The 288,358-nt window shown below is 43.0% G+C and overlaps 5 protein-coding genes and 1 long non-coding RNA gene across 22 annotated transcripts; 4 read left to right on the top strand and 2 right to left on the bottom strand.

Moving 5' to 3' along the window:
* Positions 1-16,367: 16,367 nt before the first annotated feature.
* Positions 16,368-34,404, top strand: LOC309326146. The gene is made up of 2 exons (XR_014150202.1): positions 16,368-16,709; positions 33,054-34,404. It is a non-coding gene; the product is annotated as an uncharacterized lncRNA (long non-coding RNA).
* Positions 28,994-83,818, bottom strand: CUL2 (cullin 2). 7 transcript variants are annotated; one of them, XM_081834288.1, is made up of 22 exons: positions 83,795-83,818; positions 72,694-72,832; positions 69,036-69,138; positions 68,052-68,146; positions 66,779-66,884; positions 64,596-64,678; positions 64,057-64,110; positions 59,543-59,639; positions 59,329-59,439; positions 57,986-58,163; positions 53,529-53,653; positions 48,969-49,076; positions 47,416-47,475; positions 46,549-46,677; positions 46,357-46,443; positions 45,283-45,435; positions 44,051-44,128; positions 36,353-36,419; positions 34,932-35,134; positions 32,773-32,874; positions 30,079-30,195; positions 28,994-29,606 (listed from the first exon to the last, which is right to left on the bottom strand). In XM_081834288.1, the coding sequence occupies exons 2-22, from the start codon at positions 72,810-72,812 to the stop codon at positions 29,475-29,477; spliced, it is 2,307 nt and encodes a 768-aa protein (XP_081690414.1). In that variant the 5' UTR covers positions 72,813-72,832; positions 83,795-83,818; the 3' UTR covers positions 28,994-29,474. The 7 variants fall into 7 exon arrangements, with proteins under 7 accessions (XP_081690414.1, XP_081690413.1, XP_081690412.1 ...); XM_081834287.1 differs by lacking the exon at positions 83,795-83,818 and adding an exon at positions 77,800-78,030; XM_081834286.1 differs by lacking the exon at positions 83,795-83,818 and adding an exon at positions 77,805-78,030.
* A 220-nt stretch (positions 83,819-84,038) lies between these two features.
* On the top strand, positions 84,039-116,960 carry CREM (cAMP responsive element modulator). Of its 10 annotated transcripts, none has more exons than XM_081834507.1 (8): positions 84,039-84,347; positions 93,322-93,445; positions 97,165-97,311; positions 100,821-100,918; positions 101,027-101,169; positions 102,792-102,980; positions 112,815-112,971; positions 115,798-116,476. In XM_081834507.1, the coding sequence occupies exons 2-8, from the start codon at positions 93,326-93,328 to the stop codon at positions 115,940-115,942; spliced, it is 999 nt and encodes a 332-aa protein (XP_081690633.1). In that variant the 5' UTR covers positions 84,039-84,347; positions 93,322-93,325; the 3' UTR covers positions 115,943-116,476. The 10 variants fall into 10 exon arrangements, with proteins under 10 accessions (XP_081690633.1, XP_081690632.1, XP_081690630.1 ...); XM_081834506.1 differs by lacking the exon at positions 84,039-84,347 and adding an exon at positions 88,536-88,690 and having other exon boundaries at positions 116,248-116,960; XM_081834504.1 differs by lacking the exon at positions 84,039-84,347 and adding an exon at positions 88,536-88,690.
* Positions 116,961-145,555: 28,595 nt separating this feature from the next.
* On the top strand, positions 145,556-255,378 carry CCNY (cyclin Y). Its single transcript, XM_081834527.1, has 10 exons — positions 145,556-145,884; positions 216,238-216,312; positions 223,260-223,294; positions 233,003-233,103; positions 235,114-235,149; positions 239,408-239,465; positions 239,591-239,710; positions 248,893-249,059; positions 250,826-250,988; positions 251,932-255,378. The coding sequence occupies exons 1-10, from the start codon at positions 145,731-145,733 to the stop codon at positions 252,046-252,048; spliced, it is 1,026 nt and encodes a 341-aa protein (XP_081690653.1). The 5' UTR covers positions 145,556-145,730; the 3' UTR covers positions 252,049-255,378.
* A 1,734-nt stretch (positions 255,379-257,112) lies between these two features.
* GJD4 (gap junction protein delta 4) lies at positions 257,113-265,701 on the top strand. 2 transcript variants are annotated; one of them, XM_081834623.1, is made up of 2 exons: positions 257,113-259,995; positions 262,335-265,701. In XM_081834623.1, exons 1-2 carry the CDS (start codon positions 259,932-259,934, stop codon positions 263,510-263,512), a joined length of 1,242 nt encoding a protein of 413 aa, XP_081690749.1. In that variant the 5' UTR covers positions 257,113-259,931; the 3' UTR covers positions 263,513-265,701. The 2 variants fall into 2 exon arrangements, with proteins under 2 accessions (XP_081690749.1, XP_081690750.1); XM_081834624.1 differs by lacking the exon at positions 257,113-259,995 and adding an exon at positions 260,810-261,668.
* An 8,748-nt stretch (positions 265,702-274,449) lies between these two features.
* On the bottom strand, positions 274,450-278,725 carry FZD8 (frizzled class receptor 8). The gene has a single exon (XM_081834312.1). It carries the CDS (start codon positions 277,248-277,250, stop codon positions 275,148-275,150), a length of 2,103 nt encoding a protein of 700 aa, XP_081690438.1. The 5' UTR covers positions 277,251-278,725; the 3' UTR covers positions 274,450-275,147.
* Between the last annotated feature and the right edge of the window lie 9,633 nt (positions 278,726-288,358).

Below are 288,358 nucleotides of genomic sequence, written 5' to 3'. Positions count from 1 at the left end.
ACATATAAATAATAAGGTTGCTGGTTGGAAGCCACATTTTTTATTTAGACTCATTTTACTGGACATTATAGATGGAGAGGAAGGATCAGCTGAAAGGAGATTCTGACCACACATGAGGAAGAACTTTCTGACAGTAAGAACCGCTTGATAGTGGACCAGACTCCCTTGGAAGGTGTGGTGGACTCTCCTTCATTGGAGGTTTTTAAGCAGAGGTTGGATGGCCATCTGCTTTAGTTGTGATTCCAGCATTGCAGGGGGTTCAACTAGATAACCATTCTATGATGGCAGGTTACCATTTTTAGTAGCAGCAGTATATTTATCATAGCATCTGGTTTGGCCCATTTAAAGCAAGAGGACCTGAAATTGGGCATGATTAACTTGCTCCACTAGGGTGACAGACAACACATTCTTACATCTGGTTACTTGAAAATATGTAGTCTTATTCTCATGCAAATTACATTGGATTTAAACAAATTGAACAGGATCAGAAGCTCTGCCTTCAAGGGCTACCCTTTTTTGCTTCTTCATTTCTCTCAGCATTATGTACTGTTCTCTTAAACAACACAGAAAATGCTTGGAAGGAACTTTAAATATTTCATCATATCCTTACAAATGGATAAACTAGATTTGCCTGTTTTGTTGACTGAAAGCCAATTCTTGCAAACCCATGGGAATATTTTACGTAAGTATTCACACTATCAAGTTCAAGTTAATAAAGTGTTGTTGTTGTTTTTCAAGATTAGGAAGCGGAAGAATTATGTGACTGCCAAATCTTAAACCCAAAAAGGGGTTTGAAAATAGTAGAGCAAATATATCTCATCCCTCAACTCCGCCCAGTATTTTGTGATCATATATCCAAAGAGACATCACACAGATGATCAAATAAAAAATGGTCCAGGAAAAATTAAGCATATCTCTGAAAGTGTCCAAGGGTTAACTCCACAAAATACCTGAAATATAAAACATTCCTAACATAACAGATTATAGTAATCAGGAGTAAAACTGGCACAGGTTACTGATTTATACAAATTAGGAATTCTCTCCCTGTGTTGACTAAAACAACGCCCCGCTTCAGTGTGGGTGGCAAATAAGTGTCTGAAGTTTCTTCAGGTGCCAGTTTTGTTTTTTTGCTAGGGCTAATATTCTTCAAGATATGACAAATCCCTCATTAACCAGAGTGTTACTGGGTTATTTCCTTTATGAGGCAATTACTATTGTGACAACAAGAAGTCATTGAGAATACCAAAAGATCCCTTTACCAAAAAAAAAATGCCTTGTAGAGTCACTTAAGAAATAACTTTTTAGCTTGTGCTTCTGTTTGGCCACTGTGAGAACCAAGTGCTGGAGGATCACATATACAGAATCATAGAATTGTAGAGTTGGAAGGTACCACAAGGGTCATCTAGTCTAACTCCCTGCAATGCAGGAACACACATTTAAAGCACGTTGCTTCCCTAAAAAATCCTGGGAATTGTAGTTTGTTAAAGGTGCTGGGAATTGTAGCTTCAAGGCAACAGTTCTCAGCACCTTTAACAAACCTCAGTTCCCAATATACTTTGGGGGAAGCCATGACTGTTAAAATGGTATGAGTGGTTTAAATGTAGATGTGACATATTATTGCTCTTTTGTACTTATTTTTCCAAGTTGGTAGTTGAATACATATGACACAGAATTTGACTGATGCCTATGGAAGATCCCGGTCTAGTTTTGGCAAGGTAAGAATATTCTTACTAACTGGACCAGTTTACTTGGAAGTACTGTAGTTTCCCAATGAGTTAAATGTGGATACTTCCAAAGACATTGAGCTGGATTTCAGCCAGGGGTTTTCAGGCAATGCTTACTATGAATCTTTTACATATTGGGATCTATTGACAATTGCCTACTGCCAAAAGGCACCATTTTGGTACCAGTGAATGTTTCCCACAAGTATGGAGAAATGATGACAGGGCCAGAGCCAGCAACTCTCAAATCTACAAGCACACGCAAAGCCCTCTCAGACTTGGCTGCTTCTCTAAGGTCCATCTGGGTATGTGGTCTGGCTGGTACCACTGATCTGGGAAAGCTTGGGTGGAGCCAGGACTGAGTTGACCAACATAGTACCTAATGTTGGCAGACTTTTCTGGGCACTTAAGCAGCTTGGGAGACAGGTCCATGACATGCATTTCCCTCTGGCAATTTGGTGAGTGGCCTGAGCTGTCACTGGCACTGCATCTTGCCCCCTGCCGAGAAGTCTAAACTGGCAACAGTTCATACTGTATTATATAGGAATATATAAATGAAAGTATGGGTGCACACTAATATTAGTACTTACATTAATGCAAGCATAGTTATTTAAGTTGTAGATTTAAATGATTTGCCAGTGGTCTAATACTTGTAGTTAGAAGTGTGTTGAGCACACTGTTTTTAAACTGAATCCAAGGCTTTCTCTTCCAAAGTGAGCACCTCAGGAAATCAGGAGGAATTGCTTCATTTACCACAGTAGCATTAGGGCTTGTTGGATAAATAGCCTTAAGACCCAGAGAGTTCTCCAATGCTATAGCATTGTTAGATTACAGTACTTCAATCTCAGATCCTATTCCACAAGCATGACTTTCAAGGATTTGTAAGAGGGCTTCTTAGCTGATTAGGGACTTCTGTTTGCCTAAGATTGGGGTGATGCTTGGGTAGAGACAACGTCTCTCTCCTCCTATATTTGAAGTGATTCATAACTTTCATTGACAGGATTTCTAATAATAGTTTGAAAGAGTTCAGAAGGCTGTGACAGAAAATGAGTAGGGAAGAACTTGACACGACTTAAGTCAACATCTGAACTCCATAGAGTCATGAATCATTGGAAGAAGCTTGCGTTTTTAAAAGGGATGACTGTATTTTACTAGCAAAATTGCTGCCACTTTAATTGAAGGGGTTTTTGTGGAGGGAGGAACTGTCTGCATCAGAAACCTAGCATTGGGTGGTGGATCACGGTTTACATAGCTTCCCCTATGTACATGCACTTTGCAGAGTACAAGAGGAAAGATCTCTGCACTGAGAAGCTTACAGTTTGTAATTTGACACAGGGAGAGACAACAGAGAAAGAGCCAGGAGTTTGGAGAATGGATTAATATACATTCATTTGCTTGTATTTAGGCTTAGTTACATAGTACGCCTTCCTCAACCTGGTGTTCTCCAGATTTTGCAGAACTACAGCTACCATTATATCCAGTGCTTTTTTTTCCTTAAAAAAATGTTTAGGGGCACTCTCATTTTCCTACTCATATTGAAATGCTGCTCCTCAATGAGGCCAAACTTAGATTCACAAAATGTTTAGGAGTATGCGTACCCCTGTGTATCCCCAGAAAAAAGCACTGATTATATCTAACCATTGACCATGGGCAATGCTGTGGCCTCTAATATTGTCTAACAATAGATGTATTGTCTAACAATATCTAGAGGCCCCAAGTTGAGGAATGCTACTGGACCAGAAGGACAGCATTCAGATAGCATTGAATTCTATCTTTCTACTGTTCCTTACCTGTTAATTTCCATGTTTTATGTGACCTAAATGACCTTATGTCACATAATGCAAAATCCACTTCTGGAAATCTAGCAGAAGTTTAGTGCTCATTCCCATGGTAATTGTTTCCAGAAAGAAAGAAAAACATTTGCAATCCTGGAACCTAGAATTTCTCATGAGTTTTGCATTGTTAGTTTCCCGCACTGCTCATGTAATGAAATTTTGGGTGCTATTTTGACATACTGCATGGTAAATCAGGGGGGGGGGGGAGAGAAATGTGTGTGTGTAGAAAGGGTGAGAGAGTTGCAATATGTCTGATGGTGTTCATTGTTGTGTCACATCACACTTGCAGGTGTGGATGAAATGTAGCATGACATGGCAGTATATTGTCAAAGAGCCACAGTTCTATAGCACAACAGGTACTGCAGTGTAAATGGAAGATTAAAAATCAGGGCAGAAGGGCTAGCATTATAACCAGTAAAACTACCATAATAACCTCCATGTGTGAATGCAGCTATGGTTTCATGAAGGTGTTCTGAGAAGCAGTTCCTAGAATAAGGAGCAGCAAAAGGGAAAGAGGCATGTGAGGAAATCAGTTTTGTCTAACCTCCCAACCTAGGGCCTTATAGATCTTCTATAGTCTCAATGTACTTGCAATACATGGTGGACTCCTTGGAGTCTCTGTACTTATTGAAGTCATTAGAACAGGACTGAAGAACAATTGCCCAGCCTTGGGCTCTCCAGATGTTTTGGACTACAACTCCTATCAGCCCTAGCCTGTATGGCCAATGGGAGTTGTAGTTCAACATCTGGAGAGCCACATGTCCCCTCCACAACTTTATAGTATCATAGGAGGATGACTAAAAGGAGGGAAATAGATTTACACAATAACATGACCAAGCATGTGCTCCTAAAATTTATTGAGATGCTTTTTGCGGTCACCAAAATTTGAACCACATATCATTTCCTGTGTAAATATTGGATCCAGAGCAATATTCTCTTTTGCTCAGAGAATTAACATATTGTTTTAGGTTGTAAACAAGTGGCTATGTGGGTAGGTTGTTCTTGGAAGAACACCGAGTAAAATTAATTCTCAGAGGCATCACTAGGATTTACTATGACTTTCCAGATTGTTAATTTAGTTCAGTAATTGTGCAGCTACTGCTCAGTTGCTGTACCTGATCCAGAATGCTTTTCTCCAATGTGGCCTATTGTTGCATTTTCCCAACACATAGGCCACAATATTTTGCCCTTTAGTAAATGCAACTCCTTTCCTACCACACCCCTAATCCTACTACATCAATTACAGCTCAGAGTACAGCATGTATAACACTTACCGGTAGCCAATGTCTGTAGGAGCGTGACTAGTAACCAACACAACTACCCAACTCCATCTGCACATTGTGAATACTTTTTGCAAGGGTTACTTTTGCATCATTTATTGAAACAGTTCCTCCACTCTCCTGCTCTATAACTCTAAATACTTACCTAGCTTGCTGGTTTCTTGTGTTTCTCTTTCCAAATTAAGCAACACGTGATTTAACTTATTGGTGGGACTAATTTAGTATTAAGATTACCATGCTCTATTTGGAATGGTCTTTTGTGTTTCAGAATTGGAATGATTATTTTATTAGTTTCTATAATTGTGGATTCTGTTGTTGTAACCCACCTTGGGACCTTATGGCAAAGAGTGGGTAAGAAATACTGTTTATAAGTAAAATTATTTATTTGTACATGCAAGTATGTCAACATCCCTTTTCTATGTAGATGTACATATGTATATGTTTCTGTACATATTTTTGTTATTTATAATTAATGCATATTATTAATACAACCATAATAAATTGTTTTTTTCATTCTTTCTATAATGTATACCCTACATTACTAATACAAATAGGCACTTGAAGTAGACAATTTCAGCAAGAGTGGCCTTTCTTATCCACAGCAACACACATTGTTTTGGGCAACTTTTCCTTTCCTTTATTAACATATGTAGCTTTTTTGAAAATGCACATACCAGTATTCTTCCCCCCTCTCAAGCACTGCTGCACACATCTTTAGGGCTGGAGTAAAGGGCATGTGACCTAGGCAACTGGCTGGGCAACTGGGCTTGGGGGGATGCTAAGTTCAAGCCTCACCTGTTGTGCACTATCTATTTAAGTATCCACGCAACAGGTGAAACAATAGCTGAAACAGTTCATCTTCATTTTCAAATTGGCAAAACTGACTTATTTCCCCAACACTGTCTTTCTTTACAGTGTTCATTTGGTGTGAGCATGTGGTACTTTTTAGTTTGCAGGAAAACAAATCATACCAGTGCTCATTCACAAACACCATGTGCATGAGTGTTTGTGATTAGATCAATAGTTTGGATCCAGACTCAGCAGGATTTAGGTTCCACTGAAAAATGTGAAAGAGCAGATGAATGTTCAACTTTCATTCTAAAAAGTAAATCTGTAGCTCTTTCACTAAGGAAAAAGGTGCAGGCAGTATTCTACTTAATTCCTCCCTGTGGTGTAATTAAATGACTTTTAAATAACTTTGAACATATCGGGCTACTATGGAAAAGAAGGCAATACTCCTGTACCTTTAAGGGTTGTGTAGAAGGATTTCAGCTGGTGTAGCTTGTCAGGCAAGCTCTTCTACATCACTATTAAATATGCAGGGGCTCCACCTTCTTTTCGCATCTGGCCACTGTAACTGGTAAACCTAGATCCATATAATTTATGTCTTTGCCGCCTTCAATGGGTTTCCCAGGGCAGTCCAGTGCATATCTTCTTGGAAGTGAGTCCCACTTAATTAAATTGGACTTTCTCCCAGGTGTGTATACTTAGAAGAGCGCTATTCATTTGTCAAGGGGCAGTGATATATTATTAAGAACTCACTTCTTCAGACCTGTCCCCTTCTAGTAAAGGTAAAGGGACCCTGACCGTTAAGTCCAGTCGTGGACGACTCTGGGGTTGCGGTGCTCATCTCACTTTACTGGCCGAGGGAGCAAGCGTTTGTCCGCAGACTGCTTCCAGGTCCAGTAAAGGGTAAAGGTAAAGGGGACCCCTGACCATTAGGTCCAGTCGTGACTGACCAAATTGTGAGAAAACAATGTAAAGAAAAAATCAGAAACAAAGTCTAAGAAACAGAGACCAAGAGAGTAAAAAATTCTATTGAATTATTTTCTCCTTTACCATTTTGTTTTGTTTTGCACTACATTTTTTTTTGTTTTCCCACCATTATTTGGTATACAGTATATCCTTTTCTTTACCACTCCTCTTCACCTTTTATCCACTGTCGTCATCTTCCACCCATCCTGTCTTTTCAAGCTATAGTTTTAGCTCTTGAGATGCAGCAAGAAAATGCAGTGAAATAGGAGACCCCTTTCTGCTGAGCTAAACCCCATTTGACAGTATGTCATATACTGTAAATACATCTGCATTTTGCAGAGCATAAGGAAGACGTCTGACAATAAACAGAACAAGATAAGATGTCTGAAATGCAATATTTATGTTGTATGATTCAGCTTTTAAGTCCTGCCAGGCCTGCATTTCAAAATGTGCTCAAGTCCAAGTTTACAATTCTTTCTACCCAATATTTTAAAAACGATGTGTTACCAGTTTTGTTAACGATGTTTTGATGTCATAGCACATTTTGGGTTATATCAAATTGCCTTCCTCCACTTATAAAAGGCTTTTAGATACAACTGAAGCTTCTGGGAAGGGAATAGGAAAGAAGGTGATTTTTGCACATTCCATCTTTCTCCTGTAGCCACCCCTGCATAACTTCCCAAGCAGTTCTAAACTTTAGAGGATGGGGTGTAGCTTAGGGATAGAGCATCTGTTTTGCATGCATTAGATCCTGGGTTCAATCTCCAGCACCTCCTGGTAAGGCTGGGAGTGACTCCCTGCTTGAAATTCTGGAGATCTACTGTCAGTCAGTGTGGAGAATACTGAGCTAGATGGGCCAATGATCTGACTTGGTATAAGGCATCTCCCTGAGTTCCTGGGATCTCCCAACCTTCTGGAGCAGATTTGGAAAGGTGCAGGGGGATGCAGATGTGAGTGGGAACCAGTGAAAATTGCCTTTCTCCCACTTGTGGAAGACTCTGATAGATTGAAGAACTGTTCAGGGAAGATGGGAGTTGCAGTCCAGCAACATCTGGAGGGTTACAGTTTCCCCACTTCTGGACTACATAGACCACTGCTCAGACCCTCATGTTGCATATTCAGTGAGCTGGTCTGCTTTTACAGCTACCAAAAATAGTTGCTAGTGTTCTACAGCAGAAGTGAGCAGACTTCTAGACTCTACTTTGTGATTTCTTTCTTCTTTTCTTTTCCTTTCCTTTCCTTTCCTTTTTTATTTTTATTTTTTTTACAAAAACCCTGAGATCTGTTAACTGGAGCCTGATGAAAAAAGGCATACCTTAAGATTGTCAGAACTCAAGAGCCCAGGAATTTGTTTTGAGTATGAGAACTAAACGGAGCTCACTGTCCTTCCACATGTACAAATCTCCACTCCTGGTTACCTCAGGCTTTCTTCAGTTCACTAGTATAATTTAGAGCAGGATGAGGAGAACATTAGCTCATAAGAAGAGCTCTGCTGGATCAGACCAGGTGCTTATCTAGTAGCTAGTAGCCATTGATAGCCTTATAATCCAAGATAAGGAGAATCATTTTTTTACTGCTGTTGTTAAAACACAGTGGCAGAGTGTAATCAAACAGTGCCCAGGGTGGGCACTGAGTGTGCTCCCAAGGGGACAGGATCTGGCATGGCCTAGCATATCACCCCCCCCATGCTTCCCCACGCTACACCACTGGTTAAACAGTTGGGAGTCAGACATCCTTGCCACTCTATTACAAATGACTCAGATATTTGCTGGTCGATCCTGATCACCTTCTCTACCCTACACTTGAGGAATGCCACGGAATGCTAAGAACCATGGGCTGTCTGTAGTACTTGAGTAGCGGTAATTTTAGCACGGATAAAAGGTGCCAGATCTCAGAATGTAAATCTTTATTGTGTTTCCCATTCACCAGTTTTCGTAACATTTCTGTAGGCTCAGCATCTCTCTGATTAACACAGTAGTTCAATGGTTATGGAATCTATTTATATATACACCTAGTCCCTGAAGTTGTTTCTTGTTAATGCTGTTACTGGGGGTACTCTATCCACCTCTATAAGCATGCCCACACATGCACCTGCTGATAAATGTGTCAGAGCGGCACATGCATTTTCAGTATTTATTTATGAGCATTAGTAATGCCTGTAAGAAGAATGAGCATCAAGCTATCTGAAGAAGCCAGATGAACTGGGGACAATGTGGCTTTATCGTTAAGGAGGTACAATATGACACTCCTACTCTTCTCTTGATGAGTTTTTTTAACGAACACAGTCAAATCCTCTATATCCTCTCAGATCCTGTTTGTATAGACTGAGAAATCAATGCATTTCATTTGGGAGGGCTGGGAAACATTGCATTGATCTTGCACTATTAAATATATGCTTGTGCATTACGTAAATATTAGTTACTATTTAAGCCCACTGTGCACCTGTAGTGTCAATGAAGGGAAGCTTTATTGCCCAATGTTGGTCCACTGGCAATAACAAGTCTCTTGAGTCTGGCACAATAGTTTGCTTCTGGGGATAATATTTGGATATTATGTGGTATAGTAGTTAGAGTGTCAAACTTTGTCATGGGAGGCGAAGATTAAATACACACTCAGCTGATTGGGTTACCTTAGGCTAGTCACCATCTCTCTGTCTAGCCTACCTCACAGGGTTGCTGTGAGGATAAAATGGGTAGGGGGAGAACCATGTATACCAACTTGAGCTCCTTGGAGGAAATGCAGGATATAACTATGATAATAAATAAAATCAGCTTGGGAAGCTGATTTGGGAAGCATTTACCTTTATTGGAATGGGGGCCATCAAGCTCAAGTTGTATAGTGCAACCTTGTAGATGTCCATTCAGAAGTTTACTGTCTTTTCTGGGACTTACTCCTAACAGAAAGTGTGTTTAGGATCTCAGACTTAATGAACTGAAGTCTTTATATAGTGTGCTGTGATTGAAACAATTTGATTGTAAAGTTTGCTATCATAAGTTTTATTTGTTCTTCTCATGGCCTATTTTCTCTTTCTCACAGATCATATCATGATTTCGGACTCACTATTACAACATATCATGATTCTATGTGGCAGTAAGCAATCATAGGCTATTAATGGAGTCCTCCAGCCTTTCTGGGATCTTTGTTGTAACAATAGTCTTTAAACAAAGACATTTAAACTGTATATTTATATATACAACTCACTACATGGCATAATTGTTATATTATAGCCAGGTTTCTATTTGCTCAGTGCAAAATTCTGTTTAAGTGCAAAAGATGATCCACATTCTGTATATTAGCTGAATTCTACAACCTGTGTACTTTATGTAAATTAAGCAATTTTGGTGTAACTTAGTATACCGTTTGCAAGCATGGGGACAAGCAAGCAGAAAATGTTCCACATTGGTGCTATTTAAAAAGCACTTTTTAGTGTGTCTTTTGAATTCTCAACCATCAAGTGTTTTCATAGGATGTGATTATTACATCTGTTTTGAGGATTGGCATAGTGAGTAGTCTATAGATTACAGTGATCCAATTACTGTACCAAGACCACATAGAATGTTAGGGGCCCACTCATTGATTGAATCTAGGCATATTGCCTTTCATTTTCGTGATTTAATTTCAGAACCATACTTAGGTATCTAAAGACCTTCTTTTGCTACACTTAATGCTATTTCATGGTTTCTCATAGCTCATGCATGGAGCTTTTTTGGAGACCTGTAAAGAGCCGACCATTCATATAGACATACGCAAACCGAACCAAATTGTTAACAGATGCAGTAATATAACAGCTCGGCCACACTGATGCTTGCAAAATGAAGGGTAACGACAGAAAAGGAGAGCTTGTTATTGTCTTTTATATGAAACCCATCAAAGCAACTAATGACGTGTGTGTATTTTTAACCCTGCTGGGGGGCGGGGCGGAGAATACAATGTGAAGTTTAACATTCCTACAGTTTAACATATAGCTAGCTTTCTTTTCACTCCTAAATCTCTCCATGCCAAAACCATACTTTGTCCCCAGACATTTTCCTTTTTCACTCTATCCTATAATTCTCTAACCACAAGGTTATAAGAGTTCAGCTCCAGCGAGATTAATTGAAGGCTGCAGACCTCTCATCCACAGGAGCAGGAGCCATTTTAATTTGAGGGCCCTCTCTGCTAGCTAGTGCAACACCCACAGTTTACACAAAAGTCCATTTTATAATGGTTGTCACACCCCAATTACATAACGCCATTTCACCAGGCCTAGCAATGAACCCAGTGGTAATTAAAGGGGTCTATAATTCGAAAGTATCCAGCTTGTTTTGTGGAAATAAATTATAACAATTGCTTAAATCTGTGCATTTGGGATGGACATGATGCATTTTGTTGTTTGAGATGGTGTCCACCCCCATTCTGTGTATAGAAGTTGTGACTGCAGAACTTAAGATAACAGGGTTAATTTAGGGAGTGATGGGCAGCAGGCTATGTTAGATGTGTGGGACAGGCTGTATGGCATATACAACTCTGTCAACCAACACCTCACCACCACTTGTCACCCCAAAGCACTCTGTGCTGTTGCCCAGTGGGTCTCCAGGAATATTAGAGTGGCTGGGAAAGCCCAGTCAGATGGGTGGGGTATAAATAATAAAAATATTATTATTAGACATCAGGGAGTGGCAGGGCTCTGAAACGTATGTGTGGTGGAGGCAGGGGACGAGGAGAGTGACCTAGGTGAGGGCACCAGTGATTTGTGGAGTATCATGCCACCCACAAGGAGCCAGGGGACGAGGGAGAGTCAGGGCAGTCTGAAGCAGAAAAGTGAAGAGCAGTGATGACTTCAACCTATCAGATGAGAGTATATAAGCTGGAGGAGGAGAGAGGTCCCACTGTTGCTGCAACTGCTCCATATGGCCCAGATGAAACCCTAGCTCATGATTACTCATATCTAAAAGCAAAGCCAGGAAGCTGAAGTATATTATTAATATACCAACACCATATGGAAATCCTGCAGTCCTGTCCACATTTTCCTGAGAAAAAGCCTCACTGGGCTAACCAAGAAAGCACACAGGATCAGGCTGCACCTTTCCAAAATGCCACTCGAACACATTATTTTTCTCCCCTCCCCCCTCCCTTAGACAGCTATAATACAATCACTATGAAAGACAGAAATGGGAACCTGAAATACAAAGCGGCAAGTTATTAGACTTGCTGAAGGCTAAGTAATGAATCAGCTCTTAGACTTTGGGAGTGCCTGGCTCCAAGCTCCAAGAACACAGAGTTAGAGGATAAAGTAAGCACTAGTTTTGGCGGAAGAGCCAAGAAAACAACACATGGGCAACAGCATGGTTCTCAGGCCAGGGCCGTACAGCCTGACTGAAAACACATGATCCAAAATGAAGAAAACAGAAGCACTGCCCAGAATAATCAGTAGCATTTAATCCCACAGAATAAGTAACAAGTAATTTAAATGTTCTAAAACCTTCCAAGTCAACCTGGGCATCACACCATTTGACCTGGAAACTCTGTACTGGTAGGTTGTGATGTGCTAGTGATGAGGAAAAGCACTATGTACATATTCAAAGGAATTTTGCCACTATTTATATGTCTCAGATACTCTGTGCCTTTAGCAACTGTATAATAAGTAAAGATTTGCCAGTGAATGTGCATTAGTGAGAAAATATTTACATTTAATTTATGCCTATCATGCAACCATTAAAGGCTCAGCACCTTGTCCTGGGATGTATGTATTCCGTATGCAAATGATTTAGCTATGGAAACATTAAATTTGCTTCTGCTATTTGGTTCAAGCTTCTTGGTAAAGGTAAAGGTAAAGGTAAAGGTAAAGGTAAAGGTAAAGGGACCCCTGACCGTTACATCCAGTTGTGGACGACTCTGGGGTTGTGGCACTCATCTTGCTTACTGGCCGAGGGAGCCGGCGTTTGTCCACAGACAGCTTCCGGGTCATGTGGCCAGCATAACAAGCTGCTTCTGGTGAACCAGATCAGCACACAGAAACGCCGTTTACCTTCCCGCCAGAGCGGTACCTATTTATCTACTTGCACTTGGCAAGCTTCTAGTCCTCACCAAATGACTTGGTGTACTTGCTCTCATTAAATGTTCTCCCTCTTGTTTGTGCAGGTGCAATTGTGGCCTTTAGGAAGGCTCCCATTGAAGACCCACTTCTCGGAATCTGACCTGGTGCCTAAGGGTGAGACAAAGCCAAAATGAAGAGCTCCTGACTATTTGGAGCTACGCAGCTAAATAAGAAGAAAAAAGTGCTTGCCCCTACAGAATTATGACAAGTCTCAACAAGTGAATAGTGACTATGGGCTGTGGGAGGAAGCAAAAAAAAAAAAAAAAGGAGCTATGAAATTAACACATCACATCCTGACCCCAACAAGGAGAAACAAACCTCTGAAAGGTACAGACATTCTCATTCTAATTAATCACAGAGAGTGCCAGAGAAAGGATCCAGAGCCACCTGATGTGTGTAAAACGTTAGTTCTACGCAAATGACAATGCAGCAGGTGTGTGCATGGGAAGGCTGAAGGCAATGACTTCAGAAAAGGGAGAATGGCTTTTAAGAGATCTGCCTCAACCTGTCTCAATCCACTCTTGAGAAAGAAATGAATGGGCCAGGGCCTCGGGTGTTGGCACAAGGCAATGTGCAAGTCAAGGAGCAGCAGCACAGAGATGGCTTAAAGCCACCTTTACATCAGTTCAGTTCAGCTGGAACTGGAAATTGCTCCCAACATGCATTGGCCGATAGCTGCCAAGGAGGTGTGAAAGTATCAATAATTACACTTATATAGACATTTCAGATTATTACCTAGTTAAGCCTCACTGCCAACCATTTGTGTGGGGGTAAGAAGGCTGTTGTTCATATTCTACTTATCTTTTAAAGATTTGCAAATGTGAAGTTAAGGAAAGATATTCATCTGTTGAGGGCCCATTTCCATATAATATTTTATGTTTCTGCAATGACTTCTGGATGCCACCCTAGATTCTTGTTGAAGCCTGTGCAAGGGACTATGCCTGGAAATGTTACATGGTTACCTCATTCCGACTCAGCCCTTGTCACACACATTACAACTTCCTTCCAAATGTTAATGTGGAAGCCCTAAACAATAAATCAAAATCTGAACCTCCAAAACTGCTAAACTGAAAAATGGCTAATTTTATCTTCAAAACCAACTGACACCACATTAACATGGCCTTCTTATATAAGTAGAGCTTCAAGCAATGGAGATGAACCCATGGTCATCCAGATGATATGGGACTACAACTCCCCTCATTCCTGATCTTTGGTCATGCTCATTGTGACTGATGGGAGATGGAGTCCAATAACATCTGGAGGGTCAAAGGTTCCCCACTCCTGAGCTACAGACTCTTCCAGGGGTAAAAGCAAGAGCACAGCTATTTCCTACATGAACAGGGATGGTCAACTTTCAAAGGGGTGCTCTGTTCTCCCGGCAGTGGTTCACTATAAACTCAAAAGAGTCTAGTTTGCATAATAAAATGATGCAAATCTATGTAGACTGGTTGACTTATTAGATAAGGAGGAACCTCTCTGCTATTGCAGCTGCCTTGAAAAAGGTGGAACCAGATGGAAAGAAGACAAAGTGCCTACCAGAGAGGAATGGCAAATTAAGCAGTTGGAGTACACCGAAATTGCAAAACTGACTGGAAAGCCCAGGAACCAAGAAGAAAAAGACTTTAAGAAAGAATGGGAAAAATTCACAGTCTATTTAGGAGACCACTGTAAGCAGATAAAAACACTAGCAAGATTTTAATAACACGTGTAAAGTAACAAACACTGTGGATAATATGGAGAGATACAATTTATGGCCTGTGAAATAAAATGCAGTTGATGATGTTGACAATAGGACCCATAGAGGGGAGGGTGGGAAGTCAGGAGATTCAGAGAACTCTCAATATATGGTTATGTATTTGATATTGTTATAACTTCTTGTTTGTAAAATCAAATAAAAATTATTTCCAGGAGGAAAGGGGGGGGGAGCTGCACACAGAATCATCTCTGCTATTGCGTTTGCACCATCCCTCACATTGTTCTGACTGTAGTTTGGCACTCGCAGGGCAAAGATGTACAGGTCAATACCTGCATGCAGAACTGTTGTTAAAGATATTGGGGAAGATCTGCAAATAAAGTTTGCAGTCACAAAGGGGGTGGGGAGGCAAAACCAATCTTGCCATCTTTGTATACCTGCAATAAATCATTTTCTTTGCCAGTCTCATATCAAGTAGGTGGCCAAACTCCCACTTGTATCTTTTGAATCCTTCAGAGATGCAGCCAGCAGTCAAAAATCCAAGAGAAAAACCTGCATTTATAATATCCTCCAAATGCAATTTTTGGACAACATCCCTGTTTGAGTTCAAGAATGGGGTGGGATGACTTGGGCTAGGCTGGGCAAAATAATTGGATTGACATCTGGACATTTGCCACCTTACAAATCATTTTAAATACAAAGGAAAAAAACAGAATATAAGAGTTCTGAGTAAGTTATATATTACCTCTGCGAAGCTTCTGCTAATGTATCCAAGTTATAGCCGACAATGTTAGAAGGAGCATGGGCAGGTTAGTTCATACTCCATGGAGGAGGGAGCAAAATATGGGGAAGATCTGGAACATGGTTGCTGGGTAGGAGAATTTCTCCACATAGGCAATGAGTACCTCCTAAAAGCCATGCTTCTGGATTCCTACATGAAGAAAGACTTTTGTAAGCATTCATAGACAGGATGTGTCATATAATAACTAGAAGTCTCCCAAGCAAGCCTCTAAATAGCAATAAAACAGCATAAAACAATTTATGTTTTTATACTGTTGTAAACCACTGTGATATGTTTTTATGATACAATGGTATATATTTTAAATAAATAAATAGCTAAAATCTGGGAAATGATAACCATGTACAAATTCACTGAAGAAGTACAGCAAGCATAGAATTACAGAAGATACTCTGATGGCATATTTTCTGCTTCTGTTCTATATGAAAGCCAGTGAAGCTTCTGATCAAATACTGATTTGATCAACTACAGGGTTTTTTCTGACTGTGCTGTGGTTTATATAATTTACACATCCAAAGTCTCTCCATAGTTAGCAATAATGATTGGTTACTATATATAACCCATAAGCCCACTCATTATAAATTAAGGTGTGTAATTGGCAAGTTTTAATTATTGATTTATTTACTTTCTCTTAATTTATAACTCTCTTTTCTTCCCTCCATCTGCTCATAATGAAAAATCAAAATTCATGTCCAGTTAAACCAGTTAAATGTGGAGTATTTTACTACTATGGGTGCATTCAGATTATTATTGTGAGGATTATTGCATTAGTTTTCCTAGTTATGATGCTATTAGCACTTCTGTCCTAGCTTCAAATGCTCCTTTTACATTGCAGTACCCATTCTGTTCTGGAACTATGGATTATTTATGTCCTGCTAAATACAGTGGTACCTCGAGTTACAGACACTTCAGGTTACAGATGCTTCAGGTTACAGACTCCGCTAACCCAGAAATAGTACCTCAGGTTAAGAACTTTGCTTCAGGATGAGAACAGAAATCACGCGGCGGCGGCAGGAGGCCCCATTAGCTAAAGTGGTACCTCAGGTTAAGAACAGTTTCAGGTTAAGAACGGACCTCCAAAACGAATTAAGTTCTTAACCCGAGGTACCACTGTATCTGAGTGTGACGTCTCACATGTGAAGAGGATTGGCAGCTGTAGTGAGGGAAATTGTACTCTGCATACACTCAGAAGCACTCTCTTTCATTACTAATGCACAGGGTCCAGGGCTAAGCTCTGGCAATCAATATAGATACTGGGTTTGGGCTCTCCTGAGCCTCAGAGATTAAATTAAATCCCAAGAGTGCCCCTAATTCAGAGGAAAAGAGCTATAATGTAACGTTTACCCAGCAAAGCAGAGAAATGTATATTAATGTGTTCTTTACTATGATGCAATTGCAGAACGGTTTAGCCAGCTGGTGGAAAAGCCTTATGCAAATACTTCTTGCTAAGTGGAATCTGTTTTGTGTGCATGCGGTGTGTGTCTCCCCTTCTCCAAGAGCCCACAACTGCATCGGCTAACATGGGCGGAAAGATCAATGTGTACAAAACGGTAACCGAATCACAGACACCAGATGCAAGGCCAAGTGTTCAGTTATACTGAGACAGCTGAGTCAGGAATTCAAAAATGGGAGGTGGGGTGGAGGGAAAGAAGAGTTATCAGTGGGTTAAGGCTGTGTAGCTGCTGGCAGCTGCCACCTGTCTGCCTTTGCTCTCACATTCCTGATCACTGTCCCACAGGCAGTTGTTGACCAACTTGCCCTTCAGTGGCCCCTGTTCCTTTTGCACCAGACCTTTGACAGCTTATCTAGCTTCTGAGGGCAATCATCATTTAACATTGCCCAGGTGTAGGAAACACAGGAAACTGCCTCATTCTTGAGTCAGGGACCATGGGAACATCTAGCCCTGAACTGTCAACACTGACTGGCAGGGGCTCTCTGGGGTTTCAGTCAGGGAGTGTTTCCCATGGGAGAACTGAACACTATTATTCTATGTGCAGGGCACTGCTTGCCATTGTTTACTTGTAATGTGGAATGGTCGCTTCAGTTGCGTAGACTGAAGAGACAAATGTGGCCTTTGACAGCACCCGTTCCTTGGCATTTTGGAGCTTGAATGAATATTGAATGCCCTCAACAAAGCATGCCAAACTGAACTGTTTTTGTTTGTTTGTTTGTTAACTGAATTTGAGAAGGCCATGCCTACAACAACCCTCAATAGGCAAACTTGAAATTTGGCGTGGTCTGTCCTCAAACTACACTGCCAAGTTTCAAATCAGACCACTGCTATGCAGCCATTTTCAAGCCATCAAAGTTACTAAAAAAAAAAAAAAAGAAGACACCATTTTTTTTCAGCTTAATGGCAGAATGCTATTTTCCTGACTCACCCTTGACAAATAGGACTACAGCTGTGGCCTTATAATAAAGACATATATTCATTTTATTTATTTGCATCTCTCTTGTCTCCTCCCCCCCCCCCAGTTTTTCCTGTTCCTCACACCGCCTCATCTAACTGTCATTTTCCAACTGTCAGCCTGACACTCACTCCACCCAACATTCCATTCAACACCCCTCCCCTCCCCCCCACTTACCCTCTCAAAACAGGTTCATGCTGAGCATTTCTGGGAAGAGCCTTGTGAAATCCCTTTGTCTTGCATTGCCCCCCGCCCAGCCTTTAATAAACTACAAACATGTAACACATCTACTACACAAAAGCACATTTTAGACACCTCCTGAACCTAAGGAATCAGACAATCCCCCCCCCCCAAATAAATGTAGTGAAAACAGAGAAATCTTTATGGAAAGCACACCCCAGGAAAGCGTGTGGAAGAAAAATGCACAGAACTTGTCAACAGCCCCTCGTCAAATGTTGCAATTGTTAAAAAAAAATAAGCCATTTATTATTGCTTCTACCCCAAATGCAGCATGGACCATCCACAAACTTACTGCTCCTGTTTTGTCAAGCTTCAAATTAATCTGTTCAACCATTTTCTAACAATAAATCACATTACTCCCCCGTTATAATAGTAGAATGACTTCCCTGAGAAGGATTGTTTTTAAAAAACTGCTCTGGGAATTTCTACGAGGGCAATATGGGTCTCCTAAGTACACTCAGTACCCTCAAACCCACAAAGCTCCCAGATTTTTTTTTGGGGGGGGGAGGAGTGAAACACAGCTGTTTAAAATGGCTCCTTTAAATATACAGTGCAGATGTGGTGGTAATAAAAATTATTTTTGCATGATATGGACTGAGACAATTCAAAGAGCAGCCATTAGGATGAATAAGTACTGAGCCACTAAGTCCGTAATAGTAGCTGCTTGTTTGTACAAAGCACATCTTGCGCCTTTGTGAAGATTAGTATGTGGCTGCTACCAAAGGAAAGCTTTGCTGGCTTGTTTACTACAGCCTTTAATCATTTGACACAGAGGAAAGCTTAATTTTTATTTCCTCTTTCATCCGAGATATCAGAGTCTCACTTGTTGCCAGCATTTAACACGATTCCCTCAGGACCAAGCCGCAGATGCTCAGGCAGAGCTGCTAACACTAGAGCTGGCTTCAAATTACTTATAAAAGCACCTGAAATTTCTGCTCTCTGGGAAAGGGACCCATCTAGTTCTCAAGAGAGTAGGCCAGCAATGCTACGAAACACTAAAACACTGTATACGTGTATATTAGGTGTTTTTTTCCATGGCTACATAATGAGTGAGCAAACAAGCGCTTTTTATTTCTTGTGTGTTCCTGTGAAGTGCCCAGGGAATAGATTTTTTACCTCAAATCACAAGTAGGGGTGAAGGGGCTGGTTTAGTAGCAACCTACCCAAAGTAGCTAGCATCGGATGCAACCCTTGATCAACTACTAGAAAATTGCCTGTGGTAGAGTACAACTCTTCCCCATTTTTCATGATGTTTCTCCAGTCTGGAGCCACTATCTGCTTTGTTCTAATACCTATGTGCAGCTAGAACCCTCTATCAAGAAATCCCTTATTTCTGGAGTCATAGAACCAACAACACACCTTAATGCTTCACTCCATATTTGCTTTTGTTGTATTTTCCCCAATTCTGCTACTTTCCACTTCTCTGCCCGATTCTCTTTTTGCCACTGACATTAATAGTTACCGATCCACCAGGGACTATATCTAATCATGCATCAGCATGTCTCTACTGTTACAGGAAAAGAGATGTTCCATTTGAGATTTGTTTTAGATTTGTTCAAATACTAAGCCATGCTTCCATAACAATTGTGGTTTGGCCTTGTTCTTAAAAATGGAGAAATGTTTCTTATCTCATTTTCAAAGTTAGAATCCCCAAAAGGACAAATATTTAATATTCTCCCAAGTGTGGGAAATGTTGCTCTAAAACCCGACTGTATTACATTCAAGTAAAAATATATACAAACGCCTTCATTTCCTAATATAAGGCAGCCACAAATACACACACAGCAATTGCAACATAGGATCATGTTTCCTTCCCTGAAGAAAATGTTCATTACACAGTTTGCTTTTCCTTTTTATATATATTTTCTTAAAAATCATCTCAAGGGCAGAAAATTCACTTGCTCTGACTTTGGTCTAAAGAGCTTCTCAAACACACACTGAAATTCCCAGAGGACTTGAAAAATAAACAGCTCATACTGAAGAGCCCAGATTTCATCCGCTCTTTTCCATAATGAGCTACACAAACAACTGCTTTGCCTTAAATAATTTAAAATGCTCCCACTAGGCTCCTCTTCACTTAATAAGCAGGAGCAAATCCTGCAATTACAGAGTGCTTCCCACAGCATGGAAGTCATGCCATTATCATAGGATCACTATCTAGAACCAAGCCTCAATTTTCACAAGAGAATGCCAAGGGGAATATGCACACTGTTGCAACCAAACAACTGATGAAATTCCAATGTAGACCCAAGTTTTGTACCATTTATTCTGGGTAATGTTATTAAATTTGGAGGAAAGGCAAAACTGATCCCAATCAACTGCAACAGTGTTTTTCAGAGTCCTATCTAGTTTAAGAGGACTAGTTGTTAATAAGGGGAAAATGGCTGCTTCTTTTTTTTTAAAGCTCACAGCAGAATTAAATATAGAAAGAAGAATAAATATCTCAATCAGCTGACAAATATACAATGCACTTCAATTAATTATAGTGTTCAGTTAACTCAAATGCACAATGCTATTATGTCAAAAATGTTCTGGAGAAAAGTCTATCAAGCAAAGAGATAGTTGGCTTGCCTGTTTGCTACTTTTTAAGATATGTCATGTGTTCTCTGAGTGGAAATGAGAGGTTTGTTTGTTATGATGAAGACAAAGGGGGCAGGATAAGTAATATTGCAAATTCTTCTATTTTCTGCCATAAGCAATGGCATCTTCAGTTCGGGCTAAAGCACTGAATCTGGAGATGGGAGACTAAATTGATCCTGGAAGAGAGAAAGGAACACATTGCAGGCATAAAATAGCCTTCTATATCGCAAGAAGAAAGTGGGATGTTCAGATGAAGAGGAATTGATCCTCTGAAAACGAGGTCAGCATCCAATAATCAGATAGAAAACCTGTGTTGGGCTTCAGCTTTCCCTTTTCCCTTTTAATTGCAACAAATGTGTTGTCCCCTGCAAATTGGCACAAAGTTGTAAATTAAATGTTACACAATGACACCTTTACCTGAAGGAGCTCAAGGTGCAATAAATCAAGGTGCCATATTCCTTTCTACTTTTTAAATCCTCAAAATAACACTACAAAGCAGATTAACCTGAGAGACTGTGACTGGCTCAGGGTCACTTTCATGGGTGCATGGGGCATTTGAACCCTGGTCTTCCAGATCTCTAACCACTTTGCCGCAAAATGATATCACACTCTAAATGATCTTGAACTACATCTCCCATCAGTCTCAGCCAGTATGGCCATTGGTCAGGGACGATAGGAATTGTAATGCAAAATATTTGGAGAGCACTAGGTTGGGGGAGGCTGCTTTAATTGGTTATGACTTTTACTTCCGCTCTCCTATTTAGCAGCCTTCATATTAGCTACCAAATAAATTGCCATTTTAAATTAATTTTTTAAAGCAGTAAGTAAAACACTTTTTTTAAAAAAGGAAAACCCAACCATGTGGTTTCTTAAGCAGCGTTTCTTAAGAGGAAAATGATCTCCCTCCTCAAGGGCTATTTAGAGAAGATGGTAGTATCAGCTAAGCAGGTCAGCAGGGTGGCGTAGCCCAAAACAGCGTGGCAATTATTAGTTGGCAAGCACTGACAGCTGAATAGGCTCAGGAGACAATGGTGGCAAGTGTGGTTGACAGGAAACTCATTTGCATTGATTTTAAACACAGCGCAAGTCCTACTGTCAATGCAGATGGGAATAGGAAACTATGCCTCATATAATTAACCCCCCAACCTCCATTATTTAAAAGGGCCTTCTTTAATTATTATGGGGTGGTAGAAGCCATGTTAGATTAACAAATGGAGCACATGTCTTTAGGATTTTCAGATGCTGCCACAGAACTCCTACTTCTTGCCCTCTAGGCATATTTCCATATAAATAAGTTCAATTGTAAAGTCAGAAGCCCATGGCAGGCCACTCTGCTGCTAGAGATGAGGTTCACTAGTTTCCAATTGCCTGGAACAAAAACAAATTCAATGATAATGCCATACCGGATTACCTGCGAGGTCTCAACTTCAATTTATTATGTGCCTGTTTACACATTGATAGACTGAAGGCTTGTACTGAGATGTCTGATTCATGCATACAGTCCTATATTTAAATCCTCTGCTTCACTCTAGGGCTTCGGTTAAATCTCTACTTCACAGGGGGTAGATTAAATTAAGAAGAGTAAGTTGAGAGCATTTCATGCAACTAAATAAGTGCTCCCTAGAAGGGAATAACTACAAATCTATGGCACAATGTTATAGAACTATGATGAAGATAACATATTTTGTTTTGTGTTCAATATTCCTTTTGCTCCCCAAAGTATTAAAATTTACCTCTCTTATATTGTAAAAAAATAATAATACTAAAATAGGTAGGGCTTCCTCCGAATACTTCAATATGAAAAACAGGCATTTCACAACTCTTGACTGTCAGAACATTATTCCCTCAGACAAATCCTCTGCCCATTGTGGGACATCGCAAAGCATTTCATTTTCGGCCCATGCTTATTTTATTTCACAGACAGTCCAAGCCCTGCCAACTCTGATTTATTTTTATTATTATTACCTGAATTACTCTGTGTCGCAAGGTGCTGAACCTAACAGCGCTTTAGAGATGTTCCCACATGAAATCTCCTCACGGAGCTGTCAACAAAGCAAGGCATGTTGGGACCCATTCTTCCCGCCCCACACTCACAAGAACAGCACAAACAAGGGAAGGAGTGGGTTTACTGGCCCTGACAGGCCCACACTCCAGAGCTCCTTCTGGGTGTGAGAATGAGTAAAAAGAGAAAGAAACACCCACAGTGCATATTTTTATTTACTGGTGAAGCTCCTCTTCAAATAGGGGATTTTTCCTCTCTAATATCCTAGCGGGATTTTTTTTTTCTTTTTCTTTTAACAACCTCAAGTTTTGTCAATTAACTGAATTAGCCCAGCTGGATCAGATCACAGACCTATGACAGCACATTCACACCATACATTCAAAGCACTTCAGCTGCCTTAAATCAAGAATTATGGCAGCTGTAGGTGATGAGAGTTGTTAGGAGATCCATGTTCCCTGCCCAGAGCTACAATTCCCAGAATTCCCTGGAAAGTGGGAATTAATTGCTAAACCGCTCTGGAAATTGTAACTCTGTGAGAGGAATGAATATGGGTTTCCTAACAACTCAACCCCCAGGATTCTTTGAAGGAAGGTAAGCCATGACTGTTATAAAGTCATACCTTGGATCCCAAATGCCTTGCGAGTCAAACCTTTGTTTTGGCTCCTGAACACTGCAAACCCAGAAGTGAGTGTTCTGGTTTGCAAACATTCTTTGGAACCCAAACATCTGATATGGCTTCTGTGGCTTCCGATTGGCCTTGGTTTCTGAACATTTTGGAAGTTGAACGGACTTCTAGAATGGATTACGTTCGACTTCCAAGGTATCACTGTAGTATCCTAGTGCTTCAAATGTATAGTGTGAATGGAGCACCAGTCAAGCCTCCTGTTTCTCCACAGGGGATGATCAGATGCCTCTGGGAAGCCTACAAGCAAGGCATGAGGGCAATAACCCTCTCTCACTGTTGCGCTATAGCAACTGGCATTTCTCAAGGACCAGTCAGAGCAGCTGGAAGCACCTAGCCAGCTGCAACAAACCTTTAGATGGTTTGATCTAGCAAGACCATTGTTTCACCGTTTTAGAAGCTACATCAGAACACACAAAGCTGCACCTTACCGACGTCAGATCTGTGGTGCTTCTGGCTCAGCACGGCCTTCTCTGACTGACTGAGGCTTTTAAGTGTTTCTGGCAAGGCTTCTTTCCAAACTCTATTAACTCAGGGATCCTTTAACAGGAACGTGAACTAGGCACACATGCAGCATAAAGTAATTTGGTTGGCCGTTAATTGGAGTGACCATATGCAAAAGAAACGAGATTTCTGAACCTTCATTTGGCACGTGTTAAGCTATGGGATTTTCTACCACAGGATGTAGGGATGGCCAGCAACTCAGATAGCTTTAAATGGGGATCAGGTAAGGCTATCAATGGTCATGATGTCTATATTACTTCAAGTGTCAGGTTACCTCTCTGAATACCAGTTGCTGAGCATCCTAAGGGAGAGAATACTATGGCACTCATGCCCTACTTATTTGACTATTTTATTTATATACAGGACCCCAGTCCACTTTTTTTTTGCATCTGACCACCCTATGTGGCATACTGCCAAATTAAGGTTCTCCTCAAGTATTCCAATTTGATTACTAGGGCAAAGTATAGCGAGTGAAACAGTGAGGGCCCAGAATGTGGAAAAGGGAACAGCCAAAAGAATGTAAGAACCATTTCCTGGATCAGGCCAAAGATCCATCTAATCAGCATCCTGCTTTCATAGTGGCTAACCAGATGCCTATGGGAAGCCTCCAAGCAGGACATTAGTAAACCAGCACTCTCCCTGCTTGTGATTCCCAACACCTGATATGCAGGAGCAAGAATATAGCTTTATCCTCCATGGTACTGTACATAAAGGTGTGGCATTTCACAATGAATGTGATTCAGCAAACAAGCTCTTCCACATCACTAAGCCAAGTTGTGTTTAGCAGATAATGTTATTGACAAACAATGAACATTTAGGATTACACTGAGTTACAGGCTTGAAACAAGACACCATTGCTGGTGCCAAAATAAATTGCAAGGCAATTGCAAGGGGTCTAACTGCTTCACAGCTGCAGCAGAATGCACTTCAATATTGAAGAAAATAACGGGCACTCAAAAGGCCAATAATTATAGTATTTCTCATTCACTGAATGTGCTGAAAACAGGGTAATCTCAGCAGCTGTCCTCTTAACCTTGTGTTTTTATGCATCCATCCCTCTTGTGATAATTGTCTAAGACGTAATTTCTTTTTCCTCTGCCCCCTCCCTCATGGAAGTTTAACTTCAGCTGCATAGAGAAGTATCAAAATGAAGGAATGGCCTGGGTGTGGAAGATGATAGATGCATTTTCCAATTTGTATTGAGGAAGTATTGTCCTCTCTTAGGGAGATCACCTCTACAACCTTGCCTTACAAAATAATGTTTATTCACCTTTTGGTACAAGCAGGGCTTCCAAAGTAGCTTACAAACGTATTACAACAAGAGAAGAATGGTAAAATTTAGCTGAGAACTTAATAGAAATGTTGAACAGTCAACCTAGGATCCCAAGCAATAACCATAACTTTGAATTGTTTGAGTTTTATGAATTTTTGTTCATTTTATTGCATGTTGTGGATTGTTTTTGTGCACACTGCTTAGAGTTGTGAATGATTAAGCAACACATAAATGCCTTAAATAAAACAAATAAGAGGAAATGGATCACATACAAAAGAGAACAAAAGTGGACAGACTTCCATAAAATTTGCCTGGTTTAAAATATTGTTGCAAATTTAGAAATAATCGCTGTAATTTAAATAGAAATGCAATCCATCTCAGCACAGTGAGGAAGCCTCTGGCCAGTGTTGTCTGCTCACGTCAGCTGCCCTGGTCCAGCCCCTATTCTCTTTTCTTAGCAGTTTTTTTATCTTCAGACAAGGTTTGGAGCTTCAAATAGAGTATTTCTGAAAACAGAGGACTGTCCTTTGTCAAGTAGGATATATGGTCATCCTAAGCACATACCATCCACGGCATACACACAGTTTGAACAGTGGTCATGAGTAGGGCAGAGGGCATGAATGTTCAGTCAAGACCTGCAGCTGTTTGAGCATACTGCCTCTCTCATTCTGTCTCTACCTTGCCTATATTGGGAAAAAAGTATTCTTTACTTCAGGCCAAATGTTTTTAAGAGCTGGGGGAATTTCACATTCTTCCATACATTACCTTGCACAATCTTGGCACACATTTACCCTACATCCTTATCCATTTGTTTAACATAAAACCTTTCAATGGGGAAAGAAAAGTGTTTGCACACTGCACTGCAATGATGCTTCAAGCACCGGCAAAGTGTGGCACCTCCTGAAATGAAAACTTGACATCCACTTTGCTAGCACAATACAAACTTAATTTAATTCCCGGCTGGTCTAACAGGAGGCCGATGCTCATACCATTTCAATGTGTTCGGGGAAATGTGGTGCTGCAAGAGATGGACATAAAAAGTGGAAGAGTAATAAATAAAAAGGCAATAAAAAAGGAGTAGTTAGCGCTACATTGCTGTTTTCCAACCAGCCTGATGAAAAATAAAAACATGCTCTAGCAAAAGAAAGCACCAGAGAATTTGGGTTATAAAAGTGCCAAGGAGGTTTTGGAAGAGTACAATATATAAATAAAATACCACTGAATTAGACAAATTGACATCACTTTATACTCTGGAAAGGGCGAGCTATCTAGCTTGCTAACTGTTCCCGTTCCATCCACTTTTCTTTCAAAAGTCACAAGTTCACAGGCTCTCAGGAGATCTGACTAGAGAGGAATGCAGCCGCCATAGAACTGCTTTTTATAAGCAGGTGTACATTCCACAGTACAATGGATTCACTCTGGCCCTTCCACCACAATGAGAAGAAGTATGCACACCACCCCAAACATTTTATACTTGGCTTCAATGCTCCCTTAAACCTTGACCTCTCAGAAAAGGCAGAGAGGTGGCAAAGCAGAGGGGCAGTCATGCTTTTAAAAGAGGAGGCAGAGGTAGTGCTCCAGCAGTGGTGTTGCACAGCAAGTAAGCAAGTTAGAGCAGGGGTGGACAAACAAGGGCACTGTGTCCCATTTCACAGCTTGAGGCAAAATGGGAAGTGCCTCCCTGCCTGGCTGCCTCTGCCAGTGGTGAAGTGGTACAGACATTGGCACCAATTTCTGTTGAGATCTCACTGGAAATCAGCGCTGATGTCAGTTCTGCTTCTCCCCCAGTGGTGGAGGTGGCAAGGTGCCTGTGAGGGTGCTGTCTCGGGGCTTCTGCCACCTGAGATAGTGGTGTCACCCTGCCAGGTGGGTTGGTCTGGGCCAGAAAGTAGTTTGGGATCTACTGGTAGATCTCAAGGTGATTTGCAGTAGATCAGAAAGTGTTTGACCCCCCCCCAAGTGGTTTCACAATAGCAACCAAAATGCCTTCCCAATAAAGCTTGGGGAGTGGAATTGTGTATGACAGGATCTTCAGGTCAGTTTGGGTTGTAAAAATATGCTCCTGGGCTGAACATCTGCTCAGAAGTACCTTGGTCCTTGTTCCACAGAGTGCAGAAGCTTGTCAATCATAATATTCTAGTAAAACCACCAAGCAGAACCTGACATCTGCTCAGGGATAGGAACATGAAGGAAGATATGCATTTCTTACTATGATATCTTTCAGTCAGACGCCATATAAGAAGGGCAAGGAAAGGATGCTGAAATCCAACCAGCAGTAAACAGGAGAGAAAGGGGAATGACCATTCTACCAAACTGTACGAGAGCCAGTGTGGTGTAGTGGTTAAGAGCGGTAGTCTCATAATCTGGGGAACCGGGTTCGCGTCTCCGCTCCTCCACATGCAGCTGCTGGGTGACCTTGGGCCAGTCACACTTCTTTGAAGTCTCTCAGCCCCACTCACCTCACAGAGTGTTTGTTGTGGGGGAGGAAGGGAAAGGAGAATGTTAGCCGCTTTGAGACTCCTTAAAGGGAGTGAAAGGCGGGATATCAAATCCAAACTCTTCTTCTTCTACTAAAATGAGCAAAAATCACAGCAGCAGCATGCAGCAAGTGCATTACGCTTCCTTGTGCTACTGCAGAGTAAGAGGCTGCGTGGTTTGCAAAAATGCTATTTAATTAGGGGAAAGCCAATAATATCAACCTCCTAAGCGTCCAAACATTTTTAGGGGTAGCAACTAGACCACAAGTAGTTGAATTTGCAAGAACACAGTATAGAATTAAAACCTCTCCCCTTTCTTCTTCATACCCAGCCTCAAGCTCCCCTTCCTTCCCTTTACCCAGCAGTCAGGTAGCTAAGCCAGAGTCCATGTCAACAATTAAATATGTCATGTGCTCAAATATTGTTCTAAAAATCTCATGAATAAAAGAGCCCATCTCCTTCCGGGTCCTTCTTGGACTTTATATTATTCTTTCCCAAAACCTTCATAGCTGGTTGATGTAACTGCTGCTGCTGCTTGCCCTTATGGACTCATTTCCCCAGGGCATTAGTGCTATTTAAATTCCACTACACTTTTCACAGCAAGACTTAACAAGTTTCTAGCAGATTAAAATTCATCAAGATGGTATTTTGTACTCTGAGCCAATCCAAAGAATTCATGGCATCTTTATATCTAGCCAATGGTCAGGGATTATGGAAGCTGTAGTCCAAAATATCTAGAGGGCACTAGGATGGAGCAGGCTCATTTATCCTAGCAAGGATACTTGCAATTTGCTAGCAGACAGTGATGCAAGTTCTTAGCTGCTATATGCGGCTCCAGTAGCTTTGTCCCACCCCACCACTGAGTGGGGGAAAAGTTAAGGAGTCCTTCAAGAGTGAGGCACAGTGGATGAAGTTGTCCTGGAGACGATCTATGCCACTGCAACTTAGGCAGGATGGTGGTAAATCCTGCTCAAAGTTTAATGGTCTCTGAATGGCTCATCGATAAACCAAAAGTGGAACAATAATGGAAAAGATCAAAAGGAGGCTTTTAAGGATTCCTGGATGGGTCAATGTTTAGAACAGGTATTTCGGTTATGTTTAGGAGAGTCAAAAGAAATGACATACTGAAGGAAATATTTGCTAAAACATCCTTAGGGACATGTTCGACAAAACGCAAATGCATCTGTTTGCAATCCTAATGTAAGTTCAAAGGTTAATCATTTCCCATTGTGCCATTTGCTAGAAAAAGTGCAGCCACAAACAAAGAACTGTTTCCTGGCTCCCTATAACTGGTGTACACACATTAGTCACATGGTTGTGTACTCACACACACACCAGTTCTTTTAATACTAGATAAATTGACACAAAGAGCCCTAATCATATTGCAGATGATCAGAATTCCCATTTCCAGACTTGCACTTCAATGCTGGACAGCGTAACTTGGAATATGAACAACTGCCTTAACATAATAAAACTAACTAGACCACAATCTCACTGACGTGAGATAAACTCCACTGAGCTTAGTGGGCCTTTGCTTCCAAATAAGAAACACACAGCTACCTGCAGGTAGCTCTGCGCAGCTGCAGAACCCATGGATGGAAGTGCAGATAGAACAGTAATTTAGATGTCCTTCAAAGTTGATTTATTAATTAAAATCAAATCACCACAACATATTCCATTTCTTTATTTATTTGACAAGCAGCAGTATCATGTTCTTTTTACATTTTAATGTAGATACAATTATTATGTTATCTGCCATATTACAATATTTAGTCTGTTTTAACTTTGTCTTTTAAGATACATTAAAAAACATCAACTGCAAACGTGGGGGGCATGGAGGGGGTGGAAGGGGGGAAGCATGGTATCCAACCAAAATTTCCACATTTCAGCAATACTTTACTCATTCTCGTTTAGTAAAGTTTTAAGAAATGTCATAATGACATGAGCTTGGAATATCTATAGGCTTTTCATTTCTTTTCGTTGACGCTCATGACGTGGCACTGGTGATGTTGTAAACAGCAGAAAAAACAGGGGCTGCCAAAGTGACCAATTATGGAGACACAGCAGGCCTGCTTTTTTCCCCCCCACAGGACACACCAAGCAGTGACAGCAATGATCTCCGTACAACCATACCTGCAGGATATTAACCTCATGCTACATAGCTGTACTCATCTGCTGAGGACTGGCTCCGCTCAATGTATTGTTTGTCAATCAGAACTTCAATACACTTCTTAATCATGCTGATACTTGGATTAAACCTAGCTCTTGATTGGCTAATGACCTGAAAGAGAGAGAGAGACGCTTTATTTAACATACACCTAATTCAAATGAGTTATAAAGCTTCAAAACAAAACCAATGTCACCTTCTGCACATCATTCTAAAAGGGCATACATTCATTTTTTTCCTGAACTGTGGGATAGTTCATATAATATTATTTTTCCTCCTTGTGAACAGTCTTGAGCTTTCCACAGAGTATACAGTCGTACCTTGGTTCTTGAACGCCTTGTGACTCTGCTTGGGGATACCTAACATGGCATTTTGTGCCCTATGTTTTGTATTTAAAGTTGACAGTTCTAACACCAGAGTTCCAATGTATTTATAGCATTAGGGGCTTCCAACCTGGCCAAAAACAGCAATAACCAAACCACTGTCCTTAACAAGATCTCCTACTACATTCTACAAATTTCCACCAGAACAGAATAAGTTACATGTTTTCATCAAGTCCATAACACTGGTCGGCACATGCTCTTACCTCCTGAATAAGAGCATTGTGTCGCAGAAGCTTCCGCGCTTTCATGATACGAACTATAGCAGCTTGAAGGTACATTTTTCTATCTTCATCTACAGCGCTTCTGGTTTGCTCCATTTCCTGCAACACACACACACACACACACACACACACACACACACACACATTAACTGATTTATATACCAAGAGACTGATTCAATAGTCTAACAAGGTATAATTCAGGGGGTTGGCTGTGAAGTTTGCACCAGGAATGCAGTCGTGGAATTGTATGTTCAGGCTGTGCATTGCATTGTGCTCATAGCTAACACTATGGTTTCTTTTAGTGAATCCTGATGGCGATGCTAATGCTATCGTGCACTTGGAAGTTAAGGTGAGTTGGATCTCAGCAGTGTCTGGATGTGAGACCACTGAAACACTCTCTAAGCTACTTAACAAAAAGTCAGCAGACTCACAGAGAAAACAGGGAGAGTGAGTATATTTTCTTTGTTGTTGTTGTTGTTATATTTTTCTTGTATTTTGTATTTTTCTTTTTGTTTCTTTTTGTAACTCTTAAACTTCGAATAAATATTATTAAAAAAAAACAAAAGAAAACAGGGAGGACTTTGTACCATCCTGGTCCTTGCCTGGTCTGTCCTCCCAGCCAGCAAGTGTGTGTCGCGCTACAGCATTTGCTTGACCTGTGTATCATCTGGCTGAAGGTAACAGTGTTTACTCTGCTTAATAGCGTGGGTTATTGCCTGATTGCTGGCTGAGTGAATGCAGTTGGCGGGGGGGGGGGTTCCAGGGCCTGCCTTGCTATAACCAGCTTGACACCAAAGGGGTTTGCCACTTTTGAGTCATACGTCAGGAAGAGACAGGGGCAGGGGCGCACCATACGGTCAGTCAGGATATAGAAGGCACTGTGTGAAACAGGCCTGAGACCCTCAGCTAGGGTGAGAGCTAGGTGGAGGGGAAGTCTTCCTTTGTGGAAGTTGTGAGTGAGAGGCAGGGGGAAGAGAGTGGCTAGGGGATTTAACATCAACTTCTGGCTGTGTAGGATGCATATAGTACTGGTCCTGAGCTTGCTATTCTGTATTCAAATCTCCAAGCTTCATATGGGGTGAATTATGGCGTGCTAATGCTTCTGGATGGGCAAGATTTCAGTGGTGTTGGGCAGGGGAAGGCACATTTTGAGCAGGGGTGGGGGCTGACCACCATCAGGGACAGAGGCCTAGGGATTTGGTCTCCGATCCTTATTTCAGCCCTCTGACTCCATCAGAAGTTACTGGTAGCATATCCACTGTCTCCTCTGGTCCGGTGGTGCTGTTGCTGAATGCTAGGTTGGTCCATAATAAAACCATGCTCATGCACAACCTGATTGTGCATAACTAGGGGGTGGAGGTGGGGGTGTTGCTATTGTCCATAAGAGCAACATCTCCTTGGCCAGGAAGCCTCTTGATCTTGGGATGGGCTCAGAGGGTCTGCATCTGGTACTGGGCCAGAAAGACAGGGGTGCTGCTGGTCTACTAAACATCCCTGATCAGGCTTGCAAAAGTAGTCTCTGAGGAGGACCCTCAGATGATAATCTTGGGTGATTTCCATATCCATATCCACATGGAGGCTGCTGTCAGGCCAGCTAGAGACTTCATGACATCCATGACAACCATGGGTCTCTCTCAGATGGCCATTGGTCCAACACACCAGGCAGGGCACACTCTTGATGTAGCAGGAGTGCAAGGCACTTCCTTGTCATGGTCAGACCCCTGTCATTATCTGGGCAGACACTGGCAATTCTCCCCTGTAAGAATGGTGGGCCCATTCAGATGGCCCGCCTTCAGAGGCGTGATGGAGCTGGAGCAGCTCCTTGGGACTCTAAGGAGTTCTAGACCAGGGTTTCCCAAACTTCTCAGCATCCCTGATCACTGGCCCTGGTAGCTAGGGATGGTGGCAGTTATTGTCCAATAACAGCAAGAGACCCAAGTTTGGGAAACTCTGCTCTAGACTATGGACCAGGTAGGAGAAGACAGGAGCACAAGTGGCTAGTCTCGCTCTGAAGCCAACCGAACACTGGCAAGAATTCACAATCATGCTTGCCATGTGGAAGTGTGGGCTGTGAATAAAGCTTTTTTTGCAGTTTGCATTATGTCCTCTAGTAGCCAGCCAGCTGAGTAATTATGGAAGGTCCAGAGGTTACTGACTCCCACCTATCGGCCAGTTGCAATATCCGGTTTCGGAGAAGGTGGTGGATCAATTGGATCAGTGAAGTAATAAGACTAATTTGATAAAAGTTTAGTTCATTATGCAACTGAGATTCAAGAAATATTAATTCTTAGCTTATCTAGATATCTGCCATGACACATGGTTGAAAGGAATGACATTCCTAGTTCAAATGTTTTATTTTTCAAGCTGTAATCACTGTGAACAAGTTGGAATGACTAATGCTGTTAGCTGTAAAGGACTGATGAGACTTAGAGCAATTCGGTAAATTGGAAATTCCCAATTTAATCCACACTTCTCAATTTGAAGCCCAGTTTGCACTGGATCGCCTTGAAAATGCCATGCTGTCTATACTAGCAACCTCATTGCAATGATCTTGCTTGCCTCCCATTAACTCTTTCTACTTCTAACACCAAAAAGTTAGCAGTTTTAAAAATAGGTTTCACTTTTATACTATTCATGCAATTCAAGCTAGTTCATATCAAAGAAGTTGATACTTGCCTGCGGTGTATCTTTTTGCATTGATGTAGTGATTTTAAATTTTGTCCGTTTACTGCTGAAGTTCATATTTAATGAAAAAGTAGACTCTGCTTCTACATCTTCCTGCAATGAGAAAAGCATGTGTATTTCACACACAAATGATGCCAAACACATTAACAGCTTGTCTGTTTCCCCAAGAACAGTGAACAGCTTGCATGAAAAATATCTAGAGTTACATATGGCTTACATCTTCGCTGTTGAAATATAAACATATTGCTATTTTTTTTCCTTCAATTTGGCAGGTCTGAATTATTTAACTTCCCTATGGAGCAGTTTGGCAACTCAAGGCACACAAGATAATGCATTTTACATATATGATTGTTTTTAAAACGAGCCCAGTGCAGTTGTTCCACTACGCTGAACACAAAAGTGCCTAATGTTGTTAACAAGATTGAAATATAGCAAGACCAATTACTGAAAAATAATTAGAACATGTTTTAGCCTATCAATCCTGTGACATTCCTGGGGAAAGTTAGAAAGTGCACTTCCTAGTCCTCTTAATTGAATTACAAAAAGGCACTGAGGAAAAATGGACCATTTCTTACAGATAATCTCATTTCAGCCTATGGGGAGAGATATAGCTTTAAGAACATGAGTTTGTTGCACAGTTCAAGGATTAGGTTTGTAATAACTGTCTACTATCTTGTCTAGAAGACCCACAGTCAGGAATGTTCTGGGTAAGCTGTACTTCAGGATGTTCTTTTTGCTAACTATGGAAGCTCAAGTCCCCTCAGATGCACAGGAAACAGGCACACACAGCACTCCAAGCTTCAGTACTTTAGATGGGGCCTAGGTGTAGGTGAGATTTTTGAGGTTTTGTCCATTTTGAGGAGTAAAACTTCAAGTCATTTTTACCAACTGTTTCTGAAAGAACACTGAGTTTCAAAAGCAGTTTGCAAAGGGGCATGGGGACTGGTATTTGAGAGGGACATGGGTGGCGCTGTGGTCTAAACCACTAAGCCACTTGGGCTTGCCGATCGAAAGGTCGCGGTTTGAATCTGCACAATGGGGTGAGCTCCCGTCGCTCTGTCCCAGCTTCTGCCAACCCAGCAGTTTGAAAGCATATCAGTGCAAGTAGATAGGTACCGCTGTGGCAGGAAGGTAAACGGCATTTCCATGCGCTCTGGCACTTGTCCCGTTGCACCAGAAGCAGTTTAAGTCATGCTGGCCACATGACCCGGAAAGCTGTCTGCGGACAAACGCCGGCTCTCTCAGACTCAAAAAGTGAAATAAGCACCACACCCCTTTGATGGGACTTAATCATCCAGGGGTCCTTTACCTTTACCTTACTTGAGAGGCATGAAGTTCAAGGTTTTTAGGCAGGTGTAATTTGCATTGTTCTCATGGACAATGTGTTAGAATTCCTGCTCCATGATGGCTCTTATGGGATTGTTGTATTTCACATGACGTGGTATGTTTTGACTCCACGAAATAGGAAGTGATAGAGACAGGATGTTTGTGCTACTGTGTTCCGTGAAGTGGGACTATTGTCCTTTGTTCTTTCTCTTTGCTGTCTGATGCTAGAGAGAGAGAGGGAGCCATGTTGCAGTGCTCCATGTGTGTTTATACATAAATAAAGTAGATTAGCCAAAATGCTGAGTTGCTGAGGTCTGTTACGCAAGCTGCCAAGACTCTGCGGATCCCTAAGTGTGCCGATGTCTGTTGGCATCGGTCGCTGTGATGTTCGGGCAGAAGAAAGCTTTTGAAGCTCCTGAACGAAAGACCAGGAGGGAGAGAACATGCCAGTCGGGCATGTGTCTCTGCCAGGGTCCTACTCGAGTGTAGGACAAGCTCCTGACACAGTGTTCCAAAACCACATAAAAATGTGGCCAATCTGAAATTCTATAAGCAAAAGATGAGGAACCTGTGGCTCTCCAGATGTTGATGGACTCCAACTCCCATCACTCCCAGCCAGAATGGTCAATGGTCAGATATGATGGGAGCTGCAGTTCAGCAACATCTGGGGAAGCACAGGTTGCCCTCCGTTACTATACAAGCTGTGGGCGATAGTGACGGAAGGCAGTGCTTCATCTCCCCCATAAAACAAACACAAAACACTTGCAAATGTCCAGCAAGTGGAGACAGAAGCAAATACATTCTATGTCCCTTTGGCGACGTACCTTCTCAGAGTCATGGTTGATCATTTTGACATCAAGTAACGACTTGATCGTTTTTGTCAATTCCTTCTCATTCATCTGCGTACTGTCTTGAAGTTCTCTATAACTGACAGTTTCACTGTTGTTGAAGGCAAGCAGCACTGCCATTTGGTATGTTGTAACCATGGCTACATATGGTTTGCACAAATAATTCATTTTAACTTCACCTGAAAATCAACGATGCATTTCATGAACCGGTTTAGCTCACATTACAAATTTTTAAAATGGCACTCTCCTTCAACGTGGGGCCAGGCATGGAGTAGCCCAAGGCCTGGTGGTTAACCGAACCAAGCATGCAGAGAAGAAATGAGCTAAGGGTTTTATTAACTGGTTCTCTCAGTGAAAGAAATAACTCAAATAAAGCATGTTTCTGTAAACAGCTGGGATACTGAGGTATATAAAAATTATGCACAGTGTGAGAAAGTGGATAGCAAGACATTTTTCTCCTCTTATAATACTAGGCCCCAAGACCACCCAATATGGCTGAATGTTGGAAGATTCAGGTCAGACAAAAGAACAAACGTCTTCACACAGTGCATAGTTGAACAATGGAATTTACTCTCACAAGTAGCAGTGCTGGCCACCTATTTGTAAATTCATGGAAATTAAGGTTATCAGTGGCTACTGGCCATGATGGCTATTTACTACCTATACTGCCAGAGGCAATGTGCCTCTGATTACCAGCTGGTGGGAAACGTAAGTGGGCAAAATATTGTGGAGTTTAGGTTGTGTTTCCTGACTTCCCATGGGCATCTAGTTGGTCACTGTAAGAACAGGATGCTGGACCGAATGAGCTGCCAGTCTGATTCAGCGGGGCTATTCATTTTCAGTCTTTCATTTAGTGTAGTCATATCCACATCCATTACCCCCCAATCCTGTTTCCCGGTGTCTGCATTAATTTGTTCCTTGTACACACACTTCCATAACGGCCTTCTGTCCCAGTTTTCTAGGTCTTGCTAGCAAGGACCTTAAACTGTTCCAGCTCAATGCACTGTTAAAGAATCAAACTATGCCGAGTTGCCTGTATAATCAACCTGAATCTTATGTTAACATTTTACTTTTTTCAACCTATACTAATAACTGGGTGTTTTCCAAAAGGCTGTCTCGAAATACAACTCATTTCTGGAGAACACTCTGTTAATATCGCAAAGATACAATCTGTAAAGCAATAAATCCTACAGGCAAGCTTCAAAGGAGATGAAATTAAGATATCTATTAGTGCTAAATCAGCAAAACCATATTAACAATGTCAACGAAAGTAATTTTAAGAGGGTTTTTAAAAATTTACTAAACTTCCAAAGGATTTATGGGTTTCAGTAATAAAAAACTAGTATTAGCATATTAGAAATTTCCAGAAGGTAAAAAGTATGCACACTTATTTTTACCTGTGCAGAGATAATGAAGCCAGGTGAGTTTCCTCCCACTGAAATGCTGACTGTAAAATAATTCAAACTGTAAAACAAAATCATTCTTTGGGTCAAATATTTTAAGAGATTAAGTCCTCAGCCAAATACCTCAAGACAAAGAATTCTGGTTAGTGCAGAGCTTAGCATAATAATACACAATAATACAATGAACCTTCTTCAAATGTCAGATATAATGCAACATATGCTTGTAAACTCATGAAGCAAAAAGATCCAATCACAAAGAAAGTGCAAACACAGAATCATGGAACTGTAAAGTTGGAAGGAACCCTGAGGATCATCTAGTCCAACCCCCTGCATTGCAAGAATATTTATTAAGAGTTTAACATTTTAATCATCCTACTCCCCATCTGAATACAACATTTTAACCACTGTAGAACTGGGTAGTGGGGTAGTGTGTGTGTGTGTGTGTGTGTGTGTGTGTGTGTGTTTTGCATCGCTACCAGCACTCAATGCTTTTGATAGCATGGTTTGGGCTAGGCCCCACATCTCTGAAAGATCACTTCCTTTCCTACAGACCCTCTTGGGTGTTAAATTCAGCATAGTATGCTGGAGACATGCATCTTTACTCTGGCTTTTGACACTATGCATTTTCAGGACCTTCTTTTGACGAATCTGTTTTAACTATTTTTTAATATTGAAGTTTAAATTGCTGTAATCTGCCCTGGGACCTGATGGTGATGGGTGGATAATACAGTTTAATAAGAATAATAATTACTATTATTACTGCCAACTTTAATTAGTACAATTATTGACATGTATCTTTAACTGGGTCTATTAGCATTCCACTGCAGAATATACCTTTTTATTTATTCATAGTTAATCACTTTATATAGATTTTTAATATGACCAGCCACCACCCTGTGAAGAAAGTAACTAGCTCCTTAAGACACATGAAGCAATTTCAAGCAAGCAACTTGCAAGGCAGGCAGTTCCCGCTCTTCTTAAAGCTTAGACTTGCTGAGCGACTGACAGTGTTTCTCAGGAAATGTGTGTTGGTAACTCCTGAGCACGCCATTGAGTCCCTCTTGGAAGACAGCAAAAAGGTCACTAGATGAGCCAGCAAATCAGGCTTTGTTTAAGGGTCCCTTAACTCTAAGAATTAGCTTCAAAAACTGCTAGGTAAGCTCTAAATGCAGAACAAGTCATGGATGAGAGGACTACAAAATTTCAAGAGGAGTATTCCTAGTTCCTTTCTTTTTCCCTTACTTTGAGCTAACTAACTATACAGCAGTATCTTCGGAGATGGTAGAATGTAATACCACACACTAGTCAGGGTTAAATCATATTATTGAAACCGGCCACAGAATCTTTAAACACCACAACAGAACTTTGAACATTCTGTCTTTTGTTAAAGGAGGAATTGGGAGAAAAGCCTGCAATTCTTCAAGCAAATCCAAAGAATGCCTCATGCTATACTTATTATAAAAGATAAACCAAAAGATTAATAATTCACTAATGATAATTAAAAAGGTTTCTTACTGGAATTGAGCACTAGATATTCATGAAAGTCAAATGTACACGTTAACAATTCAAGTAATAGCCTTTAGAACTGTATTTCATATCTTTCATATTAAGAAACATTTATCACTCATTACTTACATTAATTGCTCATTAAATAAAACTGATAGCTACAGTGGAGATTGCTAATACAACATCAAAAAACCCCGGTCTAATTTAATTCACAAGCCTCAGGGGTTAGAATTTATTGGGGCCATCTCCCACTGACACAAGGAGGTTCATAAAAAGAAAAAGCACAGGAGACTTTCCATTTCAGAGCCTCCCCTTTTCCTTTGAAGCCTGTCTGAAACCAGCTCAGAAAAAGGCAAACTCTATCTAAATTCTAAGTACATTAGTTAATTTTGTCTGATCAAATAAATTAGAAAGCGGGATTTAGAAAGCAAATCACTGATTAAAATGACAATTTAAATAGCACAGAGTTAAGCCCTTATTAAGGCTGTTGCTAACATTTCAATTCTGCAAATCTGCAAGAAAGGTTGATGTCAACTAACAATTTGTGCATCAGTCCTGTCATTACCATTCACTATGTAGCAGCATGTGGCCCCAGGGATGTACACAAAAAAGTAAGCAGTATCCTTTGTAGTCATGCTGGACAGTCCACTGGTGTCAAGCTGTTCCTAATAACCATAGAATTTTAATGTGGTGCATTTCATACCAGTTTGTAGTACTAAAATTTCCTACTAACTTCCCTTGGCCATCTGTAAGGACACACAACGTATTTCTGCTTCTCAGGATTGGGTCAATACAGTGGTGCCCCGCAAGACGAACGCCTCGGAAGACGAAAAACTCGCTAGACGAAGAAGTTTTTCGTTTTCTTAGCAACTTCGCAAGACGCATCTCCCTATGGGCTTGCTTCGCAAAACGAAGCTTGCCCCGCAAGCTCCGGGGATAGTGGGGATAGCGGGGAAGCGCAGCGCGTCTTCCCCGCTGTCCCCGGACCTCTTTTGAAGCAAGGGGAGGCGGGGAGAAGATCACTTCTCCCCGTTGCCAGCCCCGCAATATCCGGGGACAGAGGGGAAGGCGCGCGCGCCTTCCCCTCTCTCCCCGGACCCCTTTTGAACCAAAGGGGCGGCAACGGGGAGAAGCGATTCTCCCCGCTGCCCCTTCCCTTGCTTTAAAACAGGTCCGGAGACAGAGGGGAAGGTGCGCGCACCTTCCCCTCTGTCCCCGGAGATTGCGGGGCAGGCAACGGGGAGAAGCAATCTTCTCCCTGCCGCCCCTTGCTTTAAACAGGTCCGGGGACAGAGGGGAAGGCGCGCGGCGCTTCCCCTCTGTCCCCGGATGGTCTCCATAGGAACGCATTGATTGATTTTCAATGCATTCCTATGGGAAACCGTGCTTCGCAAGACGAAAAACTCGCAAGAAGAAAAAACTTGCGGAACGAATTAATTTCGTCTTGCGAGGCACCACTGTATCTGGTTTTCGACAACATGATATATCAGCAGCTAAATACTGCAATATGCTGATATATCACGATGTCTGAAATGTATCTCGGCTGCCTCCCCACTTTACCAATAATTACAATAAAAACAGCAGCGCACCAGCTCTCTCATTATAAGCAGCCAGTTTCCAAAAGCCTGTTGGAACAAGAAAGTCTTAACCGATGCCCAGTTAACTGCATATGAAACTTAGTAAGAATGTACCACTCGACAAGTTACTGTAGTTATATGTTGTTCTTGTATTTACATGAAAACCAATAACAATTATTTGGATAAACAAGAAAGAAAGTCTTAAACTGCCAGCTGGAGGACTACAAGGAGGGAGCCTGTCTAGCTTCTCTAAAAGGTAAAGGGACCCCTGACCATTAGGTCCAGTCGTGACCGACTCTGGGGTTGCGGCGCTCATCTCGCTTTATAATGGCCCAGGGAGCCGGCGTACAGTTTCCGGGTCATGTGGCCAGCATGACTAAGCCGCTTCTGGTGAAACCAGAGCAGTGCACAGAAATGCCATTTACCTTCCCGCCGGAGTGGTACCTATTTATCTACTTGCACTTTGACGTACTTTCGAACTGCTAGGTTGGCAGGAGCAGGGACAGAGCAAAGGGAGCTCACCCCGTGGCGGGGATTCGAACCGCCAACTTTCTGATTGGCAAGTCCTACGCTCTGTGGTTTAACCCACAGTGCCACCCACATCCCTCTAGCTTCTCTAGGGAGTTGCAAAATCTGGGAGAAGCCACTGAGAAGTCCCTCTCTCGCATCCCTACCAAGCGTGCTGGGTGGAAGGTTAGAAAGGAATGGCAGCAAAAATCCAACAATACTGTGATAGTATCTGCTGTCTTTTTATTTCAACTTTTTACGGGAGGAGAGGGAGTAGAAGGGGAGACCATATAGCCCCATCGTATTTGGAGGCAGGAATCCAGTGGAAATGGAGGATGAAAAGAGTGGAACATTTATTAGTTATGCTGCCTGCAGAAGAAGCCGCCAAAATGTGAATTTTACATGGTCAGATAACACGGTTGGCTCTGCTGAAAGGTGGTTGGTTGCTGAGGCTGTGTCAAGCACTGGGTATTAGTTACAAAGACTGTCCTTACCTGAAAGAAGCCCTCCCTTTATGAACAAACTAGGGACCCAAGTTAGGATTGACCAGCTTCTCTGTACCCAAAGGAATTATCTCCCACCCACTATCATAACCTTGCCACTTTGATTTCTACAATTCTTGGAACTTGTGAAAAGATGCACGAATTACAGTGGTGGCAGTTCTCGGTTTCCAACCCAAAACCACACAACGACTGATACTACATGAAGGATGGAAGGAACAAGCCTACAAAACCAGCTGTTAGGAATGGGAAAAGTTTAGGAACTTTAAACAATGCCTTTTAGGTTTGCTATCATAGGACAGCTATGTTTCTCACCTGGTCTCCTAATATATACGCAGTCTGCCAATCCTCACACTGGTAAAAGTGAGGTAGCTATTTAGAGTGTTCTTGGTACCCAGGCCCCCAGCCTATAAAGGCAGAGAGTACCTCATACTCTCCGAGCAGATTCTTCCAAAACTCTAAAGCATTCACATTTAATAATAATAATAATAATAATAATAATAATAATAATAATAATAGAGAGAGAGAGACAGACACCCCGCCCATCTGGCTGGGTTTTCCCAGCTACTCTGGGCGGCTCCCAACATAATATTAATAATGATAATAATAAAGCGATAAACATCAAACATTAAAAACTTCCCTAAACAGTTAACAGCCTAGCAGCGAACAGGAGCTTTAAAGACTCCATGGGAAAAATCACCTCATGGGCAAAGAGCAGATACTTCCCATTCTTCCACTATGTCTAACCCACCAATCCTGATAGTGCTAGGGAGAAAAAAGCAGTTTTAAAAAAAAGAAAATGATGGTGGAAGAGGAAAGCTAAACTGTTTCTGACTTCTTAGGGAACGAGAAAAGGTTCCCTAGCAGATGGGTGTCAAATTCATTTTATCTGACAAGTTCTGTGTAAGTGCCACAACGGAAGTAACTTCCAGTCTGAAGGCTGACTACTCCTTTCCCCAGAGATCTGAAAAGATATTCAGCAGCCATCCAAGATCTGCAAACAACACAGAACTGGTCGGATTCTTTTCATTTAACTAGTCACTTGGAAACAGAGTGGCCTCTTCCCTTGGTGCCACCGAGTGGCATCAAGAGGTTAGGGCCGAGCTGATGACTGTCTAAGTGGAGGAAAATAAAAAGCGGTGCTTAAGAGAGCTTGGTATTTTCTTTATGTCAACTGGAGTACATCAGGTTGCAAGTACAAGGCTGTTTTAAAAGGAAAAGCCATCTTTCCCCCCAAATTGCCACAAAAGCAACAAGAAATCAGGAACTATGTTCAAGAATGAATTCTGTGGCTATAAAATGCACAATGCAGACAGAAAGATGTGTCTCATTGTTTCTAATAATGGGAATATGACCCAATCTCTGTTAATCAAAGTTGCCAGAAAGAAAGAAAAAATAAACCCTGACACTAAACATGACATGTGAACTCTTAAGACCATTGTGCTAACAATGTAGATGCAAAAGATCTTCCCATAATGAAGTGATGGAAATTGGAGCACTCTTAGAAATAATATATTCCAATCAAATATCATACGTAATTTGCATTGTGTTTTAGGAGGTAAAGTATATCACATGAAGGAACTATTTTCACTGGAGGAACAATATTTTGCTTTTTCTTAAAATCCAGAAGGAACAGAGAGTTTCTGAACTATAAAATAAAATGTCAGTAAGCAATTAGTGTTTTCAAAACTGTTAGGAACAAACTATGAGCCAGTGGGTTGAATTCAGTTTCTTTCTTCGTGTGTGTCTGTCTCTCTCTCTCTCTCTCTGTGTGTGTGTGTGTGTGATTAACACACGCAAGTATGAGAGAATATATCTTTCAGTAGAATCAGCAAGAGTTTTATGACACAACTAATCTTCTCCTAAGCACCCAACTTATAACCTACAGAAAGAACAGGTGGTTTTTCAAATTATACAGAAGAACATCAAAAACCGTGCTTGCCAGGGAACACATGATTTATGCTAGCTGTACACATGAAAAAAAAAAAACCTGAATCAAACTACTTGGAAACTGAACATTTTATCCAGACATCTTACTGATATTCCCACATACAAAAACCTTCTTGTTTATTAGAAAAGTCAACAATACTGAAATTTCAGTCACCTTCAAGTTGTAATATACCAGGGTGTTAAAAGTTCCTAATGGTTGCCAGAAGCTTAAAGCTGAGTATTTGCTGCTAAATTTGGGATGTTTCTCACAATTAGCTCCAAAAAAATATTAAGCAGCTATTTGTCCAAGATGAAAGTGGGCAGAGGCAGTGAAAATGTCCAGAGCATTCAGCGCTCAGGAACAAGTACATTTTTCTGGTCTAGAAATTAAGATAAATTTCTCAGCAAGTGAGTATGGAATGCCAATAAGTAAAAGCAGCAGAGGGGAGCAATGAACTTATGAACACACGGGTTTGTCTCAATGCACCAATACTACAACCATGAGAATGGGGTCAAGTTAATCAATAGTATAAACTTGTTGTAAATCATAACACATAGGAAAATATGTAGCAAGCAACATATACTGGAAGGATACTAATGCACCCCCTTGTTGGAGACAGTATATAGTATTCCAAACACTTTGTAGGTTTTTTATGCTTGCAGGTTACATTGTAACTTAGAGAGGAATACAATTAAACTTCAAATCTGAATGAATCAAAATTGGAATTTTAAAGATACAGTGGTACCTCGGGTTAAGAACTTAATTCGTTCTGGAAGTCTGTTCTTAACCTGAAACTGTTCTTAACCTTTAGACCACTTTAGCTAATGGGGCTTCCTGCTGCTGCCGCCGCGCTACTGCTGTGCGATTTCTGTTCTCATCCTGAAGCAAAGTTCTTAACCCGAGGCACTATTTCTGGGTTAGCAGAGTCTGCAACCTGAAGCGTCTGCAACCTGAAGCGTCTGTAACCCAAGGTACCACTGTATGTTTACTGGCAATCTGGAAGTGCTAGACTGGACCTCAACCCATTTCCCTGCCACAGGAGAATTCTCATAATATTAAAGGATAGGAGATTTGTGCTGTCCTGTTAGCAGAATGTAAGTTATCATACCTAACATTCCTTACAGAACTATACAAGCACTTTGTGACAGCATCCAAACTGAACAAGCATTTAAGTTACAGTGGAACCTAGCGTTATGTACCATCCTCCTTGCAAATGCTGCAGGTTACAAGTTCCGCCAACCAGGAAGTAGATGGCCCTTGTTGTGAACTTTGCCCTGGGATGCAAGTGGAAGTCGCGCCCCGGCAGCAGCGGGAGGCGCCATTAGTGAAAGTGTGCCTCATGTTACCAGCAGTTTCGGGTTACAAACGGACCTCCGGAACGGATTGTTTGTAACCGGAGGTACCACTGTATTTATATGCAAGGTGAATTATTTCTACACTAACACTGATCAGTTAAAGGTAGCTTTTCTTCTACAAGCTGGTGCCCCCCACATATGTTTGAACTATAGCTCCCATCATCATTGACCAATGGCCATGCTGGCTACGGTCAATAGGAGTTGGTGTCCAACAACATTTGGAAGGCAACAGGTCAGGGAGGGCTGGTTGAAGTATTTCAGTTCTCAACGTAAGACTGTTAGTTATTAAATCTGCAAGAAATCTCCTACTAACCTACCATCTGTACACTTTTTTCCAGTTCCTGAGGAATTGCAAATGTAGATGAAGGCGCCTGAGTCAAAGGCCACGCACCAGCCTGAAAAATAAACACATTAAATACATTGTTATACTAAAACTTTTCTAGAAAAGGCATATAAACCAGCCATCATTCTCTCTCTCGTACGCCCACCCCCACCCCCACACGCCATGACAGCCAAGCTGAAACACAGCAACCTTCTTTGAAATTATGGGGTGCAAATGGAAACCAATGGAATACCATAAAAAAGTTTCAGAACACAAAACAAAAGCTCCCCACATAGGAAGAGTTGGCTCAAAAGCAGAGAAAGCCAGGACTCTCTCATCTGTCAAAGCCAGCTGATAAGAGTTTCAGTCTTGATTGCTACAGGCTGAAAACTATGACTGCTTTCCCTACTAGCAACCAAGGAAGGAAGGCTGGGTTGACTAGATATTGACTGTTCGGGCACATACTGTTTATCCTCCCATACTGCATCCATCCAAGCTATACCTGGTTGCGATCACTCTGCTTTTCTGCTCTTGCCACCTTGTCCCCGGAGTCGAGTGAAACGCTTCAAGCCTTGGTTTAAAGTAGGCCTGCTAACATGGGTCCCAATTTGGCCTGCAAGGACATTCCCCACAAATCACACCCATCTACCTCATATCTGCATTTCGGGACACAATTATACAGGGACATCTGGGAGTTTTGAACACGCTCCCAGTTGCTCCTTTGTAAGTGGTGCTCCCTATCACACATATAGCTTGGCCAAACTAACTGCATTCAGACATTCAGAGTGAACACATGGGCTTAAAGTGGGGAGCGAGTGACAATGCACATGCAAACCCCAGCCCCAACGCACTGAATGTGGGCACACCCTCCCAGCAGATGTCAAGGCAATAAGCAACTATTTTCCTTTTAAAAGACATCTGAAGGCAGCCCTGTTTAGGGAGGTTTTTAATGTATAATGCTGTACTGTATTGTGTTCTTAATATTTGGTTGGGAGCCACCCAGAGTGGTTGGGGAAACCCAGCCAGATGGGCGGGGTATTAATATTAATATTATTAATAATAGTAACAATTTCTGAATTGGAACAGGCATGCACAGCAATATTAGTAGCAAGGCCTGCATGCCCACTCCCACCCCCCACCCCCACTTTAAGGCCACATGTGTTCACCCTGAACACATGAAGAAGGCTATTTGAAATGAAGCAACACACACACACACGCCTTAAATACCTGAAGAACGTATATCTGAAAACTAATTCCCAAATCTACGACGGTGTCCTGATTTTTTATGAAGTTGTTGAATTTGTTGTTAAGATCTGCACTGACACTCATGTCTGTATACATTCGATGGAGCTTGCTAGTAAACTCATAACCACAGGCTTGCTGGAAAACAAAAAATGCACATACAAGATTTGTAGTTAAGGCACACATAGACAGTCAGCAAGTGAGTAGCCTGCTTTTGTTTTAAAAAGCTACATGATAAATACTGAACAGGCAGACCATCTCTGCTTTTGAGGACAAGTTGTAAAACCACTCTAGCACTTGGGGTTGGAAGTGTGGTGACACTAGGGTTGAAATTGTGTTTCTCTTTTAAAAGCTACCTGATATGCACACACCCTCGACTGTAATCCAGAAAACCACCTAAAAGGGCTTTAGGCATGAGGACAAGGAGGTGCTCAACCTAAGTGGTGCCATGAGGCTCAGCAAACAGAACCAACAGCCATATACACACTGATCGCAGCAGTACCAGGACTAGTTTGGGCTGTTCTCAAGATACCAGCTGATGAGCTCTGCAGAACCAGACTGTGATAGCAGACAAAATTAAGATGCACATTTCAGGCAGCAAAAGCTCTAAAACGGGTGGGGAAGCTGTGACCACATGTTGTTGTACTACAACAACTCCCATAGCCATTGGCCAGGCAGGCTGGGGTTGGCAGGAGTTGAGGCTCCAATAACATCTGGACATCTCAGCTGTACTGAGAATGGCAAGGAATGCAATTTGTCAGCTTGCAGCTTTTGGGCACCATCTGCTGGTTGGTTTTTAAAATGACAAGCATCGGCTAGCTAATTCTCAGATAAAACGTACAGACTGGACAATCCCACCAGAAGCTTTTTGGGGGGTGGGGGTGGGTTTGCAATCATATGATTTTATAAACACAATTAAAAGCAGGTTCCTAAAATTAGGTCAGATTCTAAGCATGTTTAGGGACATTTCCTCAGAATCAGCTTAGTAGCAGCTTAAAAGTGTCAAGAACGGCTACTACTGTACTGTTGATTTTACTGTTCTAGTAAGCTGGAAATTACCTTCAATTTGTTAATCATAGCTTCTTCAGAGTCCATGGACATAGACAAACCATGTATAAGTCGTTTTGCCAACATTCTGGCATAGAACTGTATAGAAGAAGAGCAAGAGTTCAGATTTCGTTGCATTTCAAGACACACTCCGAGAGAGGAAAAACCAGAATATAAATAATTTTTAAAATAGCGATTACTTACTTTTTGGAAAACATCTTTGTCGTCAATGTATTTGAAAACAGTAATGAAGCTAGTAAGTTTGTCTTCTACTTCATTTTCTGTCATGCCTTTTGCGGATTTTTTTAGCAAGTTGTCACAATACTTGGCCAGCTCAAGTGTAAAGAAAGAAGAAAAGGACATTCGTCAAGCAGAATAGTATTAAGGGGGGACTAACAATGTAATTAAGGCAGCATAGTAGTTGTGTCTTCTTTTGGAAAAGGTACGTGCCACTGTGAGTACTTTTAAGAATGCACAGATCAAGTGTCCAAAGAGCTTCACGTACATTTTCAGTTATCGTTAAAAACAGGCTTGTAAGTTAAGGATGGGCAACCTGCAGTCTTCTAGATGATACTGGTTTACCACCAGCCATGCTGACTAGGGCTGATGGGAGCTGGCATCCTGGAGGGCACCACCAGGTCCCACCATGGTTGTACGTTAAGACCAGGGGTCAGCAACCTTTTCCAGCCGTGGGCCGGTCCACCATCCCTCAGACCATGTGGTGGGCCGGACTATATTTTGAAAAAAATATATGAACAGATTCCTATGCCCCACAAATAACCCAGAGATGAATTTTAAATAAAAGCACACATTCTACTCATGTAAAAACACACTGATTCCCAGACCGTCCCTGGGCCAGATTCAGAAGGCGACTGGGCCGCATCCGGTCCACGGGCCTTAGGTTGCCTACCCCTGTTTAAGACAAAGCAAGGACCATTTTGCCTCAACAGGGCATCTCAGTGCTTCAGTTAGATGCACTGGTATGGAAAAGCCTTTGAAAAACCACAGGACGTTACCTGAATAAAGTTAATGCTTACATCTAAACACTTCAAACAAGCATCTGGTACTTACCAGCTCAGGAGCTTTGCAGATAGACTTTGGTTCCCTATAGTTCACTACGGATGTCAAGGCCTATTTAGGAACACAAGAAATATATCAGCCCCACACACCGTCATACATATTCTCAGAGCCAATTCCAAGTGGGTCCCCAAAAAATGCATATAGGCTCTATCATGCTTCTTCAACTAGATCCTGGCAAAATCAAGCTCTTCACAACTGTTTTCAATTACTAAACATTTATTGGGTGCTAGCAGTGTGCTGTAAGGTACAAAAGTGTCTATCAGGTATACACACAAAAACAACAAACACAAAAAACCCCTGCTCTGGCCACTGGGTAAACCTAGTGTAAAACGCAAGGGTGAAAAGTCAAGCCCTTCCCACTAACTCAAGACTGAAACATTCAAGTAACTGCTTTTAAGAAAGTCTCAGGACAATATTGGGGAATAGGATACCAGCTAGATGCAAAGCATGCTGGGAGACATGAATATGGGTGTTTGTTATTAAGGACTGCATTCAATGTCTGCAAAGGAGATGTGTTTTAGGAACACCAAAAACTATATTTCCAAGATTTTAGGAATTGTGGGTTATATTCAGTGCTAGACATGTTCAGAAGAGACCCAATGAAGTAAATGAATCTAAGCCATGTCCATTAACTTCAACAGGTCTACTCTGAGTAGGACTAGTACTGGATACAAACCTAATACAAGTAGGTTAGAAAGGAGGTAGTCTCCTTCCAACGTGCAATGAACTTACAGGTATTTTGTGATAATACGCAGGATTTTTTTAAATGCGACACCATCGTACGATAATTAAGTGTAACTGCAAGCGAGGAATGCAAGTATTTAAAACACTGTATTACCAAAAGGAGTATACTTCCCATAACTGAACGATTAAAAAAACCACAATGGTACTGTATAGGCCATTGACCTATGCCTCCAATTCCAAAGTTGTGCACATTTTCCATAACTGCTCATTTATTAGGATAGAAACCTATACACAGACCACTGCATGTGTAATTCAGGACCATGGATTATGCTTGTGAGTTTCCCAGTAAACACAATCCACGAATGGTTTGTTGACATTAGATCCTGAAGCACATGTGAATAGTTCTCTCTTTTATCCATCTAACACAGTGTGGAAGATTAGTTTCGCACAGGTGTGGGAAACCTATGGCCCTCCTGATCTTACTGAACTACAACTGCCATCAGCCTTAATAATAGTCAGTGGGCAGAGGTGATGGGACTTGTAGTCCAACAACATCTGGAGGACCAAAGGTTTCCACTATCTGGTTTTATACAATGACATCCATGTACCAAAGACTTATATGTTTAAGGAAACATGTGCTTATTTATTTGATTTTGCTTCCAAATTGTCATGAAAACATTAGATCGCCATCCTGTTCCAATTACTTTATGTCAGGTGAAATCATTCATACCAATTTATGATACATCAAGCCATATTCACGACTGATATTCAATCTCACTATTCAATGCAACAGGTAGGATTCCTCATAAATTATGTTCCTTACAATTATTTGGTAGACGAAGCCTTTTCACTAGGCTTACCTTGTCAAGGGCACTCATAAATCGCTGGTCACCGTTCAAAACGCTGCTGATGAGCTGAACAAATTTACTGTGTACTTCCAACACTGACTCCACAAACTGAGTGGGCATCTGAGGATAGAATCACAGGTGTGTATTTTTTCCAAATGCAACAGAGTAATATTACAAACAGGCACTTTGTTTGGCCAAAAGGTGTTGGGAATTATGCCAGAGAGAAAATGTGAAGTGCAGCACAGGCCTTATAATGTCTACTCAGAAGTAAGTCCTACTGGATTTGATGTGGCCTATTCCCAGGTACTAGGGTGTGAAAATTTAACAGAATAATACAACCTCCAGGGAATATTTGCTGTACTCAATTTACACAACTGTGCACCACAGAATTCACATGTTGCATTAGTTTATGCTAGCAATAAGTACAGTAATAATAATAATAATAATAATAATAATAATAATAATAATAATTTATTATTTATACCCCGCCCATCTGGCTGGGCTTCCCCAGCCACTCTGGTCGGCTTCCAAAAGAATATTAAAATACTGTGATACATCAAACATTAAAAGCTTCCCTAAACAGGGCTGCCTTCAGATGTCTTCTAAAAGTCTGGTAGTTGTTGTTCTCTTTGACATCTGGTGGGAGGGCGTTCCACAGGGAGGGCGCCACTACCGAGAAGGCCCTCTGCCTGGTTCCCTGTAACTTGGCTTCTCGCAGTGAGGGAACCGCCAGAAGGCCCTCGGTGCTGGACCTCAGCGTCCAGGTAGAACGATGGGGGTGGAGACGCTCCTTCAGGTATACTGGACCGAGGCCGTTTAGGGCTTTAAAGGTCAGCACCAACACTTTGAATTGTGCTTGGAAACGTACTGGGAGCCAATGTAGGTCTTTCAAGACCGGTGTTATATGGTCTCAGCGTCCGCTCCCAGTCACCAGTCTGGCTGCTGCGTTCTGGATTAGTTGTAGTTTCCGGGTCACCTTCAAAGGTAGCCCCACGTAGAGCGCATTGCAGTAGTCCAAGCGGGAGATAACCAGAGCATGCACCACTCTGGCGAGGCAGTCCGCAGGCAGATAGGGTCTCAGCCTGCGTACCAGATGGAGCTGGTAGACAACTGCCCTGGACACAGAATTGACCTGTGCCTCCATGGACAGCTGTGAGTCCAAAATGACTCCCAGGCTGTGCACCTGGTCCTTCAGGGGCACAGTTACCCCATTCAGGACCAGGGAATCCTCCACACCTGCCCGCCTCCTGTCCCCCAGAAACAGTACTTCCGTCTTGTCAGGATTCAACCTCAATCTGTTAGCCGCCATCCATCCTCCAACCGCCTCCAGACACTCACACAGGACCATCACTGCCTTCACTGGTTCTGATTTGAAAGAGAGGTAGAGCTGGGTATCATCCGCATACTGATGAACACCCAGCCCAAACCCCCGATGATCTCTCCCAGCGGCTGCATGTAGATGTTGAAAAGCATGGGGGAGAGGACAGAACCCTGAGGCATCCCACAAGTGAGAGCCCAGGGGTCTGAACACTCACCCCCCACCACCACTTTCTGAACACGGCCCAGGAGGAAGGAGCGGAACCACTGTATGACAGTGCCCCCAGCTCCCAGCCCCTCAAGATGGTCCAGAAGGATGTTATGGTTGATGGTATCAAACGCTGCTGAGAGATCCAGCAGAACTAGGAAACAGCTCTCACCTTTGTCCCTAGCCCGCCGGAGATCATCAACCAATGCGACCAAGGCAGTTTCAGTCCCGTGATGAGGCCTGAATCCCGACTGGAAGGGATCCAAATGGTCTGATTCTTCCAGGCATGCCCGGAGTTGTTCAGCAACCACTCGCTCAATCACCTTGCCCAAGAATGGAAGATTTGAGACTGGGCGATAGTTGGCCATCGTGGCCACATCTAAAGATGGTTTTTTAAGAAGTGGTTTAATAACCGCCTCTTTCAGCGGGTCTGGGAAGGCTCCTTCACGGAGGGAAGCATTCACCACCTCACGAAGCCCATCACCCAGCCCTCCCCGGCTAGCTTTTATAAGCCAGGATGGGCAAGGATCAAGGAGACAGGTGGTTGGTTTCACTCGTCCAAGCAGCCTGTCCACATCCTCGGAGGTAACAGATTGGAATTGATCCCACATAATTTGACTAGACAGGACTCTAGCACTCTCCTGCCCTGGCCCTGCTCCCATGGTGGCATCTACCTCTTCCCGAATCTGAGCGACTTTATCTGCAAAAAACTTTGCAAAATCATTGCAGGAGATCATGTGGCCCGTACTGGGCCCCGATGTAGCAGGTGGTTCCGCTAAATTGTGAACCACCTGAAAAAGTCTCCTGCTGCTGTTTTCTGCAGATGCAATAGAGGCGGTGAAGAAAGTCTTCTTTGCCGTCGCTACCGCCACTTGGTAGGCTTGACATTGAGCTCTAACCTGTGTCCGGTCAGCTTCAGAATGGGTTATCCGCCACCGGCGCTCTAGCCGTCTCAACAATTGTTTCATTGCCCTCAGATCCGTGGAAAACCACGGGGCTGCCCGGGCTCCATGCAATCGGAGAGGGCACTTCGGAGCCAAACAGTCAATAGCCCTGGTTAACTCCACATTCCAGCGGGCCACCAGGGAATCAGGTGAAAGGCCATCAACATGGGATAAAGCATCCCCTACCACTCTCTGGAAACCATTTGGATCCATTAAGTGGTGGGGGCGGACCATCTGAATCGGTCCCACCTCCCTGCAGGGGGAAGGGTCGCAGAGAAGTCAAGTTGCACCAGGAAGTGGTCTGACCATGGCACTTCTTTCATTTTGCTTTTACTTAGTGTCAGATCAACAACATCCATAGAGGTAAACACCAGGTCCAAGGCATGTCCACGGCTACGGGTTGGGCCAGACTTATTCAGGGGCAGCCCCATGGAGGCCATGCTTTCCACGAAGTCCCGAGCGGCCCCTTGTAAGGTCGTGTCGGCATGGATATTAAAATCCCCTAGGACAACCAAACTAGGTGTCTCCAGGAGAACATCTGCCACGACCTGAAGCAGCTCGGGCAGGGAATCCTTGGTGCAGCGGGGAGGTCAGTACACCAAAAGGAATCCTGTACTGCCCCTATTGCCCAACTTCCAGAACATGCACGCAGAGAACTGGGTCTTCCCAATAGGACGCCTGGTGCAAACTAATGACTTCCTAAAAATCACTGCAACCCCCCCTCCCTGCCCACAAGGCCTGGGTTGCTGTGCGTAAGAGAAACCTGGTGGACAAGCAGCGGCAAGGACAGGCCCATCTGCTTCATCCAGCCAAGTCTCTGTTACACATGCCAGGTCAAATCCTCCATCCATGATCAAGTCATGGATGGCAGTGGTCTTATGAATCATTGACCTGGCATTGCACAGCAGCACCTTCAGGTCATGTGGGTATCCCTTGATGATTCTAGTATCCATCTGGTCAGGACCAGACCCGGAGGCAGGGATAGTCCTCAGACAACGACTAAACCTGCCTCCTCTGTAATGACATGGTCTGGTCTTAGCGTAACTCCTCCTCCTACCCGTAATCACTGAGATCGGTTCTCCCAGCACATCCCCCTCTGTGGAACATGCCCCAGCCATTTTGTTGGCTGGGACCTACTCCCTGGCAGCCCTGACCCCTCCCCTTAAGAACAAAATAACACCTTAAAAAAAAAAAAACCCAGAAAACAAAAAACAATACAAATAAAAAACTGTAAAAATTACAAATCCATCAAAATCAAACAAATTCCCAACTAAACATCCACCCCACCCCCATCCCCGCATATACAAATAATAATAATAAATAAATAAAAAGGAAAAGGAAAATTTAAAAACATTTTAAAAAGAACTCTGCGCCCCTCCGGATCCCCCTGGGCCGCAGCAGCAGTGACAGCAACCGTCCCTGTGAGGCCTGTCAGGCCCCGCCCTGGGCCAGGTGGTAAGTGGCAGGAAGGAGCAGGGCCCTCAGACACTCACACAGGAGAGTCCTCCTGGGCAGCAGAGCACAGCAGTCCCGGTGAGGCTTCAGGCCCTGCCCTGGGCCAGATGGTGAGTGGCAGGAAGGAGCAGGGTCCCCAGACACTCACACAGGAGAGTCCTACATGTCTCATACAGAAATGTAGTGATTGCACCTCTCTTGTTGAAAGATTGGCAGCAAACTGCAGCTATAAATGCATTTACTTTAAGCTAGTTCCATCCTATTGGTTCCCTAGGTGCGTGAATACTAAAGGACACATGAGCATATTAACAAATGTCAGATTTCACGCTGTGTTAGAAAGAGTAGTGAGTAGTGAGGAGCACTTCTACCATGTAATCATTTTTGGCAGGGTCAGAAACACAGTAGACTTTCTTACACTGATTACATGTTCAGTAATAAAGAAATGCCATGGCTATAATAATAGTTTCTATTCCACTGTATGCTAAACCACTAGCTCTTGTGAAAAAACAGAAATGGCAGCAAAGAAAGCACACACATTTAGTATAGACTAAATGGCGACAACCTTATAGAAGCCCCCCCCCCCAACATCATCTTTATGCTTAGATTGATCAGAAATTCCACACTATTCCCATTGAAGACAAAACTTACGTTTTCCTGAGAGAGATTGCTGGTTGCTCTAAGGCCCTCATCATGGATATGATTTTGTAGTTCCTGAATCATATGAGGTAATCCACTTGGCACAGCATGAAGCAACGTGTACATATTTGCCATGTCTGCAAAAAAAGGAAGGTCCAGGTTTTCAGATGTACTAAAAAAAAAATCACTATAACACCACCAATGTTTAAACAGCATAATGATACTAAAAAATGAAGGTACCACATACATGCAAATTTGGCAAAAGAGCAACAAAGGAGAGGCTGTGGTCAAGACTATGCTGTAATTGAGGGGTGTCCAATCCAGGGGTGTCGATTATGGGATGTCCCTGGTTGATCCCGTTATCCTGATAGATTCCCCCCCAAAAAAGCTCAACTTTGGTCAAATCACTGCCAGTTTTTTTAATACTGGGAGTAGATTGCAGTCTCTTGGGAGATGGACATGCCTGCTGTAATTAATATGAAGATTAACTGAAATTAAAGCAGAAAGGCTCTCAGAGCAGTTTACAAAAATTAGGAACACCCCCCCCCCATTATCATTACATATCCTAGACCACCACCACCTGAACAAGCACTGGTTAAGCTATCGTAAGTCATTCAAAACAGCACCAGTAAAGAACCTGTGGTCCTCCGGACATTGTTGGACTCCAACTCCCATCAGGCCCAGCCTGCATGGCCAATGCTCAGAGATGATGGAATTGTAGTCTAACAACATCAAGAGAGTCACAGGCTCACCACCTCTGCTTCCTAACATGGGCAATCACAGCACAACATTCTTCTAGCTTCAAGGTGTATTTCTAAATCTTTGATGTAGTCAGAAATTGTATTCTGTATGGATGTTATGTATCAGAAAGAGCACTTGCTTACAGAATTGCTTTAAAGTAATGTGCAAATATATTGTTACCAATGTTCCTGCTAGAAAATACTATGAAACCTTGTTACGGTGTGTGAGATGATGCTATAGACAAAATGACAGAATTGCCCTGGAACAGATTGCTGAGCTGTGATACTGAATCATCAAGTATATGTGGATTCCTTCCAGTGCTAGTCATACTCACAGTAGACCTCGGTAGGTTACAACCCTGTGTCATTGAGATTACTTGCGATAAGGAAGCTTATTGTGAGGACACTATCCCTTTAAGTGGGTTGTGCTTAAGCAAGTCAGGTGAGACTGGAAGGGGCCTCTGGATAGAATGATGCAGCAATAGAGAAGCTATAGCTTCCTTTAACAGAGACTCCTCATTCTGTAAGTAGTTAATAAAGTTTATATTATGTTTATGGACATCCTGGATTCTGAAAGTTATTAATCAAAGAATAACACATGGCAGCAGAAATGGTTGGGCGCAGGCCGGACTGACTGCACAGAGTAACAAAGAAGGTGGAAAAGATACAAAAGACCAGGGAGGGAGGGAGATTTTTTTAATTAAGAAAAAAAGATGGAGCATCTAGTAACTCCAGAACCTCTTGCTTGCTCCAGAAATGCAGCAGAGCGCTGGAAAAGATTCAGGCAAGATTTTGACCTCTTTATGAAAGCAAGTGAAGCTACAGAGAAAGACAGAGAGCAGAAGGCATTGATAGGTGAGAGGTATTAGCTTTATTCACTCAATTTGCAACTGAGAACTAGCTAATTATGAGACCATACTGCAGACAAATGAAAACTTCGAGAGATACCAGTTTCATAGGAGAGTACAAAAGGATGAGGAAACATTTGAATTCCTCATTACACATCTTAGACTGTAAAGCAAGAAATGTAATTTTGAAGGGGTATATGGGGTGTTGGGGGAGGGGGAGTACATCTGCTGGGAGACCCGTCGTGCTGTTTCTGGGGTAGTTTGTCCACCTTTGGTCCCCACCCTGAACTCAGCTCTCACCTGTGGTTCCTAGAAGTGTTTGCATGCAACTGTATCCACACCCCAGGAATGGCTACGACTGGCCAGCTAAACCAGGGGAGGGTAGCCAATGGGTGTTAAACCCTTGGTAAATTAGGGACTTGTCCAGTCAATCTGCCACACAGAATAGACAAGACCAATAGCGGGTCCAAAGGTCAAGAATGTGGTTTCTGCAGGTGCTGTAGAGAGAAGTGAGGGACAGATGGGGCTCATCAACCTGGAAAGGTAGCCCATCTAGGAGAAAGAAAACTCTAATCTTAAACCTTGGCTGCCTTGTGGCTATACTCAATCATGAGAAAGGCTTCGGGAGTAAATCCTGAGGAATAATCCGCATCCCACTGCCTTGTGGGACATCGTCAGGAGAGGAAAAGGCCAAGGAGTAAACCCAACACAAACCCAGAGTGGTCCCTAAGGTGGTTGGATGGCGCCTCTTTCTGGCAATTCCTGCATAACTGAGTGCTCACACTGTAGGAGCAGACATAGACCCAGCCAATGTCCTGCATTTGGAAAGACCTGCAACGTTTGCAAAGAACAACTTCACTTTGCAAAGGTTTGAAAGCAAGCACAGACTGGGCTCGGATTACAGCACCAGCACAGGAGAAAACTTTTATTTGGGAAGTCTTCCAGAGGCATCAGGATTCAGTTACTGGACTGGACTCTGAATACAAATGGGACTTTTGTTACTTACAAATTGGATACTGGAGCTCAAGTAAACGTATCTGTATCTGAGGCTACTGTGAAAGACTTGGGAGAGAAAGCCAAGCCATACAGCATGCAAACAGCTCCAACTTAAAAGTGGAAAGCTTATTTGAACTAGGGGAGTTTGGAAAATGAATGTTCAAGTAAGCAACAAAATGGTAAATTTATAATCTGTAGTTGCTGCTGCTGGAAATGGGATGCCTATATTGGGACTGAAAAACATGTCAGATTATAGATTTTATTAGGAAGCTGTACAGTGCAGAAGGACAGGGTCACATGAACACCGAAGATCATGTGTCTTTATTGGCATTGGTAAGCTCTCAGCAGATTATAAAAGAAACTGTTTGAACCCTATTTTCAAGTTATACATGCACCCAGGAATGTCCGGCTGGCTCTTAGAGATAAAAGAGAAACTAGATAGACTCATTAAACTTGACATTATAGAGGAAGTTGAAGAACCCAAAGAAGGGGTTCATTCTCTAGTCATAGTTACAAAAAAAGATGGATCCCTACGGCTGTGTCTGGATCTTAAAGAACTGAACAAATGAGTTGCGAGAACATTTTCCAATTACTACTAGAGAGGAAATCTTTGGTTAAATGGCAAATGCAACATTTATTTCATATTTGAATGAATCTTCTGGATTCTGGAAAGTGCCCCTAGAACAAAATAGTAAATACCGTATGTTTTCAATACTCCTTTTTGTAGGCATTGCTTTACTAGATTGCCTTTTGGAATTTGTTCCACCTCTGAACTCTTTCATAGAAAGATACAACAAATCTTTGAAGGGCCTGAAAGTACTAAAGTTTATATCAATGCTGTTCTGATATGGAGGAGAACATTAGATGAACATAACCAGAGACTACAGAAGGCTCTGGAAAGAGCTTGTAAAGCTGGCTTGAAATAGACAAAAATGAAGATTTAGAGTTAAGGAAATAACCCACCTAGGGGAAAAGTAACACTGAGTTTAGCAGATACATCTTCCAGGTTGGACAGACTGTTTTCTGAAGTACAATCAGATGATATGCAACCGGAATATAGCTCTGGTAAATGCTTAGTAACTGAAGACACTTTGCCCAGAGCTTATGATGGGACTAAGACTGAGGCAAATTCACATTCTGGAGTAGTACAAGAAAATCTGGTCTCTAACCAGTTGTGGTCCATAATTGCAAGGGCCACAAGCTCAGGATATTATTTTGAAACAAATAATACAAGTAATCAATTCCGATGGATGTGGAAAACACATGAAGTCCTGAGAACTATTTTGCAGGGGACTTGTATGTGCTGGATGGAGTTTTGTTCAAAGGCACCATACTGGTGGCTCCTAGCTGTAAAGGAAGAGATGCTGCAATGGGTGCATGAAGGACCTAGAGGCATGGACAAATGCAGGTTTGCTCCCCAGGCAGATGTTGACTGAGCAGCACTGAGGAGATGCTTCCTTCACAACACCACCAAAGCCCTTGAACGAAGTGTAGGTCCATAGTTTCCCCTTCTCTCAGAAGTGGGAAACATTGATAGCATTGCAGCCTTCTTTGTCAGGTTTCCCTCAGCGGCAATGGGTGCTTGGAAGCCCCGCAAGAGATTCTGGTGGGCAGGAAAACCTTCTTGTTAATCATGTCACATCATAATGACATCATGTGATAAGCAGGTAGGTAGGCTGCCCACTTGTCAATTCTGACCCATGAGGCTGATGCTGACAAGGATCTACTCTGTGGAGCCAAAAGGGTTCCCCCCCTATCAAGACACTCGAGAGTGTCCCTTCCTGGATCACTATGCTTATTTATACTAGAAAACAACATAGGTGACTATAAATTCAATTAAAACTATTTAGAAGGTATATTATATTTTGAATTCAAACTTAATCACCCTGTATGTCTTTACCGTTTCTCTTCTCTTGTCGGATAATATTATGGCATTCTGCGTGAAGGAACTGTAAGTGATCTGCTACCATTCGCTGTTGGCATTCATTAATTACTTTGCCATAGGAACTGGGGTGTAGATATTTTCGACACCTCATTTCTTCATCTTTTAATCTACATAAAACCTAAAAGAATTTTTTGAGATGGGAGAACAAAATGAAGCACTGCATGGTTATTTAGGGACAGAACAAACATTCAAGTTTAAAGTAACAGAAACAAATTATGACCAAGGGAACTATTTAGGCAGAACGGATGCCCCAATACACTGCAAACTCCTGTCACAATTGCTCATATTCTTGAAACGGAAAGAACAGTGGACCTTATCCTGACTCTTTAGGATGCTAATCAAATTTATTGCAATCTTCGTAAGTTCTCTCAACTATCATCAGCTATGTATGATTGTCCATATGATAGCATGAGATCTCTGAATGGAAATAGGCCTTCTGAATCTCTCTCTTATAAATCAGCATTAGAAGTCAGCTGCATTTGAAGAATGGAACCTACTTAGAAAAATAAAAAAGCAATCAGTTGCTAGATATCTCCATTGCAAATGGATATCCTCTTCACCCTACCAAACAACTTTTAGCACTCAGATCAACTTTAGAAGCCCTATTTTGGGTTTCTCCGCTGCCTGGTGGCAGGTGGCTGGATATGAGGAGCACGTTAAGTGCCTTAATCAATCGGGCCAAGGTCCACAACTCCAGAACCCAAGGGTAGCATTCCACCTTGCTAGGGGGCAAGAAAGCTGAGCCTCATCCCTGAAAATGGTCAAGTTCCACTGCCACACCAGTTGCTCACCCACATTTCTCATTTGCCATGGAAGCTGACAATCCAGGGGTCAAATGACCCCCATATGATAAAGTTTACAGAATGCAAAGTGCTTTCTTTCCATGATCCTATGAACATAACTTGCAGAGTATACTAGCCCCTCCCATTTGCCTTAATTTTAGTTGTTTTGCTGTCTTTTAATGGTGGCAACCTCTACCCTAGCTTATATTTTTCCTTTTCCTGGCAGTGCCAGTATATACAAGGGGGACCCACCTCCTCCCTGCCTGCCTGCCTTTCTCAAGGAAGGGAGATGGTGAGAAAGAGGCAAAAGCGCTGGCAGTGAACGATGGTCACTGGCATGAGGTGCAGAACCCCTAAAGTGCAGGGCCCAGGGCAGTCACCCCATACTCCCTGAGATGGCCCTGCCTTTGATGTACAGAAACCAATGAGCAGGTGTATATTTTCTCTTGAGGAACACTGAATAATTGGCATCTATGCTGCACATAAATATGAGTGTCTTACCTTTTCCATATACTGTGAGCAGTTTGACTCTTGCATTAAATTTGAAGCTTCTTGTTTATAATACTCCCCTGTTTCATTCAGAAAAGGACACTCAAAAATTTCCTGATAAAACTAAAACGAGAGAGGGTGATCAAGTACAAATAAGGCAAGGGATGGAACAATTGCCACAATAAGCCAAGACAACAAAAGAAAAAAGAAAGAAAGGATCTTTTACCTTCAGAGGGAATTTCTTCTTATACTGTTCAACATGAACAAAGGAGTTAATAACCCCATGGATTACTTTTTGATTTGGATCTTCTCCACAGCGATCACTGCAAGGTGGAAAAACGAAGCTCTCATAATGCATGCAATTTTACACATGGACCAGACTTCAAAACCAGAAAGACAAATAGGCCTGGCTGTTGGTAGCCTTTTCAAGGACCAAGCAGTCTGCTGTCTGTGCTGTTCAATTCACAAACCCTTTGGGGAGTGCATATGTAATGCAGGGGTAGCCAGTGTGGGGCTCTGCACATGTTATGGGGCTACAACCTCAAAGCTCCCTGACTGGGGCTGATGGGAGTGACTGGACTGCAGCATCTGGAGGGAACCACATTGACTGCATTTCATTAGTGGAAAAAGCGAAATGCAAACTGACACCTATTTTAAAGTGCAGGCTTGTACTCTCCCAGTCCTCAGGCAAAGTCTTTGGATCTCGTTCCCCATTCCCACCCCTTCTGCAGCACTAAGACCTCTCAACGCAAACAGCCGAAACCAAAAACAGGTAATCTTTGTTAGTGCGTTTACCTTAAAATTATTTAACAACTGTATGCTTGTTTAATACCATCACAAAAAATGTAGTACTATCTTAAAATACTATTTCTGTAATACTACCCAAGCATATTTCATTTGAAATGGAACTTGGCACCTAATTTTAATTTTTAAAATTTATAAAGTACTTCTTGATCACCTTTGGATTTATTGGCCAGAGCTCAGGGAGGCAGAAGCTGGGCTATTTCTTACTGAGAACAGAAGGGAAGCCTCAATTTCTCCTTACTATCATTATTCAAGATTTCCAGAAAGCATGGCTTTCTTGTTAGCAGTAGCAGGCAGAGTCTTGCCTCACTTGCACACAAGATTTGGATAAGGGGGAAAAAAAACATTAGGAGAAATGTTTCTTTTATTATGCAAACTACAATGCAATTGAGGCTTCTGAGAGTCCTTCTCGCCAGAGGGCAATGAGCATTCACACCTGATAAACAGGTGACGGTGACCTGCAGCTGGGTTGGCTTGCTCACCTATAGTGGATTGAACAAGCAGCAGTCCACTTTTTCCTTTTAAAATGTTTTCAAGGTGAGGCAAAAGCATGAGAGAGAGAAGATTCGAGGAGAGCAAGGTAGACCAAGAAAGAGAAGAAAGTTCAAGGTATACTGTACAATATTCCAACTACATCCCACATTGCAGGGATAAGGATAAGGAGTTCTGACACCATTATATGATGCAGGCAAAAGTGCACAACAGCAGGAAGAGAGTCAAGAGAGAGGTGTTTTCATTCCACCACATATTACGAACAGGAAGAGGGGGGAAGGATGGCTTCAATGTTTAATAGCTGACACCTTACACTGACCTCACATTCTTATTTATGCCAAGCAGATTAAAACTTGAAAGCAGTGTTGCCACCAAAACTGGTACCCTCGAGACTGAACAGTGTGAAAATAAAGAGACACAAAATTGACCTAATGGCTTGGAAGCAACAAGTAGCAGACCTTCAGTTTCCTCCCACCTTCCTTGAACAGGCAGCAAAAAAGCAGAAGGTGGGCTTCTAAAGGACAAAAATTAAACCTGAGCAAATGGCAAATCCCAAAGTGTCTTAAAATCTGAGAGGGACTTGCTTTAGGCTTCCCTATAGTAGTTTCAAAACAGAAAAAGCTTCATTTGAGGCAGGCAAATGTATAAACCATTTCAGCTACACTTTGACACAAGCTGTATTCTATGATGCTCATTATCATCATGCAACAGATAGCAGGGGTGTGGTAGCAAGCTCTACGCCTTTCTGCACATCACACTGCATGTCTTTGCAGCCCCTCCTGGAGCCCTCCAAGAATTCCTTGCACAATTTAGAACCCTGCAAGGTGTCGTGCTAAAGGGGACATCTCTTGCCAGCATGCCACTTCCTCCCCATCCAGGAGTCCAGGAGTGAACTTGAGGCCAACTGAATCATAACCTAAGAAGATAATCAGTTAGGTTTAACTTTTGTTCTCCAGATTTGTTCCTCGGTCTCTCACTTATGCCTGAGCTAATCTTTCCCTGACTACAGTACACGCAAGCATGAGACTGTCACAGAAAGAGCCATAGAACAACTAGGCTTAACAAGAGCCAAATGGAGTGCTTCCTTGTGACAGGTTGCCTCTTCTCTTGGTAAGATGCACTGTTATTTCAAGCCGCAAACCTGCATGACAATGTCTGCCTCACTGTCACATGGAGGTGCTAAGTACCATAGAACCAAGTCCAAAACACAATTCTAATTGGTGACTAAAGATAAAGGTACCCCTGACCATTAGGTCCAGTCACGGATGACTCTGGGGTTGTGCACTCATCTTGCTCTATAGGCCGAGGGAGCCGGCGTTTGTCCGCAGACAGCTTCCAGGTCATGTGGCCAGCATGACTAAGCTGCTTCTGGCGAAACCAGAGCAGTATACGGAAACGCCATTTACCTTCCCACAGGAGCAGTACCTATTTATCTACTTGCACTTTGACTTGCTTTCGAACTGCTAGGTGGGCAGGAGCTGGGACCGAACTGGAGCTCACCCAGTCGCGGGGATTCGAACCACCGACCTTCCGATCAGCAAGCCCTAGGCTCAATGGTTTAGACCACAGCGCCACCTGCGTCCCAATTGGTGACTACCTAGGATCAAACTCCAGCACTGCAGGGGCTTGGATTAGATGACTCTTTGCGTCTGTCCCCACTCTAACATTTTATGAAATATAACCTATGTCACATGAAGTTCTGGCACAGGGAATTGCTCCAGGATATCCAAGTCATTCCCACTCCCCTTTTCTTTTTGTGTCATGCCTCTTAGATTGTATATCTGAGGAACTGTCATCTCACTGATAATTGTATGCCATTCTGGGAGGCTTTTGTGTGTGCTGAAGAACAATATAATAAATAACAAAATCAAGAATGATAAAAAATGTAAGGGGAAAAAAAACTATCTACAGACAGTTCTTCAGGAAACCCTAATTCAAACTGAACCAAGCCTCTGGGCTGTCAACTCCCAGTTCTATGAAGTTACTCATATCTGGAAGTCCGGAACTGATTGTGAATGTGAAGATTACCACATATAAACGTCTTACAGCACAATCATAACCATGCTTACTCAGAAACAAGCCCTGTTGATTTCAGTGGGGTTTACTTCCAGTTATGTGTGGTTAGGATTGCAGCATTAACAGCTGAAGAAAGTCTGTGGCTGAGCTTAACTAAAAGAAGTATCAGGTGTTCTTATCCAGAGATTTCACCCCGCCCCTTTCACCATGTCAGTTAAGATGTCCACAAACCGCCTAGCATGCCTACGGAAGTAAATATCAGAAACTTTTCTTCATCAGATATGACACTTGTCTGTATATGAAGGGGGAACGTGAATACACAAAACTACTACAGTACACGTGCCAGCTGCCCAATATGCAAAAGTTCTATTGCAATCTTTTAAACATGATATCGTTTCTACATCTCTGCCTTCAATAGTTGCAAACCGAAACACACAAAACCTTCTGGCCACTAAAACACCAACACTTACATCTGCAAAACAGAAACTGATAACCCGCACAATATTCAAGAGGCTAGGTAGGAGAAAAAAACATTAGGGGCAGGCAGAGGCCAACCTGAAGAGTCCTCCGTACAAACTATAGCAGCTTCTATAGATATTAGATCAGGACAGTAAGAAGCAATCAAGAACAGCTTTACATGAAAAGAAAAGGAAGTTAAAATTCAGGATAAAAAGGGCAAGATATGTCCTAGTGGAAGACACTGATCATGCAAATGCCAGTACACACAGAACAAATCTGGTGGTACTCAGGATCGTGGCCACAGGACTGCTAACTTTACAATTCTGCCTCAGTGGCTGAGCACTGGGTCACTGCAGGTTTCACAGCGGCTCCATGGAGCAAACTCCTATTGGGAGTATATTTTTTTCTTTCCTCTCCTGCACTTCTTAAAATTAACAGAAGAGTCATGACTTGGCCCTGGAGTTTAATTATTTTTTTAATTGTCAAAAAGAACTGGTTTCTATGAAACACCCATCCAGGAAGATGGGAATCCTCTGTTCGTATGCTCAGAGAAGCTACTTCCATATGTGAGCTTTAAAGAGCACATTCAAGCTTGATTTAACTGTTATCTGCCCAAAACTGTTGCTTAGAGCTATAGAGCACTTCATCCCTATGCATTTATTTTTGCAAATGATACCAAATATAACCTAGGGCACAGTTCAGCATGTGGAAGACCTGCAAGATCAACAGGACTGAAGCACACTTAATTGTGCCTTGGACTGCGGCTGCTCTTCACAACTCCTGTAAAGGTGCCATAAGGCAAATTCTGTTTCACCTGACAGCAGCTTTGGGACAGGAGGTCACAAAGAAACCTCAGTGCATGGTGAAATATAGAAGGTTGGTTGCTTAGATTCGGTTGGCTTTTCTATGCATTTGCTAACAAGCTATAGAATATGCAATATTTTACATTGCTGGCAATCAGAGCCTTACCCTGGAACAAGGCTGACTGACAGAAGTAGCTGAAGCTTGTACTGCTGCTCAGTTCTGTAATACATTCAGAATTTCAGAAAGAATTCTAGATCTAGTGTCAGTCCTCTTTTTAAGAAAAACATTTATACAATACTCCATAACACCTAATTCGAAGTAACTTAAAAGTACAACATTTGTTTGGTAATTCAATAGATTCAAATGTTCTAGGCCAGACTGCAAAATCACTAGATCAAGATCAAGGTTTCACAGCAAGTAGCAGAAATGAACACTGGCTTTAGGGCTCCAATAACATCCTCTATTTGCTAGGACACACTACCTGCTTTTAGAGCCAATTTCACGTCTCAAAAAAGATTCTGCTTTCCCTGAATATGTTGCCAACATATAAAAACCCAGTTACGATCTAAAGAAACAACAGTAAGAAGTGAATAGTGACGTTCTTAAATCAAGCAATTACAAATTCTCGGGTAAGTACAGTAAGTAAGCATATATAAAGCTGGCAACTTGCATTAACAACAACAACAACAAAAGGATTAACTCACTTTTTGATTTCACGGAGGAGCATTCGAATGAGGACAGCCTGTAAAGGCTCGATCATTAACCTCCTCCACATATCAAGTGCTAGCTGTTATGAAAAAATGCACAACAGAAACATGTCAAGCACAGATGATTCATTTGTTTATTTTAGATTACAGTGGTGCCCCGCAAGACGAATGCCTCGCAAGACGGAAAACTCGCTAGACGAAAGAGTTTTCCGTTTTGGAGGTGCTTCGCAAAACAAATTTCCTATGGGCTTGCTTCGCAAGACAAAATGTCTTGCAAGTTCCTGCGGGGTTTTTTCCCCCTCCCTCCTCCCTTTTCTAAGCTGCTAAGCTGCTTATCCGCTTATCCGCTAAGCCGCTAAAAGCCGCTAAACCGCTAATAGCACTAATCCGCTAAGCCGTCAATGGGCTTGCTTCGCAAGACGAAAAAACCGCTAGACGAAGAGACTCGCGGAATGGATTCTTTTCGTCTTGCGAGACACCACTGTATTTTTAGAATTAAAAACTGCTCAATACTAATGGATTCAGTAGGGTAATATTGCATTAAAATAAGGTAATATTGTATTTAAATGTAGAAAATATTAGATTAAATTAACATAATCTAGGGTTGGGAAATATGTGTTGCAGGCTGGGGCTGATGAGAGCTGAAGTCCAATAACATTTGGAAAGCCACAGGTTCCCAACTCTTGTGATCAACAATAGCCAGTACCGAACTCAAGTATCCCCTCAGATTAGCTTTGGCTACTCAAAGCCAGTCTGCATTTATCTTTTGAAAAATCCTTACAATACTGTTGGAATGTGCAGAAAGGAAAAGTAGTCCTCTTTGGCCTGCTGCACATGCGTACAAGGCAAAAGAAACCAACAGTAGTAACACTAAGGCTGCCTCTGAGTGTACACTCAATAGCCATGGTTTGTTCTTGCCTTACCACTCGTGGTTGGTCTGGGGGAGACAAACCACTAGTTGGTTCAGACACAAAAACTGAACTCTGGGAAATGTGAGGGCAGGACGGGGGTGGGGGGAATCAAAGTGGCCATGATTTTTGCTCCATGCACTTGCATGGTTACTCATTCATGTTTTGCACATAACGCTAAGCCCAACCATGGCAAACTGAGCTTAAATTAGTTGAAATCAACGGGGCAAGTTAATTCCCACTGCAATCAATGGGAATAGATAACTAACTTATTGCACAATGAACTAGCCGTGTCTACTCAGAAGTAATCAGTGTTATAAGAAGGTGTCTTATATAGAGTCTAGTTTGATATAACTGCCAGCGGCTCTCCCAGGTTTCAGAAGGAGATCTCTACCAGTCGTACCTGGAGATACTGAGGATTTAACACGGGACCTTCAGGCAGCAAAGCAGATAATCTAACATGAACTATGACTCCTCCCAAGGGGGGACTTACTCCCAGGTCAGTGTAGTGTAGCAGGCATAGGCTGCAATCCTATAAACACTGACCTAGGAGTAAGTTCCGTTACACTCAATCGGGATTACTTCTAAGTAGACATGTATAGGACTGCACTGTTGGTTTGGATACAACCCACTATTATTTTTTACATGTGAAACAGCCCTAATACAATCCTCCTTATATCTGGGCTTTCTTTTATTCCATCAGAGATGCAAAAACTTGTCAATTCCAGGGATCAATTAACAGGGTCCAGAGATGAGTGTCATTCAGAGATCAGACTTTCCTCTTTGAGAAAAGTATGTATGTAGGGTTTAAGTATATGCCACCCCAAGCATCACTTCTAATGAAACAAGTTAATAAAACAATGCCTCACCAAGCCCTTATTCTTGTCAGCTTCATATTAAAGGCACTACTGTAAATTATTGAGTGTTGTGCATTTCGTACTTCTTTCTTTGCAGCTCTTTATCATCAGAGCCCCATTTCTCTTTCTGTATCCACCAATCCCACCAAGATACTGTATAATCTATATTCATTTCAGCAAGTAAATAATACACAACAATCGTCTGTTCACTAAGGCTGCCTAAAAACCAATAAAAGCATTGAATGCCTCACTGTGAAGACTTACGAAGGCAATAAATGAGGCATTTATTTTACTGATCCAACAAAATGGGCTATACGGTTTTCAACAAAGGTGACCATGGCAAGTTATTGTGAGGAAGAGAGAATTAAATGCACTTCTTATTAACTTTCTGGAAGAACATCCATAGACTGCCTACCTCTCCAATCTCCATCAATGGTTCACTCATATCCACACCTCCATAACCATACTGAAGATCAGCTTCAGTCAATTTGTTCTTCTTAATAAACTGTGTATTGAGGTATCTATGAAAACAAAACATATTGTGAGTGTTTTCAGATGTTTTCTGAAGCAAATCTAGGTCAGGAAAAAAAGACACATCTCACTATCAAAATCATAGAGCTGTAGGCAGAAGACAACACCACACAGGAAACAATGGCTGTGTTAGACATAATTATTATAAATCTTTATAAAATTATTTGCTGTGTCATAAAAATATATATCAAAGTGGTTTACAGCCATGATGGCTATGCTCTGCTGCTGCAGTTGGAGGCTTCTAAAAAAAACAGTTCCTGGAAACTGGGAAGAGTGCTCTTGTGTTTGAATTCTGGTTGTGGGTTTCCCACAGGCATCTGGTCAGCCATGTGAGAGCAGGATAATAACCAGAGGACCTATTGCTCTGACCCAACAGGATTTTATTACATTCTTAAGCAGACCCTCCACATGAATGCCTGATTATATGGAAGCCTGATGTACATGGTTTTCCTCAACTTTGAGCAGACCTGAAAGCCTACTGGAAACCTAGCTGTGTACTGAAGAGGCTTATGAATTGCTGCTCCAGCTGGATTTATGAAACAGGGTTTATGCCCATAGAAGCATGTTTAAGATCAGGGTGCACTCTCACTTTTTATAGTTCTTCCTCCAAGGGGCACATTTAACTCTTTTCCCATTCCACTGTTACGTTACTTTAAATGAATTAGTTAAATGAGATCACTTGGTGTCCATCCTACAGGCATTCAACAAACTATCCAAAAATATTTATCCTAAATCTATGGTTGCTGGATCCACAGGATAGTGAGGCTTTCTCTGGAAAGGCATGGAATGATTGCAAGGGAAATGAACAAGCTGCTCACATTCTTCCTGCGCACCTGCTGATCTAAACTGTCATTTAACAGCTAAACAAACCTTTATAAAACCCCACGTTTCTGCATATATGCACACAACAAAGAATATATTTCATACAGAATATCTTTTTAGTTGTCATATTTTTATTAATCTGAGTTTTGTAAATAAGAGAAGCATCTACATGTTGTAACCTACATAAATAAAATGCTGGAAGCACTTCATAATCCTGTCCTAAACATAGTTTTGAAATCAAATTGTGACTGTGTCCATCTCCCAACAGCTTCAGCTTTCTTCTATAATTTTTTTTGCATCAATTACACTTTTAACATGTTTTCTCCAAAATTTACCTGTATAAACAGTCCATATAGTCTGCCCCTTTACTGTATTCATCCCAGTATCTATGATACATTACCAGTACTTGTTCTTCAGAGTCCATGACTCTCTACAAAAAAAAGCATAAGGGAAAAAGATCAATTCCACAATTTACACTGTAGTAACAATGTCAGAAATGCTGAAGAACAAAATTCTATAATACATTCTCATATCTGCACTGTTTCAAATTTTTTGGGGGGAAATACCATACATATTTACATGCTACTCTCAGGTAGGGTTGGGCAATATCTGGTTGTCAACACTGCAATATATCACCAGCTAAACATTGTGATATACCAATATATAATGATGTCTGAAATAAGGATGGAACTATGTAGACACAAACAGTAGGGCTGGGTGATATTTGGTTTTCAACTTCATGATATATCACCAGCTAAACGTTGCGATATACTGATATAACACAATGTCTGAAATAACAATGGAGCTATGTTGAGGGAACGGCTGGCTTCACGGTTTTTCCTATATTGTGATTTCTGCACAGCGTGAATACACATACACACACAAATCATGATGCATAATATATTGCCAGGTCAAAAATTATAAAACCAGTATCACAATAGGGTTTTGGACTATATATTGATATACCGGTTTTGGACTATATATTGATATACAGTAGTACCTCGTAGTGAGTCCGCCCTGTTTAGCGTCCATTTTGTGGAACGTCTGCAGCAAACTCAGAAGTACCGGAACGCGCATGCGCAAAGCTGTGCTTTGTCGAGCGTCCCTTTCATCGAGCATCCGGGGCTCCGGAACAGATCCCGGACTCAAAATGAGGTACCACTGTATCGGCTAGCCCTACTCCCAGGTTGTAATTCACAAAATATTTAACAAATTAAAAAATGACTGTAATCCTTAACAAATAGTGAAACAGCTTGTATTCACAGTCATGAAATCCTCATACAGTGAGAAGACTCACGTCTTGTACACTTTATAGTTACCTTGTGCAAATGGCGTACATGATTTTCCAAAAAATTCTTTGTTTCCATATAAAGTCTCTCCCCCAGTGGTTCAGGATAGGCCACACACAAAGCATAAATGTCCCTGGGTTTAAAGTCAAGGATGAAACATATTTTCAAGTTCTCTTAACCCAAACTTTTAACAAGATCTTAAAAACAAATGAACAATGTGGCTTGGTTTCAAGGCTTGCACATGGAAAAGTTGCTGGCTTTCTCCTTCAGTTGCAGTTCCATGTACTGCAGAGAAGGCTGTTCAGGAGAGGCCTTCCCAGCCTATAGAAAAAGCATCACAAGTGGGAATGTAGGGCCTGAAAATCACCAGAATGCCATGCATGGGCCTTTTGCCCTGGCCTGTATTTACAGTGTAGCATAACCTGTAAAGAAACGGTATCTTTCAAACAATCCTTTTTTGAGAACAGTGTTATTTCTCCAAGTCTAGAGCAGGAAACAGTTCCTCACAACAAGAGCAAAGTTACCTACAGATTTTTAACAGTACACCACTTCATACTAGTAGAAGCTTCAGCATGTTCTTCTTGTAAACTTTGGCTTCCAAGAGGATGTTCTTCATTATGGTCTGCTTCCTTTGAATACTCAACACTAACAACGTAACAGTTGGCCATATGTGAAATAATATCTCCTCCAGAAAAATGTCTTGCAGTCTAATTAGTCTGTAATAACAGGCTAAGTTCCTAAAATAAGCCTCCCACCCCCAATACCCCACCTCTATTAAAGCTTTCCTGGAAGACAGAAGAGAAAAGTAAGATATCTAGCCAAAAAAATGATAACGGCACCACGTTATCATTGCTCATTATAAAAAACACACTGTCAAATTTGTTTCCCCCATAAGCCATCCAAAACACAAAGCATTGAAACAAGCAAGGTTTTTCCAGAAGGATCTGATCCATAGCTGATGCATCTATGTGGAAAAAGAACTATTATACTCTTGGTCTTTTCTAAAGCAACTGAGTAGACTAGAAGCACGAAATAAAGGATGAAACAAAAATGATTCTTTCTAAAATAAAATCCTGCCTATAGAAGGCATCTATGAAGCCAGCTTTTTATTTCTGAATACCAGAAAATGTTGCTGCTGTTGCATTTATGAGAAACCTTGAAAGTCTGGGGAGTTTATTACATACCTAGTAGTTTTCATAAGGACTGACTCATTGTAGCAAATAATAAGCAGTTGCCCTAACCATGTTATTCTGAAAAATACAAAGATAAGCAACAAATTGTGAACTGGACTTTGAATCAAGTGGAAGCCCTTCTTCAATTCCTAAGCTTTAAGATTCACTAAACTCATATATTTCTGTGTGATCAAGCCCCTCTGATAGCGACTTTTCCAATAATGATCAGAAGCTTGTCTCATGGCCCCAGAATGTGCAATATGTAGAATTTCAGTGGGAACTTTCCAAAGGGAGAAGAAAAAGTGACTAGACCTCAAGTCTTGAAATGGCAGCTGAGCTTTGGGTGAAACATCTGAATTGGTCTACCCACTGCCCAAAGCAAGTTTTAAAAGGAAGAAGCTATCATCATCATTAAACAGCATCTGAGTCCTTTAATACCCAGCATCTTCATTTGATGGGTGGAGTTCTAGAGGCTATCCAACCTGCTTGATGAGATAAGGTCTCAGCTGAATTTTGGGTCCTGTTGTATTTGCCCTGCTTGGTGCTGCAAAGTCTGATTCTCTTAACCCAAATTCTGTTTCAGTTCCCTTCACACCTTGCTTAGCATCCTAGCGAGGACACTCCTGTAGCAAGCAGTGGGGGGACCCACAAAAAGCAGAACCCTCCATAATTTGTTCTTCTTCCTATATTTAGATTTCTGTGTTTAGAACCAGAACTATACTGCAGTTTATGGATTACTGCGGTCTACCTTCCTGAAGCAACAAACAGGTTTCCAGGGGACAGAAGTGGTATTTTGGCAACCACTGGTATGATGGTAACACATTGCAAATGCTGCAATAAGATCTTGTTGAAAGCCTATCCACCAATTTCAAGAACAACCAATGCCAAGAAATGAGAGCAGAGACATAAAGAAACAGGAGTCATTTACTAGGGTGAAAAATGGAGTAAAGACAGAATGACAGAATTGTGTTAAAAGGCACCCTGCCACATCAAAAATCTGTTTCTACCAGCCTGAACCATTCAATGGAAACTTGGAAATGACTTTTACTTTAAAAAGCAAAACTAACTTTCTAGAATGAAGTTATAAAACAGTAAATCACTTCTAGTAACATGCTTAAGTTATGCTGCGAGGGAAGCACAGTGCCAGAAATATCTTGTTCCTGCAGGGGTTCAGGCTGAACAGATCTGAAGGTCAAAAGGTAGCTGAAAGTGAGTCAATGCTTTAAATAAAAGTAGCATGTGATCTCCATTGCTCTTTACAAGAGGACTTGGTATTATACCGGAGCACAGTATCCTGAGCATATTTACTCTGCTTTCAGTCTCAAGGAAGGTACACACTATCGAAAAACTGAATTAAAACCTGCTGTGAACATCAACACATTTGGGCATCATATGAGCAAAGGAACAGCAACTGCCTGCATAGGACTTGTTTGCACTCATCTGTAAGGTACAATAGATTCCCCTCTACTAATGTATCATCGTGTACTATGTTTACCAGGATGCAATAGCAACATCACAGGTAGGCAGGTTGTTTCTGTAAGAAAAGCAGGTTGTTTCCATCCCCTATACTACATATTCCAAAAGATAATTGGTCATGGATCCAGCAAAATATAGCTTCGATTCCTGGCATTTCCAGGTAAGAGCTAGGAAAGAATCCTGTCTGAAACCCTGGAGAGCGACTGCCAGTCAGTGCAGACTATACAGATAGACCAAGTGTCCAGCTTTGTATATGCTGATGAGAACAGTCGCTCTGCTACTGAGTCATAAAGGAAATAGCTACTGACAGATTCCACCTGGCTTGAGGTTTTACTAGTTCCTTCAGTAGCATGTGTCTTATCTTGCAAACGTAAACATTCACAATTTGCATATATAGATGGGTTGCATCCAGCTTATACAAATAATTAATTGCAAATACACTGACAATCCTTCAAAAAGGCCTTTTGTTGAACGATTCTCTGGAAAAAGGCAGTCAGTGTTACCAATAATACAAAGGATGGCTATCCTTTCTTCCAGAGCAAACCAAACATCAAGCTATCCACTGTCATAGTCAATCAAAGCAACAGTTAGAAATCTAACCCAACTGCAGTAAAGCAATAAACAATAGTTCAGATGAGGCTACTTGTGCCAGTCGGACTGTTGGCATATTTATTAGGGATGTCAATTTGGCTGCTCTAAGTGAATAAAAAAGCCACATCTTGCATTCAGAATATATACCAAAAAGTCATGTACTAAACTCAATGTAATTAAACAATCATTATCATTTATCCATAGCAACAGTTCTTAGGAAGTGATCAATTCAGATTTTCCCCATTTCACTGTATGCAACATTTCTGACAACTTTTTTTTACAATGAGGTCCTCATTTTCTCAGAAGTTGTCAAAAATGGGGGTCATAGAAGACATTTTATTCCAGCTGGCATAATGCTGGGCACAAATTTATGCAAGGTTACGCCAAACCAATATCTGCAAGACACACGATGACATGCAATCAGAGGCCAGCTTCTATTAAAAGGATACGAAAAGCGGTCATTCCATGTTGATCTTTCCACATAATCCAACATAACAACAGCTTTAATTGTTGTAAGCAGCTTGTTCCATGTTTCATCAAAATCAACTACTCGTGGTTTCAAGGACATTGTGGGGCGTTAGTATTGATCTGCAAAAAAGAGAAAAATCCAGATGATTAGTTTCAAACTAATGTTAGCCACAAAATATTACTATATCGCTTAACTCTTTTGTTTTAAACCTTATAATTGGTTAGAGGAGGAGGAGGAGGATGTAGATGATTGTATTATTTGTATGCCGCCCATCTGACTGGGTTGCCCCAGCCACTCTGGCTGGCTCCCAACAGAATACTAAAAACACAAAACATCAAACATTAAAAGCTTCCCCAACCGACCTGCTCTATTACCCAGGCTGATTTCTGCTGGTACTCTTAGAAATCTTTGCTACAGAAATGTTGCTCTGTGGTACTTCTCTAGCAAAGTGCAATATTCAGTGGTCCTCACTGTTGCCATGTATACTACAAATAATGCGCGCAAGAATGAATCACAGAACAAACAGCGTGATTCCCAGAAAGAGCCTGAGTAGATCGGGGTCAATTACATGCATCAGACCTAGAGAGGTTTCTAGGAAAAGTACACAGAGTAGCACAGAGCCGAGAAAAAGTAGCCAAACTGTTTCCTTTTAGGTGTTTCTTGCAATAGCAAATGGAATCCCGTAACAATGAATGATTTTGCTGTTCCAACAGGAAGCCAATAGGGAGGTCGATGATGCTGCAATTAAGTAGCAAACAAACAGAAAATTTGAGTTGCACTTCAATAGCTTGCACTTCAATTGTAGAAAATTACTTTTAAATGAGTCAGTGTAGCAGAACAGTTAAGTGTATTGGAGGAGGACTGGACACTCCAAGGTTCAAATCCCCACTCAGTCATGGATCACTGGGTGATCTTGGGACAATCACTGTCCCGTATTAATGTCCCAAAGAGATCATTTACTTATACTGTATATATATAAGATCTGGTGTGTGTGCATTTTATGCTATATAGATTTAAAATTAAATCTGAATTTAAACACAAACCATACTGAAATGTACACTTAACCAAGCACTGAATCCAAGACTCTCTACAAAGCAAACTGGTTCAGGTCAACAAATCAGTTCTTCTGCCATCAGGAACCTACTGCGGGCTTATACAACCCCTCTTCCTTCTCATGCAAGCAGACTCCCTCCGCCACTTCCTGGTCACTAATAACCATAGTTTGCTGCTTACTGCTAATAACAGTCTGCTTCCAAAACAGAATCAGAACCACAATTTGAAATAATCCACAGAGTCAACATTGGTGCCAACCTGACCTCTAAGTGTGGTTACGGCAAGGCAAGGATATCCAGCTGAAGAGAGGATGGGGGGCAGATATACCCATATCCCGATCTCTAAACTGCAGTTAATAACTGTACTAACCCTGGGCTCACGGAGGGCTAGAGCAGAGATTCTCACACTCTAGTTCACAAAATCTATTCAGGTCCACAGAAAAGTTGCGAAGCAGCTGAAAGTATCTAGACTTGACATAGCACTTTGGTTTTTTGATAGCAAGAGTCACTTCAGAGAACTTAGCACTCCAAAAAGGTGCATCCGCCACACTAAAAATACTGTCATTATTAAAATATGAGTTGTGTAAGTAGTTTTATTTGTATAACATATTATAATGACTATTTATACCTAGACTCCTAGCAATTTCCAAGTGGTGTGGAATATTCAATATTCCTCAATAAGTTTGTATTTGTTCACTTCTAACAGCAATACCAACATTACTCCAAGTTATCTGAGCAGACCAATGAACCCAAATTTAGCTGATAATGCTGACTATTCTAAAAACGCATTTTTGCCATACTGTAGAAATAAGCGAAATCGCCATTTTAAAACACAGCACACTGTATGCTTCCTTACTCATAGCAAAGATGTATCAATAACTATCTCCAGAATACAATGAAAGAAGAGAAGAAACAATGGAAAACAAGGGCAAACACTCGGAAATAGAATAGAAACAGAAGCAGAATAAAACCGTTGACAGTTCTCACAGTGGTGAATCAATTGCTATTACTTTTCGGAAAGATGGAAATTGGTTAATTTACTATGGGTGGTATGTCAATAAGTAAAAAACTGTTTATGTGAACAAACCTAACGCAGCTCTTTAAGGTGCATAATTTATAGAGTTACAATTTCCTATAGTATGGTTCCTTCTTTATGAATCAGTTACAACATTTTACCTTCCGGCAATTCTGTTAACAACAACTTACACCTGCATACCTATCTTATCCAGGCATACTTCACACACAAGAAGTTCAGACTGGTCTTTCTTGATAAATCTAAAAGATGTCTTAAGATGAGTTGGAACTAAAATTGCTTATCCTGAAGTCTACAAAACTTGGGGGAAGATAGACACAATATATGAAAACGATATTCTCAAGGACTGAACTTATCAGACAAGCGTCTGGAGGCCTGCTAGATTCTTCCCCATAACTCCCATGTACAGCATGATAGTGATAAGTGTTTTCTCATATTGGCTGATCCATCACCTGATATTCAAAAATATACCAGCTCTAAATACATAATTTTCATTGTCTCTATTATGGCTAATAGCAGTTCATGGCTCTATCTTTCATGAATTTCTGTCCAGTCCTTTTTAAAAAACAAAAACACCAAACCCATGACTAACACCATATCAGATGTCATAATGACATTTTCCCTAATGGAGATAACAACTGTGCATTAAGGGAAATGTGGGCATGAATTTTGTTTCAGTCAATCTAAGGATGTTTTAGCTCACTCCTCATTAGCTCAGGGATAAAACAATAAAAGATAACTACAAAAATATTCAATAATAGCATAAATGGGTCAGTTAATAAATTAAAACAACTACCCAGCATAGTAGCCATCAATAACACATGGCCGAGTCTTAGCACAAATGCCCTGTGTAAAAGCAAATAAGAGTTGGTGCCAGCCATTTCTCATGAGCACTTCAAAAATAGGAGCGCCACCATGGAGAAGGTTTTTGAGTCCCTATCAAGTGTGAAGTGGTCCTAAGATTCTACAGAATAAAACGACATTGTGGTAGTACTTCATTACTGAGGTATGCACATTACATCTCTCCACATCTTAACTTTGTCCGAGCCTTGGAAAATTGATACCTGCTAAAGAAAAAATCCTGCCTGGTAGGTAGTCTGCCAGGTCCACTGCTGAAGTCATCTTGATAGGATACATTAAGTGAATGGTGAATTTGGCAGTGTGTGAATGGATTTATAAATAGAGGTACAAAACATATGATTACACCAAAAAAGGAAAAGGCTTATATGCTAAAATGGAATGAGATACATATATACAGGTGACTCTCAACTTATGTGGTGGTTACATTCTGGTGATAGCATATAAAGCCAAAATCACGTATAGTCAAAGCACAGTGGGTTTAATGACAAGTGGGTTTGCAAAAAAAAATTCCCCCTGGAAGCCCGTTCCCTTTCCAATTTTTAATTTTAATTTTTTTTTTTGGCCAAGTATGTAAAGCTGATTGCATGCAAGTTAAATGTGCATAAGATGTATCCCTGGTTTACTGCATGACACAGCATGATATTTGTATTTTATAATGCTGTAATTATAATTTAGTTAATTCTCAACTAGAAGAAATGCAAGAGATATAATTCTTGCATTCACTAACATGCAGTCCAACACTGACTATTTTAATTCATCTCTCACAAATCATTTGAGAGAGGTCTGGAGAGAGCAGGAAGCAATGAAATAAGGCTTACTATTGACTTCTGTCAAGGCAGTGTCAACTACCTATCTCCTTATTTGCAATGTAAACCACAACAGGAATATGATGTTCATTCCTAATATCTTTCACACTCTTGTGCAGGAGGATTTTTTTCTGATAGGATAAATGCCAGGAGAGTGTATTGTCAATGATACTTTTTTCTGGAGGAGTTGTTTTTAAGGCTATGGCTTTCTTAGAGGAAGTTCTTCAAAACTGTTGCAGATAAATTTAATTTTATGGGCCAGACAGTTGGTGGTGTTTCAAAGGACACATTTTGGATGCCCAAACTCCCTGTGGATTTAATAAAACTCTTGTTTTGCTGAGGCGATAATGGGAAAAAGCGATACATAAATTTTCAATGGTGCTACTGCATGCAAGGCGGATTTTTCATTATCAGAATTCTTAGAACCATCACCTTCACTTTCAGTACCTGGTTTAAAAATCCAGCAAAGCAAAACCGGAAACACTGAACTAAAACAACATTAACCCTCCCTGCATTTTGCCATTCATCTAGACACTTCTTTGTGTGTGACTGACTTGCCATTTCCAAAATGGGAACAAAAGGCCTGCGGTTGTACCCTCGTAGTGCTTGCTTGAGCACAGTCTTATTCAGGTGTTCTTTGATGCCACACACTCGACAGGTAAGGTTATGATCCAAAACTAGCATCGCAATCCTTAACCGTGTCTACTCAGAGGTAAACCCTGATGATTTCAATGGGCGGCTGGGGGGACTTGCTCCCAGGAAACGAGCCCTGAACGAGCCAAGGTGCTTAAGCCCCATGGAAAGCAATGCAAAGCGCGGCACAAGTCTGGATCCGACCCGGAGATTCTGAACACGCCCGCAAACATCCATGAGGTCGGGGCTCGAGGTAAAGGGCAGCAAACGGGGACGGGTCGCAGCAGCGGGACACATACCGGCAGGGAGATCCTATGGCCCGTTCTCTAGACATGGGGGGGGGAGAGAAGAAAGCCGGGGGCGAGGCAGAACATAAGGGGCGCCTGACCCACAAGGGAAATAGGCGAGGGGGGTGAGGGGGAGGCGGAGGAAAGAGAAGCGGAGAGAGAGGGCGGCCCCGCTGCTCCCCCCCCCCCGGTTACCTGGCAACAGGAGAGGCCTGGGTCAGTGTCGCCTCCCCGCCCCCTCCCCACACGGCGCTTCTCCTGCGCAGGCTGCGGCTCCTGCCCCTCCGCTCCCCGGGATCCTCCTCACAGGGCTGCCATTACCCAGCCGCCACGGCTGCCCGTTGAGCCCCGCCCACTGGCTTCCCAGTAGCTCAACGCGGGCAGGTTGTGGAAGGGGAGGGCGCGCCCATTCACCTCACCCTTTTCCCGCGGCCGCCTCCAAGGCGCGCGCCAAGGCCGCTTCTCCCCTCTTCTCGGCGCGTCAGGCTCCCCCCATCAAGGTGTCGCGTTCGGCCCCCGGAGGCAGGCCGTTCATAAGCGCGCCTTCGTCTTTCCCCCTTTTCTCTCCTCTCCCTCGGAATCGCAGAGACAGTTGGTATCGCCCGGACTACGGGAAGCGCGGAAGGCCAAGCTTCCTCGCCACTTCCGTCCCCTCAGAGAAATAAATAACGCGGCTTCCTTTACCGCAGACGAAAAGGAGAGGTTGGGCTGCGCGTGCGCCGCTCTCTTCTTTTGTATGCGCGCGCTTCCTAATTTGGCCGTGCGTGATTACGTGCTCTTTCGCCGGGGCGGGCTGCCGCGCTCTTGCGTGGAACGAGTTAGGACGAGCAAAAATAAAATTGTGGCCCCGCGGGAAAGGGAACGTTTTAGCAAAGTAGGCGTTTCTATATTGTCGCTAGTCCTCAAGTCAGCAAATGCAAGATGGGGTATGGTGAAAGAGAAAAAAATGTATTTTTAAAATTATGTATATACCGTTTGATTGTAAAAACAAAAACAAACACACGAAATCGCACAGAAATAGACATAGGCATCTCTGTGTGCGAGTGATGTATCAGCTGAAAGTATTGGGGCCCAAGACTTCATAGAAATCCAGTATCTTAACGCCTGGTGAGAAGGCTGGGCTTTGATTGTACAGTATGGTGAAGAGTGGTGTGCTTTGCGTATGCTCAAGTGCGATCACTATTGTTTCATACATACATGAGCCCTGCTAGATCAAGCCAAACCCCATCTCCAGCATTCTGTTTCCACAATGACCAATAGGCAATCTGTGTTGTGGAATACCGCAGAACAGGTTTTGCTGGGGCTGAGTCATTTCCCCAAATTCCAGGTCCTCCCTCGCACGTGTGTGTGTGTGTGTGTGTGTGTGTGTGTGTGTGTGTTTTGAGGTATCCACTACAATGAACCTGTGGAGGTATCCTCAGATGTGGAATCCCCTCTGAAAACTCAGCAAAACCTGTGTTTTTGTTGTTAGAAGTTGGTACACAAGTTGATTAGTTTGAAATGAATTTTCAACCATTAGTGAAATTTGGAATTGACGATTTAACATAGATTTAACTTTGGCCACCTCATGAGAAGAGAAGACTCCCTGGAAAAGACCCTGATGTTGGGAAAGATTGAGGGCACAAGGAGAAGGAGACGACAGAGGACGAGATGGTTGGACAGTGTTCTCGAAGCTACTAACGTGAGTCTGACCAAACTGTGGAAGGAAGTGGAAGACAGGAGTGCTTGGCGTGCTCTGGTCCATGGGGTCACGAAGAGTTGGACACAACTAAACGACTAAACAACAAAATTGATTTTAGTAGACTGTACAGCCAGGTCAGCTTTATCCCTTTGCATGAAGATAATGCTGCTGTAACATTTTAACTTTGCAATCCCATGCAAAATAAGTAAGCACTGAATAGGTTCCAGTTATACTTCCAAGCCTCACCGTCTTGAATCTGAAAAAGCAGCAGCAGCCACCTAGAGGGCACCCAATCCTCTGCAATTTAAAGTTGCCAGACTGCAGAATGAGAATCCTCATGTCTTTCACTATTCAGCCAAATATAAAGTTCTGATACTAGTGAAGATAAATTATTTTTATCTAATGTAGGGTGTCTTTAATAACTGAGGAGAGTATTTTGACAGGATAATACTTCACACATCTGATTAAGTGTGCTGTAGTCTATGAAACCATATACAGTATACCATAATAAATTTGTTTGACTTTAAGGTGCCACAAAGCTCCTTGCTTTTGTTGCAACAGATAAGGATACCTCTCTAGAAATTGTGTCATGTTTGCTATGTTTGATTTAGCGAACCTAAGTCAAGTAAAACTAGCATCTCATGCAGCCAGGTATCATAAAATGTGCAGTTTTTCCACCTTACCATAGTTTATTAATATTATTATCATCAAAGTATAAGCCAGTGAAAACATTTACTTTTTTTTTTTAAAATCTGTTTATTAAGTTTTTACATAATACACCATACATAGAAAAAAAAAGAAAAAAACAAGCATAAAAAAGACAAAAACCAACTACAGGACACACATAAAAAAGAAAACAAGCAAAAAATAATAAACAAAAAATGACAAACATGAATTACAACACAAAAAGATAAAAGTTACCAACACAATGACTTCCATCCAACCCGGTTTGGGTTAAAAACTCTTATAACTTTCTCGCCGGTTATAAAACCATTACTGTTATCTAAACATTGCAGGTATTAAATTCCATCCAGTGAAAACATTTACAATAACAAAGAAGAGATACATGAATGATATAAAAATGTGTACAGTAAATAGAAGTGATTCTGAGTTTGTGCAGAGTTCTCATAAGAAATGCATATCTTACATGGTACAATAACAGGAAAGTTATGGTTACCAATGTGATTAGTAAATCCCAGTGCTTTTTTCTGGGGGCGCAGGGGTACACATACCCCTAAACATTTTGTTAATCTAACGGGAGAAGAAACTAATTTTTTTTAAAAAAATAGATTCTTCTCTAGCACTGTGAATTGTCAGTTCTGTTGAAAAGCACGGTGAATTGTCAGTTCCGTTGCTAACCCCAATGGCGGCCTCATTTCCAGTCACGGTGTTTCCTGAGTCTCAGACGGAAGCGAACATTTAATATGTGAAGTAGGAGTTGGACTGTAGCATGGTGATTGGTCAGTTTCGTTGTTACCACCTCCGATGGTGGCTTCATTTCCTTTCCCGGTGATTTTCTTGACTACCCCTAAAGATTTTTTTTAGGGGAAAAAAGCACTGGTAAATCCCATGGAGTAAAAAAACCTGTAGGCTCTTTTATAAATAAGCAGGTCAACTCTCAAGTGTATTTTCTGTGCAAGTAAAAAGCTAACTTGATGAAACATTAAATATCAAGTGGGGGGGGGGGAGTTGTGACAGGGTTGAGGAACACCAGGGTTCTTGCAAAACTATAAACAAGCAGCACTTAGTGGCAAATGATGTAGTTTGCAATCTCAAATGCCTTACAGAATTCTGCCAACAGCCTACTCCCAAGGCCAAGCTTTATGAAAAGGAGCACAGTAATTGCACAATCTGAATTGCTGAATTTGTATAAAGAACATCCAGGAAATCCTATTGTAATGCATTTGCTTCCAAATCCAGGAAAGACCATACCTCAATGGTACAGCATATGCATATCACAGGCAAGCCTGGTGGGGTCTCGGGGCTGCTCCCAGATTTTGGAATGCCCTCCCTAGAGAAGCTAGACTGCCCCCTACTTATTGTCCTTCTTCAGGCAGGTGAAGACTTTTTTGTTCCAACAAGCTTTTGGGAACCGATAGCTTTTATTGAAAGGGCTGGTGCTGTGCTCTTATTGTAATTATTTGTATGGTTTCATATATGTATCCATATGTATCTATATTAACAGATTTTATGTATGTGTATAGTTTTACTTCTAAAAATTTTAATTGTTATAAATCATTTTTTCTATGTTTTTAGCAGTTCTCATTTTTACATGTAAGTCCCCTTGAACCCCGTCAGGGAAAAAGGTGGGGGAATTAATAAATAATTCATAATATGCATTGCATGCAGAAGGTTCTATGTTTGTATCCAGGTAGGACTAGGAAAGGGATGGATGGCACTGTGGGTTAAACCACTGTGCCGCTTGGGCTTGCCAATTGAAAGATCAGCGTCTTGAATCCCCGCGACGGGGTGAGCTCCCGTTGTTCGGTCCCAGCTCCTGCCAACCTGGAAGTTTGAAAGCACGCAGTGAAAGTAGATAAATAGATACCGCTCTGGCAAGAAGGTAAACTGCGTTTCTGTGCACTGCTCTGGTTTTGCCAGAAGCAGCTTAGTCATGCTGGCCGCATTACCCGGAAAAGCTCTGCAGAAGCGGACAAATGCCGGCTCCCTCAGCCTGTAAAGCGAGATGAGCGCCGCAACCCCAGAGTCGTTCGCAACTGGACTTAATTGTCAGGGATCCCTTTACCTTTAGGACTAGGAAAGGCCCCTGCCTGAAACTCTGGAGAGCCACTGCCAGTCACTGCTAACAGTACTGGGCTAGACAGACCAATGTTCTGACTTAATATAAAGCAGTAACTCAATCTCAGTAAAGTTTACATAGCTTGTCTTATTGAAGAACTGATGCAATAGGAAAATAAAACTGCACATTAAAATATAAATTGATAATGTGCATTCCTGGTCTCATGGCGTACTCTCAATTATGTATGGTACTCCTACAGTTCAGTGATCTTGGGGAGACTATCAGAAATACATGTGAACAGTGTTTTGGGGGATGGGTTTTAATCATCAGGTTGGAAGGGACCCTGAAGATCTTCTAAGAATATGCAGGAATATGAACCCATTCTTGGTGGCTTGAACCCATGACTGTGGCATTATCAGCACCACACTCCAACCAACCAAGCTAACTGCCTTGGAAATGCCATATTAATTGCAATTTATCATTCCAGGCACCCCACTATGTGGGTTGAACAGTTTCAAAGTCTCATCCTTGGCAGCAAAATTATAAGCATAGGAATTAGGTTGTAAAACCTTGTTTTGAGCAAGTCCAGCTATGAAGTAAGCGGGCTCTCCCTTTCTTACCCGGCTTAACAAAGAAACAGGTAACAACTAGTATCAGTGGCTGCTAGCCAAGAAACCTATGCTCTGCATCCAGCTGGAGGCCGTTATTGCTTCTGAATACCAGTCACTGGAAACTTCCAAGAGAAAAGAGTGCTCTTGTGCCCAGGTGGACTTCCAAAACACAGCTGGCCGCAGGATGCTGGTCTAATAGCTGATACAGAAGGGTCTTTTGTCCTTGCAGCTTTATCTATAAGTCTCTCCCTCTCTCATTAAGGAGTCCTGGGATTGTTCAGTTATAGAGGGCCGGAGTAAATGACCCTTGTGGTCCCTTTCCAACTCTACACTTCTATGATCTAAACCTGTAGCTCTCCAGATGCTGCTGTTGGATGTCCAGCATAGGCAATGATCAGAAGTTCTAATAGGGAATAGTAGTCCAAAAACATATGCACGGCTAGAGCTTCACCACCTTTGCTTTGTAACTTTTTTTTAAAAGCCCTCACTGCACGCTCACTGCCATTGGCACATTTCCCGTCAATGTAATATGAATTTCGAAGGCCGTCATACTGGAGCCCAGCCTAACGGTTAGATCCTACCTGTTTTTACTCAAGAAATGTGCCCACGAGGTTAACCCTGCAGCAGCAGATTTCTTTATAAGAGACCTGCTGTTGCAGGGTTAGCCTTTATTAATTTTTCCAATTTACATTTCAAAATATTCTTTTAAACAACCTTAAATCAATTACTTTCTCAAATGCAAATGGATTACAAATGAATCAAATAAATATGTATTCTGTTGTTGTTTCCCCCTTGTACTATGTTTTAGAAATATATGTTTAATTTACAGAAAAATCAATTTGTTACAGTGTGATAGGACAAATGTATGTCTAAAGAAACCAATAAAGATGAATGGCAAAAATAAAATAAAATCAATGACTTTCCTTCTCTTTTCATGGTTCATTTGCAAACTATACATCCCTGCATATTTTACATTAACTAGACCGTTCAGTAATCCATTGTTATATCCATCAAAACTTATTTACACTGTTGAATTTATCTTAATGCTACCAGCGTTTTTAAATGAACACAATCTTCACCCATATCTTCAGTAAACATTTCCCAGTCTTTTTTGAACGTACATTCTGGTTCTTATTCTATATGTTAAATCTGCAAACTCGCAGCAGTATCTCTCTCAGCCCTTGACATTCCTGTTTAGGGAAGCTTTTAATAGTTGCTGAATTATTATATTTTAATATTTGGCTGGAAGCCGCCCAGAGTGGCTGGGGAAACACAGCCAGATGGGCGGGGTATAAATATTTATTATTATTACAGTATTATCATCATCATCACGCCGCGTATCGCTTTGTAAAACTTTACTCGGAAGTAAATCCCTACTGCTTAATGGAGCTGAAATCCCTAGTCAGTCAGCGAGCGCGGCCAAACTTCGGACAGGTCGCCTCGGGGCCACATTCATTTTGCATCTTGCGAGCGGGGGCGGGGGAGTATTACACCCACGAAAAACACCGCAATCACCATTGGCTCAATTTCCGCGCCCCCCCCCGCCGTTCCCGATTAGCCAATCAGCGAGCCGAAACGTCGGCTCGGCGGTTGGCGCGAGTTCCAGCCGTTAGGCCGCCTAAGTAGCCAATGGGCGTTGGCCGGTGGGGAGGGGGGGCGAGGCTGGCCCTCGCTGGCCGTGGCCCCGCCCTCCGCTTCCCCCACTCTCCCTCTTTCTCTCTCTCTCCCCCCCCTTCCTTTCGCCGCCGGCTCAGGTGAGCGAGGCGAAAGGCGCGGCGATGGTCGCCATTTCCTGAGCAACCCCCCCTCCCCACCCGCGGTGACGGCGCAGCGGCATCAGCGCTGACGTGGGGGCGACGCGCGGCCTCGCGCGGCCCAATCCCTCCTCCCCGACCTACTTTCCCCTGTGACGGGGGCGCCACGTACTCGGGTGAGTCGCAAGAGGGGGCGGGGACAAGGCGGGAGCGCGCAAGGCGGCCGGGCCCTTCGCAGGGGGCGGCCCGGGTTTTGAGGAGGGGAAGGCGGTTGGGGCGGCGGGGCGAGCTCTGACAGGCAGCTCGGAAGGGGCTAGGCGGGACGGCGAAGATCGGGAGAAGCGGGGCGGGGGGGGGGGGCAGCATCGGCGGCGCTCGAGGGAGGCTGAGTCAAAGCCTGGCTGCTTTCTCCCTCACACACGAAGGCCGAAATCAACGCGGCTTCGTTGTGACAGCCAGAGACCGGCCGTGTTGCCCCCCTCTGCGCATGTGCAGAGTGGCCACTGTCCCACGCACCGTGGCAGGTTTCAGAAAACACAGTATTTTTTCCCCTGGAGGGACGCAGACCCCATGACATTTGGTGAATCTAAGTTTGGCCTCATTGAGGAGCCGTGTTTCAGTATTAGTAGGAAAATGAGAGTACCCCTAAATATATATATTTTTAGAATAAAAGTACTGAACACAGTAATACTAAAAATACAGCGCAATCCTGTTCAGGGTTACTTGAGGGGAAGTCCCACTATGTCCCTCTATAGTGCATATTTGCCAGTAAGTATCCGTAGGGGACGTGTGTGGCGCTGGGGGTTAAACCACAGAGCCTAGGACTTGCTGATCAGAAGGTTGGCGGTTCGAATCCCCGCGACGGGGTGAGCTCCCGTTGCTCGGTCCCTGCTCCTGCCAACCTAGCAGTTCAAAAGCATATCAAAGTGCAAGTAGATAAATAGGTACCGTTCCGGCGGGAAGGTAAACAACGTTTCCGTGCGCTGCTCTGGTTTGCCAGAAGCGGCTTAGTCATGCTGGCCACATGACCCGGAAGCTGTACACCGGCTCCCTCGGCCAATAAAGCGAGATGAGCACCGCAACCCCAGAGTCGGTCACGACTCGACCTAATGGTCAGGGGTCCCTTTACCTTTATCCGTAGGGGAATGGCCACAGCTCAGGGGCAGAGCATCTGCTTCGCAGCGTCTCCAGGCAGGGGTGGGAGAGAAATCCCATTTGAACCCTCTGCCAGTCAGTGCAGACAATACTGAGCTAGATGGACCAATGGGCCTGACTCAGAAGGCAGCTTTCTGTATTTCCTTCCTAAAGGCATAGTCTTCAACATGTTTATGCAGGAGTAAGCCCTCCTGAGTTAAAACAAACTTGTTCCCTAGTAAAACGTGTTTTAGGATTGCAGCCTTAATCCTGAGTTTGTGCTTTTTCTCCTCTGGTGTTTCCGTCTTTTTCAAGAGATTTCCTCTGGTAACTATGCTGCTGCTGAGGGTAGGGTGAGCAGTTTAATAGAAAGAAAGGGGTTAAGTTAAGCCCTGACTTAGGCTAGATATGAAAGAGGAAGCAACACATTAGGCATGTGGAGTCAGAACTCACATGGAGATAAGAAAGCAGAGTTATGGGGAGGCCTCCCCTTAGTGATAGGTTTGGGCTTATCACATAAATTAAGAATGAGAAAGGAAAATTTGAAAATAAAGCAAGGAGAGTTCCATTGTGATCCAGTGGCTGCAGTTGGCCTCTAATAAGCAAACACATCATTCAGAAGATACGATGTTATGGTCTCACTGTCTGATCTGGCCTTGGTCAAGTTATGTTATCATAGCCTCAGTTTGAAGGCAAGAAAGGAATCCTAGCAATGATCTGTCAGACTCTTTTGGTAAGCATGAGTACACAGATTGTAAAGCATATTACAGTTTAAATTTTAACAGGATGAGCCCGGGAAATGCAATATTTGCTGATAGCAAAAGAAAGAGAGTATACGTTCTGTGTACGGAAGGAAAGAGGATAGTTTACAAAACAAAGTGTATTTTTAGCTGATTGGTGTGATGTAACCCAATGCAGACCTCCCTTATAAATGTTTCATAGGTCAAGTCTTGTGAAGCTGCTTGGCTGTTAGTATGAAATAACTGGCTCTTCATTGAACACAGTGGTGCTTCCTTTTGAGTAAACATGCCTTGGATTGCTTTGTTTGACTGTTTCATCTGTCTTCCATGCATACCCTGCCACAGATTGTAGAGAAAATGTAAGAAACAAAGGCACCATATTCTCCAGCAAGGCTGAAGGAAGTTGTCAAAGGAGCCACCAGTTTTTATCTTGAAATAGAAAACACTAGGCTTCAATTAGAAAAAAGGGACTGTATGAGGGGTAATATTACAAACAACCAAGGCATACATAATCTCCCTTCAGTCTGTATATGGAAAGCCTTCATGTAGACCCTGGCTGTCTTCAATAACTTTGACTTTCAATTATGTTGATAAAAACATCTAATTTATTTGTTGCAGGGCGGTGTCTTTTAAATACTGCTTAAATGGAGTAAAATAACTAGTAAAGGAAGTGCTTCTCTCTTCATCTTGCCCTCCCCCCAAAAACTATACTCTTTAGGCATAACAGTGTTTAGTTGTTGGTTATACAGAATAACAGAGCAAGTGAGACAGTATCTGGTCCAGTGAAAGTAATCTTATACACAAAAACAGGAAGCAGAATTGAAAGTTTCACAACTTTCAAGGAATAGGGTTTTTTTGCCGTTATTTCTAGTGTTTAAACGAACTAGTACATCAAAATAATAGCTCAAGCCCTGCACTAATTTTAAAATCTAAAAGTATAAACAAAAGGGAAGCAGAGGAAGGAAGGTACAGGAGAAAGGTTAGTTTTACATGACATATTAGTGAGTTTCTTAATGGGCATTTAATTCCAGTAGTGATCAGGTTGATCATCCCTTTATGTTATTGCTGGGACAGAGGTGATATAGCTATGTAATAGTCCTTGGTTCCATGTAACAGTAAGCAAAAGGTGTTTGGGAACACATAAGTCAAGAATCATTGCACTGTACCATGTCATATAATGAGGTTTGGATTTTCCTCTAGAACATGTTTATGTATGTATTGTAACAAGAAACATAGCTGTTTAGTGTACCTTATACCTCCCATTGTACCTGGATTATGGGTATGGCTTTTTTGAACTTGGAATGTTAAATGAAACAACTGCTGTTTAGTATGTTCTTCTGTAAATAGTCACCTAAAAATGATGCTGTATTAACTATAGTTACCTGAAAAGGACTTGTTTTCAGCTAAATGTGAGATTCATGCTTTTTTCAGTCAAGGTCACTGTAGTGAGGAAAATTTCAGGCTGTGCAGTATATGAAGCTATGTTTAGCATTTTCTTCATACTTCGACATTTCCTGGACCAGGATGCAGTTCCATCACGTACAGAGAAGAAGCATATATGATTTTTATGTCATCACGAGTTGAAGTGATGCACATGAACATGAAAAAATACCCAGCTTCAAGATTTATAAACTATATCCATAAACTGCTAACTGCAAATAATTAATGGTAACAGTATAAACAAGGCTTTGCAAAAACAAACAAAAAACAAACCTATAACTTGGAATAAAGTAAAATTTTGAAAGTGTACTTTTAAGACATTATCAGCATAATGCTGCATATTCTTATTCAATTATTCAGCAACTTTCATTATTAAACATTTGGATCCACTCTTGTTTCTAGCATGTGAAATAAGATTCCGTGTTTCCTGATAATATATTCTATAAAGTGCAAAACTATGTCGATTTGTTGTAGGATGTATTTTCTTGCATCCAGGCGGGTGTCCCTCCCCAAATAAAGGTTTGTTTCCAAAGTTTGAGGCTCTTCTTTGTGTTAAAACCCTTCTATATTTGTGCTGGGGAGTGTTGGAGGTGCACTCTCACTTTACATGGGGTAACAAGCCTCCTAAACATGTCAAATCAATGGGGCATGTGCCCTACAACAAACCTATCCCAGAATCTTTGGCCATGGACAGAAATTCTCTGGCAAGTGAATGTGTATTATTTACCTGATGTATGGAAAATACTTGCTGACAAAAGTTTGAAAACCACAGTTGTGGAGTATGAAATTGAGTTGAACATTGTGGCATAGGTACCTTGGATCACACAGCCTTCCTTGCATCGCAATTAGGTCTTCAAAACTCTTGTCAAATCTTTAATTCAGAATTTTAGCTAAGGTGCTCCCCCCTCCCAATTCTTCACTGGGTGAGTGTGTTCCATAATACTTATAAAATCTCTTGCGTGTGATTGAAAGAAAGCTTTTTTTCTCTTCTGCGCTTCTGTTCAATATTCTAATGAACCTTGTGTATTGTAACATTGTGAGTGTTGGTTGCTATGGTAGTTAGTTATGACATCATAAATGGAACATAACTTCACTGCAAGGTTCACTAAGAGGGAGAGTGGTCTGGAGAAGGAAGAAGTCCTTAAAAAAAATTCAATCATAATGAGCAAATGTGGCAAAAAACAGCATGCAAGAATTAACATAAGGTAGCCATTGTATAATTAATAATAATAATAATAATAATAATAATAATAATAATTTATTTATACCCTGCCCATCTGGCTGGGTTTGTTAAAATATGTTTCCGCACTGCAAATATGTAGAATGTGTTTCATATATTAATGGATCAGATAACCTGAGGAACAACCAAGCACATAAAGATCTTAAAATTTAGAAAGAAGGCTTTACTTTATGTATTCAATCTAATGCTCTCAATTTGACTAGCAACAAAGTTGAAATTTTTATGTCAAACTTTTTTTAAAAAAATACTCATTTACTTGCTAGGCATGATTTTTTTGTAGGAGCCAGTTAATGAAATGTAATATGCCACAGGGATTTATCCAGGGCCCAGTGTTGCACAACATATTTATAAATGACGGCTAAAGTAATAGAGAGGATGCTTATCAAATTTACAGATGACACCAAACTGGGAGTGGTAGCTAATATCACAGAAGATAGAACAAGGATTCAAGATGAGTTTTACAGATTGGAGAACCGGGCAGATTGGAAAATAATCAAATGATTTTTGGTATGGACAAATAGAAGGTTCTACACTTAGGGAGGAAGAACCAGCTGCACAAATTCAGGATGGGGGACACCTTGACAGCAGTACATGTGAAAAGCATCTGGGGTGTCTTAATGAGTCCACAAGCTTAACATAAGTGAGACGTAGCAGCAAAAAGGCTCATGCAATTCTTGACTGCATCAACATTAGTTTAGGGTCCAAAACAAGGAAAGTAATAGTACTACTCTATTCTACCTGGTCAGACCCTACCTGGAGTACTGCATCCATTTCTGGGCACCACACAGGATATTCACAAGCTGGAACATGTGCAGAAGAGGGCAACCAAGATGATCAAGGGTCTGGAAACCAAGCCTTATGAGTAATTGCTGAGGGAGTTGGGTATGTTAACCTGGCAAAAAGAAGACAGAAGTGAAATAATAATCTTCAAATATCTCAAGGGTTGTTACACGCAATCTTGTTTTCTGCTGTTCCAGAGAGTAGGACTCAAACCAAAGGATGCTAATTATGAGAAAGGAGATTCTGACTAAACATTAGGAAGAACTTTCTGATGGCAAGAGCTGTTTGACAGCGGAACCTTGGAAGGTGGTAGGCGCCTTCATTGGAGGTTTTCAAACAGGTTGGATGGCTGTCAGGGATTTTTTAGCTGCAATTCCTGCATTGCAGGGGATTGGATTAGATGACCCTTAGGGTCCCTTCAAAGTCTACAGTTCTTTGATTCTATAACCCTTTATATCATATAGCTGCAGGTGCCAGATAGCCAAGACTGCCACCATCACGGTGGCAGCTGCATCTCTACATAATTCACATTCACACAGATAGACACATGTTTTGGGGTCACTGTGATAACCTAGTTTCCTTTGGGATAAGGAGAATTATATGGTGCATTACACTGAGACTTTTTGCAGACATGTGGTATCCATATATGGTTATCATGCACTGCTTAAGAGATTTTAAAAATATAAAGTATATAAATGCTTTTAAATAAATAAGTCACGATGTCCACTGAAATTAATGACATTAATAACTCTTGATTTCAACGAGTCTGCTTTGAGTGACTAATACCTGATACCACCCATAATAATTAGCTTCATGTATCCCAAGCTAATTCTACAAGCCAATGTTACAGGTTGAAAACGACTACAGTTCCTTCAAAATATTTTTCTCTCTCAAAAGATTGACATGCAGAATTTACTAGTCTTCAGACAAAACCTTGATTTAGGAGAAACAAAGGCTGAATGACTTCCAACTGAGTTATTACACTAGAGTAGTTTCACCCCAGTGCCAGCTGTTTAACAGAATGCTTTCCTTTCTCCTAAGTGATACATAAAGCTATTGGCTTTAGACTATTTTAAAACCAATGAATTTAACAGAAGTTTCTGCAAGAAAAACCTCTGTGTGTGTGTGTACCGGAAAATTGTTTCAGACCAACGTGGCACATTCAGCTACAACTTGTGTCCCAGCATCTGGTATGATGTTCCAAGGAATCATGGGGGGCCCTTTCATTTCCTTGTTGGCATTTCCAAAAACATTTTCTCACCCAAAGGTACCAGTTTGGTTGCTTATGCCGTCATGCTGGTCCTGGCGTCTTGAAACGTACTGAGCATATGTTTGTCAAAGACACTTCCTGTAACCTTAAATGGATGTGATCTTTTCACCTGTCTGGACATCTCTTTTGGTATCTGAACAAACTTGGGGTTATTGTGAGCTTCTTGTCCTTAACAGTGCAAGGACTCATCTTTTTATTATTAATTTTATCTCCTCTAACTTGTTTTCTTAAATACAAAAGATGAAAATCATGCTATTTTAAAAGTAAGATCATATATATTGTAACAGCTGCTATTTTACATAACCCAAGATATAAGATAGAGACCAAAACGTAATATGTTACATGCACTCCAGTCTCTTAAGTAGTGAAAAGTTTCAGGGCTTCCAGCAAAAACCTTGGGTTTTCTTTTCTTAGAATGAAGGTAATTGGAGACTTGTGATGCTAATGTGATGTAAGTCTTATTTATACACACACTCTGCACAAACCTGTGACGGAAAATTCACTGCATTAACACTCCAATAGATCCTGTTCCTCTTCAGATTTTTTGGAAGTACATAGATTTGCTTTCTCCCAGAGAGTACCGTAAATCAAGCCTCTGTGCCTCTTTCAAATCCAGTTTCAAGGCTATTGTTCCCTTTTGTTCTCTTTAACTGCAAACAAACCTCTTGAGGACACCACCTCCAGCCCCTGGGTGGAGAATAAAGTTCTCTACCAGTGTGCTCCTATGGCTACTTGGCTAACTAGCTATGCAAAGCCCATTCCTTTGAACAAGTATGCCAAGCTAAACTGGTCCAATCTATTTTTATTTTCTTAGCAGTCTCTTTTTACAACCAAAGTCTCAGGGTTTGGGTGATGGTTCAGAAAACCAGTTAACAGGCCTGCTATTGGGACAGCAATGAAGCCCAAGAGATATACTACTAAAACTTGTATACTCAAGTGTAAACCCTGTTGAAATGGGGGGGTTGCTTATTTCCTGGTAAATGGGGTTAGGATTGCAGCCTAAATCTAATTCCAATCTATTTATACTAGGCAAAAAGGTAAGGTAAAGGACCCTTGGATGGTTAAGTCCAGTCAAAGGTGACTATGGGGTGCAGCGCTCATCTCACTTCAGGCCGAGGGAGCCCGCGTTTGTCCGCAGACAGCTTTCCAGGCCATGTGGCCAGCAAGACTAAACCACTTCTGGCACAACAGAACACCGTGACGGAAGCCAGAGCACACAGAAATGGCTTTTTATACTATGATAATCCAAATGGACCCAGTTTATAAGAAAGCCAAAACCTCTATGATTCTATGATTCCTGGCACGCTCACACAATTCAAGTAAATAAAGCATGGCCCTTACATTATTGTAGCATCCTGCTTGGGCTGATTCTGCTGTCCTGGGGTCTTTTATAGTTTTAAGCTGACAATATTCAGTAATCCATCACTTTTCTCTGCTACAGTGGTACCTCGGGTTACAAACACTTTGGGTTACAGACTCCGCTAACCCGAAAGTAGTACCTTGTGTTAAGAACTTTACCTCAGGATGAGAACATAAATCATGCTGTGGCAGCGGGAGGCCCCATTAGCTAAAGTGGTAACTCAGGTTAAGAACGGTTTCAGGTTAAGAATGGACCTCTGGAACGAATTAAATTTGTAACCAGAGGTACCACTGTATTGGTGTCAATTGCTCCGGAGTCTAGTATTTGCCCAATAGTATTCTAGCTGAAGTAAATTAGTTTGCAACCTAAGTTCTAAGTTCCATTCTTCTGTAGGATGTAAACAATTCAGTAATAGTCTGAAAGGAGACCACAGAATCTTATAGGCAGCAATACTCTTAATGCAATCCACATACCCTTCCAATATTTGGGGGCAACTGTACAGTCCCACCAACTTCTTTAAAAATATACGGTAACTATATTTGTATGCTACTTGGGTGCTAAAAAGCTTTAAATAAATAACATTGTCCAAAGAAATAATAATTCAAAAGCAACAACCGAGAAGCAAACTCAGCTTACCCAACCAACCCACACACAAAAAAAACAAGAAATACATGGCACTGTATGCAGCCCACCAAATCTCCCTGGGGACAGCATTTCACAATTCTAGTGCCACCTCTGGAAATTCCCTACTCTGATCACTAGAAGTTGTTTATTTCTGAAACAATGGCATATGGAGGAAGGCCTTGTCCTCCAGTCTTAAAGTGGGGATGGTGAACCTATGGCCCTCCAGATATTACTGGACTGCAACTCCCATTATCCCTGATTGTTGGAAATTCTGGCTGAATCTGAGAGTTGGAGTCTAACAACATTTTAAGGGGCACAGGCTCCACAGGTTCCCTTTCTTAAATAATGGGGAGGACATTCATATATCAAAAGGTGGTTTCCTTCATTTGGGTTTTCAGCTGGTGATAAATACACTGGACCTCTCTTGTGGTATCATATTATGATGTCATGCTTTATTTAACCACATATTAAAAAGAAGGCAAAAATGAAGAGATGAAGTGAATGGTGATAGAGGCATGAATTGTTTCATGTACTATCTTGTGCATTTTTCTCTCATTTTTAGACAAATGACCATGGAAACAGGTGAATCACAGCAAGATGGCAATGCAGCAGACTCTGTTGCAGAAAGTGATGCTGCTACTATACAGTCTCCATCTGGCCAAAATCAGATATCTACTATAGCACAGGTAATCTGACATGTAACCTGACACCAACACCTATATAGTTAGCTACTGCAGGCAGGTAGAAGAATGCAAGACTTGCCTGCATACTTTGGGCTTTGGGGAAGCCGATAAAACGTTGGACCTCTCAGTTCAAAAGCCCACTTAGCTCAGTGGAAGGTCTTGTGCCATTCAGCCTAGTCTGCACTGCAAAGTTCCTGTAAGGATAGATTGGGATAGCATGGGGTACAGAGATAAATATCTGAGCAAAATGTAAAAAATAGGTTTAGACCTTTCTTGGGATTCTGATCATAAGCAAAGCATGAACTATGTGTAAAATGATGGTGAAATCTCTACTTACATATCCAGTTTTGTCCAGAACCCCTCAAGTACACGGACTCCATCTCTGGCTAAGGTTAGCAGTAGGTGGCTATTTCATCCATTCCAAGCCAGTGTTAGGAATATCTGTGCCATGAGGGGCTGCCTTGTTGGGAACATGGCCACTGTCCTTTGTATGCAGTGAAGTTGCACCTTTTCGTCCTCAGGTGTTTTCTTTGGGGGCATGGACTGAGAAGACAGACATGGATTGATATCCAAGGAGATGAGACAGACTCTCCTTGCCTGTATTCTGCCTCTATGTTGTTTTCATCATGTTTCTGCTTTTTTCTTTTTTCTCTTTTGTCCAGGGCTTTTTATGAAAAAGTACAGTGGTGCCCCGCAAGACGAATGCCTCGCAAGACGAAAAAACCCGCTAGATGAAAGGGTTTTCCGTTTTTCGAGGTGCTTCGCAAGACGAATTTCCCTATGGGCTTGCTTCGCAAGACGAAAACGTCTTGCGAGTTTGCTTCCTTTTTCGTAAAACTGTTAATACCCGGGGAATCCGCGCTCCGCAAGACGAAGCAACTCGCGGAACGAATTAATTTCGTCTTGCGAGGCACCACTGTATTCACTCTCACAGCACAAACTCCACTTTAAGTCACTTGCATTATTTGTCTCTGATTTTGGGTGCTAGTATTGCATGAGTTGTAAGCCAGGAAGGCCCTATTTTGAAATGTTATCTCAGCCATGGACTATACTAGGTAGTCCAAACCAGCCAGTTTTGAGTTCAACCTCAAATCTGCCTTATGGGGATAATAATCCTAACCTATTTTACAGGGTTGTTGGAAGAATTGCTGCAATATATACACTGCATACTCTGAACAATTAAAAAGTGCTATATAATGGTAAGGGTTGGATAATTTTGGTTAATTGCATTTAGGTTCCACTGAAATCTATCAAACCTAAGTTCAGCTAACTTAAGCCCCAGACCAACAATTATGATACTATTTTATTTCTTTAAAGCTTAGAATGAAACCTTTGAGACTTTCCCCAGTTTTAAATAAACACCATAGAGGCTGGCTTTAACCTGGATTTAAATGCCTATATTGTACAATGGATTAAGTGTAGTTTTGGAAGTTAAGCATTAACAAGCCTGGAATACTGCGCATATGCAGCAGAAGCTGCAGAATACCTATTTATCTGAAATAAATTGCCCCTGAAAGAGCTGACTGTGTATGTGTGTTTCTGACCATTTCTGGAATTACTCTGTGCAGCGCTATAAAACTTTGTTTCCCAGTCTGCTAAATTGTTCTGCAGACTGTCTGCTTCCAGTAATATAGAGTCTTTGCACGTATTCAAATGCAAGTGCCATAGCTGGTTCCTCTCCTTATTGACGTCAGGATTGCTAGAACTGCTGCCACCTCCACATGAGTAATCAAGCAAACATTTGTGAATGTCAGAATAGGAAAGGGTGCAGTTTTAAAATATTGCAACTAAAGCAGAGGAGGAAACAAATGCATCTTTCACATAATTTAAACTTGTTCATTGTACTGTCAGTTTACCATTAGAGAAATAATTTTGTAAATCCAAAAAAATAAAAGGAGCACAGGATGCTTGGGAGATTCCTTGTAAACTTTCAAATATTATCCAGCCATTTTAAGAAATTGAAAAGTGCCTTTAGTACTTCTCACTGGAGAGCCAGTGTGGTGTAGTGGTTGAGAGTGGTAGTCTTGTAATCTGGGGAACCGGGTTCGTGTCTCCACTCCTCCACATGCAGCTGCTGGGTGACCTTGGGCCAGTCACACTTCCTTGAAGTCTCTCAGCCCCACTCACCTCACAGAGTGTTTGTTGTGGGGGAGGAAGGGAAAGGAGAATGTTAGCCGCTTTGAGACTCCTTAAAGGGAGTGAAAGGCGGGATATCAAATCCAAACTCTTCTTCTTCTCTTCTTCATTGTGCATGTAAGTTACAAGAGAGAGGGCTTTTTCCTGTGATTCATGCTCAGTTCTTTATATGCTTGTCTTACATCCCAAGAGGGACGCAGGTGGCGCTGTGGGTTAAACCATAGAGCCTAGGACTTACCGATCAGAAGGTCGGCAGTTTGGATCCCCGCGACGGGGTGAGCGCCCGTTGCTCGTCCCTGCTCCTGCCAACCTAGCAGTTCAAAAGCACGTCAAAGTGCAAGTAGATAAATAGGTACCGGCGGGAAGGTAAACGGCGTTTCCGTGCACTGCTCTGGTTTGCCAGAATCAGCTTAGTAATGCTGGCCACATGACCTGGAAGCTGTACACCGGCTCCCTCGGCCAATAAAGCGAGATGAGCGCCACAACCCCAGAGTCAGTCACGACTGGACCTAATGGTCAGGGGTCCCCTTTACCTTTACCTTACATCCCAAAATGAAGGCACTGGGCACTTTTGGCACAAACATTTTCAAATATTGTAATTTAGCATTACAGTATCATATAGAGCAAACCATTGGGCATAGTTTTCTTCCTATGCAGTTTCAGTATAAGCAGCTGCTTGGTGCACTAATAGCCCCTGTACAGTATTTCCATGAATGAAATGTTGGACTAAGATGGGGAAGATTCACTTTCAAGTTGACATTAAATGATAGACTTGCTGACTCGCCTTTTGACAAGTTGCTAGTTCTTGTGTTCTTCATTTGTAAAATGGGTCTCAGAGCTTCTTTGTGTTCAATACGCAATGTAGTGTTTAGACGAGAAAAAATTAAAAATGGATTTTATCATTAACTTGCACAAATAGACAGTCTTTTGCTATAAAAGGACTACAAAAACAATTACCTCTCTGTCTCCATCAAAGTTATACAATATGGGACTGCATTGTCATTTGAACCAAAAAAGGCTCTTTCAGTTTTCACTGGGGTGAAGTACCATGTGCCAGAGCTTTATGTGTTACATTTCTGAAGCAAGAAGCAGAAATATGAATTATATTTTATCTGCTATTGGAAACCCAATTGTCATTGTAATATATTGACATCAGGCAGGTGCCTTCACTGTTCTCATTTCAGTGCCTGCTAAAAACATTATTGTTTAGGCAGGTCTACCCTGACATGTAGAATATTGATGTGTGTTTTAATCTGTTTTTGGCTTATTGCTGATTTTATTTCATTTAATATTTTAAATAAATATTTTAAATGTTTTTTACAGGTTTCCCTGGTAATTTTATTGTTTTATTCTCTGTGTAAACTGCTCTAAAGTGTTTTTTTATACAATTAAGCAATGTATAAATTTTATGAAATAACTAAAATGATATAAGCTGATATAACTTTTACTGTATTGGAAAACAGCGCATCGTGTTTCAAAGGCTAAACCTTAATTTCACCCTGGAAACCTTTTGCCAAATCATCATCACTGGTATGCAGGTGCTCACACTGCTAATGTCTTCCTGTTATTTTTCACCAATGCAATAGGTTTCTGTAGCGGGATCAACAACTGGAAGAGGATCTCCCTCTGTAACTGTAGTGCAATTGCCTTCTGGTCAAACGGTCCACGTGCAGGGAGTGATTCAAGCAACTCAGCCTTCAGTTATTCAATCACCACAGTTGCAATCTGTTCAGGTTAGTTGCATCTCTCTTAACGTTCCTGCAGGCTTTACTTAACATTTACTTGGCATCATTGACTTCTAATTTTTGCCCTAGCAATGGAGAGAAGAGCTTCATTGTATTTCATAGCAAGGGTTGACATATTCTGCCATCAGGAGAATATAAAGATGATACTTCTGTCTGCTTCTTCAAAGAGTGATTACTTCAAACCAGAGCACATAGGCTTGTACCTTATACATACATAAAGATTGTCTCATTGTTATGCCCATGTGCTGCTATCCCCCGCCTTTTTTGTGTGTGGATAATCTAACACTATTGCAAGGTATGCAGCGGCCAGGAACTCTGCATGTCACCAATTGTGACATATATGCTAGGAAAAAATCATGCATAGATGTGATATTTAGCATTCTGTATATATTGTTTCTTTTACTTTATTATTATTATATTTTTTTAAAAAAAAAACCACAACATGTTTCTAGCTCTCATAGTAGTATGGAGGGGTGTGTGTCACATGCCAGTGAGTGTAGCTAAAGGAAAAAGTGAATGGGGCAACATATGTGTTATGTGTGCCGGCGTGGTTGCTCGAGAGCGAACAGGCAAGACCCCCACTGGTCTTTTCAAGGCTTTATTATTGGTGCAAAACATTCACAGTGCAGAACGTCTCAATTCCATGTCTGCTCAGTCACTAGCAAACTCAGAGTGGGTGGTCCTTAAACTTTCCCCAGCAGAGCACTCTTTTGACCCCCATCCTACGCCTCCCCTCTCTGCGCGTAAACTGACTGCACAGAGAGGGCATAGGTAAAGGGGGACCTGCCTCCCCCCTGTTTTGCTCAGGCTTGGTGTTGTGGCTCTCCCTTGCATCCTCCGAGCCCTGCATCCCTTCCCCACCGGAGGCATGGCTTCCCTCCTCCCCGGAGGAAGAACTGCTTCTCACGATCTTCGGAGGCTCCCTATAACCCAACTGCCCTTCCACCTCTCGCCTCTGAGCTGTTGGCAGTTCCCTGACAATATGTAACTCTTACTTTTCAGCAGTAATCTATATTGCCACCATGCAAACTTCAGAGGTTTCTATATTCATGCCTACACAAGCACACTTCCACCCATAGCTCAGTCAGTAGAGCATGAGACTCTTAATTTAAGAGTTCTGGGTTCAAGCCCCACATTGGGCAAAAAAAATCCCTGCATTGCATAGGGTTGGACCCTCGTGGTCCCTTCAACTCTGCGATTCTATGATTCTAAGCAGGAGGCATTATCACAATTCAGGTACAAATTTGATCCAGGTAAAAGCTCTTGAGCAGGGTATGAAGTAGGATTGGTGAGGCCATGGGTGAGGAGTGTGGCCTGGGCATTGTCCCAAGGGCCAAAATCTCAGACCTGAGGTTCCCCACACCTGTCCTGGCATTAAACACACATACAGATCTTAGCATATTAATGTTAGGTGCCAAATGCCATTTGAACTGTGTGCTCAAGTACAAGGAGTGGGACAGCACTAAAATTTCAAGGATCCCAACATACTCAAGGAGGGCTGCTGTATTCAAATGAAATTTCAGATACAAAATTTGAAACTGGGGGAATGAGGTACAGAGGGTAAGTCAGAGATCCTGGTCCCAAGTTGTTTAGGGCTTTAGTTTATACAGTAACAGTAAAACCTTAAAACTGACCTAGCAGAATATTGGCAGTTAGTGTAGTTCCTTCAGCACTGGTGTTACCTTCGCTTGGGGTAGTTTCTGGACCAAATGTAAGGGCAGCCACAACAGAGCACATTTCAAAATTGTCCAATTGTAAAGCACTCCCAGCAACTACAGTCACTTAAGCCTCCAGTGACAATGACGGATTGAGTACTCCTAGATAGATTACATACCTGTTCTTGCATTTACCTTTTAAGCTCCCTGCCATTATGCTCTGTTTTTCTCTCTCTCCAGCTGTTCTGCTCCCAGCCCCCTTTTGTTTCTTTCTCCCACTCTTCTTATACTATTATATGTAGATTATCCTCTCCTCTTTTGCCCGTCAAAGATATATATTTGCCATTTACTGAAAAAATGCATTTCTACCTGCAGAGCCATTTCTAGTTTGTCATTAATTCACCTCAATGTTTCCTCCTTCCATCTTTTCCTTATCCTTTCTCCTGAGCAAGGATGGTGTTATTTCTCTCTATGTTCTGTGAAGGTAAACAGGTGCCCCCAACTAATCAGTCTTTCTTTGCTCTCATAGCAGGAAAGGGGAAGTCATTCTCAGGTTAGAGAACTGTGTATTTGTGGGGACCACAGGGTTTGCTTCGGAAGCCAAGATGATCAAGATTTTGCATATGCTGTTAGGGGCATTGCTAGGTACTTAAAATAATCAGGGTATAGGCTCATGAAACAAAATTTGCATATGCTAATATAGAAATAGATAGAAGCAAGTATGGTATCCAACACTCCTGTTCTGCTAATGGAAGAGACATGCACTAGAGCAGGGGTGTCAAACTCAAATTCATCGGGGGCCGCATCAGCAGTTTGGTCACCCTCAAAGGGCCGGAAGTGGTCAGTATATCCAAAGTTTACCGCTCAGACTTTTAAGCAGAATAATAAGCAGACGCCCCTCCCCCCCACACATACATCCTATGTACTTACAGTACAGGAGAGAAGGGTTCAGGCAGCCGTTGGATCTGTCACATCACAGGATGGCATGCGCTCAATATAAAAACAAGTGGAGGTTTCCTGAATGCATGTAAAGTGGAGGTTTCCTGTGTAGAACGGCCGGCGCCGCTAGAGGGCAGACGTTCTCTGGCTTGTAGGCTGCCACGCATGCGCTGAAGAGGCGGCTTTCTTGGGTCAAAAAAAAAAAGAAGCAAGAATAAAAGGTGAAGGCTGGCAGCCGGTGGCGGCTACACGGGCCATATGACGAGGTCTGGTGGGCCGGATTCGGCCCGAGGGCCTTGTGTTTGACACCCGTGCACTGGAGGATCAGAACTTTTCATTCCACTGTTCAGCAGTCTCCCCCTTTCCTGCCCTCAAAATAGGCACTGGAGAGCTGGGGGACACACTGGAGAAAATTTGGAGATCACACTGAGGGGAAAAGAGGAGACAGATCTGGAACTGTGTTGGCAAAACACCTCTGGCACTACTTTGGGTGCGACCCAATAATAATAGGTGATTGGGGATATGACCAGCACGGTGATTTGAAGTATGTCCAGCAGCTCTGCAAGCAAGGTTTAAAAAAGTTATATATATATATATATATATATATATATATATATATATATATATAGGGGGTGGTGTAGGCATGGAATCCAAGATCCAGTGCAAAACACCTGAGGCTTCAGCCCTCTGGGCCACCCCCTATCAATAGCCTTACCATTAGATGCTGGTGCTGCTGTCTTTAATTTACAAAGCATTGTTAAATTTTCAAAGCAGTTTTATGACAGTCCTGTGAGATGGATCACTGGTAGTAAAATCTCCTCTGCAAATCTGGATTCCATGCTGCTAGTTAACTCTTCTGAGTCGACTCCTAAGATGGTTAATTTTTTAATGTTCATATTTTAGGTAGCATCAGCTACAAGTGCAGATGAATCTACAGAGTCAGAGGTTGTCATTGATTCTCAGAAACGGAGGGAGATACTTTCAAGGAGGCCTTCATATCGGTAAGCTATAATTTTGTGTTGTAACAATTGGTGCTTTTCGGTTAAAATGAGTCACTCATTTCATGGGCCAGCTGCTTTTAAATGTATATGTGTTTTTACTTGTGTCAGAAAAATTCTGAATGAACTTTCTTCTGATGCACCCGGTGTCACTAAGATTGAAGAAGGAAAGCCAGAGGAAGAAGGAGCGCCCTCTGGCATCCCTGCCATGGCAGTGCCAACGAGCCTTTATCAGACTAGCACCGGGCAGTACAGTATGTATCCCATAACATCAAACAAGATATTTAGCTTTTGTCCTTAAAACCAAAATGTAAATCGCTAACTTAGTAAGCTAGATCTATTGTGGAGAGTGGGGGGAATATTCAAGAAAAAGTCTCAATTAAAACCCAAGTGAAATTCATGCTTACATCAATAAAGATCTCTTATAATTTACAGCAATGATCTGATAAGCAAAAATTAAATTTTTCTCACTTTGTTCCATTCTGTTTCTTCAAATCTTATGCTCCTTAATGTGTGTTGCTTCAAATTGATGTATTTCATTATATAACTGGAAGCTAGGGTACACAAGGAAGTTTGTACAATTTTCTTCCATAAATACAGTCCTTAAGATAAAAAGAAATGCAACTTGCAATCTTTTTTATGAGTTTAGAATTAGACACCAGTTTACTGGGAACTAATCCTGCACTAAGCATCCTTATTTAAAAGGAGGAAACACTCCAAATCCTAATAATTGTACAAAAGTTGTTCCCACTAGATTGTGCCCTTTGGGGATTTTGTGTAGAATCTATTTTTTACTGTTCTGCTTTGGAGTGCAGAGTCCAACAATTTGGCATTGACTGGAAAATGCAATAGAGAGTTGTACATGGTGTACATAGTTGTACATAGATAAATCTTCAATAAGCATATTTTCCATGTAAAGTATGAGCAGAGTTGAAATATCTGAAATATCTGTGACGGAGAACTTATTTAAAAGGTTGTTTTGTCATGTTGGAGAATGGAACATTTAACTTTGCATCGTGTTGTTCCTGTTCTGACACCTAAAATCTATACCCTATAATGTAGCATTTTGTTATGAAAACAGGTCATGTAAGGAAAAGTTAACAGCTTATTCTTATTCTTTTCTCTTTTTAAAATTCAAATATAATTTATGCAGCTGTTTCGTACTGTCTTCTGTTGTACAAGATTTCACTGATAAAAGTTGTCTCTGCACAGCAAAGCATCCCTTGAGGCAATACAAAGTTGACTTAGATCAGGGCTGGGGAATGTGTTACTAGATTTTTAGTTCCCATAATTCCTGACCATTCACCATGCTGGCTTGGGCAGATAAGTGTTGGAGTCCAAATATATCTGAAGAGCTACAAGCGACCCTTTCCTGAGCTAGACTGTATCCAAATTACAAAAGTGGTAGTACACACTGAATCAGTGTTTCCTAAACCTCTGATAGCCAAGTCACCCTTATTTTCTTCCAAATCAACACAGGAGGCGTACTACACTCTTAATACTCTATATATATATATATATATATATATATATATATATATGAGAGAAAATAGCATAACCAGGATTAGAGAATTGCAGAGGGGAAATGGGAGGCCTTTTCTGAGGACAGGTAATTCTGTTCTCTGTATCAGGTGAAATCACTTGTTCCTGATGCAAAGACTCAGCAGTGTTGTCTGCATTTGTAGAAGAAGACTGACTGAAAAGCAGTGGTTGCAGAGCCTCAAAAAAGCTCTTCATTATTAATTTCTTATGGCACACTACTAGTTCTTTTAAGGTGCACTAACGTGTCCCAACACACAGTTTAGGAATGGCTGGATTAGAGCTGTTCCAAAGACTCTTGTTTCCGTTGGTTAATACCATTATTGCTTTTGTTAAGTTGCTATAGCCCAAGGTGGAGCAATCCAGATCTCTAACCAGGCATCTGACGGCGTTCAGGGGTTGCAGACATTAACAATGACAAATTCAGGAGCTCCTCAGCCCGGTGCTACAATTGTACAATATGCAGCCCAAACAGCTGATGGCACACAACAGTTCTTTGTACCTGGGAGTCAAGTTGTTGTCCAAGGTATGCTTTCATTTTATATTTGCTTTTAAATGGCATTTGTATGTCTCTATTTGTTTTGAACTCTTAATAGATTTTTCAGCAGAAAAGTGGGCTATAAGTAGCCAGCAAATAACAAACAAAAACAGGAAAAGACCCTCTTCCCTACAACTACAAAATGACAGAGTTAAGGTAAAATACTTAACGATGAGCTTACAAACATGAAAATAAAGTTTAACAGTAAATACGGTAAAATATGCACTATAGGCAAATATATGTGTTTCATGGCCAATTCGTCTAAGGAGCAGAGCATGGTTTGATCAACTTTAATCATTGCTAGAAAAAAATTGAAGCAGTGTACTTACATAGCATGGATTCTTGGATAAATGGATGATACAGTAACTTAGTCTGAAATGCTGAGGTGGGTGCAATATATTTCTGTATATAATTTGATCAATGTTGGCCTTTTCACTGTGTGAGTGGCTCCTGCAGGACAGGAGGTCCTGCATTGAAAAGGCTTATTTTTGTTCCTTTTTGATGTATACCTTTACTAGGACACCAGGGTTGTTTCTGTGGTCTTTTGGATGCTATGCCAGGGAATAACTTGTTCCCTTTATCATCCTCTTCTTGCTTTGAAAAAGTCTCTTGCACTTTACTTTCTGCCTTTCCTCTAATGGACATGAAATAAGGGTTTGTTTTAATGTAGATGATAGAACAGTTGGTAACTTCAACTCAAGTACCACATTTAAAAGTCAAGAGTCTGCGAAATTCAAGCTCTCTTTAGAGGTTGGCAAATTTGCATATAACTTAATGCACTCTGAAGTAGTAGGTTCTTATGCCTCATTGCCTTGGATGTAATGTCCAGAGATGAAGCACATAATACACAGAAGTCTGATAATCTGTGATCTTTACCAGGCAAAATGAGAGGAGAGATTTGAAAATTGTTGTTGTTTCGATTTTGTTACAAGCAAGTAGTATATAAATTTTGTTAATAAATAAAATAGCCACATACCCTTCAGCTACACATTGTGCCCAGCTTATGGTGACAAGGGCACATTCTGTCATGCTATACTACTGTGTGTTGCTTATGTACAATGGATGATGTGTGAGTAGGAATTAGATTAAATGTTTCTTAGTCTTAGACATAACGATAAACTGCAAGATGATCCTAAGATGCTAGTGTGAAGCCACAAAGAAGCAGGGTCAAGAGTATTCTATTATTATTAAGTAATTAAATTTCTATACCGCCTTTCATCTGAGGATCACAGGGTGGTTTACAATATAAACATGGAAAAAATACATAACACAAAAACAAACAAAAACAACCCCCCTCCAGCTTAAAAAGCCATAGATTGTTTAATTAGCCAAAGGCCTGGGATAAGAGGAATGTTCTTGTCTGGTGCCTAAAGATATATAATGAAGGTGCCAGGTAAAAGTTATGTTCAAAAGCGGTAATCTCATTTAATTCTAATCTCATTTAGTTACCAGTTTCCCCAAAGGAAATGGCTCGGACTACAGCTGCCTCAATTGACATGTCACAATAAACCAGTGTTGCTGGGTTATTATGGTTTGCTAGGAAAGGGAAGTGTGCTGTTGAACACTGTCAAATTACACCCACTTCTCTCCTTCCCTGATGCAAGCAGGATAAACAAACCAGGAAGCCAACAATTATTGCTGACTTCCTGTAACATCCAAACCCAGGATTGTGGCTTGCTCCCCAACTAGCCAGTACTCCTAAACTAACAGTTTTAGTCTGGTTAGCAATACTGGCTTGGTAGGAAGGAAGAAACAATGATCTGAGGTCTAGACCTCATGGAAAGCTGAGCTTAATTATGATGTTCTGGTTTGTTTATCCCACCGGGGAGGAGGAGTGAAGTAGGAGCCATCAGACAATAAATCCTGTTTGCAATAAACCATGATAAGCAGCCACTTTGTGAACACTACCTGGAAAGCTGCTACAATAATGAAAAGAGATTGCTAACTTCTCTTGTGCACAGAGTAAACCAGGCCTGTTGAGCAAAATAGGAAGGAGGTTGAGAGAGAGGATATGAGGGTGAAATATAGTCGGAGTCGAGAGTGGACTCCATGCTCTTTATTCAGCTCATAGTGGTGAGGAGGAATGGAAGTTCCCCCCAAATATCTGCTTTATATACATTATTTACACAATGGGCTGCACATGATTGGCTAATTCCGGGATTTTCCATAGGCCAATCAGGTTGCGGATTCACTTCCACCTGGAGCTGGATTGGGTGGCTCCTGCGAACCAATCATACTGCTGCATTGTTCTAGGACCAATCAGACTGCTGCATTCTGAATCCTATTGTTCTAGGACCAATCAGACTGCTGCATTTTGGATCCTGTTATTCTAGGACCAATCAGACTGCTGCATTTTGGATCCTATTCAACTCAGTACATAACAGAGGGTTTCTGAAAATACACCTGGGTGGACATTTACACAACAAAGCAAAGGCACCTCTTACATTAACTTCAGCACTAGAGTACTTTCCTTTTGCACTCTTGTGTTGCCTCTTCAGTGACGTGGAAACTAAGCCAGGGGTGGACAGACTTCAGGCTCAATGGAACTAATTTGATTTTTACTATAACCTCCAGATCTACCACCCAGAGCCAGATCAGAATGATGGCACAGGGGGATTTCTGCACACTTAGAATTGCTGCTCAGCCAAGGCATTTGTTCTCTCTGATGTTGCAGTGCTTTCTCACATAAATCCATTCCTGCTTTCCCCACAAGCTTTCTTCATTTCAGCAAGCTAATTGTGTGTGAGAGAGCCTTTTAGTTGTTGCTAGTGCTAAACCTCTGGGAGTCTAAAGCTCCTGCTGATCCACTGAAAATCACCCAGAGATTTACCTGTAGATCCCAATCTATCTTCTGCCCACCCTGTACTAAAGCACTTCTGTTCCTTTGCTGCTGTTTCTATTCCATGCTGAGGACCAAAATGTGCATGATACTTTTTATAGCAATAACCGTATACATCTGGTGACTCCTGTGATTGCACTCCATTGTCATCACACCAGAGGCTGAATGGAACTGTGGTTCCAAAAACTGCATATGAGAGCCTCTTATTCCAAGTAGTTTATATACAAGTGGTTATTGCCCCGTAACATTCTGCAGTGTATTCTATAGTAGTTGTTTGCCTTGATGCTGGAAAGAGTCTATGTACAGAAATGGTAGAGGCTCACAACATGGCTGTTGGAGACAAGAAGAAATTCCTATCAGTCACAAGATCTGCAGGAAAATATTTATGAGAGGTTAGTGTGAACTGATGGGTTTGGAGAAAATCAACACCATCTTTTTTGTCTCTTAGTAGTTACCAAGAGCTGTGCAATTTTTATCAAGTGCAAGTATGCCAAGGGATAACTGCCAAGGGCAACATGCCTTGAAAGGCAGGGTGGCAATGCATAAAAAGTAGATAAATAGCAATGGAAATTTTATTCATGTGGATTTATATTCATCCTTACTCAGAAGTGGGGATAAAGGTAAGAACATACTGCCCCGAGGGTCAGAGGTACTGTGCCTCTGAGTATCTGTTGCAGGGAAACAGCAGTCCATAGAGGATATTGCCTTTATGTCTTGATTGTGGGATATCTGGTTAGTCGGTGTGAGGAACAGGATGCTGAACTTGACGACCTTTGCTCTGTTACCTGGTTTTGCAGAGCTGAAAGGAGGCACACTCTAGCCTCTGTCACTAGCAAGGTGACTTAGGACCAACTGGGAGGCTGCTTCCCCTGTCTCCCAGGTAGAAAATTAGAACAAAAAGGAGACCAACCTGACCTTTTCCACTAGCTAGTGAAGAAGCAGTTGTCCCCATGTTTCCTTTCCTCTTCCCTCCTCTTCCCTTTTCGCTTTTGTATCACGTCTATTGGACTCTGAGCAGGGGCTGTTTCATCTTTTAATATATGTATAGTGCTTGAAGAAATGTAGGTGTTTTAGTAAATGTTAAGTTGTTGTCATCATGAAGCAGGAGGGCTCCTCTTATGGTGTCTTGACTGTCAACATGGTATGAAACAGTTCTACCCTGGCTTGCCAACTTTTAATTCATACAGATACTGAATTGCATTATTGTTTAAAGTACAGTTTTCAGAACCTTTATTTTGAAAAGCGTTGGCACCGAAATAACATCTGCCCTTGCTGCAGATGCGTCTGTGGAGCCTGATTTATAGCCAGCTCCCTGGATCTATGCCTGCCTTTGTATCGCGGGGAGAGCAAAGCTAGGCTATATAAAAAGTCTGAAGTGATTGTTTGTTAGCAAAGGTTTTCCCTGGGCTCCTGTTTCAATGAGCTGTTCCAGTGAGAAAGCACATTAATGACGGGGTAGGCTAGTGAGGTCATTATGATGTCAGTGCTGGAGCTTGTAATCCTGCACATGCTTGCTTGTTTGGAACATTTCATGTTCTGCTGGTGGCAGAGGAGAAGCCTTCGAGCAGACGCTGGGCATGGCTGTAACCAGAGACGAAACCGGTAGGCAATTCTGTAAGCTTCTTTTTTGAAAGGGGAAATTGGGGCTGTAGTCCTGTTCACAGCTGGGCTGCTGAAATCCCACGGAATCTGTGGGATTTAGGCAGCCAAATTGCAAGCAGGGGGAATTGTTTGCTAGAACACCCAGCGACAGCGTTGCTGGTCTAGAGCACTTAGTTACCAAGCACATTTTTTTTAATAGACTCCTGGAAGCTGTCATTAACATTTCTTTAGCTGATGCAGCATTTTAGTTAGTTAGACCGATGGCTGCTCTTTCAGTTTTTGTGCTGTTTTTCCTTGGTAACGTGAGCTTTGAAGCAATCCTTTTATTTAAGCAGTGCGAACAAGGAACTTGTCTCCCTTGGTGCTTTTTTAGAGTGATTAAACAGCTTGGAAGTATATGAAAGATTGCTTCTTCAGCTTCCGGCAGCCAGCATGTAGTTGTGTGGACTGTGCTCACTTCAGCCATGTAATCGGTCTTCCATCTCTGACAGGTACTAAAGAGCAGAAATGAAATCTGAGTGACCCGCGTGGGTGCTCCAGCAATGCTTTGGGCTTTATGATTTAGTTCTTTTGCGCCTCCTCCACTCGAAAAACTGCCTGTTCCACAGCAGAGTTCAGCAGGCTGACGTCAGATAGATTTCCTGGAATCGCGTTTCAGCGGGGCTGGAAAAGTTAAACTCCACAAACAACAAACACATTGACGTCAGCTGCGAGTCATGCTGTGATTTAGTCAGTTCCTTTCTGCTTCAACCAGCGCTGCCGCCGCTGCTGGCATGTTTGTTACAGCGTTAATTCAGTAGCCTGCATGCTGTCTCTGGAGCTAAGTAAGCCTGGCTTGTGTGTCTTTTCTTTGTTTGCTGATCCAACGGGATATTTTCTTTAAATAATAGTAATAAAAGACCTCAGGCTCACACGAGCCAAAGGACCAGGAGCAGTGCAGCAGACTTGAGTGAAGTTTATAATCCTTGTGGTAAAGGTTGCTAGCCGTGTGTGGAGGGGAATGTGGGTGAAACTCAGACTTCTGTTATATGTAGCATGCCTGGTTCTGCTTGTCAGTACTGAGTGGCAGGTTTTTTTAAAAATAATAATATTTGTGGTGGGAATCAGGAGCGGACTGATCATTCCTTGCAGGTACAGTTTTTGTACCATAGGATATTTTATGAATTATGGTTTAGTTACGGAATGAAACCTGGATTCAACCCCCTTCCCCAATTCAATTTATATAGCAAAAAAACAGCAACAGCTATAAACATTGCCGATAGCCATATTGATACCTGGGGGGGGGGGAGGGAATCCAGAAGACACAGTTGAGTAAAAAAAAAATTATTAGGGCCAAGTAAAATGTCTCAGAGTCATGGAGAAGCTTTGGAGTTCTCAATATTTTTTCTGGATGTTAAAATTACAAAAAGGGGTGTGTATGGGGGAGCATGAGCAAGTTTGGCATAATGGACAAGACCAGAGTTCTCCAGTTTGTATCAGTCTTGAGATGAAGTTCTGTAAGCAAAGCTTAATTAAATGACCCCATGCAATGTACAAAATAGGTTCCTGGTTGCAATAAGGGTAAAGGGGAACAATGACACAATGGCTGTTGTGCTTTTCTCAAACTCAAACTTGGCAAAAGTTGAACAGTGTAGTGTATACATTTTTGGGAATTTATTTATTTATTTCATAAAATTAATACACTGCTTGATTGGGAAAAAACAACAATACCCTCAAAGCAGTTCACCTAAAACCAGAATACCATCTCTTTACTTCTGCATTTTTGCATGCTGTTTTAAAGCCACTTTTATCACGCAGGAATTTAAAATGTTAATGGTCAACAGTGTCAAAACTTCATAATATGGTGGGGGGTAGGAGCAGAGGAAGAATGATATCACTGACTGGAACTTTAATCCCTACCGATGTAAAGCTACCAGAATGAAGCCTGATAAATTTAATAAATAATAATAATTACAGCAGTGGCCATTCACGTACTTATTGCTGATATTTGTAAGGCATCTAAGGCAATACTTTACAAACTGCAACAAAAACAGACCCCCCCCGGGAAATGGAAGTAGGAGCAAAAAAAACAATAGGGTGAATGAGATTTCTGCCCCCCCCCCAAATGCTTTTCTTATGACCATAGGAAGAGACAGCACCATAGCTGTCAACGTTTCCCTTTTTTTAAGGGAAATTCCCTTATTCCGAATAGGATTCCTCACAAGAAAAGGGAAAAGTTGACAGCTATGGACAGCACATCTAAATGTTCAGTCTTTATGTCCCTGAAATTCCCTGAAGAAGGACTAGCAGGGTAAGACATTCATTGGAATATTATCTCTTTTATCAATCCTACAGCTTTTTGCTCCTACTTCCCCATACTTTACAAAGAACAATATTGGACATTGCTTGGTAGTGGTCACCATGACAACAGATTCAATAGATAATAATTGCAGAATTTATCTGGATGCATTGACATTTGTTCTGTTAAAGGACAGAAGGAAGAAAATGTACTTTTTGATATTTACTTGCATTTAGCTATTAACTACGTTTAACAAAAGTGAGGTAGAGCCCAAGAAAAATCTGCCAGTTTGGCAGCCCATCCCACTTTCTGTGATCATTGGCTTCGAGAGATCAAGAGAGCATCCATCTGTCTGGACAGACCTAGGCTGACCTGAGGCTCTTGCTTCCTACATGTGAGGTGATGAAGGCCCTGTTAAAATTCTGTTAAAAAATCCCTGTGTTTTCTGGAGTTACTGATTGCTGGTACCTCTCAAAATAGGCCTGCAAAATATGTGACCCACCAGGCTGAAAATGGCCTCCTACAGTTATATATAGTGGCCTGCCAGGGCTTGAGGAACTTGGTTGCCCATTAATTAGCTAACTTAGTTGGTAGAGCATGAGACTCTTAATCTTAGAATGGTGGGTTCGAGACCCATGTTGAACAAAAAATTTCTTCAGTTGCAGGGAGTTGAACTAGATAACACTTGCGGTCCCTTCCAACTCTACAATTCTATGATTCTATGGTTTCTCTTATGATTGTTTTTATTTATTTATATTTATAGAAATATTTATATACCACTATTCATAAAAAAATACCAGAGTGGTTTACAGCAATTTTTGCTATTGCTTATAAATTAAGTCACATCTATAGTGTGTTAAGCCCTATGTAGAGTATAGTATAAACACTTTGTCACAGAGATGGAGAAATGTCTCGTAGCTGCTAAGGAGAGGGCTTTTTCAATACAGTCATACCTCGGGTTGAATATGCTTCATGTTGAGCACGTTCGAGTTGTGCTCTGCGGCAACCCGGAAGTAACTGAGCGCGTTACTTCTGGGTTTTGCCGCTCACGCATGCACAGACGCTCAAAATGACATCACGCGCAGAAGCGGTGAAAAGCGACGTGCACGTGCGCAGATGTGCCTTCGCTAGTTACGTTTGTTTCTGGATGCGAACGGGGCTCCGGAACGGATCCCAGTCGTATCCAGAGGTACCACTGTAGTGGCTTCCCAGCTGTACGATGCCTTCTTCAGAAAAGCCCACCTCCCATCTACATTGTGGTATTGTCCATCCCACCTTTTTATTTTCCTGGGCATCTTAGTTTTTGATTGTTTTTGTTTTATAAGAAAACATGTTTGTAGTGCTTTTTAGACCTTTGAACATTTCTGTGTTGCTGGTTTTCTCTATAGTAAACAATGCACTTTTTGTTCTGTTTGCCCTTGAATAGATGGAGAACATTCTCGTCTGGATCTTATTTAATTCATCTATTTGAATATTTTTAGGCTGCCCATCATCCACAGATCTCAGGGTGGATTGTATAACTTTAAAATAACACAACCAGCAACCAGAGATTTACGGCATGTAATGCCTTAAGAGAGAATATAATGAAAATGATGTATAGGTGGTACATGACCCCAGTCAAGCTTGCAAAAATTTATCATTTGCCCGATAATAAATGTTGGAAATGTTGTGTATTGAGTCAAAGGATTTTATATCTGTATTATTATTGTCTGTATTTGCATTAGGGTAAAGTAACTGCCTTTTGGTTCCAGAGGGTACAGCTACTATTGGTTCATTTAAGCTGCTGTATTTGGATCCTCTGTCTTATTGGTTGCCTACAAAGGCAGGACTGTGATTGCCTGATATTGTTCCCTCCAAAATGTATCCTTTCTAGCTAGTTCCATGTCCCTATAAATGTAGCTCTCCCCTCCTCAAGTGTCAGTCTTGTTGCTTTAATAAAGAAGTGTTACTAGAGAACTGTCTCCAGCATATTATGTCAAGAGAGCTGAAATCACAAACCCCACGTCACAACAGGAAATGTAAAGAAACTGAAGGTACATTCTTTCACCTTTGGTGGACGTGCCCAAGGATTAAGGCTTTCTGGGAAATGATCTATAATGAAATGAAAAAGGTATTTAAATATACCTTCTTGAAGAAACCAGAGGCCTTTCTCCTGGGCATGGTTGGCCAATTGGTGCCAAAGAAGGACAGAACCTTTTTTATGTATGCAACAACAGCAGCAAGAATACTGATTGCAAAATATTGGAAGACACAAGACCTACCCACTCTGGAAGAATGGCAGATGAAGATGATCGACTATATGGGACTGGCAGAAATGACCGGCAGAATCCGAGACCAGGGAAAAGAGTCGGCGGAAGAGGACTGGAGGAAATTTAAAGACTATTTGCAGAAATATTGTAAAATTAATGAATGTTAGAATGATGTTGGACAGAAATTAAGTGGTTACCAGCTGTAATGCAAAGGTTGAGCAATAAGTTAAAATAAGTTATAATAAGTTACAATAAGGATTTGCTGAGTTAAGAATTTGAATTGGAATACAAAAGGGGGAGTTGAGAGGAGGTCTGGGAAACAAGGAAATGGAAATAAGTAATGGAAATTATATTTGTTTTGCTTTTTTTTTAATTGTGTATTTTTGTATTTTTGTTATTTTTTGTGCATTTTTGTTTTCTGTTGGTTTTTTGTATCAAATTGGAAATTCTAATAAATATCTTTTTAAAATAAAATAACACAACCACCTCATCCATATTAAGTAAATAAAGATCAGTTAAAAATACCATGTTAAAACTACCAAAATGAACTTCAGCAGCAGACTAATATCCCCAAGCTGCTTGGGCAAAAAAGCAGATCTTAGCCAGGTGCTGAAATGTCAAAACTTTTGGTGCCTGGGGAAAGGCATTCCGTAACTGGGGCGCCAACAACTGAGAAGGCCCTATCTGTGACACCGCAGTGGTGGGACAATGGGAGAACCTCCTCAAATCTAAGGAACTGGACACAGAATGTGAATTAAGTTCTTCCTGGTATTCGAAACCAACATGCTAACCAACCTTTTAGATCATGGAACTGTGTGACATTTCTTTTGTGTCATTTTCTTCTTTTGTTGCAGCTGCTACAGGTGACATGCCAACTTACCAGATCCGAACTCCAACCACAGCCTTACCTCAAGGGGTAGTCATGGCAGCATCCCCAGGAACATTGCATAGCCCACAGCAGCTCGCAGAAGAAGCAACGCGTAAAAGAGAGCTAAGGCTCATGAAAAATAGGTATTGCTATTTCAAGAAAAAGCAATGAGTTGAATTTACTTTCAAGAGCTGATGACAGGAAAGATGGGGGTGGTAAATCAGTATAGTTGCTAAGGAACATTTTCCCAAAGATAAAATTGGCCAGTGGGTTTTTCCATGTAATTTACTGGGGAGAAGAGGGCAGTGCCTTCTCTCTTGACTGCTGATGACCTTTGCCCTGGCACTTAAAGTGCCGTTGAATACTATACAGTTGCATTACTGAATCTTTGTGGCTTTTAAAGCAGGATTCCTCAATCTGGTGCCTCCCCAGATGTTTGGCCTACAACACCCATCAGCTCTAGCAAGCATGGCCACGCTGACTGGGGATCGTGAGAGTTGTAGTCCAATAAATTTGGAGGACCCCAAGTTCAAAAAAGCTGCTTTAGAACAACTGTTCTCCAAAGGCCGAACAGCCAAACTTCCACCACTTCATGCGGTAGCGGATTTAAAACAGGCTGTGGCTGTTTGGGACAAGAGTCAGCCTAGTCTGTGCAGGTTTCTAAGTTCACCAACCTGCCAACTATCCAAATAGAAAAGAAACACAATTTCTTCACTTGCTATGGGGATATAAATGGCAACAAACCTCCTGAAGTTTCTTAAAAGATTATGGAAAACTTAGATTACCTTTGCTTTATAGTTCCTGAGGGGGAGATAGGAGGTTAAAGTGAGGTTAGGTTATTGAATTTATGCATTGCTCCCCGCTGAAGAAGTCCTGAAGCGATTTACAACCAAGTAAAATATAAAATAACAGAATTGTATGAACACGGGGAGAGCATTCCATAAACAAGGGGCTACGACAGAGAAGGCCCGTTCTGTCTTTGTCACCCTCTGGACCTCCCTCGGAGGTGGCACACACTGGTGGCTTTTGGCAATGCATATTATTGGGTGTTTTGTAGAGTTCTCCCCCTTAAGATCTATAGCTTATGAAATGCTATATTCAGTATTTTCATATATTATACAACTATATATGGTGTAGATGTGGTGAGGGGTTATATTTATGCATTTCTCTTATTGACAGTGTTTGGGATATGAATTTGAGGCAGGCAATTTCAATGTAGCATTTGCTTCTATAAAGGAAGGGTGGAAGTGTTTTGCTTAATTTGAGGGGTATTCTGTTAACTTCCCAACAACTGATTTCGTGTCTGTTACAGCAAAACAAATTTGCTGTAATTAATTTGCAATTTGGATGTCTCCCCTCCCCCCTTTTGTGGTGGTGGTCAGCTTATTTGTGCTATTTGTGTGTCTTGTTTTTGGTGTCAGTGCATGAACTCTGATATTAATGTCTGCTGTTGGCATGCGCTTTGTAGGAAAAAGTCGTCTCAGTTGTAACTAACCCTGCCATTGCTCACTGCATCCATGGTATTGCTTTTTCTCATGCCCTTTGTCTTAAATTGCTCATCCATAAAAATTCATGCCTTAGATTCCAGATGTTTGCACTCTCTTTTTCTCTTTCATTCTCTTACCAGGCTTAGCCTTGTGTCTGCCATCAGTAACACATGTGCAACACGCACCAGTTTTTCTTAAGGTGTACTTTCTTTCTGTATAAATAAATATGGTAGCTAGTAGGATCCCAGCTTGAGTGTGCAGATGTTTCTAGGGGGAAATCTTGCCCACCCCCTCGTGCAAGCAGAAGTGCCTTTTGTTTGTGAACCCTACAGAAAAGAGGGTGGATCCCACCCCATAAAATCTCCCTAGCTTTTAGGTGAGTTAACAGAAACTGAGGCGCTGATGGCATGGCTGAAAGCTTCTCACTGTTGCTTGTTTGGGCTTATTTACAATATTTATATACTGCTTTTCAACAACAACAAAAATGTTCTCAGAGCTGTTCACATAGGTGACTTTCAAACATGCTTCAGCTAAGCTGTTTTGAGATTCAGAGGAGGAGAGAAGGCGCTTCAGATTGTTAACCGAGTGCCCAAAATAGTATGAAAAAATGTGCCCATAACAGCAAATCCAAGATGGAAGGTTCCCATATTTACCTAAAGAAGAGCTGGATCTTATTGTATACACCATCGATGGAAGGGATGGACTTTCCCTTCCTTTGTAAAGAGCACAACATGTTTGTTTAAATGCTGTTCCTGTCATTTAGCCATAGCTGGTACAGTAAAATGGCTTATAATTTGAACTGTAGCTAGTAATCCTCCAGCTGTTCTGCTCAGCCCTGAACTTACTAGGGAGTCAGGCAAGCCATGCTCTTTCAGTACAGTGAGTTAAGCTATAATAGTTATTTTAAAACTTAAGATTCGAATTGCAAACCCATTTGGGTTCCTTTTAATGCCTTTATAACTGATTTGACCTTTTGCTCCAAACAGGATTTGGGGGGGGCAAAATTTCAGTCTGGTATCTAGACTTCAGTCTGAAGAGAAAGCATGACATTGATCTTTGCAGACAGTTTAGTTGATAACATTTTGGCAGACGTGGGCTTTGATGCTTCTCCCCCCTGTTTATGCATTTGAATATGGCGAATTATGGAAACAGATGAGGTCAGTCCTGTGCTTTTTGTTCTAATGCGAGTTTTGATGTAGCAAGCGGTGCTTTGTTAACATCTGAATAGAACGCTGTCCATCCATCTGTGTTGCAATTTTCTCACTCTGAATATGCTACGTTGACGCTGTTCCTGTGTTTATCATCACGCTTCTCCCGCTGCTCTGCATTGTCTGTAGAATTGGTGGTGTGATTGTTGTACAGTTTACCAATTTGGCACTTGCTGATTTCAGCTTTTCTGGTGCTGGAGGTTGTTTTTTTTTAATCCAGGTTGTCATTGTGCTGTGCCTTTTCCTATAGTCATTTGCCTTGTGTTGGTTCCAGGGAAGCTGCTCGTGAGTGTCGCAGGAAGAAGAAGGAGTATGTCAAATGTCTTGAAAATCGCGTGGCTGTGCTTGAGAACCAAAACAAGACTCTCATTGAGGAACTCAAGGCCCTCAAAGATCTTTATTGCCATAAAGCAGAGTAACTGGCAATGGGCAATGGACCTTTTTTTTTTTTTTTTTTTTTGCTAAAAATGCTAATCAAGGCATGAGATGAAGCAATTCTACAGATTGTCATGTGGCCCTTGAGGAAGGGACAGTGCGTTGCCCTTGCAATCCCAGTTGTTCTTAGGTGTTTTTGAAGAGTTGTTCTAAATTTTGGAAAGCATAATGGTGTCCATATTATATTGACCATCATCACTGCGTTTCCCTGCCCCCTCCCTGCTCCTGCCACTCCAGTAGCATGCCAAAAAGTGTTTTTGTTTGCCCTTTTTACTTCTGCTTTTTTCAGGGAGGCTGCAAAAGAATGTCGACGGCGGAAGAAAGAATATGTGAAATGTCTGGAGAGTCGTGTTGCGATGTTAGAAGTTCAAAACAAGAAACTTATAGAAGAGCTAGAAACCTTAAAAGACATTTGCTCTTCCAAGACAGACTAGTATCAATATTGAAACTGTGAACTGGCTACAGCATGTACAGATGCTTCTGCGGGCAATGTCTAGTCAACAAGAATTATGACTTTTCCTTTGTATCATTTGTCTTCTACTCCAGCCTCTAACATTCCTGAAACGCTGCATTTTTGTAGATTCTTAATTGAAACTTCAGGTTTCTTTCTGATCCAGAAAGAGTCAAATGGTTAAGGCAGTGTCTGTTCCATCTTTTCAAAATGCAACATATGTAAGAGCTGTTCCTCTGCCCAATCTTTGCATTAATTACTTTAAATGTATAATTTTGGTTGTTCCCACTTGCACCAGTATTTTAAAGTGATCAAAGATAATGCATCCAACACAATAAAATGAAAACCACCCTAAGTATCTCAGGAAAGAGTTATATATATAAATATATATATAAAGGTATGTTGTAATGACATACATGTATTAGAATACTAGTTTACAAATGAATTTATGGCATATTTTTATATTCATCACTTTGTGAAGAAAGTATTGTATTGCTGTCACTGAGTGCCATGGTTGAAACTAGTTTTTAAATAGAACCATGTTGGTTAAACTTTGTAGTGTTTGGTGTTTATTTGAACATCTGGCCCAGCTAAGAAATTTTAAAATTTATGCTGCACGTTATGAAGTAATTTTAGCAGACATATATTTATGGTGTGTCTTATATTTCATAAGCCACCACCAGAATTGTAATGCAGGGATTAAAAATCTGCTCATGTTCGGACCCACTGTTTGCACAAAGGCTACTTGTAAATAATACTGGCGCTGGTATTTTTAAAGGTCTGTGTCATACCAATGATTCCCTTGTCATCATCTTCCAGGCTAAGCAATCTTTTTTAAAGGGTATTTCACACAACATGCACAACCATGGTTAGTCAGCTCTACTCAGTGGCTGTTGCCTGTCAAAATCTTATTAAATACCCCAAGTAGGAGGTGATTTTTACTGTTTGATATGTGCTATGGATGTAAACCACATTTGCTGAAGGTGATTTATTTCTTGTCCATCTAATCAATAGAAGTGCAAAGTGTTTCTCTCCACTGCCATCCTCCGTGCCCTCTTCATTTGGCTATATTGCTTTGCAGTTGTGTGACGCCAGTCTCTCTTGTGTTTCCTCCTGGCCTACATTCCCATGCCTGCTTAGCTGAAGCAGTGTTTCCTGCTGATCTTGAGCTCTGAAAAGAGAAAGCACGTAGGGACATCCAGCAACTCTTCAGGAACTGTGTACACGCCACACATTTAAAGCACATTTCCTCCCCACCCCCCAAAACAGAATCTTGAGAACTGTGACTTGTTGAGGGTGCTGGGGAATGTAATTCTATGAGGGGTAAACTACAGTTTATCAAGATATGCTTTAAGCATGAGATGTGTATGCGGCCACAATTGCTGTCACAAACAGGAGCTAGGGGGGATTTCCTTTTGCGTGAACATAGCCATGCTTCCTTTCCCTGTGATAGCATCCTTGGGCCTTTTTTAATGCCTGCAGTTAAACCGGATAGAGTAAAATCACAAAAGACTTTGCAAACAAATATTTTGAAAAAGAATACTAGAACAGATTCATTCCATGCACCTTCTTAGATGATGAACTGTGGATATGTGCTGTAATTAAAATGAATTGCAGTTTATTCTTCTGTTTTTTAAAAATGAAATAAAAGCAGTAAACAACGAGTACCAATTCTACCGATTTGATGATGGATCTGCTAGAAGAAATTCCTCTAGTTGGCTGCCATTTGCTTTTCAGAAGACAGTGGAAAATAGATTCTCAAGACTTCAGCTCATCGCATTTGGCAAAAAAAGACCAGGGTTTCAGTTCTTTTAAAGTATATGTGAAGTGCAATAAATATGTCATGGTGAGGTAGGTGCTTGTTGCTTCCACTTTACAAATGATAAACCTGAAGCTGAGAAATTGCAGTGTGTCCAGGCCTAGTCAATGGAAACGTGCAAGGAGACCCTGGAATGCCTGTCTTTTGCAAACAGGTTATTCAGACAGCTACTACAGGCTGCTCCAAAGCAGGAGGACTTGATAAATATTTTATGTGCCATAGAATCCCAGAACTGTAGAACTGGAAGGGACCCTGAGAATCATCGAGTCCAATCTTCTGCATTGCAGGAGTATGCAGTTTCCCCATATGGGATTGAACCTGCAACCTTGGCATTATCAGCACCATGCTCTAACCAACGGCGCTATCCGTGGAGTTAACTGGCCAGCAGCAAATTTTTAGTACATGTAGTTCTAGAGGTTTATTGGAAGGAATGCCTTATCATTTCAAGTTCACAGCTCTCGCCAGACAAAACAACAGGCAAGAGATGTGGCAGTTAACCTTCAATAAAATAAAGCACACACTGTTGTTAGAGAAGAACAAAATACTTGCTTACAAATAGGGTACTAAAGGTGTAATGAGTATGTAATTCTTGCAAAAGCTTATAGAATTGGTCAGTAGCTTTTGTTATAGTCTCAATGAGATTGATAAAGATATTCATAGTAATTAATAAAGGATTTTGTCTGTTTCCACAGTATTTTTACCTACAGTTTTACTAACAGGTGCTCCTAGAGGTCAGACGTCTTGCATTTTAGTAAAAGCACATGCAAGGAGGATTCCAGTTGTTCTCCATTTTTATAGAAATGTTTGTCCCCATGTGTGCTCTGTTCTTTAGCCTTCTCCAGCATCCCGCTGATCCTGTGAGGTAAGTCATTACTCCTTTTCTTCCTGGTCTTGTTTTACCAAGAAACACCACCAGCTGTGAGTTGATAACTTATCCAAAGCCATCTGATTTCAGTCTAATGTTCTAAATGCTACGTTTAATTTGATTTCGCCAGTGAGAGGAAGTAGGTGTTTCCTGTTTAGGTGACTGCTTGATTCTAGTTCTGAAGCTGCCGGGTCTGTCCTCATCAGCATTCTGTTGTGGCAGGATTGCAGCTCCTAGTGTATAGGGTTTCGATCCTGGGTGTTTCCTACTCATTCCCAACATGTTCTTGCCATTGCACATCACACATCTTTGGTCACCGATGACTAACACAGCTGCTGGCACTAGGAAATATGACTCATGTAGATTTAACAGAGAGGGCTCTAAATCACGTTAACTGCATCTTGAAGTCTCTTTAAAATTGGTGGCAACAACAAGGGAAAGGAAATGCTGTTACCCACTGAGGCTTTTCCTGCCCTTTTAATGACTGCTGATTGTGTTTGATGTGGGTAGCCCAACACAATGATGGGTTTGGATATTGATGTCACTCTTACATCTTTGTTTTTCCAGCCAAGACGTTGTTTTGGCATGTGGTTCATTGCAGTTTGAGGGCTTGTAATTTCTCTGTGATCTGTTGTTTAAAAGTTTGCGGTGGCAGCTGCAACCACATTTTGAAGCTCACCTTCTGAAATATGGGCAGGTTTATGATGCCAGATCAAGAAGCATTGGGAGATGTATTCGTGACACTTGTTAAAACCAGCCTGAGTTGGGGAGAGAAGTGTATGACGTGGGAGGGGTGTTCTACTAACCTTGGAAGAGTAGATAGTGCACATGTTATAATTTTGTACTTCTTCCGAATGTCTCAGTGGCATTGTTGTTGTTTAGTTGTTTAGTCGTGTCTGACTCTTCGTGACCCCATGGACCAGAGCACGCCAGGCACTCCTGTCTTCCACTGCCTCCCGCAGTTTGGTCAAACTCATGCTGGTAGCTTCGAGAACACTGTCCAACCATCTCGTCATCTGTCGTCCCCTTCTCCTTGTGCCCTCCATCTTTCCCAGCATCAGGGTCTTTTCCAGGGAGTCTTCTCTTCTCATGAGGTGTCCAAAGTATTGGAACCTCAGCTTCAGGATCTCTCCTTCCAGTGAGCACTCAGGGCTGATTTCCTTCAGAATGGATTGGTTTGATCTTCTTGCAGTCCATGGGACTCTCAAGAGTCTCCTCCAGCCCAGTGGCATTAGTAACCATAATAACTTTTATGTAGGCAAAATGCTGTGGATTACACAAAGTAAGATTAAGTTTTCAGGCCAGAGAATTTCATGATATTTGAGGATTCTGTGTGGCTGGGATCTCAAATCAATCCCACGAACTTAAAGTTGGGTCAGTGTGATTTGGGTCACTGGATAAAGGCACTTCTACATCATTGCCTTTGCTAGTTGCATACATAAAAACCTAAGAAGCCAGCTGGGTCAGTTGAAAAGGTCCATCTGGACCAGAACCTTTTTTTCACAGGCACCAGCCTCTGGGAAGCCCACAAACTGAACATGAAAGCAAGAGTACGCTCCTAGCGTCTGTTCTCAGCAACTGTGTCAGCATGTAATGCTAAACCATGGTTTAGTGATATGTGGACAAAACTTTTGTCAGCATCCTTCACGGATTGAGATGCCAGCTGGTTAGCCTTCAGCTGGATCATGCCCTTCCAGCCATGACAATCCCCCGATCTCTGGTGCCATGTAAATCAGCGACCCAGGCTTCAAAAGCCTGAGCACGCTATATTAGCAGAGCATACTGCACAAACAGAACAGGCATGAGGTTTGTAGAAACATACTAATAGCTAAAGATTTATTAAACATAAATCAGGACAAAGAAAACATGTCGTCTCCCTTTCTTCTCCTCAGAGAGACAGAGAAAAGCAAAAGCTATACACAAACGGAAGTTCCCAGCATACTGTGCTGGAATGTAAACAGACATGTGACACGTAACAATCCCATGTCTACTCCTTAAGCTGGAATGGAAATTCTCAACAAAAACTACCTTGAGGCAAATGTTTGGCTCATGTGCTCCTCTTCATGTGCCTGGGAGGAGAGCTTCAGCATGGTTTAGTTTAAGTTTTTACAGAATCTCAACTTCGACAGTGTTCACACTTCTGTTTACTATGCGCTCGCTGTATTTCCAGTGCTGGGTTTTTATCCTGTGTTCACACAATTTAATACATGTTAAATTATTGGCTGCAACTGAAGGAGGTGCTGAAGGAGGGAGAGGCAAATGTGGACCTCAATTGAAGTGTTTTGCCGTGGCCTGTTTAAGGATTTCTCTGTGGCCAGAAGGGCTAGGACTCCCCCACCCACACCCAATGTGCTTTATTGGGGGGGGGGGGGGATGAGATACCTGGGATTACAGCAACAGCCATCAGGCTATATAACAGCAGGGGTGTTTATTATAAATACAATATTGATACGAAGTTACAAGTATTTCATGTGTTAATGAATTTGGTTTGTATGCAATGACAGAAACCTCTTCAGCTTCCCTGAAAATCTATTTTGCTTCTCTATTCTGAAAGAAGGTCTCTCAGAGATGCAAAAAGCTTATATTCTGTCCCAGAAATTCCAGTAAAAGGTATTAAAGATACCAGCGATCAGCATTTTAAAATGATTTTAGTCTAAAATGCCCTTTTTTGCAAAGAAGCGTTAATTAGATGAGTTTTAAAACATCCCCACTAGTTGGTATTCCTGACCATAACTGTTGAATGGTCATCCATTTGTATGAAGAAATGGGTCTTAAGATGAGTGTCTGAAAAAGTTATGTCAGACGCCTTTCAAATTCAGTTGCTGGCAGTTGAAATTTTAAGGGCTCTTCAAGAATAACTATTTAATTTACTTCAACCTCTGACTTGTCCACATATTTTAAGATTGAGGTGAAGCGAACACCTCCTGCTGTTGACACATCATTTTTTCATCCTCTGATACATCACGATCTGCTAAACAATAGCATTTTTATCTCTGATGTTCTTTCACAATTCTCTGACAATGCCTTGTGAAACTTTCAATATTAGTTGTACAATGCCATCTTGTGGACACAAGGAGCCTAAAATATAGATAAAAGTGTACACCAGTGATGGCCAGACTTGGCCCTCCAGCTGTTTTGGGACTACAGTTCCCATCATCCCTGACCACTGATCCTGTTAGCTAGGGATGATGGGAGTTGTAGTCCCCAAACAGCTGGAGGGCCAGGTTTGGCCATCACTGGTGTACAGGTGTAGAATTAAGAGGTCAAAAATGTAAATGTCAGGGTGTACTTCCTTAAATCTCTGAAAGTGGTAGCTGTATGTTCCGGTATATTAATTAAAATTTCTCTCCGCTAGAGAGCATTATAACTGCTCCTCATCAGCTACACACCATAAAAGGGCATGGCACCAAATGAAATAATAATCCCTTTTCCATATAAGGATGTTTCCTTGTTGGGAATACTTGATTGCATGTTTCCATAGACATACCTCAGTGTGTTGGAAGCACTTAGCTTTGGCAAAAGTAGAAAAGCACTTTGGTTCTCCAGAATCCTGCTAAATGGACACTTTCTGTTTCATCCTGCTTTTTAGCTTCAGGTAGGTAGCCGTGTGGGTCTGACGCAGTCGAAATAAATTAAAAAATTGTCCAGTAGCACCTTAGAGACCAGAACAAACTTTGTTGCTTTTTAGCTGTAAGAATATGCTATGTTTCCTTAATTTCCTTCTATACCTAAATGTATGCCCTGTTCTCCCTCAGTAATTGGATTCTTTGTTTAATAATATTTCTGAATTTTGTAATGGATATTTGGGTTTAATTTGGCCTGAGTCCACATAGGATTAAAAATTAACTATTTTGGAGATTTATGGTGTGCCTTACCACTGAATAATTCTTAAGGCAGTTTGCAACGGGTTGCATTAATACTGGGCCCCCTCCCAAGCTTACACAACCCAGTCTTCTTGTCTTCTTATTGATTGATGGGGTCAGAGCATCCTGATTCCCTTCTGTTATGTATACCCTCACAAGTGGCAGTTGAAGTAGAGAGCTCTTTTAAGCAGAGAATTGGAGAAGCATGCTCTCTGTAGCTGCTCCTTTTCTGGCTGATGGATGACGCTAGTCTTTCCATTGCTGGTGGCAGAGGCCGGAACATGTTTTTATCTAAATGCCATTGAAACAAGTCAGTTTTTCCGGGTTCGTAGCAGGGAAGGAGAACCTCTACTCTTCCCAATGTTGTTGAACTCCAACTTCCAGCATGGCAACATGACCAATAACAAGGGATGATGGGAGTTGTAGTTAGCAACCAATGGCAGTGGATGATGGGAGCTGTAGTTAAGACCACAAATGAACCAACCCTGATTTAAGAGATCAAAGTAAAAGTTGACTTTATGTTTATAATGCCACATGATTCACCTTAGCATTGAAAAACATTTACTGGCACATAGTTAATCTCCAATCTACTACCCAATTAAAAGTATCAAATAAGATTGCATATTAAAAACCTCTATGTACATGGCTTCTCAAAGCAATGAAGGAAGTGTATGATGACTTGCAATTTAATGCACATCTTTAATAGCATCTCTTTCATTTCCTGTTGCAATAACACATCTAGGCCCAAACTAACTTTGAAAAAGGAATCTGTGTCTTTAATTCTCAGCTCCACTGACAAACATTTACTTTAGTGATTAAAACTAGCCTCTGCTAATGAATCATCATTTTTGTTAATTTATTTATGAAACCAAAGTTTGCAGCCTAATAGAAAAACATTTAGCAAAAATTAGCATTTGCAACAGATTTATCTCAAGAAGATCACTAGAGTTAAAATGGCTCAAGGTAAAGACCAAAACAACAACACCATGATGGTAAGTGTCATCATCTTTTAAAAATGGTTCCCGTTATTTTGACACTGAATGCTTCCTGATAAAGAAAATGAAAGGTATTGTATCTGTGGATAATTTTGTGTGCATGAGAATTTCTAGGCATATGCGTGGTGATGTTCTTCTTTCCAGTTAATCATGTAAGTATGTGTCAGTGTTGGCATGAATGTGTGATAACAAATTATCCACTGCTGATAGTTGTCAGAAATGAAATACTGAGTAATGAACTCTGAAGTGCAATATACTAACATGGCCTGAGAGCAGTAATACCCCCATACATTAGGAAAAGGGTTTTTAGGGAAGTGACTGAAGGCCAAATTTGTGACATCACAAAGCCACTGGCCTGCTATTCAGCCAGTTAGGCTCAAGTGTTCCTATAACGCTGATAGGAAGTGATTCAGCAAGTTTTACCTCTTCCCCATGAATGGGGAGATGGAACCAGAATAATTGGTAACTAGGGAATCCCCTGCACAATAATGTGAAGTGAAGTGCTGGAATTACTGGGCTCTATGATTGCAGCTTGCACAGAAGTAACTGAGGTTGCAGTCCTATACACCTGGGAGTAAATCCCATTAAACAATGGGGCTTGGTTCTGAGCAGTTGCAGATAGGGTTGCACCGTGAATCTGTTCAGGGCATGCTCCAGCTAAAGTTAAGTATTTTTAAGTTCTGCTGATTTCATGGGATATGTGTGAGCCAGTGTGGTGTAGTGGTTAAGAGCAATAGTCTCGTAATCTGGGGAACCGGGTTCGCGTCTCCGCTCCTCCACATGCAGCTGCTGGGTGACCTTGGGCCAGTCACGCTTCTTTGAAGTCTCTCAGCCCCACTCACCTCACAGAGTGTTTGTTGTGGGGGAGGAAGGGAAAGGAGAATGTTAGCTGCTTTGAGACTCCTGAAGGGGAGTGAAAGGCGGGATATCAAATCCAAACTCCTCCTCTTCTTCTTCTTCTTCTTCTTCTTCTTCTTCTTCTTCTTCTTCTTCAGCATGTGCTTATCTGCAGTTCTGAAAGTGTTTTGCCTTAAATACACTTAACTTTGACTAAAATGTGCTCTACATCAACCTCTGGCCTTCCAGATATTGGTTTGCATTTGATAGTCATTTGCATTGAAACCGCTGCAAAAATAGAGGAGAAAGCTCCATTTTAGCAACAGTTTCAACAAAAAATTTGGCACGTAGGTGGGACAACCCACCAATCATCAGGTGTTATTATGATATTAGACAGTTGACAGGTGGGTTGTGCACTGACTGTCAAGGTTGCCCCACAGTATGGAGACAAAGATCTGCCTCCCTGGAACAAGAAGGTTCCTAACCCCTGCCTTAGAAAGTATGCAAGTAATTCTTGGTCTTACTTTCTTGCAGAAACCAAGGATTAAATATAAACTATTAACAGATGATAAAGAAAGAGGGGGCTTCTCTCTGCCAGATCTAAAATTGTATTATGAGGTGTCTTGTCTCTGCTGGCTAAAGGAATGGATAACTTTAAAAAACACAGAGATATTAGACCTTGAAGGTCATGACAACAGATATGGATGGCATGCATATTTGTGGTATGAAAAGACCAAAGTGCATAAAGGTTTTTTAAATCATGCAATAAGAAAAGCAATCTATGGTATATGGGAAAAGTATTAAAAATTGTTGGAACAGAAAACACCATGGTGACTTTCTCCAACAGAAGCAATATCCTTAAAAAGGGTTAACTCAAAAGCTGAATAGGCAACTTAAAAAGAGTTGCTCACCGAGGGAGAACAATTGAAATTAAAAAGCATGGAAGATATAAAACATTTAGTTACAGATTGGTTGCAATATCATCAAGTAAATGATGTGTTTAAAGCAGATTTGAAAAGAGGATTTAGTACAGAATTTTCAAGGTTTGAAAAGGAATTACTGGAAAATAATGAGAAACTATTATCTAGAATGTATAATTTGTTGCTAGAATGGCATACGAAAGACAAAGAAGTCAAATCAGTAATGATAAAATGGGCACAAGATATAGGGCATAATATTAAACTTGAGTCTTGGGGAAAACTATGGAAGGAAAATCTAAAATTTACAGCGTGCTGTTCGTTGAAGGAAAACTGTGAAAATGATGTACCGATGGTATTTAACACCAGTAAAATTAGCAAAGGTGTGTAGAACTGCTTCTAATGTATGTTGGAAATGTAAAGAAAAACAAGGCATGTTCTACCATATGTGGTGGACGTGCAAGGTAACAAAAGCATTCTGGGAAATGATATATAATGAATTGAAGAAAATGATTAAAATAACATTTGTGAAAAAACCAGAGGCTTTTTAAAATTAGGTGTTTTAGGTACAGAGATTCCGAGAGAGCAGAAAATACTTTTTATGTATGCAGTGACAGCAGCAAGAATGCTCAGAGATGAAAAGAATAAAAAGTTCCAACCAGAGAGGAGTGGCTGATGAAGATGATGGGCTATGCCGAAATGGCGAAATTGACCAGGAGAATCAGAGACCAGGATGAGAAGTTTAGGAAGGAATGGGAAAAAATTACAGTCTATTTAAGAGAACATTGTAAACAGCTAAAAACTTTGGCAGGATTAGAGTAATACTTGTAAAAGACAAAATATAATGGGAAAGTTAATAATAGATATAACAAATTGGGGGAGAAAGGATAAGCTGAAGAAAAAGGGATTGACAATGAAAACCAGAGAAGGGCGGGGAAAAGTCAAGGGATTCTGAGAATCCTAAATGTGTTTAAATTGAAATCTGTTATGTAAAATTTAATAAAAAAATTTTTTTAAAAAAAGAGTGCAAGTAAACCAAGAAAGGTAGGGGCAGGGTCATAGGTGAGCACTTGTTCTGCATGCAAAATGTTCTGGGTTCAGTCCCTTGCATTGCCATGTCAACTGGGAAAGACTCCTAACTGAAACTCAGAGGAACTGCTGCCAGTCAGTGTTGACATTACTGCGCTAGATGTAGCAATGGCCTGATTCAATATAATGCAAATTCCTGTCCCTTGTTTGTGTACGTTCTCCACACACTCATGTGAATGTGCACCATCACCAATGCTTATTTGTGCTCTCTGCTGAATTTGCATGACTTGCTGTTTATAATCGGTGCCTTAAAAAACAATGAACGGTCTAGCTGCAACGGTCATGTGCGAACGGCAATCTGTGTGGCGACTGAACACAGAATGATATTCCAGGTTAAAGCCACCAGAGGGAGCCAAACTTATTCTGAATCTGGGAAAAGAACTGTCTTCTGTATCTCTCAGACAGACGTTTGAGACTTTTAGGCAGCACATGAATGATTTGGGTGTGTTAGCGCCAGTAAAACTGCTTCAGCTTCTGATTGCTTCGTCTTCAGTTTATTGGCAAAATCGTGTGTAAGCAAACTAAGAGCTGGGGGCCAGATCTGGCCCAATCATCTTCTAAATCCGGCCCACGGACAGTCCAGAAATCAGCATGTTTTTACATGAGCGGAATGTGTGTTTTTATTTAAAATGCATCTCTGGGTTATTTGTGGGGCCTGCCTGGTGTTTTTACATGAGCGGAATGTGTGCTTTTATTTAAAATGCATCTCTGGGTTATTTGTGGGGCATAGGAATTCGTCGTTGTTGTTTTTCCAAAATATAGTCCAGCCCCCAACTAGGTCTGAGGGACAGTGGACCGGCCTCCAGCTGAAAAAGTTTGCTGACCCCTGGGCAAAATAACTTTTGTGTAAAATTGCTTTCCTACCTGTACTGTGAGAGCCAACACCTTTTCCTGTGCACTGTAAATGCAGCAAACAGATGCGTTCAGTACTATCATGCAGCCCACTTTTCATGGAGCTTAACTCTCTTTTCAGTAGACACTTGGTGTCAAACCTAGTTTTACTACTGGGGAAGGTGGCCCTGAGATTAGAACTATTCAACCTTGGCACACCAGTTGTACTTGGGACTACATCATCCCTGACCATTGGCTAAGCTGGATGGGGATGGTAACAATTGTAATTGAATAATATCTGGAGAACATAAACTGATTTCGGAAAAGGACTTTGGGTGTGAGCAGTGAATGATCTGGGAGCACAGATGCTGTAGCACTATTGACAATGTTGTTGTTGTTGCTGTTTAGTCATTTAGTTGTGTCTGACTCTTTATGACCCCATGGACCAGAGCACGCCAGACTCTCCTGTCTTCCACAGCCTCCCGCAGTTTGGTCAAACTCATGCTGGTAGCTTCAAGAACACTGTCCAACCATCTTGTCCTCTGCCATCCCCTTCTCCTTGTGCCTTCAATTTTCCCCAGCATCAGGGTCTTTTCCAGGGAGTCTTCTCATGAGGTGGCCAAAGTATTGCAGCCTCAGCTTCAGGATCTGTCCTTCCAGTGAGTTCTCAGGGCTGATTTCCTTAAGAATGGATAGGTTTGATCTTCTTGCAGTCCATGGGACTCTCAAGAGTCTCCTCCAGCACCATAATTCAAAAGCATCAATTCTTCAGCGATCAGCCTTCTTTATGGTCCATCTCTCACTTACATACATCACTACTGCGAAAACCATAACTTTAACTATACGGACCTTTGTTGGCAAGGTGATGTCTCTGCTTTTTAAGATGCTGTCTAGGCATCAATAAAGAGGAACTACGGACAATAGTTCCTCTTTATTCTATGGTAGCCATGCCTCATCTGCAGGACTGTGTCCAGTTCTCAGTGCTTCACTTTTAGGGCCCCATCTGCATTACACATTTAAAGCAGTATTAGCCCACTTTTAAACAGTTGTGGCTTCCCCCAAAGAATCCTGGGAGCTGTAGTTTGTTAGGGGCCTCTGAATAACTGTCTGCAGCACCCCTGTCCCTCTCACAGAGTTCCAATTCCCAGAGTTCCCTGGGAAGAGGGATTGACTGTAAAAACCACTCTGGGAATTATAGTTTGGTGAAGGGAACCAATGGTCTAAAGGGCTGAAGTTACAGAAAGTTAGACCTCCATTGAACTTCTTTGTGACAAAAGAGGTTTGACAATGGAACAAAACGGGTGAGCTCTTCAATCTCTGCTTGTCTTAAAAGCCTTCAGCGAGGAACAACCATCTGTTGAAGGTGCCCTAGTTCTTGATTTGCTGCATCAAAACCCCTTTCAACTCAAGTGCATAAATGCCTACAGGTTTAAATATTCTTTAAATGCATGCTGCAAATGCAGCCTCCGCAATGCTGTGAGCATAAGCAGGTGAGGGCCTCATCATCAGTCTGGGACACCACCAGTAGCTCCACGTGAGAGCAAAATATAGCTATAATAAGGGCAGAAAATACAAATTAAGGCCAAGAAGGCCAAATATATAACTGGGAAATTAAACTTTTCTACACCTTCCAGGTCATCCAGAATTTTCATATTGTTATATGTGTTTTTTGTGGGGGTGGGACGAACTTCCAGGTGCAGTCAAGGGTTAGAATTTGAGTAGACTCATAAATTCATGAATTTAGCAAAGGCTGGAAATAACAGCAGCTAGTTTCATCATGAGGCCAGCCTGGTGATGGCTCACTGTGGGTAGGTTGTTGAAGACGCAAAAGGCTGATAATGGCTTGGTTTGTTTGATAATGGTTAGCTATCCACAAACGTAACTCTGCCTGGCATGGAGCAGAAAGTTTCTGTAAGTGGAAAGGGGAGAAGTTGTTTCTGCAAGTGGTTTTGGGAAGAAGGAGGAAGTTGGCTGAACATCCAGGGCTGAAGAGAAGAAGTCATAAAGTAGAGACACAGAGATGGCATTCTGGCTACATTTAAATCCAGTGCTGCGTTTTTTGTAGCATGCAAGCCCCTCCTGAGATGTGAATGCTCTGAACTCACTCTCTCCGCAGTAGACTCTGGTGCAAAAATAAACCATATATCTTAAAGGCACTGCAGTTTCTGCTGTGCCTCATTTCCAAAAGAGAAACAAACCCTGGGCGATCTCCTGGAACCCCCTGGAATCTTGTTACCTCTCAACAGAGATTGGAGGTGGCATGTAACTATATTTACAGTGATTATTTGTGAACTCTCCAATAAAGCTTGTAAAAGTAATAAAGCTATTTGTTTTCTATTGTTTAATGCTTTAAGTAAAATAATAATAATTCACGCTAGCACCTTCATCAAACAGCACGACTGCAACAGCCAGAGGCAACCCTAGCTGGAGATTTCCCTGCTTTGTTTGTTTGTGGTGATTTTGATTTATTGCATTGCAATAAAAAATGGAGCGCTTGGTTCATAACTCTGTGACTTCTCTGGTTCTTACATCAATCTGTCTTTGCACCTAATAGAGTTACTGAATGCATGACTGGTCTATAGCATTAGCTGTGTAACACTCATACAGTTTACCGATCAAAAATAAGAAGGAAAGAGAGTTGTTCTTCCATGCATGATGAAAGCAGGTTGCTGTGTACATTACAATTACTGGCTCCAAAGTCCATTCCAAACTATAACAGAAAGTGATGTTGACATAATCCCTCTGTCGGCTCCATCCAAGTATGACAGGTACCCTACCATATTGACAGGTAGGTTGCCTAAATGTGAATCTCAACCATACAAAGTTCTGAGATGTGGACAAATGCATTTGCTAAACCATTCCACCCGCCTCTGCAGCCCTTAAAACCCATGGATCTTTTCTGAGAACTATGGACTTCCTAACTTTTATTTTAAAGAAAGTTTGGCAACGCGGTGGGCGTATGAGTGACAAAATGAAGATTTCCAGAGGGGTAGCTGTTTTAGTCTCTTGCAGTAAAAAACGAGTCCTGTTGCCCCTTCAAGACTAACACATTGATTGTGGCATATGCTGTCACCTTTGTGAAAACTAGAGTTTAAGTAGAAATAATCCTTAATGCCTTGTTTTCCATTGTTCATTTTGTAATGTTGTTAAATCCCGAAATATAAAACACATCTATGGGCTGTAGTCTGGCATTTCTAATATTAATACAAGGTTCTAATTCATTTCTGACCTGCCCCAACCCTGCAAACTAGCTTCAGTATGTTACTAAGGCTGATACTGAGTTTCCATCATTGGTTACTTGGGCAATTCCAGTTGCTGGAAACCTCAGAAGGTGATAGTGCTTTTGTGTTCAGGTCTTGCTTGTGGGTTTTGCAGCCACTTTGAGAACCTTGGCAGCCACTTTGAGAATGGGAAGCTGGACTAGATGGGCATTGGCCTGACCCAGCAGGTCCTTACGTTCTTTTGTTCATCGCTGAGAGCTCCCATTAAAGAAGCACAATTTTTGTCCAACCAAATTGCAGCTTCTCACAGCAACTACGGTGGTACCTCGGGTTACATACGCTTCAGGTTACATACGCTTCAGGTTACAGACTCCATTAACCCAGAAATAGTGCTTCAGGTTAAGAACTTTGCTTCAGGATGAGAACAAAAATCGTGCTCCAGCGGCACGGCAGCAGCAGGAGGCCCCATTAGCTAAAGTGGTGCTTCAGGTTAAGAACAGTTTCAGGTTAGGTTCGGACCTCCAGAACAAATTAAGCACTTAAACCGAGGTACCACTGTACAGGTAATAATGGTACTCTGCCAAGGAACATCCTCTTTACCTGTCTGAAGTTACTGAAGGAAGCTATTGCAGCATCTTTTCCAGGTTAACCCTGGTGGATTCCTTTAGCATGCCAGTTCATTTGATTTTATTGATGCGAGAAACAATTCCCCTCCCCCCTTACTAAATGATTTTAATTATACATCAGGGCAAGGTGGAATAGTGAGTTATGTGGGTGGTATAAACCCTCTGGCCAGAATGTTTTGTGTTGACTAAGAGGTTTTCAGTAATTTTCTGGCAGGGCACTAAAACCATGTTTAATAGTCCCCCTGAGCTTCATGTTATGTTTGGCTAAGATAATATGAGATTACTGCCTGTTTCGGAAGTCCTCTTTGCTAATCGACATTTTCCAACGTTCTCTCAATTCACTTGATTAATTAAATGCAAATCTTCTGGTTTTAACTTGCAGCAAATTTAGGACTTAATCACACACTAATACTGGTGGGATTACTCCAAACGATGTCTACACAAGTGCCAAACAGGCAGCTACAGCCATGAGTAACTTGGATGGCTTTAAATGTGGTTTAGACAAACCCATGGAGGACGAAGCTATCAATGGCTGCTGCCTCAAGTGTCAGAGCCAGTACAGTGGTACCTCGGGTTAAGAACTTAATTCATTCTGGAGATCCGTTCTTAACCTGAAACTGTTCTTAACCTGAGGTACCACTTTAGCTAATGGGGTCTCCCACTGCTGCCACGCCGTCACAGTGTGATTTCTGTTCTCATCCTGAAGCAAAGTTCTTAACCTGAGGTACTATTTCTGGGTTAGCGGAGTCTGTAACCTGAAGCATCTGTAACCTGAAGCATCTGTAACCCAAGGTACCACTGTATGTCTCTGAATACCAGTTAGTGTCCTGCTTGGAAGGTTCATGTAGGTGTCTGGTTCGCCACTCTGTGAAAGGGATGCTGGACTAGAAAAGCTTTTGATATGATCCAGCACAGCCCTTCCCATGTTTTGACCAAAAGGGGCAAATTGATAGAGGAAGAAAGCATCAAAACTAGGTATGGGAAACTTGTAGCTGTCTAGATGTTGGGTTTCAACTCCCATCAGTCCCAGTCTTCAGGGCCAGTGGTCAGATACGATGGGAGTTGTATTTAATCCACATATGGAGAGACACAGTTTCCCCACTCCGTCTAAAATGAGACAAAATGTGCTAGGAGAGTGTTGTGTGCCTGAGAAACCTATCACCTTTCAGATGTTGCTGGACTACAACTTCCATCATTCCCTAACCATTGGCAATGCTGTAAGAGGCTGATGGAAGCTGGAGTCCAACAATGCCTGGAGGGCCATACATTCCCCAATCTTGCTACAAGGAGAGAGTGAACATTTCCCTTTGATGAACAGAGATTGCGAGGAGGTCTATCAACGTTCATGTAGCATGGTAACAAAATGGAACTTCAGAACTCAGAAGCAATGTATCTATGAATACCAAGCACCAAGAACAAACCAAGGGGAAGACTGTTACCTGCATGTCTGTCTTGTAAGCATCTCCGAGACTGGCCAGCAATGGAAACTGGGTGCTGGACTACATGGACCTTTGGTCTAATCCAGAAGGGCTGACCTGATATTCTTCCAGTTTATTCCTTGGGAGCATCTCATGTCTTGATTTAGCACTTTACTGACCCCAGGGTGACTCAAGTGCCCTTGGTTCATCTCCTCTGATGGGACTGGTTGACAGCATGAAGCATGAAAAGAGGAGCCAAACGTGATAATCTTTGCAAGATTAGTTAATATCTGATGAAGTGGTATCTAGTTCAAAAAGGCTTATGCTACAACAAATCTATTAGCCTCTAAGGTCCCATGAATGAGACTCTCTCTCCTCCCACCCCCTTTTGAGCTATGAGCATTGTTAGCAAGTATTGATGGTGAATGCTTTTAATTCAGGGGGAGGCAACATGGGGCACTCCAGACATTTGGACTACAACTCCCATCAGCCACAGCCAAGATAGTCAATGGTCAGGAATGATGCCCTCTCAAATGTGTTGGGGAAGGGGGAATTCCTAGTTCCCATTTTTATCATTTTGTGCTTTTTATATTGTGAAATTTATGCTGTGAATCGCCCTGAGATCTACGGGTATAGGGTGGTATACAAATTTAATAAATAAACAGCTCCCCAGCTGTTGTAGTCCACATTGCACCACGTTTGACTACCCCCACATCTAGTTTTAACTGTGCTTGGGACTCTTGCTACCCGGTAAAAAGCTGTAAGTGAGGGAGAAGTCCTACTTTTGCTGTATCCCAGAAGTGGGGAACCTGTAGACCTCCAGATGCTGTTGGACTACAAGTCCCATCGTCCCTGACAATTGGCCAAATCTAGAGGGCCTCAGGGCCTCCATCCCTGCTTTAACCTGACACAGCCAGCCGCCGCTTGCTCTCATCCTTCTCTTACACTCTAGCCGCCTTGTGCCAGTGTTTGCAGTGTGTGTGTGTGTGTGTGTGTGTGTGTGTGTGTGTTTGGCACTGAGATCACTGCCTTCTTCCGTCCTGATGACTTGACGTTTTCATAGCTATAATTATCCAGTCATAGTAGGCTTTAGTGTTTATTTAAAATGGTGGGAGCTACTGCCTCCCTACCCCCACGAGAACAATAAAAGCACTTTCAAAAGGGAAATGTAAGAAACCAAACCGAGGCACAAAAACAAGCTGTGCTGCCATTAAACAGTTTCCCATCTGGAGTGCTTGCGTGACATACAAGTGTCAGGCTGTTCTGTTCCAGACCTCCTTGCCTGTTTCATCTGTCAAAGCTAAAAGGCCCGATTTTTTAAAAAAATTATTATTATTATTATTATTATTATTATTATTATTATTATTATTACAGAAGAATTATTTAACTTAATGCTGCATCCACATTCAGCGCAACTGTCTCAACCCCACCGTTTTAGTCTTGCTAAAAAACACCTAAAAATTATTCATGCTTAAAAAAATAAAATAAAAAATAGAGCAGAAAATAACACTGCAACAAGAAAACACAGATTTGGTGCCAAAGGAATTGCATTACACAGATAAATAACAAAGATTTGCAAAAACGTTTTGTCTGGGTATTCTGTATGGATCCTCTTGCATCTACAGGGGAACAAAGGACACCCCACACCACCCCTTTGGTCAAGAAATGGATTGCAACATTATTGTAAATAATAAGTATTTGCTTTTTATGCAGATAGAGGATGAGGTCACCTCTTGAAAAATGGAACCCAGACTTTGGGCTTAGGGTTACCAGAGGTCCCCGGTTCCCGGAGACAGTCCCCAGATTTGCAAATCTGTCCCCGGGTAATGTGTCAGCGGCAGCTTCAGCAGCCCGGAGCCAGCCTGGTAGCACAGTTGGCTCTGGCTGGCTCTAGGCTGTTGACTGCCACTGCCGCCGCCACCGCAGAAAGGGAACTGGGGACATCCAGCAGTACAGATCTTCTGCCCCCTTCCCCCTTTGTTTTGATTGATGGGGGAGGCTTGGGAGTTGCGGGCAGGTGGACGTTGCCCAGGAGGGGGTGCAAGGCACGTGGTTTCTCTGCCGGGCAAGGTGCAAGGCCCTTCTTTCACACCCTGTACTGTACTGCGTGCCCATGACTCCCAGGCCTCCCCTGATCTCCTGCCCCCTTTGGTTTGACAGATCGGGGGAGGCTCGGGAGCCGCAGGCAGGCAGCCATTGCCCAGTTTTTTTAAAAAAACCTCTCCGCACTTATGTTTCACAGGGTGCGAAAGAAGGGCTTTGCACCTTTATACAATATGCATGTGTGCTTGGGCCCAGGGTCTTTTGCCTCACCATCCCCACTACTGACTCCCTGTTGCTACTCAGCTTCAAAACAACAACAACACGGGGGGAAAGGGTCCCCGGATTCATTGAAAAAAATCTGGTAACCATACGTGCATTTGCCATTTCCAACTGTCGTGCTACAGAGCTGTGGCCAAGAAAATGTAACTACAATTCTCATTGCCCCTGAAGATGTGGCTTGTCTGCTGGTTACGGGATCATTTTAGGAAACACATCATATCTGGAGCCTCTCAAAGAGAATCCAGCAGCTTGCAGCTCATCTTCCAGTTCTTCATCCTCCCAACTGCTAGGTAAGGTTGGCCATATGAAAGACATTGAGCTAAATGAGCCAATGGTCTGACTTGGTATAAGCCACAGAACAGAGGAGGCTATCTTATACCGATTCAGACCCCGGGGCTGTTTAGCTCAGAACATTCCAGGATCAAGTCAGAAACCAGGATGGCTTCTGTAAATCCCAGACTGTCCCTGGAAAATAGGGACACTTGGGTAGCTGCAGCAGCCAAATCTTTAAGGTTTCACCTTCCTGAGGATTGAACCTGGGACCTTCTGCATGCAAAGCAGGAACTCTGCCCTTGAGCTACAGTCCTTGTCCAAAGAGTCTATGTTACTGTGTGACAATGTTCCTCATTCTCTTGTGCCCAAATCACGTGGCTTCAAGCAAGGCAATAGAGAGCCAGTGTGTGTAGTGGTTAAGACCAATAGAGTTGTAATCTGGTGAACCGGGTTCGCGTCTCTGCTTCTCCACATGCAGCTTGCTGGGTGACCTTGGGCCAGTCACACTTCCCTGAAGTCTCTCAGCCCCCCTCACCTCACAGAGGTGAGGTAGGAAGGGAAAGGAGAATGTTAGCCATTTTGTGACTCCTTCGGGTAGTGATAAAGCGGGATATCAAATCCAAACTCTTCTTCTCTTCTTTATGTCGCTTCAAGGTTTCTGTTTTGAAGTCATGCTTGCTTGACTGTTAACATTATAGGAAGATCAAGTGGGAGAAGGGAAGATCTGTAAGGCTTTTGGAATCGCCACTCATTTGCAGCTATAGCTGAAACAGTGCATAGCTACTGTAAACTGAAAATATTGTACGTTTCTGCTATCACTAGCCGTGTTTCAGTGACAAAAGTTAAGCTGGAAGTTTCAGGGTCATTGTGCTACCCTTCGATATTCTCATGTGTCTCTGGCCACACTTGAAAAGAAACATGTAGTTAGTGTTGCTGGTATTCAGGATGGAGAGAAAGGCCCTCTCACCCACAGATTTAGTCTGGATCACAGTGATGCGTGATCCACTCCCTCCGCTGAATACCCATTGCTGGGAATCACAGGTGTGCTGTTGTGCTCAGGTTCTGCTTGTGGATTTTCCATGGGTGTCTGGTTGGTCTCTGTGAAAACAGGATGCTGGAATGTACGTTCTTTCACATATGGTGGACCTGTAAAAGCGTAAGAGTATTGGGAAATAATTCATAATGAATTGAAAAAAATGTTTAAAAATTCTTTTCCAAAAAAACCCACCCCAGAGTCCTTTTTGTTGGGAATAATACAGATGGAAATTCCCATGTGTCAACAAAGGTTATTTATGTATGCCACTACTGCGGCCCATGTTTTGTTAGCCCCCAAATGGAAAGCGAGCGAGGTCCCAACTAAAGAAGAATGGCAACTTAAAATGATGGAATATGTGCAGCTTTCAGACCGAACATATAGAATAAGAGAACAAGAAGAACATACACTTAAAGAAGATTGGAAAATGTTTATTGAATATATGGGAGAAGGGGAACTGTGTACACTTAAAAACGTTGGCAGCATTAAGATAAATTCAACCGTGTAAAGAAGTTTTGATGGATGTAATACTGGAATACTGAATGGTTTAGTTTATGTAACATATGCAGGGATTTATGATATGAAAAATGAACCATGGAAAGAGAAGAAGGGAAGTCACTGACATTTTAAAGTTGCTTAAATGAATATTTTAAATTGTAAAACAGAAAATTTAATAAAAATTATACACAAAAAGAAAAGAAAGAAAACAGGATGTTGGACTAGATGGGCCTTGGGCCTGATCCAGAAGGACACTCTCTATGTTCTATGTGCATAAACACACAAAAATGTGAATGTCCACGAGAAGGACAAGGTACACAACTCCCCGAGACTGTTTGATCGTGGAGGAAAGGGTGCAGTGTTGTCTACACTGATGGTAGGATTTCATGACTGACCCTTTCTCCGCCTTACCTGGAGATGCCTGCGTACTCTGCACACCCAGCAGGGCCTCTACCACTGAGCTATGGCCTTTCCCCAAACACACATGCCTTTGCTGTATTCTGAAGTGGCACAGTCCTGGGAGTAGCACACACTGCTTATGAGAACATGGATCAGCTGCTTGTTTCTCTGTTGTACATCTCAATTGCAACCCGGCAGCACAATGCAGGGGCCCACAAAACCACCCTGATTCAGGAACCCGAGCCACAGCTTCATCACCCAAGCAGGTGGGAAGAATCCATCAACAGGAGATTGGAACGCCAAGGTGAGCACTGCAATGCCACGGTTATAAAAGTTATGAGACTTGCCATCTTTTCACTATAAATAGAGCATGGATAAATCACCCAAGCTTATAATGTGAGCCTGGGAAAAAGTCCCTGACCTAAAAACGCATCCTACTGGATCTTACTGGCTACACTCCACGGAGCGTAAAAAAAGAAGAAGTAATCACTGAAAAGAACAAAAGTAGATCAAGGAGCACCATATGGTGAAGGAAAAAATAGACTGTGTAAGCTGAGATAGAAGTAAAATAGTAGGAAGTACAAGGACACTATGTTATTATGATATAGATGTGTTTTAGGGAAATCATTTGGAGATGACGGGAACAGGTGCCTCTGAAGCCTTAACAAGCAACTCTTTCCCCAGCAGAGGGGGTATGCATGCAAAATCTACCTAAAACCAGTATTTTTTCTTAGTTCATCAGCTTGTGATTAGATGAAGGTTGCCAAGTGGCAACTTTCAAACTCTTACTTTTTGTCTGTTTCCTTCCACCAAAGTCTCTTAAGTTGGAATTTCCCCCTTTCCCCCAACCTCTGTGATAGTCAACAGGTAGCTCTTAAACCACTAAACCTCAGAGATACACGGCTCTTATAAAAAGTCTCAGCATGCTGTTTCGCATCCATCATGCAACCCCTCGCAGTGGGACATGATTAAGTACCGATGAAACATGCTGGTTCCTAAGTAAATGAAGTGTCTTCATAAACCAGACAGGCAAGAGACTGAGATTACTTTTCTAATTGCCACGTAATTACATTTTCCTTGTTTCTGCCTCCCATGCATCCTTCAGAAAGATCCTTTTTATTTTGGGGACTTAAAAAACAACAGATAATAATCTTTTTAAAAATAATAAAAAACCCCTATTGATTTAATGACTGTGACCACAGATCACTGACATCCACTGCATGCAGTGTAAGGTCCAAGGTTCAGTCCCTGGGCTATTCAGTTAAAAGAAGCATGTAGCACAGGTAATGTAAAAATACCTTTGCCCAAGGGCCTAGGGAACTGCTGTGAGTCAAAGTAGGCAGTTCTGATGTATAGTAATTGTTATGTACTGAGTTGAATAGGATCCAAACTGCAGCAGTCTGATTGGTCCTAGAACAATAGGCTCCAAAAGGCAGCAGTCTGATTGGTCCTAGAACAATAGGATTCAGAATGCAGCAGTCTGATTGGTCCTAGAACAATGCAGCAGTATGATTGGTTAGCAGGAACCACCCAATCATGCTCCAGATAGAAGTGAATCCACAACCTGATTGGCCTACAGTAGAATCCTGGAATTAGCCAATCATGTGCAGCCCATTGTGTAAATAATGTATATAAAGCAGATACTTTGAGGGGACATTCATTCATTCCTCCTCACCACTATGAGCTGAATAAAGAGCATGAAATCACTTTGCGACTCTGAGTATATTTCAGTAATAATAATAATAATAATAATAATAATAATAATAATAATTTATTATGTATACACCGCCCAACTGGCTGGGTTTCCCCAGCCACTCTGGGCGGCTTCCAACACAATATTAAAATACAGTAATGCATCAAACATTAAAAGCTTCCCTAAACAAATGTACAAATCGTCTGACCTGGCAGAAGCAAGCTTACATAGGAATATCGCATGGTGCCTTGGGAACAAGTTTGTACATCTATTGACACTGACTGGCAGAGATTCTCCAGAGCTGCAGGCAGAGAGTCTTTTCCTAGCCCTACCTGGAGATGTCAGGGATTAAACCTGGAACCTTCTGCATTTATAGCAGATGTTCTGCTACTGAGCTGTGGCCATCCCACAGTCTCCTATGTTTATGCGTTACTCAGAACCCTTTCAATAAAGGCTGATTTGTCTGGGAGTGATTAATATAACTGATATTAATATAACTGGATGGCCCTCTGTTAGGGATGCTTTAGTTTGAGATTCCGAAATTGAGGTGGGCTCCATGACCCGCAGGGTCCCTTCCAACTCTGCAATTCTATGATTCTATGCATGGGATGATGACTAGAACTTATCGACGGATGTTGTCTACTCATGTTAATACTAGAAGAAATAGACTAAAAAAATTACACCTGCAGGAATTTGAAAAAGAGAAACATTTAGAAATGGATTTGCTAGAATGTCGGTGGGATATTGAAGGAGATATAATGAAAAAGCATCGTTAGCATTATTATTACACCCTGCCCCCCGCAACATACACACATCTGTTCTCTTACTGTCACACTATCCAGCTTCATGTTGCCAAATACTTTTCTAAATGTACCTACTGCAGTTTGAGTACTGGCAGGATTTGATATTCTGCAAGGTTGTTCGCCTTCTCACAGATGTAGCCTGCTGAACTCTGTTGATCTGCAGAATCAGGCCAGTGAATGGCAGATTACCGTAAATCACAGCTCCTTCAAAAGCAACAGGTTTCCATCCTGGCGCTGCTTACCAGCCGCTTGACATGCTTATGATTTGTGGCAGTGACTATACCACCACTTCAGTCTTTCTCGATATACCCTTATTCTGGACTAGTAACTTGCATTTCTAAGGCCTGTCCCTGTTCATTTTCATTTAAGACTTCCAAAGTAATGGTTTGGGCTCTGTTCCAGTGTGGTTTAGGGGAAGAAAGGTTAAATACAAATTTCCATTTAGTTTGAATACAATTCTTTTTTTGTTCATGTGAATACAGCCTGTGGGCCACCCTACAGCCTCTGGACTTCTCTGATGCTCCCGTTTTTCTGCAGAGAGCTCCTCAGAGAATAGGGAAGCCCATGCATGTAAGCAGCAATCTATATAGTAAGTGGTCTCTAACTGAATGAAATGCGCCAAACAATATCGCCATTCAATAACCCTTTAAGCAACCCAACCATGGCACAGTGAAGAGGCTTTGTTTAACAGTGGCTCACATGATGACCATTTTTACAGAAGCATCCCACTTTTTTGGTTTGGCTGAAATGAATTAATTTATCACCACCAAAGCTGGAGCATGCCTTTCTGACATTTAATTCCCACATTTATTTGGGTCAGCTGTTAAAAGCAGCAGCAGCAGAGGTGTGTGACATTTGCTTTCAAAGACAGACGGTGACAACTAATCCCCTTTTTATTGAACATTCTTTTGTGTTGACTTGTGTTGGCAGAAATGCATTTGCTGGCAGATTGATTTTAGAGATTATAAACTGCTTTTCAAAATTTCAAAGTGGCACACAAATCATATGATCAGATGAAAGCAAAGCATCAACAAAAAACCACAAATAAATACGGAAACCAGCATCAGACCCTAAATCAGGGATTGGGAACTAGTGGCCCTCCAGATGTCATTGTACTACAGTTCCCACAATCCATTGCTCATACTCGCTGGAGCTGATGGGAGTTGGAGTCCAATATCTGGAGGGCGACAAAATCCCCACCTTCTCCTTAATTTAACCAACTGGTTGCTGACACAAGTTTCAGCTGTGAGGGGTGATCCTTCCTCTTGACACTGTTGAGGCAGGACTTTGGGGCAGAAGTGCAGGGCCCCATTCAGCAGGATTCACAGGAGAGGCTTCCAAAGGCAAGAATGTTAACTCGTATCACAGTTTGAAATAAGAAGAGTAAAACACATCACAGTCTAAAGAGTCCTTTCCATTAGACTAACTGCAGCACTAGTCCTTCAGTACCAGGCTCTGAAGGTCTTTAGAGGCCAAAACTAGCACTTTTAATGGAGTCCAGAATTGGTAGCCAGTATAACAGGAAGAAATGGAGGCAGTGAGAGATTTTACTTTCTTGGGTTGCATGATCACTGCAGATGGTGACAGCAGTCACGAAATTAAAAGACGCCTGTTTCATGGGAGAAAAGCGATGACAAACCTAGACAGCATCTTAAAAAGCAGAGACATCACCATGCCGACAAAGGTCCGTATAGTTAAAGCTATGGTTTTCCCATTAGTGATGTATGGAAGTGAGAGCTGGACCATAAAGAAGGCTGATCGCTGAAGAATTGATGCTTTTGAAATATGGTGCTGGAGGAGACTCTTGAGAGTCCCATGGACTGCAAGAAGATCAAACCTATCCATTCTTAAGGAAATCAGCCCTGAGTGCTGACTGGATTGACAGATCCTGAAGCTGAGGCTGCAATACTTTGGCCACCTCATAAGAAGAGAAGACTCCCTGGAAAAGACCCTGATGTTGGGAAAGATTGAGGGCACAAGGAGAAGGGGACTACAGAGGACGAGATGGTGGGACAGTGTTCTTGAAGCTACCAACATGAGTTTGACCAAACTGCGGGAGGCAGTGGAAGACAGGAGTGCCTGGCATGCTCTGGTCCATGGGGTCATGAAGAGTTGGACATGACTAAACAACAACAACATTAACTACAATAACAAGAAACACACCAAGATAAACACCCCAACCCATTTGTACGTGTAGGAACTATGGCTTGCACACCAACGAAGCATGTTCCACATTTCTTTAGTGCTGGTGGATGTGTCCCTTTGGCAACCAGTCAGAAGTTCTGGAGCTACTATGGCTGCTGGATCCAAGAGTGAAGGAGAGCCCTCCACCTCCCAATGCCATTTGCTTCACCCTCAAATAGCCTGTGCTGTTAAGATGTTTCATTGGACGCCTGCAGTTTTCCACTCACTGGGCCTATTCCTGCCCTCAAAGAACCAACCTGCTCCATTTGCAGTGTGACAACCCTTTGGAGAGATCTGGAGACTACCCCTTAATCTGATCTTCTCCAGGCTAAACATGCTCAACTCGTCCAACCAATCTTCAAGAGACTTAAGTTTCCAGATAATCCTGCTTCCCTTTCTTCTTGACACAATGCAGTTTGTTATTACTGTTCTTCAGATGTGGTGTCCAGAACTCAGCATGGTACTCTCTTTCAAATGAAATAAGGGATTTCCCCCCTAGCTAATGAAATAAAACCTTTTAAACACACACACACACACACACACACACACACACACACAAATTCATTTAAAAAATACAAAACAACCACATCCTACAACAGCCACAGGAAGCTTTGGCTGTGCACTAAGAAGAGGAAAATTACTGCCAACAATTGCTGTGATTCAGGATCTCCTAACTCCTGAAAGCGTTGCTAACCACATAATGTGCGGTCAGAGGGTATGCATGCGTGCGCTACATGCTGAAGAAGCATAATTTGAACCAGGCCTCAACAGAGCCCGCTTCTCAAGGTAGGATGTGACACATGCAATCCAAATAGAAAAGCATTGCATTTTTGAGGAGGGCCAGCCCAATACATTTTGGTGCCAGAGGCTAAGGACAGGATGGCACCCCCACTTCCACATACAGAATCTAACTGGACTGTGGCAGCTGAATTTAAAGACAGACAAATCTAACAGTTTTCATTTCTTTCATTTTCTCATTTTTCCAGTCTTAAATTTTCTACATTTCCACAAACGTTTTATTTTATTTTTTAAAAAATCTCCTCCGAAAATTCATTCCCTAACAGGCAATTTTTTGCAGTGACTTTCCTTACTATAGAACATTTTTGTATGTTAGATTCACTTATATATGCAAACTTATGCACCCTTTATCCTGGTATATGTAATTTTTTGTACATGTTTTTGAGAATTGCACAGCAAAATCTGAAGAGTGAGTTTTGAAGCATGGCTATGTTTCGGTTTGCATTTTATTTCAGAAAGTGGACATTAGGTAGGTTTGCCTTTAATACAAGCTGAATCAAATCCTGCCTCTTTCTCACTGAATGTTATTTCAAGATGGGCAGTGAAACAACATCTTCCATGATATCTGAAGGCAGTGGGATGACTTAGGATGTGCAGAGCAGGCTAGCTTAAGGGAATCAGGGAACTTCTGTCATGCCTGCCATCTGTCTCTTGAGGAAGCCGTCTTAATCTGTCTTATGGTAGGGATGGCCCTGTATTTGAGAATGTGCATGGTTCCTCTTAAAAAGTAGAGACATCACCTTGCCAACAAAGGTCCGTATAGTAAAAGCTATGGTTTTCCCAGTAGTGATGTATGAAAGTGAGAGCTGGACCATAAAGAAGGCAGATCGCCGAAGAATTGATGCTTTTGAATTATGGTGCTGGAGGAGACTCTTGAGAGTCCCATGGACTGCAAGAAGAACAAACCTATCCATTCTTAAGGAAATCAGCCCTGAGTGCTCACTGGAAGGACAGATCGTGAAGCTGAGGCTCCAATACTTTGGCCACCTCATGAGAAGAGAAGACTCCCTGGAAAAGACCCTGATGTTGGGAAAGATGGAGGGCACAAGGAGAAGGGGACGACAGAGGACGAGATGGTTGGATAGTGTCTTCGAAGCTACAGACATGGGTCTGGCCAAACTGCAGGAGGCAGTGGAGGACAGAGGTGCCTGGCGTGCTCTGGTCCATGGGGTCACGAAGAGTCGGACACGACTAAACGCCTAAACCACCACAACAAATGGTTTCTTTCTCCTATGACTAGATGATCCAGGTGAGGCCCCATTGCTTGACATCAGAGGTATACCTGGGGTGGGCATGGATCCAAATGGGGCATGACCCCCCCCCATCTTTCTATGAGTGCCCACTTGAATACATCTGGGTGGGTTATGAATTTGGGAGAAACTGAATTTGTGTGCGTGCGATCTTGGTTACTGGGTAGGATATAAATTTTGGTAATCAATTTACTTAACTTTGCAGGGGTAATGAATTGGGGAGAAATAGTGTACCGGTAATTGATTTGCAAAAGAGAGAAATTAATGGGGGTAAAATGAATCAAAGAGAAGCTGATTTGGGGTGATCTAAGGTGGGGTTCAAACTAAACAATTTATTTACAGTGATTGGCTTTGCCTTCTGTGCCATGCCAAATCCGCATCCTATAAATGCGCATTTGCAGATTTGTGTTGATGCTCCCCTGCCCCGAAACTTTCAGGTATCCAATAACGCGCCCCCCCCACGCCCCCGCTGGAAGCCAGCCTTTACATCCATTTGGGGCACTGGTGGTGCCCAAACTCGAACACAAGACCTTGTTCCCTTAGCAGCGTCTTTCGGATCGGGCCCTCCTAACCCCTAAACCAGAAGAGGCGCGGGTTATCCCAGCCCCTCAGCTTGTCACTTCCAAAACTAAGCTCAGGGAGGGGGGAGGAAAGCGAAAGCAGAGCAAAGACCTCCCACAGCGGAGCCACGCAGAGGAGGATCTCGGCCGCGGAGGAGCCTCCGGCCCGTTTCCTTCCAGGGCAGCCGGCAGAAAGGAGGAAGGCGGTGCTGTCTCTGGCCGCGGCCGGCTCTGCCGCTCCTTGCCGTGCAGGGGGCTTTTCCCTCCGCCCGCGGCTGGGATCCCCTCCCTCTCGCGCTCGGCTGCGGCCGGGCCGGGCTTCCCCCGACGGGAGGAGCGAGCCGAAGAGGCGCTGCTGCTGCTTAAAGAAACAGACGCCCGCCCGCCTGCCCTGTTTGTCTGGCAGCAGCAGCGAGAGCGAGCAAGCCCGGCGTTCCCACCCACTTGAACCGGAACCGTTTTCCCCCTTTTCTTCCCCCCGCTTCTTTTTTTTTTCCTTTTTGCAAAAGGCAGCCTCGGGGTTCGCTGCTGCCGCTGCTGCTTCTGCTCGCTGGCGGGGGAGAAAAGGCTGCGGTGTTGCTGCCGCCGCCGCCGCCAGCCCGCCCCTCCTGCCGCTGCTGCTGGGAAGAGGAAGAAGAGGCGGCGGGGCGGCGGAGGGCAATGGGGCTGCGGCTCTGCAGCAGCCGCAGCAGCAGCAGCAGCAGCAGAGGCATAGCCCGGCTTTGCAGCAGCGCCTGCCTGGGCACGAGGACTGAGCCGCGCGGCGGGGCAAGGCGGCTTGCATGAGCCTCGGGGCACACCAGCAGCCGCCGGGGAGCGCGGCCGGCGGGAGCCTCGCTTGCTGCCGCCGCCGCCGCCACCGTCGTCTTGCCCCGCAGCGGCGCTTGCCGTTTCCCAGCACGCTGATGGCTTCTCGACGTCGCTGGTGACTGCTGCCTCCCTCCTCCTCCTCCTCCACTACCATCACCCTTCCTTCCCTTCTTTTTCCTTCCTCCCTTCCTCCCTCCTTTTTCCACGGGCGGCGGAGATGGGGAACACGACCTCATGCTGCGTGTCGTCCAGCCCCAAGCTGCGGAGGAATGCCCATTCCCGGCTGGAGTCCTACCGCCCCGACACCGAGCTGAGCCGGGAGGACACGGGATGCAACCTGCAGCACATCAGCGACAGGGAGAACATCGACGGTAAGGAGAGACCCCCGATTTCCCCCCCCCCTCGCCCACAACCGCGCCAGACCCCGGATTTTGCGGCGTGGATGTGGGAAAAGAGAGAGAGAGATTCCCCACCTTCATGCACGTGGGAAAGCCTCCCTGCACGCGTCAAGCAACAAGCAACATTCCAAAGACGGCTTAATAAAAACTTGAGCCTTGGAGCGGTCTTTCTTTCTTTGCAATTCGATTCTTTGCAAGCGAGAGATCGGCATCCCCGAAGAAGGAATGCGGAAGAGCGCTCCTGAACATGTTTTGGGGGGTGTGTGTGTTAAGCGAGCGGTAGCCTCTGAGCATGTGCTGTTTGCTCTTCGGGCGGGCTCTGCCGTTAAGCGTGATGAGGAGAAAGCCACTTGAGGTGTCAGATTTTGGGGGTTCTATTAAGGGTTGCAGATTGTCAGTTGCATAAGAGGATTGCATTTTTATATTTTTTCTCCGCCTGCCCCCCACCTCAGGTAGCAAAATATGCCTCTAATGACAGAGCCTTGGGGGAAAGGGCTTGATTTGGGACACTGCTGGGTGTCTCAAGGATCCTTTAGCCACCAAAGAGTTAGAGGTTTGAGGCCTTCCCATCGTTTTAGTTCTGTTTATTTACTGCATGTATTTATATTCAGGATGCAAAGCCTTCCAAGGCAGCTTGTGATGGTTTGTGGGTTGTTTTTTTTAAAATCACAGTAAACAGCACCAACATATGAAAAGTAACCAGGATCCTTCCTGCCACAGAGCAGTTGGTAGTAGATAGAATGGCCCAGCCATGGTTGAATAGGCCATCTGGGGCTATGTCTCTTCCAGCTCCTGAAATCCTGATGGCAGATGCGGACCATTTTTCAAACTTCCAACCTAAGAAATATGCCTTGTTTTTTAAAAAATTTCCTCATGGGCTACTAGTGAGTCTCCACATGCTGCGTGTGCTTTTTGTGTGGGGGTCAGCGCTGGAGCCATGTTCTCTTGTTGAGAGCTGTGCGTGGGGAGGACATAGCTGTGCTCAAAGACTTTCTTGAAGCAATTGTCATGGAGCAGGTCCCACAATTTGCCCGGGGTCCAGGTCACTTCCCTTGGTCTCTTCAGCAGAGTTGCGAAGGGAAAATGTCTCTCACCTTGCCCTGCTAATTTTCTTGGTGAAGCTAGGCTGACCTAGCCAGTGTACCGCAGAACTGGTTGGTGCAGTTTTGTGGTACGTTGTGCTAGGTCAACCTTACTTCATAAACAAAACCTACAACTTCTAGGGTGGCACAAGGTAAGCACATTCTTTCCCCATGCACCATAGATGCAGCTTTACCACAGCTACGACCATGTTTGACCATTGACCGTACTGACAGGGGTTGATGCATAGCTGTCAACTTCCCCCTTTTCTATTTGGAATAAGGAAATTTCCCTTAAAAAAAGGAAAAAGTTGACAGCTATGGGCTGATGGGAATTGGAGTCTAAACATCTGGAGGGTCACAGTTTTTGCCTTGCCACCATACCAAGGGGGAAGAGAGCTAACCCTTCAGTCTGTGAGCAAGAGGTCTTGGGACAATGTTGGAATTTCTGCCCACTTCCCAATCTTCTCAAGTGTTTAATGTAAGAAGGGAAGGGAGTATCCAGCAGTTCTTTCCCAACTCCAGTTCACAGAGGAATGGGTGTGTGTGACCTGGAGTTACTAAGAGATATAGCCAGTATTTGAAGGGAGGAGAAGGGGCAGCTCTAGGTCTTTTCCCCCCTGACTTCCTTTTTGTGAAGAGAAACTGAGGACGACCTTGAAAATCCTGTTGTGGTCCCATGGACAGTGAGATGGTTCTCAGGGTGTGTTTCTAGGGTAGCCTAATTTATCCCTTAACCTGGTGCACTTTGCTGGTTTTTGGACTACAACTTGCATGATGAAGGGCACTAGGTTTGGGAAGACTGTTTTAGTGGGGTAGGAAAGGGACTGGGGTGTGCCTTTCCTCCCTCCATCTCATTACTGACTGAAATTTTATTTTTTCCTCTCGTGTAGCTCATGCCTCCGGCGCTTTCATTTGAAAGTGGCAGCGTCAAAATACTGTGGGGTTTTCTTGTTTTTGTTTTTTGTTTTACCTCATGCTGTTCATCCATCCACATGTGAGCATCACTGTCATTCTGTTGTGGGAAATGCTAGCATATGTTGCTCATGCTTTTGATGGAATAAGCTTTTGGATGTTATCATGCCACTCTGGGGGACGGCTTTTTGGGCCCGTCAGTATTTTTCCTCATACTCTAGAAGGGAAAGCCTCTCACCCCCCCTCCCAAAATCCCATAGTTACTTTTTGTTTAAGGTGCAGTGTGTTCCTAGGCAACAAATTTCACTCATTTTTGTGTTGCCTTTTATGGGGCATAGTCCAACAGGAAAATCTGGGTTCTCGCCCCCCCCAACCTTTTAAAGGATGTATATCTGTGGGAAAAACTGTAATATTTAAGAATGCTATCCTTTTGGGCTTCACAACATGTTGTGGACATATACGGGTTCTTGCAATATACAGGCGTCACAAGTTCAATCAAATTGGTAGGGTTGTGACCAACTAACTACTCAAGAGTAGACCCATTGAAAGTAATAGACCTAAGTTAGTCATCTTCGTTAACTTTTGTTCTGGCTTCTACTCATTAACTGGGTTTATTCTAAGTATGACTAGTGCTGGATACAAACCATAGCCTTAAGAATCTGTCTATATTCAGTTTCAGAAACAAGCTGCGGTCCATCGGATCTCAATTAGTATCATGGGATAATTGTTCTGGTTTGTGCTGGTTTGTGCTAAATTTCACTGAGAAATGTAGACAGTTACAGATACTGGGCAGGTTTCTTCTGTGGCAGTCTTTACTGATGCCTTCCCCTGCAGACATTGGTATAATGGATTAATAACACTTGTGCTAGAGTCAGAGAGCTATTTGAAAAGTGTCTGGGAAATCCTGACTTGACTGTCAAGTGGGTGTCCTTTGTATGAGTTAACTGGAATCTTGTCAGTTCTTTTAAAAGTGTGTCCATCCACACATGTGTTTCTCTTTAAAAAAAAACAAACGCAAAACTGGTAGCTTCAACATTCAACAGCTTTCATACACCAGATTTTATTTTAACACATTATTTCCCCATGTGCATTGGTTTGATTTGAAATATTGCATAGACAGACTATTGTTTCTTAATAGTGTGTGGATGTTGGCTAAAGTTGAGACAATTAAAACACATTATTATTATTATTATTATTATTATTATTATTATTATTAGACTTTTTTGGGCCACAGATGAGTAGCTGATGAGCATTCCTAATGCCCTCAGAGTGATTAATTCTTATGTTGTAACGTCAGAAGTGGCCAGGTTAGCAATGAGTGCATTTTATGACACGCTAATAGGGGAAAAAAATCTGACCATCTGACAAGATGTGCTCAGTGCTGTGTGGTATTTATTTCGTACCTTTTCAAGGTAAAATGACAGTTCTAAAAAACAATTGTTTTGTGTAATATTTCTTTTTGCGAAATAATCTACACTTGACTTGATTTGACCCCTGGCTGAAAGCCAGAGTGTTCACAGGGTTCATTTTGAATGAAAGCAGAGGTGAGGGTGTGGCCTAGCCTGAGCTCTCTACTCAGTTAATGAGTTATTCAGGTGTGTTTATATGTGAGACTATTAACCCCAGTAGATAAGCAATGTAATATGTGTCAAATAGATCGAAAGAAATGTTGGTATTTGTTGGACTTCGATAGCTCAGCAATATACAAATATTTTCTAATATATAAGAATATATATAACCATGTGTCTTTTTTGTTAATTATTTGCATTGCTTCTCTGAATTAGATACCAACAAACTTGTTTCAGGTTCAGTACCTCAAGGTTTGGTGTGGATCAAAGGATGGAAGGGAAATAAATCTTTGTCTCTCAAACAGGCATATAGCACTGTGTATATTTAATTTTGCAGTCATAACTATTGGAGATTTCCTAGTTGGAGATGGTTAGAATGATTCCAGCATGCAATAAAACAAATCCTCTCTCTCATGCCATTTCTTGAAAAGACCGACACCATAATTCTTGCATGTCTTTAATTGTTTACAACTTGAAACTTCAAAAATCCCGCACATTCTCACAGTGGAGGAATTTGTCTGGCCTTGCCCTTTTACTGAAGTTACTCTTTATCACTGGCTGTTGAAGAAAAAGATTACTTCTTGACCGTAATGTTCAGGGTTCAGTTTATGTTGAATTTATGACACCCGCCCGCCCTGGTTCAACAACAACAACAACAACAACAACAACAACAACAACGACAACAACAATTGTTATTATTTATCCCCCGCCCTCCCCGGCCAAAACTGGGCTCAGAGCAGCTAACATCAAATGTATAATACATTAATCATGCTTTAGCCGTTAAGTGATATTTGCCACCATCAAGACCTTTTTGTGGCGAGTGTAACAACTGGTTGCGCTCAACAAATGCAGGCCCTCTCTACCTTTTGCTAAAAGCAACTGTTTTATAAATTCCATTAATTAGGGGATTAATGCTGTTAAGAACCGGCTAAAGCATCATCTGATCCTTAAAATGCTCTTGCAACACGATCCTATTAGCTGAAGCACTGGCAAATTAGCATTTAAGATCAGATGCAATGATTTCTGCACTGCTATGCCGTCGTTATCTGTGATGTTCCCACTCACGTCACACGCTGATCCAGGATATTGTAGCCATATAACAATGCCAGATGCTGTTTGTGGGGTGGGTTTGAATATTAATAGCGTAATAATTTCAGCTCTGATGCAGTGTTTTCCTCCCTCATGCTTGGAATGAAACACTAACACAGTACTGCTAGATCACATCTTGCACTGTCAATTCCGGATCAGAAATCTGCATCCCATATAACTGGGCCACTAATAAAATCCATTCAGGCCTCCTTTTTATGGCATGTCAATCGCGTGTTAAATTTTCTGTGCATGGTGGGAGAACTCTTGACTGGGGATTGTTTTTCAACATGATTTATTTGCTAGACAAGGGCTGTTTATTTTCTTTAACCAAGTATGTGGGAAATTTTTTGATCAAAGGCAGAATTGTACAAGAGCTTTTAGGTTTGTCGAACTGGATGCAAAAGACTCAGGGTTTCAGAGCAGCAGACAGATTGTTTTGCAGTCTTTGCATGGCTTGCTTAAAGAAAATTTAATAAAAAGGAACGTTCAGTTAGACTGGGTCGCAACATATTCAGGACGCATACCCATAGAGCTCCATTGAGTCTGTGGAATAGTGCATGTGCTGTTAAGGATGGAGTGCATTGTTAAGGAATCAAAATATTTATAGTTTTTCAAAGTATTGCTACAGTATAATCTTCCTCTTATATATATACAGTACACACAAACTTTAGAGTGATTTCATCATCTGGAATGTGAGCCTTTCAGCGCTGCTGATACTTTTTTTGGTATTTCCTTGCAGTTGACGATTGAATGAATTCTGATAAATTGTATGTCTAGTGTATTATTCAGTTAGAGGTCTGGGCAAGGCATATGCAGACAAGGTGTAAGGAAGTTGGCCTATCAGTCATTTTTAATAACTAGACATAAGAATACTTGAAAATGTATAAGTGATCATACTTTGTTAAAAGGCTCGCACATTGGCTGTATTGGGACGACAAGGGAAGCCATGTGGCTTATCTATGGGAATGAGTACCATGCTAATTCATGCTGCTGAGTGCTCCTGTTGCACTCATTTCTTTGTGCAAGCAGGGTAATAAACCATAATCCTTGGGTTAGTATTGCATTTGGACTAGTGATTGTGGTTGTTTCTTCCAGGGGGAAACCAAAGGTAGCCTTTTCAGATCATGATTGGTTTGGAGAGAAACCAGCTATGAGGATTGATTTGGATGTCCCAGGAACCAATGGTTTGTTGTTCCTGGTCACATCAGAGGAGGATTGTGGTTGGCACCATTTGGCAGCATGCACTATCTGCTTATTCACAACAAACCATGGTTTATGGCTTACCATGCCATCTAGATGTGATCGCTGAAATTTATATATTATAGTTGATATTGAACTGAGTGCTCCACCTATGTTGTGTGATATGCTTATGTGGTCATTCCGCAGCCATGGCACAATTTCTCCTATTGGTCTTGCCATACATGAGATGTTGCCTTGGGAACTGGTAGCCAGAAACTTTTCTGTTTGCACATCTCATTATAAACTCTTGTCTCTTAAAACCCTTCTGGATTCAGTGCTTGCCGTGGATTCAGTGCTTGCTGGCTGCCAAGACCTTGCCATTCTTTCCACTTTGATAAACGGCCAAGGAAATTTTTTGTATATGCATATTTGCCATTGGTTTATAATAAAAAAAAGTACAAAATTGTGCCTTGGATTGTACTGAGCTGTGAAAGTGGTCTTAATTCATGGCACATTTTATGGGTGTAAATTTAAATCACATGCATAATTTATTCATTTTTCATTTAAAAACCAGCTGTATTACATATTTGAAGCTTGCTACTGTGTAAAGAGTAAATGTGTAGAAATTGAAATGTTTCTGGCATATATTGCCACTTAAATGTCAAGTGCAGGAAGGCACTAGAAAGCCACTTTGGAAGGCAGTGTTCTGCCCCTGTGGTTGTAAAGCTGCTCATACAACAATAGCTTTGAGAGCGAAGACCTTCACCAACTTAAATCTCAGCTTTCATTCCTGGAGGATGCAGCAGTAAAGCAAAGTATAACTGAAGAGACCTGCTCCTTTTTAAAGAGGGATTATTAACTCTTTGCTAGTCTTGTTAGTTAATGAGGATACGTGGTGTATGCCAGAAAGAGTGAGTAGCAAATACTTACCGTAAGTGGCTATTCAGTGTGCTCCTCCGCTGTTCATCGTTATGTAGTTTGCATAAAAAGGATTATATATGATGGCATATAGTTGCATTTTTCCAGGTGCAGCAGTGTCATTGTGGAGAGAACAGGGAAGTTGAAGAGTGAAGTGGGTGAAGGAACCAGATCAAAGTTCATTTGTTTCCCTGCAAAGTTTCCCTTGTGCATTACTGATTCAGCAATTTATGGGTATGGGTGTCTGTTAGCAAATTGTTCTTGCAGTCCTGCGACCTCTTCACAATTTCCAAATAATCAGTAACAGAATATGTGGTGTCTCTGTCTCTACCCCTTTGCATGAGTTCTGGAAATCTTTAGGGTAAATGTAGATGTTTGAACGCACAATTCTGCCATGTTGCATCAAGCTCTCTTGCTAAGTTAGAGGAAGATAATAAGAGAGGGCTCTGTAGCTTGAAAGCCAATTTAGATTTGGAATCAATTACTAATTTCCTCTCTAGCTATATCCATTTTGTGTTGCAGGACCTAACAGTGACTTTTGCTTACCTGTTTTTTTTTTTGGTTTTTTTTTGAAGGATGGGTAGGGAAGAAGTTTCTTCTTCATTTCTGTTAGTACATGAACTTGCATGCGCAGATTAAAATGTATTCACTTTCTCTGTAGATACTTTGCATTTTGCTCTGGGCAAGGTCATTGAGAATGTAAAGAAAGCAAAACTGATGCTTCCCTCTCTCCTTTATGTTGGAGTAGTGGTTTTTTTTTTAAAAAAAATTAAGTAGGAATAAGAATCCATTGGGAGCTCCAGTGACAGACCCTTTTCTCAGCCTCCTCGCCTGTACCTGAGCTAGTAGAGACAGACACAAAATTGTAGGTTTCATTACAGTCTTGATAGTGACTTTAAAGGAATGTTCCTCACCACATGTCCCACTGTCCCCCTTTTTGCTGATGCACATTTATTATCTCCCATTATCCCAGTCATTCCCCTCTGCCATCCTTTGTTGTTGTTTAGTTGTGTCCGACTCTTCATGACCCCATGGGCCAGAGCATTCCAGGCACTCCTGTCTTCCACTGCCTCCTGCAGTTTGGTCAAACTCATGTTAGTAGTTTCGAAAACACTGTCCAACCATCTCATTCTCTGTCGTCCCCTTCGCCTTGTGCCCTCAATCTTTCCCAACATCAGGGTCTTTTCCAGGGAGTCTTCTCTTCTCATGAGGTGGCCAAAGTATTGCAGCCTCACCTTCAGGATCTGTCCTTCCAGTGAGCACTCAGGGGTGATTTCCTTCAGAACGGAGAGGTTTGATCTTCTTGCAGTCCATGGGACTCTCAAGAGTCTCCTCCAACACCATCATTCAAAAGCGTAAATTCTTTGGCGACCAGCCTTCTTTATGGTCCAGCTCTCATTTCCATACATCACTACTGGGAAAACCATAGCTTTAACTATACGGACCTTTGTCGGCAAGGTGATGTATGTGCTTTTTAAGATGCTGTCTAGGTTTGTCATTGCTTTTCTCCCAAGAAGCAGGCGTCTTTTAATTTCATGACTGCTGTCGCCACCTAGCAACCCCTCATTAAGAGAATTAACATTCTATAACTTCTTTTTTTAAAAAATCTACCTATATTCATTACCTCTACAAGAAAGTTAGCATAATGCATAATGTACGTTTTTATTTCCAGTCAAAAGGATTATATGAGAAGACTCTGCTTTCTTCTCCTTTACAGATCCAACTTAATTCACGTGCTGTTTTCAACTGGGATCTATGGCACACAGTCTCCCTACTTGGGAGCTCACACCAGAGAGCGCATATTCATGAAGCAACATCACTCAGTCAATCTGCTGGTATACTGGGCTCAACTCCTTGACAGCTTTCCCAGTGCCGGGTCCAGCCGCTATACTTACAGAACTATTTACGCTTAACCTTAAAAAAAAATGGCCTCCATGTGTAAACAAATATGGCTGTGCCCAGTGGCTTCTTGTGCTTGGGAGTTCTAAATGGGCATGTTCCTTTTTTCTCCCTCTGAAGCTTTTTGATGTGTGACTATGCACTGTCTTGTGAATATGTATGCCCTTAGGTTTGGTCCGGAAGCTGCGGCTTGTGCAGGATGTATTGCAGCCCCTCTTATGGCTGGGGTTGTCTTCTGTGAACACATCATGTCAGTGCTGAGGGAACTACACTGGCTACTATTACGCTACCGAGCCAAGTTTTAAGGTTTTACTGTTGCAGTATAAAGCCCTAAACAACGTGGGACTAGGATATCTCAAGAATGACCTCAATGACTATATACCTTCCTGCCCGCTGCCGTCATCTACTAGGGGTCATGCTTGTGGTACTGCATGCCCCAGAGGTTCATTTCATGGCAGCTTGGACAAGGTCCTTCAGCTATCCTATGGAACAGAGTGCGTGTTGAAGGTAGATTCCAACACTGTATGCATTTTGTCAGATGCTAAAAACTTTTTATTTTTTATTTTCGCAGGCTTTCTTAGAAGAATGAGTTTACTCGCAGGCAGTATTTCTTTTTTTCTTTTCTTTTTTAAAGAACTATTCTATCTGTTCTTGCTTTATTTTTATTATTGTATACCACTCTTGTTTTATACTGATGATACTGTGATGTGTAGTAGTTCACAAACATTTCATTTTTAAAATAAGCATTTTTATTGAAAGTTTTCAATAAATACAATAAAAATCAAACCAAATAACAAAAATTTTAAGAAACCCAAGAAATGAAAGAGAAAAGAAAAGAGAAAGGAGGGGAAAAATAACTATAAGGGGCCTTTATCACATTTAATAATAATAATAATAATAATAATAATAATAATAATAATAATAATTTTTATTTATATTTCTATCATATATATCATTTCATTTATCCATACACAGAAAGGTAGACCCTCCCAGTTCCCACCTGGAAGCCTACCTCATAAACATTCCAGAGCAATCAGAAAAATAATATATGCCGTAAATCGCAATGTACTATCTTTGTGTACCAGCAAGGAAGGAATTGCTGTCAGATATGTCCAGCAGGAAATGTACAGTGAAATTGAGGCTTTGTGCCCAGTATACCTTGACAGTGTACTTGCTGAAAGTAGCAACCTATCCTTTGGCCCTGACAGTAATTGCCAATTCTCTCTTCTTTAGAGAATGTGACGACTGTGAGGGCCAGGTTGTGCCAGGGGCATGATTTGTGACTTCCCCCTCACCCTTGATGGTGGCTGTCTAATAACTGCGTCACATGTCTCCTTCCTCTTGTCCTGCTCAAGTAAACTGCAAGACTGATTTTCGCGTTACTTAGTTAGTGAAAGTAGCTGGCACTTAGATGAACAAGCAGCTGTTGGCACTAAGTGGTGGGTGTGTAGTTCTGGCACCAAGTAATTGCCTTAACCTGGTGATTCTTTCACCTTCTGGGGATCATAGAGGAAAGGGCATGAATTGACTGGTGAATGCTGGGAGTGAGCGCTGCAGCTGAGAGTACAGTGGACGCTCGGGTTGCGAACGTGATCCGTGCGGGAGGCACGTTCGCAACCCGCAGTGTTCACAACCCACAGCACCATGTCTGTGCACACGTGAGTAACGATTCGGTGCTTCTGCACAAAGCATGATTTAGTATTTCTGCGCATGCGCAAGCTCCGAAACCTGGAAGTAACCCGTTCCGGTACTTCCGGGTTTCGACGCGTCCGTAACCCGAAAACTCACAACCTGAAGCATCTGTAACCTGAGGTATGACTGTATGTGATTGTCCTTACTAAAGGTTAAAGAATGAGGATGCAGGTCTATCCCCACTATGAGGACAATGAGTTGTATCCATGCTTAGTCCTACTCAGAGTAGACCCATTGAAGTTAACGAACACAGAGAACTTAGGTGTATTCATTGGGGGGGCTACTCTGAGTAGGAGTTAGTTGGCTACAGCCCAGTGTCAGCATCAGGCCTTGGTTATGGTCTGGATAACCGCATCCTCTCTCCTTAGTCTCCTTTTGGTTGCCTTCTCCCACTCCTGCTTTCTGCTATGCTCTTTCCTGTAAGCCTGGCATTACCTTCTTTGGCACCTCTTCCTTCAAGAAACATGTGATTTTAAGAATCCTTAGAGAGGATTTATAGCAGTGTCCAGAGGAGGAATGACTTCTGGGAGGAGCTCAGAGAGAAGAAACGTCATGGTGCATCTGCAACAGCAGAACCAGACACCTTTGTTTGCCCCGGCTGCAACAAAACATGTCTCTCCAGCATCGGTCTCTACAGCCGCAGTAGGGCGAGAAATGGCGCCTTGAGTTTTTGGTGAGGTGAGGCCGATAGTGGCCGGGTGGATCAGAGTGTACAATAAACACAAAACCCCCTCAGCACCGTGTGCTGCCTTCAACTAAACAGTAGCATTAAGTGTGAGCTGAAAATACCAAACAGGTAGGCAAGATATTGGGATGTGGGTGGCGCTGTGGGTTAAACCACAGAGCCTAGGGCTTGCCGATCAGAAGGTCGGCGGTTCGAATCCCCACAGTGGGGTGAGTTCCTGTTGCTCGGTCCCTGCTCCTGCCAACCTAGCAGTTTGAAAGCACGAAGTGCAAGTAGATAAATAGGTACCGCTCTGGCAGGAAGGTAAACGGTGTTTCTGTGCACTGCTCTGGTTCGCCGGAAGCGGCTTAGTCATGCTGGCCACATGACCTGAAAGCTGTACGCCGGCTCCCTCAGCCAGTAAAGTGAGATGAGTGCCGCAACCCCAGAGTCTGCGACTGGACCTAACGGTCAGGGGTCCCTTTACCTTTACCTTTAGGCAAGATATCAGATGATTGCAAAGCCTGTTAAGAAAGTCTCCCTTCACCTGACCTTTCTGGGCTTACCTTTTCTATGTCTTCTGCTGCTTTCCTAGTACGCATAGTTAGTTTTCTGCAATGAATCCCTATCATCCCATAATGGTAGCATAGGAACAAGGAGATCTGTCTTATACCAAGTCAGACATTGGGTCTATCTTGGTCATTATCATCTACACTGGCTGGTAGCAGATCTTCAGGATTTCAGAAAGGGTGTCTTTCCCTGCCCTGCCTGGAGATACTGGGGATTGAATTTGTGGACAAAAGCATGGGTAGGCAAACTAAGGCCCCGGGTCCGGATCCGGCCCAATTGCCTTCTAAATCCAGCCTGCAGACGGTCCGGGAATCAGTGTGTTTTTACATGAGTAGAATGTGTCCTTTTATTTAAAATGCATCTCTGGGTTATTTGTGGGGCATAGGAATTCGTTCATCCCCCCCCCAAAAAATATAGTCTGGCCCCCCACAAGGTCTGAGGGATAGGGGACTGGCCCCCTGCTGAAAAAGTTTGCTGACCCCTGGTCAAAAGGGACCTACCACTGAACATTCCTTTCTCCTTCCGTGTGTATTTCCACCCTGTAGGTGGAAACCATATCGTCTTTGCATTCAGCAGGAGCATTGGCCTCAAAGCCAAAAAATACAGATAGAGTTGTAGACAGAGGACAAGGTAAATATTCCACAATATACACAGGTATTTAGAAAAGAAACAAGAATGCTTGGTGTGTTTGATCTACCACCTCTGCCACCCAGGGTCATTTTCAGCTTTTTGCCTGTTGTTTTTGGAAGGAAATGAAAGTGTTTCTTGGTTGAATGTAGGAAGCCAGGGCTGAAATAAATATATAGCTCCATTTGTCGTCTTTGGTACTAAGGAGCATTGTTCCTATCCAGCAGAAAAGACTCTCTGTATTTCTGGGAATTGTATATTTTAGATTTCACAGGAGTTCATATCAGCTGAATAATTTTGTCTTCTGCTCCAGGGTGACACTACCCGGGGCTTTTCATTCTCATTTTTCCCCACCTCCCTGCACCACCACTGTGTTTTTAAAAAATACAAACAATATTCACATTCAGAAAGCTGAGTATAGCTTTGTGCAAGCCAAGCTGCCTTGTACAAGGCTACATACTGTTTTGATGGTCATTTTGGAAATGGTTATTTAGACGTTGCATGTAAGAGCCCTGTCTGTGCCTGCCAGATAGTTCTGCAGCACATTTGTTTGAATGAAGCTTGCCCGGCGATTGCTCTCTTCAGTCAGCGTGTGCCGACACAACTTCCAAGTCATGCTACTGATGACTTGCTGACCTCCTTTAATGCCTACAGTCAGTAAGGCAACTTGAACAACGAGACTCCCCCCATCAACTCCACTGGTCGTAATTTTTCCTTAGAGGTATTTGAACTGTAGTGATGTTTGTGTGTGTGGTTAATGCTGAAACAAAAATCAGCTAACAATATACATACACCCCTTTACTGACCAATTATACTAAATGAACTTGAGAGAAATCCCCAGGAATTTTTCCTCTTGAATTGCAATTAAGAGGTTTTGATTAGTTAAAACACTTCCTTGTTGTTGCTGCTTTTGTTTTGCATTTTAGGAACCCAATCAAGGTGTGATTCTTGATGCCCTGCATCAGTGCACTTGGGACAGAATCCATCAGGGATACCTCCTTTGCAAAACGCCTTTGACATTTATGAGAGTTGTGCCAGATGGAGAGATGTTGGTGCACAGCTCTGTTTCATAACTTTTGCTTGGAGATACATTTGTTTGGTTCCGTCTTGGCACATTACAAGCACCTCCCTCCTCAGATTCTGCACAATTTCATGGGGCGTGCAAAAATTGTTATTGTTCCACATTGTCACAGATCCTCTGACTTTTGAACATGGTTGTCAGGTGTTCAGTGCCACAAGCAGGCAAATAACATTGCTGGAGATAAATTATTATTTTATATGACTTTTCGCCGACATCGGAAGGCACCCCTGTTTCAGGAAGCTTTTAATGTTTGATGTTTTGTTGTGGTTTTTTTTCCCCATGGACCAGATCACGCCAGGCACTCCTGTCAAATAACATTGCTGGAGATAAATTCTTATTCTATATGACTTTTCGTCGACATCGGAAGGCACCCCTGTTTCAGGAAGCTTTTAATGTTTGATGTTTTGTTGTGGTTTTTTTTTTTTTCCATGGACCAGATCACGCCAGGCACTCCTGTCTTCCACAGCCTCCTGCAGTTTGGTCAAACTCATGCTGGTAGCTTCTATAACACTGTCCAACCATCTTGTCCTCTGTCGTCCCCTTTTCCTTGTGCCCGCCATCTTTCCCAACATCAGGGTCTTTTCCAGGGAGTCTTCTCTTCTCATGAGGTGGCCAAAGTACTGGAGCCTCAGCTTCATAGCCTGTCCTTCCAGTGAGCACTCAGGGCTGATTTCCTTCAGAATGGATAGGTTTAATCTTCTTGCAGTCCATGGGACACTCAAGAGTCTCCTCCAGCACCATAATTCAAAACATAATTCTTCTTCGGCGATCAGCCTTCTTTATGGTCCAGCTCTCACTTCCATACATCATTACTGGGGAAACCATAGCTTTAACTATACAGACCTTTGTTGGCAAGGTGATGTCTCTGCTTTTTAAGATGCTGTCTAGGTTTGTCATTGCTTTTCTCCCAAGAAGCAGGCGTCTTTTAATTTCGTGACTGCTGTCACCATCTGCAGTGATCATGGAGCCCAAGAAAGTAAAATCTCTCACTGCCTCCATGGACAGAATGGACAGAAATGTGAGCTTTTGAACACTCAGTGGCACAGGATTGGCTGTTTGGTGTCATCTGATTGTCTAAATGAGGAGGTTCTGGGCCGTGGTCCAAATGTTTCAGCTTGATACACCCACTGTTTCCTCCTGGCCAGCAACCCTCGGGATGCAACGCCACATTATCAGATGGACAGAATTGCTGCTGTGGAACCTGATGGCTGGTCATTTGTGGCAGCAGCGGCACATTTTTCACTCGCTATGGGCCGTGTGCCACTGTCTTGTCTGGTGAGCAGGACAACCCCTTCCTTCTTTCTGAGAAGTGGGTAGGGATTGTTCTGGCAGCTGTCCTGCCATCGCCACCCCTTTCCCACTCCATGGTTGGAAACAAGGCTGAGAGGGATTTGGCCACTGTGCTACGGAGGTGATCTGCCCCCCTTTTTCTGCTTTGGCGTTGGGGTGGGGCACTTTCAGCAGGGAAGGGCAAGCACCCAGAATGTTGGGCTTGGCTTCCAAAGGCATCACAAAACTGTGATCGCCAATGGCAGAGAGCAAGCTGCTTTGGGCCTCTGTTGTCTTCTGCTGCTGACATGTTCTTTTTAGTTTTCTGTGAGATCGTTGAACTGAAGGAAAAATACTAAACTGCATAGTCTGCAGGAAATGGCAGCATGCTTTCCCTCCTCCCTTTTTGCACCGTGTGCTTCTCCCAGCACGTGTCAAGAGTGGTAACTTCCATATGATTGTTGAAACAAAGCCCTTTGTGGGAAATTGCCCAAATTGCCTGTGCTGCTTCCTGCTGTTATGAGCATTCCTGTTGCTATCAGTCATTCTGACAAGCATCTCTCCCTGTGTAAATCATGCTGGGCTAATCCAGCCTTGGTTGGAATACAGTGTGCTAGCCTGGAATACCTGGTGAAAGATATGATGGCGTAAAAGGCTGCTGAATAGCTTTGCTTTCGCTTGGCATGAACTAGCAAGAGATTGCCTTGGCTGCAAAAAATAAAATAAGTGTGAACCTTCTTTGACTCCCTCCCACCTTGGTCAGTTCTGGAAATGGAAATTGCGATGCTTTTTTATTGCTGAAGCAGTTGTTGAAGAAATAACACAGGGAAAAATAAAATCTTCCAGGATGCATCTCTATGTACACTTACATGTGCATAGATCACTCTGAATAGAGGGGTACTTCTGAGTCAGCATGCGTAGGTTTGTTGGTTTATGACCCTATTTGTTGCCGATGGCTTTTAGCAAAAGCGACAACTCAGTGTCAGCTGAGTTGCTGGGGTTTCATTTGGGTCCAAATTAGATATGAAGGTGGCAGATCTGTGTTTTAAAATACTGTCTTTTACAATCATATAGAACAGTGGTTCCCCAAACCCCACCCCAATAGACTGCTTGAAAATTGCTTATGTTCTTGCTGGGCCACTTAATTGTTTTTCTGCCTGTTGTAGCAATTGTAATGGGCCGTGTTAGATGCTGTATGATTTCCACACAATTAAAATCTTAATATAATATAAGAAATATAAGAAGAAATAAGAATACAAGTAAAAATCAAACTGAATGTTTTGTGCAATGGATGTGCCACCTCCCATCTTCAGCTGCACATTCACAGGCAGACTGAGGGCCACCTGAGTGAAGCTTGCAGACCGCTGGTGGTTTGTGGACTGTAGTTTGGTAACCCCTGGTGTAGAAGGCAGGAGGAATCTGATTTGAGCAAGATGAGCATGTGCTGAAACCTCCCTATACCTGTGAGTAGTTTATTATCAGTTCGCTGCATATTTATCCTACCCCTTTATCTTAGGAGGTCAAATATAAAACCATGCTCCTGTACTCCCTCCTACAACTTGGCATTCTAAGAACAACACTATGTTTATGAGAAGTTAGAGAATACAGTCTTGTTTTGCATATCAAAAATAGCTGTGGCCTGTTGGGAACTTTTCTTTGGTGTTTTCAGTTAAGACAGAAGGAATAGCTTTGTTCATCTTAACATGGGGAATGTTGACCCAGGAGACCTTTTTAGGGCTGGGAATTTCCTGCAGATGAAACTGTTAGGCTAATGCCATTATGAATCAACTTGTTTAGCAGATAAATCTGTCATTGGATGAAATTACATGCTTTTCCCCTTAAAAGTTCATGGAGTAATAACCTAGTTTTACACACACACACACACACACACACACACACACTTATCTTTATCCTCCACCCAGACAAGCAAGCAGTCTTATCAGAGTTCAAGGACACATTCCAGCAAGGCAGAACATGCAAGGAGGGTGCAGAGCAGGGCTGGCAAGAGATGTGGCTTGGAAGAGTGTGCAGCCCGGAAAGAGTTCTGAGGGCTGGATAGAGAGGTCTGGAGGGGCCATATTTGGTCCCTAGGCCTGAAGTTCCCTACCCCTGGCACATATCCTATTCTCGCAGTCACCTCATAAGCGAGAGCCCTGACCTGGACTTTCTCAAATCTCTACTACTATTGCCAAATACAGCGCATGACTTGTTACTCACCAAGTGAGTGCGGCTCAGCAGCCATGGATGACAGGAGTCTTGAAAACTTCATAAAGGAGGTGGATGGGGGTGTTCACAATTTGTGTAGGACTGTAGTGCTATGAACTGCACTAGAAAAAGCAATTTTCCCTCCTTTTGACGATTCCAAGATTTGTAGTTTGAAAGGCACTGAGAAATCTATTAGTGTACAGTGGTACCTCTACTTACGAATTCGATCTGTTTCGGGGTGCCGTTTGCAGCCCGAAAAGTCTATAAGTAGAACGCCGCTACTGCGCGTGTGTTAAGCGCGATAGAGCGCTTCTATGCGCATGCGTGCGGTGAACCCGGAAATAACACTTTTCCGTGTTCGTAACCTGAAAAGCTGCAATGTGAAGCAAATGCAACATGAGGTATGACTGTACACCTTTTAAATATATAGGTTCAGACATAATGCCAAACTGTTTTCATGTGGTCTTTGATTTTCCTCGGCCCAGTATACCTGAAGGGGCGTCTCCACCCCCATCGTTCTGCCTGGATGCTGAGGTCCAGCGCCGAGGGCCTTCTGGCGGTTCCCTCATTGCGAGAAGCAAAGCTACCGGGAACCAGGCAGAGGGCCTTCTCAGTAGTGGCGCCCACTCTGTGGAACGCCCTCCCATCAGATGTCAAAGAGATAAACAACTACATGACATTCAGAAGACATCTGAAGGCAGCCCTGTTCAGGGAAGTTTTTAATGTGTGACATCTTAGTGTATTTTTGGGCTTTGTGGAAGCTGCCCAGAGTGGCTGGGGAAACCCAGCCAGATGGGTGGGGTACATATAATAATTTTTTTTTTATTATAAATATTTATTAAGGTTTTTTTTATAAAAGAAATGCACAGATAATAAACAACATTAGTTATATCATAACAAAGTTTCATAACTTCTTTGGACTTCCTCACGTCTCCTGCTCCCACTTACATCGTTGAGAAGTTTTTTTCAAGCAAATTATCATCTTGTTTACAATCTTATATCCACTCCTTTAAATATAATCTAACAATTCTCCAAAAGGTTTATATTTTCCTTAATCTCACTTATCATCAAATTCCAATCTAATTTGGTGGTGGCCAATTATTTATGATCAAGCATCCTTCTTGACGTTCAACCAAATTACAATATTTTTGTAAATAAATCTTAAATTTCTTCCAATTTTCTTCAATCCTTTCTTCTCCCAGGTCTCGGATTCTGCCAGTCATCTCCGCCAATTGCATATAGTCCATCAGCTGCATCTGCCACTCTTCCAGTGTGGGTAGATCTTGAGTTTTCCAGTTCTTAGCGATAAGTATCCTTGCTGCCGTTGTTGCATACATGAAAAATTTTCGGTCCTTCTTTAAATTATTATTATTATTATTATTATTATTAAATTAATTAATTAATTAATTTCCCATTTACTACTACTTTTTTAAAAATAAGTTTATTTATAATTTTCATTTATAACAAACATTTCAATTTTTAAAAACAATTTTCACATATCAAACCTTGACTTCCTTCCCCCTCTTTCAGCGGTTCTGTGAATTTACCCTCTTTCTTCTTCTTCTGCATATCCCAATTGACTCTATTTATTCTTTTCCTCATCTATTTTATATATGTTTTAGAAACTGTGAGTTTTTACAATAATCCTGTTAATGTCTAAATGATTTTCCCTTTCACTTCTGATTTAGTAGTGAAACATTGTTTGCCATTCAACTGCAATGGGAAACAATGGTTTGCTGCTAGATCATTAGCTGGAGAGAAATCTGATCCCAGGTGAGGGAAAACATGGAAACAGAGCTTGTTTAGTGTGATATTGCATCTCTGTGTTCTCTGTTCCTCCCACTTGTTCATGGTTTTCTAGTCCAAAGGATGGGAGGAGCAGGGCATCACAAGATAATATGGATTCCAAGAAATCAAAGTGAAACTTTTAGGAGCCATTCCTGACCACATCTAAACTTCAGATGCACCATTACAACATTGCTTGGAGCCCATCCCCCTGCCTCAAATGTTTGGCCCTCTTATCTTCTCTTGCAATCATCCTTAGCTGGAATCCTATCAGATTCAGGACGTTCAAGGCACGTATAGCTGAACTTTGGAATTTGCTCGCACGAGATCTAGTAGCTGCCACCAACCTGAATGGCATTAAAAGTGGATTAGACAGATTCACGGGGGCGATAGGACTATCAGTGGCCGCTTGCCATAATGGCTGTGTTGTATATCCATTGCTGGTGGGAGCATGTTTCTATATACCAGTTGCAAAGTATCATATGCAGGGACAGAACTGCAGCACTCAGGTCCTGCTTTGGGGTTCCCACAAATACCCGTTTGGCCACTGTGAGAACAGGATGCTGAACTAGATGGACAACCGGCCTGATCCAGCAAAGAGTTGCGCAGGTAGAGCACACCTCGGTTCATTTCTTTGGTCAGCAAACCTGCTGGTAATGCAGTTATATGTGGAGAATGTATTCGTCAGGTTTTTACCTTCAATTTAAACCATGCTGTAACTGGCATAGGAGAGCAACAAGTAAATATTACTGAACAAGCACTTTTTGTTCTTGGCGTATGGACGTGCTTTAAAAAAAATTGCCAGTGTGACATTGAGCTTAAAGCCCCCACTTCTTACGAGAAGAATTTCCATTACCTAATGGTTCTGTGGGGAAAAAAAGAGAGAGAATGTGGGGGAACAAACTGTGTGTGTGTTGAATATCAAAGGAATGATATTTGGCACATTTGGGTGTGTGGGGAACAAAGTTATATGTGCAGGTTGAATTAGTCATGGCCTCCTCACTGGAGGATGCTATAAACCTGTATCCTCGGGTTCATCTTTATTCACATTGCACCCTGGGGAGTTGGAAGTATGCTGTGCTACATAATCCAGCCGCTCTGCAGACAGACTCTCTCTAAAAATACTTGATCCCTTGTTTACTTGATTCCCTGTTTTTATAACTTGAGGCACTCTATTTTTCTGGGAAATCCCAATAAATAATGCTAATGCCATCAATTATCTGGAAGTTAGCATCCTTCTTAAAGGCTCAAACACATTCTTTAATTCCCAAGATTGCATTATGCTTCTTTCCAATCCATCAATTTGTGTACAGTAGCAGCTGATTTCATAGATAAGCACAGATGAGTTTAATCTTTCAGAGGATGGATTTGCCTCACTTCCCCCCTCCCCCCGTGCTCTGCGTATGATTGGGTCTATATAGTTACTTAGATGATTTTCATGCATGGCAAATATATATATATATATTTAAAAGGTCTTGTGTGAAACAGAACTGATTTTATGGACTTCTTGGTGTCCATGCTGAATAGCTTATGGAGTTTACAGATATTTCTTTTCACCATCTGATGCACAGTCATTAAGTCTGAGAAGGATGCGAGGAAGCAGGCAGATTAATCGCTGCACATGTTAATTTTGAACAAATGATTTAGTCATGCATGTTGTGCCACATATTTCATCACTGAAGAATAAAACTCCAGTCTTCGTAAGTTGGAGGGAAGGAAATGATGTCATGTTTTGTTTCTGGTGGCTGATTCAGAATGGCAGCACGTAAGCTCGTTGGTGAACGCTTCCATTTCCAGGCCGGCTGTCAAAAGTAACAAGCACTGAAATTGGGATGGCAGCACAACTATTAAAAATGCTAACTTTTGGAAAGATAAGCAAACTTTTGAGTGTTAAGTAAAGCATAGTGCATGGACAATCTCTTTCTATAAGATTTGGAATAGTAAATTTTAGACTAAAGTTCTAAACCAGGCTTCCTCAACCTCGGCCCTTCAGGTGTTTTGAGACTACAATTCCCAGCATCCCTGACCACTGGTCCTGCTAGCTAGGGAACATGGGAGTTGTAGGCCAAAAACATCTGGAGGGCCGAGGTTGAGGAAGCCTGTTCTAAACTCCTCCTCTTCCCACCCACCCCATGCTGAGATCCAGCACTGAGGGCCTTCTGGCGGTTCACTCACTGTGAGAAGTGAAGCTACAGGGAACCAGGCAGAGGGCCTTCTTGGTAGTGGCACCCACCTGGTGGAACGCTCTCTCATCAGATGTCGAGGAGATGAATAACTAGATTACCTTCAGGAGACAACTGAAGGCAGCCCTGTATAGGGAAGCTTTTTAATGTGTAATGTTTTATTATGTTTTTATATATGTTGGAAGCCGCCCAGGAAAATAATAATAATAATAATAATAATAATAATAATAATAATAATAATAATAATAATTTCACTATCAGCTCAACAATTCACTATTAACTCTGAGCACTACTTTGCATGTTACATAGTGGCAAATTCAGGTACGGACTAAGCAGGGAGCTGCAGTCATTCAAGGCTGTGTGATATAAGAAGATAAGGTGAGCCTGCTGGATCAGGCCAATGGCCCATCTGGTCCAGCATCCTGTACTCACAGTGGCTGACCACTGCCTATTGGAAGCTCACAAGCTGGCCATGAGCACAACAGCACTCTGCCCACCTGCGATCCCCAGCAGCAGGTATTCAGAGGTGTAATGACTCTGCTAATGAAAGTAGAACATAGCCATTGTGGTTCATAGGTGTTGATAGCCTTGTCTTAGTCCATGAATTTTAAAGCCACCCAAAGTTAGTGGCCATGATTGCATCCTGTGGTAGTGAGTTCCATAGTTTAACTTTGCACTGTTTGAAGAAGTACCTACGGTACTTTATCTGATTTGAATTTTCAGCTACATTGGATGCCCCTGAGTTTTAGTGTTAGGAGAGAGGGGGAAAACTTTTCTCTATTTCTCTATCCACTTGCTCCATGCCATGCATAATCATATAAACTCCTATCACATCACGTTTCTCTAAACAAGTGCATCTCGGTGGTAATGTCAGAGAGCCTGGTGAGAAAAGGGAGACAGGTGAAAATACTACTTTCTGCATGACTCCTACAAGGGATAAGCTGAGAATTGATCTGTCTGCTGTTTCCCTTTCCAGAGTTTTGAGAACCAAATCTGTGGAAGAGATTTTTCTCCCCTTTGGCTGAGTACAACGAATTGAAAATTTGTGATTATGTGGCATCAGAAGAACTAATGTTTTGTTGCTTAAGTGAGCAGTTTTGCAAGCTGTTGATACTGGTTTGAGGTTTACTACCTATAGTAACATGGGGTTACTAGCATATAATAGCTAACATATTAAAAACAGTGTGATATAGTGGATTGTCTCTTAGGGCTGGTCTGAAACTGCTATCTAGCTCCCTGGGTAGCCTTGAGCCAGCCCTACCTCTCACCCCTATGAACCCAATGGACAGGATAAAATGGGATGAGTCCCATTCTAGGGGTAGGTGGGAGAGGGAGATAAAGCTGACGGATATTCATGGTGCTTTGAAAATTACCTAAATGACCTTACTCAACTGTAGAATGCACTCTTTACAATGCATATTTGAACATGTTTACTTAAGCTGAAATTCGGGTTTGGAAGCATAAAGTTCACATTTTTTCTTTATGCTGCGTGTTAGGGTTTTTCCTTTCATCATTGGGAAATTTCATGTGTGATCATTGATGTGTAAAAGGCACTTAGGACGTCTGCCAGTCTGATGCCCTTTTCAAAGGGAGAAATATGCAGTGTCCGTTAGGGTGTGCCGGAATTTCTGAAGAGGGGCCACTAGACTTTAGAAGTTGAGGGTTTTTTGTTGCTTTTCCAGGATAAATTTTAACTCTCTTGCTGCTGTGCTAGCAGGAGAAATGTCTGCTGGATAGTTCTTGCTTGTACATGGTCTCTCATCTAACACATTTACTGGTTCTGGCATCTCATTCCTGGTTTCAGAGTGGAAGGGGGCCAAGTCCAATTGGCTCTTTGGATATGTTTTAGTTACAAGAGGACACACACACACATTTCAGTTTGTGCTTCCTTCTTATTTTGCATGTGTGCTGCAAGCTTCTTGCCATGCCCACAACAATAATTAATTTCCCTTTAAATGGAAGCCTGTAACACCTTTGTCTTCAATTCCTCATTTGAGAGAATTAAAACGGGGAGGTAGCAGCTGTGTATACTCATCACAATATTAAAACAAGTCAACGGCAGCACCAGAGTAGTCTATTATTTATTTCTTTATTACAACAATACATTCACTTTTGCTTTGAGCAGTGAGAGCTGATCCATTGGATCCACCACCCTCAGTCTGTCCTCACCTAGCTGCTACCTGCCTACTTTCTTACTTAGGCTAGAGGCTAACCCTGGCCATCAAACTTCCCTCTCCTTAGCCTCAGTTTTGCCCCTTGTAGAACTCAGAAAGGAAGAGGATGGGGACCAAACTGGAAGAACTGCCTGTCATGGGCTCTAGCTCTGGTTCCACCTACAGTTTGGGCTCCTTGCCTTCTGCCCTGCCAACCCGAACGGGTACCATCCACCACTGGCTCCGAGATATTCAGACTGTAGTCCTGTTTGCATGTGTACCTGGGAATAGGCCCTATTGAACTCAACCAGAATTACTCCTATATAGGATTGCCTTGCCGGAGGAGTCTTCCATCCTGGTAAATGTACAAAGCTCAAGTGGCTCAGCTTTGCCTTTTGTCTGCCCTTCTGATATTATTGGGCTACAACTCCCAACGTCCCTGAACATTTGCCATAAACAGCTGGCATGCTGCTGGATGGGGCTCCAGCAATATCCAGAGGGCGCTACCTCTGCTCTAGGGTATTTGTGTTGACCTAAGAAAGAAGAGAGGGACGCAGGTGGCACTGTGGGTTAAACCACAGAGCCTAGGACTTGCCGATCAGAAGGTCGGCGGTTTGAATCCCTGCGATGGGGTGAGCTCCCGTTGCTTGGTCCCAGCTCCTGCCAACCTAGAAGTTTGAAAGCACGTCAAAGTGCAAGTAGATAAATAGGTACTGCTACGGTGGGAAGGTGAACAGCATTTCCGTGCGCTGCTCTGGTTTGCCAGAAGTGGCTTAGTCATGCTGGCCACATGACCTGGAAGCTGTACGCCGGCTCCCTCGGCCAATAAAGCGAGGTGAGCGCTGCAACCCCAGAGTCGGTCACGACTGGACCTAATGGTCAGGGGTCCCTTTACCTTTAAGAAAGAAGAGGTTCCTCCCTGCCCCCCAGGAAGTGGGGCGAGAACTTTGGAAGTAGCTTCATGTGATTTCAAGGATCACATTCTCCATGTAGGGTGTTGTGTTCATTCCCCGCCCCGCCGTGGGGGAGCATTTGAACATGTAACTTCATCCTCAAGCCAAACTACTGTGGTCCAGAAAAGTGTTGCTACTCGATTCTGACAGTGTGAACTGACCATGATTCTAGACCAGTGGTTCTCAAAGGTTGTGGTAGGAGAGGATGGCAAGAGTGGCAGGAAGATTTCAGGACAATCACAGAAACATCGAAACATTTCAGTGTAATATAGTATCAAAAAAATAGTTTTATTTGTTGGCAGAATATGGAGATACGTCTTTTCAAAACAAGAGCAAGAGCATCAAGTGATACGGAGGACAATCCTAATTGTGCTTTCCAGTGTATTTTTTGTCAATGAGAAATTGGACATGGTGTGAGCAAATTTTTATTCTGAAAATGTGTTGCAGAGAAAAAAGCTTGAGAACCTCTAGACAGTCACTGGAAGAATTATTCAACTTGGATAAAAAAATAGGTGTGTGTTTGTTACATTTCTATACTGCCCTTCATCTGAGGATCACAGGGCAGTTTGCAATATAAAAACACAAAAATATATAACATTGTAACAAACAAAAACAATAAACACTCCACAGTTTAAAAGGCCATTGATTGATTAATGAAGCAGAGGCCTGGGTGAAGAGGAATGCTTTTGACTGGGACCTATGATATGCAATGAAGGTGCCAGGCGAGCCTCTCTGAGGAGAGCATTCCACAAACAGGGAGCCACCACAGAAAAGGCCCGTTCTGTTGCTGCTGCCCTCTGCACACATACTTGCTGCTTTCTAGTTATGCCCAGTGTAGAAGCAGTTGGTATTAACCACCATCCATCACAGAATTTGTAACAAAAGCCCAGTGAAATCTGTGAGCATAAGTGCACTGAACTCTTGTTGGGCTGGAAACATTGAGCGTGCAAGGTATGCATGGAATTCTATTCTGTGATACAGAAAAAGTTTGTGAAAAGCAATAGCTTTCCCCCCCCACACTCTCCAGTTATCATGCTTGTGGAGTTAATCTCTGTTCTGCTGCTTTTGCTCTCAGAAAACTTTCCCCTTTTGTTTGTTGTCCTTTTTACCCCTGGAAAACTTGCTTTCGTCAGTAACAGGAAGACTGTTTTTCCTTCCTCATTGCAGAGTTGATAGCAAAACATGAAGTAGTTTACTGGGGCATGGTTCAGTAAGCTAGCCACTGGTCCTGTATTTCCTCTTTTCAGCAAGTGAGTGCTCCATATTGGGTTTTAGAATTCGGTTCCTCTATTGATTATGACTACTTTAATTTGCTTGATTGAAAGATTCCACACACACACACACACACACACACACACACAGTTAAGGTAGCATATGTTGTGTGGTGTTGTGTTGTAGCCCAGCCTCTGCCAACATGGTGCCCTCCAGATGTTGAGACTACAACTCCCATCAATCCCAATTAAAGCCCCCAAAACACATGGGTTGGACTGACTGATTTTATCTGTCTCATGGAACTAGCACCCTCCTGGTGTGGATTCCTTTTGCACACTACAGCTCTGTCACAGGAACTGCTTTGAAGCATATTCTTCCTGTGGGGCAGCTGCAGTTTTTCCAAGACCCACAACCACAGGCTGGTGGGGTGGGTACGTGACAGGAAATTGGTATCCTGCTGGAATTGAAGTTGCTGATTCTGTAGCTCACCCATATCACTGGCCTTATGCTTATACTTGTGGGTCTTCAAATGCTACAGCTCCCCACGGGAAGAACCTGTGCTAAAAATGGACCCATGGCAGAAAAGAAATACTGTATTTTTCGCTCTATAGGACGCACTTCCCCCCTCCAAAAATGAAGGGGAAATGTGTGTGCGTCCTATGGAGTGAATGCAGGCTTTCGCTGAAGCCTGGAGAGCGAGAGGGGGAAGCGCACCGACCCCTCTCGCTCTCCAGGCTTCAGGAAGCTATCTGCAGCCTGCATCCCGAAGCCTGCGGAGCGCTGCGCAGCGTGCCCCGGGCTTTGGGCAGATATCTGCAAGCCTTGGGAGCCCGGCGGGAGTTCCCGCCGGGTTCCCAATGTTTGCAGATAGCCTCCAAACCCGACCTGGTTTGGAGGCTGGCAGTGGGGAAAGCAGCGCTTCTCCCCACCGCCAACCCCACAAGCTCGGGGGACAGCGGGGCGGCGGAGTGCCGCCTTCAAGCTGTTCCCCGACCTGGTTTTTGGGGCTGGCGGTGGGGGAAAGCAGCGCTCCCCCCCCCCAGCCCCAAAGAGCAGGTTGAAAGGAACCTAAAGCCTCCAGAGCCCAGCGGGAACACCCGCTGGGCTTCGGAGGCTTTGGGTGAACGCACCTTGAACGCACAGAACGCACCTTGTTTTAGAGGTCCTCCTATGGTCCGGTGCGTCCTATGGTCTGGTGCGTCCAATAGAGTGAAAAATACGGTAGGTGTAGGGCAATCGAAGATCTATTGGTATATGTGACTGATATACATTTTTTAAAATGGGAGGGTTGTCCTCTGTTTCATTCTCTGTATTGATGTCTACCTTCCTCACCTCCATTGATGAACTTAATTCTATTTCCTTCATTGATGAACTTAATTCTATTTCCTTCATTCTGAACATTCTTTCATTGTTTAGTACTGAAATGCTGGATAAAGAATTGTGTACATTAAGGGATTCCCTTTTCTTCATTGGAAACTTACCGTATTTTTTGCCCCATAGGACGCACCGGCCCATAAGGCGCACCTAGTTTTTTATTGGGGGGGGAAATAAAGGGGAAAAATTATTTTCCCCCCCCCCAGGCTCCCACGGCTTGCGAAGAGCTGCACGAAGCCTGGAGAGCGAGAGGGGTCGGTGCGCACCGACCCCTCCCACTCTCCAGGCTTCAGCGAAAGCCTGCATTCGCCCCATAGGACGCACACATATTTCCCCTTCATTTTTGGAGGGGGAAAAGTGCGTCCTATAGGTATGTATATTGAGAATTTTATGCTCAGTAAATAGAACTGCAATCATGAATATGTTATCTTTCTTTAAAATATCTTATCGGATGGGGGGGTCTTGCAGTCATTAGGCGCTTCGCCTGTCTGTCTTGCTCCTTGTTTCCTCTCAAAACGACTGTCTAGTGGTGTTGTGGAGGGGAAGATAGCAAAGTGCAGCTCCAGGGTTTTTTCCCCCACAATAGGAGTGATAATTTCATCTGTGTTGGAGTAATTTACAGACCACCCTGGCTCTGACAAATGAATAATGTTGAGACTTTCTAGTTTGTTTGTGATAGATTAGCATTCAGGAAGTTGGAGAAAGAAGAAAACAATTAAGCAAGCTATTTATTTCCCCCTCTTTCCTTTAGCAAGGTTAATTGATGGGCCTAGTACGATAAGTATCCAGCTGTCAGGAAGATGCTTCATTAAAGTTCAGTGAGTTTTCAAGTTGAACCTATGCAAATCAGAAATAAGTAGTATCATTAAGTTCAGTGGAGCTTACTCTCAGGGAAAATGCATAGGATTGCAGGCATGCATAAAGTGCTGCAATGTCTGCATGTGTAGAATAATAGATCAACTTAGTTGCCTGCATTTGAGAACTCTCCTTGGGGCACTGCTGTTTTGGGGGTGTCTGGTTATGGGGAGTGTCAAAATTTAGCCCCTAGTTCTCAAGAATCCTCAGTTTCCGTCCTCTTCTCCTTCACTTTATCCATTATTCCCTCTTCTTGCGTGTTGAGGTCCCCAGGGCCACCCCAATAACTCACACATCACACAGAATTTTTTGTTTAAGGTTTTTGGCATAATTTTGGCCACAACTTTATTAAAATACAAAAATGTGAGTGGTTGCTTAGGCATTGGTTGCGACCATCGGGGACAGACTGACATTCCGCACGATGCGAAAGTCAGAATAGGGGAATACAACTGGGGGTAGCGACGGAGCAGGGAACCTGCCCTCAGCCCTCCCCAAATGCAGCCAGGAGCTCATTGCTATGTCCCGAGCCCCATTGACAGAGTGGACAAGCAAAAGTTAGCCCCCGATTCCTTTAACGGAATCCCTTGCAGCAGCAGCATTAGAGGGGCAGGCACAGCCAATCCATGCCCCTCAACCAACCAAACCATAAACATAAGCCTAACTGCAACCTTACAAGTTGTGACGATTTGCTACGCAGTAGGCAAAACCCAAATGGCCCCAGCCAATCAGCCAGATGGACAAAATTCCTACCGGGCCCCTGCCCCAAGAGCAGACGACCCCATGACAGACATATCAAGGTCAAAGCAAACAGCCCTAATTCTAGGGAGGGGGGGAAGGGCAGTCCGATGCATGGGCGAAAAGAGGAAGCCCTAGCCTCGTGCAAGGAGTTTTAGCATTTCTGGCTGTCAATCAACAAATGGCAACATTAACTTCTTCCCAACAACAAGGGAAGCCCCAATCGCATCAGTGGCCAATGATCAATTAGCCCGCCCCCAACTTTGGAGTGTCCTGGCGGCCCCCACTGCAACACATGCTCTCCATGAAGGAGAACACGCTTTGTCCACAACTTTTACAGTCAGATAATTCCAAATTCTTTATTTTAAAGCTCGGCATCTTAGAAGCAAGAATTAGTTATGCACAGTAAATAATATACATATAGAGCTACTTGTACATGTCATTATGGGTACATTACTATTTGAAATCTCTTGGCACTGAATTAGGATATATTTTTAATGTTTTTGGGAGGCTCCCTGGTGTATCTTTTGGAGTTGCACTGACAATCTTTAGAATACAGGCATTCTGACAATAATTATTTTTAAATACTTTGGTGTGAAATTTGAAGGGGCATGTTCCTCAGAACCGGTTGGCTGATGATTCATAACGCCCCTTGAGTTCCTACTTCAGTTGGGTAGATGTTGACTTTAAAGGCACGTCCTATACTAGAAAAAATGACCCTGTTTTTGTTTCTGGATTTAATGAGGATATCAACTGTGTTGTAACTATGTTCCAATCGCTGACAAAATTATGCATCTGAAGTGAGTGCGTGGGAGTCATTCAAAGTGCTGCTCATGGGCACTTGCAGAAAATGAATAGTTACAGGAATTTTTAAAAAGTAGTCCCTGGTGCCCATGTGTGGGAGCTTGCAAGGACTGCAGGATTGGTTGGGGGATGTACAACTGTAGCAGAGTAAGAGGGGAAATGAAAAGTTTTGTTGAAGAGCAAGTAAAGATGCAACAGTTGAAAGAATGACAGCGAAGAGGAGGGAGGGCAGCAGTGAGTTGTGTGGGTTCAATTTTTGACCACTGAAATGTTTTTTCAGACTGTGCTCTTAAGCTTGGGGACTTCTATCTATTACAGTGGGGAAGGGACCTTAAAGTGCAGTTGAAACAAAGTGGTTTCCATGTGGAACTAAAAGCAAAGTGCTTGTTCTAGCCGCAGAACTAGATAGCCTTCATGGCAGAAATCCCATGATGTTTCCTACAACTGGTCACATGAAATTTGTCATGGGTCTGCTTTTATTGATGGATGAAGAGCAGCTGGCTTCCAAGGACTATCAAATGCCATAAATGTGCCAGTATGCATAGTACTAATTTGTCCCTTGTTCAGAGCGCATGCTGTTGGATAGGGATGAAAGCTTCCTTCTCCGCCACCGCCAAAGGAATTATTTTCCAGTTGGTGTTTTGTAATTATCAAAAGCATTGTGTTCAGAATATGTGCAGTATACAAATCACAAAATAGATGAAAAAAATATGTCAGAATGTTAGAACAGCTGTGCGGTTTCTGCATAAGGGATTTCCTTGTCTCTCTGACTTGGGGGTAGTGAGGGATGCCTCAAGAGAGCGGGGTCTAAAAAGAAATTCAGTATTTTCTTCTCTTCGTAACATGGCTAATTTATATTCATATCAATATATAACAGTTATGCAGGTGGATGTGAGCTATCCTTTCTCTTGCAGTGTATAACATATACGACTACCTGCCCACTTGAACATAAGTTGCAGCATGTGCTGGGTGCAATGAGCTCCTGGCTTCTCCAGTTGCAAGTTGAGCTCAAGGTTGCTGACCTGGAGAAGCTTAGAGGCTTGCAGATGGGGCTTTTAGGGATGTGATGGCAGCACCCCACCCCCAAACTGGCAGCTCCTGTTCTGTCATCATGGATGATGAGGGTCTTAGGGAAGGAGGATGTCAGTGGGGGGAAGAGAAAGTGAAGAGAGGGGTTTTGGACCTCTCAAGCATTGTGGACCAAAAGAGAGAGAGCAAAAATGGTACCCGTCTCCTTATGCTTAATATCAAAACAAGTGGTAGAGTAGCTTTTAAGCTCACCCCTGAGGGAAAGAACCAATAGGATATGGTTACAAACTTCATTGGGACACCAGGGAAGACTGTACGGGTGTTTCTCCATATGTCAATGAGGGCATGGAGCCAAATGAGATAGAAATCCCAAGGGGTTAGACTTCACTGGTTGGCTATAGGTGGCAAAACTTGACCTCAGTAGTAATTGGGTATGGAGGACCAACATTTTCAGGGTGATATTGAAGAGGAGTATGGAATCAAATGGGCATTCAAAGGAGAAAGTGTTGTTGTTAATAGGTGACAACAAGTTGGACATGGAGTCAGCTAGAGAGGCGACCCCAAACTTAATGCTAAGTGGTGGCTGAATGTTGTGGATGCAGTTGGAAACAGTGGCTAGAGTGCAATTGCATTCAACATATACGTAAGTGGACAATCACCAAGAAAGTCCTTGCAATCACAGTTGACTTCAGAAGAAATTTTCTCCCAAATGAGGGGATTGGTTAAAAGGAAGTTGAAAGAGAATTTGAAGCGGGCCACATCGCTCTGGAATCCTCATGGGTCGAAAAAAAAATCGCAATAATAGAAGCTCAGCTAGAATGTCTTCCACATGTCAAGAAAGGTGCCACTAAGGCCAAGAGGCCAAGAGGATGACAGTATGGTTAATGAGCAGACTTCCTTCAAGAATTGAGAAGTCTTTGCCCAAATGAGAAGAATGAAAAGGAACACAAACTTTAACAAAAGAAACGTAAGCAGGCAGTATGGTATAAAAAGAGGAGCATATCACTAAAGACATAAAGACCAACAGTAAAAAGGAGCGTTAAATACATTAGAAGGAAACTGGTTATTGAGCAATAATCAATAAAGATTTAAGGTTTGCTGAGGAGGGGGGAAAAGATTGCAGAGAAGCTGAATGAATTTTTCGCCTGAACTACCTTTCACAGGAAGGGAGTCTGAAGACCTGAGGCAAAAAAAAAGGGGGGGATGAGAGAAGGAGGGGGAAAAGAACACATCATGCTTAGTGACCTTTTGACAAAAATATGTCCCTAAGTTCAGCTTCTGCTCCAGAGGACTATAATCAGCCCAATGGAACACTAATTTTGATAAGAGATCTAGGCTATTACAGGCCAATTAGCTTAATATATATTCTGGATAAATAAAAATTATAGATTGGTGACTAGCTGAAGAACAGGAAGCAGAAAGCAGGGATAAGTGGACAGCTGTCACAATGCATCATGCCTCTAAATACTAGTTTCTGCATAACAAGAGCAAGAGAGGGCAGTTGCAGTCATGTTCTGCCTTGGTGCTTCCTATCAGAATCTTCTTGGCCACTGGGATTTAGGATGCTGGAACCAATAGACCTTTTGCCTTATCCAGCATGTCTTCAGTAATGAGAGGTTTTTGAAGCTATTGGGCAACATAAATTAATGCAATTTATATATTTTAAAAATCATTGCAGCACACGATGAGATGCACGCACCTTCCAACTCTTCACCGCCTTGGAGAAACTGCGCAACGTTGTAGTGGAAAGTGAGCAGTAAAATCAAGGTTAAAAAAGGAAGACCGGCGATGAGTCAAGAGATCTCATGGGTTAGAACTAAAAAGCTGTGTGACAAAAATAGAAGAACAATAAACATTTCCTGAAATGATACATATCGACCACATGCGGAAGTGCTAAACTCTTACTGACATTTTATTGTGTGACTTTTTTTGTGGGGTGTCTGCATGTTGTGGCGCACACTTGTGTAGTACATTGGGCTATATGCCGATCCTTGAATATCAGGAAGAGAAATTATTGGTTAAATTATTTCCTGGTGTATGTTGTAGTATGTACTTGAAATGATAAATGTGGTTAATACTAATAGCCTGATCCATACAGCGCTGCAGCTGCTTGCCATCCATCTCTGTCCTGTGCCAAAGAACTCGTCAATCATACTTCCTACTTAAAACATCAGCTCCAGCCAGCATGGCCAGTGGTCTGGGAATATGAGAGCTATAGCACAGCAACATCTGGAGCACCATAAATTCCTCAATCCTGAATCAGAGGGGTGAAACATGGACAGTAAAAAGGTAAAGTAAAGGATCCCTGGCAGTTGAGTCCAGTTGCAAATGGCTCTGGGGTTGCGGCACTCATTTCACTTTATTGGCCGAGGGAGCCAACGTTTGTCCGTAGACAGTTTTTCTGGGTCATGTGGCCAGCATGACTGAGCCACTTCTGGCGAACCCAGAGCAGAGCGCGGAAACACCGTTTACCTTCCCGCCGGAGTGGTACTTATTTATCTACTTGCACCTTGGCATGCTTTCGAACTGCTAGGTTGGCAGGAGCTGGGACTGAACAACGGGAGGTCATCCCATTGTGGGGATTTGAACCGCTGACCTTCTGATCGGCAAGCCCAAGGCTCAGTGGTTTACACCACAGCGCCACCTGTGTCCTCAACATGGACAGTAGCTTTGGTAAATTCCAAAATCAGCACTGTCACGTTGTCACCAGCTGTGCCATCTCCATTTCCTGATAGGTTCTGTGCAAGTGGTCCATGTCTGAAGGCCCTTGGCGGATCAGTACCATCAGCGAGGTCTGTTTTACTAATTCAGGTTTCAGTTTTCTCTTTACAGAATTACAACTCATGGTATTGCATTGTTAGGGCTCTATTGCTGCCAGAACGTTTGTATTCCTCTGCTAATGCTGTAGCATTCTATCCCTGGGTGTTGCCAGTAAATGGGCTACATTTCATGTTTGCTGTAGAAACAATGAAGAGACTTCACAGCACAGGAAAGACTGACAAATTTATAATGGTGAAATTTTCATGGAATAGAGTCTGCTTCATTAGGTGCTTTGTTGTAGGTTATCTTTTGCAGGTAACTAGGGAAGAAAAGGTGAAAAGCGTGTGCAATTCTGCCATCTTTTTTGTCTTAATCCCTCCAGCAGCGCTTATCAGTATCTCACAGATTTGTTTAGAATTTGGCACTTTTTGTCTCACCCAAACTAGCCTTCATTCTGCACAGTGGCTCATGCAGAACAGTAATTTGAATTTAAGATAGTGCTGGTGATTAGTTTACAGGACTATATCATATTAGTTTATATAGTAGGATTAGTTCACATAGAAGGACTGTATTAGTTTATAGGACTATATCATAGTTCTGTTGTGGGTTAAATTATGCCACTTCATAACAGAGATAATTGGCAACTCATACAGTGAATGTGTGTGTGTGTGTGTGCTGTGTGTATTCCAAAGTTCTTAAGTAAAATTTTAGGCAATCTTAAGGTTTAGTTTTTAGGAAATCATTAATACTTTTTTGGGAGGCATGTAGGAGGAGGAAGGTATACAATGTAATTATAACTAAAGCACAATTATATGCTTACAGTGTTAAGATAATTATAACATGGGCTGACACCATAGAACTGCTATAGTTGCTAATGGGCTTGGGAACATGTAATGCTTAATCATGGTTAAACAACTGGAAGCAATCCTTGGGGGTGTACTGTATGGTATCCTCTGAGTGCAAATTCTCTCCTGCTAGCCTTAACAGCAGTTAAGTGTGTTATTGACACTCTTTAGCAGAGTTTGTAACCAACTTGAAACCCTGATTGGTTTGAAATCCTGGTTCTTTGCTGCTGCTTGCAATCCTATAACTGTGGTTTAGGCAAGCAGGGAAAGGGGCTGGGATTTGAGCTGCGGAAAGGAGGAGCCGTGGGGAAGGAGCTCCTGATCCCATATCCCATTCACAATTGCTTAGCCATGATTAAGTTTTTGGGAATGTTTGTGAGCTTCAGTCCATTTGTTGCCCTTATCTTGGTTACAGAAAAAGTCAGATGTCTCTGGCATCTTTTTGTACGTGGCTTTTAGTTTCGGTCCTCTTTCTCTACTCCTGAGCTTGGTACCATCAATAATGCCATTTTGACATATTGTCAGAATGTCATAAGACTCTGTCATCTTCAACTAGAATCACGTGCAGAAACCTTCTCCTTCTCCTTGTCTCTCTGTTGGTGCTGATCAGTAGGTCTTTTGCATATGCTTTTTAAAGGTGCCACGCTGATGGAGGAATAAGCTGCCTCCAATGATACAACTTTCACAGAGAAAACAATTTCCCATTTTATGTTTTGGCTTACTGAACTTGGCAGCAAGGGGATTCTTCTCTTATTACCATATTTATTGATTTCTTCAATGTGCGTGTTTCATTCCAGACCTTTACATAATTAGAAGCTGCAGGCCTGTGGGGATTTCTGCTCATGAGAGCCATGTTCAGACTGAGATGCTGCCTGAGCAGAAACCGCCGGCCGCTATAAATCAGCATGAATGCCTCTTTAAAAAAAAAAAAAAAAAAGAATAGATTTTTGTAATACAGGACTCATTCAACAGCTTTAGCAGACCTTGTTGTGTATGTCTGCATAGTGTTTATTTTGAATGTAATGATATCCTCATTCAGAATTTGGTCTACTTTAACTCTTGCTCATCCAAATAGTCTTTATTTAGTTATACAGTATACCTCTTAATGTCAAAATAGACTTTTAGAGTGGGTTTGCAAAGTATGAAAACCAGTTAACACAATGGAGAGGAAATCTTCTCTTTCAGGTAGCCTGGTCCAGAGTTACTTAAGTAACAGGACCTTAAAACTGACTTGGTGGCTAATGGAGAAGCCAGTGCAGATCCAGTGCTTGAGTCACAGTGGCCAAGCTATCCTTGCCCAGGAAAAGGGCACAGTCGATGCACCAACCAAAACTGTTAATATTATTGTTGTTATTATTTTTTATTAAACATATGTACTGCCTACTTGTCAAAGTGGCTTCTGAAAGGTTGACAAGTGTAAAACTGGTTTTTAAAAAAACATGATTAAATGTGCAATAAAGACAACAAACACCCACAATTAAAATGTACAATGAAACAAACTCATTAAAAGAGCACACTCATTAAAGCAGTTGAATCGGTGACTAAAACAATACAAGAGGTTCAGGTCAGGAGATCAGGGGAATGCTTGTCAGACAGGTATCTCTTCAAGAGCCGGTAGATAGACACACTTTTCCCTGGAGACCACCTGCGTCTCTGTGGGGCCAGTTGCAAATAGTTCCATTCCAGTGGAATTTTGAGGAGGAGGCTGTCATCTGGGACCTGCATGTCCATGTTTCAAGGTGCTGAAAGGCAAAAGTAACGTATTTTTTGCTCTATAAGACTCACTTTTTCCCTCCTAAAAAGTAAGGGGAAATGTGTGTGCGTCTTATGGAGTGAATGCAGGCTGCGCAGCTATCACAGAAGCCAGAACAGCAAGAGGGATTGCTGCTTTCACTGCACAACAATCCCTCTTGCTGTTCTAGCTTCTGAGATTCAGATTTTTTTTCTTCTTGTTTTCCTCCTCCAAAAACTAGGTGCGTCTTGTGGTCTGGTGCATCGTATAGAGCAAAAAATTACGGGTAATGCAAGATTTGTTTTCCAGAGGGCTAGGTGCAATAGTCTTTAGCAGCATTTCACTCTTATGACACTGTATTTTTCAACAAACAAACTTTAAAAGCTTCTGAAATTTCCAAATTACCGTATTTTTCGCTCTATAACACGCACCTGACCATAACACGCACATCGTTTTTAGAGGAGGAAAACAAGGGAAAAAACATTCTGAATGAAACAGTGGATGTATCATTTTTGGGCTTCATGCTGTGGCCACAGACATGTGATCTGATGGTGAATTTGGGGTGACCCAATGCCAAAATCCTGAGAATTCCTGTGGATCCATGCTTTGTAACCACGTTTTTGCACCATTGCAGCCCCAGGCAACAGTGGGTGCGTGATTTTTTTGGTGCAGGCTGTAGCCATGGACATGCTATGTGATCTGATGGTGAATTTGGGGTGACCCAATGCAAGGATCCTGAGAATCCCTGTGGATCCATGCTTTTTAACCACATTTTTGCACCATTGCAGCCCCAGGCAACAGTGGGTGCGTGATTTTTTTGGTGCAGGCTGTAGCCATGGACATGCTATGTGATCTGATGGTGAATTTGGGGTGACCCAATGCAAAGATCCTGAGGATCCATGTGGATCCATGCTTTTTAACCACATTTTTGCACCATTGCAGCCCCAGGCAACAGTGGGTGCGTGATTTTGGGGGGGGTCAGGCTGTAGCCATGGACATGCTATGTGATCTGATGGTGAATTTGGGGTGACCCAATGCAAAGATCCTGAGGATCCATGTGATATGCTTTGTAACCACATTTTAAGTGGGGAGGGAAGGAAAAACAAAGAAGGGACATTAGAGGGGTGTGCAGAGAAGCAGCTGGCTAAGAATGCAGGAGAGGGATTTAACGGGTTGGAGGAAAGAAAGGCAAAAGTTTTCCCCCACCCAAGCCAGCCATCTCTCTCTCTCTCTCTCTCTCTCTCTCTCTCTCTCTCTCTCTCTCTCTCTCTCCCTCCCTCCCTCCCTCCCTCCCTCCCTCTCTCTCCCTCCCCCCCTCTCTCTCCCTCCCTTCCCCCCTCTCTCTCCCTCTCCCCCAGCAGCACCGGAGCTTGCCTGGAGGGGAGGGGCTTTCCCTGCTCTTTGTTCCGTTTCAGCAAACACAGCAACGAAACAGAGAAGGGTGGGCAGTAAGACCCTGAGGCAGAATGCAGGAAAGCAGCCGCTTCCTCTTTTCAGTCTTCCCTTTTCCTTGAAGCGTCGCGATTTGATTTTTGCCTGGTTTTTCGGCTCCAGGGACCACACATTCGCTCTATAACACGCACAGATATTTCCCCTTCCTTTTTAGGAGAAAAAATCTGCGTGTTATAGAGGGAAAAATACGGTAGAATCCAACTCTTGGATAAATGCTATCAGTCTGAACATGAATAGAAACAAGGGTTTCTGGTCCCACCACAGGTGTTCATTAACACAGCAGGTCGGGAATAATTGCCTTATCACCAATTACTCCTGAAAGGTCACTGTTCTTATTTTGAATACGTTTAACCTTTAATTGATACGTATTTGAAAAGCTGAGAATGACAGCGGATGGAGTGGATTCTAGTCTACAAAAGTTTATTTGTCTTTAAGGTGCTACAAGTTTTGCCTTGCTTGCCACTGGAGCAAAAGAGGCTGTGATCCTTGATTCAGACGTAGCACTGAGCCAGGGATTGTGGTTTGTTTCTCCCAGGCACGAGTAGGAAGAAACAAAACCAGCCCATTAACTTCATAATGACATGCTCATGTTTTGATCCCAGGAAAAAGATGTTAAGGTTCTGATCTGCCGATTTCCCAGATCATGGCAGTTGCAACTTAGGGCAGATCCCACTTTTGTTCCATAGTTTTAAGAATTTCTTCTGAGGTTTTTAGGGGAAAGCTGCTGTTTCCCTCAGATCAGATGCTTTGCTGAGAATAATCTCCCTGTAGCTTCCTACATGATGACCATATAACAGCAGTTCTATAATGTGTAACTATTACAAGTGTGTATAAAATAACAAATTCTGAGTAGTCAACCTTGAATGCTTTAATTAAGATCTAAGAGGTTGTTTGCAGGGCTTCTCAAGGTCCTTCCTTGACTGAAGTGCTTTGCACTCGTTCTCTCCCCTTTCCCCTCCCCATTCTCTGTATGCCTGAAGCTTCGTATTCATGGAATCATAGTATTCAAAGCTGTTCAGTTGCTGCCGTCTCCCTGACAATTATTTCCAAGTCCTCCCTTGAACCTTGTTGATTAAAGAGCTTTTCTGAACATTTCCCTTGCAATCATTAGTTGGTAAGTTAGCAATAGTATCATCACTGTTGCTCTTCCACAAGATAAAATTAATTTGAAGCAATATGAGACATAAAGGGAGATACAGCTTGCTGTTGTCATTGCAATAACCTTAGTCATTGCTAGGTACGTTTGCATTTATTTCTAGACTCTTATATACTGGCTTTCTATTTTAAATGGAAAGTTAAAGGCAATTCAGAACCATTTCAATAAGTACAACTGAAAAAATTTCAGCAAGTGGGAAGATGTTCCACAGAGTATGGCGTCAACAGTGTGTTAAAAGTGCATGTAAAAAACCACAAGCCCTAGCAAAACATTCTTCCAGCATGTTCTGGGCAGGGTGGGGGTGCTCCTTTTCAGTTTTTCTCCAAGAGACCTTCCTTGCTACTACCTGAAATCCACACCACCCAAACTCCTTCATTCTTGAAGGTCTCTCTAGTTGTCCTTTCCCTTCTGTTTAGGTCATGGGTAGGCAAACTAAGTCCTGGGGGGCCGGATGTGGCCCAATCGCCTTCTAAATCCAGCCCGCGGATGATCCGGAAATCAGCCTGTTTTTACATGAGTAGAATGTGTCCTTTTATTTAAAATGCATCTCTGGGTTATTTGTGGGGCATAGGAATTTGTTCACCCCCCCCCCAAATATAGTCCGCCCCCCCCACAAGGTCTGAGGGACAGTGGACCAGCCCCCTGCTGAAAAGGTTTGCTGACCCCTGATTTTGGCCATAGTAGAGGCATAGGCTAATGCTGCACATCTGTGCGCATAGTAGAGACATTAGACTAATGCTGCATATCTATGCACACATCCATGTGCATACATGCATGCAGTCACACAAACTGCTTTATGGGTAGCAAGCACAGTGCAATCCCATGGCACAGAGAGAGAGAGAGTGAGCACCAGAAGGAGGAAGTGAAGGTAATCTTGTTTTGAACTATGGAGTGTGAGACCCTTGGCGGCAGTTATCCTGGGCACTTGTTGTCCTTGAACATAGGTGGCTGCAGTCCAGACTCAGGAGGTCTCTGGCATCTTGGTTCTGGAGTTCTCAGACATCTTGGGCTTGGGGGACTTGGGTTCAGCAAGTCCCACTGAGTCTGTGCTCAGGTCCAGAGTCATGACTAATGGGAGCAGAATTGGTCATGCTTCCGTTTACTGGAGTGAAATATATTCTGGTTATTATTTGTCACCCGAATCTTACTGGCTGCAAAATCACGGTCTGCAGATGGCCATTCTGTTATAATCCATCGTGTCTTTTCAATAATATCTGCAAATGGATTAGGTTGAAGAATGAGCTGGGCAGTAAGTCATATACAGTGTAATACACTTTTTGGAAATGAGGTCTGTGTATTGTGTTACACCAAACCCAATACCTGCTGCTTTTGTAATCTGTTTGGCTTTGGTGTGATGCTGGGACATAGATGTGATACATTTCAGATTTATTTTTTTGCCTGCAAGTAAAGATGTATGAGTTTCTTACAGTTGCACACATCATCATAGGCAGCTGATGATCTTATGACTGCCTATTTGTTCTTGGACAAGATTGAACTTTTGGCTATTTTAGTTCATCAGACTTTTTTTGGCGGGGGGGGGGGAATAATTGTTTATCGCCCCCTGCAGTTTCTACATTTTTTGACATTTACTGCCATATTTTTGAACATGATACTCAACGCTCCTGAATGGGGTAACTGTGCCTCTGAAGGACCAGGTGTGCAGCCTGGGAGTCATTTTAGACTCACAGGTGTCCATGGACGCGCAGATCAATTCGGTTTCCAGGACAGCTGTCTACCAGCTCCATCTGGTATGCAGACTGAGACCCTACCTGCCCGTGGACTGTCTTGCCGGAGTGGTGCATGCTCTTGTTATCTCCCGCTTGGGCTACAGTGGTAACTCTGGTTACATACGCTTCAGGTTACAGACTCCACTAACCCAGAAATAGTACCTCGGGTTAAGAACTTTGCTTCAGGATGAGAACAGAAATCGTTTATAAATACATAATATGACCAGTTGATGCAGCACAGTAGCTAAGAGATTGAGCTACAACTCAGAAGGCCCTGGTTCAAATTTTGTCTCTGCCTTTGCCATCGACTCACACTTTCTGTAAGCTTCAGTCCCTCCTCTCCGTAATTTGCGGGGGTGTGTGTGTCATAATTCTGACTTCCTTACAGTGTTATTGTTAGGATTAAAACTAAACCAGAGATAGCCATCATTGTGCTCTCCATATGATTAGGAACTCCCATCATTCCCAACTGGCAGGGCCAGTGGTCAAAGATGATGGAAGCTATAGTCCAAACATCTGGATGACACCTTCTTGGTTACCCCTAAACATGATAATTCATGTGCTATGAAAGCGCTGTGCAAATGCTAGGTGAACTAGTCTTTGGGCTTTTTCGGTAGTCTTCTGTGTTTTATGCTGATAACCTTGTAAACTGCCTGCAGAGTTTAAGAGAGCTAAATCTCTGCTCTTATCTCTTGATTTCTCCGCCTTCCAGCTTTCAATATCCTCTTTTGGCCTTGCACGTAGACTGTTGCTTTAGTTTTCAAATATTGTGATCAACTTGTTCTGCTCTTGCATTGTGCCATAAAATATGTGGGTGTATGTCTACAGAGGAAGAGAGATCGGCTTTTGTGATATTATTAGCTCGCAATTCTGTGGAGTGGTCTTAAGATTATTATTGTTTTTGGTCCTCACTAGTTTGTTAAAGAATGTCTGAAGTCTCATGAATTTGTGACAGTTGGTGAGTGGTGTTTGACGTAAGAAATCCAATTGAGTGGGACAGCTTAGGGACATCAGTGGCATTTGTGATTTGATGTAAGTGATGTGTTATTTCTTTTTTAAAAATAATCCTTTGAGAGAGGGCTCTTTTATAGCCAAAGGTGGTAGTGGTGGCTCTGACACGAAGGATAAACAGAATTTATGGCTTCATGGTGTCAGTCAATATTTTTGGCTGCTTGATGAGTCCATCCCGTGGTAGCTTGATTCTTGTGGGGAAATGATGATGTAGGTAAAGAACAATTCATAGGATTAAATTACAGTAATATTAAACATCAATATAAATAGAAATTATACTGCATAAAAAAATGGCTTCAGTGCATGAGAACCTCCCAAACTCTTAAGCGTTCGGAAATGCGGGGAGTGGGGTGGGGGTGGGAGTGAGGCCAAAATTTGACAACCCCCCCAACCCTTCCACTGCCTTATCAGAGCTCGCCCGGCTTTGGGGAGGAGGTGCAAGGCTTTGGCAAGGTCCTAGAGTGCTCCCACCTCTTTCCCAAAGCGGGGAAAGCACTAGGACCTTTCCAGAGCCCTCACACCTCCTTCCCGAAGTTTGGCACCTCACTTACCTGACTGTGGGGGGTTCAAATGTTGCAGAAGGTCACATGTGGCCCATGGGCTGCATGTTAGGCCCCCATGATCTAGGGGCTTGCTCTGGTCACAGCCAAACCACGCCCAGGTAATTTGGCTTATTTTCCCACTTGAGCTACCTGAAGCGGTGCACAGAAAAAAATATTGGCAGTGAACATTCAGAAAACTTACCAGAACAATGTATTTTCTTTTCATGGTGGAAGAGGTCTGTTGTTGTTGTTGTTGTTGTTGTTGTTGTTGTTGTTGTTGTTGTTAAGTAATGTTATGTTGACTTGCGAATTGCAAGGTTTAGCAGAAACCTTGTCTTAGCAGAGCAGAGGGATTTCTCAAACAGCAAGGGAGTATATGCTTTTTGTACTCCCGCAGACTTTGTGTGTGGTATTCCAAATACTACTGTGTTGCTGAAAGGCCCCTTGTGATGTTTGTTCTTTAGAACAGCATTAGAACATGTTTGTCTACAACACCAGCAATAAAACCTTTCTAAAAATAAGGCCCCTACAGACCCTGATTTCTGGCTCGTAAAATGAGAGCAGTAAGCTGAATTGTTAGCAACTGCATGACACCTGTATTCCATTTCCTGAGCTCCTGAAAGTGATTAGGTGATATTTTCAATAATTTGATGCTGCTTGGCTCGCAGGAGGATATATTAGGGCAGTGCCACAGAAAAGCGAAGAAGATCAGAAGTGGGCTTTCATTCGCAGTCATGCCACACATGTTCTTTTCTTCTCAACAGCCTTTCATGGAAGGAAAAGGGAAGCATTATGACAGGCAACACTCAGCTTGGTTCCGGTATTTGCTCACTTCATATTTGTTGATGATTACAGGAAGAACAGGTTGGATGCCAGCTGCTGGGCAGCTGCTGTGAACCACACCCCATCAGGAGGCCCATTGCTAACATCTGAAGACTCTTGGCTTCCATCCTTGTCCATCTTCCCCCTCTAAGCATGCGAGCAGAGGCAAGAGTGAGGAGAAAGAGCAGTGATGCTCTGCAAGCATTGTGTTCTTCCTCTAAGCATTGTGTGGAATGGGTCCTGAGCAATAGTGACAATAGCAAGGGGGAAATGGGTCTACTCAGCACATCTTGCTGAATGGTCCCTCAAAACTTTGAACTGGTGCTGGGAAGATAGTTCAGTGATCTTCATAGCAGTGACAGGCAGAGGGTAGATTATGATCTTCTCTGTGTGACTTGCAGTAGATCAGCAAAGCCTGACTCACAGTTGTTTGACAATTTTTGATTTTTTAGCACTTACTGAAGACCTCCCTCTTCCCAAAAGCCTTTTAAGTAGAGGTCTTTTTCAGTCTGCCTCTGTATTGGAATTGTTTTTAAAATGTTTCGCTTCTTTCATTGCTTGTATGTTTGCTGCCTCTTTAGGGAGGAAGGACGGGATATGAATTTAATAAATACTGTAAATAAAAGACGGGAGTGGATTTTTGAGTGACAGGACTGCGAGCTCAGTGTGGGTCCTAGAAACAAAATCCTGGGCTTGGCATGTGCTCAGAGGCATTCTAGTCCTTAATTCTAAGAGGCTGTTTCTCGTGGCTGCAGCTGATGTATCTCAGGGTTTGGGTAAAAGTCAAGGCAGATCAGGAAGTCTGGAGTTTCCAACCCCTGCTTTAGTGAAGTATGTAATAGCAACAAACTCAATTGTATTTAGTCTTTGCAAATTTCTTCCGCAGTGAAACTTAAAAACAACAGCATGGTCCTTTGCTTTACCTTCCTTGTGTGACAAATGTAACAGATGATGTTATCATATCAATTCTGTGAAGCTTAATCTGATTCCGGTCACACATGCTGACTACGGTAAGTTATTATTTATATTGTGGAAACAGAATCGCCTCTGAAAATCTCCTCCAGAATATGAAAGGAGACCATGCAGAAACGAAGGCAGTAGGTGTGATGGGACAATGAGCTGCTTGTGCGTAAAAGCTTAGTCCCTCAGAGTTTGCTCAGTTTAGCAAAGCTCTGTCTTTAGCGGAGCCCTTAAGCATGGCTCCGTCAATCGCTGGCAGAATCCGACAGTGGGCGTTTACGGAATTTACTCCAGCATAAAAGCTCCTTGACGGAAATGCGTCGTCTGGATTCACGGCGCGACAGTTTCCGGCGAGGAGTGGGTGTACCTATGGGAGGTCCTGAGACTTCTCCGCTGTTATCGCTAGAAGACTCCCTGAGCCATTCCTTCGCCTCCCTCTCTCTCTGATCTCCCATTCTCCCCCTGCTGGTGCCTTCCTCCGCTGCTGACTCTCTCCTGACTTCTGAGAGCCCCTCCACCTCCTGTCTTTCCGATGGCAGTTCCCTGACATCCACCTCCCCTCCAGGGCCCCCTTCACCCCCTCCCGCCTCCTCCCCTACTGGCGGTGAGGATGGAAAACCCCGGAAGGAACACTCCTCCTCATCAGAGGATTCAAACACTTCTCGCCACTGCCTCCCGTCTCTTCTTCCTGATTCCTCTTCCTCGTCGGAGTCTACTCCCTCCTCCACCCCTGACCCTGGGAACCCTTCAAACTCCCCCTCCTCATCGGTGGTGCCGAAGTGTTCCCTCCTGAACTGTGCCACGGGCTGAGGTTTCCTCGGGAACCGTTGATGAAACGTTTCTATTAAAACCTCGTCATTGACCTCCTCTGCCGGTACCCATGTGTTTTCTGACTCCGCTTCCCCTTCCCATTCTACCAAATACTCTACTTGATTCCCTTTCCACCTGGAATCAATGATTTCTGCCACATGCATGTTGCGTTCCCTTTCTTCTATGACTGGTGTTTGAGTAACCTCCCTCTCACGTTCTCCCCACTCTCGCCCCTCTCGGTACGGTGACAGTAAGGACCTGTGAAATACTGGATGCAGTTTCATGTGGTTGGGCAATCTGAGTTTGAATGCTACCGGGTTGACCTGTTGTATGACCTCAAAGGGTCCCAGCCGTTTGGGTCTCAATTTCTTACACCCTCCCTTGAACGGCAGTCCTTGGGTGGATAGCCACACCCGGTTCCCCACCCTTATGGTTTCACCTTCCCTTCTGCTTCTGTCTGCTTGCTTCTTGTATTCTTCCTTGGCTCTCTCTAAGTTGAGTTGGAGTTGCCGGTGGATCGCTTCCATCTGTTCAACAAAGTGTTCCGCCGCCGGGACACTCCACCTCTCCCCTCCTTCTCCTGGAAATGCCCTGGGATGACACCCATAATTTGCCAGGAAGGGACTCATCCCTGTGGACACGTTCTCCACGTTGTTGTAGGCAAATTCTGCCAGGGCCAACTTATCTGCCCAATCATTTTCTCTGTCATTTACATAACACCTCAGGTATTGTTGTAAAATCCCGTTTGCCCTTTCCGCCTGCCCATTTGTTTCTGGGTGCCTGGCCGTTGAAAAATTGACTTCCACGTGTAGTAAGCTCATTAGCTTCCTCCAGAACCTGGAAGTAAATTGTTTCCCTCTGTCTGAGACCACCCTCAAGGGGGCGCCATGCAACCGGAAAATATGCTTTACAAACAACTTGGCAGTTTCTTCCGCTGTGACTGCGTGTGAACAGGCTATGAAATGGCACATCTTAGTTAATAGGTCTACCACCACCATGACAGCTGTTTTCCCTTTGGATTTTGGCAGATCCGTCATAAAATCTATGGATACCGCCTCCCATGGCCTTTCTGGTGTGGGTAAGGGTTCCAATAGCCCCGCTGGTGCCAGCCTCTCCCCTTTCGCTCGCTGGCACCTGTCGCACCCCCTAACATATTCCCGTACGTCTTCCCTCACCTTGGGCCACCAAAACTCCCTGGTAACCAACCACATGGTTTTGTGCTGCCCGAAGTGCCCCGCTGTGGGGCTGTCATGTAACTGCTTGAGCACTCTGCCCCTCAGTTCCTCATCGGGTATGTACAGTGCCCCTTTGTAATACAACGCTCCGTTCTTTTCCTCAAACCCCCCTGTGTTCTCCCCTGTCCCCCTGAGTTCTCTGAGTTTCTCTTGGGCATATTCATCGTTCTCGGTACCCTCTACCAGTTCTCTTTGCCCCACCAATGCCGCCCCACACACCCAGTGGTCCTCGGGGATGATATGCCTTTCCTCAGGCGCTCCCTCCCCCTCTAAATACTCAGGTTTTCGGGAGAGAGCGTCCGCCCTGACGTTCTCTGGTCCTGGTACGTAACGGATTTCAAAATGGAATTTGGAGAACTCCTGGGCCCATCTCACTTGTCTCTGGTTCAGTACTCAGGCAGTTCTCCAGTATTCTAGATTTTTGTGGTCGGTCCGCACTTGGACCTTGTGCTGCGCCCCAATCAGCAAGTGTCGCCATCTCCGGAACGCTTCATGAATGGCGAGTAGTTTTCGGTTGTATACGGTGTAGTTCCTTTCGGATTTGTTCAACTTCCGCGAGAAGAAGGCACACGGTCTCCATTCCGACGTATCTTTTCCCGGCTGTAGAAGCACTGCCCCCACCGCTCTGTCTGAGGCGTCAGTCTCCACTCTCATTGGTTGCTGTAGATCCACGTGCAAAAGTTGTTCTTCCGACGCAAACGCCTTCTTTAATCTTTCGAACGCTCGCTGCGCCTCTTCTGTCCAGACAAATTTCTTCTTGCTGCTGAGACAATCAGTGATGGGTGCCGTTAAGTGGGCAAAGTTCTTGATGAACTTTCGATAGAAGTTTCCGAAACCCAGGAACCTTTGCACGTCCTTCTTAGTTTTCGGTGTCTTCCATTCCAGTACCGCTTGAACCTTGCTAGGATCCATGGCCAATCCCTTTTCTTACAACCTGTACCCCAGGAATTCCACCTCTCTGGTATGAAACTGACACAGCTGGTTTTCTTGCAGTCTGCTCAGTACCTCTTACATCTCGCACATGCTGCTTCTCATTCTCTGAGTACACCAGGACGTCATCTAAGAACGCTACGCAGTTCTTGTAAAGCAATGGTCCCAGGACGTGATTCATGAACGATTGAAAACAGGCCAAGCCCGCCTGTAGACCAAAGGGCATAACGAGGTACTCAAAGGCCCCCAAGGGGGTGAACATAGTAGTTTTCCACTCGTCTCCCTTTCTCATACGTATCAGGTTATACGCCCCCCTTAGGTCCAGCTTGGTAAAAATTTTCCCTTTTCTCACCCGGGTCAGAATGTCATCCATTCTGGGCATGGGGAAAGTCACTGGTTCTGACACCGCATTTAGGGCCCTGAAGTCCACGACCAATCTGGGTTTATTAGTATTTTTTTTGTCCACAAAGAACACTGGGCTGCCCCCCACCGCTCGTGACTCTCTGATGAAACCTCGCTTGAGATTCTTGTCAATAAACTCCCTTAACTCCTGCATCTCTCTGTCTGACATTGCATACAGCTTGCCCACTGGCAATTGTGCTCCTGGGAGTAAGTTGATTTGACAGTCAGAGGGTCTGTGCGGGGGCAGTTTATCTGCTTCCCTTTCGCTGAAGACGTTAGCCAGGTCGGCGTATTGTCGTGGTACCTTCCCTTTGTCTGTTATTTCCACCCCTGCTAGCGTGGCCTGGGTTCCTACTTGGGCTTCCCTTTCCTTGCAGTGTGCCAGGCAATGCGCTGACCCAAATGAGACTACTTTCTGGTGCCATCCCACTAGCGGATCATGCAGCGCTAGCCAGCTCATCCCCAAAATAATGGGCGCTCCTCCCAAGGTGGCCACATTAAATGCTATCAGTTCTGTGTGCCTTGCCACCCTCATTATCATTGGGACAGTCTGCTGGTTCACTTCTCCTCCCAACAGCGCCCTCCCATCAATCGTGGTCACCTGCAAAGGGTTACTTAAAGGTATAGTCTGTATCTGGTGTTCGGCTGCAAACTCCTTACTCATAAAATTACAGGAGCTGCCTGAGTCCAATAGCGCCTTAATCTTTAGTGGGTGCCCGTTTGGCAGCTCTAGCGACACCTCTATTACAAGCGCTGGTCTTGGGGGTTCCGGCGTGGGCACATTCACTGCTCCTTGGCCTGGCTGCTGTGCCCCGATGGTGGCAGCCAGGCGTTGGCTTTTACTTGCTCCTTAGCTCCCTCCTCCTCCCCCCCAATAGCTCCCGCCATCCCTTGCCATTCCTTTCTTTGCGGACAGACTCTGGCATAGTGACCTGGCTGTTGGCAGAGAAAACATTTCTTGGCGCTCTTTCCCTCCTTCTTCCGCCCTTCACTGGGGTTTGAAACTGCGCGCGTGCGCGCTGTTCCAGTTTCCATCGGCTCTGCTGGCGGGGAATGCTGCTCGGGAATCTCTGGAATGCGGAAATCCCTCCAACGTTCCCCCTTCCCTTCCCGCTTCTCCAAGGCTCTCGCCTCCTGGCGTGCTCCTATGGCCAGCGCGGATTTAGTCAGCTGGTCCATAGACTCCGCCCTGAGCGCCCGGGAAAGTTCGTCCTTCACTGCCGAAGATAGTCCTTCTTCGAACAGCATTTGCATCGGTTCCGCCGACAGATCCCAACCCAATTTATGGATCAGCATGGTGAACTCAGTCCAGTACTCACGGACAGATCGGCTCCCTTGTTTACACCCCATTAACTGCGCACCACTCCCTGCTCAATCTCGCTGGAAAACATCAGATCCATGGCGCGAAAAAACTTCCTTGTGTCCTTTAGGGCGTCATTATTAGCTGCCATCAGGGGTCTCACCCAGTCTTTCGCCCCCCCTTCGAGATGGCCAATCACAAACGCTACCCTCGATTCCTCATCAGGAAAGTCATCAAACTGCAGATTGAGAGCATATTGCATCTCTGTCCTAAAGGCTTGATAGTTCCTGGGATCACCCCCAAACTTCTGCACCAATCCTGGCACCTTCCTTGAGAGTGGGGTGGCTTTTCCCTTTTCTGCATCCTGAGCCCTCCTCTCCTCGAGGCTAGCCGTTTGCAGCGCTAGCTGGACCTCCAACATCCTGTACCTTTCTTCCAGGCTTGGACCCGCTCCAGCTCCTCCCGCTTCTCCGGCTCCGGCTGGGTTGCTCATGATGCCTCTCCTTGCACAAGCTGCTTTCAGAGACTGTCGGATTGCTGTGATGGGACGATGAGCTGCTTGTGCGTAAAAGCTTAGTCCCTCAGAGTTTGCTCAGTTTAGCAAAGCTCTGTCTTTAGCGGAGCCCTTAAGCATGGCTCCGTCAATCGCTGGCAGAATCCGACAGTGGGCGTTTACGGAATTTACTCCAGCATAAAAGCTCCTTGACGGAAATGCGTCGTCTGGATTCACGGCGCGACAGTTTCCGGCGAGGAGTGGGTGTACCTATGGGAGGTCCTGAGACTTCTCCACTGTTATCGCTAGAAGACTCCCTGAGCCATTCCTTCGCCTCCCTCTCTCTATGATCTCCCATTCTCCCCCTGCTGGTGCCTTCCTCCGCTGCTGACTCTCTCCTGACTTCTGAGAGCCCCTCCACCTCCTGTCTTTCCGATGGCAGTTCCCTGACAGTAGGTTTTAGCTGAATTGGAAACAGGATAAATAAGGAGTACTGTCTGACTGTATGTATTTCTCCTTCTGTCTTTCTCTTTCACCTGCAATAGTGCTGCTTCTCTATACCATATTTTATATAGCAGCAGAATTGGTGTTTTTCAATGATCTGTCATTATAGATCCCTTGTCTTTCAGTGTGGGCAAGAATTACTAATTCACCTTGGCCTGTGCTCCCAGTGCCTTCCTGGAAACCAACTGAAACAAACAAACAAATCCCCAAATGCAAATCTAAGGTCTTGTTTTTCCAACACGTGGAAAGCATTGCAAGTTGGTTGCAGAAGAGTGAGTGCTCTTCAGTAGTGTACTGATATTAATAGATAAAAAGGCTCATTTTGTTCTAGGAAATGAAAGCAGGCTCCTTTCTGAAAGAAGCTTTATTATTTAAGACTGGCAGGTGCACAATCCAGCTTCCCTTGCTCATGTTCAGTAGCACTTTCCCCAACACCAGCATACCTGTGGAGAAAAATAATTGCAATTCATATCTGGCATGGTTAGCAAACTTCTCAGTGTAAGTGCAACATAGAGATTGAATGTGGCTCAGTCCATCTCAACTTGCTTCTTTCTATGTGATCTGTGCTTGTGGCTGTGTAAGCTAATCACACGACAGAGCAGACATGCTGTTGGCCATTTACCACTGAGCTTTCATGTTTCTCCATGGATTACATGAGCTGTGTGCTGCCCTCCCGCAGTTATGGTTGAGGGGAATAGCATGACAACAGGGTACCAGATTTTTCTCCGTCCTGCTAAAATAGCCTGAACGTCCAGTTTTTGTCTGTATTTCTCCAAAGCTCATGGCCCTCACTAGGACAGGCAAGAGGCTTTTGAGAATCAGCAGCAATTCTCTGGGACAAATAGACAGGAAGCTCCATCTTAAAGATTAACATTGCCACATCCTGTTTTGTCAATCAACAAATAGCAAGGAATAGTTTCCAGGGTGTGAGGGTCCAGGCAACAGGTTGTAGGAATAAAATGAGTCTTGTTGGAATGGTGGCTGGGGGAGCACAGAAAGATGAAACACCATAACATTGTAGAGTTGGAAGGAGGGATCACAAGGGCCATCCCTCTGCAACCCCCTGCAACGCAGGAATCTCAGCTAAAGCATCCATCACAGATGTCCATCCAACCTCCTCCGAGGAAGGAGCTACACCTTCATCAGCACAACCGGACGCCTCCATCTGTCCCATCTGCAACAAAACACGTCTCTCCTATATTGGTCTCTGCAGGTGCTGTAACTCTCCCGTGGTTTGACTTCACCCCTGAAGGCACACTCTTCTGTTACCTCCTGAGGAGACGGATGCCAAGCAGTTGTTACAGGCAAAAGCAGGGCCAGAAGTGAAAATCAGTCCTGGTACTCTGGGACTGGCTGGCAGAAACCACAGACATTACAGGAGCGAAAGACCTGTTGACAAGCAAGCCCTTTTTTGTGGAGTAGCCGTTGTGGATATGTGGATAGCCCCACCCCGGCTCCCCCCTTTGCTCGTCACATTGGTACCCCAGGTTGGTCTCTGGCTGCTCCTTCAGCGACGCAGTGGCAGCTTGCTGACCTAGCCTCACACTTTGCCTGCACAAATCTCAGGCCCTCCCAGCAGGATAGTAGAGCAACTAGAGTCCCAGATAGATTTGAGTGTGAATGTTGGGTGGGTTCCAAGTTTTTGGCATCAGCTGAAGACCTTATTCACCCTGACTTCTGTTGGATCTTAGTGCTGAGCTTGTTGGTTCTTAATTAACTCTGGCTATAAAATGAATGGTTGCTTTTCCTGTTTTTTATGATTTTTTTTGGGGGGTGTGTGTGTATAATATGTTATATTCTTGACTTTTAATTGCAACCTGCTCTGGGGTTGCTTTGCAATGGAGAAATATTTTAGATGGATAAAATTCCATGTGGATTTACATTACAGTATCCTGCTTTCACATTCAAGCCCAACAGAAACCCATTTTCAAGAAGAATTTTAATGTCTCGCGAGTGAGCAAGAAAATGATTTTGGGGTGGGGCTGCAGTTAGAATCATAGAATCATAGAATCATAGAGTTGGAAGAGACCACAAGGGCCATCGAGTCCAACCCCCTGCCAAGCAGTTTTTGTTGACATGTCAACACTGACTTTGATGAATGAAATGTGCATGATTTATGACTGTTGATAAAACTGTCAAGTATTTTAGAACAGTTGTGGCAGCTTGAAACTAAATCACTTTCATTTTTGGACAGTCATTTTTAAAGATCAGAGGCTATGAGTTTTATGTCTGCGTTGGTATACGTGCTTTTGTGTAAGTTACCTTTTTGATATCCAGTCATTTAAAAAAATGATTTTTTGTTTGTTGATGTGATCTTTCTGTATATATAGAGCTGCCTAATTATAGAACAGCTATCAGCATTCATTAAATCTGGTCCACAAAAGCAGACCTTTCTGGCCAGTTTTCTGTTGACTACTCATTTTAGTGCCACATGTCTCATTCTTTGAGCATGTGTTCATGTTTTGCGTGATTTTGAGCACCATAATTGCTAAATGACATCACCCTCTTTAGAGGCAGCATACCTTTGAATATCAGATGGCTGAGACCAACAATAGAAGATGGCTGTTGTTTTCATTCCTTGTTGTTTGTGGATTTACTAGACGTATCTAGTAAGTACCTAGTAAACAACTGAGGACCAGGTTACCAGAAGCAGCAACTGCCTGTCTATAGACCTGCAAGATGACTTACATCATCTGAAGAAATTTTACTCATGGCACCACAGACTATCACAAGGCTGGGATCCAGAAATGGACATGTTCTCCCATTGCACCTTAACTTCTGAATTCTCTTCCTTCTGCTATGCATGAAGCATCATCCACCAGTTGCTTCAGACACCTTGTAAAGACTTCTGTTTTTTGTGACATAGATTTTACTGGCCCATAAGGTTTATATTTTTATGCTACTGTTCCAGAAGTTTTTGATTACTGCCTAGAGATTTTTTCAGTAATGGACAGTTAAGAAATACTTTCTAATCAATCAAACAAACAAACAATCTGGCCAGTGTTGGAAACTGGATGTTGATCTGCCACATCTTTGTTGCACAGCTCTACTTTTGTGGTATGTGTACAGTATGTAGGATAGGGTATGAGGGTCTAAAGGTGAGGGGGAAAGCTTCTAAGGAAAGTTAGACTTTTTCAGCCCACCCAAGCCCTTTGACTGGGCAACAGGTGGAGTGCCAGTATCCCCTCTCCCAGTTTATGCAACTTGGTTAGTGGTGGGCCACTTCTCTTTGGTTTACAAGTGTGTGAGGTATTGCACATTACTTAGTTACTCAGAGGACAGTAACTCCCAAGTGAGTCTCATGAAGAGTGGAGGCTCACTATGATGGACTTCAGGAGCCTATTACACAAGTTGTGCTGACACAGTTCACAATACGTGTGTGCCCCTATTATTGTGTTCGGCTAATGGAAATACTTCAGATGGTAGAAGGTGGGTTTTCAGGACAAAAATCTTTTATGCTTGGCAATTATTTAAGGAAGGAAGTCTGTGAACTCACATCATCATCTTGGATGTACACTGTGTTTGGAGACATGTTGTTGATGCTGCTCACCTTTGCCTGTATCTATACCAATGAAACAATTGTTGCTGAGCTACAACCCCCATTATCCTTGACCATGCTAATGGGCTGATGGAATAGGAGTCTGTAGGTTTCCATCCCTGCTTGTATGTGGGGTCTTGGAGCTTGCAAACAATAAAACAGATGGTGTAAGAACCAGCAGACAATGGGGGAAGTTATTTCCCAACAACAATGATGGAGCCATATATTAAAGTCTTGCAGTCTTTTGGTGTGCACCCACAGCTTGGGGGACTCCTTGTTGTCCATGCTGGTATTATATGAAACCATTCTTTCCTCATTCTTTCAAGCACCCTTATTGGGGAGGTGTCTGGATTTGCAATGGTTGTTTACTATTAAATCCACCCCCACCCCAAGAGGATGATTGGCGTGAATAAGAACTCAGATGTTTGCTGAGAGCTTGTGAACTGAGAAGAGACCTATCGCTTCTTGACATTTAATTCTTAAGTCTGTTTTGATCTTTCCAGGATTCGGCTGCCTCTGTGTGTTTGTATCAAATCTGGGTCAGCTCCATTGATGTTTGAAGTTAAGAAACTTGGATTTGTTTTTCCAATATCTGCATACCTTTTAGCAATCTTTAACTAGCAGTAGGAAATGGTAGGGGATGATAAAGCAGAATGGTGAATTTATCACTGTAACCTCAATAACTGGCTGGGAGCCTGCTGGATCAGGACAGTGGCCCATCTAGTCCAGCATCATGATTTCACAGCAGCTAACCAGATGCCTAGGGACACAGGTGGCGCTGTGGGTTAAACCACAGAGCCTAGGGCTGGCTGATCAGAAGGTCAGCGGTTTGAATCCCCACGACGGGGTGAGCTCCCGTTGCTCGGTCCTAGCTCCTGCCCACCTAGCAGTTTGAAAGCACGTCAAAGTGCAAGTAGATAAATAGGTACCGCTCCAGCGGGAAGGTAAACGGCGTTTCCGTGTGCTGCTCTGGTTTGCCAGAAGCGGCTTAGTCATGCTGGCCACATGACCCGGAAGCTGTACACTGGCTCCCTCGGCCAATAAAGCGAGATGAGCGCCGCAACCCCAGAGTCGGCCACGACTGGACCTAATGGTCAAGGGTCCCTTTACCCCTTTACCTTTAACCAGATGCCTGTGGGAAACCAGCAAGCAGAAAAACACCACAAGACCACTCTCCCCTCCCATAGGGGTCAAAATATTCATGATTTCCACCACCACCACCACCCCATCCAGAAAAACAACAATATACAGTGGTGCCTCGCAAGACGAAATTAATCCGTTCCGCGATTCTCTTCGTCTAGCGGTTTTTTCGTCTTGCGAAGCAAGCCCATTGACAGCTTAGCGGATTAGCGCTATTAGCGGTCTAGCGGCTTTTAGCGATCAGCTGAGAAGCGGCTTATCAGCGGATCAGCTGTTAAGCGGCTTAGCAGCTTAGGAACAGGGCGAAAAAAGTGGAAAAAACCCCGCGGGAACTCGCAAGATTTTTTCGTCTTGCGAAGCAACCCCATAGAGAAATTCGTTTAGCGAAGCGCCTCCAAAACGGAAAACCCTTTCGTCTAGCGGGTTTTCCGTCTTGCGAGGCGTTCGTCTTGCGGGGCACCACTGTATGTTCTAATATATTTTCATCTCATTCTATTTTCTGGTGGCTTGTGTCATCAGACTCTCTTCTGTTGAGAGTCTCTTGCATACGCAGAGTAAAACTGCATGTTGCTTTTTTCAACATTAGACAGCTTCGCAAACAGATTACTACTGAGTGGGCGAATCATGTGAAGTTTTCCCAGAGGTATCTGACAGCACATCCTCAACTGTGAAGTTTTGAAATGTTATCTTCAAAATACAGTTTCTTGAAACCTAGGTATGTTGTTTTATTCTCCACACAGTCTGAGCCGTTCACCTGCCACGTGCATTTAAAACACGAATAAACCCCATTGTGGAGTGCCTCCGTGCAGTTGAGATTTTAGTGGCTTCAACTTGGATTCTGTAATATTTGACCCTAAGTCAGGTCAGCTCTGTGTAGATAGAAGCAGATCCCTAAATTGATTCAGCATCTTACAATAGCTTAGTAAATGCAAGCAGATAATAGGCAATATCCCCTTCAAGTAAGCATTGGGGAAAACATTTTTTGCTTGTGTGTGTGTGTGTGTGTGTGTGTGTGTGTGTTCTGGTGAAAGATACTCCCCTCCTTAGTATGGGATAATACCCACCTTGTTTTGAGTTGCAGCTGAAGTCTTAAAAAACCCCACAACCCTCATTGAATACAGTGGTACCTTGGGTTACATACGCTTCAGGTTACATACGCTTCAGGTTACACACTCCGCTAACCCAGAAATAGTGCTTCAGGTTAAGAACTTTGCTTCAGGATAAGAACAGAAATCGGGCTCCGGCGGCGCGGCAGCAGCAGGAGGCCCCATTAGCTAAAGTGATGCTTCAGGTTAAGAACAGTTTCAGGTTAAGAACGGACCTCCAGAATGAATTAAGTACTTAACCCGAGGTACCACTGTATAAGTCAGCAATCAACAACTTGGCTATTCTCTCCCCTGCTGACATGGGGCTATTCTTACCAGAATTAGACTCTGATAGAGAAAAACAATAAAATCCCAGCAGTACTAGATTGTTGGCGAGCAGCAGTTCAGCCTCATCACATTTTATGGCAGGCATTCTGATGTTTGAATGAGAGAAGCTGCAGGATGGCAGCGGATAGCAGTTTCCAAATTTTGTAGCAGGCAGGAACTGCTGCTGTAAATGGCTTTCTATCTCCTAAAGAAAATATAAAACAGAATCTTTCATTTCCTTCTTCTGGAATGTGTGCATTAAACTGTGGGAGTATGTTTCTCAGGGGTTGCTCAAAACTTTGAGGTAGCCCCTGCCCTACCTTCTGGGAATACCCTTCTGGATACCCCTGCCTTAGGGTCTTGCTCACATGAAACTTTACCAGAAGCAGGATTAGTGGGGCTACTATAGCATAGATTAATATAATCGATTTGCTTGAAAACTTTATTTCTTCCAAATGTCTTTTACCCTAGAGTACAGCCAGGGAAGCATTTTTAGCCTGAGGGCTAGATTCCCTCCTGGACAACATTCCAAGCGCCACATCATCATCAGCATCCCCCTTCCTACACCCCTGGCACCAGGTCAGTGAGGACCACTTGCTTCATTAATGATGATGATGATGATGATGATGATGATGATGTACATTGCTGAGACACTTTGGTAGTTGTGGCATAAAAAGAGCTTAAATAAATATTTGAAAATATGCTACAAAATTGCAAATTTTAAATTTACTGTCCAGATTTTCAATCACACCCTGTCTCTGGCTAATTTCAAGTGCTGCCTGTAAAGTTTTGCTAAAGATCTTGAATGACTCTCTGCCGCGTTACAGTGTTAAGACTAAGAATGAAGTCTTGCTTGTTGCAGAGACACTGGTGGTCAGTGTCAGGGCTGGAGTCAGACTCTGGTCAGCACGAAAGTCACAGGGCTCCATTGTCAGTGGAGTTAACTCTTTATTCAAGGAAACAGCATATAGCTCATCAACACTTCCTAGGAGGTCTTGCCCCTATGGAGCAGTTGCCAGGACTGGAGGTCCCTGCCTTCCACCCTTTCTAAGGCTCCTCCCAAATGTTTCCCAAGCAGTCTCAAACTACGCCTCTGCACCTTTGGCCTCTGTTCTGCTCACCTCATTATACTGCATGTTATTGGAGACCAAGGGAGTGGGGTGCTTGTCACAGCAGGAGAGGGAGAGTCATTGAATTCTGCAGTGGCCTCTTGACCCCCCTCCTCTGCTTCAGCCTCAGAGTCTGAACTGCTCCCCATCAAAAGCTCTTCCTGCTCACTAAATCCTGTTGCCCCTTCAGCATCTGGCCCCTCCTCTCAATCCTCTCCCTCTGACCTCTCCTCTATGTCCTGCCACCATCCCCTGGCTCTAAACATTTCTCCTCTGGAGTTTCCATTGAGGGTTCCCCGGCTGGTGCCTCCCACCACTCCTCTTTGTCCCGCCAGTCCCTGGTAGTCAGCTGCAGAATATTGCATCTGCAAAATCGGTTTTTTTGTTGCCAGTTACTGACTGAGATCATGGTTCATATTCTAATAGGAATTAGAGCGGGGGTCGGCAACCTAAGGCCCATGGGCCGCAATCGGCCCACGGGAGTCATTTAACTGGCCCACAAGCTGTCCCCAAACTGAGCCGCCCACTCGGCGAGTCCACGCACGTTGCGCTAAACCGGCACGGCACGGCACAGGGACTCACTTTTGTGGTGCCGGAAATCGTGTCTGCACAGATGCAGACGCTGAAAATCATATCTGTGCAGACCCTGGAAATTGCGTCGACGCAGATGCTGGATGTGCACGCGCGATCCGGCCCACAGAGGGATCTCCGCTGGAGTGAACCGGCCCAGGCAAGGTAAACCTTGCCGACCCCTGAATTAGAGGAAGAGAATGGCATGTTTTCTCTGGAGTTGTCCTATACAAAGACTCACAACTGCAGTTGTGTTAGGTAAAGATATGTATTTTTTGTTTGTACAGGCCCTAATGAATTTGAAAGGTCAACAGTGAGTCTGCTATCTTTCCTCTCTTTATTTCTCCCCATATAGCCATTGTCATTAGTAGAGACGCTGTCGTGTCAGCAATCTCTTGTAAAGAGTAAATACGATGACTTAAGAGGATACAGGAAATCATATTCCCATGTAGGCCTGGGGAAACGTATGGTCACCCAGTCACAAGTTCTCTCTAAGTACAGTAGTGAGAGAGAATTGTTTTAAAACAATGGCAAATGGATATGGAACTCCTGTTAGTAACTCTCACAAGCACAAATAGTTGGAAATGTCATGAAACAGATGATCTTTAATGAAAAAGTCCTGGGATGGGGGTGATCTCTCTCTCTCTCTCTCTCTCTCTCTCTCTCTCTCTCTCTCTCTCTCTCTCTTTCTCAGTGTGTGTGTGTGTATCTGTTGCAACCTAATGATGGAGAAATATCATATCTGGTCACAGCAACAAGAATAGTTTGTGTAGGACATTGGACGCAACCTGCTAATATTATCAAGCATCCCTTCTCTGCCCCGTTGTCTGGCTTGGCCATGAGGAGCTTATTGGAAGCACCCACATTCAGATTTTGGTCACTGTGTCCAACTGTTGCTTCTTGAAACAAGCCAATGTCATATTGTGGTTTTGCTTCATCCCAGGTGGTGGTCTCAGCTTGACAGAGCTCTGGTCTAAGCATCTTGCCTCTGCTTGCTGCTGGAGACAGAAGTCTGCTGCTATGAGTCTTTGGCCTGAGCACCACATAGAGTGAGCCAGAGAGTTACCTGCTTTTCTTTGACTTTGCCATCTTGGAACTTGACTTCTGATTTGCTTGACTTTGCCTCGCCAAAACTGGGATCACGCTTAACATCACCCCGCTTAGACTAGAACCCAGTCAAGCTGAGACCACAATCTTGTATAAGTTTCTTATAAAAGAGACATTTCTTGATTTCCTCACCCCACGAAAAGTACAGGTAAATAATAATAATTACAATGATGATTAGATGTATTTGTTCTGTATATGTATGGAAAGACACACTGTGTTCCCTATTTCAGCATTTCAATATTTGAATTGCTCAAATAATAATAATAAAAAAATCAAAGAAAAGTATTCTACAATAGAGCAATAAGCAACCTCCTAGCAGCAAGGTATCTCTTGCAAATTTCAGATCTCAGGATTTAGTTTCACCAGTTCTGTGGACCATGAATAATTCATCTGGCTGTTAAAAATACATGCTGATTCTTGGATCAGTCTGTTTCCAGGCTATAGTTAATTTATGGATTTATTTCTTGAAGGAATAATTCAGATTTGGGCTGACAGATCTTTAAAAACTCAGATAATATCATCGTTTTATTGAGGATGAAGGGGGTCCTTTACAGAGTCTGATATGGATTATATAACCAAGTACAATAATGGTTAGTATAATACTAAGATATCACCTGGATGTAATTCAAAGGAGAGAAACACCAACACTTTTACATTCTTTATTAAATAAATATTATGCCAGTATTATAGGCAGCATGGAAGAGTTAATCTCTGTGCATGAGAGGAAAAAATAATTGGGCTAAAGTGAATCCCTGCGGTAAATTTTATTCTGATTTATTTTGTTTACTTAAGGCCGAATTAAGTGAAAACAGCAATTCATTGTTAATTTTGCCTCTTCCTCCCTGCCCTAAGGTCATATATAATCATTTTATAGTTTGCTTTATCAATTTGTAAAAGATACCCAGAGGGTGATAATAAAACATTTTAAACAAAGACAGTTGAACAACAAAAACTTAAGCAAGGTAAATTAGGGGGAAAACACATAAAACACACAAATACAAATGACAGATAACACAGTGGAATCATCATAAATTGGTGGATTAGAATCATTCAAAATAGGGAAGCCAAATCTTAACCAGACACATATAACATAATGGTGAGGGTGCCAGGCTAGGCTCTCTCTCTGGAGTGCATTCCACATGAGGTGCCTCTAGGGAAAAGGACCCCTCTCCAGTGGCCACCTGCTTCACCTTAGTTCTCAGACAAGTTCATAAAAGAGAAGACAGTCCTTCAATGCACTCCAGACCCAAGCTATATAGAGTTTTGAAGACCAGAGCAAGTACTCTTGAGTTATAACCAGAAACAAATAAGATGACTGTGAAATGTTCAACCTTGATGCTGTAATGCCCTGGCAGCCAGTACCAGCCAGTCTGGGTGCTGTGTTATGCAGTTTATATTTCTGCAGGATTTTTCAATGATGTTTCAGATACATACGTTTTCACTTAAACACGCAGTGACTTGGAACGTAACCCCTGCGTGAATTGGGAGTTGCCTGTATAACATGTCGTGATAGCCCTTTCTTGTGTGTGCAAAGGAAGTCAGTGTAATGAAGAGTGTGGTTCAGTGTGCTCCTCTGTGAAGTTCATTTCCGTACGTTTCTGAGCACAATTCAAAGTGTTGGTGCTGACCTTTAAAGCCCTAAACGGCCTTGATCCAGTATACCTGAAGGAGCGTCTCCACCCCCATCGTTCTGCCCAGACACTGAGGTCTAGTGCTGAGGGCCTTCTGGCAGTTCCCTCACTGCGAGAAGCCAAGTTACAGGGAACCAGGCAGAGTGGCACCTGTCCTGTGGAACACCCTCCCACCAGATGTCAAAGAGAAAAACAACTACCAGACTTTTAGAAGACATCTGAAGGCAGTCCTGTTTAGGGAAGCTTTTAGTGTTTAATAGACTACTGTATTTTAATATTCTGTTGGAAGCTTCCCAGCGTGGTGGGGTATAAATAAATTATTATTATTATTATTATTATTATTATTATTATTATTCATAAATTTGTCTTCTTGAAGCTGCCATTCTGCATAGTGTGTAGAAAGTGGATAGGCTGCTTCCTAATACAGTGGTACCTCAGGTTAAGTACTTAATACGTTCCAAAGGTCCGTTCTTAACCTGAAACTGTTCTTAACCTGAAGCACCACTTTAGCTAATGGGGCCTCCTGCTGCCGCTGCGCTGCCGGAGCACGATTTCTGTTCTCATCCTGAAGCAAAGTTCTTAACCTGAGGTAATATTTCTGGTTTAGGAGAGTCTGTAACCTGAAGCGTATGTAACCTGAAGTGTATGTAACCCGAGGTACCACTGTACGAGCACTCAGGCCAGTGAAGCTGAATGGTGGAAGATTCAGGACAGGGGGAAAAAAGATAATACTTCTTCAGCGTACACATAATTAATTATGGAATTCACTCCCAGAAGATGTAGGTAGTAATGACAAACAATATGGATGCCTCTGAATGAGGATGAGGCAATTTCATAGAGGATGAAGCTATCAATGACCGCTAGCTACTGCTTGAGGCAGTCTGCCTTTGAATAACAGCTGAGCATTGCAAGTGGGGGCGGGGGAATGCTGTTGTGCTCAGGTTCTGCTTGTGAGCTTCCTATTGGCGTATTCTAGGAACGAGGACTGCCTTTGATCATCGGTCTTCAAAGAAATTGGATTAATTTGTAATATAACAGTAGGTCCAGCTCCTTTGTTTGCTGTGCTAGGAATAATAGATCCATCAAATCAACATTTATCTCACTGGGATATGTTGACATCTTTGCTGCTGGCTGCTGGTGCTCTGCAACAGACCTGACAGTAGAATCATAGTATACTCAGGTGTAGTCCATTGCTGCGGCCGATAAATTGGCCTGCTAGGTAAGGGTGTCCAGAGGTCAGATGAGTCCTTTATCATCAATCAGTTGTTAGCCCACACTTTCCCAGTGCAGTGGGGTGGGGGGTGGGAGAGCCCCAAATCCACATTAATTGTGTAACCAAACCCCACCTGCAAAATTGCAACCATCAGGAAGTGGCCTTAGTGTCATGTATGAAAATGCCCTTAGAGCAACGTTGCATTAAAAGGTAAAGGTAAAGGGACCCCTGACCATTAGGTCCAGTCGTGACCGCCTCTGGAGTTGCGGTGCTCATCTCGCTTTATTGGCCGAGGCAGCTGGCGTACAGGTGGCCAGCATGACTAAGCCGCTTCTGTCGAACCAGAGCAGCGCACGGAAATGCCGTTTACCTTCCCGCCAGAGCGGTACCTATTTACTTGCACTTTGATGTGCTTTCGAACTGCTAGGTTAGCAGGAGCAGGGACCAAGCAATGGGAGCTCACCCCGTCGCGGGGATTCGAACCGCCAACCTTCTGATCGGCAAGTCCTAGGCTCTGTGGTTTAACGCACAGCGTCACCCGCATCCCAACATTGCATTACTATATGGAAATAAGGTCATGTCTGCCATCAGTTGTACCTCTGGAGATACATCTGGCAAACCTGTACGATGCATATGCTTCTTAAAAACACATTCGTTGCATTCACATGTTACATTTCTAGGTGTATACTTAAAAGAAATGTGGTAAGAGGCCTTCAAAGGCTTTGGGGTGACTGCGCATAACGGCGTGTCAAATAAATGTGTACAGCTTCAGTTCTCCTATTCCCTTTTTTATCTGGAGGTTGTTGTACTATCTCCTTGACATACAAATATGTGCAATAAATTATTTAGATACTGTTTGTCAAGAGAGGGGCTTCCTTTCCCACACATTCTCCTCTGTCTCATTTTGTCGCTTTAGATGGTGATGTTTTTGGAAAGCTGCTTTAATAGTGTCAATTCCTAGCCTGGTAATTTTCGTCTTGTTGCCATGTGCATGTATTTTTTGGAAGGGGTGGGGAAATGGGATGGGAGGGGTGGCATTTGTCCTTTACCAAGCTCCCTCCTTTGTCTTCTGCAGAAAAGATTGCAAATTATAATTCTGCATATTAAAGAAGCAGCTGTGTTATCCTTGAAATCTCAGATTTCACCATGCAAGTAGCTTCTAATTATTTTCCGAGTGAAAAGGTTCAAAGTAATCTGAACAAGGTTTGTTTTTCGGTTTGTACTCTGTAACTAGGCATAATAAATGGGTCAGCATCATTATGAGTTGCACACACCCCTCCAATTCTATACACAAAGGAAGTCGATTTAAGACTTTCAGGGATTTGATAGAATTTTTCAAAAACAAAGGGCTTAATGAGTCCTTGTAGCTCATAAAATGAATGCTTGAGTCTTCTCAATGTGCTGGAAAATGAAGATGGTGTAAAGCAGATAAGCATTTTTTAAAGCAAAAGGAGGAGGGATATAATACATTTCTGTGTATTAACAAAAGAAAAACACCCCTCTTTCAACACTTCGGTCACATTCACACCATACATTTTAAAGCACATGTTTCCCTCCAAAGGATCATGGGATCTGTAGTTTGTTACGCATGCTGGAAATTTTAGGTCTTTGAGTGGTAAACTGGTTCCCAGCACTCTTGGAGGGAAACTCATAACTGTTAAAGTGGTGTAAATGTGCTTTAAAGGTATGGCGGACTTCAGAACATGAAATGGTTTGGGGAAAACATGATATAAATTGACTATTTGGTTGAGCTGAAAGGCTGCTTCACACATTGTAATGTTCCTAAACAACATGTGGAGAGAGATCTTTTGGACTTATGAATGTCACCCTGCTCTGAATTACTTTGCTGTTACTAACGTTGCTGGGTTTTTCTTAGAATTGTTGCAAATGTGATAAAAAATTGAAAAATCAATAAAAATATTATTAAAAAGTATGAATACAGAACAGGGAACAAGTACCCTTGTTACAGAGTTGTGATTGGCTTCAGCTACCACTGATTGTATACTTCGTGGCAAATCCAGATTTGCTGTTCAGTAATGTGTGATTACCCTTAATATGACCCTTAATTCTTTGGCTCTTTGCTGCTACTTCTAAGAACTTTTGGCAAATGCTGTTTGTTCTGCTGCTGCAGGTCATGAGAAGGGAAGAAAGGGTTGGATGAAAATCTCTCTCTCCCCCCCCTGTCTTATCTCTCTGTCTGTCTATCATCTATATCTAGCTATCTATCTAGCTATCTATCTAGCTATCTAGCTATATCTATCATCTATCTATCATCTATCGTCTATCTATCTATCTATCTATCTATCTATCATCATCTATCATCATCTATCTATCTATCTATCTATCTATCTATCTATCCAATCATCTATCATCTATCTATCTATCTATCTATCTATATCTATTTATCTATCATCTATCTATCTAGGGCAGCGCTCACACAACTCTGATAATGTATCTTATTTTTGAATAGTATTTGTGTTTGTGTCTGCAGTTCCAGCTCTTTAATTACGTTCTGAAAGCAAGCATAATGCAATGCTGATTGCTTCTTCAAGCAATAAATGCCTATTTTCCCTGGGTTGTCCTTTGCATACGCCTGTACTTGAGCATAATCTTTAACTTGCACTGTCAACCTCTGTAAGAAACAGAAAAAATTATGAATGAAATAATGGTAAAGAAAGATCTCTGTTTTAATAGCAGAGGATAACGCTGGGCTCAGCAAGATTTACGTTCATTCACTTAATGAGGTCACAGAATCAAGGCAGTGTGTTCTCCAGGAGAAGCATGAAATGATAAGTTTCACCTTATTCCATTAGAGGGTGGAATTAACCTCCCTGGTAATTTTGTCGTCATTGGACTGTCATGTATTCAGCAGCCATAAAAATGCTTCCCTCCCTCTCTTGTCAGTTCGCCTAATATATATGCAGGGGGAGTTTTTGGTTACCAAATTGCTGCTCAGTTTTCCCTTTGACATGTGAACATTTTCAGGAGCAGAGCATATTCGCCTTGACATAAAGCAATCACAATGATAGGTTCTTCCCTTTTCTCAGAATAGTTGACCTGACATTCTTCCCTGGGAGACTTGGTCTTCCTCCTTTCACTAGAACAGAAAAGCAACCGGCAAGCACCTGTTTTTCATTGTGCTCTCCTCTTCTTGAGTTATCGCCTTATGCAATGAATTTTTTAAAATTTTAAAAATCATTTGTACTTGAGTGAAAAGCTGGTACTCAACAGCAGCTGTTATTCCAAAAGGGTTTCACTGCCAAACAGCTGAAATTAGAAATGAAGAGGTGCTATTAGTCAGTCTTGCTCGCCTCTTTCAGGGTGTTCTAAGAGAACTTTATAAGTGATGCCAATGCCTATATGGTTAGACCAGAGGGACTTCCTTCAATACAGTTTCTGAGAATCAAATGCAGGGGTCAGTGTGAGTGTGGTTGTGTGTGTAAGAATGCAACAACAGATGGCTTATTTTAGGTCTTTATCACTCTCCTGAAAGGGCAGACAACTCTGTGGCCTTTGGCTAATTAAACAAGCTATGGCTCACTAGAAGGACAGATCCTGAATCTGAGGCTCCAATACTTTGGCCACCTCATGAGAAGAGAAGACTCCCTGGAAAAGACCCTGATGTTGGGAAAGATGAAGGGCACAAGGAGAAGGGGACGACAGCGGATGAGATGGTTGGACAGTGTTCTTGAAGCTACCAGCGTGAGTTTGACCAACTGTGGGAGGCAGTGGAAGACAGGAGTGCCTGGCATGCTCTGGTCCATGGGGTCACAAAGAATCGGACACGGCTAAACGACTAAACAACAGCAAATGGCCTTTTAAGCAGTGGGGGGTTAATTGTTTTTGTTTGTAATTATTTTATGAGTTTTTGTGTTTTTATACCTGTAATCCTCAGATGAAGAGTGGTACAGTCGTGCCTTGGTTCTCGAACAGAATGTGTTCCGGGAGTCTGTTCGATTCCTGAACTGTTCGAAAACCAAGGTGTGGCTTCTGATTGGCTGCAGGAATGTCCTGTAGCCAATTGGAAGCCGTGGAAACCTTGCCAGATGTTCGGCTTCCAAAAATCGTTCAGAAACTGGAACGCACACTCCTGGGTTTTGATCGTTTGGGAGCTGATTTGTTTGGGAGCCAAGGCGTTTGAGATCCAAGTTACGACTGTATAGAAATTTTAATCATCACCATCATCTATGCTGAACTTTTGACCAGTTTTCAAAGACAGTCCGCATTTAGAGCTGGAGTGCAAAACCTCAGTTTCATTGTATTGATTGCACCAGGAACTACTGGCATTGTCAGGTGTCTGCTGTGACATGCACACACTAGTAGGGGTCACACTGCTGACTCCCCGGCTCCTCTCCTTGCCATTGCTACTGGTGCCTGTTCATCTGCCATCTTCAAACTGTGAGAACAAAAACAAGGAGAAGGAGCCTCTGTTTCCTTGTCTTCTCGCTCTGGACAATGGTGCAGATTGAGATGGAGCAAATGAATGAGCTGTGAGTGACTATGGGGCGGCGGGGGGGGGGGGGGAAGGAAGCAACTCTGACAGAAGACGTCTCCACCCCCATCGTTCAGCCCAGACACTGAGGTCCAGCTCCGAGGGCCTTCTGATGGTTCCCTCACTGCGAGAAGTGAGGTTATAGGGAACCAGGCAGAGGGCCTTCTCAATAGTGGCGCCTGCCCTGTGGAATGCCCTCCCATCAGATGTCAAGGAAATAAACAACTATCTGACTTTTATAAGACATCTGAAAGCAGCCCTGTTTAGGAAAGTTTTCAATGTTTGATGTTTTAATGTGTTTTTAGTATTCTGTTGGGAGCTGCCCAGAGTGGCTAGGGAAACCCAGCCAGATGGGTGGGGTATAAATAATAAATTATTATTATCATTATATTATTACAAGCCCAAGGACTCCCCAAACACTATCTGGGTGTGACCCCTTGGTCTATTTAGTCCAGGAACTTCATCTCAATCAGTATCCATAGCTAGGAACTGATTGAAGGCATTATCAGTGCAGAATGTTTGTGCACCATTTTTTATTCCTGCTGAGAGGCAAGCATAGGCTGTCTGCAAGAATAGAATTTTGATTGCTGCTGAGAGGAGTGAGCAAAGGATTATATAACTCCAGCTGGTATTTGTTTAGGCTGTAGAAATCTAGGGAGACAATTTGAGAATATGTGCTGGAACAAGAAGCGTACAAAAATAGAATTTAAAAATCACTTCCAGAAAAGTAGCATGGATTCGTTCTTGGGTACAGAATGCTGTCATGTGCACATGGCACACCAAGTTGAGGAAAGGGCAAAGTCTGTAGTAAAGAGTCTACTAGTTGCTGGGACTAGTGAGCAATACTTTCTAGAAGTACTTTTTAGCACTGATGAGTAATCTTTGGCCCTCCAGATTTTGTTAGACTCCAAGTCCCATCAGCCTCAGCCATTGTGGCCAATGGTTAGGGATGGTGGGAATTATAGCCCAAAACATCTGGAAGAAAACAGGTTCCCCACCTCTGATTTGCAGTTGGGGGATATTACCTTATCTGCTCTGGGCTGTTGGTGGTCAACCACACCAGCAAGGAAGTCTTTCATCCTCCTGCCACTGCTTCTGCATGACCACAGAAAGGTAGCGATGAACTGACTGAATCCCTGCTTGATAACCAAATTAGGGCGATAGGTGCAGGTCAGAGTTTGCTCATAAAGTCAGGGTGAGCTGTAGGTAGCTGAGTTGAGCCAGGGAGTTGTTGGATCTTTAAAGCCCCAAATACTTAGTCCCCAAATATCGGAAAAATCACCTCCATTCCTACAGATCTTCTAGGGCACTGTTTCTCAAACTGATGGGAGTTGTACTCCAACAACAGCTGGAGCAACACTGCTCTAAGATGCAGGTTCCAAAGATCTCAGGAGCTCTCTCTACAGTAACTCAAAGCACAGCTTCTAGCATGGCTGTCCTTGTTCTGTGGAAGAGTATTTCTGGTGAGATACAGCAGGCACCCATTATCTGCACTTTCCCCAAACAATTGAAGATCTTTTTTTGGTCCCAATAACCCCTCAAAGTTGGATGAATAGGTCTTTACCATGGGTGACTACTTGGTGTTGTTGTTTTATCTGCTACTGTTACTTTGTCTGCTGAGGGGTTTTTTAGCTGTTTTATTGCAGTCGGTACATCTCCTTGAGATGTGCATGGAAAGCGATAAACAATAATATACAGTGGTACCTCGGGTTAAGTACTTAACTCGTTCCGGAGGTTCGTTCTTAACCTGAAACTGTCCTTAACCTGAAGTACCACTTTAGCTAATGGGGCCTCCTGCTGCCACTGCGTGATTTCTGTTCTCATCCTGAAGCAAAGTTCTTAACCCGAGGTAATATTTCTGGGTTAGCGGAGTCTGTAACCTGAAGCGTATGTAACCTGAAGTGAATGTAACCCGAGGTACCACTGTAATAGTTGGCATCGGGATTTAATGCAAGTTACGATTTCTGCTCTTCTTACAATTATTTAGGAAAAGCACATCATGAGTCAGATCACATTAGATTATTCCTCAGGAGTAGCTTTGAATCTCTGGTTATAATATATAAAAATATAAACTCAGCAAGCGCTCTTAAAATGCATTGTGCTCTTTGTACCTGAGTCATGACTATATCAAAGGGCAGGCTTTTCAGCCGGAAGATGAACCTCCACCCCTTTTCTGGTCATGGAAACTTGAAGTGGCATTCCTGCTTTCTGCTTGAAAGTGCTTCGTTTGTTAACAGGAGTTGAGTGCAAGCCTGGCCCATGCGAAAGTATCAGAAAATAAGTCTGAACTTTCCCTCCAAAGTGTCTGTGTGCATTCTTGTTACTTCAGCTTGTTTCTGTAACATTTGTGATAAAACCAGGCAGCAATCACTAGTGTTTCCTATTGCACACCCAGGGAAGCTGGGATGAGAATTCTTCAGAAGCAGCTAGTTGCTAGGATACCTGGCCTTCATTCTTTTTATGGCTGTCTCCTTCCTGTGCACTAATGAGTTTAAGGAATTGCTCTCCCTTTCTTTAAAATGATGCCAGTAGGCTTTCACTTTTTCATTCCACCTCACTTGCATAATTATTTTTCTGGTCACTGTTTTTAAATCCTAGTGTCCCTTAAGTGAGGGATTGAGAAAATTTGGAACAATACATAACAAGCTTATTTACTAATATGTCACATTTACTAATGAGCCACCAAGAGGCAGTTCTGTCCTGAGTGCCTTTGAGGATCAGAGTATATATAGAACTGGACTGAGTGAGTACCCAATATGCTGGGTGGCCTGGAAGTCTTCTTCTTTGGTCACTGACCTCTGATTGGAAAGTTTGCCTGGCTACATTTCCCTGAAAGTATAGTGCATTTTTAATAGGCACAATCTCATGCCAACTTTTTCCAAACAAGATAAATGGCTCCTGTTTTGACCTTTGGCATGAACTTAAGGAAATGCCTGGCAGTTTGATTTGTATGCCCAAACCATATAATAAGGTGATTTACAGCTGTTTACATCATGATTGCCATCCTTGCATTGCCAACTTTTTCCCATCTATCCCTTTTTCTGTACCTTTAACATCAGGTGATAGTGTGTATGCCCGTGCTTTAAAATAAAATTCCCAGGCTGACTTCTGCTGTGAAAGGCAAAAGAACAGATCAGACTGGTCCCTTCCTCCCCAGTTAGTTTGCAGATCACCCTAATGGACGGCACAAATGAGAGGACCATTTTCTCACATTGCCCTGCATTTGCTGCTAAGTGTACATTCAATAGGGAACTGCAGCTACTCCTGACTTCCTGGGGACCATAGGGACACCTGTGTTTGAAAACACTCATTTGCCAAAGTCACACGCTTCTCCTTTTAGGTGCGCTCATGAAAACATAATGCATGAAGACGTCCTGTATCATTTAGAGAATCATCCAGCAAGTAAATTGGGTGTTCATTCCTGCCCAAGTTGGCAAATCCCTGTCACTTCCAATTCATTTCCCAATTCTTCCTTGTGGACCTCTCAAGGAGAAAACTGGGATAATATCCCATTCTCCCCATGCAATGAGTCTTTTACATGGAGAAGCATTCAGACATGTAAACCCCGCCCCTACGCAGTATAAAGTGGTACAGTCCAGAGCAAACTAGTAGCAGGTATTATTTCTGCATGCTTGTGTGAATCCACCATAAATCATGGCTGGCAAAATAAAATAAATTATGTGATGTGGTGTTGACGACCTCAGCATTTGCTTATGTCTTGCAAATGGCAACCAGTGAAGTGGAAAAGGGTCAGGGAAATGCTAAGTGGGATGATGTTGGGTCACAAGCCTTCTTCCACTATATATTACTGGGGAGATGTGGGTCAGCAGCCATGTGTCCCTCGTTATTTCTAGTTCAGGCCTTTTAAGCAGCATAGATTACACAGAACTCAACAGCTTGCTACTGTAGAGGGAGTAAACTGAGATTCTCAACAGCTTTGACTCTTACCATAATAGTGGAGGTATTCAGAATGGGTCCGCCTTTAATACCACAGAGCCTAGGGCTTGCCGATCAGAAGGTTGGCGGTTCGAATCCCCGCAACGGGGTGAGCTCCCGTTGCTCAGTCCCTGATCCTGCCAACCTAGCAGTTCAAAAGCACGTCAAAGTGCAAGTAGATAAATAGGTACCACTCCAGTGGGAAGATAAATGGCATTTCCGTGTGCTGCTCTGGTTCGCCAGAAGCTGCTTAGTCATGCTGGCCACATGACCCGGAAGCTGTACGCTGGCTCCCTTAGCCAGTAAAGTGTGATGAGCGCCGCAACCCCAGAGTCATCTGTTACTGGACCTAACGGTCAGGGGTCCCTTTACCTTTACCTTAATACTTAGCTACAAGTCAGCCATTAAGCTGGTGGGAGGTAGCTGGGGAACCTTCATTGACTGTGTGTGAACCTTCATTGATTGCTATGTGACTAGATTAGAAATGAGCTATTGAAAACCACCCTTATTCTTTCTCCTCTCCTGTGTGTGTTCCTCATACATAGGAAGTGGACGTAAGTGGAAATGCACCTTTTTTTGCCCACATATTTTTAAACTCAGAAGGAGTTACCCTTCTTTAGCAACCGCATTGCATTTAGCAATCACTCAGCTAATAGTCACTCAGTGCCGCATCATTACCATATTTTTCGCTCTATAAGACGCACCAGACCACAAGACGCACCTAGTTTTTGGAGGAGGAAAACAAGGAAAAAAATATTCTGAATTTCAGAAGCCAAAACAGCAAGAGGGATCTCTGCGCAGTGAAAGCAGCAATCCCTCTTGCTGTTCTGGCTTCTGGGATAGCTGCGCAGCCTGCATTCGCTCCATAAGACGCAGACACATTTCCCCTTACTTTTTAGGAGGGAAAAAGTGAGTCTTATAGAGCAAAAAATACGGTACTTACAGCGGTTTAAGTCTTCTGCAGCGGGTGGGTAGAAGTACACTCATAAAAATGTGCGATAATCAATTCCATGCTTTTCAGGTTGTTTTAGTCCCAATGCATCTCATCCTGCTTTGGTCATTACTCTTGAGTTGGTAATGCGAAGAAGAGAATTTTGGGGAAAGGGCTGTAGCTCAGGGCAGGGTATCTGCGTTCTATGTAGAAGCTCCTGTGTTCAATGTTCTACATCTCAAGACAGTGTTGACAATATGGAGCCACATGGACCTGGTGGTCTTGACTCAGTACTGTATAAGTCAGCTTCCTAGTTTCCTGTATCTCTTAACTCAGGCTAACCAGGAAAAAACAACAGCCACTCATTATGGGATTTGGTGAAACAAAGATTAATAATATTATTCCTCCCTATTAGTGAAGTGGGTATATTACTTGCTAGGCATCAGAACAGTGGGAGGGCAGTATGTTGGATCTTGCCAGCTGTCAGTTCCATATCTGAAAATGATCTGACAGTAGTTGGTGTCCTTATATGAACGATTTGCACAATACATGTTTATGCTGCAGTACAACTGATTTTTGCAACTACAAATCCTGCTTGAAAATATATCTGAATAGACTCAGCTCTTTAAAAAGAATTGGCTGTAGGAGTAGGGTCTCAAGGCCAAAGTTACTTAAATATGGACTCACAATGGGGCATTATTTTAACGTTATCTCTCTTTTCTTTTAAGATCTGAACATGGAGTTCAACCCATCAGATCATCCACGGGCCAGCACAATCTTCCTCAGCAAATCTCAAACAGATGGTAAGTCACCAGTGTTATTATACAAACAACAAAAGATTCATGTGCACTTTATAACATACGCTTCATGCATAGTTTATAATATGCATATAGCCCTATTGCAAGACCATACCTGATAACAATTTGGATAGATAATTAGCTATTATATTTATTTTATTTAAAAAGCTGTGGTTTGTGGCTGACCTGCTATTCAGAGTGGGCCACTGGCTTGGATTGTTTTAACAGCAGCATCAGAAATGGAAATTAACCATGCAAGTCTTTCATCCTAAATATGTTCAGGATCCTAAACATGTTTAGCATGAGAGTCTTACTGACTTATTTTCATTTTTTAGGACTTTAACAAAATGATCTGTGAGAGAGAAATAATCTTGCCTTCTCTTGAGGCATAAATCTGAACTCTCTGTTTTTAAAGCATTTCATCAGCTAGTGGGCTTAATGCAATCTGATAAATGAGGACCCCATACACACATAATCCTTTTTCCAAGACCACTTATGCGCCTATGTGCTATTGATTCTCAATAAGGGCTGTATTTCATAGTGAATTGTTATGTTTAGACTACTGGATTATTTATTTAGATTCCCCCCCCCCAATCCTTTGTGTTTATCAACAATTAATCTTTTCCCATTATACAGACACAATTGTATAGTTAAGTGTTTTGAAATTGATGTATTGTAGCATAGAATTCTCACATATTAACTCGATACAAATCTTCCTTTTGAAAAGACTGTGGAGTAAGGTCTCACTTTGTTCTTAAGTTGTTGTGCTTTATATGAACCCATCTATTTAGGTCGGTGAGGACCAAGTACATCTACAAAGACTGGTCCTCTCTTGTACCAAATAGGCTGAGAGACAGTTCTTTTGCTCAAGGCACTGTTGCTTTGCAAGGACCTGAAGCTACTTGCAACAAATTTTCCACTGGACCACACAGGCTCATGTTGTAAATGATAACTTGTTTTACAAAACAGGCAAGAGTTACTTATTGGAAACTTTAGGAATAATTTTTCAACAAGTTAGTTCAGTTAGAGAGGCCTCAGAGCTGAGCTGGTTGATTTATAGCATTTTGCTTGCAGGCTGCACATTTTAAAAATAAAACAGTCTTTCTCCTTGCACTCATTGATCAGTGGAGTCGAACATCATCATTTATTAGTCTGGGTTTCTACAGCACCTGGAAATTAACAGTATTTGCCTTAGAGTGAACCTTGATGCAATCAGTGGAGGGAGATTCATTTACTGTTGGCTTATTCAATCTGTAGTGCTGGGCCTCAGTGATGATAGTTCCCCCTTGTTCTGAAGCTGTCAGGTATAATAAATGGCAATCATTTTGTCTCTGAAATGTTTTCTAGATATCCTTGACAAAAGTCAACCCTCTGTTAAGTCTTCTCTACCCCTGCTGTGATAGCATGTCCTGATACATAGCTGTCAACGTTTCCCTTTTCTTGTGAGGAACCTTATTTGGAATAAGGGAATTTCCCTTAAAAAAGGGAAACAATGACAGCTATGTCCTGATATCACAAGCCAGTTCTGAGGTGTGGGGGCTCTGGGAAATAAGCTGTGCCCCCCCAACCTAGTGGACCCTCAAGGGAAAGAAAGATAGAGGTGCCTGCTGCATATTATGTTGCTGAATGCCAAGGACCAAGCTGACCACTGCCACCCTTCTCTGCATTCAGCCCAATGCTCAGCAGAAAGTTACCAGTGGCTGCTGCAGCTTCCACCATCTTTGTTTTCCCCAGAATGCATCTATAATTGGCTGGTGTGTGTCTGCCAGAGATATTCACAAAACAATTGCATCAAGACAGGGAATAAGCTCTACAAGAGGGTAATGAAAGCCGTCCCCAATATGTTTTGGACTACATGCTGGCAGAGGCTGAGGGGGTTGGAGTTCAAAACTTATGGAGAGCTCCAGGTTGGGAAAGACTGATACAGAGGTATATGATTTCAAAAAGAGAATTGTTTTTTTCTGTGCAGTGTTTTCTTATGGCTTAATGCAAGAGGAGCATTGGGAAATCAGGACTGTATCCAACTGTGTTCTACACAGTGTAGGCCCATTGGAATACAGACCATTAATTTTAGTGGGTCTATCCTGAATTGAACCAACATGGAATACAACCCTCGGTGTGCCATGTGTGATCTCTAAAATCCTTTTAACACTTATGTAACCTTCAGTGGTTGCTGACACAGAGATGAATCCCAATAGGGGAATGATTTCAGTAAACCCTTCTGCACCATGACAACGCCCTTCAGTGGTTTATCTGGGGTGGTGCAGATCAGAAGAAGCACAGTATAACAATAGATTTGGCTGCAGGATAGTTTCACTAAAGACCGACTCATTTCCTCCACTCTTAATGGAGTGTGAAAGAAGGATCACAATTGCCTGGTACCAAGACAAGTAAATTACACAGTTTGGTTAACAACAGAATGTCATATTGATCAGTTGGGGCAACAGGAACAAGCTTACTTTCACTTTCACTTTCCAGTGCCCATTTACAGCATTGCACTTGCTTATGTTGGCCTCCCTTCTATATCATCAGGTAGTCTGACTTTGTGGTACCGTGTTATTCTAATGTTCTGTGTGCAAGTCCTCATTGGCTAAGATCGTGAAATGAAGTAGGATTGGCAACAAAATCTAGAATTGGCAACAAAACACTTGGGAGATAACCAATACAAATAGACATGAGAAGTGTGAATGGTCAGAAAAATATTGGGCTAAGCTGAAAAAATTCACAGGCAATATCATCATGAATTCCAGTTTCTGGAAACCTCAGAAGGGGTAGACTGCTCTTGTGCTCAGTTCCTGCTTGTAGGTTTCTCACAGGTATCTGGTTGGTCAATGTGAGAACAGGATGATGGACCAGATGGTCTGTAGCAGGCTTTTCTTATGTTCTAGGTTTTCACATCAGAAATGTTTGTAAATGAACGTTTGGTGCAGTCTTGCAGTTTTGTGATTTGTTATTCCAGCGTCAGCTGGGAATATTGCATTCCAGTGATTGTAAAACTGGATTATTTTGCGGACCATTGTTCCAATTCTGGTTTTCTTTACAATCTACCACAGTCTTACATTAACGCCCAGAGTGTGAACAGCTTCTCAATTATAAAACACCTTTATAATCAAGTGCAGTTTTCCTGTACTTGCAGAGTTAAATCAAATGGAAAGCATTGCTAGGCAGTGGATTACTTCCTAGGTTTGTTTTTGGATGTCACTTGATCAGGATACTACTGTCTAGGCCTGGGCAATATCTGGTTTTCAACAACATGATATATATATCACCAGCTAAACATCACGATATACGGATCCCAAGGTTTCCGCAACCTGAGGACCACTTCTGCGCATGTGCAGATTGCTTCTGCGCATGTGCGCACAGTGAAACCCGGTAAAATACTTCTGTGTTTGCCACACACGCATCCCAAAGTTTACGTAACCAGCCCTACTATCATCCTTGTCCAATTTTGTTGTAGCTTTAAGAACAACTTTCACTTAGAAGAATTTTCCTTGGGGCAGGGAGATAGCCTGTGCTTTGCAACACTCTGTAATTGCTGTGAAAAGCCAGCCAGACACCTAGTTGCATGCTGGTTCTGGTCTTCCGTGTGGACCTCTGCAAGCCAATGTAGGCTGACCAAGTGCCAGTACTGCAGGAGTTGGGAGTGCTAAAATATATACCAAGTACCTGAAACCTGTTGAAAGATGGCCTAAGGCAAAACAAAAAAGAAGCAACTTTTCCTACAGCCTACTCAGATTATAGGCACTGGGTCAAAACAGATTAGCCTGGGATTTGAATAAACAGTGGTTATGATTTTTATTGTTGCCGCTGGAATTTTACTAATTATGCTGTTTTGTTGTTGCAGATGCTTCCTGCTGCTATGTTGACTTTGTTTTTGTAACTTTGGACACTTTTATAATCATGTTTTGCTGCGTTTAGATTTCTTAGCTGTTGTGCTTTTAATTGTGGATGTTTTTTATTTATTTAAAAAGGTGGAACACAAATAAATAAAATAAATATATATTGCTAGATTGTGCTTTCTGACATTTGTCAGAGGGATTTGGGTTCTGTGCTGTTGCTCTGAGGAGACCATGGCTATATATATGCCCATTTCTGATCCTCTGGATTGCAGCCCGCATCTTTGTATAATAAACTGGAACATCTTTTGTTGTTATGCAGCCTCTCGCTCCCGAAACGCTGCTCAGAATTTCTAAATTTAGGCCGTGCCTGCAAAAATATGTGAAATTCCATTCCCAAAATAAAACCGGTGGCATTGTGGAAGCCAGAGAAGAGCAGTTGGCAAGTAGGCTCTGGTGTTAGGAACAAATTCAGGTTGCATTTGAATTTGCTAGTTGCGCACAAAACAGTTTGAGATGTATGTGGTGCTCTCATTTGAAGCCGAGGGATTAGCAGAGTCAGAAGAAGAGCATGATGCAGGTCCAGGAATAAGTTTTAAAGTTGCAGTGGAAAAGGAAAAAAGTGAAACAGAACTCTGAACAGGAATGAGGTGATAACAGGGCATAATCCCAGCATGGGACTCACAGGCAGTAACCCCCTGGACCTGCTCCTCGTCATCGTCAGTGCTTTATTTGAAAGAAAGAAAAAGTAGGTGACGATACATACACCCCTCTCCCACCCTTTCCCTTTGCCTACCTCCTCTGCTGCTGCCACTGCTTCTCACCTCCTGGAGGCATTTTGGTGCAACCCACTGTGTGGTGTGGCCAGAACGACCGTTTCCTTGACATGCAGGCCACTTCAGCTATGCCACTTAGTGGTAGAACAAAGCAGTCCTCCTCTACCACAAAATGGCATGCCCAGAGTGGCCCACATCCGTGATGATGATGAAGAGTCACTGCAGGAGTTGGTGATAATTATGGTGAGGAGGTGGACTCACTGTGGAAGGGGGCTCCATGGAGTCCTTAAGGGTAAAGGGGACCCCTGACCATTAAGTCCAGTCGCGGCCGACTCTGGGCTTCCGGTGCTAATCTCGCTTTATTGGCCAAGGGAGCCAGCATACAGCTTCTGGGTCATGTGGCCAGCATGACTAAGCCGCTTCTGGCGAACCAGAGCAGCGCACAGAAACGCCGTTTACCTTCCCGCTGGAACGGTACCTATTTATCTACTTGCACTTTGATGTGCTTTCAAACTGCTAGGTTGACAGGAGCAGGGACCGAGCAATGGGAGCTCACCCTATCACGGGGATTCGAACCACTGACCATCTGATCGGCAAGTCCTAGGCTCTTTGGTTTAACCCACAGCGCCACCCGCGTCCAAGTACCCTTAAAAACAAAACCATTCAAGCAGGGTGGAGCAAGGCCAGTTAAGGCTGTGGCCAGTACAGGAGGTGTGGCCTGTGTACAGTCCCGAGGGCCACATAGAGAGGCCTGCATTTTGCTCCCAGGCCTGAGCTTCCCAACCCCTGCCCTAGAGCAATGTTGTTCGCCTTGGAGTACATTCTGTGGATGCACCGCTTTAGATTTAGCCCCCTCCCTGCTTGCTTGCCTCAATTGAGTGAGAGTGTGCTTGTTTGTTGCCAGTATGCACTTGTCAGCTTGAAAAAACCAAAGAAAATTCCACTTTTCATTTTAAGAATTGAGGAGAAACCGAGTCAGCTTTTCTTTGAACTCGTGTAGTCCTTTGCTTAGATCAGTACCAGACAATTCCCTTAACTAGAAGAAACATAGCTTTTATTTCTGTACTAAATTATTTAAAAGCTATCAAAATGCGAGAGGTTGTAATTGATGTGTAATTATTAACTCAAGGATATTGCCTTTTGTCCTTTTGAAGTCTCCCACTAAAATTGTCTCTTACACACTGCACAAAGGACTACAGAAAAGCACAATAATAAGGAAAAAGTGCCTTTTCTCCCTTAATTTTAATGCTGCTTAATTTCACCCTACGGCACTAAAAAGCTTAACAGTTAAACTACACTTTCAGAAATTAGAACTGGGCACTTGGCTTTAAAAATAAAGCAAATTAAGAAACCATAGAATGCAATTTTTGTTGGTTGTTGCAGGAGCTTGTCAGCTGAACTTTTCAACTTGGATTTGATTGTATTCAGTTTCATTGAGGCTTGCAGCCTTACACCTGGGAGCTGGTCCCTTTGAATTCTGGCTTACTTCTGAGTATACTCATAGAGTGTTGCACTGTTAATGCCTGCTTTTTTCATCATGCACCATCTTTTCAGCTAGGTGTCCCTGGCACCTAAATAAAACAGATAATTATTGCATTTTGTTCTAAGGTCACCATGTGGTCAGCATGAGATGATATGAGATACGTTCAAGAATTCTTGTGGGGAGCAGGGGTGGAACTCTTGTAGGTGTGGGGACTCTAGAATGTTGGTTATATGTCCTGCATCAGCCATTCATTGGATTGGCATCAGCACACTTTTTGGATCTACAGCAGCAAGGATGCAGATGGAAGAAAAGGGGATGGTGGAGTGAAGTAGTCCTGAATGAAATAGTTTGAGGTTCTGGAGGCAGCTTGTGTCTAATTTGGTATCAAAAACTTTTGGTTTGTCTTTTTAGCATATTGAAATATTTGAAATTGATCTGCAAGGATGTTTATTAACGGGTAAATCTCAATGTCTGTTAACATTTTCACATTGTTAAAAACACATTTAATTGGCAGGTGCCATTCAAGTACATCAAAAGCTTTCTTAGAGTTTATAACAAAGTTCCAATTAAACTAAATGGGCTGTGCTTTTTTTGTTTTGTTTATAAGCATTTATAAACCATCTAATGTTTGAACAACTCAAAGCAATGTACAACATAACATTAGCACCATTTAATTTAGAAAGCAGAATTTTAATACACCTTGTTTTACTTTACACATGCCAAGCATTTGATTATTCACTAACTTAGCATTGAATTTAGTTTTTTCATTTTCCAATGATAGATTCTGTGGTTGGGAGAGTTAACTAAAATCAAACAAATTCATATAACATTCCTACAATGTGTTTTGTGTTTTCACAGTGAGAGAAAAGCGGAAGAGTCTCTTTATAAACCACGTAAGTGAAAAAAATGCAACTTTTTCTGGCTGAATAGCATGTTTTGAGTTTACACTATTAAATCTAAAAGTCTGGTTTTCAAGCAAATCAGCTGTCTAAATGTACAGCCAGTGGAGTGCCAAAAGTTATTTAGAGACTGTAGAAGGAGACCTGTATTATAGGAATCTGTTGCAGAAGCCTATGGCAAGGAAGTGTGCAAAAATTACATTTTAGATGCAGTTTTAGACTGGATATGCCCTTTTCTTATCACTTCTTCTTGCCACATATTAGAACAGAAAAGTAGGGTGACGAGGCTAAATGAGCTGAATGGTTTTGCAGATGAATTTTAGGCTCAGTTGTGAATAGTATACATATATCTGCATTATCATTTTTTCTCAGCAAAATGCATTCAACTTGAGACCTGATCTGTTGCCATCTTGCTGTGTAGTCAAGCAAAGCAGTAATTTAAATATGCATGTGTCATCTATCATGATCGGTTATCTGTGCTCCAATAACCTGTTATATAGACTGTTGCAATGTGCTGTCAGTGGGGCTACCCTTGAAAAAGTTCCAGAAGCTGTGACTGCTGTTGAATGCTGCTGCCTGGCTGGTTTTAGGGTCAGCGAGAGGGAATTACTGTATCTCCACCCTAATTCTTAAAACACTATACTGGCTGCTAGTGTATCTGCTTGACCTGATTCAAGGTGTTCATACAAAGCCCTGAATGACTTGGGGCCCAAGGATTTGAAGGAGCGCCTTTCTCAGTATCTTCCGACCCGACTTTGTGATCAGTGGGAAGTCCTCTGATTGTGGTTCCATTAGTGAAGGTGGCAAGGAGGACAGCCACACAAGGCAAAACATTCTTCATGGCAGTGCTCCACCTATGGAACTCCCTCCCATGAGAAATCTGCTTGTTCCCCATTCTGGCTACTTTCAGGCACAATTTGAAAGCTCACCTTTTATCCATGCCTTTGGGTATGATTTGTGTTAGGGGAGTATTTTCTGCTTCTGCTATTTTTACAGACGAGGATCTAGTTGATGTTTCAGGTGTTTTAAGATTAATGAATTGTTTTATGAGGTTAACGGCCCTGTGCTTCCTTTTGGGAAGAAGGTTGTGATATAATAATAAAATAATAATAATAATAATAATAATAATAATAATAATAATAATAATAATGATGGAACTGAAGTGCTTGTATTTTTACTGAAGGGTATGTACCTACCGGTAAGTACTAAACATTTACTAACTGGTGGTCCTAGGATTAGGTGAGACTCCTTTGTTATCAGGGTTTAATACGAATGTGTTGCGTTTTCTCTCTTTCTCTTCCTCCCTCCCTTCCCCAGTACCCCCCACCCAGCTCCTAGAAACCTACATAATATTAAACCTAATATCTGGCCTTTTCCGAAATATATAAATGTAGGTGAAACTCCAGCAAGCGAAAATTCATCTTTTGACAACAGTCCATATGCTTTCCTCATAAATATACTGTTTTGCAGAACCAGGGAGAAATATGAAAAAAAAAAAAAACTTTTAAAACCTGAGAGCAGCTTCTCCTGTTTTCTTTTCCTTACCCCCATGTTGATATAAGTAATTTTGTTAATGTGTTTGCAGTTTCATTTTTTCTGCTCTCTCTCTCTCTCTCTCTCTGTGTGTGTGTGTGTGTTTGTGTGTTTGTGCGTGCTTAGGAGTTGTAGCATGCAGAGAGGTTAACTCTTTGCTCCTGGTGCTGCCTTCTTGTTGAAAATCAACCCCTGATGATGTTGTTTGCTGAACTTCCATATCACGTCAGCCAAAATTCATAAAGCCTCATCTTCCTTCCTTCCTTCCTTCCTTCCTTCCTTCCTTCCTTCCTTCCTTCCTTTCCTTCCTTCCTTCCTTCCTTCCTTCCTTCCTTCCTTCCTTCCTTCCAGCAGTGGTGCTCATTAAAGGATGAATAAATAAATAATATCAGACCTGCTGAAGGAAGGAAGGAAGCAACTTAAATGTAATCAAGTTAGCTGAGTCATTTATGACAGTAATTCTGAAGAACACTTTGGCTTCCCCATGCTCCTGAGCTAGTGTAACTAAGGATTTCTAGCTGGAGCCAAGATGCTACAAGGTCTTTTCAGCAAACAGTATATGTCAGTGGCTTCTCTCTTTAAAAAAATCTGTGGTGGATATTAGGCCTCTACTAAAATGAGTTTGACATTGCATTGTCTAGGGTTAACATGGGCTGTTTTCTGATAACTGATATCAATTAATAGTTGTACCTGCACATAATGTGAAGAAGCCATGGTTTGTTTAACCATGGCTCGGTCAGCAAACTGCAAGTTGTCACAGATAGGGTTGACCTTGCCATCAGGCAAAGTAATCACCTTAGTTGGCAGGTGCTGGGGGGCAGTGACAGCAACCCTCTGGCTGTTCCCCCTAAGCCCTCAGCCATTCCCCTCTATGGGATGAAAGAGCTGTGTATGCTAAATTGCCTGTCCTGACACTACCCAAACTGGCCTACTGACTTTAGGTGCTATGAAGGATGTTATCCTGCCACCAGTGTTGAAAGAAGATTCAGCTGCCTGTCCAGGCAGCATCTTTAGATGGAATGAGGAAGGGCACCATCTTATCCTTTGCATCAGTTGGCAAAATATCTTGACTGCTCTGCTTGCAGATGAGCGAACAAACCATAGCTTGTTCTTCCAAAGTTTGTTTTTTCCAGCCGTCCCCCATCTACTTCTAGTCTACTCACGGTGTTATTTTCCAGTTGCTCTTACCTTGTGCCTTTGCAGCTTGGCAAGCATCCAGGTTGGATGGCCAAGTAATACATGGTTAAGCAAAGGCTCTTGGGTTTGGACATAATTCCAAACCCTAGTGAAAAAAAGGCCAAGATTTGTATGGATCAGAGCCAGTTTTGGACTGTGTTGCCTCACTGAATAAAGCATATCATACTTGAAAATGACTCCTTGCCTTGTGGTGCTTTTTTATATGGTGCTTAAAGTCTGAAGTATTCTGATCTCAACTGCTGTTTGTTTTGTCTCTCCAAACCTTTTCATACCCCTTTTTTTCAACCCACCTGGTTTTTTGATACTGTGTCATCTGTTATTCGGCTTTCAGTACTTTGGGTAGAGATATCAAGGCTTTTCCCTCCCCCCCCCCCACAACTTAAAATACCCCAGATTCTGTTAACATTAGAATAAAAATTGTGAGCCATAAAGGAATTGATAAAACAGCAAAGTGAACTACAAGTGCTTCTGAGCTTGTCCATTTTAAAAATCTTTTTATCAGTGACTCTCAGGCTGCAGACTGTTCTGATTTTGATAAGGGGCATTCTGCTGAAGATTAGAGCTGTTCAGACATTTCCCCCACAAAAAATAAAATAAAGTAGAATAGCTGCTACAACAGAGCTAAACAGTGGGGCTTTGAAAGTTCAAAAATGATGCACAGTGGTGAACCTGTGTGCCAAATAGCAGCAGCAGTATATCTCCAGAGTTCCAAATGCGTTGTGGCAAAGACAAAACAAGAAAATGCCCCTAGCAATAATGTCAGAACTTTGGTTCCTGGTCATTTCCTTTGTGATTTTCTTTTGTGATTTAAAGGCCACTTGAAAGCAGGTGTTGGGGAAGGTTACTCTTGTTTTCCAAGCTGTGCCTTTTTTCTCAGTTTCTGGCAAATGCAACTTGATCCTCAAAACACAAACCACTGCTTCCATTTTCTCTGCCTGCTGTCTTACAATGCTTTCCACAACCACAGCTTGTGATCTTGAGGCCCTGTTCAGATACTACTTACTGGGCCCAGGGTAGGCCGGAAGCAGTGTAGTTATAGGCTGGTTCCAGAGGCAGAGTATTTGGAAGGCTGGAAAGTGGGAACTTAGGTTGGCAGGATGTTTTTATCCAGGGATAAGTTGATGAAACTGAAGAGCAATCGGTCCTCAAGGCTGACACTTCTTAGAACCAGGAAAAGCTGCATTGGTCCACTAGATCATCTGTTGGGGCATCTGATACTGCCTAGCAGTGACCCTGGGTCCCAGTTCAGCCCTAAAATCCTTCAGCAGGCATGCTGCCTTGGTGCCCCCAGAAGGGAAGGTGCTTGAATCTGGCTGGTAAGGCTGCTGATTTGATACCCAAATTTCCTTTTGTGGCTTTAGATGGCTCTGCCATTGCTGATAGGAAAGCGAAAGTTTCCTTCCTGGCTTGTAAGTTTGCTTGACTCTGCCGACACAAGTTCCAGCTCCTACCTTGGCAGCACAGGAACTGCATTTCAACTGATATAGAAAAATAGGTGTGGTTGGCTTTTGCTGCCCAACTCCCCAAGGGACTGAGTCCCCTAAGTCCATGATCGGTCAGAGATGAATGAATGGAGGCAGGATGCAGTGAAAGCAATACAGATATTTATTTTCTGTTGCAATAGAGTTCCCTCCCCTCCTAGCAAGGAGGCAAGAGAGACCCAGAACCAAGAAGAAGCATCTCTCTTAAGGGTTTGCATTTTGGAGTGGAGAAGAAGGACATTCCCTCTACAAACAGTCAGAAATGACATCACACATAAGGTGGGGTTTCTGTGGCTCAGGCAGGCCAAGGTGGGATATCCCTGAAGATTTAGCAAGTTTCACACAGTTTACACAAAACATGAGCGTTTGATAGGACAATCAGAGTGCCTGTCAAACATCCTTCGGTGCAGAGTATCTGGGCAAACAATGAAAATCAATACAAAGGAGGTTCATAGATACAGGAGAGGAATCTCTTCAGGAACTTCCCCATGTTCTCAGGCAAGGGGGATTAAGGAGGTAGAGGAAATATCTAGAGTCTTTAGAAGAGCCAAGATGACTTTTGGATTGCTCTCCTGTACTATTTTAGACATGTGGTTTGTATACTTATGTATGTGTGTTTTACCTTGTGCAATTACCAACATTTATTCTATATTTGAGACCTTAGCATTCCTATAACACCACCCACAGCCATGGACTCTCCCACGCCCTGGGATCTGTACTGCATCCTTTTCAAACTTGGGACGCAATGCCCAGCAGTTCATTTGTTACATTCTCCTGATGGTAACGGTGTGGGAAGAAGGCAATTGCCAGACTTCTGAGACATGAGGTCCAGAGTGGATGGACCTTTGGTCAGAACCAGTGGGGCTCTTCTTTCCTTCTGAAATAATGTAGAAACAACTTCTACCAACATTTTCTTGCAGTCAGATCAGGGCCAGCTGCACTAGGGGGTTTGTGAGGGGGGTGGAGGGCTTGACATGAGACCCTCTGGTGACCTCCTTTTCATGCTGTGGGCCCTCTGCATGAAGGCGCAGAGCCTCTCCCCCCCCTATATATTTCCTCTGGAGGCACAGTAAGGGCACAGTAAGACTAGCCACAGTTCAAAAGGAGGAGGAACAGGAGGAGGGGTGTGTGGTAGTGGCACTCTACCAACATATACCAGTCAACTCTCATTATATTTGCCCACAAGGGTGTCACCTAATGACATTTGGCCTGAGTCCGGTTATTGCAGATTCATTACGCATGTTTTTAGACTGCAATCATTTGCAATAGGCACCCATCCAGCAGACACAAGCTGAACCGGAGCCAAGGCTGCCACTTCCTCTTGTGTTAGTAGTCCTGCCTTCATTTTGGTTTTTATTTATTTTTACAAAAAGGTATCTTGAAGGAGCACAGGGGAGATGGTGATGATGATTGTATTTAAGTAGCCAACACCCTTTCTTCAGCTTACCAGAGTCTCTAAGCCTGTAAGCTTATCAGATTGTTACCAGCTTATCAAAGTCTCTAAGCCTGGAAGCAATGTTCCCAGAGACTTAAAAAAAACCTTCACAGCAACTTTTCCCAGAATCTGATGAAGGTTTTCGGAGTTGCCTTGGTTCATAATGAACAGCACTTCAAGAAATCTTCACCAGTTTGCTGGATAAAGGTTGTTTGTAGTCTAGATGTGGGGTTGGATTAGATGACCCTCAGGATCCCTTCCAACTCTACATTTCTTACTTCTATGGGAAGATGGAAATAAAGAAGGAAATAGTGGAAGAGGAGAGTAGAAGCCCAGGAGATCTAGGAAAGCAATTATCTCTAAAGCCCCTTAATAGTTTTGGATAAAGTAGCAGTGGACTTGGTGCCCACGCTTTCTGTCAAACTTTTTTTTTTAGGGTTGTTGGTTTGTGCTTTTGTATTTTATGTTTTTCCTCCATAAGTGCATGGTGCATCTCTGAGCAGTGCAAGTTGGCTCCCCTATACTGTAATTCCAGAGCAGTTATTTCTCTCCTTCTTCCTAATACAGTGTGCTTTTTAAAAAGGCAATGTGGAAAGGACAACTGAGAGGTGCTGATGTTTGTTGGCATCGTGCAAAAGTGTCAGAAATAAATACTATTGTGGTAGCATTGAAGATAGCAGTGCCATAGAGTTCATGCTCAATTGAAATAGTTTCTGCAGGTCTCAGTACTGCTTATCTTAAGACCAGTGGGTCTCAAACTGTATAGGGAGGACACAAAGTTCCAGGGAGGGTTGGGACCCAGAAACAAGTGAAGCCTTTCTCCCACCACTATTCACGATCAAGGTAGATGGAACATCTTTCCCAGTATAGGGTTCCTCATTGATCCATAAAATTTGTAGCATTGTCTATGCAAGACGGTAACTCGATATAAAAATGCTGCTTTTTACTAATGATGATCCAAATGTGTGGAGTAGCTATACCTCAGTAATAAAGTGCATGTTTTGCGTTTGCAAGGTTCCCAGGTTCACATCCCAGTGTCCCTTGTTCAATTATCTGCAGCAGTAGCCTTAAGAGAGCTGCTACCAGGCAGTATGGACAATATTGGGCTTGAGGTGGACCGGTAGTCCAACACAATATGATTCAGCTTCAATCTGTTCTGTATAAATGTGTTGGTTTTTTTTTTTTAATTTAGAGCTTTCGATGAGATTTGAATTCAGCTTTTTGCCAGCTTGATCTGTTTTTTCTTCTCTTAAGGGTCAGCCTGTTGGTTCTAATATGTGTTCAGAGGCTTAGATGTGTAAAGTAGCAGGTGGTGGGACAGAAGTTGCGAGGCACCTAAGTCATTTCCTTCTTTCATCACAGATAATAGGTATTTCTACAATATTTACACACCATCCTCTGATTGCTTAGCACAAAGCCTTTGCCAGCTTGGTGCTCTCCAAATATTTTGGACTACAACTCCCATCAGCCCCAATGATCATGAATAGCTCCACAATTAAGCCTGGTTCACCACTTGCACATTTATTGGCTGCAGCCCTGTGTGGACTGGAGTAGGTAAACTGTATGGGTGCATTCTTACTATTAATCCGCCCCCCCTTTATCCTGTTTTGGATATTACCCAGCTTATTCTTGGTCCTGGAATAAAGGTTATGATGAAATAGCAGCAGGACACCCCTTACTTCTCATGGTCATTCATTGGGAGTGGGAATGGAGAACAGAGGGATGAGGACACCTTCGTAGTGTACCCATTACACATGGCATAGATGGAGCTGTGAATATATATAGCATCCATTGTTAGCTATGTAGGCTGGGCATAGGTCTCTTATCTGCTTTTCAGTTTGAAGACCAAATAAAACCAAATTAAGAAATTGTTTCAAAGTCTCTGCTGAAAGACACATATTTGTTTACTTCTGAAGATGGGGTAAACCAAGATGACCTCCTTCAAGAAAAATCCCTTTTCTGGATAAACCTCTTTTGTTGTTGTTGGTTTCAAATCTTCCTTTCTTTTGTCTCATGGAGAAGTGTTGACTGTGTACAGAGATGCCTGAAGTTGATTGGGCATGTGGTAGATGTCATAGTCACACATATTGTGTGATGGTGAAAGGGGCAAAGAAGGCTAATTTGGTTTTTCCATCACATCCTTGAGTAGTTGGTCAGCAGAGCTATTCCATGTGGAGAGTGGACTTACCGTCCTCCTTGCGAATGCTTCGGGTTTCGAGCTCCGCTAACCCAAAAGTAGATGCTCCCGGGGCAAAGTTTGCAACCGGGAGCATCTACTTTTGGGTTAGCGGAGCTCGAAACCCGAAGCATTCGCAAGGAGGACGGTAAGTCCACTCTCCACATGGAATAGCGGAAGTCGCGTGGCAGCAGCGGGAGGCGCCATTAGCAAAAGCACGCCTCATGTTATGAGCGATTTTGGCTTAATAACGGACCTCCGGAACGAATTAAGTTCATAACCGGAGGTACTACTGTATTGGAACTTAGGCAATAAAATAACTTGTCGTCTTGTTGAGTTGAATGCTCCCATTATAACAGATTCACAACTTCTTGCCTGGTCTTGTGGGATCAGTTTAATGGTAGACCAAATGCTTGTATAACATGCTCCCTCGACCCCTGTGCATCGTAACTTTATTTAAGCTAGCTGAGTTGGATAGATGGGTCCGGGAGTGGTTGGTGTGTGTGTGTGTGTGTGTTGCCACAGTAACAAATGCTCCTTTTCTGGGTAAGGTGCTACCGCAGGTGGTAGCAGTCCAGCTGCAGAAACTCTTGAAGGAAACTGATTACCGTATATACTTGAGTATAAGCCGACTTTTTCAGCCCATTTTTTATGCTGAAAAAGCCCCCCTCGGCTTATACTCAAGTGAGGGTCCTTTCAGGCTGCTCCAGAGGAACGAGCAGCCTGAAAGCAGCCCTTTTGGGCTGCTTGTTCTTCTTCCACCGCCGCCGCCACCACCACCAGGTTTGTGGTGTGGTGAACCAGCTTATACTCAAGTCAATAAGTTTTCCCAATTTATGTGCTAAAATTAGGTGCCTCGGCTTATATTCAGGTCGGCTTATACTCGAGTATATACGGTATGTTGATTCACTTCAGTATGGGTTCAGGCCTGGTTTGGGGACAAAATCGGTCTTGATTGCTCTGATGGAGGACCTTCTTCCGGAGAGGGACAGCAGCTGGGTTTGCTGTGTGGAGCATCTGTGTGATCAGCTACTGCTGATGAGCTGCTGGGTCAGGTTCACAGTTTTGTTGTTAACATATAAATCCCTGAACAACTCTGGACCAAGTTACTTGAAATATAATCTGATCCTGTATACACCACTTAGATCATTTCAAAAGTTCTACTCCTGATACTGCAGCCTGCAGAATATCATAGGGTGGTGAACAAAAAGCAGGTACATTCTGCTGTTTCCCCTGTAATATAGAATGGCTTTTTATCTCACACACGTGAAATGTCAACTATCAGTTGCTTCAGTCATCTTGTAAAGACCTCTCTTTTTGCCCAGGCTTTTCCTGACCCATAAAACCAGACCCTTAAAAATAATTTACATGAATTCCCTGCATTCCTCCTTTTATTTGTGTTTGTATGCTTTTATACTACTGTTTTTGTTTTAATAATATTGTTTGTTGCTTTGTTGTTCTTGTACACCGCTTAGAAAATTTAAAAATACTAAGGGGTTTAGAAATGCCTTTAAAGAAATAAATAATAAGTAAACCAGTTTCTTCAGTCCTTTAGTCATTGTATTTTGAAATGAAAGTGTAGTGGTTGCATTCTACTTATGAACCCATGCAAACAAATTGTGTGTTTGTGTGTGTGTGTGTGTGTGTTTGAATCAAATTGTCCCCATTTGCTTTATTGAGCCACTAGCAAAGTCTCATTTCTGTGTGATTCATGAGATACCCAAGCCCTGAAAAAAAGAATTCCCAGACCCCTGTTGACTTGAGTGTGCCTACGTGTGTGAGCAAGAGACAGAGAGGAACTGTTTACTCAGTATTGTGCTGTCTAAGGAATGCCTTTGGTCCAACGTCACTGCCACTATTCTTGTATGTTTGCCTTCTAGCATGCTCCTGGTCAACTGAGAAGGAAATACAGTTCCTGTTCCACTATTTTCCTGGATGACAGCACAGTCACTCAGCCCAACCTCAAGTATACAATTAAAAGGTGGGTATGGTGGTGGTTTTTTGTTTTTGTAATTTCTGCATAATTGCTTCTATAACAGAGGCACTCCAAAAGAGGAGGGAGGACCTAACCCAGCCTTTCCCAACCTGGTGGGTGCTCTCCAGATGTTTTTGCAGTATATCTCCCATCATCCTTGGCCATTTGGCCATGCAGGCTGGAACTGATGGGAGTTGTAGTCTGAAACAGCTGGATTTGCTTTGAATGAAGTGCTCCAGTAATAAACCACATGCTTGCTGGCTTATTCAGATGTCTGAATGCTTGAAGTCAACATTTGGCTTCAGAAGTCTTCTATGTTTTGTTTTTTTACACATTAAACTAAACACAGGTACAGGCTATCTCTGCACATGTACAGGTGTTTGTGTGAAAGAGTGTTTTTGTACAGTTCAGCTATTGTGTATACGGCAAGACAAGATTGTGTACACATTGAACTTTCCATGTGAATAACTGAGTGTACAGCTCAAGTATGCTGTACCCAAATTGTACACTTGTGAAACTGCTATAGTGAAAGAACTGTGCCATCAATGAACACAAACATTTGTTTTTCCACAAGGAAACCTTTGATTTTGCTGCTGCAGTCAGGTTTTTAGTCATCTGCTCAGACTTTCAATATGTACATGTGGATGCAAACACACCATAAACCTTTGACCCATTAACATCATTGATGTTTATATTCAAAAGTTGTGGTTGAGCTTTGCAATTACCATGACACCAAAATGCTAGCATATTTGTTTGTAAAAAATAGTGCAAACTTCTAGAAGAGGCATAAATAACCCCTTTGTGTCCTTTCTTCCCTCTCCTCCCCAATTTGCTCCCAAAAGCTTTTGAAACCCCATAAAAGGCAAATCATAGTATAATTGGACCGTGCTGTCTGTGTTAACTCATGATGCATTGGAAAAATAGTGGTTTTCTTGTAAAAGTCTTTTTGAGGAGAAAATCTAGCTAGACACACACACACACACACACACACACACACACACACACACACACACGTCTATAAAGGACACAGTGGAAAGTTGCAAGCCCAGATAAGACTAGCAAACAGTAAATTGTTGATAATAGAAGTAGATTGTTGTTCAAGAAGTAGATACTATAAAATATCTTCTCTATTTTTCTGCTTCCTTTAGGTTTTCTGTTCATCTCCTCTGAACAGTTAGAGCAATAGTTCTTACTGCTTCCTCCTCTAGATTACCTGCTATTATTCCTTTTCCATAGTCAATTGATAAAACTCTTCTCCCCAAACTGATATCCTTATACCAAGTGGACCCCCAATTGCTGGTCTCTCTATCTGTTCTCTCTCTCCCTCCTTCACTCAGTTCAGAAATTGTCCTCCTTGCTGCAATTGCATTTGACCTCTCTGTAAGTTTCTGCGCTGGATCCCTGTCAGTTTCTGCAATTTGTCCCCTTTTCCCATTCCACTTTTGTTCCTCCCCATTGCAACTCCAGGGCCTATCCAAAATATTTTGCAAGTCGAAGTATCTACACTTTGCTTGTGGCGCTGCAAATGATATTGGGATGCACTGCTCCATTTGCACTAGATTTGCTGGTGTGCTAGTTTCACTGATGCCCCTAAAAGTATTGCATTCCCAAGCTACCACTTGAACTACTTGCGAGGCAGGTTGACCTGCCCCCCACCCGCCTGATTCTGCTCTCGGCACACGGAAGACCTCTGCCACCGCTGGTGGTTTCAATTCCCTCTCCTCTTTTGAATCAATTTCTTTTAAAATGCGCTTCTCTCAAAGATCTGAAGAAGCACTTTATTTAGTGCTGTGCAGATTGATGGGAGCTAGCCCTGCGTGCTACAGGTTAACATCCACCACTTTGTTTATTGATCCCTGCTCTCTCCCTTGGCAAGAAACGGTTCCTACAGGTTGTCTGAGCCTCCTCGGAAGGTTAAAAATGGTTGTCAAGGCTTAGCAATGTGACTTTGTAGAAAACATTAAATTTGTATCCCAGATCACTAACTCTGTATTTTCACTCTGTTTTCTTTTACAGTGTAGCTCTTGCAATATATTATCACATCAGAAACAGGTACGTTTATGTTGGGAGAACCAATTATTCCCCCGCCCTGCCATTCATTAGTTTCCTCTCACCCTCTGTTTAATTGCCTGTAGTTAACGTGTACAAGCAATAATACTTGGTGTAGGACCAATTCATATGTTACCTCAGCGGCAACAACAGTTCTCCAGGGCTTCAGATGGGGGTCTTTCTTAGCCCTGCCAGCCGACACCAGAGATTGCACCTGGAACACTCTCTCTCTCTCCCCCCCCCCCCCTCTCTCTATATATATATTTCTAGGGCCCATCAAATTGTTGGGACTGTGATTTGTTTTAAACTGTTTTAAATATTGTATTTTGAAATGGCTGCAGTTTGCCCTGGCACCTTATGGTAAAGGGCAGGCAAGAAATCTAAATAAATAATAAAGAGGATTAGGCAAATTTACGGAAGGCGAGGTAATCAGTGGCGGCCAGCCACAATGGCTGTGCTCTACAATGGCATTATGCCTCTGAATATCACTTGATGGTAATTGCAGGTGGGCAGAGTGGTGTTGCACTCATGTCCAGCTTGTCCCACAGATATCTGGTCAGCCACTGTGAGAACAGGATTATCTTTACTTATACCCTGCCTTTCCCCCCTAATGGGACTCAAGGCAGCTTACAAATTGTCTTGCCAAATGCAAGGTGGTTCTTTTAAAACGGGATTCAGAAATAATACAAAACACAAGTGAGTGAGAAGATTAAAGATTTTATTCTAAACAGCAAGCAATATATACATACCAAGCAAGCATCTCAATCTGCCACTTGGAAGCCCTCAAGCGGCGAAGTGACTCCCCAGGTAGCCTCAGGTTGCACGGCCCCACAACTGTCAGTCCGTGCATGAGCTTCTCTCTAAAACTCTGCCCACAACCATCCGATTTATAAATAGCTAGCCTGTGTGGTTTGCCCGACTGGCTACGTGCAGATTATTCATTAGCCACCCTCTCCCAATGCCTCACTTTCTCCAAACAATGTCCAGCATCAAAGAAGGTACCTAGCCCTATCACTTCCTTCTACAGATTAGGACATTAAAGGCTGCTCTCATGCCATCAAAGAATTTAAGAGACAAGGAGAGGAAGAAGGAACAGAGGGCAGGAAGAGGGCAACCGAGTCAGATCACTAACTCCTCGAAATACAATTTTATCTAGATTGCCCATACACAAATAAGAACTGCTAAAAACATAAGAGAAAATCATTTTTTAAAAATTAAACATTAATAGGATTAAAACTTACATGCATTTATAACATCTATTAAAACCATACCAATAATTGAAAGAATGGAATGCCACCAGCCCTTTCATTAAAAGCAGTGAGTTCCCCAAAAGCCTGTCTGAATAAAGCTGTCTTCACCTGCCAGTGGAATGACAGCAAGGGGGGAGCTAGTCTAGCTTATCTAGGGAGGGAGTTCCAAAGCCTGGGAGCAGCCACCAAAAAGGCCCTCTCTCATGTCCCCATCACAAGCCTGGTGGAACTCAGAGAAGGGTTTCCCTCAAAGATCTCAAAACCCAGGCAGGTCCTATAGTAGATGGGCCATTGTCCTGATCCAACAAGCTCGTCTTATGTTTTTAAGATGACAACAACAAAAACAACATTATTGGAAGCTTTTGCTCTGCAACTGTGATATGAATCCTTCCCTACTTGATCATCACCTGGAAGAGCAAAGACAGAATAAAAACGTGTAAATTGGCCATGCCCATATGGCCCTGGGATTCCAAACACTGTAACAACACTATTGGATGTGGCTCTTAAAATAAGGCCAGGTCTCAACTTTCTTCCATCAAATGTTCATTGTCCGCTGAGCTTGCGTAACTCTGATGGTGGCTTTTAAGTTTCCTTAGAATTTAGACCAGCTTAGCAAGTTCCTTAGACAGAGAGCAGGAATGCAGGGCAGGTGTAGGGTGGAAGGAGAATATACTCACATCCTGAAGTAGCGGGGCAGCAAAGCCACTAAAATCCCATCTCCTAGAAACTGGAAGTCTCGCCAAAGATTCCCTTTTAATTTCTTGGTGTTTCTGCAGACATAATATTAGCTGGCCCTTAACTAGGGTTGATGGCTCAAAGTCAGGTTTGGGGATTATGCTCCCTTTGCCATTTCTCTCTCCGCTTGCTCTAATTTCCTCCTCTTCCTATACTGACTATCACAAACTTAGGTGTGCTCTAAAAATAGTTTTCAGAACTCTGGAGATGAGCTGGGCATGAGCTTGGGGGCGGATAAGAGCTGCAGCTGCTGCTGGTGGTTTTGTTCTTTTACAATCTAATCAGTAATAATTTATAATAATTTATTATTTATACCCTGCCCACCTGGCTGGGCTTCCCCTGCCACTCTGGGTGGCTCCCAAGAGAACACTAAAAACAGAATAAAACTTAAAACATTTAAAACTTCCCTAAACAGGGCTGCCTTCAGATGTCTTATAAACGTCAGATAGTTGTTTGTTTCCTTGAGATCTGACGGGAGGGTGCCACTACCGATAAGGCCCTCTGCCTGGTTCCCTGTAACCTCACATCTCACACTGAGGAAACTGCCAGAAGGCCCTCGGAGCTGGACCTCAGTGTCCGGGCTGAAAGATGGGGGTGGAGATGTTCCTTCAGGTATACAGGACCAAGGCCGTTTAGGACTTTAAAGGCTAGCACCAACACTTTGAATTGTGCTCGGAAACGTACTGGTAAAAACGTAATTTTTTTCAAGTGGAAATTGCTGTGGGAATCTTATTGTGGTTGTCAGTACACAGCATGTTCTCCATGCGCCCTCTGCTGGATCTCTGGGATATTGTGCTTTGCTCTGAGCTGGCTCAGAGCAAAGGTCCTATCTAGTCCAGCATCCTCTTTGACCCTACAGGCAGCTAGCTAATGCCCATGAGAAGCCCTCAAACAGGGCAGGAAGACAGTAGCCCTCCCCCATTGTTCCATTGCAACAGGTTTTCCATAACAAACTGCCTCTGATCCTGGAAATAGTATATTTATCATCATCATCATCATTATTATCATTATCATTATTACTCAGTCACTTTTTAATGAAATGGAATCTTAAAGTGATTTACAATATAGTACAAAAATTAAAACTAACATAAAGCTAAATTAAAATAAAAACTGAAAATATGGATATATGTAAAAACCAATCTAACAAATCCCATCCACTAAGAGAGGCCTTTTGCAACAGTTCTATTGCGGAACAATCAGTGACTTAAGATTGGAGTAATACCAGTTCTTCTCTGCATTTCAGCACAGATTCTCCCTCCACAACCTATAAAATAGGATTTCCCAAACTGTAGTCCATGGTGTGCTGGTGGACCATTAGCTTCGTTCAGGTGGTCTGTGAGATTTCTGTAAACAAATCCAATTAAAGCTCGTACAGAGCACATCACAGTAAATATAGCCATTAGCCATCATGATTCGTAGCCTGATCCTCTGTGAATTTGCCTGATTCTTTTTTAAATCCATCTAAAGTATTGGTCACCCCTGCATGTAATGACAGTGAATTCTACACATCTATTATGCATTGTGTGAAGTTTCAAAAGAACTTAAAACATAAAATAAATGGGAAAGACTTTCACATTATGTTAATGGTTTGTGGTTTTTTTAATTGTCCAAAGCAGTGGCTCCCAGTTAGCTAAGTATGGTGGACCCCCTCTTTTTCAAAACCTAAACCACTGACCCCCTGCTTTTGAAAATTTTGATATCTTTATGGTAGTTTTGTTTTGTGAATGGTGCCACAGACCCCCTGGGTGGGTTGCGCAAACCCCTCCTGTGGTCCACGGGCCACCAGTTGGGAATAGTAAAACAACCCTCTGTCAACAATATTTACATTTGTGCTTCTGCAACCAAAATTATAAGCACAAGTTTCTGTAATGCTTGTAGTTGTTTCTGTAGAGCAGCCTTCCCCAACTTGGTGCCCTCCCATTGTTGTTGAACTCCAGCTCCCATCATCTTTGACCATTGGCCCTGCTGCTTGGGGCTGATGGAAGTTGTAGTCCAATAACATCTGGAGGGCAACACATGGGCTATTCTGGAAATTAAGCAATTGATTAATTTAATGTGATAGGGCAATATTTGCATGAGATGAAACTTTATTATTGTTCGCAGCCATGTGGCTCTTTCATATGTATTACTGGAGCAGAGAGAAGTGATTCCCAGTGTATAGAGTTCTTTCATTTTGCCATAATAATAGTTTCCCACGTCCTCTTCTTTCGCCCTCCATGGCGTAACAATTTTGTATTTTTCTTTTCTTTTCTTTTTTGTTTGTTCTCTCTTTCCAGGGACACAGATGGAAGGATGCTCCTAGATATTTTTGATGAAAACCTCCACCCCCTTACGGTAAAGATCATCTGCCTCGTTCTTTCATTTGTTTCTTCTTGAGGTGCATTCTACCCACACCTGTTAATTGCTTCAGAGCCATGGATTGTAGTTTGCTCACCTTTTAAATAATGCTGTTCCTGCAGAAATCCGAAGTGCCGCCAGATTATGACAAACATGACCCAGAGCAGAAGCAGATTTACCGCTTTGTGCGGACGCTGTTCAGCGCCGCTCAGCTGACTGCTGAATGTGCCATTGTCACCCTGGTGAGTATGCAAAGCCACCGTGCCATCCTCTAGGTTGAACCATAACTCATTGGGGAAGGACCGTATCTCACTGGTAAAGCATCTGTTCCGTGGGCAGAAGGTCCTGGACCACTGGTCCTGCTAGCTAGGGATGGTGGGAGTAATAGTCCCATCAGCAGCTGGAGCCCCAAGTTTGAGAAGTACCGCTACCTGGATTTGCAGTGCTACTGCCTCTTTAGGATTGCCCCGATGCCGCTTCTGGTAGTACACACTCTTAGGGCATATTGTAAAACCACATGCCCCATTACAGGTGCCCATCCCTACCTTACTGTATGCTTGTGAAACATGGACCACTTATAAATGCCATCTCCAACTCCTTGAAAGATTCTATCAACGGTGTGTCCGAAAATTTTTACACATCACTTGGGAAGACAGGCGAACTAATGCCAGTGTACTGGAAGAAGCAAAGATCATGAGTGTCGAAGCAATGATTCTTCAACATCAACTTCGTTGGACTGGTCATGTTGTTTGGATGCCTGATGATCATCTTCCAAAGCAACTACTCTATTCTGAACTTAAAAATGGAAAGCGATATGCTGGTGGTCAACAAAAGAGGTTTAAAGACTGTCTCAAGGCAAATCTAAAAACATGTAGTATAAACACCGACAACTGGGAAACACTGGCCTGTGAGAGCTCCAATTGGTGAACAGCCTTTACCAAAGGGGTCATGCGCATTGAAGACGCTCGAACTCAGGACTCAAGGGAAGAACGTGCTAAGAGGAAGGCACACTTGGCAAATCCACACCATGATCAACTCCTGCCCATAAACCAATGTCCCCACTGTGGAACGACATGTGGATCCAGAATTGGCCTCCACAGTCACTTATGGACTCACTGTTAAGACTGTGTTCATGGAAGACAATCTTACTCGGGTACGAGCGATTACCAAAGAAGAAGAAGCCCATCTTGAGGCATGAACATGATCAGCATGGCATATCACAATTGTTGATTTTCCCTTGGGGCAGTAAAGTACAATTTTTTCCTTGTAAAGAGATTGAGTGTTGTTATATGCAGCAAGGCACCTATGGTTGGGGTGTTTTTTGGGGTGTGGGTGAATGGGGAGGAGAGTTGTAGCCATTGCTATACAGTGGTATCTCTGGTTACGAACTTAATTCATTCCGAAGGTCTGTTCTTAACCCGAAACTGTTCTTAACCTGAGGCGCGTTTTTGCTAATGGGGCCTCCCACTGCCGCCGCGCCCTCAGCACATGATTTCCATTCTCATCTTGTGGCAAAGTTTGTAACCCAAGGTACTACTTCTGGGGGAGCGGATTTTGTAACCTGAAGTGTTTGTAACCCGAGGTACCACTGTATACAGTAAGGGAATCTATTTAAAGAGGGCTTAGCCTAGATTATAACTTGGCTGTGCGAAGGGATACTGTTACACTCTGCCCCGGTGATTGATTCATATAATACACAGGTGGGGGTTGTAGTCGTGCAGGCATCCTGTGGATGTTGAAGTCTGGAACTTTTCCATGTTTGTGTGCGGCTGATTGTAAATCATTATAGCTTCAAGCAAAGAATCTTGGACAACTGTCAACAACAGACAGGAGCATTAATAAAAGCTGATGGATGCACAAAGGGCTGCGTGAGTGACTGGCACACATTTGTGGCTGATGCGAAGTGAGGTCTTTTTTTTTTTTTAAAAAAAAGGATTAATCCTGCATACGCGTCTTGCTGGCGCATGCTGGACTATCGAGCAATGTTGATAGCTGAGGGCGAGGGTCACCCACCTAAAAATAAGCCATTATTGCTTAAAGATCAAGCAGGCTATTGCAAAGCTGGACAAGGTTCAGAAAAGGGCAGCCAAAACGATCAAGGGACTGGAGCTCTCAGGAGCTGAGCTTACACTATTTGGGGCTTTTTCGTTACAGGGGAAAAAGGGCGAGCAAAGGACTGAGGGCTGATAAAGGCATGTAGGAATATGCATGGTATGGGAAAACTCACATGCATCCAAGGAAGGTGAACGTTGGAAGGTTCAGCTATTTCTTCACAAAACACATATCTGGAATATGGGATTTGATGCCACAATGGCCACCAGCCTTTAAGAGGATTGGACAAATCCATGAAGGCTAAGGTTATCGATGGCTATCTGCCACAATGGCTCCGTTCTGCCTCCACAGGGAAAGCTCATATAGCTATGAGTACCAGTTGCTGGGAGCTGCAAGAGCAAAGGTTCTATAGATGCAAAATCTTTGGCTGACCCCATCATGTGAAAAGGATCTAGGAGTCTTGGTTGACCACAAACTTGACATGAGCCAACAGTGTGACGCAGCAACTAAAAAAGCCAATGCAATTCTGGGCTGCATCAATAGGAGTATAGCATCTAGATCAAGGGAAGTAATAGTGCCACTGTATTCTGCTCTGGTCAGACCTCGCCTGGAGTACTGTGTCCAGTTCTGGGCACCACAGTTCAAGAAGGACACTGACAAACTGGAACGTGTCCAGAGGAGGGCAACCAAAATGGTCAAAGGCATGGAAACGATGCCTTATGAGGAACGGCTAAGGGAGCTGGGCATGTTTAGCCTGGAGAAGAGGAGGTTAAGGGGTGATATGATAGCCATGTTCAAATATATAAAAGGATGTCACATAGAGGAGGGAGAAAGGTTGTTTTCTGCTGCTCCAGAGAAGCGGACACGGAGCAATGGTTCCAAACTACAAGAAAAAAGATTCCACCTAAACATTAGGAAGAACTTCCTGACAGTAAGAGCTATTCGACAGTGGAATTTGCTGCCAAGGAGTGTGGTGGAGTCTCCTTCTTTGGAGGTCTTTAAGCAGAGGCTTGACAACCATATGTCAGGAGTGCTCTGATGGTGTTTCCTGGTTGGCAGGAAGCTGGACTCGATGGCCCTTGTGGTCTCTTCCAACTCTATGATTCTATGATTCTATGATTCTAAGTCTTGAAAGTGGATCGTCTGCATGCAAAACCCCTTCTCTGTCCATTGGGCCACTGTGACTCTCTTATTTAATCTCAGCAGTGCTGGATATGTTCCAGGGCCTTTCAGTCATGTGGCATAATCATTTAGCAGTGTCACATGTATGCCATCTTAAGATGAGGCAGAGCAAAACCCTTGAAGTTGTCTAGCCTTTGCTGTCAGTTGTTCATTACTTCACTGGCTGAGCTGCAAAATGTGAATGTTTCTCCTCCTCCTCCTTGCTTAATCAAAACTGCTATGGATTATTATAGCCTCACCGTTGCTCTGATTTCTACTGTCTTCCTATTTTCCATATCTCCCAGTGTGTGGCATCAATGGCTAGAAGATTGCAGCCAGGGATACCTCAGCAGAGGTCCCTGTTCCCTAGACAGCTCCAGGCAGGGCTCATGCTGACTGCTTGGTGGAGACATGTCTCTTCAGCAGCAGCTTACACTCGGAATGAGCCTTATATAGGGACCGTGTCTCAGCAGCTACCTGTGCCTTCCTGAGAGGTTCCTCTTAATTTAAAGGGCCCCAGCCTTCTTCAGCAGACTGACGTCTGGCAGAGAAAGTGAGACTTCAGTTGCACTGGGGCTTCTGAAATGGACTCCTCCAAATCTGAGGAGACCAGTGCAGTGTTCTCAGGCCGGAGGATTACTGGTTGCATAGCTCTTCTTGCAAAAGCATTTCCAGTAGGTAAGGAGTTTCTGGGATCTGCTCTGAGGGCAGTTCCCCTTTCAAATAGCCAGGATCATCCACCAAGGAAGGGGAGCCCAAACACAGGATTGTCCCAACTGGATTCAAATCCTGTCATTGGCTGATCACACGTTCTCTCCTAACCTGCCTCACAGTGTTGTTGTGAGGATAAAAGGTAACCATGTGCAATCCTGAGCAATTTGCAGGAAGATCAGAGGAAGGAAGGAAGGAAGGAAGGAAGGAAGGAAGGAAGGAAGGAATTTGTGATTATTTTTTTAATGCTCCTTTAAACTGCCTTCATTTTTATCCCCTTGGTCAAATAAGATGTGATGGCAGCAATATGCAATAACTTTATTTTTTTACTATAATGTTGATGGTTTTTTTCTGTTTTCAGCTTCTTCTTTTGTCTGCTTCTCTTAAACAGGCAAAAACTAAGTGATGCTAGGGTAGCTCTATTCGTAACCAAAATTAAAAGGAACACCAATTAAATTTGCAATGAGTGTCTGAATAAATTGTATTTTATTCTATAACAGAATTATAGATAAATGCATTTTATGTTCCTAAAGTAATAAAATGACCTCAGCTCTGTAAAGGGTGCCGAAGAAAGTATTGCCAATTTTTCAATACTCCCCCCAATTCCATTTAAAGCTACACATTTTTTATGATGCATAATTTTCAAAAAAAATTACATATCTGTTCTAAAGAAAGGAGAGCTGAACTCTCTTTCCTTCCTTGGCTTGTTTGTTGATCATCTTTACAAAATAGTCCTCTGAGGCCAATATGGTTTGGGGATGTCTGATAACTTTGGGCATGCTTACGGACTGCTGTGGTGGAGCTATTTCACTGTGCTGTCTTCCTGTACCATCCTGCAAACATGCATATGAAGGAACCTGCTTGGCAGACCCAGTAATATGTTTCTTTCCCATCCAAGGAAGTTCCCTCCCCATACAGACTTGTGGTGGGAAGAAAAATGAGTTTGAGTGTCAGTCTGCAAGGAGGCATTCCATGGAATGGGAGAGGGTTCTTTTCCCCTCACCCAAGGAGTTTGGATATGGGACTGCATGGGAGGGGAGAGGATACAGTATCCCTCACCCAAGTTCCCATCTTTCTTGTTCCATACACCGGAATAAATCACTCTAGTTGGAATTGCTTAAACTCAACCCTGCTTCACACAAGGCCCACTGCTCTACCATCACTAGATTCAGTCTCCAATTGTAAGCTACTTGGATCCATGTTCTTTGCACAGTTGCTGCTAAATCAAGACCCATTTGCACAGTTGCCCTGCAGCCCTACATCTGGAAAGATGGAAAATATGACCTCGGACTGTATGTACAAGAAGTTGTGCTCCTTGCTTTGAAATTGGGAGACACCTGGCTGAGTCCCCTTCTGTGACGAGGCCTGCCAGGAACAAAACGCAAAGAACATTTACTAGCCCTTTCCTTACAGGATTCCAAAACCACATCAAATATATTTCCAAAATCCTGTCAGTGGGAAGAGCCTGTGGGTGGCGCTAGGCCAATAAATCCTGGTTTGAAGAATTAATGATCATTCTGTGTTAGCTTGTGGTTCTCGTTTTACAAGCATGAACCCCCAGCTCTTCCGAGCATTGTTCTGAGGCTCTCTGTCCTTAGGTTTCTTCATACTGTAAGTGGATACAAGGTCTGTTGTGTGCTTTGGCTTTTAAATAATAAAATAAATATTTTTTTATTTATACCCCGCCCTTCCCGATTCAAAAACCAGGCTCAGGACGGCTAACAACAAATTTAAAACACTTAATTATAAAAGCAGCATAAAATACAGTATAGAAACATGAATAACAATAAAATTCAAAAATCAATTAGATAATCCCCAGGGCTAGCTGGCTGAATTGGTCCTACTTTTAGAGACTTATCAACCAGTTTACAATATTTCTCCAGGGAACTTAGACCTTAACAGTGCAGTTGAATTTACTCTACACATTTGCTTTCTTGCACATAACATTTTTAGTTGTGAGCAAGCTTCCTTGCTTGATCTCTCTGCAATAGACCAGAGGTTGACCTGAATAGGCAGCTGCATTTTTCTGTGTTGGCATGCGGACGAAAGAGATGTGTCAGCCCCTCTTGAAACATTTCACTAATCGCGCTGAAATATTTTTTGTTTTCTTCAGATGTTTCATCTGAGGAGAAATCTCCAGATTTGCCCTGTAGGTAGAATCTGGTGATAGCTTGTTTTAATTATAAAAATGTAAGCACAGTTTTACCCCACCCTTCCTCCCAGGAGCTCAAGATGGTGCACAGCAGGGCTGGCTGCTGCTCAGGACTTCCTCTGCTCAGCCTTTTGTCAGATTCAGTGGGATTTGCTGTAGCCACTAAGCTAGGTGAGTTCTTCCTTTGCTCTGGAAGGACAGGTCTCCAGCAGGGAAAAACTAGGAGAGGGGCAAATTGCCAGCCCTCCGTGCCTTTAATTAAGTTCTTTCAATTAAAACCTGTTTTAACTCCACAAGAAAAGGCGAGTTGTAATTAAGCGCAAACTATGTAATTTTTCTCACTGCTTCCAAAGCTGCCAAGAGATTTTGTGTTCTAATAGGTGATGAAATTAAAATCGGAGGGGAAGACAATTAAATTATGATCCCACATGCATTAAAAGCCTTAATGAACATTAATTGAATGTTATGAATTTTATTTTTCAAATTGCTGACTGAAATGCTTTTGGGGTTTTTTAAAACTAAAACGCAGTCATAAAGCTAGGTTTTTTGTTTTTACTTTTTGAACTACGTTTATCTGTTTATAAGAATATTTCTATACCACCATCTCACAAAATATCAGGGTGGTGTACAGCAATATATGTATATCTTTGGAAACAAACCCATATATAACAGGTGGGAGAAAGGCTTGAGATATATGAAATTCTATGTGCATTTACTATACCTGGGAGTTAGGTTTTTTGAACAGAGTTGGGCCTTGCTTCTGAGTGAACAGATAATCCTGTTAAAATAGTGTCTTGGTGTATCCTGTGACTCCATTACAATGGGCCAGGAGCAGTAATATAAGCGAGTGGCAAGAGCCATGCATTAGAATACTAGCAACACCATTCACTCAACATGCAATGTTGAGCATAGATTAAGTGGAAAATTAGCTCTGGGGGGAAAACATAGAAGTGACTTCTTACTCTGCCTGCCATAAAACCCTAAGAGGAGCCGTGCAGGATCAGACCAAAGGTCCATCTGGCCCAACATTCTATTTTCACTGTGGCCAACTAGATGCCAATGAGAAGCCCATAAGCAGTATTTTTGTTGCCTCAGATGTTTAATATCTACAAACCACAGCTGACTAAGCTCAATTAGGACATCTTTAAATAAGGTGTTTTTATATGAGGATATTTGATAGTGGAATGCTCACTAGGGCAGTCTGCAATGAAGCATGAAGAGCAGGCTCGTGAATACTGCTTTTGGAGTGCAATTTGCTGACGTACATACTGAATTTCCCCCTGATAACATTGGTTGAGTTTAGTGGATAGGATTCAGACCCTGAAGCCTGCAAAAACCGCTCCCTGGAGACATTGACTATTGCTTGCTTGGAGAAGAAGCTCTATTTCTTGAAACCTCTTTCCTAAGCATCAAACAGCAAACACCCCCCCCCAATGGAAATAGTCATTAGGTGTATACACCTAGCGTTCTAGCAACCTTGGCCAAGAGGCAGTTACTATTAGATAACACAAAGATGGGTGTGAAGTGGGTGCGTAAATAATAACACACATATTTCTGAAGTGGAGGATGATGCATACTGCAGGAACACCTGGAATTACTTGTTTTGCACCAGAACCGCTAGAAATATTGCTTCCTCTGATATAGGATATAAAGTTTTAATTGAGTGCATCTGATGTTGCCAGTTGTAGAGGCCAAGGCAGATATGACACTGATGATTGTTTTATTATATATATATATATATTGAAATCATTTTTATTTGATTTTTCAAGTATAAATGTATAACAAAACCAATTACATTTCCATATACAGTCGTACCTCGGGTTGAAGTAGCTTCAATATTTTCAGGTTGCGCTCTGCGGCAACCCGGAAGTAACGGAACGCGTTACTTCCGGGTTTCGCCACTTGCGCATGCACAGACGCTCAAAATGACGTCACATGTATGCGTGGAAGCGGCAAAACGCGACCAGCGCATGCGCAGATGTGCAGTCGCATGTTACGTTCGCTTCAGGATGCGAACGGGGCTGCGGAACAGATCCCGTTCGCATCCAGAGGTACCACTGTACAGAGATTTCTCTTAATTTCGCGACTTCCCCCCATCCCCTCTGTGGGTCCTAATGTCAGCGTTTCCAACTGCATATTATATCATAATCTATATTTTATATCTGTCTATTTTATCCATCACATTTGTTACAAGTGCGATTAGAATCCTGCTGATGTTTTCATCTGCTTACAGTGGTCTCCTAAATAAATAACACTGATGATTGTTTTAATCACGGTTACATTTGCAAGCAGCTGAAGAGATCATGTGCTCCCTTTGGGCTTATCTCTCTTCCAGAATACTAATTTCCCCTGCTGGGAAGTTAACCATTGCCAGCAGTTTTAACCATGGTTAGGGCAAGTCAGGGTTCTAGCCTAACTTTGCATCTGGTACCTGTGTTCGGTTTCTGTGTTAAGTGGGAACCTAACCTGTGTTAAGTGGCAAGGCACTTCTGGTGCCTTTCGCTGATCTACATTGCCCTGTTTAATTCATGGTTGTCCTCCAAACAGTCCTGTCTATGCTAAACTCTCGTGTGGCTAAATACTTCAGAATACTATTTCCCCACTTACTTAGATGGCTTGGATTTGAAAATGCAATGCTTGAAGTTACCTTGATTTTTACCTATGACTCCTGAAGCTGTATTACCATACCAGTACTGATGAAAGCTGTCTCTCTGCAGGAGTCTGAAAATACCAGCAGTAAAGGGAGGCTAAATTGCTGTGGTTTTTCTTGAATATGGACCCATGAATGTTGTATCAGGAAAGTATAGGAAGCTTTTGAAATGTAGGGAAGACAAGTCTCTAGGGAACAATTATGTGGCAGTAAAGTGATGCTGACAGAGTACCAGCAATCTGGTATTTTGGGCCATATGGAACAAGTAATCACAAGGAGAATGGAGGAAATTAATTTCATAGGATTGTGTTTCAAGGTACTATATGTGCAGCTGGTGGGAGAGGGAAAATTCCAGTGGCAATAGATATATACTTATGAATCTCTAGAGCATAATCCAGAGGTGAAGAACTGGATTTGGCCAGTCCTTCTCTCTACCAATAACTTGGGCCAACTTTGAGATCACTATCTTCCTCATCATTATTAAGCCACAGCATGTTTAAATGAAACACATTGTGCATTTTTAAAATTAAATAAACCCTTGCCTGCCCTGCCTACCCATCTCTCTCCTCCCCGCCCATCTTCTGTTGTTTTCCTTTTGTCTGTTTTTAGATTGTAAGCCCCCTTGGGGTAGGGATGTGTCACACCTGTTATTCGTAAAGTGCTATGAATGAACGAATGAAAATTCTGTGTCTTTTCAGGTATATCTTGAAAGACTTTTAACTTACGCGGAGATAGATATATGTCCAGCAAACTGGAAGCGAATTGTGCTGGGTGCAATTCTACTGGCATCAAAAGTTTGGGACGACCAGGCCGTGTGGAATGTGGACTACTGTCAGATTCTGAAAGATATCACCGTTGAGGACATGTGAGTTCACTGTTCTTTCTGTTGTCCCCATAACGTACAATAGAACTGACCATTATTTTGCCTTTTTAAAATAAATAAATAAATTGTTGTTGTTTAAATTTATTATGATGATCCATCTTGCATTGCACACCACTTTTGGAGCTATTTGGTAGAGAAATAAACGCAACAGATAAATAAACAAGGTTGGAGCTAGACTAAATTAGTTGAGATTAGGTGTCATTTAAATCAATGGGAGGTTAGCCATAACTTAAGTCCCGCTGATTTTTCAAAGAGAAGTAAGTTCAACTAATTTAACTTGGATTCAACCCAGTTAGATGGGTCTTCTGTCTTAACTATTGGCATTCTCACAACGGCTAATAGAACTACCACTCCGTAAAGGTAAAGGGACCTCTGACCATTAGGTCCAGTCGTGGCCAACTCTGGGGTTGTGGTGCTCATCTTGCTTTATTGGCTGAGGGAGCCGGCGTACAGCTTCCGGGTCATGTGGCCAGCATGACTAAGCTGCTTCTGGCGAACCAGAGCAGCGCACGGAAACGCTGTTTACCTTCCCGCCAGAGCGGTACCTATTTATCTACTTGCACTTTGACGTGCTTTCGAACTGCTAGGTTGGCAGGAGCAGGGACCGAGCAACGGGAGCTCACCCCGTCACAGCAGTTCAAATCCCCGTGATGGGGTGAGCTCCCGTTGCTGCATAAGAACTGGTATTTGGAAGAATGCTACCTTGGACAGTAGATGATAGCCATGCTGGCTGGTAGCCATTGATAGTCTTATTCTAGTTATGCTTCACTGCAGGCTTGAATGATGGCAGTCTAACACATTGCAGAGTGGTTTTCTTTATGGTCTGCTTTATGTGGGTGCAATTGCTCACGCTTGATGTACCTTGGTGTACCTAAACAGAAATCAAGCAGAATTCTAAAATCTTTGCAACTTTCAAGAAGACATGGGTTAGTTTTACAGAGTAAGAAGGAAGGGAAGCTTTAGTCAAACGCATGAAAGAGGAAGAGAGCAGAGCAGGCAAGTGAAGGAGCGGCTTTCAGACTTCATCAAAGTAGGATAGTTCCTTGGCTTACACTCCCTTTGCCTCAGGGTGTTCTGGTTATACCTCTTCTTCCATTGTGAAGCATTGGAGTTTCCTACACAGGTACATCAAAAATGGGGAAAGTCGATCTGAGCTTGTTTATATTTATGTGTGTTAGCTTGAGGAACAGATGCTGCTTTGGAATGAAATTCAACAGTATACAAAAAGCCCTATTTAAAAGCTCATAAAACAAAGAGAATTTGATTCCCCTACAGATTATATTGTGTAGTCCTGTTACAGTCCAAAATTCCTTATACAAGTCAAAATGTGCTGGAACTTGTCTGACCAAGTAAATCACAAGCAACTGAAGCACATGACTGATCTAATACAATTTTTTTTTTTTTTGTAGTATTGACGACTGAGCATCTGCTGTTAAATTTCATACTTGGCCATTGCTGGGAAGTGAGCCACAAGCATGCAATGGAAATGAATGCTTGATAGTCCATTAACAAACATGAGATAAAAGCTTACGTATGACAACCTTTTGTTGAACCTGAACATTTGGGTGGGTGGGGAGGAGAAACTGTCCCCAAACTGCCTGGGCTGAAGATAGCTCAGGTTCCCATGAGATGTCTGTGACAAGCTTAAAATACGTTTTCTTTCTCTGGCGTCAGCCTGTTATAAGACAAAGTAAATTATTGTCCTTCGGGTCAAGAGTTTAAAACGTGCCTTGCTATTTATTTTGCAGGAATGAGTTGGAACGCCAGTTTCTTGAGTTGTTGCAGTTCAACATTAATGTTCCCTCCAGTGTTTATGCCAAGTATTATTTTGATTTGCGATCCCTGGCAGAAGCAAATAACCTGAGCTTTCCATTGGAGCCGCTCAGCAGGGACAGGGCATATAAACTTGAGGTGAGACCCTTGATCTCCTCCCATCGCAAGCACCTTGTGGATGTGGCAAGCTGACCTTTTATTGTGCACTCTCTGAAAAATTTCAAACAAGGTGTAAGCCCACTAGAAAACCTTGAGTGTAGGCTTTAAGGTGTGTGTGTGTGTGTGTGTGTGTGTGTGTGTGTGTGTGTGTACACACAACAAACAGAACAATCAATTTACAACAGTGACATACTGTACAATAGCAAGATAAATGAAAGAGCAAAGTTGGGATGTCACAAAGTTGGGAGAGAGAGGGATCATTGCCATTGCTAACCACCAGAGCCGGTGTGGTGTAGTGGTTAAGAGCGGTAGTCTCGTAATCTGGGGAACCGGGTTCGCGTCTCCGCTCCTCCACAGGCAGCTGCTGGGTGACCTTGGGCTAGTTACACTTCTCTGAAGTCTCTCAGCCCCACTCACCTCACAGAGTGTTTGTTGCGGGGGAGGAAGGGAAAGGAGAATGTTAGCCGCTTTGAGACTCCTTCGGGTAGTGATAAAGCGGGATATCAAATCCAAACTCCTCCTCCTATCTGGATGGGCTACAAAATTGGAGTAATGGAACAGGAAGGGGGTTAGTGAGCACCTGGGTGGGCTGCATGGCAGACAGGCTGTTTTTGGATTGCTAGGGTCTCAACTTCGCCAGGCTTGGATTACAAAGAAAGATGGAGGGGTCATAGCTTAGGTGGCAGAGCATGGGCTTGCAAGCAGAAGGCCCCAAAGTAAAGCCATGGCATCTCCAGTTTTTTGGGGAAAGCAAAGCCCAGGTCTAGCCCCTGGTATTTCTAGTTAAAAGGGTCAGGTAGAACGCAGAGGATGGGAAAGACTTTCCTCTTCCTGAAGCCTTAGAGAGCTACTGCCAGTCGGAGCAGTCTGTACTAGGCTATTTCACGTCTCTGACCTTTCTCCCTTGCCCATCTCCCTACAGGCCATCTCCCGCTTGTGTGAAGACAAGTATAAGGACTTCAGGAAATCAGCAAAGAAACGGTCAGTCAGTTCGGACAATCTGACTGTAGTTAGGTGGTCACCTGCGATTATCTCCTAATGTTTGAAGTCTTGGATAGTCCTCAGAAATACTGTTTCTATCATCAACTTTGGGAGGGAGGGGGTTGTTATTTTTCCTCCTCGTTCTTTTCCCCCCCCCTTCTCCTTATTCTTGTTTTTAGATCTGCCTTTACAGTGCCTCCCCCATTGCGTAGCACACAAGAATAAATATACGGACAGGAGAGAGACGTCAGTACATCGGGAAGAACTTTGGAAGAAAGCTGGTTCTGTTGTTTTGCTGCAGATTTGTCCTTTTTTACGTGAGGAAAAGGCAAACTACATACATATGCTTGGAAGAACAGAAAAGCAAGTGTGTGTGTTATTAAAAAGAAAAAGATCCTCAGCAGAGACAATAGCATGGGAATTTTAAAAACGCACCACAAGATCGGCTTGGAAGAAGCACTATGAGAGAGGATTTTGAAAGTATTTCACTTTCTCTTCAGTGTTTTCCATTGGTTTTCTGGGTTTTATATCTTTTTTCATTCCTCCCTTGCTGTTTGTCTGGGATTCGCTTTTCCTGCTTCTGCAAAGCAGCAAGTATGAAGAAGGCAGTATCTACTGTAGCACAAGCCTCCGAACCAGACGCCATCGGTTGTTTTCTTCTCTCCCCTCGCCTCCATCCTACTCCATCCACTAGGCTTCCCTTCATAAGCTGTTTTATTAGCCTTTTCTCCCCCTTAATTATTATGCATATTTTGTTTCTCGTATGCCTTTATTGTATTTTTTGAAAAAACAAAATTTGACTTGATTTCTAGTGCTGAACCAAAAGTATACAAAAAAAAAAGAAGATCAGGTGATTGTTTGGAATTCTTTCTTTTTTTAATTTATAGCGACCGTGTCCGTGGTGCGTTCCCACAGGTTGCATCTTGGATACTGGCTGCTTCATAGTATATGTGGCTGCATGTGCCTTCCTATGTTCTTTGGGATAGTTTTATTTTTCCTTACTATAAAGTTATGGTTGTTGGAAGGATCCAGGTGAGAGTGGAACTTGGGCCAAGGAGGTGAAATTTGCATTGGAGGCAGTAGTCCTTTTTTTGTTTGCAAGTTTTTTCACTGCATTTAGAGATTTAGCAGAGATTAAGTGAGAGAGAAAGTGGGAGAGAAAGAGAGAGAATCTTCTTTTGTATGGCAGAGAGAGATGATTTCCTTCACTTCCTGGTTCAATGTTGCAAGCAATAGCCTCAAGTTTTTTATATGTTTACTTTAAATGGAAACCAATCTCTGTTTTTATAAAATAGAAAAAAAAAATGAAAAAAAGAGTTTTTGTTCTAGTGGAAAAGGGTCCATGGAAGAAGAGGGAGGAGGAAGAGAAGAAGAAATCTATATTAATTTTACCAAGTGTTTTGTCACAGGTTAGATTTCAGAATAAAAACCGTTAAAATGCATTTTTCAGTGTAGGTGCTTCTAGAAATTTAAACAAAATGCAAACTGTGAAGAAAATTTTGTTGCTTTGTTGATTCTATTGTACTTCTGTTGTTGTTACTACTGGTTCCCACCCTTCTTTACTTTAATGGGATAAACGAGTTGAATACCTTTTTGATATAAAGCAAATCACGTTATCTCTGAAAAAAAAGGAAAGGGGGAAAAGCCTTGTGCTCTATATAAGCATCTATGAATTATTTTGCACATTTTGAGAAGGATGCCATTTTACGATGCATAAGACAAACAAAAACCAAAATCAGTTGTACAGTAAGTTCTGTGATCTTGAAGCTCCACAAATTCTCCTGTGCAAGCCACAGCAAAATAGACGAGGCCTCGTCTTCGATGTGTGGCACTTGCTCTACATGCACTACTCGAGTGAAACCATACACACCACATTCCACCAGAGCATCTTCTGCAGAAACTCCTTTTCCAGATGTGCACTTGCACCCACTCCCCTTGGGTGTTGTGCAGGACAAGCTATCATCCTGAGCTACTACCATTAGCTTCAGTGTCATCTCTTGCAGGAGACATGCCTTTACACATTTCTTCATCTGGTCTCATTGAGCCTTAAAACCCCTATTAGGAATTGTTCACTTGACATTTCCAACCCAACTGTTTCATGTGACAAGAGCACATCCATGCGGCTCTGATTATGGGAAGCTCTTTGCTTCCAATCCCTAAGGGATGCCAAAGAGGAGGTATGTCTGCACACCTGAAAGTTTTTTCTCGATTTCTTCTGCGACAGCTCCTGTTACTAAAGAGGCAACCGAACAACTGCTCCCTACTGCTGTGAGCTGCTGCATAAGAAACAGAAAGCGCTTAATTCTCTCGTGTGAATTCATGTTTCCGTCTGGGGATCTTGACTAAGGAGTGCAAGTTAGGGTGGCTTAGACATGCTGGTTCCCAGCAGGCCTACAGTGGAGGCTCTTATCACCTACATACCCAGCTCCCCAGTCCTGCGTAGGCAGAAGACTTTGGTTTTCTTAGGACAGGAGTAGGGAATCTGTGGTCCTCCAGATGGTGGACTCGCAACTCCCACCAGCCTCAACCAGCATGGTCAGGGATTATGGGAGTTGTAGTACAATATTAGAAGAGCCCCAGGTTCCCTTCCCTTCCCTAAGACACTTACCATGCTACTAGCTTGGTTCCACAGTGCCGAATCAAGAACGCAGAATGATGCTCCCTCTGTGTTCCCTAAATATGCTTATGACCCCAGAGCATTAAAGGTTTTTATCAGACAACTGTGTCCTTGATTATGCTATCTGCCTTAAAAGGGTAACACACACTGATGAGGTTAAATTGCTAATAACTAAGTAGAGTTTTCTACTAACATGTATTACATGACATGAAGGTTTTGCCCATCTATGTTCCCCAATCAGTTTAATTCTCATTACTTTGCTATTGTTGTTGCTACTATTTTTATTACTGTGCCAATATAGCGAAATTTCGATTTTATCAAGTTTTGAGGGTCCCCCTTTTGCCTTTTCCTTTTCCTTGACTAGAATGTTTCAAATTTAAAAAATCTTTAAAGAAAAGAGAAGAGAGAGAGTGAAAAAGGCCAGCTTTTGTTAGAATTGGGTTACGGTGCCTCTCCCAATAGAAGTGTGATTGTACATGGAGTTGTTTTATCAACAGTCTGCAGAACATTTTGGGGCTGGTTGGTTGACTTTCTAGCAAGCACAGTTTGCAGTGGGTATAGGACAGCCTTCCCCAACCAAGTCCCTCCGAATGCATTGGACTACGACTGGTTTGGACCAGCGAGAGTTGTAATCTAAAACATCTTGAGGGCAACAGGTTGGGGAAGGCTGGTGTAAGGGAAGATCAGAAAGAGAGCAAGGTTTGCATTATGTAAAGTTCTCAATGCATCTACTATAATTTTGTGAAATTTATTAAACAACTTTAAAGATTGTATAGTCTATTTATTGTAAAATTTCAAGTGGATTCCGTAAAACCTGGCTCAGTCTTGTTTAGACTATATTGGATATCGTTTTAGCCTTGTGCACTGGATTCTACCTCTGTATAGGAGAATTTTCCATATTCTTCAATTAGTACTGATTCTGTGATTTAACTTGGTTATGTTTCTTGCACTAAAAATTAAAAAACAAAACAAAATCTGTTAAATGTGGGTTTTATTTTTACTTTTGTTAATTTTACATTTTTGCAGTACTCCAGCATTACTATTTTTTAGGGTTCTTCTCTGGATGATTCCGTAAAGTTTACTGTTCCTACGAGATCTGTTTCCCTTTCATCAAAGGGTGCTAAAAACTGCTGAAAAATTCTGGCTTGTTAAATTTGCCCTGTGTTTTCAAGCTGATTCACTGCAGTGATTACAAAGGTGTACCCCTATCGCAAAAAGCAAACCCCATTATGCACTCATAAACTTGATCTGTTTATTATTCTATTTACATCCCACCTTTCTTCCAAGAAGCTCACTTCTTCCTCTGTCTATTTTATCCCCATGACAATCCAATGAGGTAGGCTAGACTGAAGGAAACTGACTGAACCAAGGTTGAGTTGCGATTTGAACCCTAGCCTCCCAGATCCTAGTCCAATATTCTAAGCATCACACTGCTCCAGCTATAAGCAGAACTGATCTAAAAGGACATTGCTTTGCAAAGAAGCATTGGCAAACAGCAGTGCATTTAGATAATTGTAGACTCTGCACTTGTTGGTTTTACTGGGCAGATAGAGCTCTTTAGATAGTAAAGTCAATATTTACAAAACTTTAGTTTATGGTTGCCATCAATTTGGATTTTAATTAACTTTTATAATGTTTTTATAATGTTGCACTGTTTTGGTGTTGTTAGCCGCCCTGAGCCCGGCTTCAGCTGGGGAGGGCGGGATATAAATAAAATTTATTATTATTATTATTATTATTATTATTATTATTATTATTATTGCATTACCTTGCTTACTTCAAAATGAGTTCAGCTAGTTCTGGTGCATTTGGCACCCCCTGTCCATTCTCCTGATTGGGACCCTGGTCTTCTGCCCCAAAGTGGCACCATTGTTTAACACGTGGTCTTGGCGGAGCTGGTGTTGGTCTTGGTGGAAGCTTAGCATGTGGTATTGTGGTATTTCCCTTTTATAGATAAGAAAAAAAAATGCTTGCAAAGGTATAGAGCATGGGTAGGCAAACTAAGGCCCAGGGGCCGGATCCGGCCCAATCACCTTCTAAATCTGGCCCACGGACAGTCCTGGAATCTCTGTGTTTTTACATGAGTAGAATGTGTCTTTTTATTTAAAATGCTGGATTATTTGTGGGGCATAGGAATTTGTTCATTTCCCCCTCAAAATATAGTTCGGCTCCCTACAAGGTCTGAGGGACAGTGGACTGGCCCCCTGCTTAAAAAGTTTGCTGACCCCTGGTATAGGGAAAGCCTGCTGAAATCTCAGCAGCAAGAGAGGAGGCTGAATAAAATGTCCAGTGGTTGGAGGGGGGACTTTTAGCTCCTGCCCATGACTACCAAACCCAGAATAAATGATGCAGAATAGTGAAAATTACTGTGGAGAACAGGCCTTCTCCAGCACTTGTGACTACAGAATCGTCTCCCTCTCTTCCCACGTCTCCATTGGAGTTGTCATCCTTGGTCTAGAAATTGGGGGTGGGGGGGGCCCTGCCTATCTCACCTTTTGCTCCCCTTTCCTTCAACCTGAAAGAGTAGATAGATTTTGAACACAGTTTTAAATCCTGCATTCCCAGAGTTTCCTTTTGGCACCGCTGGAAGATGGATAAGCAACATGAAGAGTAGGGTGGCCCCCGATCTCTGTGTTTTCGTATCCTTAATGTGGTCTCTATGCAGCCTCCTAAGAACGTCAAAAAAGAATTAAGGGGAAAGGTGTTTGTTGCTTTCTGCAACAGGGGAAGGACAAAGAATGCCTCTCAAAGCGTTGGTTGTTTCTTTGCCACGATCCACACACTCGCAGTCCTGTGTGTGTGGCTACTAAAAGAGAACAGGCAAAATTATAGGTAAGTAAACCTGTTTCATAGCATCAGTTCATTATCGTCGCTTTGGTCTCTGTGCCCTAGTTGAAATGCAGCTTCTGTTTGTGGATATCACTTTTTCTTGCCAAAATCCAGCGGCCCATCTTGCCACCATCTCTCTTTCTCAAATGGCTGGAGGCGGTGAAGCACACACAAAACAGTATCTTCATTCAGTAACTGAATAAACAGATTTGAGCTTTGTCTTTTAACACGGTCACTGGAGAAGCCCAAGAATCTGTAAAGGATTCTTATTTTAACTCTGCAGTGGTGACTTATATATATATTTTTAAAGCAACTTTAATAATGCACCTACAAGGACCCCCCCATCACCAAAATAATAAACGCTTGGTGAATGCCGCAAAGCAGCAATGTGCTTGGGTACCCTCCTCTAGTTACTGCATGGAGAAATGCCATAAAACTACAGTCTCATAGCCTAGGCCAGCAGTTCCATTCAGACAAGTGGGATGGTGGAAGAAGGACTGATCGTTCCTTCTGTGGCAGCTCACTTGATATCAGCCCTGACTACAAAGGAAGGAAAGTCTCTTCCTCCGAGGCCAGCACAGAAATGCGGTGAGCTGGCAGATAGACAGGATAGAAAGTGAACCACTCTTTTCTTCCTGTATGGCTGTCTTGCTGGCACAGGATGGGGACGAGGTGAGGGAGAAGTAGTGTGGTTTGCAGGAAATGGGCCATGGGAGTGCCAGGGACTGGAGTAAGAGGCATGGTTATCCGGATTAGGTCTGTGGGCTGGAGATTCTCCTTGCCAGCCGTAAGGAAATATAATGTGCAAGATGGGGTAAGAACAGCACCTAACACAGGCTTTGTTATCAATTTCGTAATATTCTTTTTTTCTTCCAAATTCTGAACTGTCTTTCACCCAAACAACTCCCAGAGCTGGGTGTGTTTGTATTAAGGTGACAGGCTGAATCGATTTATTACGGTCACAGACCAGAGATTTGGACATATACGGCAACAGAGGACATGTAAATAAAAATAGGTTAAAAGTAAACTCCCTCAGCTAGAACTTAGTAAATAATACAGGTGTAAAACCATTGAAATATGTATGTGGCAAGTTGTATCCTGACTTAGTCCTACGTAGACTAGATCCCACTGAAATGGTTTTATTGGATCTGCTCTTTTAAGTATGATGGAGGCTGCAATCCTAGCCCCACATATCTGGGCGTCTGTTCAGTTGAATTCAGTAGGGCATACTTCTGAGGAGACACCGTTCAGATGGTGCAAACAGTTGGGGAGTGCTGACCCTGCCACCTCCATCTACCGCCAGAGGCGATTGCCTCACTTTGCCTAATGGTAGGGCCAACTCTGTCAATCGGTTATCTATGGAAAGTCGATAAGCAGGATGTGAGTGCAACATCTCTCTTCCATTCGTGTTTCACAGGGACTGCCACACTGCCCCTAATACTTGAGGTAATATATAAGCCACCATGACTAGTGGGCATTGACAAGCCTTATCATCCATAAATGTAGTAATCCCCTGCTAAAATCGCCTTCCAATGTGGTGTCCACCACAGCCGTAGTTGTAACTAGGCACAGTGTGAGTGAATAAATATTTCCTTTTGTCTGACCTGAACCTTCTGAAATTCAGTTTTATTTGGCTGACCCACCAAGTTTTATTATATCTCCGTGCCATGTATAATTTTATATACCTCTCCCATTAATTTCCTTTGAGGGGCGGAATGTGTGAGGAAGGAGATACTGTATATTATGAGCACCTCTGCGGAAGGCATTCCGCACAGACACACTTTTGCCGCCACCTCTCAGCGTTCGTGCTTTTAAAGACCAGGCCGCCCAACACTGAGGGAGCAAGGCAGGTTTCATGTCCCCAAGTTCAGGGCTTTGTTGTCCCACAGGAATAAATTTCCTGTTCATTTACTGAGGAGAGTGAAATAGGAATGTGCAGAGACACCACTGATTTCCGTTGGTGACGCTACCGTGTGACCATCTTTTGGAAGCTGGATTTTATTTCTCGTTTCATATGGCGCTGCTGTAGAGAAAAATGCCATTTGCAGACATAACACTTGATGTTTCAGTATACTCTTTCCTCACTTTATCCATTTTTATCACTGGTCGGGGGAGAAACAAAGCCGCTTCTATTATTTCTTCCACTGCTTGATTTCTCTTTCACCACTGAACTATCCCAGCAATTTCAGGAGGCTGGAATGCCCCGGGAGAGTAAGAATAGCCGACAATGGCAGAGATAATTCCTGTTGCCTTTTGTCTTCTTGCAGTTGTCGGGGCAGAGGTAAGAGCAATCAATAGGACTGTGAAGTTGTGGTATTTAGCTGGGTCTCCTAAGGAAGGCTCCTTTCTCTCTGCAGAGGATTTTGTTACTCCTGTTCCTGGCCGGCTCTCGAATGTTTTTTGCCCTCTCCGTTTAGATCGCCGTGGTTTTTGAAAATGCTCAATTTTTTCGTATTCCTTCAGTAAGTGGGGGATCCCTGCAACTGAGTTCAAACATGGAATGTTGGGATTCAGTCGGCTTTTTAATCATTGCTGTCAGCTACAATGTGACGATTATTGGTGAGTATTAAAAAAACAAAAACCCACATTTTAATTTTTGTTCAGGGTTGGCACCCAGTTCCTGGAAACTGTGTCCTGGTTTTTGTTTTGTGCGTGTGTATTTTTGCTTGTTTCTAGAATTCACTCATTTGCATTTTAATAACATTTGCTTGTAAATGAAAAATTTGCTTGATATTGCTGTTTGACGTCTATCCTTTATTTAAATTTAGGGCCGTTTTTGGTCTTTCTCATTAGTTGTTTCAGGGCTTTTTTCAGCTGGAACTCACTGGAACTCAGTTCCAGCACCTCTCAGATGGGCACCAATGCCATTATAGGAGAACACCTCTTTTTCTAGAAAAATAGCACATGAAGACAAATGTAGATGCAAGAGCATGAACTTATTATGCCTTGCAAGATAGCCTAGTTACACTTTTATTAAGCAATCATTTCAACAGTGCAGATCCCAGATGGAAATAAGGAGGCTTGAAGTAATTTGATGGGCAATTGCTGAACCAAGTTCTCACTGAGTCCTCTGTTTGATTTTTGAGGCCAATAGCTAGCATGTGTACATCTGGTTCCCCCCTTAACTTTGCACTGATCGAAAAACTTGATTCTGTCAGTCCTCTTGGTGAGAGTGATTTCTGTGGGTGTTTCTACTCATATTGCCGGCAGCAATTTGGAGTAAATAAATTAATGAAGGTCATTGCTAAGCTCTTAATGGGTTCAAGGCATTCTAGAATTGGCTCTCTCTAGAGCTGAGATGCCTTGTGTTCCCAAACCGATGTGTTTTTTTTAAATTATGTATTTATGCTATATCTTTCCCCCCTGATTTTTTTTCTCTCCCAGCAAATGGGGCTCCACCCTCAAGGTAGCAAACAAGAAAGCAAGAACAGTACTAAGAGTGCATACCAAAAGCTTTGCATTTCCTCCGTCTCCATTTCTCTTCTCTTGTGATGAAAAGTTGGGCTTGATGACCCTCTGGTTTCTGTCTGTGCAGAACTTCCAAGTCTTTGGGCAAAAGGCCATAGCTCAATGGTAGGGCGTCTGCTTTACATGCAGGATGTCCCAGGTTCAATCCCCAGCATCTCGGGGCTAAGAAAGAACCCCAGAGAGCTTCTGCCAGTCAGTGTGAACCATACTGAGCTAGATGAACCAATGCTCTCATTCAGCATAAGGCAGCTACTTCTGTTCCTATGCTTTATTTAAAAAAAGGGGAAGGGGAAAAAGCTTCTCTCAAATGTTCACCTGAGGTAGAGCAACCACCTATGCTTCAAAATTGGGAAGCGTCTCCTGAGAAATGTTGCCAGGTGCACCTTAGGAGAAATCCTCAAATCGTCTTTAATAATAGCAAACTCTGTTATCTGAGTGCTGCACCCCAGATAGCCAAAGTGGTCCATCCATGAGATGCTGGAGGAACTGCAGGAGGCTCAAAAGAACCCCAAGTTTTGCTGAGGTATTGAAAAACCTTCTGAAAAGAACATTAAAGTGGGTGCTGGGGTGGACAGAACACAGGCTAATGAGGACACAGCATGTTGTAGTCTGACAATGTTTTCAGTCGGTTAGGTTGTGGAAGGCTGATAATCTCCGATCTTCATTTTGTTTCTCAAGGATTTCTACATTATGCACCTCAGCCACTTTCTGCCATGCGAGTCAAGATACGAGTGAAAACCCTTTCACATCCCCCCGTTCCCAATGTGAGCAGCAACAGAGTCTTCACAGAATTTATCATCATAGAATTTATCATAGAATCATGGAGTTGGGAGGGTCTGTGAGGATAATCAGGTTCAACCCCTGCAATGCAGGGATCTTTTGCCCAACGTGGGGCTCAAGTCTGTGCATCTCAGCTGTTGGCTCCCATATACATGACAACAGAGATAAATGGATGTGATCAGCTGAGTGTCAGGGGTGAACTCTTAACCAAAGCCCTCTGTTGCTGTATGCATGGAATATCTAGAGTAGGGTTACCATACATCTGGAATTTCCCAGACATAGCTGGAATACGGCAGTCGGAAACAGTGTCCAGTCGGAAATCTCTTAAATCTCCAGGGAAATCCGGATGTATGGCAACTCATGTCAGAAGTCTAGATTTTGGCGAATTTCCTTAAAAATAGCTCAAAACTTAAATTCTCAAAAAACAACAACAACACCTCAACAACTTTTGTGTTCACTTTTTGAAATATGGCAACCGTAATTTACCCTCTTGCCTGCTGGTTGGCTGGTGTATGAGTGAGCCAATTGGTGAAGCTGGTGTGTGTGTGTATGTGTGTGGTTGCCAACCAGGGTAAAAAATATGCAGGGATTCTACAATACGACACAACTCTTTTAGCGATGACATGTCTACCTTTGTTCTTCCTTTCTAGGGAAGATTTGGTTAACTCTTGTGATCCTGCTGAGGTTTATGGTGATATTCTTAGCAGCCTACCCTCTCTACCAAGACGAGCAGGAACGCTTTGTCTGCAACACTTTACAGCCAGGGTGCTCCAATGTGTGTTACGACATTTTTGCTCCAGTGTCCCACTTTCGCTTCTGGCTCATTCAGACCGTGTCCGTCTTGCTCCCTTACGCCATATTTGGCGTCTACGTATTGCACAAAGTGTGCAGGCAGGTTGTGAAGGCACATTCCGCAGCCTACCGTCGCTACAAAGAGATCAAACCTTCGGCGAGCGGCAAAGTCACAAAGAAATCGTCCAAAGGGAAAAGGAGCAGAGTCGCCTATACAGGAAACGAAATGGCTGTTCCTGATTTTTCCAGGGCGTATGAAGTTCACCTTCTTCTGAGAATATTGACAGAGGCCAGCTTTGGAGTGGGGCACTATTACCTCTTTGGATTCTTTGTTCCAAGACGTTTCTCCTGTAACCAATCCCCTTGTTCGAGTTACGTGGACTGCTACATCTCCAGGCCCACAGAAAAATCCATTATGATGCTTTTCATCTGGGGGCTCAGCAGCCTCTCATTCTTCCTCAGCCTTGTTGACCTGGGCTTTGCCTTCCGAACCAACGCTGTGAGGAATCGGAGAAGGAAGCTGCTGTCAGAAAGTTTCACGGCCGGAGAGAAATGCAGTCCTGGCTTGCTGCACCAAGGGGACAAGCTAAGCAACGATTTGCTGGGGAGCCAAGGCAACACAGCCGTCATTGACAACTGTAGCAACTGTTTGCTTGGCCGAGAGGTGAAGGAAGTGTGCTCCTTTCAAGCTGTGTTCAATCCTCAGCAAAAAAATGGCCCTAACCTCAACAGCAGCAACAGTAGTAACAAATCGTGTGTTGGAGCTGCCCACCAAGAGGGCAAAGGGGTATCTTTCCATGACAGTGAGCAGCCAGAGATCTCCTGTGAGCAATCGAGATTCGAGCAGCCGCCAGGCGTTCTCAAAGGAGCATTGGTTTTTAAAACCCTGGATGGGTGTCGTTATGGAGCCCATTCGCCTGCAAGTAGCCACAAGCCCTCGGTTCATTATTCTTCCCTTGAGAGAAAGGCTTCGGATGTCCAATCTGTCTGCAGCAGTGCTGGCTGCTCCAGATCAAAAAAATCTGAATGGGTGTAAAATGTCAGAATAGAGTGGCAGAAAAACTACTACCAAATACTGCCAATCTAAAGAACAGTGTAGGAATAGGCTCCTTGGTTGAATATACGTTTTGCCATTCTGTGCATGCAGCTAGATGGTTTGTTTTCTTTTACTAGGGAGACTCACTAATGAAGTGTACATGCATGCTACATCTGGAGGTGCTTATTTATACATTTTGGCCACAAGCACAGAGTAGCTAAAGCAAAAGGGGAAATAACTAAATCTTCCTACATGTTTGCAATTGGATGGGTGGGGGCAGCAAGGCTCTGGTTGCTGGATGTGGCCCCTCCATCAACTGGCTACCCACTCTGCATTGGGAAGAAGATCTGAGGAGTGGATCCTGCTCTGTGCAGACAGGCTCCTCATGCGATTTAGAACCCTGTGCAGTTGGGGTACAGAATCACACAGGGAACCTGTGCATTGTTGATGGGGCTCCCATCGTCAGATCTTTCTCCCAATGCATGGATGGGAGAGTGGTGCTGATGGGGACCCAAAGTAGAGGTGAGGAGGTAATCATAAAAGGGAGAGCCCCTGTTAAGAATGAATGAATGTGCATTTTTGAGGCAAAATTCAGGACTCTGAGACTATTGGCTTGTGTGTTTTACAAAAAAAACCCAACATGTTTCTGGACTTAATGATCACAAGATAAGCTCTAAAATGCAGATTGAAATATCTGTTGAATTCTCAGAACTCCAAACAAGAATTTCTGTGGTCTTTACTGCTCTGCCTAGCTCTCTCTTTTGCATCTCCTCCTCTGAATAGCAGAAATAGAATACTGTGGTACCTCTGGTTGCGAACGGGATCCATTCCAGAGGCCCATTCGCAACGTGAAAAGAACGCAACCCGCAGAGGCACATCTGCGCACACACAGGTTGCAATTCGCCGCTTCTGCGCATGTGCGTGACGCCATTTTGCTCATCTGCGCCTGCGCAAGCAACGAAACCTGGAATTAACCCTTTCCGGTACTTCTGGGTCGCCGCGGGACGTAACCTGAAAGAACATAACATGAAGTGGACGTAGCATGAGTTATGTCTGTATTTATATATATATATATATTTAAAGCAAATCCACGCACCAAGACTTGGATCGTGGAGTCGCATAGCTTGGATTCCCCTTGTTCAAGAAACTGGTTTTAAAAAGGGCCCATTCATTTTCAAGGAGGGGGTGAGGATGGGGGGGTCCCAGGATGCCTTGATTCCTCTGTTGGAACTTGCATGCCTTTTGGCTTAGTTGCAGAGAAGTTATTGGAAGCAGTACCTTTTGAATGCTTAGTAGCAGTCCTTTTATTTTCAGCTTTTGACCAATTTAGAAGTGCATACATGGCAGCAGCTACAAAAGGAAAGTTGTTGGGGGAGAGAGGAAATGTCCCACATTTGTTTTTGTCCCTTCGATATTGCTCATTAACCATTAAAATATGTGTACAACATGTGAATTGACAAATATTTCATTCATTTCCTGAATATTTTGACACTCACAATTTCAGATTTCTTTTTAAAATAATAATAATAATTATTTATTAAATTTATACACTGCCCTTCACCCGCAGGTATCAGGGCAGTTCACAACATAAAACATAACATTTCTTCACTCATTCTGGAATCACTTAGGTGTCAGAAGACATACCACTTTGTATTTTTAAAAAAGAATAATTCATCTTGAAAAGCGCGTGTTCTGTAAAAGTGCACAGAATGTAGTAGATCAGTACAGAATACGGATTGCTCCAAACGTCAGCTTTCATATTTGAAAGAGAAAGCATCTAGTCTTCAGCATTTGTGAAACATATGCTTGAAAGTGTGGGGGCAATGCCTGCCGAAAAATTCAAAATTTAAGGTTGGTATAAAATGTCTAATGGTCAGAGATGGGATTTCAGTGCTCCAAATGGCAACATATATCTCCCAAACCTGCATCATGACAGTTGGTTTGGTTGCATGATGTCCAACATTAACAGAAATATATAGCTGTGGAGTGGGATTATTCTGATAACTCAGCCCTATCTATTTTTCCTCTTACTGGAATTTTGGAAAGCTTTGCTTCTGATCCATTTCTCCCCAAAGTTTGCTAGAAGTGCAATTGCAGGCCTGTCTGTGCTATTAAAATGAAATCTCCCCTTTAGTACAATCATGTGATCGACATACTGCTCTCTATAAGAACTGGAAGAGTGTAAGATTTAAACCAAATAAGTCAGTACTTGTTTAATTTCAAAGGGTCTACACTTTGTATGGCTAGTACTGGATGCGACCCTTTACCTCCATGTTGCCCACCCTAAGAACTAGCAGATATCTTAGCAGAGTAGAAGTTGTTGAACATCTTCTTGCTTCGTTGACAACTGGATGCATACAAAAGTTGGCCTTGATAAATTCTACAGCATTGCAAACTGCCCAGTGTTTTAGGATGAGTTTGATAGACCAGGCTGTGAAAGGATGCCTTGCTTATAATGGAAGACAGTAATCAAAACTCTTCCAGAAAATCTAGATGAATTTCCTGTGAATGAAATGGGGAGGCTATTTCATTCTGCCCAATTTGATTTTCTTTTATTTCCCTTCTCTTTCCTGTTCTCTTATTAATCATTTTAGCTACTGCCTTTTTTTTCAGACAAGTGTGGTTTCAAGACTGAACTTGGGTTTTGGTAGAGGGTTACCAGGGAAGGTAGGTAGGAGCTGTGACCCGCTTACGCTTTGCTAATCTGGTATTGGGTTGAAATGCACCACAATTAATTCACGGTTTTAAAACATCAGTGTGAGATATTTGTCTTGTAGTGTATTGGGTGAGTAGGTTTGTACATTTTTTAAACCTCTTTGAGAGTTACTGTTACCTCTAAAACCAAGAATAGGTTTTCATTTCATCAGGTTATGGATGAGCAATAATATTGCTAATATTTTACACATCTTGCGTTTATGTGTTACTATTCCGAATGTTCTTACTGGAGTAGGATAATAATCCCTAAAATATAAATTCTCTACATAGATTCAAAATAAAACAAAAACTGGTTAATTATCATAGCTAACTGGCCCGAAGATACATTTCCTTTCAGTTGAATCACTTTTACTAGATATTTATGAATTTCATCCTTTTTACCAGCAGAGGGCATGGTGCAAAGTTTTGTTCTCTTATTCCATGGAAGGGAAAACATTAGGATACTTCTTGCTCATGCAACACCATATAGGCAACTTTCTCTGAAGCCAGATGGGGTAGGATATTGGTTTGCCTGGAGCCTTTACGTTTGGCACTGTTTCTTAACAAGCGTGCCTGCAGCTAAATATTGTCACACACCGCTCCAGTCTCCTCTAGTGGTGCAAGATTCCAGGGGGTTGCAGAAGTTCTTAACGGGGTCTGTGGGGGCAATGAACCATGACAGAGACCCAGTTAAAGAGACTTTGCTCTCCCACAGGCTCATTTTAGAGGCCTGACCAGGAAGCAATTGTCCCACATATCTGTGTCTGCCATTCCTGCAGTTAGAAGAGTAGATGCCCCATCAGAAAATCAGAACTGGATGATGTAGGTGGAGCAACTTTCAGAGACAGAACCTGCAGCCCAACTTTCCCCTTGGGAGTCTGAAATGAAACATTGCTGTGTTTGCAGGCTGGAGTTCAGAGCACCAGCCAGTCCCACACCATTCCAACCCTTAAAAGATTGACACACTGAATGAATTTGCTAGTGCTATATAGGATTCCACCTCACCCAGTCCTAACATTTCCCTGGGTATATTCTTTGCTTTGGGCTCCCATTGATATATTATGCACCATTTCCTTCTTGGCTTTTCTGCCAGCTGACCATCTTCTGTTGGGTATAAGTAGCTCGTCTCTTCACTGAGCCTGATGTGAACCCACTTCTTACATGAACCCATGGCTTAGTGCAAACATGGCTACATACCCTCCAACACTTCTCTGATGAAAACAGGGACACCCCATTCCATAATAATTTTACTATTTATATACCACACATCTTACTGGGTTGCCCCAGCCATGCCAGACGGTTCCCTATACAAGATTGCCTTCAGACAGCTTGGAGGTCAGGTAACTCCATGCCCTCCAACATTTCTCCAATGAACATAGGGACATCCTAAGGAAAAGTGGGACATTCCAGGATGAAATCAGAAACTGGAACGGCTTCTCTAAATCAGGGACATCCCTATAAAATAGGACACTTGGAGCGTCTGTGGCTATTATATCTAGATTGCTCCTGCCTGGTCATTCTGCTATGCCACTGTCTTGTGCTAGGCTTAGGCTGTTGTCCAAACCCTGGCTTGAGTGTAATAACCATGTACTGTAACCATGGTTTACAACTCCCATCAGCCCTAGCAAGTGTGGCCTGTGATTAGGGGTGATAACAGTTTTAGTTCAGCAACATCTGGTGGGTCAGAGTTTCCCCATACCTGCTTTATGGCTTGTGGTTGTATATTCAGGAGAGCTAAACCACAAACTGGGTTTGAATGACATGCAAACCATGGTTTAGGTCTGTGCTGCAAATAACCAGGAAGCAGCAAAGTGGCTGTGAGGTCCTCTCCAGGAACATGCACATTTGCATTAAGTCATGGTTTCAGTTTTCGTGACATGCAAACCAGGCCAGTGGTTGCACCTGGGGAAACTGGTCATATATGCCTACTGAATGTCTGCAGCATCATGGAAACTGGGATGGTACTGGTGTGAGAAGAGCAGAGGGAAAGCTCATCATTATGCTACCTATTTAAAAATGTACACATGGTAAATAGAAGGCTAAGAAACTCCACTTGCAAATTCCTAGTTTGAATACTTGCTGTGAAATACACAAACACAATTGTCACATGCAGTGATGTGCTCCATGGCCATTTTCTTGATACACAATCCTGGACAACTTGCCCAGAATGCAAGAGGCGGATCATTTATTTCCCAGACTACAACCTGCACAGAACCAAGAAATCAGTACTTCACCCCAATGAGCAAGTTCTACTCTGGTACCAGAAGTCAGGGGACTTTTTACCCGGAAAACCTGTAGAGTTCTGTGTCTCCACCAAGGCTCCAAGAGGGAACTCTCAGTACTTTTGCCAGTAACAGTGTTCCTTGGGAGTTTGAGACTGAAGGAATGATGGGCACACATTCTTATATTTCGAGAAAGTTAAGGGTACCAACTCGAAACAAAGAAGGCAAGCTGCAAAGATCCAATAGCTGATAGTACCCTCAGTGGGTACTATGCTGTGGACATATGCTGCATTGGTTAGTTTAAAAAGCCATACAACTTTGCCATTCTGCTAATACAAACATTGTAGCGTTTGGGTCCACATCAGCCGCATCTCTAAACACAAAAGGGAGCTAACCTCTTTTGACACAGCGCACGGAATTGTGCATGCACAATGTTAAACTTTTAAATACAGAATACTTAATCCACAGTAAGTTCTGTGCTAATGGCATTCTCTGTCTAGATGTTCTCTTCTCTGTCTAGATGTTCATTGATTAACTCTCTTCCTTACACCAGGGGAGGGAAACCTGTGGCTTGTCAGAGGTTCAGTTCCCATCATGCCCAGCCAGCAATGGCCAATGGTCAGGGATGGTGGGAGTTCTGGAGCACAGCAGGTTCCCCAAAACTAATCTAAAGAAATAAAAGAGTGGTCAATGTGTAGGTAGGAAGAGAGTGGAAATTAATATTAGTAGTCGTGATTACAGAACTGTAAGCAAAAGGAAGTGAAATCTTTAAAGGGAAACTGTGGTATGTGATTTAAAGCCTGTTCTGGTATCTTTCTCCTCAAGTGTCCAGCTCAGTCCTATTGCTTTTTTACTTGAAAGCAAACCGCATTGATTTGAATGCAGCTTCAGCATATTGCAACTTGACTCCTTTTAAAATAAATTTAAATGCAGACTAATTTAACCTATACATATGAATACAAAAAATCAGATAGTATTCAACTAAGTTTTCCTCAGAGCTGCACCACAGAGATGAATGAACATGGCTAAATTGGGTTCATTTTAATAGGTTTACTCTGAGTAGAATTTACTTGTAATACCACACATAGTAAAAATACCCACTAACTAATCCATGCAGCAGCCATGTAAGCCTGAATTAGCTTACTGCTGATAAGACAGGTATGCAGTCCTATATACACTTGCCTCGGAATAATCCCCGTTAAACTCAATGAGACCTATATCTGAGTTGACCTGCCTAGGATGGCACTCGCAGGATGTACACGTATATATTATGAAGCCATGATGTGGACTGACACAATTTTCCTACATTAAAGTGAGTTGTATGCAAGGTATTAATCTTATGCGAAGCAAATCTAAAGAAGGTGGGGGTGGGAGGTGGGAAGAAGCAGCAAATTATGACTGCCTGTTCTGAAACCAAATGTTAAAATGCACCTAATTCCCTTCATTCTTTTTATCAAGAGTGCATACTATTTATATTAGCGCAAGTAAGTTTCCTGTTCCACTTTGCAACCTTTCTATTCCACTTTGCTTGGGGTTAATTTCCTGTGTGGCCACTAAGTGGCACTGCTCCCTAACTATTCACAGGATGTTTCCCTCTACTTTTCTAAATTCGTCATTTCCTCCAAGTCGAATTCAACAAGAAACCAACTTGACTAATTAGGAAGACTGATCTTGAGAAACATCCACTTTGTAGGGTGTTTATTATTTTATCCAATTTGTTTTAACTGTGAGGAGTTCTCCAATGCGGTCATGAACTTTCACAGCTTTCTACAGATTCCTTCAGGCTTGTTTTTATTTGCATTGCTTTTTAGCCCAATCTGCTTCCTGGGGAAAAGCAGTATTTCTTAAAGGACCAACCGACCACCACCTAGATTTGCAACTAATTACAAGAATTTAAAGAAGCTGTAAAGGGCACTTCACATGTAGAAACACGTGTTGTTGAAATGTGAAATAACCAACAGTCCCACTGTAGTTCAGCCTGGAGAGCTCAGTTGGTTAGAGCATGGTGCTGATAATGCCAAGGTCGCAGGTTCAATCCCCATATGGGACAGCTGCATATTTCTGCAGTTTGGGGGGTTGGACTAGATGATCCTCAGGGTCTCGTCCAACTCTACAGTTCTATGATTCCGCCCTTGGGGCTCCCAAGACTTTGAATGACTGACGTGTGGTGAGACAAAAATGGAATTTCTGAGTACTATTCCAGCTAATAAGGAAAAGAACAATTCTGCCAACCAATACAACAGTAACAAAGTTTCTCCAGTACCTTTTGCATTCATGTAGCCACTGATCATATACTACAGAGTAAACCCATTGCAGTCAGTGGGCTTAAGCTAGTCAAGTTTATATATTTCAGTGGGCTTAATCCAAGGATGACTTTACAATACACTATGTCTTATTTCAGCCTGTAAGCCAAAGTGGTGACTACAACTTCCCATCAGTCTTGACCATCAGTCATACTAGCTGGGGCTGATGGGAGTTGGGAGTTCCAAGCATTGGCTACCCCTGCCGTACGTCATTGTGTTGCACTGGATAGACTCTTAAGAGTCCCATGGACTGCAAGAAGATCAAACCTATCCATTCTGAAGGAAATCAGCCCTGAGTGCTCACTGGAAGGACAGATCATGAAGCTGAGGCTCCAATACTTTGGCCACCTCATGAGAAGAGAAGACTTCCTAGAAAAGACCCTGATGTTGGGAAAGATTGAGGGCACAAGGAGAAGGGGACAACAGAGGACAAGATGGTTGGACAGTGTTATAGAAGCTACCAGCATGAGTTTGACCAAACTGCAGGAGGCAGTGGAAGAGAGGAGTGCCTGGTGTGCTCTGGTCCATGGGGTCACAAAGAGTCGGACATGACTAAATGACTAAACAACAACAACAACGTCTCTTGGAAAGAGCACAAGTTGCTCCCCATTTGCTTTTAGTTGCTAGAAAATGCACACTCTAAGCTACTTACTGCTTGGACAAGTCAAAGCAACAGCTTCACTCCTCAACCCCCATCTCACTTTAAGAAGAAAATAAGAAATGCTGACTGGGCTATTTTAACTCAGCAGGTTGTGTTCTGCTTCAGCAGCTGAAATCACATAGGAGCCAAATAAATAAATAAATAAATTTTCTTTGGACAAAACACATACGGTAAGTTAATTTCCCATCTTAAGTTTTCCCTTATACAGGGAACAATAATCAAATGAGAAAATCCCTGTTTGGGGATTTTTAAAGGAAGGGAAGAGAAATGATGTGTCACACAATGGTAGTTCTGCACTTGCAAGGAATTGATTTGTTAGTGTGGCAGAACTTAGGCTTTGGAACTCCCTGCCCATGGATAATCATTTTACTGAACCTTTTTGGGCACCTACTAGAAACCCTTTTTCTTTAAGCAAACCTACCCAGACACATAATTTAAGTATGTCTTTCATACACTTATTTTAAAACTGATATTATTATTTTTTTTGGGGGGGGGGAATTAGGCTAACTTTTTTAACATATGGTCTTATTGGTGAATTTAATGTATATTCTATATTTTATGTAAATCACTTGGAGGTTTTGATGGTTAAGTAGTATATAAATCCTGTTTAATAAATAATAATGGGTTGCATTCAACTAAGTTTTACTCAGAGAATACCCATTGAAATTAGTCATGTTTGTTAATTTCAATGGATCTGCTCAAAGTACAACTGAATTAAATACTGGTAGCATGGAGGCAAATGTGAAAAATATACCAGGACTACCCTCTCTCACTCAGTGGTGTCAGGGGATTTAATATGTCACCACACTGGGAGAAAACAGAGTAGACCTTCCCTTTTCACAGTTCTGTTTGCAATTTTGGCCTTAAGCAAAATGGCTGCCTAGCACCAAACAGTCCTGGGACAGTTTCGGGTTTTTTTTTTTTTTACTGCTGACATGCCCTCTGATCCATTGAGCATGTATTCTAGAAGATATAACAGAAGCCACAGGCATACAAATATGAAGCAGAATTTAGCTTTTTGTGTATTGAAATGTTGGTTCTAAAACAAATATTGTAGTGCTAGAATTTCAAGCACTGAAGACTTCCCTTCTCTCTCTCTCTCTCTCTCTCTCTCTCTCTCTCTCTCTCACACACACACACACACACACACACACACTGTCATGTTGGTAATAGTTCTCTGGTTCAATTAGTGGCTATAGAGAAGAATTTTGTTCTCTGAAAAAGAAATGCTTTAAATTCAAGCAATTGTAAGAAGACCACCTGTAGAGTATTCATGGATTACTCTACCTCCCCCCCCACCTTTATAATACTCTAAAATGTGGGCCTTACTGCCTGCAGTCTGACTAACAATGCTAGGAAAATCTGTTTAAAAGGCTGTTCTCTCCTTTTCCTCTGGTGTTCACAAACTGTTACAAGTCTCCCTTAAAAAAAAAAAAAGAACGAAAAAGCAAACCCCACATTCTTTTTAATTGAAGGACTCCAGTGGTGGCCAATTGGTCTGTAACAAGAAAATCTGGGCAGGAGGTGGGATTTTTTGGGGGGGGAAAAAAAAAAGGAAGCCACACCACACACTCCTATGCAGTACATTTAGAGAAAAGATCAAAGTTTTTCCCCAATCACAAAAGGAACCAAGATCCTGACAGATTAACCCTATTCATTTAGTTCCTCTTTAAAAGGAGATGTTCTGAGCCACTGGTGTAGACAGGTAAAAAGTTCAGCTCCCCCCCACCCAGGCATTCTGCTAATTCCACCGCCTCTTACAATCAATTAGCTTTAGCCTTGACAAGGACAGTCTCCATCTCCCAGGAGGGAGATAGCTATCCCTAAGTGCTTCCACCCCCACTCAAAAATAATAATAATAAAAAAAAATGCTTCTGACAATTCTCAGCTTACTTTTCTTCCCTAAACCAGCTTTAGTGATTCTGCCTCAGCCTGCAGAAGGGGCAGGTGCTGATCACGCCAACAAGCATGGACAAAAACAGGCAAAATGGAGCATGCAGGTCTCTCGCATTCCTAAAGCAACATTCATTGGGCAGAAGTCAAAACAAAGCAGCCAAGAAAGACGAATACCCGGCCCTTGTTTATATTCCTTGTGACAGGGCAGCAAACGGCTGCAAGAGAAATGATGGCCCACAAGGAAGGTCTCGAGTCTCCAGTACATCTGCTCTAAAGGAGACCTGAAAAGTCTCTGGGAGGAAGCAGTTTGGAGTACCACTCTGGAATGGTTCCTTTTCTCATTTTTCCTCACCATAGCGAGTATGGAGTTTTGCATCCACCCTGAGGATTTTCTGCTGTTTAAAAAGCAAAGCTCTGAGGCAAAATACCTCAGCTGCCCCTCCCAGCCTGCCTCAGATTTCAGATGGCACTATTCAAAAGCAAACTAGTTGTAGATTGGGAACCTTTGTATACTTTTGAGTTAACAAGGCTGCTCCCCGTTGTCAAATCATACTCAGCTCCAGAGTTGGCAATGAATCTTAAAGGAGAAAGAACATGGGCCCTCCAGAGGTTGCTGAATTACAACTCCCATGAGCCCCCATCAGCATTGCCAGTGGTCAGGAATGTTGGGAGATGTAGTCCAACAGAATATGGAGAAACCATAGGCTCCCTATCCTTGTCTTTGAACAGCTATTCAAACTACATCCCCCATCAACCCTGGCCATTAGCATGCTTGCTGGGGCTGATGGGAGTTGTAGTTCATTAACAGCTAGAGGACCAAAGGTCCCCCACACCTTTCTTAGAGGAACACTAAAGCACAGGATGGAGAATCAGTGGCACTTCAGATGTTGCTGGACTCCAGTTTCCATCATTCCTGACCAGGCTGGCTGGGGCTGATGGGAGTTGGACAGCAACATCTGGACTGCCACTGATTCTCCAACCCTGACTTAGAGGAACAAGGCCATTTAAATCTTGAAGGTGCAAACCCTAGACCCCTTTAAGCCTCCCATGATTCCTAGTCAACTCTGCTCTTAGATGATATGCAAAATTTCACACTTACTCCAGAGTCAACCCACAGGAATAATCAGGGCATTGATAGGGGGATGTTTCCCCTGCCAAACAGATCATTTATCATTATTTTATTGACAAAATAGAATACTCAAATATTTGCTCTTAAGAGGGAGCAGTTGGTGGTAAGCCTCTAAACTTTTTTCTTTTTACAAAAAAAATTTACAGACTGTAAAGCATTTGGGTTATATACATATCTTACACATTTTGTACAAGGTACCAAATAATTATATAAATACATCTTTTAACATAGGAAACCCGTATTTATTTGGGGTGTATAATTAAGACACAACTTGAATGTGTTTAAGGCATCTGCCAGTTTGTTCATTTGATTTTGTTTTTTAAAAAAGAAAGTCATTTTGTTTTTGTTTTTTTAAAAAGAAAGTTTCCCAAACCCTGCAGTCCTATCATAGACACCTGCTGCTTTGATGTCACCTTTTGAGTTTGAAAGTAGGAGAAAAAGCAAAGCAGGGGGAACCCCATCCAACAACCAAGAGGACTCCCGCCAGTCCAAGGAGCGTCTCAAGACAGTCCTTTGCTTTGGGAGGCTGGTGCCTTGAAGTATGGAGCACGTGACTAGACAAGGAGTGTAGGAAGGGGGCTGAGGAGGAGCTGGCCTGGCACTTGACAGCCTCCAGTAGCTGTATCCGTCCTGCACCTGGAGAGGTCACTGAGAAGCTTGGGAATGAAGGGGAGGCGGGGAATATAGTCAGCTGCACCCTCTCCCCACCTGTCCCCAAGAACTCCATCTTTTACACCTGGGACAAGGGCATCTGTTTTGGATACGAGACTGAGCTGGCGGTGCCAGACCTCCACGTTAAGCCGGTGCTGACGTCGCTGTACATGGACCCCGCTCCGCCCCCCAGTCCCCCCACCGCAGCGGCAGTCACCATGCCCCCTCCGCCGCCAACCGCTCCAATGCTCCCTGCCGCCACTGCGGCGGCGGTCCCCTTGCTGGCCCAGCAGCAACGGGTGCAGAGCGCCTTCCAGGACTCCAGAGTCTTCCCGGACCAGACCCACACTCCGGACGTGATGCCCACCACGAGGCACATGAAGTACTTGAGCATAAAGACCGCATAGTCCGGCCGGCGTGCCTGGTCGGGCTGCTGGTCCCGCAGGCAAGGGCAGTTGTGCGTGGCCTCCCAGCGGGGGCGGTTGTGCTGCTCGTAGAAGAGGCAGGCCACCACGCTGGCGGCCGGGACTGTGTAGAGGACGGTGAAGAGGCCCAGGCGGATCATGAGCTTCTCCAGCTTGTGCGTCTTGGTGGGGCCCCCTTGCTGCTTGATGACGCTGCGGATGCGGAAGAGCGAGACGAAGCCCGCCAGCAGGAACATGGAGCCGATGGCCAGGTATATCAGCAAGGGGGCCAGCACAAAGCCCCGCAAGTTCTCCAGGCTCTGGTTGCCCACGTAGCAGATGCCCGCCACGGGGTCCCCGTCCACCGAGCTGAGAGCCAGCACGGCAATGGACTTGACGCTGGGCAGCAGCCAGGCGGCCAGGTGGAAGTACTGCGCATAGCCCGCTATGGCTTCGTTGCCCCACTTCATGCCGGCTGCCAGGAACCAGGTGAGCGACAGGATGACCCACCAGATGGAGCTGGCCATGCCAAAGAAGTACACCAGCAGGAAGACCACCGTGCACAGGGCAGGGCCAGTGCTCTCATAGCGCACGTGCTCCGCCACGGCTAGTTCCGGCTGCAGCTCCGCAGCGCCCCCTGCCGCCCCGCGCCCTCCGACTGCTGCGGCTGCTCCTGCAGCGCCCCCGCCGGCGCCCGCCGGCACTGCACCCGCCGCCGCGCCGCCGCTGCAAGCCACTTTCTCGTGGCCGGCGACGAGGCGCACCAGGTAGCCCAAGGAGACGAAGAGGTAGCAGGCGGCCAGGAAGATGATGGGCCGCTCCGGGTACTTGAAGCGCTCCATGTCGATGAGGAAGGTGGAGACGGTGGCGAACGTGGAGATGAAGCACAGGATGGACCACAGGCCGATCCAGAAGGCGGTGAAGGCGCGCTCGTCGGGGCTGAAGTAGGGGTTGTGGCAGGGCAGCGCGCAGTTGGCGATCTGGCCGGTCTTGACGCGGTTGTAGAGCGGGTGGCGCTCGCTGGACACGGAGACCATGGGCGCGCGGCACTGGCAGCCCGGCTCGCACGGCGCCGGAGGCCGGGCCTTGCGCAGGGGCGGCTCGGCGGGCGGCGGCGGCGGAGGGACGGCCGCGCCGGGGATCCTGGCGCCGCCGCCGCCGGGGGGCTTGCGGTGCGGCGGCTTGGGCTGCGGGGGCGGCGGCGCGGCGGTGGCGAGCTCGGTGCGGTTGTAGTCCATGCAGAGCGTGTCCTGGTTGCCCTGCTCGGGCAGGCGGTCGCAGCGCATGCGGTCGGGCCAGGCGAAGCCGTACTGGCGCATGAGGGGCGCGCAGCCGGCCTTGGCCCGCTCGCACACGCTGCGGCAGGGCGGCAGCGGCTTCTTGTAGTCGTCCAGGCAGATGGGCGTGTACATGCTGCACAGGAAGAAGCGCAGGTCCGCCGAGCACTGGATCTCCACCAGGGGCCAGAACTGGTGCACCTCCAGCCCCGCCTCGTCCTGCGTGTCGTGGTTGAACTGGTTGGGCATGTACGTGTAGTTGTAGCCGATGCCTTTGCACAGGGGCACCGTGATCTCCTGGCAAGACAGCTCCTTGGCCGACGACGCCGACGCGGACGAGGAAGACGCCGAAGAGGACGACGACGACGCGGCGGCGGCGGCGGCTGCAGCCGCGGCGGCAGAAGCGGCCGAGGCGGCGCACCTAGAGCGCGGCAGCCCCGGCGACCAAGCCGGCAGCAAGAGCGGGAGGAAAGCCACGGCCAACAGGTAACTGCGCTCCATGCTCGGCCCGGAGCGGCGGCGGCGGCGGCGGCGGCAGCGCGTCCAGGCAGACTCCTCGGGCGCCGAACGAGCCAGCCACGCCGGTCCTCCTCCTGCTGCTGCCGCTGCCAAGCCGATCTCCTCCTCCGCCGCTGCTCCGGGCGCCACCTCTCCAAGCTCCAGCTCGCCTCGCCGCCTCCTTCCCGCGAAGCAAGTGCGCCCTCTGGCCCGGCAGAAGCGGCGGCTCGGGGGATCCCCCGCCGCTTTGGGGCGCCTCCTGCTCCTTCCCTCCTCGGCTCAGTCCGCTTCCCGCCGTCTCGCGTTCATCTCTTCCCCGCTCGGCTTTGTCGCAAGGACGGGCTCGGCGGCTGCTGCTGCTGCTGCTCGCTTCCCGCAACTTTCCCCCAGCCGTGCGGTGTCAAGATGGCTGAGGAGCCCCGAAAGCTGCGGCGGCGTTCAGCGCGCTCTCCGCGCCTCCCGGGAGATCGCCGGTCCCCCTGCGCCCAGCGAGTCGCCTTCCAGATCCCCAAGCAGCTGCGGGAGACTTGCAGCGCTCGCTAGCTCCCGAAGAAGCGCTGCCACCTGAGCAAGAGAGAGAGGCTCGCGGAGCGGCAGCAGCCCCGCCAGTCCCTTTGGCACAACTTCTCGCTCGCTCCAGCTCCAGCAGCGCCAATCCGGTGGCCGCGCTCTCAGGGATATTTATAGAGGAGGAAGCCAGGCCCCGCCTCGCCTGTCCCAGCTACCTATCACGAGGGCTCCGGGCGGGGAACGGGGACCCCGACCCAGCAGGCTCGCTTAAGGTGGAGCGGGTTTCGCACCGGGGTGGGAAGGCGACTGCCGCTGCTGGCCCTTTAAGGCCCTGGGCTCGCTGTCGGTTCCTCGGTGTTTTTTTCTTTTAAAAAAGTGTAAATGTCCCGCTTTAACACTTTGGCAGGTAAGTTGCATAAAAAAGGGATTCTGCTCCAAACAACACCCAAGCTAAACACCCGTTCCCAGTCCTATAGTGGCTAGTATTCAATTCACATACTGTATAATAAAAATGAAGATTTCTTCCCCAGAAGTTCTGTGTTACATTGTTAGTGGGGCTTATGAAAACACTTTTCCCCAGGCTTGAAATACTTGAGCTTAGCAGGGGCGCGTGCAACAGCGTTTCCTTTTAGTTAATAAACAGTGTTGCAAACAGGTGTCCTGTGTGTCTTCGTGCAAATTCTGCATCCGAGGCGCTCCCTTGGGAATATTATGGGAATGGGATGAGGCGCTGCTTCAAATGTCACCTATCTAGCTGGAGCGGCTAATGGTAGCAACTGCTGCTGCTGGCTTTGCTATGCAGATTTCACTGGGATGTGGAGAACCAGTACGTTTTGGTCTGGGATGGCAGCAGGTGGCACCAGTTTATTCATTGCCTTCCCTGCCAGGTTCAGCAAATATTCATCCTTCAGGCCATTTCTCTCCTTCTCCCTTCAAATCTTGGCAGTCACCTTTTATATTATGTATTTATTTAATATGGACTTGCCTATCCAACTCAAAGGGACACGGGTGCCTATCCAACTCAAAGGGACACAGAGCCTCTTGGGCTTGCCAATCGAAAGTTCGGCGGTTTGAATCCCCGCGACGGGGTGAGCTCCCGTCGTTTGGTCCCTGCTCCTGCCAACCTAGCAGTTTGAAAGCACGGCAAGTTCAAGTAGCTAAATAGGTACCGCTCCAGCGGGAAGGTAAACAGCATTTCTGTGCGCTGCTCTGGTTTCGCCAGAAGCGGCTTAGTCATGCTGGACACATGACCTGGAAAAACTGTCTGCAGACAAATGTTGGCTCCCTCGGCCAGTAAAGCGAGATGAGCGCCACAACCCCAGAGTCATTCGCAACTGGACTTAACTGTGAAGGGTCCTTTACCTTTTTTTAAAAAAATCCCACTCCAACCCCATACCAGAAGTGGGGAATCTTCTTCAACCCCATCTCTATAAGCATGAGGCTCACATTGGATTCAAGCCCCACATTGGGCAAAAACATCCCTGCATTGCAGGGGCTTGGACCAGATGACCCTTGTGGTCCCTTCCAGCTCTACAGTTCAATACACAGCCCTGAAGGCTGCATTGCCCAGGAGACTAATTTCTACACACGTCACTCTGTATCCTCCATCCAAGGCAGACAAGAGGCATAATCAGTTAAAGGACACTTTCCAGCCAGGCAAAACCAGCTGGGGGTGCAAATTGAAGGGCTAGTGAACGGGTGGGGCCTGGGGAGAGTCCAGCACGCTGGACAGAGATGCCTTATCCCTGGACCTCTGCAAAACCCTGTCTTCCTACTCTCCTTAGCTAATTGCACCATTTCCACTGTCACAGTTGGGCTCTGGACTTAATGGTCTTCCAACTCTTCCCTGGGTGGCAATGTGTGTTGGTTCGCTCATTTAAAAAATTGGCAAGCTAACCAGTCCTACTGTGCTTAGGGATTATCCTGCCCAAACTACTGAGTTGGGGACCCTGGTCTTTGGCCCCGAAGTCCTGCCCTTACGGCACCACAGACAGCTAAACCTAAGTGCGTGTGACTCTGTATTCTGACTCTGTCTCTTCTTGCATCCATCCTCTCTTGTCTCTCCTGGTCTGAATTTTGGATTGTAAGCTTATTGGGGCAGAGACCCTGACTTGGATGTTAAGCGTTTTGTTCATTAATGGCATAGCATCTTTTTGCTATGTCAATTTCCTTCAGAGGCCAGGAAGCAACAATATAGGAAGTGTGTTGTTTAGTATGTGTACCAAGCAAATTGTGCACTTAACAAGTTTGAAATGGGATTTACTTTTGCTTAATGGGTTTATCATGCAGGCTTGAGGGATCTCATGTGCTCCCACGATAAGCCCATTAAGCAGACACAAATCCCATCTATTTTGATGGCACTTATCTTCCACTACAGATAATGTTTTGCAAGTGTGCTTAAATGGACCCCCCCACTTCTAAACTTTTTCTACATTTGCTTCCCTGCTGACCCACCACTCATCTGCCTAACCAATGAGTAAGCAGAGATCATTGTGCACAGAGATGTGTCTCCCATTGCTGCACTGAATAACTGAGGGAAAAGCTTACTAAAATAACTTTCAGCAGGAGTGCTGCCCTTTTCTTCCCCTTACCTCCATATTCTTGCCTGCTTTCAGTCTCGCTCACCAGTGAGCTTAGGGTTTGACAGCTGCTCCATCCAGATAGGGGCAGGGGAAGAAGAGCAAGAGGGAGTTAACAAGACCTGTCTGCCTGCTTGCCCCAGGCAGTGACCCAAAGCCCAGGAACTATGAAGCTCCTTATTTCAGCAGCTGCAAAATGGTTCTGCTCAGAGTCTCAAACACAGAGGGAAGTTGCATGGGAAGGTAGGTGCCTTGTACCAAGTCAGGCCAACAGTTCATCAAGCTCAGTACAGTCTAGGGTTTCAGACAGTGAACATCCCCAGTTCTACCTGGAGATGCTGTGGCCTGAATCTGGGACCTCCTGTGTCCAAAGCAGATGTCCCACCACTGAGCTATGGCCCTTCCATACAAGGGCACTTTTAGGATGAATTGACCATCTTCTGGCCACTGGCAGCAGCAGATCATACATGGAGTCACACTACACACTTTGGCAACTCTGGAAGTTAAACATACAGTGGTACCTTGGGTTACATACGCTTCAGGTTACAGACTCCGCTAACCCAGAAATAGTGCTTTGGGTTAAGAACTTTCCTTCAGGATGAGAACAGAAATCGTGCTCCGGCGGCAGCAGGAGGCCCCATTAGCTAAAGTGTTGCTTCAGGTTAAGAACAGTTTCAGGTTAAGAATGGACCTCCGGAACGAATTAAGTACTTAACCCGGGGTACCACTGTATTCATAAACAAACAAACAAACAAACAAACAAACAAACAAACAAACAAACAAACAAACAGGAGCTCTTATATTAGATCAGACCACTAGTCTTATCTACCTTGGTTCTGACTGGCAGTAGCTCTCTGGGATCATAGGAAAGCTTTTTTTTCTAGTCCAGCCCCCTGAGATCTATTTTAATCCAAGAAATGAGATGTGGACCATTGGACCATTGAACATACTCCAGCAGAGAGCTTTGGACTTTCCACAAGTGCTGGTTCCTTCAGTGTGAATACAAGAGAGCCTGCAGATCTGGCAAGGGTTAGGCAAATTCCACGTCAGGCCCCATTAGGAAAGGGGTCAAGAAGATCAAATGCCAATATTGTCACAAGTCTACAGTGCGGCCACACTGGGAATACTGTCGTTCTGGTTGCCACACCTCAACAAGGATATAATGGTGCTGGGAAAGGGCCAGGGATGGAGAAACATCTGGGGCTTTGCAGCTTAGAGAAAAGACGAGTAAGGGGTGCATGAAAGAGGTGTGTAAAATTGGGCATGACATGAACAAGTGGCTGGGCCATCATGTTACTATGTCCTTGGGTCATCCAATGTAGATAAATGTTGAGAGACTGAAAATATATTGTCCTATGCCATAGTTAAAGGAGGGAATTGCAAGCTGCACTGGTGGCCACCAGCCTGGATGGCTTTAAAGGGGGAATTAAACAAATTCATGGCCACCAAGAGCTACATGATCATTATATATTAAATCCGGGATCAGAGAGAGGATGCTCCGATTGCTGGGGACCGTGAGCATGAGAGTGTTATTGCAGTCATGTCCTACTTGTGGGCTTCCCATGGGTTTCTCATTGGTCTCTGAGAAAAGCATGCTTGACTTGATGAGCCTTTGCCATGGAGCTTGTGGGAGGAGGATATATAAACCCCAATGCAGAGACACATATTCTAAATATATTTTGCATACACCATGAAGACTAGAAACTGAATTTTTACATCCCCTCCATTTTATCACATGAGTGCTACATATGAAAACATCATGGGTCCATGGTGTGGAAGAGCTGATGGACGCTCCTGATCTGAAGTAAACCAGTGATAACACAGTCAAAGGAAGAACAAATATTCATCCTCAGAGCTACATCTCTCTCTGGCACAAACAGATGCACATGGTCAGATTGCAACGGAGAGCATGAACAAACCTAGAAGAAGGATAAAATGTGGATTTGCACACTTAATGGGTTATTGGGTTGCTATTCAAATTAATTTTAGGATGGGTGTGTGTGTTTTAAGAGGGCATCCATAACTAGGAGCATAGTCACAGAAAGCTTGCGTGCCAGTGGAGGAAGTATTTGCCTTCAGAACTTTTACACAGGTTGAGCACAACATTAAGGGTGCGATCCAACCCCGCCTTTGGCAAATAAATGAAATAAAAATTGGAAGCAAAGTATCACAAATGGAAGGGTTAAATGCTGACTAACAGGTTAGATACTGAAACCCCAAGATCATAACTGTCTTAGCCATTAAAAGAGGAGTGGGATTACAACACGTTTCAGCCCCAGCCAGCATGTGCAATGGTCAGAGATTATGGGAACTGCAGTTCAGAAATATTTTTTTAAAAGGGCACCTACCACCCCCACTATAAAAATAGCCCCAACCCACATTAAGCCCAAATGGTGGCCTTAGGTTCCATTGGGGATCAATTCCAGAGTCCTGAAAGAGAAGAGCATTGCTGTCTGTCTGTCTGTCTCTCACATGCAGATCTAGATCCAGACATGTAGAGGCACTCAAGCACTGAAAAGTGTATGGCCCTCGACCTTTTGCAATTCAAAATAAAAGCAATAATAAACCGTGAAATAATTTTTAAAAATAAAACACGGATTTATTGCAGCATATAACATTATTTCCATCTGGGTTAGTAGGACGCCTCCTGTTTTAGGTGGGAATAAGTATCGTAGAATCATAGGATTGCAAATTTGGAAGGGACCACAAGGGACATCTAGTTCAACCCCGTGCAATGCAGAACTCTTTTGCTCAACGTGGGGTTCAAACCCACAACTTTGAGATTAAGAGTCTTTTAGCAGAGAAAAGCAGGCAGAGCGTGCAGTGGAGTTCTGATTCCACCCCACGCCCCAGAAATGCCACCTTTCGTGTTTTTTATTTTTATTTTTTTGGGAAATGTAACATCCTTTTAAAGAAAATCCTCACGGGGGGTGGGGCATGGTGCCCCTGCTTTGCTGCTGTCCCCCAAATGCGCGAATGGTGAGCCTGTTGGGCGACCCCGCGCTGCACCCCCACCTGTTGCTCGCCATCCTCGCCAGCCACCTTAAGCGAGGAGGCGGCCGGGGAAAGAGGAGGCGGCTGAGGCGGAGAAAGAGACGGGGAGGGGGGCGCCGGGCGGCGCTCAGGCAGCCTGGCAGGTTCATTTGCGCCTGTTCGGCCGTCCCAGGGGGTTGTCTTTCCTTTTCCGACGGAGTGTTTATTTTTTAATTGATCTGCTGTTTCATTTAGCGCTGGTGTGGAGCTCACGCTGGGGCCGTAATTGCTGCCGTCTCGGGAACGAGCGCTCCGCTGAGCCCAAGAGGGTGGCGAAGGAGGGACAGCAGTAGCAGCAGCAGCAGCAGGAGGAGTCGCCTTTTCTTGGGGGGGGGGCGGAGTTGGTTCGTCGGAAACGAAAAGTGGAAAGGCTGGAAGAAGAGGAGAGAGGGAGAAACTTTCCAGCCGCTGCAGATTGCCTTTCGCCTTGCACGGAGGGAACCACGTGGAGCAAAGTAGCCGGACGCCCCGTCGAGGACGCAACTTTGGGGGCTATGCGTGTATGGAAGGGGCGCGTCCCTTCGCTGGGCTAGGCACATTTTCTAAGGAGCAAGATCCGCTGTTAAATCCTAGCTCCGATTCTGGGAAACCTCGAACATTAAGGGTTCAGTGAACCACTCGGTTTCCAGTCCTCCTTCAGTCCGGGTGGACTCGCAATTTCTTTGCGCGTTTATGCTGGGGGACAGGAGCTAGTCCCTGTGGGTCTCGCCATGCCCACGACTGGGTGGTTATTTACCGTGGTGTAAAGCACAACTTGCCCACGATCTGGCGGCATGAAACGGCTACCCTCACACAGAGAAGACCGTTTAAGCGTGAATGATCGATGTAAAAAACAAAACAAAAACCCTATCATGCAAAACTGCCAGAATTTGCAACGATTTCATCAGAGGGTTCACTTGTGTTCGTCTTTAGCCTTAGTGCATCTTGAACAATCGTATTACTTCTAAGGAGCCAAGATGCCCTAAGCACACGAGCCCCTTTGAGTTTAATTAAACTTGCTTCCAAGCAAGAGTGCTCAGTGCTGAGCTGTTCAAGAATGGCTCGATTTGAAATGCCTTTGCGACTTCGATAGGCTGTTAAGCAGAAGCAAGCCCTCTTTTAAGTTCAGTGGGGCTTGCTCCCAGGTAAGTAAGTACAGGATTGCAGCCTAAATGGCTTAGGTTTGGCTGCACTGTGCCTGGAGTTTATTGTGGGCAATATTTTGTCACCTTTCTCCCCCTACTGTAATACATTTTTTTTTTAAAAAAAACAAAACCCACACACATTATCTCTCACACCCGAATAGTAACTTCTAAAACTTCTTATGGAGTATGCTTCAGATATGATTATATACACATATGAGTGCCTGCTAAGCTATATAATATAACTCATACACATAGATCGTCCCCAAATAATCTAGGTGCCCTAGAGGTGTCAGACCAGAAGCCCTGTTAATGTATTTTATGAATGGGAACCAGATGTTCATAACGTCATACTGCAACACACCACTAATCAGCCTGCTCTGTTGAGTCAATTTCCTCTGCTGAGAGACCAGCTCCATCAGGCTCCTCCTTCGACTATCATCTAGCACTGGGCTGTCCAACAGGTCAATTGCAGTCTCTTGGAAGTTGGACAGCCCTGATCTATCGTATCCATTCCATCAGGCTACAGGAGATTGAGAGAAAGAGGGCTGTGGGGCCCCTCCATTAGCCCTGATGAAATACAAGCAGCCTTTAGCCTTTAGCAATCCTTGCCCCAACTCCTGCTGCTCAGTACAAATTCTTTGTATCTAAGAATTAGCATCTTGCTTTTTTCCTCCTCCCTCCCAGTCCCTTTTCCTTTTGTGCTGTACATCATAGATTGTGAGACTGAGAACAGGGACTGTATTTTCACTGATATTTTCAAGTTTCCTTGGGGGCCTTTTTCATCTGAAGAGTGGGATAAAAATACCTAATAATATTAATATAATATTAATATAATATTAATATTATATTACAGGGAGGGCGACTCCTGCATTACTTCTGTATCTTTATAGTCCAGGAGTCTTTCTCCATCCTGTTCCGAGCTTTGGGCTCCCAGCTGAGATTTCTGTGCCATTGAGAGGCCTTGTGTTATCACAGTGACTGAGCAGCCACTAGCCTCATATCAGAGTTCTCTTAAGTGGAAATGGAACCCATGCTCTGAAATACACTGGGAAATTAGGATGGGGCAAACAATTTGTTCTTATAGGTACTGCCTTTAGACTTCTATTTTATTCATCCAGGCTTTTTAAGCTGGATGCTATTGCATGCTAGCTTCACTAATGGATTTAATGCATTTTCTTTACCTGCAATAGGGGATATGCGTGTATACAACCTTGAGATCCTTGGAGGAAAAGTGGGATATAAATTCTATCTATCTATCTATATCTATCTATCTATCATCTATCTATCATCTATCTATCTATCTATCTATCATCTATCTATCTATCTATCTATCTATCATCTATCATCTATCTATCTATCTATCTATCTATCTATCTATCTATCATCTATCTATCATCTATCTATATCATCTATCTATCTATCTATCTATCATCTATCATATCTATCTATCTATCATCTATCTATCTATCTATCTATCTATCTATCTATCATCATCTATCATCTACCTATCTTTTTATCTTTTTAAATTGATGGGTGGTTTATAAATAACCTAAGTAAATAAATAAATGGTCATGGCTGCTGAGGTTGGGTTGACTTTGCACTCGGGCCCCAAAGGCCCACCTACCTTGAAAGTGTGTTTGTGTTTCAGGAATGGGGTGGTGGGTAACCTGCCGTGGTGTTCTTGGCAATCAAGGTTGAAGGGCCACTGCCCTTTGTACTTCCAGCTTGCTCAGCAGGTCATCCTGCAGTTCTGTTCTCCAGCCTCCGCTGAGTGGTACCTATCTGATGGGCCCCAGATTCAGGAATAGGTATTTGAGAGCAGATGCCCAGCCAGAACAACCACACATGAGCCCAAAGGCAGAAGAAGAAGAAGACACACCTGTTCTCTGGTAGCATCATCTAGAGATAGAACCCAACTTTGCACCCCTCATGGGACTGCCCTCTTACAACCTTGGGTAAGCAAATCAACATGGTGCCCTCCAGATATGACTGGACTTCAACTCCAGTCAGCCCCAGTCAGCATGGCCAAAGGTTGGAGATGACCAGTGTTCAAAATTAGCCAGGCACCAGGCATGTTTCGTTTCTGGTGTGGGTCCAGTTGCAGCCACGAGGAGCTCATTTGATGCAAGGTTGGTGACTGACATCTCTATCTGGCTGGCCCCTCCAGCTTTCTTAAGCAGGTACAGTACAGTGGTACCTCGCAAGATGAATGCCTCGCTAGACGAAAAACGCGCAAGACGAAAGGGTTTTTCGTTTCTTGAGTTGCTTCGCAAGATGATTTTCCCTATGGGCTTGCTTCGCAAGACGAAAACGTCTTGCGGGTTTGCTTCCTTTTTCTTAAAGCCGTTAATACCCAGGGAATCCGTGCTCCGCAAGACGAAAAAATTGCAAGACGAAGCAACTCGTGGAACGAATTAATTTCGTCTTGCGAGGCACCACCGTAAGCAGAAGAGCTTATTCATTGCATTTATATCCCACCATTTTGTGTGTCGAGACCCCGCAGCCACCCCCTCGGAAATAACTCACACAAGGACACGGATATTAGGTTTATGTTATTGGGCAAATTTTGGCCACAACTTTATTGAAATTACAGAATGTGAGTGGTATTGGCTTAGGCATTGATTGGACCTCACTATCTCTGACTCCTGCCCATTGTGCAGGAAGTCCAGTAAGGGTAAGCCACCGGTAGGGGGAGCCCTGATTGAGGAAGCGAGCCAAAGAGGAAGTCCTCTGTTTAAATGGCCTCGGCCATGCCCCCCAGCCAGCGGATTGGCTGGCTAGGCTCTGACGTGGCCGGGATTCCCCAGGCAATGTCCCCCGCCCCTGGTGGGGAGTGGGTGGCCACGCGGTGGTGGCACGGCAGCAGCTGGAAGCTAAAGTGGTGCTTCAGGTTAAGAATGGACCTCCGGAACGAGTTTAGTACTTAACCAGAGGTACCACTGTACATGGTTTACTCCCTCCTCAATCCCTATAATCACCCTGTGGGGTAGGTTAAGAGGCTGTGGCTGGCCCAAGGTCATCCAGTGAGCTTCATGTCTCCAGGTGTGCCTAGACTAGAGCAAAAATATTTCTCAAGGGGCAGTTTGTGTTGCATCCAGGGTGGCCGGGGAATAACTTTTATGAAAGATAATGCAGCCAAGGAAGGCACTTTGAGTGCTATCCACAGAATCGTCAGCTAGCTAATCAGACTGATTATTCCGAGTCAGTAAAAATAAAATGTTTTGTTTATTTATTTCATAAAATTATGTACTGATTGAATGTAAGAAATCCTCCGGTGTGTACAGTAATGGCCCATGATAGGTCACCATTGACCCTTTTTACAGATGGGGAATGGAGACTGAAGTCAGCAGATATCAGTGCAATCTATAAAGTATACAAAGGAATTACATCTTGATTACTTAAAGAATAGTGCTGCAAAGGTGGAAATTAATGCAGCTACTAGCAGTGGTGCCTGATCGTGAGTTAGGTGTGGCTTGTTACAAAGGGCTCTTCTGCTCTCTTCTCCCTGGCTTGCATAGTATCTAATAAGTGATAATGTCGACACTGCTTACTGGTAAAATCTCATGTTTGCTCTGCCCAGTGGTGTTAAATGATAAGACACGAGATGAAGAGTAGGCCAACTCTGCCCAGTAATTGCTCCCTGGAGCTATCAGCAGTGGGATCCAAACTTCTTAAGGAGAAGGGGGTGAAGGGGGTGGGGTGGAGGAGGAAAGTCTAATACACTTCCAGCCTTAGGAACAAAAGCAGATGGGTAGCTTCTGCAAATAGCAGCTGATTCTTTGCAAATGAAAAGTTAGCTAGCTAACAAGCATTTAAGTAGAGGAAGTGTCCTATTAAGAAGAGTCAGAGTTAAGTGCTACACTTT

The sequence above is a fragment of the Podarcis erhardii genome (genome assembly GCF_964252035.2).
Source record: "Podarcis erhardii genome assembly, chromosome: 12".
Classification (NCBI taxonomy): domain Eukaryota; kingdom Metazoa; phylum Chordata; class Lepidosauria; order Squamata; family Lacertidae; genus Podarcis; species Podarcis erhardii.
This window is presented reverse-complemented; position numbering and strand designations above follow the sequence as displayed.

Excerpts from the sequence above, each read along its gene's own strand:
- FZD8 (XM_081834312.1), bottom strand. The coding sequence starts at position 277,250 with ATGGAGCGCAGTTACCTGTTGGCCGTGGCTTTCCTCCCGCTCTTGCTG.
- CREM (XM_081834506.1), top strand. The coding sequence starts at position 88,563 with ATGGAACATAACTTCACTGCAAGGTTCACTAAGAGGGAGAGTGGTCTG. Across the intron at positions 88,691-93,321 it reads CATGCAAGAATTAACATAAG|ACAAATGACCATGGAAACAG; the intron begins GTAGCCATTGTA and ends TCTCATTTTTAG. Across the intron at positions 112,972-116,247 it reads CTAAGGCTCATGAAAAATAG|GGAGGCTGCAAAAGAATGTC; the intron begins GTATTGCTATTT and ends TGCTTTTTTCAG.
- CCNY (XM_081834527.1), top strand. The coding sequence starts at position 145,731 with ATGGGGAACACGACCTCATGCTGCGTGTCGTCCAGCCCCAAGCTGCGG. Across the intron at positions 145,885-216,237 it reads CGACAGGGAGAACATCGACG|ATCTGAACATGGAGTTCAAC; the intron begins GTAAGGAGAGAC and ends TTTTCTTTTAAG. Across the intron at positions 250,989-251,931 it reads ACAGGGCATATAAACTTGAG|GCCATCTCCCGCTTGTGTGA; the intron begins GTGAGACCCTTG and ends ATCTCCCTACAG.
- CUL2 (XM_081834288.1), bottom strand. The coding sequence starts at position 72,812 with ATGTCCTTGAAACCACGAGTAGTTGATTTTGATGAAACATGGAACAAG. Across the intron at positions 46,444-46,548 it reads ACAAAGATGTTTTCCAAAAA|TTCTATGCCAGAATGTTGGC; the intron begins GTAAGTAATCGC and ends TCTTCTATACAG. Across the intron at positions 32,875-34,931 it reads TCAACCATGACTCTGAGAAG|GAAGATGTAGAAGCAGAGTC; the intron begins GTACGTCGCCAA and ends TTCTCATTGCAG.
- GJD4 (XM_081834623.1), top strand. The coding sequence starts at position 259,932 with ATGGAATGTTGGGATTCAGTCGGCTTTTTAATCATTGCTGTCAGCTAC. Across the intron at positions 259,996-262,334 it reads CTACAATGTGACGATTATTG|GGAAGATTTGGTTAACTCTT; the intron begins GTGAGTATTAAA and ends CTTCCTTTCTAG.